General features: G+C 43.4%; 1 protein-coding gene and 1 long non-coding RNA gene across 8 annotated transcripts; one reads left to right on the top strand and one right to left on the bottom strand.

Annotated features, from left to right (window-relative positions):
* Positions 1-123,563: 123,563 nt before the first annotated feature.
* On the bottom strand, positions 123,564-288,154 carry BCL11B (BCL11 transcription factor B). 7 transcript variants are annotated; one of them, XM_053375393.1, is made up of 5 exons: positions 285,514-285,629; positions 266,103-266,468; positions 209,038-209,244; positions 132,823-134,625; positions 123,564-127,170 (listed from the first exon to the last, which is right to left on the bottom strand). In XM_053375393.1, coding segments are annotated over exons 1-5 (2,466 nt in total). In that variant the 5' UTR covers positions 285,602-285,629; the 3' UTR covers positions 123,564-127,168. The 7 variants fall into 7 exon arrangements, with proteins under 7 accessions (XP_053231368.1, XP_053231349.1, XP_053231341.1 ...); XM_053375374.1 differs by lacking the exons at positions 123,564-127,170; positions 285,514-285,629 and adding an exon at positions 286,139-288,154 and having other exon boundaries at positions 129,862-134,625; positions 266,103-266,465; XM_053375366.1 differs by lacking the exons at positions 123,564-127,170; positions 285,514-285,629 and adding an exon at positions 286,139-288,153 and having other exon boundaries at positions 129,862-134,625.
* LOC128407321 (uncharacterized) lies at positions 212,922-214,757 on the top strand. The gene is made up of 3 exons (XR_008328766.1): positions 212,922-213,345; positions 213,595-213,670; positions 214,524-214,757. It is a non-coding gene; the product is annotated as an uncharacterized LOC128407321 (long non-coding RNA).
* Positions 288,155-288,358: the final 204 nt, after the last annotated feature.

Genomic DNA, 288,358 nt, shown 5'->3' with positions numbered 1-288,358 from the left:
ACTTCAGAGCCAGATGTTGAAATCCCCAAGGAAAACCAAACTAGGTGTCTCCTGGAGAAGATCCATCACGACCTGAAGCAGCTCAGGCAGGGAATCCTTAGTGCAGCAGGGAGGTTGGTACACCAATAGGAATCCTGTACTGCCCCTATTGCCCAACTTCCAGAACATGCACTCAGAAAACTGGGTCTTTCCCATAGGATGCCTGGTGCAAGCTAATGACTTTCTAAAAATCACGGCAACCTCCCCACCCCACCCACATGACCTGGTGGACATGAAGCAGCAAAAATAGGCCCATCTGCCTCGTCCAACCAAATTTCTGTTACACATGTACACATATAACTGCTGTTTCTCCAGCTCCCCAAAGTGAGAGGTGCAAAAGGTCTAATTTGTATGCCTGTTTCCTGTTTGCTTCCTGTTTGCTGCACATCCACATATCATCTGAAGCTCCTCTGGTTCCTCTCAGTGTTGCAAACATTCAGGGTCAAAGTGGATCAATGAATATGTGACTAGGGAGAGATATGTAAGTCAATTTTGGTTCTCTCCGGTTTTCATTTTTCCAGTCTTAGATCCAGTTCTCCATACGTCTGCAGCAATTTGCAAATTTATTTCGAAACATTGTGAAAACCCACCAGCATTTTAGCGCTAATATCTCTTAATAGGCACAGTTTTGTTTGCAGCTTGGACAAATCTATATATTGCAAGCTATTTTTCTCTGATGTAGCACATGTTTGTATGTTCTTTTCATCAATACACGCCTGTGTGTGTGTGTGTGTGTGTGTGTGTGCATTGCTTGGCAGGCAAACTGCATTGCAAAATTCAGAGAAGTGCAAATTATGGCTGCATTTCAGTTCACATATTATTTCAGCAAGTGGGAATTAGGCAAGTTTAACTTTAAACACAAACTGAATTGAATTCCTTCCCCCATCCTATGTCTGATACAGGCCGACGCACTGCTGGCATTGTTCCCCAAACCCTGCAGATACTGGCAGGGCTCAAAGGAGCCATCATGTTGAACTACGATATAGATTGCACACTTTGGTTATGAGCCCCTGGAGAACAGCTGCAAGGTTGAAGTAAGCTGAAATGGACTAAACAGATATGGCCTGACCCAGAATGAGGCAACTTCCTATGTTCCTTTGGCAGTCGAAGATGGCGAGGGAAATCCTCACAAAAATTCACCACTATTTATGTGCACTTTTCTCTTAATATACACATTTTAATGCACTTTCGGTACACTTTTTTTTTTTAGCTAAAGAAATACATCTCAGAAAGAATCACAAATTGTTGAAGAAGAGCTGTGTTTCAATTCACACATCATTTCAGGAAGTGATAATTAGGTAAGTCCAGATTAAAACATGAGCTGGGGGATAACAGCTGGTGACAGGAATCAAAATCTCCACCCCCCTCATAAAAAAATTAAATGTTTACCCAATCTACATGGATGGCCCTTGCTTGTATTCTGCAGGGCCACTTTTCCATTATACATTTACAGCACTATCATATAACTTTAAACAGCCCTGGCTTACCCCAAAGGATTCTGGGAGCTGTGGTTTGTTAACGGGTCTGAGAGTTGCTAGGAAACCCTTGTTCCCTTCATAGAGCTACGAGTATCAGAGTGGTTGGAAAGTCAATCCCTTTTCACAGGGAACTCTAAGAATTGTAGCTCTGTGAGGGGAAAGGGAGGTCTTCTTATATCTCCCGTGGCATCCTACACCTCTCCCAGGATTCTTTGGGGGATAACCATGACTTTATGATACTGCTTTAAATGTATGGGGTGAATGAGGTCAAGGTCTCACACTCTACATTCTTAGCCCACCCAGCTCAGGAACTGAGTCTTTGCAGCCTTTTCTGGAACCGGAAGCACGGTGTTATAAGGTCCCATCTTCTACCTAAGTGTGAAACCAAGTGTGAAACCGAGAGCTCTTCCTGTGACTTTTTGCCCTATGCAAACCTCTAGGGTTGTTCATGTAAAACAGGAAGCAGAAATTGGACGCAGGTGTGGCACGGAAACAAGTACAGTGGTACCTCAGGTTAAGAACTTAATTTGTTCTGGAGGTCCATTCTTAACCTGAAACTGTTCTTAACCTGAGGTACCACTTAGCTAATGGGGCCTCCCGCTGCCGCCACGCCGCCGCCACGTGATTTCTGTTCTCATCCTGAAGCAAAGTTCTTAACCCAAGGTACTATTTCTCGGTTAGCGGAGTCTGTAACCTGAAGCGTTTGTAACCTGAAGTGTCTGTAACCCGAGGTACCACTGTATTATATGCAGGCAACGAAGTCACCATTTTGTCTTAATTGACACAGTAGACACACGGTAGTCAATTACAGCTTTTAGCAACAATAATTAAGTAGATAAATAGGTACCGCTCCGGTGGGAAGGTAAACGGCGTTTCCATGCACTGCTCTGGTTTCTCCAGAAGCGGCTTAGTCATGCTTGCCACATGACCCAGAAAACCTGTCTGTGGACAAACACCAGCTCCCTCGGCCAGTAAAGCGAGATGAGCGCCGTAACCCCAGGGTCGTTCGCAACTGGACTTAACTGTCAGGGGTCCTTTACCTTTAACTTTTTAAATGAAAACTGTACTTTTCACTCAACATAGAGGGTAGATTGCCATATTTTTCCATCTATAAGACGCCCCCCCATAAGACTATTTGGGGGGACTCAAATTTAAGAAAAAATTGTGTATTTTACAATCAGTGTATAAGACGCCCCCCAAATTTTTGACATTTTTTACGGGGAAAACCTAGTCTTATACACGGAAAAATGCGGTATTTGCCCAATTTGGGTTTGTTTGTTTGTTTGTTTGTTTGTTTGTTTTCTTTCATCTTACTGAATTTTGCTAGGTTTATTTGTCGGGGGGTTTTATTGGTTTTTATATCTTATGGGTTTGTGCTGGTTTTTATTCACCCTTTTGTACACTATTCTGGAATCTTATGATGAAGGGCAATTAAGAACACATTTTAAATAAACCATCCATGTCACTGGCCAGCATTCAGGAAGGGCTGGTGGTCCATTCACATAAAAGGTATTCATACATTACATTCACTATGAGTGGGAATTTTTCCTTTTGGCATGGCCTGGTTTTAATGATACTCAGCCAGCCTCCAGTTTGCAAAGGTGTTGCTTGTTGACGTGACAGGACCAGCAAACCTGAGAGTATCACAAACATGTCTTGGATCAAACTATGATGCTGATGAAATGGCCCAGTTGTGATATAAACTGGCGCTGAAGACATTAATTGCCACATTGACTTATTTTCTCGTTGCTTGCGAAGAGATGCACAGATCAGACCTTATGGTTTTATGAACCATGAGAAAGCTTTTAAACTTTGGTTTCTCCCATGTGCAAGTTTAAGTGGAGCAGTGTGTTAAATTAATACCAATATTTATTGAGGTTTAACAAGTAGACACAAAATATGTATCACTTCGTTTTATCTGCATATCTCTTACATGGATATTAAATTTCAGCCTCCCTACCATATGATTTTAATAATCTTTAATTAACACACAATAAGTATCCTATTAAATCCAAATCTTTAGTTTTGGGAAGTAATTATTCATTTATGACATTTAATTGGAATTGTTACTACAGATCTGTATCTGTGGAAGTGAGATTATAATATTTCTTCAGAAAAAAAATTTGTTATAGATGGTTTGTTTTAGAGTGAAAATTCAGAAAATTGAGATTCAGCTTGCTTGGTCAAGGGGAAAAGGAAGAGGGCCCATCAATGTATCTTTGATAGCTAAGGTGATAAGCAGTGACCTTGAATAAAGCTAGACAAATATTAATTAAACTGGGTTATATATCTGACAGGATGTCAGTGGATCCTACCCCCTTTGAAAAGGACCTAAGTTTTCATTGTATCTGTAAGTAGCCCTCTTCATTTCAATTGAACTTATTTCCAATAGAGTTAACTTGGATTCATCAGGCCAACAGCCCATCTAGTCCAGCATGTTTTTCTTACATTAGCCAGCCAGATGCCTGTATTGGCCAGCAATGCTTGTATTGCTGGAGCCAGCCAGCAATAAATCACATGGAATAAGTGAAGTTAACTCTCTTTTAGAAGAAACAAGGTCTGTTCAATGGTGATGGATGTAAGCCATGCTAAGGGAGGCAATGATGAAAAGAATGATGATGATGACCAAAAGACCACAGTCAAGGCTGTGGAACGGGCTTCCTCAGGAAGTTGTGGGTTCTCCTTCCTTGGAGGTTTTTAAGCAGAGATTGGATGACTATCTGCCATAGATGCTTTAGTTGAGATTCCTGGATTGCAGGGACTTGGACTAGATGACCCTAGGGGTCCCTTCCAATTGTACAATTAGATGATAAGACACCAAAGAATATGTGTGTGAAGAGGACACACACAAAATACAGTGGTGTTGCCAGCAACATTGAAGGTGAAGGTGTTGAATACTTTGATAGTGAAGAAGGCAATAAAAAGTAGACTGTATGGTAGGTTGAGAAAAGGTGCTTCACACCGGCAATCCAGACTCACCCTGTCTGTGGCAGGGTGTGATGGATTGGTGTCGACACCAATGCATCCACAACCACATTGCACAGAGTGGCTGTGGCAGGGTGGCTGCTTCTGGGCTATGCCAGCTTGTAGCTGACATAGGAATGAGGCCTAGATTGGGCCTGGTGCTACCAAATCCCAGGACAGTTCAGTTCCTTCACAGAACACCCTATTTGGGGGGCTTTCCGCAGGCTACAGCTGCCACTAAGTCCATCAGCAATGGGAATGGGGAATTACACACTGGCAAGAGTGATGCTAGTATCACATGTGCCCATAGAGCACATACAGCAGAGGCATACACAGCTCTCTTCGTCTAAAGCTCAGTGTTGCAGTTTGAGAGTTTGATTGTCCACTAAGGTAGCAGAAAAGCTTGAAACATAAGTATTTTAAAAACAGACGCGTGGAACCTGTTTAATCACTAATGTATGGCTCAACATGAGCTGGATGTAAGGCAAGGACCAATATATTTCAAGGTGTTTGTTTTTGTTTTTCCCCCAAAAGCATTTGGGGCATGAATTTATTCCCCCATGGAGCATGAGTAGCTTTTGGACACAGGTCCCTGGGGAGAAAACAGATGGCTAGATGCATCTGTATGTTGTGATGCACTGGTGAGGGTTTGCTGAAGGGCAGCTGGGAGGGGCAGAATGCATCAAATGATCCATGAAGCTCACCGGGCAGTCTTGGCCCATCACCAGAAATCTCCATCAAAGCTACCATAGGGTTTGATTGCAGCATGAGATGGGATGATATCCAAGTGTACTAGCCATATGCTCCATAAAGAATGCACTACATATTCTTTAGAGATCAGACCAAAGGACTATCTAATCTACCATCCTATTTTCCACTGAGATCAGCCAGATATCTATGGGAAGCCCACATGTTCCTGTTACGGGATTGCTGAAGAAGAAGAAGAAGAAGAAGAAGAAGAAGAAGAAGAAGAAGAAGAAGTTACTTCATAGCATGCTGTCTCTGATCAACATGTATAGCCATCAGGATTAGTAGGCCCTGAGATGTCATTCTGTGTCACTCTGGTCAGGGTTAAATTTTACTGTATTACCCATGTAGTATTTTCTCCTCCTGACGTTGTAGGAATTCCACAGCAATACTAACAGTTGATGAAAAGTTTGCATGAAATAAGCCAAGTAAGAAATAGCAATACAGATGAGAATGAACACAGTGGTACCTCGGGTTACATACGCTTCAGGTTACAGACTCCGCTAACCCAGAAATAGTACTTCAGGTTAAGAACTTTGCTTCAGGATGAGAATAGAAATTGTGCCCCCGGGGCACAGCAACAGCAGGAGGCCCCATTAGCTAAAGTGGTGCTTCAGGTTAAGAACAGTTTAAGGTTAAGAACGGACCTCCGGAACAAATTAAGTACTAAACCCGAGGTACCACTGTACTTGATCTTCATTTAGTTTGTTCACCTTCAAATGCCCCCCCCCCCCAATGTACCTGGTGTTATGCAAGCATTCTGATAAACCAAAAAATCAGAGCAGTTTTGAAATCTGGTTAAAAGTAGTGTTGCTATATATATGTAATAAATGTTTCCTTTATTTATTGACTTCCCATCCCATTTTACATGGTTTATTTTAACTCTATCTCATTGCTGCACCCTCTCTTCACTTTCATATCATAGCCACGATACAACAATCTACAATTATTTCTGTTGCTCATAGTTCAAATCCTGATTGCAAATTTATCATATTATAACATTTCTTTAAATAGCCAGAAAAAGGTTTCCATTCTTCCATAAACCAGTCATCATTAAGTTCTCTTATTTTAGCTGTTAGCTTTGCTGATTCAGCATAGTCCATCCTCTTTGCTTATCTGTTCTTCTTTGATGGGGACCTCTTTATCTTTCCATTTCTGTGCATAAAGAAACCTAGCAAAATTAGAGTCGCTTCTAAAGGTCCTGTCTGCCATCTTGATTCAAAATGGTGTCCAGTTGCAGCTCAACATAGCTCCTTGATCACAGGAACAGTTACACAATATTTGATCCTGACATTGTCAGAGGTTTCCAAATGCATAGGGAAAAACTTTGACAAATATATAGTAGATATGCTCAGGGAATATTTGTGAACAATCACAGGGCTGCCATCATCACCACAACACACCATTACCTTTTCTTCAGGAAAAGCCCTTAAATATGGCCAACTTGGATAAGAGCTACCAGCCCACTAGTCTCCTGGAATAATGCAGGGCAGAGCTGGAAGATGAAGGTAGAGTAGCATGGCATGGTTGGGACTGAACAAGACTTCGTTTGCTTTGCAATATAACTGTGGTACAGCAGAAACCTTTGGGTTGTGGAAAAGGAATGATCAGCAAGCAAGCAGGTCCATTGCATGGCACATGTGACTTTTCTCAAGAGCAATCAAATCGACCCACTTACTTGTAACATTGCAATGTGGTCTGCATTTCCAAACTTCTTGTAGTCTCATTAATGTGCTACAGTTTTAGGTATGCACATTTTTTTAAATCCCTGGGTGTGCACCAACGAATCGAAAACATAAATTGGCTTATAGAGACCAGCATGGGTTGCTGAAAATCCCATGGTGGCTGAAGCACATTCTCTTGTCCAGCGTGCATTTTGAAAGCTAGTGTTAAAAAAGAAAGAAAAGAACCCAAAGTAAAGCAATTTAGGGTTGTTTTGGGTGTAGCATAAACCAAAAATCCAAGACACAGTCAACCAAAAAAAAGTTCTCTTTCTACATAACCACTATGAAATTGCAATGCATTTCACACCACATAAAAGCTAAATCCCAGTGCTGCAAGACAGCTTAAAAAACGCTTTCCCCGATCCCTAAAATATATTGACATTATTTTATTAAAATGTATTTATTCATTGAGGCCAAACCAGTGACCTTCTGTATTTTTATGTGTAAATAATCTATTCTTTTCCCCTGATCATGTTAATCTGACTAATAACAAATTACCATTCTGCACATACAGTTGCTAGATTTACAAACTATCACTCCTGCTTTCAGGGAGCCTGTGAAAACGGCCCCGCTCGCTAATGCCTCTATGGATTGCTTGACACATAGCAGGTTTTTATATTCCCTTTTAAAGCATTCAGCTTGCAAGAAATAATTTATAAATCTGGCTATCACTCGCACTTATCCTCTTATTGCTTGAGGGGGGAAGAGAACAAGATCAAATTGGGACTATTATTAACAATTTAAGAACTTTATTTGCCTCGGTTAACCCTTCGCAGGGCGGACAGCCCTCGGACGAGTTGGGTGGACAAGTGGAGTAGCCAGGGGCCACTCAGGGATGGTGCTTGGGGGGTCATAGGAGAGCCTGTTTATTTTATGTCGTGATATAAATGCAAATGAATAAAATATCATTGTCTGCAAATAATGCTTCATTTTCTGCTTTCCATTAAGCTCCCCCGTTCATATAATTCAAGGGTGTTAAACATTCCTTTACACAAGGGACAGCGAAGCATGAAGCATGCCTTGCATTGTCGAATTAGATCTGTCATAATGGTGGGTTTGCTGAGGCCTGGCAGGGTTTGTGTCAGTGCCTCAAATAAAAAGCCAACTCCTTCTACCTTCACAGCGTCACTCAGCATAGGAACGTAAAGAAGTTGCCTTATACAGAGTCTCTTATGGCCCCTAAAGGGACTTTGCAGACAGACTGGTCAGATCAGGATCACACCTGGTCTGGAACTTCCTCCCCCTGCGTGTGACCAGGTAGATGGTCACGCAGCCATCCCCCTTCTTCTTCCTCTTGATGCCAGTGTGGTGTAGTAAGAGCAGTAGTCTCGTAATCTGGGTTCGCGTCTCCGCTCCTCCACATGCAGCTGCTGGGTGACCTTGGGCCAGTCACACTTCTCTGAAGTCTCTCAACCCCACTCACCTCACAGAGTGTTTGTTGTGGGGGAGGAAGGGAAAGGAGAATGTTAGCCGCTTTGAGACTCCTTCAGGTAGTGATAAAGCGGGATATTAAATCTAAATTATTCTTCTTCTTCTTGATACTGATTTATTTTGCTGTCTGCTGGCTCTCAGCCACCAGGACATGGGCCCATTCCCATAGGGGATGAACTCAAACCCTCTTCTGTTTGCCTCCAATGATCCAACTGTGAACTGAATGTGAGTAAACTTCTTAATACTTTTAAAAGAAGCTTCTTGTGTCTTTACTCTCTTTAGGAGGGATAAAAGGGGACTTGCCAGGAACAAAACCCAGTCTGAACAAAGCCAGATTGGATTGCTTAAGTAAAGAGATTCAAACAAATCTAACAACTAGCTTCCTGCTATATACTGGGGAATGTCGCTCTGCTGTTGACTCACAACCGTGAGTGAGGAAGGATACTATTAAATCAATATATCCTCTCCTAGTATCTACAACATTCCCACAACATGTCACCTTGGTTTTTGGCATTCCCAGTGTGGTATAGTGGTTAAGAGTGGTAGACTCATAATCTGGTGAACTGGGTTCGCGTCTCCGCCCCTCCACATGCAGCTGCTGGGTGACCTTGGGCTAGTCACACTTCTCTGAAGTCTCTCAGCCCCACTCACCTCACAGAGTGTTTGTTGTGGGGAAGGAAGGGAAAGGAGAATGTTAGCCGCTTTGAGACGCCTTCAGGTAGTGATAAAGCGGGATATCAAATCCAAACTCTTCTTCTTCTTCTTCCACCCCTTGCACTAGACTTGTGGCAGATTCCAGGCCCACGTTCTTAGGCAGACCTTTCTCCACCTCAATTGCCTAGGTCAGGCATGGCCAAACTTGGTCCTCCAGCTGTTTTGGGACTACAACTCCCATCATCCCTAGCTAACAGGACCAGTGGTCAGGGATGATGGGAATTGTAGTCCCAAAACAGCTGAAGGGCCAAGTTTGGCCATGCCTGGCCTAGGTCATGGAGATGCCGATGCAGATGTGAGCAGTCTACATAGACTTGGCCGTCCAGTTGGAAAGCCCACTTGTTTGCTAATTCTAAAGAGCAATTCTGCTTGGCATGTGGAAGTTGTGACCAATTGGTGCATAACTGCAAAGGCAAGAAAGCTTTTGTGTGTGTGTGTGTTAAACAAGCACCGAGTGCATATCGCAGGACTCCTGTTGCTAGGTATCCGAAAACACCTCCATCTTTCATAGATCTCTTCATTCGCCTCCAACACTTGGAGACACGGAGAGTTTTACTACATCATAACAAACAGGTTAATGTTCTGACAGCTTGTTTAAACACATTTACAATCTTTTCCTTTCTATCAGAGCTACCGGAGACTGATAGAAGCTGAAGAGACACCCATCTCTGCCAGTCTCAGCCAGCTCCCCTTTATAGCAGAGTCAGCACAGTAGAAATATTAAGACAAAACGAATGAATCATCACGAGATTTATAGCTTGACATGCTTACAAAACTAGATTGTGTGCTTCACTGTATCTATCTATCTATCATCTATCAATCTATCTATCTATCATCTATCTATCTATCATCTATCATCTATCTATCTATATCTATCTATCCATTTACCTATCTATCTACCAGCCCTTTCAGGTGTTTATCTTCTGGGCTAAACCCACCTGCAAGGGGTGAAAGTGAGGATACGCAAGTTATCTCTGCTCCATACCCCCAGCAGCCACATACACCCCTCTGCTGTCTACACCACGAAGCCTATTCTGTTTATGTAAGTTCTCCACATGGTGTTGAATCCTCCCCCCCCCCCCGGGTACTGATGTAGACAACAGACATGGGCCAAATCACAGGACAATTCATCTAGCAATACAGTAAGGTTTGGGTGCTTCATAAGTCAATACAGGACCAAGACAGTGTAAGACGTATTTGCCAGGCCCAGGTATTCCAGTTGAAATACTATGGAAATGTGTGTGTGGACACATTGAGAATAAATCGCAAGAATGCACAATTTGTGACATTGCATGCCATCATTAACAATCAAAGGGCACATCTGTTAAGGCATCATCCTTAACTTCCAATTTCCTGGCTCTATGGAGCTGGAGCCTTAACTCTGGTCTTAAACTGGCATATGTATCAATGCCAATCTTTTTTATAACAACACCTGCCAGAGTGTGAGTGCTTTATATCCCCCCGGTTTTAAGGAAGAGTCAACTTGTATTGGCACAAAATCAGAAGATCTCCTGCGTGTGGTCCCTCAGTAAGGCAAACTACATGTGAATAACTATTCACGCTTTTTTAAAAAAAAGAAAAGAAGAAGAAGTATGTTTAAACTAGCCTCTTTTTATGTTGGAGAAAAGGGAACCTCCACCAGCTTTCTGCTAAAAAAATCACCCCCCTCCTCTTGTGCTTCTATTTGTCCTTGAAGGTGCTGTTTACTGGGGGATGGGGTTCCAGAAGTTTTTAAAATGAGAAAGAGAGAAAATTGTAGGCACAGAAAAAGGGACTCTTCCAAGACTTTGTGGAGGGTTGGGGTGGGGGCAAGAGCAGGGAGAGAGAACAGGTTCATAACCAGAAACACCAGCAGCAACTACTTCGTAAGCAAATCAGGGAGCATCATCTCTAATGCACTATCAGAGGAAGGAAATTTGCAGTAAAGATCAAAATGGCATCTCAGCATACTAATGATGACAAGGGCAGCAGGTCCCAGGGCACACTGAAACCACAAGAGGAATCCAGGCACAAGGTAGCCAATCAGCAAAGGCTTCCTGTCCGTGTTTCACAGGAAACCCTTGTTGTTTATCAGCTCTGCTCCCTCATCAGTAAAATGTCACTGCACTCCATAGAAGCAAACATATTGTTAATTTATCAGCATATTGAAGCTGGATTTTTTTTTTAAAAAAAAAGCTACCTCTTTTTCTCTTTTTTGAAAATCCTCTCTCGAGCGATGCATTTCTTCCACTTTTCTTCCATGAAAAACAAGATAATTGGGGGGTGGGGGAGAGACCCATTGCAAAGAATGCAAAGGTCATTCCTGGGCATCTAAGGTGTGCCAGGCTAAGTATTCATGGGAGATGATGTGCATCCACCCCCTCTTAGTGATGATGGGAATGAGATGCTGCAGTCTAGCTGGAAGACGGAGAGGTGGGGAATCGGTACATGTGCCCATGCTTGGAACTGAAAGGAACAGGGATACATTTGGGAAGAGTCTTATCTAGTGCTGTTTTTCTACAGTTGCCCTCCTCTGCACACGTTCCAGCTTGTCAATCTCCTTCTTAAATTGTGGCTCCCAGAACAGGACACAATGAGGGAATATGGTCTTTCAGACAGCTTGGACCATCCTAAGCCGTGTAGGCCTTTATAGGTGATAACCAGCACTTTGAATTGTGCCTGCAAACAGACCCAAAGAACTCTTAATAGGTTCGTGAGACAGGACTTGCCTTGCAGAAGCCATGCTGGCACATGAGTCAACAATAACTTATGTTATTAGATCTTGCATTTTGTAGAGGTTGAGTGGTGTTTATTGCTGGGATGACAATGTGAATAATCTGAGGCTGCTGCTCGTTATGTGTTACTCATTATGTACCACGTGTGATTATGCATCACCTAGCATTATGTCTTATGTAGTGCTTATTATTATTATGGCTTGCATTTATCTGACTGCCTCAATTTTTTTTGTGTTGTATGGCTATTATGTTATGGAATACACATTGTGCTGATTATGTTACTGTGACATAAACCATCATGTGACCTTTTGGCAAAGGGGAGTATTAAATTTTGCAGAGTTTCCTTCCCTGGAGGATTTTAAGCAAAGGTTGGATAGCCATCTGTCATGGATGCTTTCGCTGAGATTCCTGAATTGCAGGGGGTTGGACTAGATGATTCTTGGGGTCCCTTCCAACTCGACGATTCTATGAGTCTATGCAATAAATTAAATATTTAGCCCCAGTCAATAGGAAAATTAGCTCTGAAGCTGCCCCTTCCAGGGACGTGCTAATAACCTGAAACACATCATAGGGTAAGAACAGGGTGGCCACTAGCTCTGACCAGAGAAAAATGGCAAACCAAGTTAATGGACTATGCCAAAATGGCAAAAATAACTGGGAAGCTCAGGAATCAAGAAGACAATAAATTTATAAAAGAATGGGAAATGTTTATAATGTACATACAAAATCATTGTAAACAGGTTAAAGCATTAGCAGGATTTTAAATATACTTGTAATGTAATTGATTATAGATAATTTAGGATGATGGAAATTTGGAGAAGAATTTATATGCAGTTGAAATTAGAAACAAAAGGACCCATGGATGAGATGGGGGGAAGTCAAGAGATTCAGAGTAATCTCATTATTTGGATTGAGTACTGCACTGTTCTTGTTGTTGTTGTTGTATATTTTTATTTTTTATTTTCTGTTTGTTTTGATTACAGTCATACCTCGGGTTACAGACACTTCAGGCTGCGTTTTTTTGGGTTATGGACTGCCGAAACCTGGAAGTACTGGAACAGGTTACTTCTGGGTTTTGCCGGTCGTGCATGCGCAGTAGCTCTAAATCATGTTTTACGCATGTGCAGAAGCGCCAAATCGCAACCCCCGTGTGTGCAGATGCACTGCTGCAGGTTGCGGATGCTGCGGGTTGAGAATGTGCATCCCGCACGGATCACGTTTGCACCCCGAGCGACCACTATTTTTTTTTTTTTTTTGAAAATCAAATAAAAATATTTTTTTTAAAAAAAGAATAGGGTGGCCACTTAGACATCACCCCAAAAGAGGATACAGATTTGCATAAATTTGCTAATATGTATATGATAATGTATATGTACAGATGCAAATTTGAAATAATTAGTGCAATTCAAAACAGAAATACAATGCATCTCACCATAATGAGGACACCTGCGACTGGATGACCTGCGTGCCCTTAGGTTTCTTCCACTGGCCCCTTCAGAGGTATGTTTATTTCGAACCAACAGCCCCTTCAAATTGAGTACTGGCCTCTGTAAGTGCAACAGGCACATGGCTAGCCTAGAAATATTATTCACCCTCAAGACAAGTTTTCTTAATTATCACCAGTAGTCAGACTAGCCCGGTCCAGATATGGTCATAGCTGTCTAACCAGCTGTAGCCTGAATATCGAAATGCATCACTGATGGCAGCCCACTATTGAGGTTGTTCTGAAATGCGCTAAATAATAAATACTGCCTGCTTTTGTCATGTAAAAAAACACATTTAGTCAAACCAAGTGCTCACCATTCAAAGTTAATGCACTTCATTGTGGCTGCATTACACCAGCCGGCAAAGTGAGATTTTAGGCTGTGCTGAATTTATAGACCAACACTTCATGTGTTTTTTTCGAGCTCAGGTACCACAAATAATGGGACATGTATAATATGTGCTGGATTGTGGCCTCACAGGATGCTGGTAGCATTAAATTTTCAGGAGCAGAGACCATAATAATGGCAGTAGCGGTGACAGTTTTTGTAAAAAAAAAGGTTTGAGGTTGCTGTGGTTGTTGTTTAACCACCAAGCAGTATATAAATTTTGTTTGTTTATTTGTTTAAATGAATGAATGAATGTTACATATCACTCAAATGATAACCTGTTGGGGATTGGAGTCAACCATCAAATACATGTGTCTGTTGAAAAATAAGAATGGTTCTGCTTTTTGGGTTTCCCATAGGCATCTGGTTGGCCACTGTGGGAACAAGGACATTGTGCCAGATGTTGGTGCGTGTGCAGAGTGCCCATTCAACATGCCAGCAGAGTGTGCCAATGGAACAGTAAAACACCAGACAGTTTTAGGTAGGATCAGACCCTTTACTGACAGTATAATTGCTGTTCCACAGCTTGTAGGTTACATTTGTTGTTGTTGTTGTTTAGTCGTTTAGTCGTGTCCGACTCTTCGTGACCCCATGGACCAGAGAACGCCAGGCACCTCTGTCCTCCACTGCCTCCCGCAGTTTGGTCAAACTCATGCTGGTAACCTCGAAAACACTATCCAACCATCTCGTCCTCTGTCACCCCCTTCTCCTTGTGCCCTCCATCTTTCCCAACATCAGGGTCTTCTCCAGGGAGTCTTCTCTTCTCATGAGGTGGCCAAAGTACTGAAGCCTCAGCTTCAGGATCTGTCCTTCCAGTAAGCACTCAGGGCTGATTTCCTTAAGAATGGAAAGGTTTGATCTTCTTGCAGTCCATGGGACTCTCAAGAGTCTCCTCCAGCACCATAATTCAAAAGCATCAATTCTTCGGCGATCAGCCTTCTTTATGGTCCAGCTCTCACTTCCATACATCACTACTGGGAAAACCATAGCTTTAACTATACAAACCTTTGTTGGCAAGGTGATGTCTCTACTTCTCAAGATGCTGTCTAGGCCTGTCATTGCCCTTCTCCCAAGAAGCAGGAGTCTTTTAATTTCGTGACTGCTGTCACCATCTGCAGTGATCATGGAGCCCAAGAAAGTAAAATCTCTCACTACCTCCATTTCTTCCCCTTCTATTTGCCAGGAGGTGATGGGACCAGTGGCCATGATCTTCGTTTTTTTGATGTTGAGCTTCAGACCATATTTTGTATATTACAACATACAGTTGTAATATACAGTGTTTCCAGCAGCATACAGTCTCCTAAAGGTCTTCTAAAGGTTGTATAGTTACTTCGGAGGTCGCATAACTCCATATCCTCCAACATTTCTCCAATGAAAATTGGGATGTCCTAATGAAAAGCAGGACATTCCAGGTTGAAATCAGAAACCAAGATGACTTCTGTAAATCTGGGAGTGCCCCTGGAAAAATAGGGACATTTGGAGGGTCTGGAACAGACTGGCCTGTTAAGAATTCCCAGGATCAAGGCAAATCCCTCCCCGCTCCCCTTCCCTCTCTCACCCCCCTTCCTTTCTCTCTTATGCACAAACACAAGAAGAATAAAAAACTGCTAATCAATTCCTTCCATCATAGAAACCTGACGAGAATGCGAGCTACTAAAGAGAACACATGAAATGTGACGTGCCAGCATCTGCTCTCCTTGTGCACGCTGCACTTCAAGTTTGACCTGGGAAGGGGCGGGGGGAATTATATAAGAAAAATAAAGGCACTGACGACAGCGAGCCATAAAAAAGCAGATATAAATCGCACTCCGCTGTGCTCAAATCAGGCTTAAATAGTTTGCCTATGATGATAGCATCGGAAAGATAAGGAATGCACAGTTAGGTTCTTTCAGTCCTAATTAAAATGTTGTGCTTGGAGGACAGTAGCTATACATAAAGCACAAGGTCTTGGTGATAGAAGTTGTGCTCCTAATACAGACCATTGAGTCAATTAATGTTTACTTAAAATGCTTGTCATCCAAAGAAGGAGCCGAGAAAAACGATCAACATAACCAAAAGATTGTGACACCAATTTGCATCCAGTTCCAAGTGCATGTTTTATTTATTTTCAATCAGGACCAATCAGAAGAGAAAATAATCAATGAAGTCGCAGTCATGAGTGGTATACAGCCATCTGGGGGCCCCTGGTATTTCTCGGCCTGCATCGGAGGAAAGGGAGACTTTTTTTCCAAGAGCATGGAGCAGCTCCATATGGTTGAGATCAAAGGTGTTGCTGGGTGCATGGTTCTGCTTTATTGCCAGGCACTGCTGTTAATTAGAAAACAAGATCAGAGGCAGTATTAAAATCCAATTAAATTGATATGAACAGATTGCCAAGTGATGTTCACTAATGTATAATTGAGCACCATGCAAATTTCGGTGGCTGGCTTTTGTTTTTTCCCCCCTCACTCTGGAATGAATGATGAAGCTATGAAGTTTTTTTTTTCCTCTCCCCTCGTTGTAAAAGATAAACAAGTTAATGCACTGATCTAGGGGGTATTGCTTCAGTGATTGATGAAAATGAGAGTGGAATATTAAAGTGTGACTTTTTGGGGCTTCTTTTATAATCTTATTTTGTTCGGCGCCTCTCTCTCTCTCTCTCTCTCTCTCTCTCTCTCTCTCTCTCTCTCTCTTTTCTTTCTTTCTCCCCACCCCCCAATCAAGAAACATGCTTAGACTCCTCCACATTCCATCATTTCTGAAACCGAGGACGTTCCTTTGTAGATGGAGATTTGATTTGAACAATTACAAAAGCATGAATATTTCAGGTGGCGGAGCTGCTATCGGCAGATACACACTTTCCCAAGAACTACCTATTGAGTAGCCTGTATATCCTCGTTTAGAAGCTGAGGCTGCTATTATATGTAATTATATCTCTCTGCAGCTTTATATTGGGGGTGGTGTTTCAAACGTGGGTGCCATCTCTTAAATATAACTACTTTCTCCCGGGCCTTGCATTGTTGAGGCGCATGTTTAAGGTGCAGCAACACTCGAGGGCTGTTGAAGGAAAGTAGACAGGCAGGCATCTGAGGAAGTAGTTGTGGGGGGCTACAGTAACACACACACACACACACACACACACACACACACACACACAGTGCCATTTCATCCTGAGTCCCCCAGCCATTCCCCTATGTTGGTGGTCAGAGAGCTATGTGTGCCACCAAGGCCTGTACCATTTTGCTGCCTGAGGCAAAGAACAAAATGGTGCTTCCTCCCGCCCCCCAAAATCTCATACAGTGGTACCTCTGGTTGTGAATGGGATCCGTTCCGGAGGTCTGTTCGCAACATGAGCAGAACACAACCCACATCTGCGGGTCTCAAATCGCCACTTCTGCGCATGCGCGTGACATCATTTTGCGCATCTGCGCATGCGCGAGGGGCGAAACCCAGAAGTAACCCTTTCCGGTACTTCCGGGTCGCCACGGGACGCAACCTGAAAACGTGCAACCTGAAGCAAACGTAACATGAGGTATGACTGTATACAGAAGCCAGTTGGACCAGTAGTTGCTTCTTAGTTCAACTCTGGCAATGGGGCCGGGCACCTGAGGGCAGCAGCCCAGTATAGAGGGTCTGCGACACACATGTGGCACAGAGTTCTGGTCTCCAACAAAGGAGAATGGCTTGAGGGGGCAGCAGGAAGGGCAGCAGGAGAGCGGCCAGTGCTGCCCCCTCCCCAGCACCTGCCATGTGAAGTGATTGCCTCATGCTGCCTATAATGGCAAGACTGTCTCTGTGCTGCAGGCCTGTCACATGCCCCTTAAGCTAGCCTGTCAGTTTGAGTCCCACTCCCCCTTAGTTTCCAATCTTAAAATCAGTTTGCCACATTTCTGCATCAGTTTAAACATTCCTAACAAAAATTCATTGGAAATGAGCATAAATATGCATTTGTCCTATTATACACATTTCTGCGTGCAATTTTGCCCAGCATATACAATTTTTTGCAAGCAATTTCCCCTAATATAATGCATTTTATTTTATTTTTTGTACGGGGCTGTGGTTGCAGTTGTGGTTGTTTTACTAATGCACACATTTTTATTGGAGAACTGCATCACAAAATTCAAAGGGGAGCTATGTTTCAGGTTGCGTTATTGTTTGGGGAAATACGAATTAAATCGGGTGCGTATTAAAATGCCAACCAAAGCAAGTTTCTTTTCCATCCCTATGTTCCGACATGTTCTTAAATATGTGGATAGCATTGTGGAGAGGCTGCTGCTGTGGCAGGTGGGGGAGATTTGTGCACCTCCCCACTTGCCAGTCTAGTGTGATTATCATATGTTTTTAATGTCCAAATAGGACAGCCATTTCCGCTAGTTCCTGTGTCTGTTTTCAGGTACATGGTGATTTGCTAACAGCATCCTTTCTTCATGGGCAAGGGATAATTTGCCAACATTACTGTTATATCATCTACGATTTGCATATATTGCTATGGAGCAATTTGCTCTCCCCATGACAAATCGCCAAAAGAAGCATCTTAGCTGATAGACAATTTCTCCAAGCATTAGAGTGTCAGTAATAGGTATAAACCAAGTCCAGATCCTAAACATTGCCATCTGTCCCAAATAGACATAATGAAATCCAACACAATAACTGACATTTAAAGAAAGGTACAGTCCTTTCAAAATTCACCTTCCATCTGTTCACTTTTGGAGACAAGGACTGTCTTTAAAAAAAAAAAAAATAACTACATGGTGTGTTTTTTTTCCAGTTCCTGAAGGGCACCCCCACAAATGGCTAGACTGTTAACAATACAGTACACAAGCTGAAACAAAAGTGAGAAATCAGTTTCAGTGAGGAATCATCACATATGAATGCTGTTAAGCTAATGGGGACGCGGGGGATGAAAATCAGAATTGGGAATCGGAAATGAAACTTTTGAATTTTGTCATGGAATTTTGTTCAAGTAACAAGACTCAACTTGTGCAGCAAAACCACGTGGAATGAGCTATGTGCCTCATCTTCGTTAAAAGAGTTGATTTGATGTGCGAAGCCATGCCCATCAAATGGCTTGTGAGAATTTCAAACTGTATCATGTTTTGAGGTGCCCTGTTACACAAAATGAAGGGGAAGAGAGGAAGCGTAAGCTAGCCACAATCCTGTCCACAGTCCGGCTTGTAATTATAGCATCCGCTTCGATCCTGAGTTCACTCACCAGATGTTCTCGCTGTCAGAAGGTGAGAGGCACCTTTCCCTGATCCCCTGTTCCACCTGCAGCCCCTTGTCCACCTACCAACCTGCCCTGGAGTTGCCCCCTTCCTTCAGCAGGATCGCAAGGCCTTCTGGGAAAAGAACCATTTCGGTCATGGAAGGGAATTCTGAATCCAGGCAATAATACATACGAATAAACAGCGCTTCTTCAACTGCAGTAATAAATAGAATGAACTGGACTGCAAGCTGTAACATAGTGAGAGTTGCTCCACTTCTCTGAAGCAGTAGAAACAGGATGATGGTACGTAGTTGAGATGTAAAAAATTATTATTATTATTAGCAAAATTACAGGGAACCAGGCAGAGGGCTTTCTCGGTAGTGGCTCCTCCCATCAGATGTCAAAGAAATAAACAACTATCTGACATTTAGAAGACATCTGAAGGTAGCCCTGTTTAGGAAAGTTTTTAATGTTTGATGTTTTAATGTATTTTTAATCTCCTGGTTAGAAGCCACGGGGAAACCCAGCCAGATGGGCGGGGTATAAGTAGTAATATTATTATTATTATTATTATTATTATTATTATTATTATTTTATTTTATTTTATTTTATTTTATTTTATTTTATTTTTTTATTATTATTATTTTATTATTATTATTATTATTATTTCATGAACTTTTTAACTTATGATGGATTGGGACTCAGTTCTCCTTTAAAGTCTTACTTATTGCCATATTTTGGATTAGAGAAGAACATGTGGGCACAAGAAGCTGCCTCTTTACTGAGCATTGGGGCATCTAAACTGGTGCTGACTACACTGTCCAGAAGAAGGTTCTGCCATTAAATGATGCTCCTCCCCAGCCAAGCTTCCCAAGGCCAAACATTCTAATTTGTAATCACTTTAATGAGCACTAAATGCTTTTCTGCCTATATATATATATATATATATATATATATATATATATAGAATGTTAACCTATTTGCATTAAAGCATTTAAAATGAAGAAGTGTTATGGTGCTAACTAAATAACTGTTGTCTCTTTAATCTCACCCTCTTTCTCATCACCAAAGTTTAAGCGATGTAAGAGTTCATGCCCCACCGCCATAAGTAAACACTTCCAATCCAAAGCAAATAATAAACACATTGGGGTTTTTTACTTTTTATGGAAAGTAACTGGGTGTTGTTGTTGTTGTTTAGTCGTTTAGTCGTGTCTGACTCTTTGTGACCCCATGGACCAGAGCACGCCAGGCACTTCTGTCTTCCACTGCCTCCCGCAGTTTGGTCAAACTCATGCTGGTAGCTTCGAGAACACTATCCAACCATCTCATCCTCTGTCGTCCCCTTCTCCTTGTGCCCTCCATCTTTCCCAACATCAGGGTCTTTTCCAGGGAGTCTTCTCTTCTCATGAGGTGGCCAAAGTATTGGAGCCTCAGCTTCACGATCTGTCCTTCCAGTGAGCACTCAGGGCTGATTTCCTTAAGAATGGATAGGCTTGATCTTCTTGCTGTCCATGGGACTCTCAAGAGTCTCCTCCAGCACCATAATTCAAAAGCTGGAGTCGATCAGCCTTCTTTATGGTCCAAGTAACTGGGTAGTCATTCTTAAATGAATAAGTGCATATATATATTTATTTGGTGGGAGAAGGTTACTAAAATGGCCTTTGTCTGCCCTACCAACAGCAACTGTGTCACTCCTACTGGTGTGCATAAAACATATTGAAATTGACAAATGAAAAACACACCCTGCAATAGTGTGTAAAGTCAACTGCAGTTCTGCTCATAGCTTACCGGAGAAAAAGCCATTATTACATAGTTCCCAGATCTGCGTGTCATGGAAGGCTTAGAGGACCCAACAGTCAGGAACTAGACAAGAACTTTATGTTCTACCTTAAACAATAAGGAAACAGGAACTCCAGATTCCACCAAGATACCACTAAGTCCAGCGCCACTTTGTGACTAAACTATGGACTGACACTATCCACTTATCACATGCCTCACTCCAAATCTGTAAAATACTCCCTTTTTTTGAAAGAAAACAAAAAACAAATTGGTTGCAAAATGTATGACAAAATGCAGCACTGACGGGGGATTATATAAGCAGAAATATATTATTTGAAGCAAGGATGAAAACCTTTGTAAAGACAAAGAATACTTTATGAATTTGTGATGCAGGGATTGGCAATAAGATCTGTTTCTCTCTCTCTCTCTCTCTATATATATATATAAAATAAAAGAAGCCTCAATTAAAAATACTGTCAGAGAGGTTGGCTTAAATTTGCCTTTTGACAGAAGGCTAACTGCTGCTGATCTTCCAAAACAGAGGCCAAGAAGCTATCCGCAGAGTTCACAATCAGCTGTTCTCTTATGGCCTGAAGCCATTCTGGAAAACTAATGGCAACGTTTATAAAAAATCATTAGTTTTGTGTCTGATGAGCTACTACTGACTGCAGCCCTGATCGTGGTCATGATGATGATCGCCATCATCATCTGGGGGAAAAGACCTCCAGGCCCAGCTTTTTGTCAGGATTATAGCTTTTTCTGCTTTACCTAGAGCAGGCAGTGTCATGTTTGAATGGTATCTCTAAACTCTATTACACTTGATACAGCTTGTGTATCAGAGCAGAGTTGACCTAACCCTAGCACAGCATCAATCACGGGAGGGGAAGGCTGAACCTGAAGCTGCAAAGCATGTGATAGCAATAAGCCTTCTTGCCTTCATCAGGTGCCTTAAAACATATACCCAAATGTGAATTGCCTGCACTTATTTACAACCAAACAGGCGCTATTTTATTGCTATCGTGTCCATATTTAGGATGCGTTGGAATATTTTGCCCCACGTGGGGCTCAAACCCACAACCCCAAGATTAAGAGTCTCATGCTCTACTAACTGAGCTCTAGGAACAGGTTTTATCACCTTTCACTGTTTTAAGGCAACATAGTCCTTCAGCTAGCAAATTTTTTACCTAAGCACCAGTGGCCCTAATCTAGTTTTAGTGCGAGTATGTTGGGTTTGACAGTGTGAGGGTTTTATCTCTAATGGAACTATGACGATATTTACTTCTGCTGATTTCTAATGTGCGGCTCTACTTTGTCATGTGATTGTTGGCAGGGTGGAATAGCTTGGGAAGTGACATTTGTCTCGAAATAATCATCACCTCTCAGGCGGCAACCCAGAGTTTATTTACTCTGGAGTAATTCTACGCTATAATTTGTGGGTTGTCAGCGCAGCGCTGTTTGTATGGCAAAATTAACTACGTCTGTTATATACCATAAAGAGCCATGCAAGGAAGAGCTGATGCTTTGCAGATAAAGGATGATTTTGAGGGAGAGAAATACATGGGGCAGCCTAATCAACTGAGCAGTCCAGGTGTGCAGCATCCTAGGAGACCCTATTCCCCTCACAGAGCTACAATTTTCAGAGTGGTTTATCTCACTTCATAGAGAACTCTGGAAACTGTATGAAGTGTAGGTGGGTTCCCAAGAGGCAAGACGCAGTGATAACAGCAAGAACCTTTATTGAACTACATAACTGGGAAACAGGGGCAGAGCAACTGCTTATATACATTCCTGAAAGCCTGACCCACTCCCAATGTGATTGGCTGTCTAAACTTCCAAGCTGCGAATCACGAATCAGAGTTCAAGGGCAAATGGCAGAGGTCCAAATCCTGAAATGTTCTGTGATTGGACATCATGTATCGAATCAGAACACAGGAGCTCAGAATCCTTGTTGTTGTTGTTGTTTAGTCGTTTAGTCGTGTCCGACTCTTCGTGACCCCATGGACCAATGCACGCCAGGCACTTCTGTCTTCCACTGTCTCCCGCAGTTTGGTCAGACTCATGTTTGTAGCTTCGAGAACACTGTCCAACCATCTCGTCCTCTGTCATCCCCTTCTCCTTGTGCCCTCAATCTTTCCCAACATCAGGGTCAGAATCCTTAGTCCAGACTAAAGCTCAGGCAAACACAGACCACTGAATACAGAACACTGTAGCTCTGTGAGAGGCACCTTTAACAAACTACAGCTCCCAGAATTCTTTGGGGGAAGTCATGACTGTTTAAAAGGGTATCACGGGGTTTTAAATGTATGGTATGGATCCTGCCCAAGTCATTCTCAATAAAAGCCTTATGAGATAAGTCAGACTGACTTAGCAACTGATGGAAGTTGAGCTTTATAGCTGCAGGGAGGTCTGAACTAAGCTGTCCTTAGTCCAAATCCAACGCTTTAACCACTATTCCCCATGGACTACATAATAGCTGCGACAGTACTGAAGTTTCTGCTTAGCTGGGAAAGTGAAATGTGGAAATCGTATCACGGCAATTAATGGCAATATTTATTAGCTTTGTTATCAGCTCCATATGTGTATCGTTTTGACACATATTTCGTTTCCCCCCCCATGAAACGTTCGCTTTCACTGAGAACTCCTCAAGCTCTGGAACTGCACCTTAAAACACCCTTAAAAACAATTTGGGGGGTGAGACCTATTTAAGGCTACATATCCCAGTCTGGGGGTGAAACAAGCATGGGCTCTCTCCAGCTAAATGCAATGACTTCTGGGAGTGCAATGAAGTTTTCCCTCACACTTCGCTGCCTTTGCCCCCCCCCCCCACTCTGAGATTCCCTGCCCCCCAAACCTGCAGAGCAGATCTGGGGGGTTTAGTGGCGGAGGAGGCACACAAAAGGGAGGAAGAGGACAGGATGCGTCTGATTAGAAAAAAAAGTCCTATTGAGTTCAGTCCCATTTATCCCAGGTAAATAAGCATAGAATGGGGGCCTAAAGCGGACTTTCTAAGCATGTTTACAAGGAAGCAAGTTTGACTGAACTCACCAAGGCTTCAGATTGTGCATTCAAATCCCTAAATAATGTTAGTCTTATAGGAATGAGAACCAAGGGAATGAATGATAGAGTATGGAAAAGGTGTGATGTATGTTTTTAAATGGTTATTGTTTTGTTTTGTTTAGGGTTAGGGTTTTGTTTAGTTTAGTTTAATGTGTTTAGGTTGTGTCTTGTATTGTTTATATATTGTATTGTATTGGGTTTTTTCTTTCTTTGTTTTTTCTCTTTTGTCTTTTTTCTTTTCCTTTTCCTTTTCTGTGTTCTTTAAAAGCAATAAATATTATTTTTTAAAAAAGAGAGAGAACCAGCTAGTGATCTGTAGATTCCTGAGAAGAAATCAGAAATAATTGGGGGTGCTATAGATATCCTACATGATCTAAATCATGACCATTGGTATTATTTGTTGTTTTTACTCAATATTATTACTGCTTATGAGTGACATCTGTAGCTATACAGCATTATTAACCACGGGATTAACTAATTTCTGCTTTCTGCTACCTTTGTCACTTTTGTACAGTTGAGAAGGAGCATGTCTCTTAGAGTGACCATCTGTCCTACTTTAGAGAGGACAGTCCTCTGTTTGAAGGTGCCCTCTGTTTCAAGCCTATCCCAGACATCTGAAGGCAGCCCTGTTTAGGGAAGCTTTTAATGTTTGATGTGTTGTTGTTGTTGTTGTTGTTTAGTCGTTTAGTCGTGTCCGACTCTTCGTGACCCCATGGACCTGAGCACGCCAGGCACTTCTGTCTTCCACTGCCTTCTGCAGTTTGGTCAAACTCATGCTGGTGGCTTCGGGAACACTATCCAACCATCTCGTCCTCTGTCGTCCCCTTCTTCTTGTGCCCTCAATCTTTCCCAACATCAGGGTCTTTTCCAGGGAGTCTTCTCTTCTCATGAGGTGGCCAAAGTATTGGAGCCTCAGCTTCATGATCTGTACTTTCAGTGATCACATTTTGATGTATTACGGTACAGCCAGATGGGTGGGGTATAAATAATATATATATATATATATATATATATATATATATATATATATATATATATATGGTCTGGTTTAGAGATAAGGAACCATAAGGTGCAGGGGAGGTGGAGCCATGAAAGCTACAGCCTTCCCCAAATTGATGTCCTCTTTGGTCCTCTCTTTTTTGCAATGCAAAATCAGCCGCTCTGATTTTACTTGACAGCACCATTTCTACACCCTGATCCTAAATCCATGTGTGCAGGCATGAGCTGATACACATCTCCATTTAACTCAGCAGAAACACTTTCAGTCAACTGAAAGACAGGAAAGCCCACGTGACAATCCTGTGACAGATCTGAGTCTCTGGACTCCATGCTTGCCAGCAGCATCTTCCCTGCCACTAGCCACAATTATAATTTTTGCTACTAAATGCCAAGTTAAATTGAGTGAAATATAGCTGTCTCTATTTCCTACTCGAGCCATTTGCCGCTGCTTACTGCTTTGCCAATTTCTACCTCTCCTTCCTCTTTCCGTCACTGAATAGCTCCAACAAGGAGCCATTTACACCCCCTCTTCAACCCATCTAACTGCCTTAAAGCCTTGTCGTGTCTCCCCGCCCCACTCAAATGGCATTTCCAAAATGCTAAACGCTTCATTCCGTTCACACAGCTCAGGCTTCCATTAGGGCTGTTGCCACCACCTCTACATTTCTGATTTAAAAACTCGGGAAATGCCTGCCATAACGATGGGTGAGGGGTTTGGAAGGTGGGTCGATATATTCCAGAAGCTTCTAGCAAAAAGGACTGAATCAGGTGGGCTGGAGTTCTCCCACCCGGCTAGGCCTCAGATTGCAGATCACTTACTTTGTCTTAAACTGAGGTTAAAGGTATAGGTAAAGTGACCCATGACCATTAGGTCCAGTCGTGACCGACTCTGGGGTTGCAGCGCTCATCTCGCTTTACTGGCCAAGGAAGCCGGCGTACAGATTCCGGGTCATGTGGCCAGCATGACTAAGCCGCTTCTGGCAAACCAGAGCAGCGCACGGAAACGCCGTTTACCTTTCCACCGGAGCGGTGCCTATTTATCTACTTGCACTTTGACGTGCTTTGGAACTGCTAGGTTGGCAGGAGCAGGGACTGAACAACGGGAGCTCACCCCGTCACGGGGATTCAAACCGCCACCCTTCTGATTGGCAAGTCCAAGGCTCTGTGGTTTAACCCACAGCACCACCCGCGTCCCAAAACTGAGGTTAGGACCTACCATTACACAGAGTGAGCCAGCTGGCTCAGGCAGCAAATTTTGGATGTAACATAAAGGTAGCAAGTTGATTGTTACTTACTTAATTTATTATTATTGTGGGAGGCAGTTTTCCCATGCAACGGAGCAGGGAGAGGCACTTATGGGATTTTCTGCCTCAATATTTTTTCTGCCAAAATAATTCAGGTGGCAGAGAGAAGACCAGAATCAGAAGTAGAAGCGGGAGGAAGAGAGAAGGGAGACCAAGAGGCAGGGATGAGCCCAGCTAGTGAAGAAGCAAGGTGTTTCCCCTTTTTGCTCCAACTAGTTCCCCTCTCTTCTGGTCTCCCAGAACCAGAAGAGGTATGAAGAGTGAGGAGTAGAGGCAGACACGCCAGCAGAGTCTCAGGAAGGACCTGGGAGAGGAGGAAGCTTAGGCAGCTGTGGGAGGGCAGGGACCTTCAGGCCCCACAACTGCTTCACAGGGGCAAGACCTACCGGAAAGAGTTGCTGCGCTCATTAGACTTGGCACTTATGAGCATGCCTTGTTTCTGCTAATAGAGAGTTAACTTCACTTCATGTGATTTATTGCTGACCCACTCCTGACACAGGCTTGGTTTTCTAAAAGATTTACAGTATCATTTGAAAAGCGTATTCCTAAATAACATATGTCTATTCGCTTCCATTGAGTCTCTTTTTTGTTGACAATCCACATTACTTAGGATCACAACGGTCCTTTTTCATTGACCATCCATATCTGACTTCGCTCAATTCCTTTCCCCCCCTATTTCATCATTTTTCTCTTGCCTTCCAAACATTTGCCAAAGTATGAAAGGTGGAAAGCTTCAATGGGGTAAATAAGGCGTGCACTGAGAAGTGGCTCTGAGGCCTAGTACTAAGCATTAGGCAGTTCCCTCCATCTCTGTTCTCTTTGCGACACAGCAGGTTTTCAGTTTCTACTCTCAAGCTTCAAGGCCTTTTCCTAGTTCTGTCCCCCCTACTGGATCATGTTTGTCACGTATCCATTTGGATCTCACCCCCTCACCCTCTGCTCTGGCAGTACTGCCAGCTTCAGCGTCTTGCTTGTTTGCTCTTCCTCCAAATGTCTTTCTGTTTCCCCCCACCCACCCACCCACCTCGTCCATGCTGGTTGTTCGGGATGCCATGCCCTCCTTGAACTGGCTCCATATGGCATCTGTGCTTTTCCCTCCCAACGCATTTCTTTCCAGAGCAACCTTCTGCCATGAAGCCTGCTGGCCAGTGGCAACAGCTCCTGTGTGAGCTCAAAAGTAATTGAGTAAGGAATGGGCTCCAGTCTGCACAAAAATAGATGCGAAGGATTATAAAAAGAGCCTGCTGGCCTACTTTGCCCAGTGTAGTGTCCTCACAATGGTCAGTAGGCCTGTAGGAAATCCACAAGCAGGACCTGAGCGGCTCTCCTGGATACCCTCCAACATTTCTCTAATAAAACAGGAACGTCCTGTTCCGTCATCATCATCTTCATCATCATCATCATCATCATATTTTATTTATACCCATCCTATCTAATTTGGTTGCCCCAGCCACTCTGGACAGCTTCCAAAGTATATAAACCATAATAAAACACTAAACTTCCCAGGGCTGCCTTCAGAGGTCTTCTAAAGGTTGTATAGTTACTTATCTCCTTGGCTCAGGAGTCAGATAACTCCATACCCTCCAACAGTGCTTTTTTTCTTTAAAAAAAAGTTTAGGGGTACTCTCATTTTGACTCAAGAAAATCACCATTTTATAGTTCAAATGGGGAAAAATAAACACAGTAAATAAAACGAAACCAGCCAATCACCGTGCTAGATTCAAGTCCTACTTCACACATTAAACGCCCGCTTCCGCCTGAGACTTAGGAAACACCATGACAGGAAATGAGGCCGCCATCGGGGGTTGCAACGGAACTGACGATTCACTGTGCTAGAGAAGAAACTAAATTTTATTTTTTTAAAAATAGTTTCTTCTCCCGTTTGATTCACAAAATGTTTAGAGGGTTGCATACTCCTGCGTCCGTCCCCCCAGAAAAAAGCACTGCCCTCCAACATTTCTCCAATGAAAATAGGGACGTTCTAAGGGAAATTAGGACATTACAGGGTTAAATCAAAAACTGGGATGGCTCCTGTATATCTGGGACTGTCCCTGGAAAATATGGACACTTGGAGGGTCTGCCCCTATGGCTTTTGGCAGATGGTCTTCCAAAGCTTCGCTGCTGCCAAGTGTGGAAGCAAGGCAAAGCCACAGTGACTAGCAGCCATTGATAGTCCTGGATGTTTCAAGGGACCTGGGGCGAGGACCACTAGAAGTGATGATAAATGCACAATAGCTTTACAGTCATACCTCAGGTTACAGACGCTTCAGGTTGCTTTTTTTTTGGGTTACGGACAGCCGAAACCCGGGAGTACCAGAATGGGTTACTTCCGGGTTTCGGCGGTCACGCATGCACAGAAGCGCTAAATCGCACTTTGCGCATCCGCAGAAGCGCCGAATCGCAACCCGCGCATGGGCAGACGCGGGTTGCAAATGCTGCGGGTTGTGAACGTGCATCCCGCATGGATCATGTTCGCAACCCGTGCATCCACTGTATATCATCTGAGGCTGCCATCTTTCTGGCATGGCGATGGAGCAAAATTCAACTATTTCATCTGATTGCAGTTTCAACACTTTTAAGCCGTCAAGTCATAACTGCAGTTGCAACGTGCTAATCTTAGTAGGTATTAGCCATTCATCATGTCAACTCACCCTCAGAGAGAAAGAAATGAGATGTGGCAGAATGTTACCACCGAGCTCTGAGAAGCCTCCATTCGGTGGAGTTTGTGCGGAGCTCTTAAAATAACACAGTTATTTTGATGAATATTGTTAGTATTTCGAACAATATACGGAATTCAGTTTCTGTCACTCCCACCTACAGGCTGCTATCCTTTCCTTTGCCATTCCCCATACCAACACACAGCTCCTCCAGTTTCTAGGTCCTGTGTTAGTCCCCCCCCCCCCTCGTCTCATATATAAATGTTGTACTTCTGTTCCTCAGCTCTTTTTTTCTGTCTCTGGCTGTGTACACACACCATACATTTAAAGCACATTTAAGCTGATTTAAGGAGCATAGTTAAGGCACTCCCGTGAAGCCTGGAAAGGTTCTTTACCTCTCACAGAGCTTCAATTTCCAGCACGCTTAACAAACTACATTTCCTAAGATTATTGGGTGTCTGTACTTTAACGTGCTTTAAATATTTGGTGTATATGCAGCCTCACCCCCCCCCCAATGTCTTTCCTTTGTCCTTCCACAGATACAGTGGTATCTCGGGTTATATACGCTTCAGGTTACAGGCGCTTCAGGTTACAGACTCCGCTAACCCAGAAATAGTACCTCGGGTTAAGAACTTTGCTTCAGGATGAGAACAGAAATCGTGCGGCGGCAGCAGGAGGCCCCATTAGCTAAACTGGTACCTCAGGTTAAGAACAGTTTCAGGTTAAGAACGGACCTCCGGAACGAATTAAGTTCTTAACCCGAGGTACCATTGTACTTCTTTCTCATTTCTCTGCCTACCACTTCCATCCTTCTGCTGCGCCAGCTTTCTGTGCCCTCTTCTTATAACTTCCCACAGAATGGTAGACCTGGAAGGGACAACAAGGGTCATCTAGTCCAACCCCCTGGCAAGGCAGGAATCTCAACTAAAGTATCTATGACAGGTGACCATCCAACCTCTGCTTAAAATTCTCCAAGGAAGGAGAGTCCATCACCTCCTGAGGGAGTCCATCCAATGTCAAACAGCAATTCCTGCCAGTGCTTCCTGATGTTTAGCTGGAATCTCCTTTCTTGTAACTTGAAGCTATTGGTTCGAATCCTATCCTTCTCCAGAGCAGGAGAAAACAAGCTTGCTCCATCTTCCATGTGATAGCCTTTGAAGATGGCTATCCTATTTCCCAGTAGTGATGTATGGAAGTGAGAGCTGGACCATAAAGAAGGCTGATCGCCGAAGAATTGATGCTTTTGAATTGTGGTGCTGGAGGAGACTCTTGAGAGTCCCATGGACTGCAAGAAGATCAAACCTATCCATTCTTAAGGAAATCAGCCCTGAATGCTCACTGGAAGGACAGATCCTGAATCTGAGGCTCCAATACTTTGTCCACCTCATGAGAAGAGAAGACTCTCTGGAAAAGACCCTGATGTTGGGAAAGATGGAGGGCACAAGGAGAAGGGGGCGACAGAGGACGAGATGGTTGGACAGTGTTGTCGAAGCTACCAGCATGAGTTTGACCAAACTGCGGGAGACAGTGGAGACAGGAGTGCCTAGCGTGCTCTGGTCCATGGGGTCACAAAGAGTCTGACACGACTAAACAACTAAACAACAACATCCTATCTCCTAGGGACGCGGGTGGCGCTGTGGGTTAAACCACAGAGCCTAGGACTTGTCGATCAGAAAGTCGGCGGTTCGAATCCCCACGACGGGGTGAGGTCTCATTCCTCGGTCCCTGCTCCTGCCAACCTAGCAGTTTGAAAGCACGTCAAAGCGCAAGTAGATAAATAGGTACCGCTCCAGCGGGAAGGTAAACAGCGTTTCCGTGTGCTGCTCTGGTTCGCCAGAAGCAGCTTAGTCATGCTGGCCCCATGACCCAGAAGCTGTACGCCGGCTCCCTTGGCCAATAAAGCAAGATGAGCGCTGCAACCCCAGAGTCGGCCACGACTGGACCTAATGGTCAGGGGTCCCTTTACCTTTCCCTTTCCCTTATCCTATCTCCTCTCAGTTTCCTCTTTTCCAGGCTAAACATACCCAGCTCCTTCATCCATTCCTCATAAGGCTTGGTTTCCAGACCCTTGACCATCTTAGTTGCCCTCCTCTGCACACGTTCCACCTTGTTAATATCTTTCTTAAAATGGTGGTGCCCAGAATTGGACACAGTATTCCAAGTGTGGTCTGACCAAGGCAGAACAGAGTCCTGTGTGAAGTTTCAGCCAAAGTCACCATTAAATTCACTCCAAAGAGCTGTCCTGCTTTGTCAACATTATATGGCTGATTCTTTCCTGGGAAGGGCTGTAGCTCAGTGGTAGAGCATCTGTTTTGCATGCAGAAGATCGCAAGTTCAATTCCCTGCATCTCCAGGCAGGGTTGGGAGAGACCCTGGAGAGCCACTGCCTGTATTGTAGACAATACTGAGTTAAATGGACAAATGGTCTGACTCAGTATGGCAGCTTACTGTGTTCCTCACTACCACTACTACTTCTTATTATTTAGACTTGTTAAGTCACTTGTTACCTGAAGATCTCCAGGAGACTTATGTTGCATTGAAACATAGATATAATTATATTATACCATAAAAACAGAGAAATCAACCACCCATACAGCAGCCACGGGAAGCTTGGGCAGCACACTTATAGAAAAACAACATAATCTTAGTCTGTCAAAAGCTTTGGGGTGTGGGGAATAAGTATTTACCTAGCACCAAAATGTGTCGATGAAGGCACAAGGTGTACCTTACTGGGAAGAGAATTCCACAGTTGGGGAGCCACCACAGAAAAGGCCCTTTCTCTTGTCATAAGGCTCTGAGTTCCCCTTGGAGGGTGGATCTGGAGAAGAGCCTCAAAACATTTCACAATGTTTTTTTAACATTGTAGAAGGTCAGCCTATGAGTAGGGGAGATTTGTAGGTAGGTGTTTAACTATACGCATTTACAGAAAACAATACTCAGTGATGTACTCTCTGGCCCACATGCGTAGTGCAGACACAGTTTAGCTTGGACTGAAATAAACCAGCTCTCTCTTTTTGCTTGTTCCTATTGGGCAGTTTTTCACTGGCTTCCCTCTCGGCGTCTTTTTTTTAATTATTATTATTATTATTATTATTATTATTATTATTATTTAAGAGCGTTGCTCTCCCCTTACTAAGGCACCTGCTTGCTTCTAACATTTGATGTATCATTAAAAATGCCTTCTCACATTTTGGCACGTAAAGCCTGATAAAGTTTCACCTTTTAAAGAAATAAATGACTCAATTAACAAGATGAAAAACAGCAGTGTGGTGGCAGACCCTCTTGGTGGCCAAAAAACAGGATAAAAAAGAATTATCCCAGCAGGGTGTTAATACAGGGAGCGCCACAACAATCAGCAGGCACCCAATTTGAGTGACAGCCACCCAGCAAAGAAGACAGATTTGTCGGCTTGCTGACCGCTGGCTCGAGTCCCTCTCACCACCCTAGGAATAAATTGTTGCTGAGGAATGGCGGGGCAAGCAGTTGCTTGTCGTTGTTAATCTAATTGAATTTTATTTTTAATGCTGTTTTCATTATCATGCGCAGATAGGGGAAAGTGGTGTGTGGTGCTTTTTTTGTTTTGTTTTTTTCCAGGGGCCAGGAAAGCTCTGTACAGATGGTCAAAGTGTGCAGAGATGTATACATGGAGGAGGGAATAAGGGTCACACAAACAGACCCTACCCCTAATTCTGTGTCCGGAGCCCATGCAGTTCTGGCACGGGTGCTCCATTTGTGGGGGGAGCCACTTCTTTATGGCCTGCCCTCGCGGCCGGCCTTTCAGGGGAAGTTCAAAGGATCTCCCAGGAGCAGACCCTCCAAGCTCCCTTATTTTCCAGGGACAGTCCCAGATTTACAAAAGCCATCTCGGTTTCTTATTTGATCCCATAATGTCCTCCTTTTCCTTAGGATGCCCCCATTTCCATCAGAGATACGTTGAAGGGTACAGAGTTATGCAACCGTTGAACTAAGGAGATAAGTAACTGTAAAATCTTTATAAAATAAAATAAAAAAACAGTCCAGTAGCACCTTATAGACCAACTATGTTTGTTCTGGTACAAGCTTCGTATGCATGGTCTATAAGGTGCTACTGGACTATTTTTTATTTTTTATTTTTTTATTTCGACTGTGTCAGACCAACATGGCTACCTACCTGAATATAAAATCTTTAGAAGGCATCTGAAGGCAGGGAAGGTATAGGGAAGTTGTTTTTTTTTAAATGTTTAATGTTCTAATATGTTTTTATATACAGTCATACCTTGGGTTACAGACACTTCAGGTTGCATTTTTTTGGGTTACGGACCGCCGAGACCTGGAAGTACTGGAATGGATTACTTCCGGGTTTCGGTGATTGCGCATGTGCAGAAGCACTAAATTGCGCTTTGCACATGCGCAGAAGCGCCGAATCGCAACCCGCGCGTGCGCAAACGTGCCGCTGCGAGTTGCAAATGTGCATCCTGCACAGATCACATTCGCAACCCAAGTGTCCACTGTATGTTGGAAGCTGCCCAGAGCAGCTGGCCCAACCTAGTCAGATGGGTGGGGGATAAATAATAAAATTATTATTATGGAACAGGACATCCCTATTTTGATTGGAGAAATGTTGCAGGGTTTGCAGGAAGCACTCCCCTCCTTGCTCAGCTTTGGGGAAAGGGGCCCAGACCAATTAGGCTCCCAGTTCTCAGGTTCTGCTCTATACATTAGAGCAAGGATTCCTGAACAGTGGTGCACAGACCACCAGTGGCCCATGAGCTGCATTCAGGTGGTCTGCGGCATGTCTGTAAAAATGCAGTTTGAAAATTATAGAGCATCTGACACGGCACATGGGAGTTGCTCTAACAAGCAGGGGAAATCATTAACCTGTCCACCAAGACCCCCAGCAGTTAGAGGTTCTTTCTGCACAGGGCCCGATTGTTTAAACCTAACCTTTGGTGGCTGGTGCCCACTGGAACTGATGGGACAGAAGGCAGGGAGGTCAAAAGTAGGTGGCGCTAGTGCCAATGAAGGACAGAACCAACTCATTCTTGTTTCTCCACCACCCTCCTTCATGCAGAGTTGTACAGGGGCAACACTATGGAGAAGGAAGGGCTGGTTGTAAGTAAGAAGGCAGGCAGGTGGGTGGGTCTGTGGCCATGTTTCATCAGCATCTCCTAACATTGTACTGCTGCACATCCCTTCGGAACTGAACTGGGTTTTATTAATAAGGACAGGCGGATTGTCTCAGTCCCATTCTGTAATACAGTGGTACCTCGGGTTAAGAACTTAATTCGTTCTGGAGGTCCGTTCTTAACCTGAAACTGTTCTTAACCTGAAGTACCATTTTAGCTAATGGGGCCTCCCGCTGCCAGCACGCGATTTTTGTTCTCATCCTGAGGTACTATTTCTGGGATAGCGGAGTCCATAGCTGTCAACTTACAGATTTGAAAATAAGGGACCAGAAGCCTCGAAAATAAGGGTTCAGCAGCCAAAATAAGGGATTTTCAGAGCACAGGTATGTTCGACTTCTGAGCCCCTCCAAGCCAAAGGCAGAAAGCCCAGCCAGCAGCCAAAGGAAGCCTCAAACGGTGGTTCCCACAGCACAGCAACCTGGCAAAGGGGATGCAGCAAGGAAAACCACCGTCACCTCTCCGCTGGGAAGCGCTGAGCAAAGGCGAGTCCCCAGGCAACACGGCCAATTTGATCAGCACAAGGCATGCAAGCTCCACCCCCACCACCCGTCGTTCTTAGACTCCTTATTGGGTGAGCAACGCAGCCAAGCAACACAGTTGGAGCCTCCCTCCTCCCTGGCTGGCAGGGAGGGAGGGAGAGGAGCAGCTTCCTTTGAAACCCGGGAAATTTAAGGGACATCATCAATAAGGGACAGCAGCGGGGCACAGCGCTGGGATAAGGGACTTTCCCGCCAAATAAGGGACAGTTGACAGCTATGGCGGAGTCTATAACCTGAAGCATCTGTAACCTGAGGTAGAATCATAGAATCATAGAGTTGGAAGAGACCACAAGGGCCATCAAGTCCAACCCCCTGCCAAGCAGGAAACACCATCAGAGCACTCCTGACATATGGTTGTCAAGCCTCTGCTTAAAGACCTCCAAAGAAGGAGACTCCACCACACTCCTTGGCAGCAAATTCCACTGTCGAACAGCTCTTACTGTCAGGAAGTTCTTCCTAATGTTTAGGTGGAATCTTCTTTCTTGTAGTTTGGAACCATTGCTCCGTGTCCGCTTCTCTGGAGCAGCAGAAAACAACCTTTCTCCCTCCTCTATGTGACATCCTTTTATATATTTGAACATGGCTATCATATAACCCCTTAACTTCCTCTTCTCCAGGCTAAACATGCCCAGCTCCCTTAGCCGTTCCTCATAAGGCATCGTTTCCAGGCCTTTGACCATTTTGGTTGCCCTCCTCTGGACACGTTCCAGTTTGTCAGGTACCACTGTAGTTCCAAGATCCCACCATCTCCTTCCTCCCATTTCAGTAGAGAACGTACATTTTGGAATGTTGGCAAACTGATTTCGCTAGGCCAAGAGAACATAAAGAAGAGCCTGATGGATCAATTCAACGGCCCACCTAGTTGCTGCAACCTGTTCTCACAACAGGGAAGTCCACCACAACAGCACGCTCCCTACCTGCAAATCCAAACAACTGGTATTCGAGAGAATACTCCCTCTGACAGTTTGGAGTCCTTATGGCTAGTAGCCATTGATAGCCTTATCCTTCAAGATTTTGTCTAATCCTCTTTCAAAGCCATCTGAATTCCCACCTTCTTGTGTGAACAGACCGCCTAGTGTGCACATAGTGAGGTGTGTTGTGGAAAGGAAGCCCGTTCATCTACTTTCCCGCAGAGTGGGGCCCCATAATGACCAAGCATGAATTGTGGCAAAGATGGACAAGACAGTCAGGAGGAGAGAGAAAGAGGCGAGGTTTTCTCCTACAGCCTGTTTGCGTGCGCATGCACTTCTGTGTGCTAAAATGCTTGCTGCAAGCCACTGGCTCCATATCAGTTCTTCAGGAGTGATCTTGAACGTGAATCAGGTATAAAATCAAAAGGTTGTGTCTAGACTAAGCCAGACTTTGTTCTGTTGCAATGCGAGCTTCCGTTCCCAGGCATCTATGAGAGCTTAGCTAATTGTGCTATTTTTGTTTTAATTAACAAACCGCAAATTTTCAGTAGAATAAAACTTGCTATAAAATCTAAAAATATCCACAGTTTAAAATGGGGATTTGCAGTCAGTTTCACTGCTGATCTACACCGTCCTTTTGCTTCACTGTACCCCACTAAATTCAGTGGAACTTAGAAAAACTTAGTTTGGGCTCAGTTGTACTTTTGTAATTTATTTATTTTTGCTTTGTGCCACCAGGTCCAGAGATTGTTGTTTAACTCCACAAAAGGCCCAGCTGCTTGAAATGCACTCTGTAACACTCTTCCTCATTCAGCCTCAGTCCAACGTCTACATTATGGGGGTAAAAATGCTCATCCATCTTACAGGGCACTATGAAGGACATCTGAGATAATGTACACAAACTGCTTTGAACATTTGAAATGAGAAGCACAAAAACATGAGCCACGGGAAGACATTTGTTTCCAAGCAAATCGGCATCATCACGAAGACTAGAAGGTTGCTTTAAAACAGATGATTGAGATGAAGAAGTTATTCTCAGAAATCTGTAGCATATATCTATGAGATATCAGTTTTAAGCACAAGATTGTGCACACGTGGAACAGCAAAAGAAAAAACAGAAAAAACAGCCTGCTTACATTTATAGCTATCTGTGTATAAATCAACCCAAGATCTACTGAAGTGAGTAGAATTACACATGCTAATTTGGTCGATTTGGCTTCAGGCCTTAAACCACTCAGTCCTGAGTGTTCCTCTTAGAGGCAACTAAGTGGTTTAATGATTGCGGGCTCTGGCTGGAAGCCACACACCACTTACTCTGGAGTAGTCCCATTGGCACTTAGCAACAAGACTCGGTTGTTGAGTTTGTTTGCTTTTTTTGCTTTTTTTGTATTTGCAGTTGTTTGAATGTGGCTTACTGCAAGTGATGGCAGAAGAGAAAGTGAAAATAAAGCATCACTTGCAATTCCCAAAACTCTTTGGGCCAGTTTGCTGACGAATAACTAACAGTAAAAGTTTTCTGCAGAAGAACATTAGTTGTAGGGATTTATTTTATTTTATTTTTAACCTTAGCAAAATGGCATGGCTGGATTCGGATTAACACATCTCAGTTTTGGGGATGGAAAAAGAAAGCAGTAGCTATTATGAAGCCTGCCAACTTGATGTCAGGGCTTGGCAAGCTTAAGTAGATTCCAGTGCACATTGCAGAGTATTCAAAGACCTTTGATCCTCTAACCAAGTTTCCAGGAGACCAGAAAGCTGATTCATCAAGCAAGGGGAAAGAGGAAGGAGTAGTGGTCTTGCCCACTCCGGATGTTGTTGAACCACAAGGCCTGACCACTGGCTGTCTTGTCTTGGACTGATGGGAGTCCAATAACATCTTGGCCACGCTCTTCTGCCCTGGGTCCACCAAAAGATAGAGATGGACCTGTTGTTATGAATGCCTTTGCGAAGAATGCTTAACTTCCAAGCCAAACTCATAAACTTTCGTGCTGTAGTTTTCATTGCCATGGAATTTGTTGATTCATTAGCTCTTGATGAACAGAAACACTTGCCTGTGGCAAATTCCACCTGAGATTTTGTGGCTCCATTTTCCTGGAAATGTTTTCTGGAGCAGAATTCAGGCTTTTCTTCCAGGGGTTTGCAGGCTTGGAGACTGAGAAAAAGATTGCCCAGTGCTTTGCTCTCCCTTCTAGCTTGCCCTGCAACTTGTAGCACTGTGAGGTCTAGAACAGAGAGGGGAAAGGTGGGTGACACTCTTGCCAGGAGGATCTGCAATGGGTCCTGTGTGTTAGTGTTTCCCATCAACAGAAGTTTTTGTAGACTGGATTGATAATGGGAGAGAAATAGGCTGCAGACAAGAAAATCCTTGGTGGTGAGGAAAACATCTCCTGAGGACCCTCCCATCACAAGTGGGTAGAGTGCTGTTGTGCTCAGGTCCTGCTTGTTGACCACGTTGACCACTGTGAGAACAGGATGTGGACTTGCTGAACCAAACAGGCTCTACTCACATTTAAATGATAGCACCCATACTGTACATTTCTGTGATTTCTCCCTTGCCCAGAGAAAACTCAAATGAAAGGAACTCTTGCATAATCCGTCATCATTTTCCAGAATACTTTAACGCAGGTGTTTTTGGAGAGGAGAGCAAAGAAGGAAGGAACCACTTCTTCTTCTTTTTTTAAAGATATTTATTAAAGTTTTCAATTTTTTATGCAAACAAAAAAATTAAAAAGACATATAGTTCATAATACGTAGTTTTCGATAACATCTTTCTCTGACCTCCTCATACCTCCCCTTCTTGTATTCCATTTCAAATTATTTGTTCAGCAAATCCTTAACTCAAAGCATTACAGCTTATAAAAACACCTTATTTTCTATCCAACCATTTTTTCATGTTCCTTTATACCATTACAGCTAGAAACCACTCAATTTCAATCCAGCATCATTCAACATTCCTTAATTTTACAATATTTCTGTAAGTAGTCCTTAAATTTTTTCCAATCTTCTTCTGCCGACTCTTCTCCCTGGTCACGGATTCTGCCAGTCATTTCTGCCAATCCCATACAGTCAATCAGTTTCATCTGCCACTTCTGCTGCTGTTGCATTGACCAGTGATCCCCATGAACAACTTCTTTCCTCTCGCAATGCTGACCCATTGCACTCCCCTCTTCCTGCCTTCTTTCTTCCTGCTAGGGTGGCCGTGTGCCCGATTTTGCAAAGGACAGTCTTCATAGCATCCCCTCTGTTTGAAGGGCTATCTGGTCCAAGTCCAGTTTAAAGATAAAGACCCATGAGATAAAATAGGGCTTTGAAGTTGCCCATCCACAATGAAAACGTGCAACCACAGACTAAGCAGGCATGCAGCTCACCTGCTCACAATTTTGATATATTGCACTTCTATTTCACAGGGGACATGGGTGGCGCTGTGGGTTAAACCACAGAGCCTAGGACTTGCCGATCAGAAGGTCAGTGGTTTGAATCCCCATGACAGGGTGAGCTCCCGTTGCTTGGTCCCTGCTCCTGCCAACCTAGCAGTTCGAAAGCACGTCAAAGTGCAAGTAGATAAATAGGTACCGCTCTGGCGGGAAGCTAAACGGCGTTTCCGTGTGCTGCTCTGGTTCGCCAGAAGTGGCTTAGTCATGCTGGCCACATGACCTGGAAGCTGTACGCCAGCTCCCTCGGCCAAAAAAGCGAGATGAGCGCCACAACCCCAGAGTGGGTCACGACTGGACCTAATGGTCAGGGTCCCCTCTTTACCTTTACTTCTGTATGTTCATCAATGCACATAAATAAGCATATGCATGTTTTATGCAAATCTTCCCCTCCTTTTTCCCAGCGATGCACAAGTGACCCCCCCTATTTGTCAGTGTGAGTTGCCATTCCCCAGCCCCTGCTCCTAGTATTCTAACAATTAAATCTCTACGAGGTGGTGCTGGCGAGATGCATTTTGTCTCTAGTGCACATGCATGCAAATGGAAGCATATGAACACTAAGGCACCATGCAGTGCACAGCCTGGCTTTTCTCACAGTGCAGCTGCTGAGGTATATTTTGCACGGCTGAGAACATATTGTAGTACAATTATGTTTTTTCTAGTATATCTTTAGCCAAAAGTACAAACACTAGTTCTCGTTGCTTTTAATCAGCAGAGGATAGGCTATTGCACAGGAAATGAATGCTGCAGACAGCAGGCAGAGTAATATAATGGAGCAGGGGAGATGGACAGTGATGGAAGGCCTAGAAGGTACACAAATCAGGAAACTGGATGAGAACGTTATCGTATCTCTCCAGCAAGAGAAGACCAGCAACATGAAACTCCTGATGCCACCCAGATGCAATCGAGTCTAGCCTAGAGAATGTCTCTGTAGGCTGTCAGGGTTCAGCTGTGCCTAGGCCTCAAACTTGAGGTCTCCTTGGGTCAGGAATAAGTATGGGGGATAAATTTGATTCACTTTTGATTTTCTGAAACAGTGTGTAAACCAAAGTGCGGCCTTCTCTTGACATTCGCTCTTCTCCCAATTTCATGATGCAATTCTCCAACCAAGGCATGAGCACACACAAAAATATGTATATTGGGGAAACACTGTGCATATAACAGTGAAAATAGCATCCAAAATGGCAATCTGCTTGCAAAAAATGTGAAGGCTAGGCAAAATTGCATTAAAAATGTGTATATGAGGAGAAATGGGCACTAAAATACTGGAGAATATTTCAGAGGACTTTAATTTTATATATATGTTCAGCCCAAGAGCAAGAGAAATCAGTCCCTCCCCCATAGCCTACTAGATGGAAAGAAGAAAGGAGAGAGCTGTGAGGAGATAACAGAGAGGAGAGGTTAAAGGGGCAGTGGGCTTTGTCCACACCCATCACCAGCATGCAGCCCCACTAGGTAACCCAAAGGGAATTCAGCTCTTGACAGACAGAAGGGTGCACAACTTACTTGCCCTCAATATGATGTTTAAAAGAGGAAAAGACAAAGGGGAAACTTTGCCCTTATATCTGTTATTCAGGATCATTAAGAAACAGACTTAAGAAAGACCTTGCTGGTGAAATCCTACAGAGATGAGTTTGAGAGCAGAAAAGGCTGAACTAAATGCACCGTTGGTCTGAACAAGTATGAGGGGGCAACTTCTTTATCTTAGAAGTTTAGCAATCTTGCATCTTCTTCCAATTTTCATCTGGAAGATGAGAATGCATGGTATGGACTCCAGAAGAGAGATGTATATAAAGTGTAATTTATTATATCAGTTTTTGCTGTGATCAAGGGAATAGCGTAAAGCAAAAAAAGGTCAAAGGGACTGGCGCTGTTAATACACAATTGATGAAATCCTTGAACATATATTGATCCACTTTTATTACATTTTTAAACCTTCATCTCTGAACATTTCCCAATAATCCAATAAGTATAACAAATGTAATTTGCTGTTCTCAGTCATGGGAAGTACTCTTTGCCCCAATAAAACTCAGCATACAGGAACAGTTTACATCTGGTGAACAATGCCCAGACATTTATATATACAGGCTATTGACTTTTTATTCACTGTGAATGTCTTGTTGTGTTCATTTCTTAGGAGTTTTTCCTGGCTGTGGTTGGCGTTACATTTGGTAACACATTTTAGCTGCCCGACCGGATAGGATAGCTACCTTTTAACCTGTCCTCTTGTGTGAACTAGTCTATTTTTTCCCCAACTACACTTTCATGCCAGCCGCAGAGTTCACACAGTTTTATAAGTGTTTCAGCACTTGGATTGAGTTAACATAGACACTGCTTTTAGGTAGTACACAGTGCTGTGTCATTATCTCAAGGACACAGTGGCTGCATTCAAATGTCATCCTAAAATCATAGTTTGTAAAGGCAAACCTTGGTTTGTTTTTACATCTATCTACAGAACATAGAAAAGTGCTTTATACTAAGTCAGATCATCAGTCCATCATTGGTCCACCTCAGTATTTGTCTGTGCACTGGCTCCAGACAAATCCCAGCATCCCAAACCAAATTGGGCCAATTTGGGTCGATCTGGGATTTGCCTGGAGCAAGTCAAGGCAGCCTTCGATCACACCAGATTGGGTCCACCCAGAGTGATCTTGTCACAGGGGTGAGGGGCAGTTGGGCAACTGCATTTTTAATCGAACACGTTAAACCCAAATTAAACATGTGGTTAGTAGCAAGGGCGGGGGTGAAGAGATACAGGCAGAGATTCAGAGTTTAAAACCCCAATTAAACATGCAGTCATGAGGGGGGAGAAGGAGACACAAATGAGAGGCTCTACTTTCCCCCCTCTCCTTGTGCTGACCACAGGTTTAATTATGGTTTAAAACCCTAATTAAACATTTGGTCAGGGGCAGGGGAGAAGGAGACCATGAAGGAAAGGGTCTACCCCTACTTAAGCCAAAAGCATATTTATTTACAATTTTAAACTCTAATTAAGCTCAGGGCTGTACAAGGCCCCCAATTTGGTGTTGGGCTTCTTCGCCAACCGAGTGTGCACAGCGACTGGGGCACTGAAATAAAAGGCTGGCCGCAATATCTTTGCTTATTTTCATTTTCAAATACATAACAATCAACAGCTGTAAATCACCACCACTCCTCACCAACACTATACAAAACATTTGATCAACTTAAATACAGTTTTCAAATAATCAATTACCCTATCACATTGCTGCTTTCGGTGCAGCAGGTAAACTCCCCCTCTAATTAGTCAAATTGTCAAGAGACCACAGGTTTGCTGCCATGCAGGTCAAAACTACAAACACACACCTCTGAGTAGCACCATTGACCACCTCAACATTAAGAAAACCCAACATTTGAGCCAGATCCAAAGTGCCCAATGGGCCCCAAGCCAATTGGGGAAGGTGTTGTGCAACCTTAGTTGACCTTCCTAGTGGCAGGGCGCAACCCTCCAGTGTTTCAATCAGGAGTCTTTTCCCAGCCCTACCTGGAGAGACCAGGGATTAAGGCTGGGGCCTTGTGCATGGACAGCAAGATTGGACAAACTCATGGAGGAGAAGGCCAGCAATGGCTACTAGCCATGATGGCTGTGCTTTGCATCCATGGTTGAGGGCATTAGTGCTTCTGAACACCAGTTGCTGGAAACCACAGGAGGGGAGAGGCTGTTCTGCTCAGGTCCTGCTTATGGGTTTCACAAAGAAACCTGGGCAGTCACTGTGAGAACCAGTTGCTGGACTAGATGGGCCACTGGCCCGATCCTGCAGGCTCTTTGAAATATACTCAGAGTCGTGAGTGGATTTCATGCTCTTTATTCAGCTCATAGTGGTGAGGAGGAATGAAAGTCCCCTCAAAGTATCTGCTTTATATACATTATTTACACAATGGGCTGCACATGATTGGCTAATTCCGGAATTCTCCTGTAGGCCAATCAGGTTGTGGATTCACTTCCACCTGGAGCCAGATTGGGTGGCTCCTGCAGACCAATCATACTGCTGCATTGTTCTAGGACCAATCAGACTGCTGCATTCTGAATCCTATTGTTCTAGGACCAATCAGACTGCTGCATTTTGGATCCTATTGTTCTAGGACCAATCAGACTGCTGCATTTTGGATCCTATTCAACTCAGTACGTAACACTCTTCTTATGTTCTTATGCTCTACCACTGAGCTACAGTGTGCACACTGAGCTACATACAGCTCACAAGACGTGGTTAGCAAGGGCCTGCCAAACCACAATATCAAACCCTGCTTCCAAAGTAGTTTACAAACCTGTATTATTATTATTATTATTATTATTATTATTATTATTATTATTATTATAAATTGTATTCATTTTCCTTCTTCATTCATTACATACATCTCAAAGTCTCAACATTTACTATGTATTCCTTCCTCCCTCCCCTCCTAGGCTTCCCCCAACTTCCGCTTCTGGTTTGTTTCTCTTTTCAACCACTTTGCTACCTCCTAACAGAAAAAGTTATTAACAATACCAACCTGTATTATTAAATACAGAGGGAAATGTTCCCATCTGGCAGTATTGCATCAAAATGGCTTGAAGCCGTTTGTACATATTTGCTAAATTTGTGTCCCTATTTTCCAGGGACAGTCCCAGATGTACAGAAGCTGTCCTGGTTTCTGATTTGATCCTGGAATGTCCCGCTTCCCCTTAGGACACCCCTATTGTCATCAGAGAAATACTGGAGGGTATGGGGTTATGTGGCACCCCTCCCAAGCCAAATATACAACCTTTAGAAGACACCTGAAAGCAGCCCTGTATAGGGAAGTTTTTAAATGTTTAATATATGTGGCAACCCAGCCAGATGGGTGGAGTATAGATTAAAAAATGATGATGAAAGAGGACATCCCTATTTTCATCAGAGAAATGTTAGAAGGTATGCCATGCAGAGTTTATCACTAGCCACTCGGATTGTGTTTCTTTTAAGAAATGCTCACAAACAGACACACAAACACACACTGCGTCTTCTACTACTACTTATTATGGGCAAAGTTCCCTAAATATGAGCAGGTCTATAAACGTTCTGGTTTGATGTGGAGATCCATTAAAGAAGCGTTCTTGAGGGTATAAACTGTTACTACAAATTAGGCCTGCATAACAGTGTTAGGACTTTACCCCCTGAAACAAAAACCGGGGCAGGGGAACCACCTTTGCTGCCTCATCCATTGACTCAAGTAAAAAGAAAAGGCCAAGTTAACTGTCAGGGCTTTTATTTTTTCCCCTCAGAGCTGTAGAATTTCACAAGGAATTCAATCCAGAGGGGTAACTGGAGATAGCGAGTCACCCAGACAGATTTGCCTGGAGATGCTTTTCTGCTGCTTCTGTTTAACACAGCTTGAGGCAAGGCAGGTTGTATAGGCCTTGACCCAGCAAGGTCACCATTTTTGTCGGGAATTCTTAAGACTGACATCTGCCGCCTGGCTTTGAGTGAAAACCAGGCCCCGTTAACCAAAGCAGAGGCCTGTGAAAAAATAATCCCTCAGCAAGAATCCTGGACTTCAGTCAAAAGGCTAAATGGCTTCCCCCTTTTCCTTTTCTTTTTTCAGTGTCCAAGCTTGATAGTAATTCCCATTTAAATTTCCCACCTGGCGCAGGGCAAGTGACACTGATGGCTTTGTGTGACAGGTGGAAAATCTACAGGTGGAGTGTTTCCAAGCTCTGCATGCCAGAGAGAGGTGCACCTGTTGAATTGTTCCCAACCATGCAGGAGCTGTGCATGTGGAGGCACGAAGCCGCTGTAAACAAGAGTCTCAGCTGTGACTCTTCAAGGTCTCGGACTGAGTTTTCCCCCCAGCTGTGCTCCTTGAGGTCCCTTTATGTAGAAGCAACAGAGATTGGCCATTTATAACCCTTTCCCTGTTGACCCGATTGTGGCATTATACTTTCACTGCCACGAAGGGCCTCTGCGGTCAACAAAATGGGCAATAAGTAGAGTGGATGGTCACATCTCCTACTTTTTTGTTTGTCTGTTTATTTATTGACTGCCCTTCACCCTAAGGTCTCAGGGCGGGTTACAACCTTAAAACACAACATGGTGGGGTGGCGGTATGCATTTCCTAATTTTTCTTCTTTTTATTTCTTTGCAGCGTATAAGGAGCCAGCCTCACAATAAGCCACTCGACTGGTTCCTTTTGGCAACTAAAATGGCAGCAGGTTCCACTGGTGTATTAGCAATCCTGACAAGCAGCGCAGAGCACTTTTCTAAATGCCAGAACTGGATGTCACAAAACATGGTGGGAGGCAAAAGCATCCCAATAAGTCATATGTAGTGCAGGATTCCAGGTCAGCTGTAAACCAAAACAAATGTGTTCTAGCAGCCTCTCTCTCTCGCTCTCTTTGCTACCATATCAAGGAGATTCAGACCCTAAAGGTATTTGTGTTTCTAACCATGTCTCCTTAGCTGCAAACACTAATCATGCTGTGGTTTCCCCCCCTTTCTTTCTCCCAAGGAAGCCTCAAACCTACCTACCAACCACAGGTGGGGAGGGGAGGAGAATGCAGAAACTCATTATCACAGTTCAGCTTTAGAGATTTACATTAGAAACAGCCAGCCTTATTTCTGCACCGTGTATACAGTGAGCAATATGTTAAGAGTAGAACGGAATTTATTCCCCAGATAAGTCATTTATTTCTCTCCTCAAAGGAGGGGGAAAAAATCCAATATCCTCAGATCAGATGCATATTGAAGCTCGACGGAAGGGGAATAAAACCTCAGACTTAGGCTGGATTAACGAGTTCAAAATGGACACTCGCCATCCGCATGCTCCACAATGCTTGATTTGTACATTGTGCTCAGAGTGTACAACGCCTGAGTCTGGGTGATCTTTTTTTCCCACCCTCCCCTGAGTGTTTCCTTGGAATTATTTATCTAGCAAATTATTTATGGGCATCTCATGTTAGTTGTCATGTCAAAGTTTTTATTGTCTTGTTGTCTTAAGGCTTTTGTCACCGGTGAATTCTGTGGATGAGAAATAAAAAGGCCAGACTACACATTACACACAAGTACGTGTGCAACAGTAGCCCAATAGGAAAAAATACTTTGGGGAGGGATTGGATAAAGTTGGGAAAGTGTGCTTCACCCCTCTCTGCCTGCCATTTCTTCGAATCACCCCAAAAAACTAGTGTGTGTACTTTTAACCAGAGAACTAGTAGTTAAGAGAGCCATTGTAGTATAGTGGTTAGAGTGTCAGATTAGGACCTGGGAGACCAGGGTTCAAATCCCCATTTGGCCATGAAGCTCACTGGGTAACCTTGGGCCAGTCATTGCCTCGCAGTCTACTTACCTCCCAGGCTCATTGTGGGGATCAAATGAAGAGAGCAGAAACCTTGTATGCCACCTTGAGCTCCTTGGAGAAAAAGGTGGGCTATAGATGCAACAAATATGCATCTGTTGGTGGATGTTGGAAGTTGGAGCATAGAAGCATGTCTGCTCTGTGCTGGACCCAAAGTCGTGACTTGGGGTTTCCCTGAAAACCCTAATGGAAAAGCAAGATCTGTTGGGTGCTGAGGTTGTGAGTCCTGCCAACCTGTGCTCAGGTTGTGTATGTGTGTAAATAAAGCCTGAAGACACAGTCTCTGTTGACCTTCATTCCAAGGAAACCGAACCCTAGGTAAGCACTGGAACCCCCTGGAGTTCCCCGCTGCTCAGAAATTGGGGTGCATGTTGGGTGCACCCAACATGGCAACAGCACACTGAATGAATGTCAGAAGGGAAAGAGAACCCCCATTAGAAAATTATAGAGCTATCCTCTGCATTCATGACATTTTTCAAAGATGGGTTTTCCACTTGGTAACTGGCCTATACACTCAGTATGAAAAGCATCTGTGAACCAGAACTGAAGTAGGTCAGGTGATCTTCCTGTATGATGTACTGTTATCAGGAATTGAATGCTTATTTGGTTTGGATTTCTAAATAAGTGTGAGGGGAGCAGCTTATCCATTGTGTTAAGTGTTTTCATCATTTCTCATTAAAAATGCAACATATAAATTTTCAGCCCTCAAAATAGCTCTTAGTAACGGAACAGAAAAGTCTTGTTGGAAATGTGTATTTTTTATTATTTAAGAAAAGGACTTTTCCACAGATGTCATAACTTGAGTACAGAAAATGAGTAATGCACTTTTTAATTAGTAATACACTTTGTATACAGTTATTCATTCTTTTTATCTGATTAATCCAGGGTGCTTTGACACAGCCAGTGGCTTCCTATGGCGGTAGCCCTGCTGTGTGAGCATTAGGCATCTGAAGAAAAGCAAAAAAAAAGGAAAAGGAAAAGAAAACTTTTCATCTCAGTTGGTAGGGAGTCAGAATGGCACTAGCAACGTGGCAGTTGATGTCATAGTCACTGTCCAATAGTTGCTTGTCGCTTATGGGCAAGAGTGTGACTACCATACACATTTGAAAACATGTGGGATACCCCCTAGGCATCCTTTTCACGAGCATCTTCATTGGAGGAAAACAGAGGTCACACCAGAAGCTCATGAAAGGGGGTGGCCGCTTGCTCGGATAGGGTGGGGCAAAGTAAGGTGCGGTGAGGTTGGGAGAGCCCTGGGTTGTTGGCAGCTGCCAACACCACCAACCTATAGCTACCCTGCCTTTGTCACCACCTAGCCCAACCCCATCCCTGTCCCACTGAAAACAGTGCTGGTGTGAAAGCGACACTGCTGCTCTGCCTCATCCCCATACAATTTCAGCCCCCTTTTCTAGGGCTAAAGCATGATTTGCCACAACATCTGTTCTTTCTTTTTGAAATGTAGTTTTTCATTAATTTTGGAGAAGTATTAAGCTTTAACAATACATAAACTTTGTGGTGAGTCAGTTGTCTGTATCAGAATTCATAAAGTAGATGGCAGGATCCAGTTTTGACTAACCGTATTAATGACATAGGTGCTTACAGTAATCCCATTTAGTGAGGGCAAAGTGAATCAGTCCCCAGATGAAGCTGCGAGGCCAGTAGCCTCCTCATGCAACCTTTCTTATTAGCACACACAATAAGTGCCCCCAAGTTTGCTTAGATGTGTCAGATTTCATCACCTCCTTGTACATCCTGCTTTGTTACGTCAGTTTCTCAAATTTGCCACAATTTCAAAAAATCAGAGGGCAAAATTTGACCAAGAAATTTGACATTCAAATTGCAGAATTCCAAATCTGACATAACATTTCAAAATTTGACCCTTTTGGAAATTTTCTAAAGTCTGTTGCTTGCCACCTGTCAGATCCTGCCTGTGAAATGCTTACAAGTTTCACATCAGATAATAGTGAAGTTCTGACGGCTATGCATGCTAGCTGCCAGGTTAGTGTTGAATGTTGGCTGCTTGTGCAAAACCCTTGGATGTCGAATACTTGTGCTGTGTGGCAAGTATTTGCTAAATGTTTGTGTTTCCTGGGAGTATTGTGTGGAAACCACACCGTCAAAAATCACAGAGCAGAATTTGAATCTTCCCTTTTGAAGCGTTATGCTTCTTCTTTGGTGATCACTTGTAGCTGGGTAAGATTAGACTCCATAAACACGGTCTTAAGGGTGACTTAAAAGTGACTGCAGAGGCCAATTCTGGATCCACACATCCTCCTTCGGGGGCAGTGGCGTAGCGTGGGGGGTGCCAGGGGTGCCGGCCGCACCGGGCGCAACATCTGGGGGGGCGCGAGTCCAGAGGGAAGGGACAAGCAATCGAGGCTTGGTTGGAGTGGGGGGTCGTCGTCTCCGTTTGGCCGGCCCCCCTCGAGGAAGCGGGAACCTCTCCAAGGCGCAGCGCGCCGTTGGTGGAGGGAAAAGAGCCGCGCAGCAGCAGCAGCAAAGCCGGGAGGAGGTGGAGGCGCCGCCTGCCGCAGGATCCGATCCGAGCCTGCTAATCGCTTGCTGGGAATTAAGCGCCTCAAAGAGGCAAAGGAAGAGGTGGAGCCGCTGGCCCGGCCGGGAGGAAGCTGGAGAGAGCAGCGCGCCTGGGCGCGCGGCGAGGTTGGGTAGGTGCGCCCTGGCTGGCTACTCGCCTCCCGGGCTCAGTGCCTCCATGACCCCTCCAGCGGCGATGGGAGAGATGGGGGGGGGGTCTGGAGCAGCCCCGGCTGGCCTGCTCCTGCTTCTCCCCCGCCTCCTTCCCCTTGCCGGCGCCTTGATCTCATCCGGATCAGGGACGAAACACGCCCATCCTTCGCTACTCCTTGTCGGGTCACTGCTTCATTTCTCCAGGGAGAGAGAGAGGAGAGGAGTCAAAGGATAAGGTGAAGCTACGGTATATCCTGTTCTGCATTTATTCCCTTCACTGCAGTCCTTTTATGCTGGATTTCACTAATGCAAACCGAAAATGGGATTCACCACAGATTTACTGGAGAGGAGTCCACTTACATGCTAAAAGTCACTGAGATCCATGTGGGAATCTTTTTTCAGCTGGGCGCTGCATTCCATCTTCTGCAACGTTTCACGGACCGCATCCTAGTGGAGGGCGAGGCCAGAGGGAACAGTGTGTGGAGCAAAGGATAGGATTTTTGGCTTTGTACAGAAAGCCTGCCATCCTAACCCCCCTTATGTAGGAGATAGCCCCACTGAATTCACTCTACTTTCTATGTAGACAGGGCTAGGGTTTCACTGTGTAAGCTGCAAGCTACAACTGGTCCTAAACCAATGGATTCATGTTACAAGAAAAAAGATTCTGACTAAACATCAGAAAGAACTTTCTGACAGAGCAGTTCAACAGTAGAATGGTCCTCCTTAGCAGAGGATGGACTCTCCTTCCTTTGAGGTTTCTACACAGAGTTTGGATGGCCATCTGCCATGGATGCTTTAGCTGAGATTCCTGCATTGCAGGGGGTTGGACAAGATGATCCTCAGAGGTTATGCCCAAAACAGGTACAAGCAGTGGCGTAGCGTGGGGGGTGCAGGGGCGGGCCGGCCACACCGGGCGCAACATCTGGGGGTTAGGGTTAGGGGGCGCAAATCCATGGGTTAGGGGGCGCAAATTACTTGCCTTGCCCCGGGTGCTGACAACCCACGCTACGCCACTGTTCGGGGGGACATAGGCGGGAGCTGATCACGGTGAGGGTTTGCCAAATGTGCCTTCCTCTTAGCTCATTTCTCCTTTTCACCCTAAGTTTGTGCTTCTTAAAGTCCATGACACTCCAGTTGAAGTGCTCTCAGGCCAGTTTTTCCCAGTTATCAGTGCTTATACTACTTTTTTTAGATTTGCCTTGAGAGCGTCTTTAAACCTCTTTTGTTGTCCACCGGTATTTCGCTTTCCATTCTTAAATTGGGAATAGAGTAGTTGCTTGGACGATAATCAGGCATCTGAACAACATGACAAGTCCAACGAGGTTGATGTTGAAGAATCATTGCTCCGATACTGGTGATCTTTGCTCCTTCCAGTACACTGACATCAGTTCACCTGTCTTCCCAAGTGATGTGTAATTTTTTTTTGTGTGTGACAACATTGATGGAATCTTTTCAGGAGTTGGACATGGTGTTTATAAGTGGTCCATGTTTCACAAGTGTACTGTAAGATTGGTAGTACAATAGCTTTGTAAACAAGTATTTTGGTTTTCCTGTGAATGTCCTGGTCTTCAAACACTGTGCACCGCAATCGGGAGAAAGCTGCAGTAGCAGAGCTCAAGCGATGCTGGATTTCGGCATTAGTGTCAGCCCTTGTAGAAAGATAACTGCACATGTAGGAAATGTGATCGACATTTTCCAATGTTACACCATTAAGCTGGATTTGTGGTGCTGCAGAGGGGATATTTTGTGCTTGTTGGTGCAGCACTTTGGATTTTTTGGGGATGTTGAGCGATAGGCCTAGCTTTTCGTAAGCTTCTGCGAATATATTTAGGATGGTTTGGAGGTCATCCTCTGAGTGTGCACACACTACATTGTCATTGGCATATTGAAGCGCTATGATGGAAGTTATGGTAACCTTACTCTTTGCTTTCAGCCTACTCAAGTTAAAGAGCTTTCCATCTGTTCCATATATGATTTCTACCCCAGTGGGGAGTTTCCCTTTGACAATGTGTAGGATCATGGTGCTGAAGATAATAAATAGTGTTGAGGCTATAACACATCTCTGTTTAACACCTGATCCCACTTTGAGTGCCATTGTTATCTGCAATTGTTGCTGTCATATTATCATGGGGGAGCTGAAGGATGTTCACAAATTTATCTGGGCAGCAAATTTTCAGAAGGACAGTCCATGGGGCAGTATGATTTAGTATCAAAGGCCTTAGTCAGGTCAATAAACGCCATATACAGGGGTTGATTTTTTTCTCTGCATTTTTCTTGAAGCTGTCGAGCAGTGAAAATTATGTCCACTGTACCCCTAGAAGGTCAAAAACCATTTTGGGATTCAGGAAGGGTAGCCGAAGCATTATGCAAAACCTACTGGGTCCTGTGGTCCATTGAGGATCATTTTGTTTTAAAAGTTGTCACATTAGGTTGCTGAAAAACAGGTTTATACCTTGCAACACCCTGTAGCAGGGGCTACCGAACCCCATTTCTTTTGTCGACATAACCAGACATTTCACTCTTCATTATATATCCCTTTTACAACATCCCTTTACCACAAATACACTCTAAGTTACCCAGCCTAAACCTTCCTTTCTTCCTAAATATCGATCTGGATAATTTATTTTAATGCAAACATCCAAGCATGCAAAATGACATCATCTCCCTTAGGGATGGTCAGAGGAAATGACCTTCCATTTTATGAAAGAACAGGATTAATTTTTATTGTCTGTCCAAGTTAAATGCGTGTTTAGACAGAAAGGACATGTCAATATGGTGGAGCAAACAGCTATTGTACTCACAGTAGTTCCTAAAAGGACGCTTCTCTGTAATCCATTTTTTTAAATAAATCACTTTAAAGGCCTTATTGATCTTTAATTGGGAGTGACACCTAACCTGCCTTCGTTTGGGGACTTCCTAGTTCAGGTTGGCCCCAGACAGCTCAGTTTTCAGGGCTCAGGTGTGCTGTTTCAGCCTTGCTGGTCCCTGTTGGTACATATAACATAGCTTATGCTTTGTTGGCCTTCTGATCCATGCAGACTTGGGGGGAAGAATGCAGATTGACTTGGTTGAACCATTTTACTGGTAGGTACTGTTAATGTTTACTTTCTCTGGTTGTGCTAATATTAATTAATGTTGCTTTAGTGTAGGGATGGAAAACTTGTGGCCCTACAAATGTAGTCAGACTCTAACTCCCATCAACCCCAATGACCATGGCCAGCCTTCTGAGATAGTCCAACACCATCCAGAGAGCACAAGATCTATGCTCCTGCTTTAGTGGGTTTTATCCAAATATGTCATACTCGAGTAGACCCACTGAAATCAATGGATATGACTAGCTTATGTCCATTCATTTAAATATGTCTACTCTGAGGATGACTTAGTTACATGCAAGCCATGGTATTTTTATGATTGCCTTCTGGAAACTACTAGTCATGTTACAGTATAAGCTTTTCACTTTAAATATTGTGTTCAGGAATACAATCATTTTTTCCTTAAATGAATATGGATTTCATACTTTATGAAGTCTATGAAATGTCTAGCCATGGACAATACATGGACAATCTCACTTGGTTCTAGCCTAAAATAATTTAGGCCTGCTGGGTCACATTTCTAGGCCAGGTTATTTTCTTCCACTGTGTGTGTGTGTTGAAGAATACTAGGTTTCACCAGTGCCTTTTTTCTAGAAAAAGAGCTGCCGGAACTCACCATGAACACTGGGACATATTTGTAGACTTCCACTATGAGTGTCAAAGTATAGTAGGTTTCAGTTTCACTAAGCTGGGGGCAAGGCTCAGCTGCCAGTCAACAACCTGGTTCAGATGCTTTATTAAACTGAGAGCTAATATTGTGCCATCATGTTCTCCAGTTCTTAGTCTAAGAAACCGTGGTTTCTCTTAAAAAAGAAAATTTTCTAGAACAACTCCATAGAAAGAAAAAGTCTTAGCAGTTGCTCTTCACTGTAACATTCTTTGTAGTTTACCTGTAATGATTGCTTCACTAATGTCTAGATTTTCATTCTAGGGTATAGGACTATAGCAATGATTAACCGGAGAAGAATTAAGTGCATTTATTTTATTTTTAAAAAAGAATGAAAGAAACTGGGATGAGCCTCTTTTTTTTTACTCTTCAAGGAAGATGTTTCAAGTCTATCTATTTTAAGACGTTTGGGATAGATTTTGCATACATGCAGGTATACTCAGCTTGTATGGGGGTTTCCCCCCCCCACCGCCCATGGCTCAGAAAACTACAGTGCTCATCTACCAGTTAATGCTTTAACCATTGTGAATATGCAGACATTGACAGCCAAGAACACCTATAAGAAAATAATGGGATGCGTACCATTGACGTTTATACAAAAGGATAACCAATACATCATAATGGAGTCTTCATTTCTGTGGACTTCTAAAAGACAGGAAGGTCAGAGCAGTAGAACACCCAATATAGTGGGGAATGTTCTTGCCATAACAGGGAGATAGACTGTATGACAATTGTTATTTTCTACCTCGCGTTTCTATGAATCTCTGATAACCAGAGTGGTTACGTGCTTCACATTTTTATTAAGAGTCAACAGCTGGATTTTCTGCCTAGAATATGTATGAATATGTGAGGATGGTGATGTCAAATTTAAAAGTTCAAGAACATATATATTGAAAATCATGGATCAGCTGTACAGCAATTACACAGGCTTCAGGGTCTACTTATTTGTCTGTCCCCTTCCCATGCCTTCAGCTCAGAATGAGCAACGGCAAACAGAAGCATTTTGCAAACACATTATCATCTGCATACGTGCTTTGCCCCGGTCTGCAGAGCTGTCCATAGACAAGCTATCCACCAACCCACTGAACTAAAAAACCTGGGAGCTGTTGCAGTAAATAAAGTGTGGCATTGACAGAGAGGGAAGCCTGGGTTCAAGTCACTACTTGTCCATGAAGTTCCCTGAGTGGCATTAGGCAAGTCAACCAGTAATCACCCAATGGATTTTTAAGAACATAAAATGAAATGAGGATACCTATGCAATGTTTTCAAACGCATGTTTTCAGACACCCGTGTATCACTCTCAAGCTTTAGATTTTTAGGTGGAGATTAAATTTTAGGTTTGCGCCATATGTAATGTATGAGGAGACTCACAGTGGCCTCTGTTTTGGTGGTGGCAGCACCACAGCTATGGAACAGCCTCCCCAGATGTCATCTCTGTGGTACTTTTGAAGCTAACTGTTGTCGTCATCTTTCTTGTCTTGGAAGACTATGGAGGAGTGCGCCTTTGGGGGTGAAGTCAAACTGTTGGAAGGTTACAGTTCTTGCTGTGGCTGAAGACACCAATACAGAAGAGACATGTTTTGCTGCAGCTGGGGCAGATGAAGGCGTCTGGTTGTGCTGCTGCAGATGCACCATGACATTTCTCAAATACCTTGTTATTCACCCTAGCTTTAAACTGCATTTTAAACTAACTTTTTTGGTCTGTTGTCACTTACAGCACAATCCTAACCATATCTGCATTCCGAAGCAAGTCCTGTTGGATTTAACTGGGCTGAATCCCAGTGGATCGCAGTCTTTAGTTTTTTTAATTCAAGCTGTAATCCTGCCTCCATTACTAGGGACACTTTTTGTTGCCTTTTATTGCTTAAAGTTCATTTGAATTATGTTATATTGCAGTTGTAATACTGTATTGTTTGTAAGCCGCCTGGGGAATATTCAGTGGTGGGCAGCCTTGTTGTTGTTGTTGTTGTTGTTGTTGTTGTTGTTGTTGTTATTCCTGTGTGAACTAATGCCGTTTGATAAATGTGTGTGCTTAATTACAAACGTCCCTCTTTAATACCAAGTTCTTTTAAGCAAGCCAAGAAACCTTATGAAGCCATCTTTTCTTCATAGACTGCTATTCTGTGGGAATCAGGGAGCCTAGTTATGTCATTAAGTAGCAATTTATAATTAACTTATTCAAGTATCTGTGAAGGACAGGATGGAACCAAGGACGGAGACAGCTCTTCCACCCACATGTTCACACAAAAGTTATTGCTGCCTTTTTGCCAGAATCAGAAGATTCACTGAAGACAGCTGTCACGAAGCTGTTATTCTGTTGCTCGCTAGGCCCACATTGGATATATTATTTTCACTTGACAGGAGGCCTGAGAGTTGAGCTGAGGGCCCCCCGATTTCCCCCAGGCCCCTGGTAAAAAGCCGTCCTTTGGCCATTAAATGCAGGGCATTTGAAGGGCCCTCAAACACCTTCCCACCACAAAGCCTCCGTGAAGAACGGTGCACAGAGATTGCCCCCCCCATTATAATGCTTAATTATTTTATCCTGCGCTTCCATCTAAAGGGCTATCGAAACCGCTAACATTTTTAAATGCCAATAAATAGAATCAGGAATGTATATATTAAAAAAAAAACAAAGTGCAAAAGAAGATAGCGAGCAAGAACAAGCACAACATTAAAAACATTTTATTGAAGGAACCAATGGCTGCCAAAATAAGAGTTTGTACAGCATCTGTTTGAGGCAGGGATGGGGAGGGAAGTTTGACTCATTTCACATTCAGATCTACCTGATCCGCACTTTCTGAAACAATACGCAAACCAAAACACAGCCATCCTTTCAAATTCTCAGTTTTACGAATTTTTCAAGTAACACGTACAAAATATATATACTAGGGTGGGGGGAAATGCATTTAAAAATATTACCGAAAATAATATTGCTCTGGGAGAGATGACCCCATCGTTATCAGTGGGAGCTTCTGAGAGGCGGGATATTTTTATCAGGACAATGGCAAGTTCAAACCACTTCCTTTCTGGTCATAGCTGCAGGCCTTCTCAAAGCCATACCACTATCACCAGCGCTGTAATGTTGTTGTTTAGTCGTTTAGTCGTGTCCGACTCTTCGTGACCCCATGGACCAGAGCACGCCAGGCACTCCTGTCTTCCACTGCCTCCTGCAGTTTGGTCAAACTCATGCTGGTAGCTTCGAGAACACTGTCCAACCATCTCGTCCTCTGTCGTCCCCTTCTCCTTGTGCCTTCCATCTTTCCCAACATCAGGGTCTTTTCCAGGGAGTCTTCTCTTCTCATGAGGTGGCCAAAGTATTGGAGCCTCAGCTTCACGATCTGTCCTTCCAGTGAGCACTCAGGGCTGATTTCCTTCAGAATGGATAGGTTTGTTCTTCTTGCAGTCCATGGGACTCTCAAGAGTCTCCTCCAGCACCATAATTAAAAAGCATCAATTCTTCGGCGATCAGCCTTCTTTATGGTCCAGCTCCGTAATAGCTCTTTACATTATTTAAAATGTGACCATTAATTGCTTACACACAATTCAACTTCATATGTAGTTTGGCCACAGGACAGTGATGTTCACAATGTTCAGGCAGGCCCATATAGGAGAAGGCGGATTTTAAAGTATCCAGGTCCCAGGCTATTTAAGATTAGTATAAAGAACAAAAGCAGTGCTTATGGGAGTTCTCTTTCACTCTATATAATATAGATGAGAGATGGGGGAACCTTAGGATAAGGGATCAAGGTACAGGCTTATGTACTGGCCTCCGGGACTCTCCTCAAGTCGTACACCTACAAAATCCACTCACACCCCACCAGCCCTGCCTTGCACCTCAACATTCCTGCCTTGAGTGGGAAGATATGAAGAGGGATTCAAACTTAAGTTCAGCTGGATGCATTTGCAGGCCTCTTTGCAATCAGGAACTGCAATTGCTGGGAGTCTTCTGAGTGCATTCAGCTGGCCATTCAAACATTCCTACTTCGGATCAGTCCTCTTATTTATTTATTTATTATTTATTTATTTCATAAAAGTTATGCACCGCTTGGCTGTAGTTGTTGTTGTTGTAATGAACCTTAAAGCACTGGAAACATCAGCCCTGCCATGTAGGAATCCCTTGCAGAGGACTGCAATGCCTGGAGAGAGGCAGTCAGGTTCTGCATCCATAGCAGTGACCAGAGGAGAAATGACCACCAGGAAGAGTGCAAAGAAGAAACTCCATAACACATCTGTAACAGTGGAAATTGATGCCTTAACCTGCCCCAGCTGCAGTAAAACATGTCTCTCCTGTATTGGTCTCTACAGCCACAGCAGACGCTGTAACTCTCCAACAGTTTGACTACCCACGGATGCCACACTCTTCCAGTGTCTCTTGAGACAGACAGATGCCAAGAACAACACTAGAAGAATCCAGTTTGGTGCCAAAGTTTCCACAAAATAATTCTGGGGGTGGGGGGTTTGTTCTCTGGTGAAGGGTGTTGAGAATTCTCAGTTAAATATGCCTAACACTCCCTACTCGTTGCCAAACTACAGGTCCCAGAATCCCCTGGAGAAAGAATGGATATTAAGCCAGTTTAAGCCTATGGTGTAGATAAGCCCTTTATATCATGATTATTAAAGGTATAAATTAGAGTAGAATTTAGCCCAGGCTCTTTGTGTTCAAGACTGTGAATTTGCAAAATGCAGATTGGCCGCTGCACGCACCATGCTTGTCGTTCCATTGCCATGAAATACACGGCAAATGAGGAGAGAGAAATATAAATAATAGAAATGGCTAATTATAATACGGCGGAGAGAAGGGGAGGGAGAAAAGAACTGGGGAAAGAAAAGCTCGCAACAAAGATCTCTAATATTACTGGTTAAAAACCAATTGGACTGTAAACTTTAATTCATCTACTAAATGTCAAGCACCATTGGATATATCAGCAGTTGCCTCACCTCTCCTTGTTATTAATACATGCTTAGCTACAGTGGAAATTAGAAGGTCGGTAATAATAGCCTTCCAAAAACACTTCAGATGGAAATTTCAGTTTGAAATTTGCTGAGATTTCTATTACTGTAGTAACGAGCTCTATAAAAGCTAAATGTTAGGATAGAAGCCTTTCATTTAGATCGGCTTAGTTTGTGACATTATACAGTTCTCTTTTTTATTTTTTTGGAAGCCTGTTTGCTACATTGAATTTCACCAGTATGCAATCCAGTTCTGCAAGAAACGCCAAACGCAGGGGTCACCCTTTCTTTCAAACCTACTTAATTTCCGTAATATCGAGACACTTTGCATTGGACACATGCCATGTGGCTTTTATCGCATTGACATTTTGTCAAATGTGGGCCAAACATTATTATGGGCAAAAGATTGTCTTGCCAATATATGCATATCTTATTTCCTTGCCCACCCACCCTCCCTACAACACACACACACACCCCTCAGAAAATACAACTGAAAGCTGATTTACATTACATTCCCCAATGGCTCCACAAACTCGGTGCAAAGGAATATATGCGCAAAACCCATTGCTGATTGTACTTAAGTCATCCCCACCAAATGAGGGGGGGAGCAATGACCAGGTAGAGGATCATTTCTGGGGTGCTAGCCCAGTTGTGGAATGCCCTCCTTGGGGAAGCTCAACTGGAATCTACATTGTCATGTTTTTATATGTGTTGGAAGCTGCCCAGAGTGACTGGGGCAACCCAGCTAGATGGACAGGGTATAAAGGTTGTTTTTGTTGTTAGGCTACATTTGGGGAAGGGCGATAGCTCAGTAGCAGAGCATCTTTTTTTGCATGTAGAAGGTTCCAGGTTCAATCCCAAAGATCTCCAGGTAGGGTTGAGGATGTTTATAGAGAAAAGACAAGTAAGAGAAGACACACTGGAGATGTCTAAAATTTTGTATGGTGTGGAGAAACTGGACAGAGAACAGTTATTCTCTCTGCATAAGAACATAACCTAAGAACAGCCAGTAGCCAGAGTCAGGCCAGTAGCCCATCCATTCCGGCGTCCTGTTCACACAGCGGCCAACCAGATACCCATGGGAAGTCTGCAAGCAACTGAAGAGGACCTGAGCATCTGAAGAGATTGCATAATGGGTTGGAAAGCTATGACACCAAACCTGTTCGTGTTGTTGTTTAGTCGTGTCCGACTCTTTGTGACTCCATGGACCAGAGCATGCCAGGCACTTCTGTCTTCCACTGCCTCCCGCAGTTTGGTCAAACTCATGCTGGTAGCTTCGAGAACACTATCCAACCATCTCGTCTTCTGTCGTCCCCTTCTGCTTGTGCCCTCCATCTTTCCCAACATCAGGGTCTTTTTCAGGGAGTCTTCTCTTCTCACGAGGCGGCCAAAGTATTGGAGCCTCAGCTTCAGGATCTGTCCTTCCAGTGAGCACTCAGGGCTGATTTCCTTCAGAATGGATAGGTTTGATCTTCTTGCAATCCATGGGACTCTCAAGAGTCTCCTCCAGCACCATAATTCAAAAGCATCAATTCTTTGGCGATCAGCCTTCTTTATGGTCCAGCTCTCACTTCCATTCATCACTACTGGGAAAACCATAGCATTACTATACGGACCTTTGTTGGCAAGGTGATTCAGATATAGCCTGGTATAGCTTTCCCAGGCATTATTCGCGCTCACCCCCCCCCCTTCTCGGTAGGCCAAGCTTCCACCACATGTTCTATTTTTCAGAGGCTGACATCACAGCCTAGGAAAACTTGCCAGAGAACTGAAACTTGGCACCCGCCGTCTCAACACCAGAGAAACATCCTGTGTGTTTTTGTTTTGGTGTGTGTTCAAAATATGGCTTGCATTATTTGACAATTCTTTTAGGTTACAAGAGTGGCAAAAAAGCACACAAAGTTAGTGGCTTCACACTTCTTTTTTAAACAGTCTCAAAAACTCAAAGCTGCACATGTTTTACTAATGCCTTGACTGAGTATTAAAGAGAGGGAGTGAAATAAATTATGCCTCGGTGGTGCCCAGGGCTTGTGCACTATTGCCCTCTGGGTGGAACTACATTTCCTGAGAAACACAGGGTTTCTGCCAAAAATGGCAGGCCTGCGTATGGTTAAGGAGAAAGGAACACTTGATTCAGTTTGCACTGAAGGGGGAACCACCTAATTTGCACTTTCTGAAACAATAAGTAAATTGAAACGCATCCCGTTTTCAAAATTTGCACTTCTATGAATTTTGCAATACAGTTTTCCAGCATAGTAACTATTACAACAACAGACATACCAGGGTAAAGTGTGCGCACAAATGTGTCTATTTGTGAAAACAAGATAGGAATGCATTGTGTTGGGTGAAGTTGCTTGGCAAAAAGTATATACTGAGGGAAATTAAAATCCTGGTGAATTTGCAGGAGGACTCATCCTTAGCCCCTGTTATTGCTGAAAAGTAAGGTAAAGGACCCCTGGATGCTTAAGTCCAGTCAAAGGCAACTATGGGGTTGTGGCACTCGTCTTGCTTTCAGGCAGCTTTCCGGGTCCTGTGGCCAGCATGACTAAAGCACTTCTGGCACAACAGAACACCGTGACGGAAACCAGAGCGCACGGAAACACTGTTTACCGTCCTGCCGCAGCGGTGCCTATTTATCTACTTGCACTTGTGTGCTTTCGAACTGCTAGGTTGGCAGGAACTGGGACAGAGCAACAGGAGGGATCCCAACGTCGCAGGGATTCAAACCACCGACCATCTGATTGGCAAGCCCAAGAGCAGGCATAGGCAAACTCGGCCCTCCAGATGTTTTGGGACTACAACTCCCATCATCCCTATCTAACAGGATCAGTGGTCAGGGATGGTGGGAATTGTAGTCCCAAAACATCTGGAGGGCTGAGTGTGCCTATGCCTGCCCAAGAGGCTCAGTGGTTTAGACCACAGCATCACCTGCATCTCTATTATTGCTGGAAAGAGAGACACAACCCCAGTGACAAAACACAAGGACCTGGTGCTCTTTTTGTTGACAGCAGCATGGCTGGCTGTGACTCATCATTGGAAAGCCAAATCAGAGCCACCAATGGAGACCTGGATTAAGCCTGTGTGGGGAAATAGCCCTTTCAGTTAGCCTTATGCAGAAAGGGAGGGTCATCCAGGGCATGTTAAAAAGGATTAGATTTGAGAAAGTTTGGTTTCTGTTTTTTTCTTTCAAAAAATGAAGGACAGCATACTCTATGTCCCCCAGTCTCTCAGACTCCTATATAGAGAAGTCACATGAGGGTTTATTGGAACTGGAAAAGCAATTAACCGAAACCAGTATTCTTAGAGAATGCACAGTTTTTTATGTGTGTGTGTTTTTTAAAAAAAGATTATCTAGGAATGATACATATCTAGGAATGGGCCTTGAGACCACCCTCTGAATCTTGATTCCTCTTCATGCAAACTAAAATTTTAAAAAATGGGACCTACCAACTGAGTCCATCCAGAACAGGTTGTGGCATGGAAACATCTGCCACATACACACGGCAGCAAGAAACAACCTCTGCATCAACTTTCCCCTACCTTGCACCTCCAGATGTGACAGGACAGTAACTCTTATCGTCCCCCATCATCAGGGATGCTGGTAGTCCTAGAACATCTGGGGGGCACCAGCTTGGGAAACGCTGTTCCATGCCACCTGTCTCCAGTGCCCAGGAAATATCCCAGAGGCCCCTGTCACATTAAATCTTTGTCATTAATAAGCTGAGGTTGACACTTGTCCCTCCATCACCCCACTAAATATTCTCTTATGCTTTTGTTCTGAAGGCATAAACAAACAGTGACATATTAGTATTTCTTGGCAATTTGTAAAATCCTTATTTAAAACAGACCCGTGTCACGTTGGGGGAATCCAAGGCCTTTGGTTTGCCCTTTTGTTTCTTTCTTTCTCCTCTCAACCCATTGTCTTCAATTATTACCCACACCACGAACAATAACCACTGAAGCAGCAAAAATTCAGTGCAATTGTCTGGAAAGCAGCAGCAAACCCCACAGTACTTTTTAGTGTAGCAGGACAATGCATCAACATCTGCATGCAACTTTACCAACAGCTGAAAAGAAGGAGGGGGAAAACCCACCCAAAAAACCAAAACAACGCACATATTTGCTCTCCACTGACCTTTCCTCTGGAAAGCCTGGAAACGTTTGCATTTTATTTAAAAACCCATGCACAAAAGCTATATACATAAAGGCAAAGGTTAGGAAGAGACAGAATTGCACATCTGGGTCACCACTGCAAGATAATGTTATACACTGCTACAGTTTGTCTCCCTTCAATTGTTCACACAGATGCACAGACGCCAAGGGCAAAGCATAACAAAAGTGGATTGATTTTTTTTAAACAAAAATATATATCTATAAGAAAGATCTCAATGGGAAACCAAAAGATCAATACCTTCACATCTGAAACTCCAAGAAAAACATAAGAGCATTCTTCTTCCTCCTGTTCATCTTCTTCTTCCTCCACCTCCACATCACTGTTCTCCATGGAGTGTAATAAAATTGGAGGAGGAAGAGACTAAAGCAGCTGTAGTTTTTGGACGGAGGTTATGCAATATGAAGTCTGGTTTAATGGTCCAAGTCATTGTAAGGAATTTGAATAGTCCACTCTTACGAACCTGGTTGAGTGGTTGGTTTCGTTCCATTTTTATTTCATTTTTTTACTTCATCTTTCCACCCTGAGAAGAACCTGGGCTGGAATGGTGAAGTGTCAATGGTGTACACAGTTCTCCCCCTGCCACACTGGGCTTCCCTGGGAAGGAAGGACAGGGTAGAAAATAAATAAATAGATATTGTTGTTACAACCACGCCGTGAGGGGGAAATGATTGGCCCGAGGTCGGTCAGTCAGCTTCATGGCTAGATCTCCCAGGTCTTAGTCCAACACTCTAACTAGCACCCCATGCTGCCTCTGGTGATATGGCCTCACATTAAGCGTGAGCCCATACCATAGGGATGTCCTATTCAACAACAACAACAACTTTATTATTTATACCCTGCCCATCTGACTGCGTTGCCCCAGCCACTCTGTGCAACTTCCAACTTATATAAAAACATAATACTGTATTGGCTTGAATATAAGCCTCACGTCCCCCCCCAAAAAATTTTGACCGTGAAAAGTTAAAGTGTGGCTTATATTTGCAACCTTACGGTATGCAACCAGGAGCACGGGGCAAGCAGCGTCCGCCCTGTGCATAGTCCCCTTTTCTTTGCCCCAAGGCTGGGAAGGGAGAGAGCAAGGAAGGGTAAAGGCTGCCAGCAACACAGTGCAGCTCCCCCCAGTATGCAGTCATGAGCAGCAAGGAACGGAGCGCCTTATATTTGGGTATTTTTCCTTTTTCTCTCCCCCCCCCATCAATTTTAAAGGTGTGCCTTATATCCGGGTGCGGCTTATATTCGGGCCAATACGGTAAACATTAAACATTAAAATACTCCTCTTTACAGGGCCACCTTCAGATGTCTTCTAAAGATTGTATGGTTACTTATCTCTTTGTCATAGCGATTGCATAACTCCATACCTCCAACATTTCTCTGATGAAAATGGGGATGTCCTAAGGGAAAGCAGGACATTCTGGAATCAAAGCAGAAACCGGGGTAGCTTTTGTAAATCCGGAAGTGGAAAATAGGGACACTTGGAGGGTCTGTGAGCCATTACTAATACCTTCACATCAAGCTAATATCAAAGACACAGCTTCAGCGGCTATTTGAAAAGTTGTCAGCTGACACCTTTTTTCCTAGGATTTGGGGCTGTTGTTGTTGTTAACTGTTTGAAAACAGGGCACATCTTCTACAGATGGTGCCAGAAAAATAGCCATAGAATTTTTTCCCCAATCTGCATTTCAGACAGAGTGTGTGTGTGTGTGTTTCTCAGACTTCTATCCCTAATAAAGACTTTTATTACTATTATTCACCTGTCATTACACACCATTAGAAAATTATGCAGCACAGAGCATTAGAATAAGAATGAGACATAGAATAAGGAGGGGTGGCGAACTCTCTTTTCCCCACCCTTAAGATAAGGGAAAGGGCACAGAAAGATCAAATCACAACTAGATAGATAGATGATAGATAAATAGATAGATGATAGATAGATAGATAGATAGATAGATAGATAGATAGATAGGTAAGATAGGTAAGATACACATACATTCAATGCAGTCACCTATGCTTTTTGAAAACTTTGTTATAAGAATATGTTGGTGTGCCAGAGGAGGGGGGGAGGATAGTGGTGGAAAATAAAATAAAATGGGCATGAAACAATCTCCACTCGCATTTTGACTGCCAGGCGATTGACAAAATAATTTGTACCCGTCGATTTTCATGAAGGAATTCTTTTACAATGGATTTGCCAAGCAGATTTTTAATTTTAATCAGTAATGAAAAAATGACACCGTGGATCACAACAAAGCATCAGATGTTAAATGGGCTTCTGCAATTGCTGTCAGGACGGCTCCATTAGGAAGCCGCACCTTTGCGGGCATCAATCACGTTCTTCAAACTCCTGTACATCTTCGAGATCTAATTAGACATTTAAGTTCTTTACTAGCAATTTGCAAAACTGTCACTTACTAACAGCACAATACACTGGAAGAAAATACATATATATGAATGAGTTTTGTGTGTGTGTGGTGAGAGACTCCAGGGCTCTCGGAACTTACCAGGTTGACTATCCTTTGAACGAAGGCCAGTGCAGGCTATGGGGTATTTTTTTATACCTACACATATGTACAACCTGAGTGCAGGATGGAGAGGCTCACAGCATTAGCACCCCCAACAGATCTTGTTCCCCCTTTAGTTTCCAGGAAAAAAAACCCAAAATCTATCTTAGGATCCAGCAGAGAGCAAGACATGTCTCTCTGTCTCCAGCTCACCTGCCCCCAACTCTGGCTGTTGTTCCACATACCAGCCAGGTGAGGGGAATGGGGGTGAGGAAAAGGTCCTCCCATTCATTCTATGACACAGAGCAGTTTCTTTGCATGTGCTAAATCGTGGTGCTTTACTAGCCAGCCAAAGCCATTCGTTTGATAAAGGAACTGGCCTGGTCAGATTCCTCTTATACTTTCTGCCCTCACAACGATACAGGTTCCCAGATGTGGAACCCAGAGTTTCATCCAAACTGACCACCACCCACCCCCAAACTCATAACAATATGCTGGGGGGACGCAGGGGTATGCATACCCCTAAACATTTTGTGAACCTTTGCACTTTTGTCCATTTACTGTATTTATTTTCCCCAATTTGAACTATAAAATGGTGGTTTTCTTGAGTCAAAATGAGAGTAACCCTAAACATTAAAAAAAAAAAGCAGTGACAGTATGTATCCTGTGAGAGATAGTAACTGGTTCCAGGAAGAGGTTTAACACTCCCAACAAATTCGGACAATAATTGTGAAGATAAATTGGTGATTCAAAGGTGGAACCAAGACAATAGGAGGCTTAAGCATAGCTGTAAACTTTTCCCTTTTCTTGTGAGGAATCCTATTCGGAATAAGGGAATTTCCCTTAAAAAAAAAGGGAAACGTTGACAGCTATGGGCTTAAGGGTTTTCAGTCCTCTCCACCCCTATGATAGAATCCTGATCTGGACCAGGGCTTCCTTGCTGGCAATTTGTGCGAGGGGAAAGGAGGGGGAAAAACCTGCACTCAAGGCCAGAATCATGCAGTTAAGGTCACTGTTCCTCAGCCAGACTCAAAACAAGTATCACACTAGCCTCTCCAGCGGGGAGAAACTCCACCTTAGCTGCTCGTGGAATCTTTTGCCGCAAGATGTAGGGGTGGCCACTAATTAAATAGCTTGTAAGAGTGTTTAGACATATTCACAAGTGAGTGTACTCCTACGTTCTACAGTGCGGAAATGATTCAAACCTCAGCCCTACATAAGTGGTTATAGAAGTATCATTCATTGATTTTTATGGAACTTATTTCCCTGTAAGTGCCCATAGGATTGTAGCCTAGCCGTGTAATTCCAAACACAATTACTTGCCAGCAAGCTCCATTGCCTGGTCTCTTACAAGTTGTAGCCACAGGCCTCTGACGAACAAGATGAGTTCTAGCACACTTCACGGCTCGAACGTTATTGGGCCCCAAATTAATGAGCGTTTTTTGAGAGTTTCAAAATAATTGTATAGCAGATTTAGGCAATCAATTTTATCTCCACTTTGTAGTGCGATGAGATCTCTTTACATTCTCTTTTCCTCTTCACAATGGCTTCTTTCACTTCTTGTTGCTGTGGATACAAGAGCTGGCCCAAACTAACTTACCTTCCAACATTCCTCAGATGAAAATAAGGACATTGCTCACTCCCCCCCCCAACACACAACTGACCTTCCTTGACCCCCCCTCCATTTTTGCCCCCTCCCTCTATAGAGCATTTCATACCAGAAGGAGAGCTAGTACCATCACCGCAACACCAACAGGACACAACACACACACACTCCACTGCCCTGAGAAAATCCCTTAATCCCAAATTTATTCTATTCTTTGGTAGATTTACAAAAAGCAAAACACACAATAATGAATTAATTTTTGAAAGGGCAAGATTAGACCTGGACACACGAAGCATTTTCAAAAAATAAAAAATCAAGACTCCTTTTGCTCTGCTCCACTCCCCCTTTTTCCTGCCCGGGGCAACCCTGCCCTCTGCCTGCCCCTCAGAGCAGAGTACTCTTTTTCATTACTGTTTGTATTATAGTTTATATTTTTTGTAAAGTGATATGCGCATGCAGGTCATCGTCTGTAAAATTTTATTTTCAGTTTATGAAGCAATTCTATATCCTCCCACCACACTGACGAAGAATTCTACGAAACAGTAGTCAATATCCAGAATCACTATTCAGTGTTGGACATCATATTTGCTGAATACACAAAGCTTCACAGCTTGCCTTTCATCGTACAAAGTCTGGTACCTCGCTTCATTTAAAGATTTTCAGAGACTTTGAGACTAAAGATTTCATTTTGTACTTGTTATGGTTTGAAGGAATTCTATAAAAGATTGTCTATTGCGTATGTACATGGTCATCGTGTTGCCTAGACATTGCTGATGCCCCTTAGAGTCAGCACATCACACAGGGCTGGGTCTTGGTGAGATAAGCCTCTCCTCTACCTCCTCGCCTGCTCTCTGGCAGCTGCTATGAGTTGCCCAAGGGAGGAGGCCAACAGCAGTGGCCATGGAGAGGCAACAGAATGCTCCTTCACAGCCGCAGCTGCCCCTTGGGACAAGCGCTGGCTCATCCTTCTCCCTGGTCTCAGCAGCAGTGGCACTGGTGAGGAAAATAAGGACATTTCAGGATCAAATCAGAAGCTGTTGTGGCTTTCGTAATTCCTGTACTGTCCCTGGAAAATCGGGATACTTGGAGGGTATGCACTGAACCCCATTGCTATGTGCATCTCATTCTCATCATGACCATAACATCTATTTAGAGTCTGCTCACGTTGACCCATGTTATTGGTCTCCACATTCCCCCACTGCCCACAAGTCACAGCCAAATGATGTGGGATGGGGAAATGCAGAGACCCATAACATCATGGCATAGGTAAATATTATTATTAGATCCCGTAGATGCGACAAATTAGGTAATGTGCTAGACAAACGCCTACCATTTTCAATGGCGGATATGCAGTTAGCATCATGCAATCTTCTGCAGGAATTATTACCATTGTGAAAGAGTGGGGACATGCTCCCAGACACCACCCTTGTACCATGTTCCCACCATAGGAATGTCCCATTACCATCCATAAGAACAACCAAGGTTCAAAATCACATGGGGAGCCTGGAGGGTGATGGCAGTAAGCAAAGTAGACATCATAGAGAGGTCAGGACCAGGGAGTGAAGCCCCAACACTGAACACTTGAACAGGACTTGCAGGAACCTTGATTACTGAATTTAGGCTCCATACAGGTGTTGGTGACCAATTGGTTCATTTAACAAGGCTATATATAGCTCCCTGAAAAGGATCTAAAACACAGGGCTGCAGCAAGTATCTGAAAATCAGCCCTACGGGGGGATTTCTCCTGGTCTATCACATGAGAGAGGAGTAGAATCTGGAGAATGGGCTGCATTTAAGAGGACAGTTTGAGTCAGAGGGGAACGCAACACATTTTTGTAGAATCTTAACTTGGGGTGGTGGTATTTATTCTACAGATACACAAACCATGTGTTATTTCTTATGAGAATGAAGGTCTGAAAAGAGCTGGGGTTTGCTTGCAATTCACTGATATAGGGAAAGAAGAACAATATAACAGGGATTAGCAAAGTTCTTTTTGACTTAGAAACAAAAACTGCTGTCTCCTTTAAGGAAACTTTGGCTTAGTGTATGTACCATTATAGAACTTATTATAAAAGGAGGATTGTGAGAGAAGCCATTACTCAACATTGAAAAATGTGCCCTGGGCAAAGATGCACAGCTCAGAGTTATGTTCAGGTTGAAGGTTTCCTTAAGGTATTTTTTTCCCCTTCCTCTCCCCTTTCTTGATGAGGCGAAGGGGTGGGACGCTCAGCTTTCAGACAAGCCTTCAGCACAAAGAGCATGCACATCAAAATTCAGACATGGAAGTCTTGGGGCTATTTATTTATTAGTCACTGGTCCGAGTGTAAAAAGGAAGCTTTTTACATTTTGCAATTATCACCCTCACAAAGATTACCTGTTCTCACCTGTACACAACCCATGTTGCTCTGCTGATAGATCCTGGTGGCTGCAGATCTTATTACTACAGTTAAGGCTGTTTTATGCTCCAGTAACAGTGAACTTTTCTATAAAGCTCCTTTTAATCTGATGCCGCAGTTGATTGTAAATGTCAGTATAGTTTTCCTTGGAAGCAGCAGATAGTCAGGACCCACTTGAAGCTGTTCAGACAATTCCCCACCTCCCCCCACCACCCAGGAATTGCTGTATATGGTGGCATCACGACTGGCCTGTAATTGCCATGAAACATCCTCCTATATCTGCCATGGACCCTATTCCACAACATTTTGAGCTGGGTGACTTAGCATTACTCTGAATCCACCTAGGACACTTCAAGAGGAACTCCATCTAGGTGCCAGGGTCTTTCACGCCCATTTCTCCCACCTCAGGTGCTTAGAGTTTTGGAGCTTATATAGGCTATTGCCTGGGCAGATGCTTATACATATACACACACACCTGAGTTTGTTGATTTTTCATTATTTTGTGATTACACTTTAGTTTAGGTAAACCAGCTTGGGACCTTAGAGTGAAAGGCAAGTAAGAAATACCAGAAATAAATAAATGTTAAGCTAGTCGAACAAGTGGCTGAATGACTGGAAGTTTCTGCCTGGTTCTCAGTTTCCTGTGGTCCTGGGGAAGGGTGTTTGGAAGATGGGGGGCCAGTGAATATGATTTTCACTGCTCAACAGTTTCAAGAAAAATGCAGAGAGCAAAACCAACCCCTGTATATGATGTTTATCGACCTGACGAAGGCCTTCGATGCTGTAAATCATACTGCCCCATAGACTGTCCATCTGGAAATCGGTTGCCCAGATAAATTTGTGAACATCCTTCGGCTCCTCCACGATAATATGATGGCAACAATCACGGATAACAAAGGCTTTCAAAGTGAACCATTCACAGTGTGATCAGATGTTAAACATAGCCCCAACTCTATTATCTTCAGTGCCATGATCCTACACATTGTCAAAGGGAAACTTCCCACCAGAGTAGAAATCATATATCAAACAGATGGAAAGCTCTTTAACTTTATTAGGCTGAAAGCAAAGAATAAGGTCACCATAACTTCTATCATGGAGCTTCAGTATGCTGATGACAACATAGTGTGTGCACACTCAGAGGAAGACCTCCAAACCATCCTAGATATCTTTGCAGAAGCTTATGGAAAGCTTGTCCTCTCGCTCAACATCCCTCCAAAAACCAAAGTGCTGCACCAACAAGCACAAGGACCGGGACATTCTCAGGGAAGCAAAAATACTTGTTTACAAAGCTATTGCACTACCAACTTTACTGTGCGCTTGTGAAACATGGACCACTTAGAAATGCCATCTCCACTCATCAGAAGATTCCATCAATGATGTCTCCAAAAAAATTTACACATCACTTGGGAAGACAGGTGATCTAATGCCAGTGTACCAGAAGAAGCAAAGATCATCAGTGTCAGAGCAATGATTCTTCAACATCAACTTCGTTGGACTTGTCATATTGTTCCGATCCCTGATTATTGTCTTCCAAAGCAAGTACTCTATTCCCAACTTAAGCATGGAAAGTGAAATACCAGTGGACAACAACAAAAGGTTTAAAACGCTCTCAAGGCAAATCTTTAAAAATGTAGTATAAGCATAGATAACTGAGAAAAACTGGTCTGTGAGCACTTCTGCTGGAGAACAGCATTCACCAAAGGTGTCATGGACTTTGAAGAAGCACGAACTTAGGGTGAAAAGAAGAAATGAGCTAAGAGGAAGGCACATTTGGCAAACACTCACCATGATCAGCTCCCACCCAGAAACCTATGTCCCCACTGTGGAAGGACGTGTGGATCCAGAACTCCACAGTCACTTACAGACTAACTGTTAAGACCGTGTTCATGGAGGAGAATCTTATTTGGCTACGAGTGATCGCCAAAGAAGAAAGAAGGTCCTGGTGACAGAAGGGAGTCTGAGAGCTGGCCAGGCAAGTGGTGTGGAGACCTGCAGTTCTGCAGCAGGGACGTGTGGATCCCATGATTCCTCAGGGTCACAGCCAGTGTGGAGGTATGCTTGGAAGATTCCAACCCTCGTGCTGTTTCTCTGAAGAGACCATGGGTTTCAGGTCTGGGCAAAGGTCTTGACATTCCATCACTTCCACAAAGTCTACCGACATAGGAGGGCCACTAGATGAATTCCTCCAATGTGGAGTAAGCAATGGAGCAAAGTCTCAGAATTAATAGTGCTTCCCTTCCCTGCCACCATGGATTGCATTTATTTCAGTACAGGATCTCCCTGCCCCTATAATCCAAGCTAATAGGATTGACTCAGTGGTTCCTGAGTCATCAGTGCCTCTCACCAAACACCACAATTACAGAAACTGACAATGAGGGAATTAAGAGGTATTAATAAAGGGCAATGAAGAGACTATTCATCATTGATTCCCTACTCAATCAAAGAAACCGAACCTGCAAATGGAAGAGTTTTAATTAAAGACACAGGAGCCATGAAAAGCTCCAATACCGCTTGGCCTGTCTATACCAGACAGGCCAAGCGCTGCAATTGCATTTTATTACCAAAACAACAGCTCTCCACAAATCAGGTGTGAGGAAAAAACACAGGAGAGTGACATGGCAATGGTAGGGGGCAGGGAGTAATCAGAGGCTGGCAATTGCAAAGAAAAGGGGTTGTATAGAAGCAACTTTAAAGAGGGATTTGGGAAGATAAGTTGGTACACTCATTTCCAGTAGCAGTTTTGGTTCAAACATTACATATAATTCCTCTCAAAAGTGCCAGCACCCATGCGCCTCTTTTCCCAACTTGGGCTGACAGAGGCTCAGGCTGTCCCCCCCCCTTTTTGTGCTCTTCAAGATATGGCAACCCTACACGTGTATTCATCACTTGGTGACAGCTGCATGTGTGAATTAGCTGTCACAAACAGGAACATTTCTGCCACGACCAAATCTTTGTCCATCTAGTCTAGCATTGTCTACTGAAGGGATAAGCAATGTGGTGCCCCTCAGATGTTGTGGCATTCAGATCCAGTTTCCTGGCTTCCCAAAGGCATCTGGTCAGCAGCTGTGAGTCCAAGATGGGCCCTTGGCCTGATCCAGCAGGCTCATCTTATGTTCACCTGTTGTTTGACTACAATTCCCACCATCTCTGACCACCAGTTATGCTAGCTGGGACTGATAGCAGCTGATAGTCCAAGCAATGGGTCAGTGTGTGTGTCAGTTAACCAGAAGATTGGTGGTTCAAGTCCACCCAGGACAGGATTCCTGCATTGCTGAGGTTTGGACCAGATGAGCCTCAGGGTCCCTTCCAACTCTATGGATTTATGATCACCTGGAGGACATCACATTCCCCTGGTGGACTGTGACTGGCAGTAGCTCTCTGGGGTCTTGGGCAGTGACCCCTTTCTTGAGCACTTGCTACCTGATCTGGAACTGAACCTGTGGCCATCTGCTTGCCAGCCCCCCTCCCCTGAACTCTGGACAGAAGTTTCATATCACTCACAGTATTTATTTTCAGTGGGATCAAAGGGGGAAGTCAAGGGATGCACATTCCTGTGTGGGCAAGCTCAAAGCAATCGTGATCTGCCCAGGCTGTGTGAGTCACCCCTCACACAATGGAGCTCTCTGTATGGGAGGTAGCAGCAATGTCAGGCAAGGGAGCCATCCAAATCGGCCTCTGGCCCCGATACGTCTCTGTGGGCTGAAGCAACGGCCATCTCCTGAGATTGCAGTGTAATTGTTCTCTGACGAAACCAAAACTGCTCCCTAACTGGCCCCTCCCAGTACTAGCAGAGAAGAACTGGGGTGTTCAATAAGGCCTGGAGGCACCTCACCTTGATTATTATCCTTCCTTCCTCATTTCCCAGCCTATTATCCTGGCTGTCTCCTACTTCTGGCCACTGAGGCCCAAGATGGAAAGACCTGCTCTTCTAAGGTCACCCAGTCCATTTAGCTAGAGGGCAGTTACTCAACAGCCTTATTCAGCGATGACTCGGAGAGAGCTTCCCAGTGACTCAAAGGGAATTTTGCCCGACTAAGCCTTCAGTAAAGACCACAGGGGTTTTGACCATAAAAGTGTGAGTCCAAAGGGCATGAGCACGCAATTGCAACAGTCCGTGGCACTCTGCCAACAGCTCAGAGGCCAGAAAGCATGGGGAACTCTGAGACCTCAGAATGCACCTATTTCCTTGGCTAAGCCAACTTTATAGCTGGGGCATTCCCAGAGCAAATGAATGCTCTCATTTAGGAAATATTTCCCAGACTCCACTGGCATTTGAGATGTTTTCCCAGTGCCTCTCTGTCCGTGTTCATGTTATGGACACATAACTGGGCCATTACTATTGATGGAAGGCCTCCCAGAGAAATCAAGTTGCCTGCTTTGGGCTTTGGCTCATAGGCTTTATGTGCTCAGAGCATGCTCTGAATGAAGCCCTGAGAAGGCACAGAATTCTAGAATTCAAGATGGCATTCCATTGAAGGCAATAACCAGTCATGCTACAGTGCTGGGTCCTGTACCCTCCCAGCCAACGGGAAGAAGAGAAGCATGAGGCTCCATTGTTCCCTTTGGGGAGGTCCCTTTCTGATGCACAGGAACTATGGACCACACCTTCACAGTATGCCACATAAATAAAATTTGACTAGTACGGCGCAATATACGGAAGGGCCACAGCTCAGTTGCAGAATGCATGCTTTGCTGAATGTTGGGAGACTTGAGGACAAGTAAAAGGAGGTACTTTCTCACGCATTGCATAGTTAAACTATGGAACTCCCTCCCACAGTGATGGCTTGGCTTGGCTGGCTTTAAAAGAGGACTGGACAAACTTGTGGAGGGCAAGGCTATCTGTGGCTTCTAGCTCTGATGCCTATGCAGGTGGAGGCAGTATGCTTCTGAAAGCCACATGGGGGGGGGGGAGAGTGATCTTGTGCTAAGATCCTGCTTGTGGGTTTCCCACAGGCGTCTGGTTGACCACTGTGAGAACAGGATGCTGGACTAGATGGGGCATTGGCTTGAACCAGCAGGGCTCTGCTTACATTCTAATGCTTTGCATGCAAAAGGCCCCAGGTGCAATTCTCAGCATCTCCAGGTAAGACTGGAGAAAGCTCCTGTCTGAAACTGGCTGGAGAGTCACTGCCAGTCAACAGAGACAGTGCTGAGCTAGAGAGAGACCAGTGTTCTGACTCAGTCTGAAGCACCCTCTAATTCTGCACATTCCAAATGGTGTAACAGAGTAGAATTGCCTCTATTGTAAAATCATCTCCCTCCATCCCGCCTCTGCACCGCTGGATATTTCCTACAATGCCAGTGTGTCCCACAGAGTGCAGTCTCTGCCAGTTTCATTCACATCAGCTAAATAAGGAACTTATATAACCCTTGTGCAACAGGACTTGAGCAGCTTTCTGGGCCTTCGATGTGTCAATCAGCGATGAGCAAAAAAAAGAACCTCCCAAAATTTTGTAATACGAAAAATGTTTGGCTGTCCTGAAGGGACAGCAGTAAAACTTAACATGTTGCCTAGGAAGAGACCTTAATTAAGGATTGCATTCATAGCTGGAAGCCCTAGGCTGGCTGGAAAATAAATCTGATCTGGAGGAGATCCATTTCAAAAAACGCTGACAAAAGTAACCAGCGAGGCCAAAATATGCCTTGTTATTTTTTCCCTCATAAGGGATGAGCTGTGGGGCTTTTGCTGCCATCGTTTCGGTTCTGGTTTTCAAAGAGGGAGATTATTTGGCGATGAGCAGGTTTCGCTTTTGTCAGATTGAGATGGTTCTTGGCCGAATCGCTTGATCCCAATGGGGACTCCTTTTCAATCCATGCTGACCTGCTCTCATCACCACTTTAAAAAAAGGGGGGAGTTTGGCCACAATCCATGTTCAGTTCAAGTCCCAGCAAAATTATTAGGAATGGTGTGAGAGTCACAGGCTGTTCACAAAAGTCATGTCAGTGGAGTCTGCTAGATGTCCTCAGACTCCTGAGCTGAAGCAGCGTTCATCAACTTGGTGCCCACCAGATGGTTTCAGCTACAATTCTGATCAGCCTCAGTGTTGCTGATGGGAGTTGTAGTACTTCACTAGGTTGGTGAAGGCTGACAGCATCTTGCTGTGCAGGCAGGGGTGCCAAATTGAATAAAATATGGGGCGGGCAGATAAGTCCCACCCCACATAATTGATCACAAGAAGCAGCATGCACACACTATTTGAATGGCAATGCCAATCAACTTAGGAGAGGCCCTGCCCCCTCAAATATTTTATTGGGTGGGGCTGAAGGGACCTTGGCCCCTAGGAGTTGGCTCCTATGTGCTTCACATGCTCACTGAACAGCACCAGAAATTCAACACATGTGCTTCTTCCTGTGACTGGACTAAGATCACTCCAGACCGTCAATAGCACCCACCCCTGGTGCTTCCAACATTGCCTTGCCCTCTGATGGCATCACGGATGGCTGCAAGATTGTCCCCTGTAGTCTTCCTATATACATAAAAATGTAAGGCTGTTGTCACCCTCTGCAGTTGGCGTGGCTGCCAATAGGCAGCCACGCCAACTCCAGGATGACAAACAGCAGGCAGGGGAGTGAGGAAACAGTGCTGGTGGCCCAGGGCAACTGTTTAATGGAGCAGGGAGAGGTACTTCACACAGCAGCTTAGCAAGCTGCTGTGTGAAGCACCTTCTGCTTCTGTCAGGAGACAGAGTCACTCGTAGGTCAGCAATAAAAAAACCCACAATGTCAGTCCACTTAACTCTTTATTAAAAGAAACCAAAGCAGTGCAGGCATATAGGGTCTAGTGTTCACAGCAACCCTTCCCAGTAGGTCTTCCTGCAATGAGGCAGTTGCAAGGACTGAAGGTCCCCACCTTCCCAACTCTCTCCTCTCCAGGATCTTTCCCAAGCAGTCAGAAATTGCATCTATACAAAACCAATTTCTGCTCTTTTCATTTATCTGCATGTTCTAGGAGACCGGGGAGAGGGGAGCTGGTCTCAACCAGAGGGGGTGACTCTCTGGATTCTTCAGCAGCCTGTATCAGCTCTGCCTCTTGGCCAACCTCCTCTCCAGCCTCTGCTTCAGCCTCGGAGCCTGAACTGCTTTCTGCCACAGCCTCTTCCTGCTCACGAAACCCTGTTACCTCTTCTGCTTCCAACACCTCCTTCTCCCTCTGGCCCCTCATCATCGTCCCACCACCAGTCCCCTGGCTCTGAGCCATCTTCCCTCAGGGGTTCCCCAGCTGGTGCCCACCACCACTCCTCTGCTTCCAGCCAGCCCATGACACCTTCTTCTAAAAGGGGCGGGGTGAGATGTGAGGAGAGGAGAGGGGCTTGAAGTGAGCTGCATGGGAAGGGGATGAGGTGAGCTGTGAGGGGTTTGATGAGGTGTAAAGTAAGAAGGGGTGTGAGGGAAGGGCAACTGGCAAAGGCAATGGTGGGGTTGGCAAGGGGAGCAAGCAGAGTGGAGCACCGAGTTCCAACACATGGTTTAAATTTTATTGCCATATGCCACCACAATACCTTTAAAATATTATTTTTGTGATGGCGCAATAAATCAATACCTTTCTGGATATACAGTGCAACACAGACAACAATATCCCCGAAACACTTGTTTGATCTATACCGACCCCTTCCCAAAATCACCATGAATTGAATATAAGTCCCCTTAGGAAATGGGCCAATAGCCCATATCTGTTCCACTAACACAAGGCATAGTTTGCACATGGTTTATCTGTATACTGGATTACAGCATCCAGATTAACAACTACCCTACTTCAGATACTGCAATCTCTACCGCAGTTTGGAGCAGCACTCTGTCCATTAATATGCATTGAAAGTGTGGGGAATAATCCAATCATTTTACTTGCTTTGCACTTCCCCTCCCTCCCCCATCCCTGATGGGCTTTTCTATCCTTGCCACAAAGGATCCAGCTATTACATATGCAGAACCAGAACTTCTGGAAAATGAAACACAAAGCAGCATTGAATCTCTAAGGCCAATTACAACTCCTCTGATTTTAAAGGATTACAGTGAAGCTGACTTTCTGCAATAATTTCCAGTCTAATTACAATTTAGAAAGCATCTTCATTGTTGTCAAAAAATATTTAATGTGCCTTGGCATTAGCAAATAATCTCTAATTCATTTTTTTATTATTATTATTTTATTTTAGTTGGTCACACAGCATGATCACACACAATTCCCAGAGCTATTAAACAGAGAGAACGTTTTCATTTACAACTGTGATCGCCGGCTCGTTCGGAACTGGTAATCAAATGTGATTATGATTGTACCGAACTTCTTCGCCGCCAACCAGTCCACGTCCTAATCACCAGCCTATGGGAGTGGAGCAAACTCTTTATGAATAAAATCTAACCAGAGGGATAGTGGGAGAGAGGGAAATGACCAGTCTTTAGCAGGATTATTTGCTGTATAATAGAGGTCAGCACCCCAATACAGTTAAACAATATAACAGGAATGCACCTAAATGGATATGTCAGTTTTTACAGTATTAAATTATTTAGCAATAATTACCCCGGCAGGCGGATACTATAAATGTAGGTCTTGGGAGGATAAGAAAACAGCCTACTTTATTCATTCAAATTGATGGCTTGCTGGCCAATAAAAGTGCAAGCAATGGATAGACTTACCATCGCTGATTTTCAAGCCTGTTGTCACAACCTTACGTACCAGAAACTTTGTTTGACAAATGAAAGCTGGAATTATATGGAGTTGAATTCTGTCTTGTTGCAGGTTTGAGTGGCAGGTTGGAAACGGGAAGTGCTCAGGTTCAAATATGCCATCAAGCTTACTGAGTGACCTCAGGCCTTAGGGGGGGAACTGTGGTCAGGAGGACTGAAGGCGGTTTGAAAACTTCAGCTAGTGGAGAATTTGGCCAGGTTGCTCAATGGGGCATGACAATTTGAGCATATTACACTGATCCTAGCTCAACTGCACTGACAGCCCATGAGTTTTCTGGCCCGATTCTTAGTGCTGGTTTTGACATATATGGCTCAGGACTGCAATAGCTGAAGAAGAAGAAGAGGAGGAGGAGGAGGAGTTTGGATTTGATATCCTGTTTTATCACTACCCGAAGGAGTCTCAAAGTGGCTAACAATCTCCTTTCCCTTCCTCCTCCACAACAAACACTCTGTTAGGTGAGTGGGGCTGAGAGACTTCAGAGAAGCGTGACTAGCCCAAGGTCAGCCAGCAGCTGAATGTGGAGGAGCGGAGACGCGAACCCGGTTCCCCAGATTATGAGACTGCCGCTCTTAACCACTACACCACACTGGACCACCTCTCCCCATAAACACTGATCCGAACATTGGTGGCCTTGCTCGCGATTTTGCAACTTTTGTTGAGCCGCTGATCACCCAGATTTTTGCTTCTTGAAATATGGCAATAATAAAAAACAAACAATCCCATCAGGTGAAGCCCATGGTAGGACTTTTGTTCATGCAAGGGGGCTTTCCCCTCTCTCTCGTATCTCCACATGCTCCATGCTCCTGGAATTGACTAGGGGGTGGGTGAGTCAGAAGAACCCCCAGACCAGCATATGGGGGGAGGAGAGGGTGCAATCATTCCACCTGGCAGGCCAAACCACTTGCCCCAACGTTACGATTGACATAACACGCCATTGAATTCCTCCCTAAGTCTGGCGCCTTGAGGTCACAGGGATATAAATGTAATAAATAATATCACTTTCTGGGGAAATGCACAACCAGCACATCTTCATTTTGATAGACGTTTTTAAACAGATAGCTTGCATTATAGCATGACAACAACGCTCTCCCCCCACTCTGCCGCCTTTTAGCCTGTATGCATCTTCAAGCTGTCAAGTAATTGGACAACCACTGCCCTTTCTTCATGTTATTGAAATGGCACAGGCCAGACGACCGGTTCTCTCACAGATTCTTTAATTAGAGGGTATCCTGAACCTCCGAACCATGAGCATAAAAAAGAGCAATTAACACTTTTCCAGGGCCCCCTTCGTCCATCTGTCACAGCACAGGTGGGAAAAGAAAAAAAGATAATGGATCTTTTTCTCTCTAAGCAAAATGCTGGACTCTGGCTATGTGCTCTCTCTCCTCCTTTCATCCTCTCCTTCCTTCTCTTCATTCTTCCAGCCATCAATAATAACACTCCTCACTCTTCAGTGGCAAGTGTGTGTGTGTGTATATGTATGTATGTATGTATGTATATGTATATGTATATGTATATATATATATATATATATATATATATATATATATATATATGGAAGAAACAATGCCTGTAGGTTTTCTAATATACTATGTAAGTAATCTTGGGGAGAAATTCACGAGGAAGCCAAACAAAAGGGCACAACATGCTTTTATTCAACCTCTTGTCTGTCAAGCGTGGAAAAAAACCTGGCCACGTTCAGGATCAAATAAGGGAAATTTATCGGCTGGAGTCAAATTGTAACAGAAAAATCATGTGAGCTGGCTTGAGGGTGGCCACAGGAGCTCTGGGAGATGAATTCATACCCCCACAAATGGAGGAGCAGCCATCACTGGCCATGGAGAGATAAGGATGGGTGGACTTGTTTCTCTCAGTTTCTCCATTTCCCAGTCTTTAAGTGCAGTTCTCCCAGTGTTTCTCCATATTTCACCATGACTTTGCAATTATCATTTTCAAGAGTCCTCGTGAAAACCCATCAGGATCATAGCGCAGATTTCTCCTAATAGACACATTTTTAGCAGCAGTTTCCCCTAATATAACACTTTTTTTTGCCATTTTTACAAATATAGGCTTTTTAGTGCAAGCGCAATATGCACATTTCCCCCCCAAATTAGTCAGTTGGATAATCGCATTGCTGAAATTCTGAGAAGTGCAAGATGTGAAGGATAGGTACATTTTGATTCACATATTGTTTTAGAAATACAAATTAAGTAAAGGTAAAGGGACCCCTGACCATTAGGTCCAGTCGTGGCCGACTCTGGGGTTGCGGCGCTCATCTCGCTTTATTGGCCGAGGGAGCCAGCGTACAGCTTCCGAGTCATGTGGCCAGCATGACTAAGCTGCTTCTGGTGAACCAGAGCAGCGCACGGAAATGCCATTTACCTTCCCGCCGCCAGAGCGGTATCTATTTATCTACTTGCACTTTGACGTGCTTTTGAACTGCTAGGTTGGCAGGAGCAGGGACCAAGCAATGGGAGCTCACCCCGTCGTGGGGATTTGAACCGCCAAGCTTTTGACCAGCAAGTCCTAGGCTCTGTGGTTTAACCCACAGCGCCACCCACATCCCACAAATTAAGTAGGTTTGTATTAAAATTCAAACCAAACCAAATTTCTCCCCCATCCCTTTTGAGAGAAGCCAATCGATATTTTCATGTAAGAATGCTCAATTCCAGTAAGAACCAAGATTGACTTCATTATTATTACTAATACTAGTACATTTATATACTGCTTGCATGCCAAAATGGCTTCTAAGCAGTATACAGATTAATTATAAAACCCGTACATAATTAAAATACACAATAAAAGAATTCCCTCAAAGCCTTAGAGTGGCTGGGGAAACCCAGCCAGATGGGCGGGGTATAAGTAATTAATTATTATTATTATTATTATTATTATCATACATAAACCAATTGTTAAATCAAAACAAATAATTAAAAAGGAATGGCAACAAAGATACAAATAAGAACCTAGCCAACTTTCTCCAAGAAATGTGGAATATTGGGCTGTCGGAACTAGAAGAAGATACCATGAGCAAATTGGTTTAATAAATGGTACAAGATGCATTGTGCTTAACCTTCCTGACATGTGACTGCCTGTCTCAGGAGACAAAATGATGAGCCCTAGCGATACAAAAGGCTACCCAGCAAGTTTCTGAGGTTACTCAGAAACTTGCTGCTCCAAATTCAATCCATTGCATGGCTTAAACAGCTATTACATCTATACAATGTATGCACCACTATTATACAGGATCCATGCATTCTACAACATCCAAGGTGGCAGTGGTGTGCAGTCAGTGGACTAGGGGAACTAGGGTAGTCCCGTTAATTTTCTCCTGGCACCTCCTTCCCAAAGCCCAGGAAGCTACTGCTTGGCTTAGGGAGACAACACGATGCTCACATACACAATGTAAGCCCCGCATTGCCCTCACAAGCTGTCACCTCTGGCCCTAACTGTTCCCCTATGAAAAAATTCACCACACACCACTGCAAGACGGGACTTCTGGCCCACACTACAGAACCAAGGGTGAATGCTGCTGAATAATTCAGATTTGCAGAGTTGGAAGGAACCCCAAGGGTCATTGAATCCAACCCCCACCCCCTGCAATGCAGGAATCTCAACAAGCGGCCCCCCACCCAGTTTTAAACCATATTGGACTCTGTTTATCTTTGCCAATGCACTTGCAGTTTGACTGCTGCACCGCTAATGTTAGACGTCTTTAAAACTAGAACAAATGCGAGTTTCTCTATCATTTGTACAGGCTCTTAGCAGTAAATGACACCTTAAGCCTAATTAGGGAGCGGAGTAGACACGAATGTGCAAACTCTCTTCATAGTTCTTCACCTGTAATGGGTTTCCTCCTTGCAGCTTTCAGAGCCCCCATGTCTCAAAGATTCTCCATAGTCACCCCTTACCAGCTGTCTTGAGGACAAGCGAACATCAGGTGCCCTTGCCTCAATCTATATTCAACATCAAGCCCTCCTCAGGAATTAGTCCTTCCTGCTTATCTTCCCTGCAGCAACCCCACAAAGAGCTCCTTCACTGCACCCTGGTAAGGGTTCTTCAGACTCCAGAAGTGTGTTCAATCGACCGCATGCCGTGTGTCAAATAATAAGGCTGAGCCTGTTTCAGAGACAGGTGAGTTGATTGATCAGTGCGCTGTTGTCCAAATTTGCTTATTGCTTGCCAGGGAGGTAATCTTGATCAGTTTGATGATGGAGCTCCCCTGGTTTGCAGAGCTTGGCCATGCAAAGGTGTGGAGCAGCTGGTACTGCTCCATCAACCAGACTCAGTCAGAAGGTAAGGGCCCCGTTGTTTACACCTGGCCTGACCAATCCAGTGGTTTCATGCTGCCTGCCAATCACATCATCCATCACTTCTTGCAGACCTCTGCTTCCTCCTGTGTAGTGCAGGCAGTTGCCTTTTGAAAATACTTCAGTTAGCACAAAATAGCCGTCCTGAATTGTTAACTGAGACTGGGTGGTGTGTCAGCCCTTTGTCAGCAGCTTCCGGGCTGCCTCTGGGCCCAGTTCAAAGGGGCGGTGTTGACCGTTAAAGCCCTTAACGGCTTGGAACATGACTACCTGAAGGACTTCTGCCTCCCAAATGCACCCAACCAACACCTGATCATCTTCAGAGCTTCTTCTGTGGGTGGTGGAACCAATCAGAGGATGGCTACTTGGAAGAGGGACTTTCTTGGCTGAGGCACCTTTCCTGTGGAACAGTCTCCTCAGGGAGGCTTAGTGCCTCATTTGGGAGCAAAGCCCTCTTCATTTTCCATTTAAGATCTCTTAAATATTTTAAATTCTATTTCAATCTGTTGCTTTATTGTTTTAGTGGCTTATTGTTACATTTCAATTTATTTTATTTTCATATTTTATGGCTAGCGTAGGCTGCCCAGAGAACATTGTTATTGGGCAGCGTTTTAATAAGGTAAATAAATAACTCAAGAGAGCTTTAAGGGTCTACACAACGTGGTCCAACCAGAATGCCAAAACTGTGATTCTCTCAAAGTAATTTGATAGAAGTATCCACAAGTATACCATGGGTATCTCCAGCCTATCTCCTCTGCAGTTTTTCCCAACTGGGTGCCCTCTGGGTGTTGCTGAACTACCTCAGCCAGCCTAGAGCCATATGGATGGATAGCAAAAAGTTAATGCTTTTACCCTGGACTAAATAGCAAAGGGAACTGAATTGTGCACATACACACACCCTCAGTGTGCTTGTGTGTGTCCCTTTGAGTTATTTATAACCCTCTCCCTCCTCTGCCTAACCCAGCTTCTTAATTTTCCATCTGACGCACAAAACCTTCCTTTATAAATGACTTCAGATTGTTACAGGGCTCGAAGCTACAAGAAGTAGAATGAGGAGTGTTCTATAAATGGCAGGAACACTGATTGCTGATATCATGTGTTAATTGGTAATATCTGTGTTCAGTAAGTTCCAGCAATATGTGTTATATCACATTAGCTAGCCACATGCCCACGATATCTGATATTAACTATTTGGGCAAGGGGAATTAGTCTTCCGGAGGAGGTAGCATTTGGACCTGGGAGATTTGTTTAATTAGCCTTTATGGACTGTCAAAATGCAGGATGTGAAACCACCTCCATCCAATGTGACAGACTGTCAAAAGCAGGCAAAGCAAGTACCGTCTCTCTCTGCCTGCCATAATATCCCCAGGAATTGTTCTCTTTTGATAAAGCTCTAGTCTCAGCAGCATCAAAGAGTTTCCATTCCGGTGTTGGCCCAAGCCCTACCAAACGCAGGCAGCTCAGATGCTTTCCGAATCACATTTTCACTTAGGATTCTGGCATAATTGAAAGGCAGATCTAACCAGATGAGATGCCCGTTTGCTCTGCCTGGTGATAGCCAGCTTTTGCTTTTGTTTTTGTGGGTGTGCTGAGGATCCACAAACTAGAAACCCAGCTTGGAGATATTACTTTGACCATATATATATTGGACAACAGGGCTAGGTAATGGGGTACCTTCCAAACGCTCGATCACACCTCCCATAATCTCTGAGCATTGGCCCTTTGCTGGCTGAGGCTGATGGGATCTGAAGTCAAAAGAACATAAGAAAAGCCTGATGCATCAAACCAAGGCCCCGTCTAGTCCAGCGTCCTGTTCTCGCAGTGGCCAACCAGATGCCTGTGGGAATTATTTATACCCTGCCCAACTCTGAGCACAAGAGCAAACCCTCCAATACGTAAAGGTGAAAAATCGGGACACATGTCTTCCAGGACTGTGTTCTCGCGTGAGCCCTGTGACCCATGCAAAGTCACACTTTTCCAGGGTGAGATTGTGGCGGTCAAAATGGGCACCATGTTCTTGTGTGAGAAAACGGGATGTCCTCGTTTTCCCAGGATAATTGAGAGGCATGCAAGAGCATTATCCCCTCCTGTAGTTTTGCCTCCAAACATGGAGCCTAGCCATCATGCCTAAAGGTAAAGGGGCCCCTGCCCATTAGGTCCTGTCGCGGACGACTCTGGGGTTGCGGCACTCATCTCGCTTTATTGGCCGAGGGAGCCGGCATACAGCTTCCGGGTCATGTGGCCAGCATGACGAAGCCGCTTCTGGCGAACCAGAGCAGCACACAGAAACGCTGTTTACCTTCCTGCCAGAGCAGTACCTATTTATCTACTTGCACTTTGACGTGCTTTCGAACTGCTAGGTGGGCAGGAGCAGGGACCGAGCAATGGGAGCTCACCCCGTCACGGGGATTCAAACCGCTGACCTTCTGATCGGCAAGTCCTGGGCTCTGTAGTTTAACCCACAGCGCCACCCGTGTCGCAGCCATCATGCCTAGTGGCCATCAATAGCCCCACACGTTCTGTTTAAAGGGAACATAGAATGTGGATGATACAGAATGAGGGGAGACTGGTGTCGAATGCGCCCACCTGCTGTCCTTTTGACACACACACCCCCATACAGCTTGCCACTCATTTTTCACAGGGCTGTCTCGGCATCAGCATTCCGCGAAGCCCTTCGGAGGGGAGGGGACCCAACCGGGTTAATATTCCTTAGCTCTGCGTCGAACATCCTCACATTCCCCCCCCACACACACACACACGCACTGTCTTTCAAATGTCTTTCGGTGTCAAAAGCAGATGTGCCGAGGTTAAACCCTATCAAGCTCTGCGAGGGTATTAACATTTCATATAGCAGCTGTTTATTATGGGACTACAAAGATGAAATAAAGGCAACGGAAAGGCTTGCCTTGCCAGCAAGAGTTAAGGTTTTACCCGGCTTCTAAGCCTTATTTGCATAAGGACACGCAGTAGAAAGAGAATTCATATAACTATTGTTGTCACTCATCTTTCTCTGGTTCAGCCCTCACAGGTGTCTTTTAAAAAAAGAAGAAGAAAGAAATGTACGTCTCCACCTTCCATTCATCGTCTTCACAACCAGCACCAATACAGCCCTCCATACTATTAGAGCGCAGCTACCAATTCCAGTAACCTTGTTTTAATCGTGATGCATGGCCTTCCTTTTTTTTTCCTTCCCGTTGTCACTGAATTACCCCGTAAATCGCGCCGCTCTATAACCGTTTCCAATTACACATCACTAATTCAGTTTTACCATCGCTTTTCTTATTTTAAACTGCACCAAATTAATTGTGTCTATTATCACTTAAAAAGATATTCACTTCCGTCTGCCAAGCCCGCTGAATGATTTTTCCTTCTTCTTCAAAATGTTAGTTGGATAATGTTATCAACAACTTAAACTGTATTTAATACTGGGCATGGGAGGGGGGAAGACAAAGAGACAACAAAAGTCAAAATAATTAATTGTGTGGCACAAATCTGTCTAATAAGGACGTCTGCTTTTCTAATAAGCTGCTTTGCCGGCTGCCTGATGCCTTGTGCACATTGGGGTATATAATACAACAAGGGTATTAGGAAACATGAACAGAGGCACTAAAATTAAAAAAAAAAAGTCAGGCAGGCCGAATTGCCACTGAAATCAATAACAATATGTGGGGCTCTGCAACTAAATGTTGCAGTGTGAAGTCCTTCTGTTCCGGGCACTCTGTCAGTCAGTATTCCATGCCCACTGAGCATGCTCAGACCACTATTTGGGGTTTTCACTTTACCCTTCACTTTCTTCCTCCCCCCTAATCTGGGGGGACATGTTTGTGTCAATACTCAGTACAGTGGTACTTCAGGTTACATACGCTTCAGGTTACAGACTCCGCTAACCCAGAAATAGTGCTTCAGGTTAAGAACTTTGCTTCAGGTTGAGAACAGAAACCATGCTCTGGCAGCGCGGCAGCAGCGGGAGGCCCCATTAGCTAAAGTGGTGTTTCAGGTTAAGAACAGTTTCAGGTTAAGAATGGACCTCCGGAACGAATTAAGTACTTAACCCGAGGTACCACTGTAACTCAGTTTTCCTCTGATTCCCACAGGCTGGCCCAGGGGTCAGCAACCATTTTCAGCCGTGGGCCGGTCCCTCAGACCATGTGGTGGGCTGGACTAGATTGGGGGGGGGATGAATGAATTCCTATGCCCCACAAATAACCCAGAGATGCATTTTAAATAAAAGGGTACATTCTACTCATTCAAAAACACCAGGCAGGCCCACAAATAACCTAGAGATGCATTTTAAATAAAAGGACACAATCTACTCATGTAAAAACACGCTGATTCCTGGACTGGATTGAGAAGGCGATTGGGCCGCATCTGGCCCCCGGGCCTTAGGTTACCTACCCCTGGGCTGGCCTGACCCGCTGTCTTATGTTGGGGAGTTAGCCCTTGCGCAACCACAGCTATATACGGAGAGAGGTACTGAATGCGCGCTGCAGGAAACGACGTGTCCTTGCGGATGTTAAGGATAACAATAATAATCAGAGCAACAACGCCAGCATTTATAAAGTTCTTTAGAGTGCTCAGAGTGCTGCTAATGTCTTAACCCAGTAATCCTTACAGCAGGTCAGTATCCTCACATTGCAAATGGAGAACTGAGGCTGAAAGAGTAGTGGCTGGCTTGAGGAACAACCTAGCCAGACCCTGTCAGAAGTGGAGTCCTGAGTGCAGAAGACGACGTGGCACTTACTCTTCAAAAGAGGAGAAATCTACGGTGCATTGTAGCCAAAGCAAGTTTTAGATGTGCAGTGCTGAGTGCTTTGTGCTTTGTGCTTTGCGCACACGCACACACATGCACACACACACACAAAACAGAAAGCTGTCCCTCCCTCAAATGCATATGCATAATGCCAAGCAATTAGACACCCTGGGTGAACATGGCTGCCCCCTGCCTTTTTGAACAATGCCAGTGCTCAGATTGTTCCAAAAGGAACCCCTGGGAGCTGAATGCCAACACATGTTGTTTTGCAGCTATAGATGAATTGCGGAGTGAATTCCGGTTCAAAAGCTCGAAGTCACAGAGGGCCTTTTATCCCAGCGTATCCAAGGTCAGAATAGGACTTTGCAGCCACTCGGGGAAGAGGGGTGGCGAGCCCACCCATGGCCTTTGCACATTTGCATATGTAAATACGTTTTTAAATATACAGAGATTTGGAACAATTTGCTGCCAGGCACTGAGGCTAAGATAAAAAGGAGCCACAACTGGAATGCAAAAGAGAGAGAGAGATCCATGTATCTATGGCTCAGTTTCAAAGTGAAGATGCAAAAGGCCGCAGTGCATCTTACAGGTCATGGCGTTTGATTGGCCTTTCATCTTTCCTATTGCTGGGGCAGCTCCCTGTTTTGTTTGGTTTAGAATCGTAGAAGCATAGAGCCGGAAGTGACCCATGGGGTCATCTAGTCCAACCCCCTGCTGTTATATACTGAAGTTCTCACCCTGGGCCAGCAGGGGGATACTGTAGATAGTTCAGGTCCACATATGCAAATAAGGGATTGAAAATGACGTTCAGTGACTGGATAGTTACAGAAAGTTGTAACAATTACGTTGTTCTGGAGCTCTATATAAGCAGGCTGGCTGAACCCTTCAGTTCAGTTCTGTTCTGGCCTGTGAATAAACAAGAGCTGTTTGAAGAATCGCTGTGTCGTCTGATATGTTCACCCACAACTTAACACCTGCAGTTCAGGAATTGTAGCTAAAAGGGACCTAGATTATAAGTCCAAAATTTTAACCAACATTGAGATAGTTTACAGTTTAGAGATAATTCCCTTTTGATGGGTTGTGAGTCAGAAAACTAATTGGTGGACTTGTCCCAAGGTTGTGCTTGAGGCTGCTGTACAAAATGCTGAGTCACACTGCAAGTGAAAGTTGTGTGTCCTCCTTTTTCGTTAATATTATTGATGGACCCAAAATCATTACATAGTCAGATTCACCCCAAACCCAGAACCAGATTCTCATATATTTAATATTGGGGTCAGGGTGGGTACTGATGTCTGCACAACGCTAGTGTTTATTCATCACAAAATTAACAGATGTGCTTGTGTACATTAATAACTGAATACAATAATGATGATGATCAAAGTTAATAGTACATTCATTTTAAAATATTGTCACGCTATCTTCATTCTTGTAATATTTTAACTTTTTTTTACAACAAACAATCTGCAAAGTGGGATCCCAGGATCGCTTGCAATTTACTTTCCTCGTTGCTTCTTGTAAACTGCAGTTAATTAATCAAACTCAAACAACTTTTTCAATCAGTGATTCATAAAGTACAATTACTTTGCAGTTTTTCGGAACTGAACCTTCCCAAGTGAAATGTGCTTTTTGTTCTCATTATTTGTTTTCCCTTATTTTCCTCACCTATTCATAACCTGCACAAGACTTCGTTTTTTTACTGCAGTTTTAGGCAAGCCTTGACCACTTGAAATCTAACGCTCTCCAATGTTACTTTTTTGACACAGTAAAATGCAATGATATTGCTGCTTCTTTTAAGTTTGCCCGACCCTTCTGAAAAGTTTACAGAACTCTGTTCCATTGCTAAACATATTTCAAATGCTACTGCAGCACTTCACAGTTGGTTTAAAGCTCTTCAGTTTCAAAGTGATTAGAGGCTTGAAATGTGTAGTTTAAAATGATAATCAAACAGCATAAAATTAGTGGAGCACTTCACATATCTTAAGCTAATAATTAGACTTTTTTTAACAAACATGATTCATATATATAAAATCTCACATCACATATACATGCATACGGAATCTTCTTCAGGATTCCAGCAATACTCCTCCCCCCAGTTCCATATCCTCCAGCATTTCTCCGATGAAAATAAGGACGTCCCGTTCCATAACGATGATTTTACTATTTATACCCCACACATCTTACTGGGTTGCCCCAGCCACTCTGGGCAGCTTCCAACATATATAAAAACATAATAAAACATGAAACATTTTTTAAAAAAACTTTCACTATGCAGCAGGCATCCCCAACCTGCGGCCCTTCAGATGTTTTGGCCTACAACTCCCACGATCCCTAGCTAACAGGACCAGTGGTCAGGGATAATGGGAATTGTGGTCCAAAACATCTGGAGGGCCGAAGGTTGGGGATGCCTGCTATCCCCAGGAATAGCTGGATTGCCTGAAGGATTGCCTTCAGATGATTTGGGGGTCAGATAACTCCATAACCTCCAACATTTCTCCAATGGAAATTTATTCTCTGTTGTATTTATTTACATTTAAATTTCCTACAGCTCATCCTGAAGAGTCTGAGAGAGTAACAGCAGATTCAAAGGAGATGTAAATTATGCTGTTCAAATCTGACTAAAATGCTAAAACTAAAACAAGTGTTTTTTAATAATAATAGTAATAATAGCCCCACCCTAACATCCTAACATTTGTTCTTGCCAGTTTGGCAGACCAAATGAAACAGTTTTGCAGCGCAGATGTATGTCTAAAGTATGCCAGAAGTATGTCTGATTGAATCCGGTGGGAATTACCTCCATGTAAGTGTGTTTAGGATTAAATCATAGAATTGTAGAGCGGGAAGGCACCCCAAGGGTCATCTAGTCCAACCCTTTGCAATGCAGGAACTTCAACTAAAGCATCCATGCCAGATGTCCATCCAACCTTTCCTTGAAAAAAAACAAAACATCTCCAATGAAGGAAAGCCCAGCACCTATTTTGGGAGTCGAACAGCTCTTACTGTCAGAAAGTACTTCTTGATGTTTAGTTGAAATCTCCTTTCTTGTAACTTGAAGCCATTGGTTCGAATCCTGCGCTCCAGAGCAGGAGAAAACAAGCTTGTTCCATCTTGCATGTGACAATAGCCTTCAGATATTTGGCTATCGTATCTCCTCTCAGTCTCTTCTTTCCCAAGCCGCAACAATGTCCCTGAGAGCATCGGAATTTGGATTTTGAATGCAGAATGTAGCAGGATGAAATTCTGACCATCTTAGTGTTTTGAGAGCAAGGTGCTACATGACGACAGGAATTTGCACACGTATGATCAATGCTGAATCCCGAACCCTTCAGGAAATGTGCTCTTGAGACCTGGACTTCTAAAAGCCTTTTGCAGGGTTAGGGAGTAGTGACTGGTCTGTTTGGACCTGATCCTTAGAAGTAGCAGAGACCCCCCACCAACATACTATACATACCTATTTCCATCTGTCGAATGTCGGCGGAATTAAACTTATGGAACTGTTGCCAGCTTGCTGACATTATTACAGTGCTAATGCCACTCTTGATTCTGTTGACATTAATCTCGGTAGGGTTGAGGCACGGCTAATACTTCCTTCCTAAGCGAGGTAACCCCTTCAAACGCTGACATGCACCACCTCGCCATGTTCATCAAATATATAATCTTACTAAATTCTGTAATCTTAAATCCCAACCTACAGCAACTAGCGCTGCTTACATTATCTTCCCTTTTTTATTATTATTTAAAGTTCATCTAAAAGTGGGTGCCTGTGTGAGATTTGCTAATAGTTGCAGATGTCAAGGGCGACCCAGCCACCACCTAAGGCAGCCCGAGCTTTCAGGCACCCTGGAAGAAGAAGAAGAAAGTGCTCATTCATCCTTAACAAGGACGGTATCTCAGGGCTCAGTCCAATCAATTAATATTCATGGATATTCTGCCGCAAAAGTCAACAACGGGCGGATTATACGGGCCTTGTATTATTTCCCCCTGTCACTCCGCATGTGTGGCCATCTTTCAAAAAGGCCTATGCTGAAACCGTTACACAAGTCCTTTTGGGTGGGTTGCCGGCGAAGTTTCTAATTTTACATCGTTCAAATGCATGAAAGACGAGAGAGAAAGGTGTGGGGGCAAGCGGGTAGGGTGACTTCTCCAGCGTATAGTGTTGAGGGAATTATGAAAATGGCCTCTTGCTGCCAGTGCGTCTCGATGACAACTCATTTTCTCGTGCCAATTAGGGGAACAAGATTAGAAACGACTGTAATTCCTACCCAGGCTTCTGGCCGGCAAAAAGTCAAGTTTAAAGAAGTAATGCTGTTAAGTCTCTAGAAGACAGGGCTATTAGTTCCTTTCTACCATCCCAGCACTTGCTGACAGGTATACACCATATATTATTATTATTAATAATGATGATGATGATGATGATGTTTTTAGAAAGTGCTTTTCTCCACAGTGTGCTCAGGGCAACCCCACTGTATCTCAGGAAACTATGAGTCATCTTTAAAGGAAGGAAAATCTCTAGAATAATGAAGAACAATTATTTGTTTTTCAGGCAACCTCTGAACCATTTTGGACTGACTCACGCTGTTTTCTGAAGCACCAAGTGGGGGGGGGCGTGTTTTTGAACAAATTGTTGCTGTTGTTGTTTAGTTGTGTCTGACACTTCGTGACCCCGTGGACCAGAGCACGCCAGGCACTCCTGTCTTCCACTGCCTCCTGCAGTTTGGTCAAACTCATGTTTGTAGCTTCGAGAACACTGTCCAACCATCTCGTCCTCTGTCGTCCCCTTCTCCTTGTGCTCTCAATCTTTCCCAACATCAAGGTCTTTTCCAGGGAGTCTTCTCTTCTCGTGAGGTGGCCAAAGTATTGGAGCCTCAACTTCAGGATCTGTCCTTCCAGTGAGCACTCAGGGCTGATTTCCTTAAGAATGGATCGGTTTGATCTTCTTGCAGTCCATGGGACTCTCAGACCTTTCTCGGCAAGGTGATGTCTCTGCTTTTTAAGATGCTGTCTAGGTTTGTCATTGCTTTTCTCCCAAGAAGCAGGCATCTTTTAATTTTGTGACTGCTGTCACCATCTGCATTGATCATGGAACCCAAGAAAGTAAAATCTCTCACTGCTTCCATTTCTTCCCCTTCTGTTTGCCAGGAGGTGATGGGACCAGTGGCCATGATCTTAGTTTTTTTGATGTTGAGCTTCAGACCATATTTTGCGGTCTCCTCTTTCAACATCATTAAAAGGTTCTTTAATTCCTCCTTACTTTCTGCCATCAAGGTTGTGTCATCTGCATATCTGAGGTTGTTGATACTTCTTCCGGCAATCTTAATTCTGACTTGGGATTCATCCAGTCCAGCCGTTCACATGATGAATTCTGCATGTAAATTAAATAAGCAGGGAGACAATATGCAGCCTTGTCATACTTCTTGTCCCAATTTCGAACCAATCCGTTTTTCCATATCCAGTTCTAACTGTAGCTTCTTGTCCCATATATAGATTTCTCAGGAGACAGATGAGGTGAGCAGGCACTCCCATTTCTATAAGAACTTGCCATAGTTTGCCGTGGTCGACACAGTCAAAGGCTTTTGGATAGTCAATGAAGCAGAAGTAGATGTTTTTGCACACCCCTATTTGGTGCAGACGGGTGGCGCTGTGGGTTAAACCACAGAGCCTAGAACTTGCCAATCAGAAGGTCAGCAGTTCAAATTCCCGGGATGGAGTGAGCTCCTGTTGCTCGGTCCCTGCTCCTGCCAACCTAGCAGTTCGAAAGCACGTCAAAGTGCAAGTAGATAAATAGGTACCGCTCCGGCGGGAAGGTAAACGGCGTTTCTGTGCGCTGCTCTGGTTCGCCAGAAGCGGCTTAGTCATGCTGGCCACATGACCTGGAAGCTGTACGCCAGCTCCCTCGGCCAAAAAAGCGAGATGAGCGCCACAGCCACAGAGTCGGTCACAACTGGACCTAATGGTCAGGGGTCTCTTTACCTTTACCTTTATTTGGTGCAGAGTTGGATGGTGTTAGTGCTGGGAGATCAGTTTTGCCAGTATAAGGGGCTGCTGCAGAGCAAGGAAGCTTGTTGTGGCTCTAGACCCATCCAAGATTTTTTCATGCACTCCTATAATCAAGCAATAACTTTAATTGATCACATTAAGAAAAACCCTCATTTTAACTAGCATGGGTGAAATGCAACTCTTTGGATCTGTTAAACTTCTTGAGTCAATTATTGTAAACTGCCAGGAGAACTTGATCGCACAGGGTGGCATACAAATGTAGTTAAGAAAAAGAAGAATTCAGTAATCTTAAAAGTGAGCTCATGATAGGCTACCTAATCCATATCAACTATATTTGGTCAACAACCACGTTCTGAAACACAGTTTCAAAACCCAGTGGCTTTCCGTGAGATTTAAGATTTCCTCTCTGTTTTAATCTCCTAGCAGTACAGTAATGCAGTAGAGGTTGTGGATGCAAAAAGGAAGTTAAAGGGGCTGCTGTGCATTTGCTTTATTTCTGAAGCCTTTCGTGCTGGGACTATTATTCATCCAGATCTTTTCAGCAGCAGAAACACATGTACACACACAGACCTTTGCTCAGGACCTGTTGCATTGTCTATTGCTTCCTCTACTTCCCTTTCCATTGAGGCTGTATTGAAAATCCTAGCTGTGCAGCATGTGGGCTTTAGACCAGGGCAGGGGCAATTTAGCTGTGGCTTAGTGTTAGAAAATCTGCTTTAAATGGAGACAGTCCCAAATTCAATCCCTGGCCATCTCTAGGCAAAGATTCCCTGTCTGAAACCTTGGGAAGTTGCTACAAACCACTGCAAATAATACTGAACAAGGCTGCATACACACCACCCGTCTGAAGCGTGGGCACCCTGGAAAGGAATCCTGGGAACTGCAGAACTGGAATTTCTAGCTGGTTTTTAATAATAAAAAAACCACTACATTTGCCAGGATTACTGCAGGGGGGGGGCGTGCTTTAAATAGTCACAGCCCTGGTCTTCCTTGTGTTTGTATGAGATGATCAGGAAAACATTTAAATGTGAGACAACGTGTTCTTTGGGTAAGAAGATGGTTATCACTTCCCATCCTTGGATATCAAGACAGGACGCCTTCAGCCTTTTACGAAAGGTGAACATTATGTTATTAAGCAATTGGTTTTGCAGGTACACGACATTCTGTTTCAAAACAGAAGCACAGTTGTGTGCAACTATAACTCAGCCTTTGTTGGGGTGCTTTCTCCATAGTCGGTGCACCTTTTCAATTATTAGTTCACCTTTAGTGCTTAGATTGTGTTTCTAAGCACGTATTTCTGCATAGGTGCCTTCTTATACCTTTAAGTGCTTATGGTTAATTTCTTTCTCGCTATTTGTGTGAGTGTGTGTGTGTGTGCTGAGTGACCTCCTCTTGTTAGCATCAAGTATCTTTCCTAGTCAAATAATTGTATATCACTCAATGTCTAATACCCTGGTATGAGTTTTAGGGGGGGGGGCGGAATCCAGGAAGAATCTACATCTTCAAACAGCATTTTATAATAGAGCATGACTGGCAAGTGTCATTTTGAAGTTGGGGGAGGGGGGGAGTTCTGCACCTTTAATAAATTTAATCCACTTCTGATTACAGAGGAAGAAAGCTCCTTTTTTAATCTTACAAGGATGGAATATTGCAATAACTGTTCCATCAGATTTTAAAAATAAGATTTGTTAAAGGTCAGCGTATCTCCTGGTCACATATGCAGCAACATTGAAATTTCTTTGGCCAGGGAATAAAATAGATTCTATCATTAAAAATAAAAAGCATGAGGACATCTTGCAAGCCCACAGGGGTTTTTTTTTTCCTTCTTCTTCTCCCTCCCCAGAAAGAGGAGACATTTCGTTATCAACTAGCAATCATAAGATTTTTAAGCAATATCTCTAATCTGCTTCTCTTCTCCCCTCACTCCCCTCCCCTTTCCTTTTCACATCAAGGTCTTTTTATCTTCCAATTTTGCATCTAAAGATGAGGTGAATGCCATTAGCTCAATTCAACCTCAAGTGTAGTCAGATGTGCCTGTGATTTCTGAAAAGCACTGTCTAAGGTCACATTAAAATGTATAAGAGCCTTTTTTTTCCTGTTCCCAAGAAGGGGGCTTATTATTATCTATCTGTGGTGTAAAAGAGTAATGGCAGTGGCTACAGACCTGGGTGAAAACAAAAGGGAGTGTCAGGCCTTCGGGGGGGGCGTGTTCCTTAGAGCCCACCTTTCAACACCCCCCAAAACTCTGTTCAAAATAGTAAACTTAGGAGGAAGGGGAAAGTATGAGCTCTTCCCCCACAGGTTTGGGGGTACGGACACTTCCATTTAAATGATGGGATTATAGCTATATATGTAGTAGTAGTAGTAGTAGTAGTAGTAGTAGTAGTAGTAGCAGTAGTAACAGCAGCATGGAGAACAAAATACTATAAAACGTTTCATTTCTTTTTTCCAAGTGAATTTTTATTGTTTTCCTTACATATTCTTTTCCAACAAATTGTAATAGCACCAACAAATTGTAATAGGAATGTATGGTGCTATAAAACGTTTCATACAGAGAAAGCAAATGCAAATCCATCTTTTCCTATTTGTGGAACCCACTAATGTAGTTGCTTTGACTGCCTTATTTTTTTAATGCTTGCATTCCAGCAGATCTCAGCTGGTTTCTAGCATGAAAATATACTACTAGGTATGCAGAGGAGTCTGTGTGGAATAACGGCTAGAGTGCTGAACAGGGATCTGGGAGACCTGGGTTCAAACCCCCACTCAGGCATGGGTGGCTTTGGGCAATCTCGTGTATCTCAGCCCAATCCACCTTTCAGCGTATCAGGATAAAATTGAGGGTGGGAGAGCCATTTATGCTGCCCTGAGCTCCTCAAGCTGTCCTAAAATAATGAACAAAGCAACAAATATCATATTATCTATTAGGCATATTTTGGAATGATCGTAGATTTTATCTACGAGTAAGCATTGTGCCAACACAATGGCCATTGTATGCATGAGATGATGTTACAGTGGTACCTCGGGTTACATACGGTTCAGGTTACATATGGTTCAGGTTACAGACTCCACTAACCCAGAAATAGTACTTCGGGTTAAGAACTTTGCTTCAGGATGAGAACAGAAATTGTGCTCCGGCGGCACGGCAACAGCGGGAGGCCCCATTAGCTAAAGTTAAGAACAGTTTCAGGTTAAGAACAGACCTCCAGAACGAATTAAGTTCTTAAACCGAGGTACCACTGTATTGCATTTTAACTTTCCTCAGATTGCCCCTGACAAAGATGAGGAAACTCACAATACCGTGATAATTCACCATACTGTTAGTTTCATTAGATCATGGGTGGCAAACATATTTCCTTCCAGGTATGGCTGGACTAGAATTCCCATCATCCTGCCCCTTTGGCCGCGCTGGTTATGGCTGATGGGAGTTGGAGTCCAGCCGCCTCTGGAAGACACTACACTGGGTACCACTGTACCAGACATTGTTGGAGAACAGAGGAAAACTTGACATGGGGATGCCACATTAACTGGTAGTCCTGTGCCTTCCAACACATTTAGATCCTTTCTTCCTAAATGGCAGAGATAGATCACACTCTCAATGAACCAGGAATCCAATGAGCAGTACAGCCATGGGCACATTTGCACGCGAATCATCACAAACCTGTCATAGTTCATGCACCCTTTCAAAAGATTGTCCATTAAGCAGGAGTGGTGTGGTTTTTTGAGGGGGGGGGAGTACTCGACTACATGGAACAATCCTTCTGCACTTTTCCAAGCTGACCACACATGCTTGCCTGAGCTCTGCAGCTCAGACACCATTTTGAATTTAGATTTTGTACTTTTGTAACTTTGGTAGTAGTTATAAAAACTGTCTTGATTTGTTACTGCTGCTTCAAGACCTAGATCATGTAAGTAAATACTACTTTTACTTATTCACCAAACAGAGTGTGTGTGTGTGTGTGTGTGTGTGTTTGTCATTCCTAAAGGGGAGAAAAGGGGAAATACCAGGGGATATCCAGTCTGCCTTAAAGCATCATGGATTATTGTTTCTAGACGGTCAAATCAACCTTGTCTTAGCTTCCAAGTTTAAAGGTGCAAGGGATGGTACTCTTGCTCACTCATGTGAGCAAAGAAGGATGTTGTTGTTGTTGTTGTTTAGTCGTTTAGTCGTGTCCGACTCTTTGTGACTCCATGGACCAGAGCACGCCAGGCACTCCTGTCTTCCACTGCCTCCTGCAGTTTGGTCAAACTCATGCTGGTAGCTTCGAGAACACTGTCCAACCACCTCGTCCTCTGTCGTCCCCTTCTCCTTGTGCCCTCCATCTTTCCCAAGATCAGGGTCTTTTCCAGGGAGTCTTCTCTTCTCATGAGGTGGCCAAAGTCTTGGAGCCTCAGCTTCACAATCTGTCCTTCCAGTGAGCACTCAGGGCTGATTTCCTTCAGAATGGATAGGTTTGTTCTTCTTGCAGTCCATGGGACTCTCAAGAGTCTCCTCCAGCACCATAATTCAAAAGCATCAATTCTTCGGCGATCAGCCTTCTTTATGGTCCAGATTTCACTTCCATACAAGGAAGGATAATAACTCAATAATATATCCTCTCCTAGTGCCTAAATCCAGTCCTACAAGATGAGCACACAGGAACTCACTTTAGACCTTCTTAAGGGGAAGCATTTCAGCCAGGGACTGGTATCCTATTTGCCCGTGTTTGTTCATTTATTTTTCTCCCTGTCCCCCACAACCCTGTGTTTTACCTCCCAGGCTTCTTCTCTGATATGCCTTACATGTATGGCACAGAGAGCATCAGAAAACAGAACTTTAGTGATTGTTATTGATAGCTTTATTTTTTAGCTTAAGTGTCACCTTTCTACAAGATTACTTCCCTCATCATCACCGGCTTATTATGGTCAACAGACTAGAAAAACCATGCAGTTTATTCTTAAATACAAGATAATTTTTTTTTAAAAAAAGTAAAGTAACACAGTGACAGCAACTCAGTTATATACGAAATGACAAATAACCCCTAGAAATAATTCTTCCACCTTCAGGTGTTTAATTTTCTTCTTATCCTCAGTTTGGGAGTGCTTAGCTGTGGTTAGCTGTGGAGGGCCGCTCTGTGAAAAAGGCACTGACAGACCTCTAAAGTGGTACCTCAGGTTACATACGCTTCAGGTTACAGACTCCGCTAACCAAGAAACAGTGCTTCAGGTTAAGAACTTTGCTTCAGGATGAGAACAGAAATCGTGCTCCGGCGGTGCAGCAGCAGAAGGAGGCCCCATTAGCTAAAGTGGTGCTTCAGGTTAAGTACAGTTTCAGGTTAAGTACAGACCTCTGGAACGAATTAAGTACTTAACCCGAGGTACCGCTGCATTTCTTTTTCACTTTTCTTTTCTTTTTCTTTAAATATTCTTTGATGCACACCAATGGCTTTCTAACTGAAATTTGTTTTACTCCCCCCCCCAAAAAAAGACATCAGACTTTGCTGCCGCCGCCCTCCTTTCCTTTTAAAAATGCACTTTGGATACCAGCTGGCCAAGTTAAGTTTTGCTTCCCACCTCCTTGGCCCATATTCTGAGCTAGCGCCGGGGACGGAACAGCTTTCAATCGTCTGCAGATTTCCCTCCGGGGCCAAGGGCCTTGTAGAATTACAGAAGTCTGATATCTTTAAGAGACTGCAGGCAAGCTCTTTCTACTATACAACTCTCGGCTGAACTCCCGTGACCCAGCACAGAAGCTACACTCTCTTGGTGATCGTACAGTCAAAGTTAGCAGCAGGCCTTTCCTGCGTAAAACAAAGGAGTATTTTCTTAACTTTTCCCTCCTTCATTCTAAGGAATGAATAAACCAAAAGACGGAGGAAGAGCGGTTTTCCCCACAAGACAGAGCTAAGATTTTTACACACAGAGAGCAACAGGATTGGCACAGTAGGTGTGTCATAAGTAGGGATGGTGGAAGGACCTATCACTTTTACTTCTCTCTGTTTCCCATCTTTCCAATCTTACATTCAGCTCTCCAGATTTCTGCAGCAATTTGCAGATTTCTTTTTTAAAAAAGAAAGAAAGAAAGAAAGAAAGAAAGAAAGAAAGAAAGAAAGAAAGAAAAAAAGAAAAGAATCTCCATGAAAATCCATCAGCATTTTAGTGCAAATTTCCCCTAACGTGCACATTTTTATATGTGATTTTCCCTAATATGATGTAAGGCTAATACAAGACTGTCAGGGACTGGGCAGTGGAGGAGGAATGGTGGAGACCTTCACCATTATGTATGCCTTATGTATTAAGATTAGTGGCAGTTCTCACTCAGGGCCACCAGTATGTAAATGAAGGGTTGAAAACTGTCGCTCCTGATTGGTTAGCTAGTCGTAAGTTGTTACTGTTTCAAGTTACTTAATATTATATAAAGCAGCTAGCTAGGCTGCAGTCAGTCTGACTCCAGGAGCAGTTCTAACTGCTGCAATAAAGAGCTGTGGATCTAACAGAGCTGTGTCCTTCGTCCATCTTTTCCACTATTCAACACCTCTTCCCCATCCTGACCCTTCCAGGGAGGAGGAAGACAGTATAGATTTACAACAGGGGTTTGCAGGAAGTCACAGCTCAGAGGCAGACGAGAGGGAAAGTTGGGAAATGCCATGTTGTCATTAGAAAGCATTCCAGACCCACCATATCCCAAAACCCAGCAAGCCTTAAAAGTAGGAGAGCAAAGAGCTCAAAGGGCACTTAGCAGCGCCCGTAGAGGTGGTGCTGATGATGACAAATGAGGAAGTGGGAGAGACGGCGGGCGGAGATTCACTCAGGACAACGCCATTCTCCAAGAGGCTGGGTTCTATAGCCTCTCTATGTAAAGTTTGAAATAAAAAAGGACTGTAAGAAACTTTTCCTTGTCTTTGTATGTTCCTGGGCAACCAGCTGGGAGCAGCTGACAGCATCCCGACAAATCAGTTGCATGGATGAGGCCTATTCACCTGTCCATATTTATGCTCTGTAGCCTTATTCAGGCATCCCAATTTCCCAGGAGAGCTGAAGGCAGGTTTCTAAATTCTACCAGGAGCCTACATGTGTAAGAAGGTGCTTCCACCTCCAAAATTATGCTTCTAACTTGTGGAGGGTGATGGAGAAGACACACTCAACCTGACTGTCACTTGTGGTCAGTGCTGGAAACTCAGATGTATAAGCTAGGCGCCAAATGGCACCTTAAACCTAGGTTTTGGTTGCCACAATGGAATGTCTATTTGTAGGGGTTTGGACTTAGATGATCCTTGGGTCCCTTGCAGTACTATGACTCTATGATCTCCACTATTTTTCTTGAATGTACCTTGCTCTTTTCCCAGAGAAGAAGAAGAAGAAGAAGAAGAAGAAGAAGAAGAAGAAGAAGAAGAAACTTTTATTTGTATCCTGCCCTCCCCGGCCGAAACTAGGCTCAGGGTGGCTAACATCAAATATATAACATTGGTATAAAATCAAACAATAATTAAATTACCTCCTAAAAACAAGTCAGGATCAAATTAAAATCTAATTAGATGGCATTCTGCAGGATTGGGGTTGGGAACAGTATATGGGCCTGTGAGAATGCTGAGAGGCCTCTTTCATACTAGTTCTTATACAAAAAGAGAAGGGGAATCAGGCTGAGCCCTGACCAAAGGCCTCCATCTTGCAGGCCATTTGGAAAGATGTCAAATCCTGCAGGGCCCTGATCTCTTGTGGCAGAGTGTTCCACCAGGCCGGGGCCAAGGCTGAAAAGGCCCTGGTCGAGGCCAGCCTAATCTCCCTGAGGCCCAAGATCTCCAAGAAGTTATTATTTGCAAACCGTAAGGTCCTTCGTGGGGCATACCAGGAGAAGTGGTCCCGTAGGAGAAACACAGTGGAAATGGAAATGGAATTAACTCTGGACTAAGGCAGAGGTTTTTAAACTGTGAGTGGCTTGTGGCAAGGCTGCAGCACAAAGATCTCTGCACTCAGCTCTGCATTTGCTTTCCTTGATGGGATGATGGAGGACTAAGAAGCCCTGCCAGGGGTCCATGATTCGCTCGGCAGCACAGAAGCACACGGCTCGCGTCTTTTGCTGTGCACGAGTCGGCTGGCTCGATGGAGATGTCAGCCGCCAACCTGGCGCCCATAAATTTCCACATAGTCACAATTGGACCCATGCCAGTAGCAAAACCTGCCAGGTGCTTGGGGAATTTTGGACCCTGCCTGTGGTGTGAGGGATTCGAATGCTAGAATAGGGCCGGTTATTGCACATTACGTTTTACATGGGGAGGAGAGCAGGTTTAAAGTTTACTGCTCTGCCTCCCTGCCTTGGTCCCCAGCAGTGCTGTTTAACCCAGCACTGCTCCCCCCCCCCATTGGGCTGGAAGTGGGACAGAGTCCAACCAGCAGCGCAGAGAGAATGTGAGAAATGGTAGGTGCATTGCGATACAACGCGATCAAAAAGATAACAGGATGGGTCGTCTTCCCACATCTAAAATGTTGAAATGGTATTTAGCTCTTCTCACAATTTAGCAGGGAGCTCTAGGGATGCTAACCAAATTTCTGGAAGCCTGGCTCACCTCGCAACACTCTTTGATATTTCTGAAATGCCAGCTTTCTATGAATATAGGAATTTGGCAGACCTAGTCAGAACAATTCATTATACTTCAAAAGTACATAAATGACAAACAGGAAAGGTGTTTATATCATGTATTTGGCACATGGGCTGCTCAGACTAACTAAGTGGTCTCTTGGCTCTGAAACCTTTGACCACCTCCTTAGCTCATTCTCCTGTATCTCAGCCAAGCAAGCCTAGAACGTTGTGCAGGCAAGGATTTGGGCCAGTAAGGATTGCAAGTCGCCTGATTAAAGAGCAACATTAACACAGAGGCAAGAGCGGACAGTGGCCCCCGTTCAGCTGTTGGGTTTGGCATGAATGGAAGCCAACGGGAGGGACCCAAATCGCTATCAGCTTTGCAAGACAGAGGTAAGGAATGAAAATCCCCTTTGACACCCTGCATTGCAGGTGGGAGTTATATGCTTTGCATCCACAGGTGAGACAGGCTTTCAGCCAGTAGAGCACGAGACTCTTAATCTCAGGGTCATGGCTTAGAGCCCCACATTGGGCAAAAGATTCCTGTACCGCAGGGGGTGAATTAGATCACCCTCATAGACCCTTCCAACTCTACAATTCTGATTCTTTTCTCCATGGCATAGGAGTCAACTCCTAGGGGCTGAGGCCCCCTCAATGAAATAGTTGAGGGGGCTGCCCCCCAAGTTGAGAGCATTGCCTTTCAAATGGTGTGCACGCACCACATCATGTGATCAAATATGTGGGGCAGGACTTTCCTGCCTCCCCCAATATTTTATTGAAGTTGGCATACCTGCGGAGGACATATGATGATGATGATGGGAAAGCTACGATGGTCCTAGATGATTAGTACAGTGGTACCTCAGGTTACATACGCTTCAGGTTACATATGCTTCAGGTTACAGACTCCGCTAACCCAGAAATAGTACCTCGTGTTAAGAACTTTGCTTCAGGATGAGAACAGAAATCGTGCTCCGGTGACGCGGTGGCAGCAGCAGGAGGCCCCATTAGCTAAAGTGGTGCTTCAGGTTAAGAATGGACCTCCGGAACGAATTAAGTACTTAATCCGAGGTACCACTGTACTTGGATAGAAGTTTATGTGGTAGCTTTATCACTAAGCTGCTGAGATTTTCTTAGATAATGAGAGCATCAGGGATAGACAAAGTATTGTCCGGCTTCCCCATTGCGCTGTTCCTTCAAGGAAATGGCTCCAACAGCCTCGGCCCAGTATACCTGAAGGAACGTCTCCACCCCCATCATTCTGCCCAGACACTGAGGTCCAGTGCCGAGGGCGTTCTGGTGGTTCCCTCACTGCGAGGAGTGAGGCTATGGGGAACCAGGCAGATGGCCTTCTCGGTCGTGGCACCCGCCCTGTGGAACGCCCTCCCATCAGATGTCAAGGAAATAAACAACTATTTGACTTTTAGAAGGCATCTGAAGGCAGCCGTGTTTAGGGAAGTTTTTAATATTTGATGTTTTATCGTGTTTTTAATGTTCTGTTGGGAGCCGCCCAGAGTGGCTGGGGAAACCCAGCCAGATGGGCGGGGATTAAATAATAAATTATTATTATTAAGCATGTAACATTTATCCCAAATCGCAATGCTTCCTGTGTTACTTTTATTCTGACAAGCTGGTTCCTAATGTGATTTTTTAAAAAGTGTCTCTCAGCATGAAAGAAGTGGGCAAGTTTTCATCTGCCCAAACATAGATAGTTCAGACTGCAAGAGATCCACTTACCAGTCTGCCCGCCAATGATCCAACTTCATCCCTGCCACAATGGCATAAACCCTCAGGATAAATTTGCCTCTGTAGTAAAAAAAATAAAAATGCTTTGCACCCCTATCACCCATCCATATGCATTACATCATACATTTGCAATTTACCGGCAGTCCCACAAGAGAAGGAGACGGAGGGAAGGAGCAGCTCGCCAACTCCATTTACTGCGCCGAATGACACACTCCATTTTCCAAAGGTTTCCCCTGAAGGAGGCCCATCAAGTTGAGAGAGACTCAGGAGGTTTACAAATTAAAGCCAACTAAAGTGCCTGTTCCAAAAGCTGAAATGATTAACATAGACCTTTCATAATATATTTATCGCGGAGCCTTGTTCTGCCAACTCCAGCCATGGATTTGGAGAAATGGAACACACGCACACGCGCGCACGGATCCGCACTGACCTCCATTTAGCAAACGCCACGGACATTTTCGCTCTTTGCTGCTTCTCCCGTAAGTGTCGCGCCCCTGAAAAACAAGGGAGAGCCTCCCAGGCCTAACCAGATTGGAGATACAATTCCCTCTCTCTCTCTTATTTTTGGTTCAAGGGTGCCAGTGCTGTCCGATAAGTAGGCAAGGCCTCCTCCGTTTTGAAGCGATTCAAACGACTTGCTCCAGAAAGGTTGCAGCCTCTAGGAGCTTGGAAAGACTGCAGCAAAGAGTCCCAGTTGCTGTGACCCAAATAAAGCCCCTTTTGTAGTTAACGTCAATGGGGGTTTGCCAAAGAGAACTTTTTTAAAAACACTTTCCGAGGCAGAGAAGTGTGAAATGCTCAGAGCTGGAGGCGAAGGACAAGGAGAGGAAGGCGTTTTCGGCGCCTGCACAGTCTGAACGATGCTAACGGCGACAATAAGGAGAAGGAAGACGAGAGCAAGGGGAACAAGGAATGGCAACATCTGCTCAAGTCAGGCTTTTTCCCAGCCCTTCTTCCCTCACCAGCCGCCCATCGTAGGCCCAACTTTGCATTTTATATCACTTTCCCCCCACATTTTAAAATGGTGAACCGCCTTGGCAGGAAGGTGGTATCTTAAGAAGAGAAGAAAAGTTTGGATTTGATATCCCGCTTTATCACTCCCCTTAAGGAGTCTCAAAACGGCTAACATTCTCCTTTCCCTTCCTCCCCCATGACAAACACTCTGTGAGGTGAGTGGGGCTGAGAGACTTCAAAGAAGTGTGACTGGCCCAAGGTCACCCAGCAGCTGCATGTGCAGGAGCGGGGAAGCGAACCCGGTTCACCAGATTATGAGTCTACCGCTCTTAACCACTACACCAGGCTGGCTGGCATATTTTTAAATGAAATAAATAAAGAACATTTATTCTAATGAAATGTTCTCCCTGCATTGCTATTGTCATTTACCCTTGTACTTTTATGTAGAAAATAAACAAACAAACAAAAACAAACAAACATATTTCCACAGAATGTGCCATTTTCAGAAGTCAAGGCCCAGTCAACAACATTTACATTTGGAATTCGCAGTTGAAAAAAAGAACCCCAAAAGGATTTCTATCCCAGATTGGCATTATCAGACAGATAATTTTAAGAACTGGTGCTGGGTTTCCTTATTTTTCCTCCTCCTGTCTTTTTCCTTTAATGTCACATCTTTTATACTGTAAACTTGAAGGCAGGGTTTGTTTGGGGTTTTGTTTTAAGAAGAAGAAGAGGAGGAGTAGGAGTTTGGATTTGATATCCTGTTTTACCACTACCTTAAGGAGTCTCAAAGTGGCCAACATTCTCCTTTCCTTCCCTACCAACAAACACTCTGTGAGGTGAGTGAGGCTGCGAGACTTCAGAGAAGTGTGACTGGCCCAAGGTCACCCAGCAGCTGCATGTGGAGGAGCGGAGACGCGAACCTGGTTCACCAGATTACAACTCTTAACCACTACACCACACTGGTGTAGTCAACATGTAAGTCACTCTGGTATCCTTTTCAGCTAAAGAATCATAGAGTCATAGGATCATAGAAGGACACCCCCGGTCATCTAGTCCAACCCCCTGCAATAAAGGAACCTCAGCTAAAGCATCCCTGACAGATGGCCATCCAACCTCTGCTTAAAACCCACCAAGGAAGGAGAGTCCACAACCTCCTGAGGATCAAAAATTATTTAGATGAAGACATACATCACAAGCTTCCATGTAAGTTTATTTTTTAAAAATAATTTTAATAAGTTTTGATTTTTGCCACGCCAATTGGCAGGCCAACTCTGTGTTGAAAAGATACGTGACATGATGAAGGCCGGCAACATCAACCCTGGCAGACATAGCTGTCACCTTTTCCCTTTTCTTGCGAGGAATCCTATTTGGAATAAGGGAATTTCCCTTTAAAAAAGGGAAACGTTGACAGCTATGCTGGCAGATGACCGCAGTGCCTGGAAAAAGGCAGTCAAGTCCTGTAACCATACAAGTGACCAGAGGAGAAATGACCCCTGGGAGGAGCTGCATCGGCTGCAGCACAACAGGATGCCTTCATCTGCCCGGCTGCAACAAAACATGTCTCTCCCACGTCAGTCTCTACAGCCACAACAGGAGCTGCAAGCTTCCAAGAGCTTGACCTCACCCCCCCCCCAAAGCACACTCCTCCATCGCCTCCTGAGACAGATGGATGCTAACATGTAGCCCATCATGAGCACCAATCATCATGAATTTAAACATTTAAAAGGATGTCTGGAGAAGCCCAAACATTTATATGATGGTGGCTGGGAAACAAAATCTGGTGTTGTTAGAAGAATGTCTAAGGAAGAGAATTAGGGCAAGAAAGGGGGATAAACATTTTAATTATCCTATTAAATCCTTGGTGATACTCCAGAGATACCAAGTAAGAAAGCTTGCAATTAAGACAACGAAAGCCATATTAGGCCACAGTGTCCCTGTGCAAAATTGTATTTGTACTATAAGAATATTGAGGTTTCTAATGTCATCAAGTTCTAGCAAGGAATGTAACACATGCTGGTTTGTTCGCGTGTAAATATTCCTTTAAAAATGCTAATTGGTAAACTGAAGACCAAGTGAGCTGGGTGGCTTCATAGATCTGGTGAGAAGAAGAAGAAGAAAAATAGACAATTTGATCACAGCCCACTACAGATGGAATCCACTTCTTAATTCTTTCAGGTCTACACTTACCAAATTATCTCTACCTCTCGGGATCTAGCCATTTATTTTCTGAGCACTTTCCTGCAAGGGAGTTCTGCACCAAACTTCCTATTTTTGATTCCTTGAGAGCTTGTTTGAACAGAAGGGTTAATTGGAAGCTAACCAGTTGTATATTACAAACAAAATGTTGACAATAAAACAAGAGACAGGAAATCAATATGATGTCAGACAAATTAATTATCAATGGTGTACAGAGTTAAAAATAATGGAATGAGATCATCCACTTAGTTCTTTTTGATGGACTGCATCTCTATGAGCTCTCCCCACCCCAACCCGTCTTTCAGTTTATAGTTTCCACAGCCACTCTCTGAAGCAAGAATACCTGCCTAGGGGGCCAACAACATTTTTCTCACAATCTTGGGGAAGAAAGTGGTTGTTTTAAAGAGACAGTGCCAGGTATTCTTAATGCCAGCTATCCTTAAATGGAGGCTTGCTTTCATTTTCCCAGTCTATCCCAACTTTCCCATGTAGGCAGCCCTTATGCTTTAGGAGTTAAGTTAGTGGTTGAGCATCTCCTTTGCATGCAGAATTTCCCACATCCAGCCCCTGGCATCTCTGGGTAAGGCTGGGAGAGGTAAAAAGGTAAAGGTAAAGGGCCCCTGGCTGGTTAAGTCCAGTCAAAGGCGACTATGGGTTTGTAGCGCTCATCTCACTTTCGGGCCGAGGGAGCCGACATTTGTCCGCAGATAGCTTTCTGGGTCATGTGGCCAACATGACTAAACTGCTTCTGGCACAATGGAACACCGTGATGGAAACCAGAGCACACGGAAACGCCGTTTACCTTCCCGCTGCAGCAGTACCTATTTATCTACTTGCACTGGTGTGCTTTCGAACTGCTAGGTTGGCAGAAGCTGGGACAGAGCAACGGGAGCTTACCCCGTCGGGGGGATTTGAACCGCCGACCTTCCAATTGGCAAGCCCAAGAGGCTCAGTGTTTTAGACCACAGCGCCGCTCTTGCCTGATACCCTAGAGAGCTGCTGCCAGTCAGTGTAGACAATACTGAAGTAGAGGGACCGATGGTCTGACTTGGCAGAAGGCAACTTTCTAAGTTTCTGTGTTTATGCCAGTTGCACATCAATGACATGCTACCGATTTTCTTTTAGAGCCAAAGCAACACACTCTCCAAAACCCCCCAGAAAAACTCAAAGCCATTTAAATATCAGCACTATCTTATTTCCTGCCCCCTTCACTGCCTCATTTATCATTTTGAAGAGGCAAAATTATTTGTGTTTTTTTCTTATAAAAAAATGCATATTATGTAAGCATGTTTGTTCCCAGATTGAGCGTTGGAGTGCCAACATGCACTAAGGGAACACAGAGACGCTGGCACAACCTTAATAATCGGATGCATTTATATCCAACCAAAAAAGAGTGGGGGAAGAAAAGCATGTCAGTTACATCTCCTTTCAACATTTCCTGTAAGATGCTCCTGTAAGTTTCTCATTAATTGGTCCCACTTGAGAGGTGTTCCTATAGTGGACAGATGGATGCAAGTCTACAGTATGTGCAGGAGGGACAAGAAGAAGAAGAAGAGTGTTGGAGACAATACAGTACCCAGTTGCAGTGATAGGTGAGATAGCAAAGCCCCCTCCACCAGCCTGCTGGAACTGACTGCCACTAGCTGCTCCTGCTCCCAGAACTGCTTCCATGATCAGCCACCCCACCTGGCTGCACCAAGGATGGGTGGGACAAAGGGCTGTATTCAACCAAAGTATCGAACTAGTAGAAGCCAGTGCAATGATGCTCTCTAGCACAAAAGGACATTCCTCCTTCTCCTCAACCCCTGTGTGCTTCAGCACCCTTTCCAAATGGAAACCAGCTTACACTGATGGAACCAGCAGTGGACTGAATGCAACCCCATGGAGCCATCTCCATTGGCTTGGCCAGGCCCAGAAGTTGTTTGTTGTTTTCCCTCTAGTATCATTGCTGCAGTGCAGGGTTGCCATACGTCCGGAATGACCCAGATATATCTGGGATCCAGGTGTTGGGAACTGCTCCTGGGCGAAAAATCCTGGGTATATTGGCGATTTTGGTGAATTTTTGGTGGGGAAGCTCTAAAACAGTGTTTCTCAACCTATGGGTTCCCAGATGTTGTTGGACTACAACTCCCATCATTCCTAGCCAGCATGACCAGTGGTCAGGGATGATGGGAACTGCTGCTCTAAAACCTCAACAACTTTGTCCAGATTTTCACTTTTTGAAATATGTCGATCCTCCTGCAATGACCATTGCACCATTAGACATTACCTCCAGTGACAAATGATTACTGGGTTATGATGCTCCCCTCAGCTTACTCCCTAGTAGATATCTTACAGATTGCCCCATCTGGAAGTGTCTTCGTCATCTGAAATATTTTAACAGAAGAGCATGTTGTTGTTGCTTTTTTAAAAATGGTTTTGGATTGCTTTTAATCTCTTAGAAGAAGAAGAAGAAGAAGAAGAAGAAGAAGAAGAAGAAGAAGAAGAAGAAGAAGAAGAGTTTGGATTTGATATCCCGCTTTATCAGTACCCAAGGGAGTCTCAAAGCGGCTAACATTCTCCTTTCCCTTCCTCCCCCACAACAAACACTCTGTGAGGTGAGTGGGGCTGAGAGACTTCAAAGAAGTGTGACTAGCCCAAGGTCACCCAGCAGCTGCATGTGGAGGAGCGGAGACGCGAACCCGGTTCCCCAGATTACGAATCTATCGCTCTTAACCACTACACTACACTGGCTCTCAGAGCAGAAATATGGACAGGGTGAGCTCTTTGGTAATAAAAGAGCATCCATCTCTAACAGATGGGTCTGAAAAGCTCAGTAGGATTCCTACACCATGAGGTCCACCATGGATCTAAGGTCCAGAGTCACACAATGTGGTATGAGTGGCACTTCTCTGTGTTTCTCTCCATTAATGATCGTATGGAAGGACAAACCATCCTCATTCCTCAACAGTGTCTTGTCCTACCTTGGATAGAAGCCCACAGAGTACATCTGGGCAGCAAGGTAAGCCGGAGTCAGGGAACCTTAGGGATTTCTGATTGAGCTACTTCCTCCCACAAAGGCCTCGTTCACATGACACAGTAAACCAAACTATGGCTTATCAGGACCGCATGACTGTGCAGCTGCCAGAGAGAAGTTCACAACAACTTTGTTCCTCGCCCATCCTCTTGACTGCCATGCTGCACTGAGCTAAGCCAACTTTTAGCTTAGTGTGTCATCTACACTAGGACTTGTAGTTAAGCTCACTCCTCACTAATCATAAGCTCTGGTCAAAGTTTGGCTTACCATGTTGTGTGAACTAGGCCAAAGTCTGGTGCTGAACTGAAGCTATTTATTCTCCAAAGGCCAAATCACCCCACCCAGGAGCTTTCCTGTACCAAAGAGAAGATGGCCCTAAAGAGGCAGCTCTTTGGCTCCAACTTTCATGACTGATGTTTTAATGTATTTTTAATATTTTGTTGGAAGCTGCCCAGAGTGGCTGGGGAAACCCAGCCAGATGGGCGGGGTATAAATAAATAAATAAATAAATAAATAAATAAATAAATAAATATTATTATTATTATTATTATTAATGTTGGAAATGTAAAGAAATAGAAGGAACTGTTGAGAGAGTCAGAACTTACAGGGTTAAGAAGTTCTGAGTGATGACGCCTCACATTCCGAGAGGTGTGTTTAGAACACGGAAGTGGGAGTGGTCAGTATCTCTGAGAGAGAGAGAGAAAGACACACACAGTGTGCGTGTTAGCTCCGTTGAGAGAGCAAGCGAGATGTCCGCTCTGTCGCCAGGCAGGAGATTTATTGCTGTTGTGTTTTGCTAAGGAATAAAGACTTTAAGATAAGGAGACTGCTGCGTTTCAGCCTGAATTATTGCCTTCACACGAAGAACGTTTCCTGCTTCTGTTCCGCTGTGTTTTACGCTCTGCTGAGTCAAAGGTCCCAGGGGGAAGACCAGAGCTGCGCAAGAGAAGTGTGCCGGACCCCCGGACGTAATTGACCCCCAACAGGTTATGGAGATCAGCAATAAAGATAAGCAACGTTCGTGCGTGTGAGAGGCCAGCAGCCAAAGGCCAGCTAAGGAGTAGCTGGAGCCAGCTAGAGCGAACGGAGCTCGCTGGGAAGGATCTGCCGGACCGGGAGGTGCTACTGTATCGTAAGTAGGCTGAGCCCCGGGGGAGAGATGGCAGACAGCCAGAAGACGTCAATCCCTGTTGATAAGGTGGACGGGAGCAAGCCCTGGGCCGAGAGAAGGCAGGCACTGAAGAAAGCAGTGGGAGCCAGGCCAGAGGGGGCTGAGAATTGCTCTGAGGGATGCCCAAGCGGCCCAGAGGGGGCTGGAAGCCCAGGAGGGGCTGAGGGATGCCCAGAAGGCCCAGAGGGGGCTGGGACTGTGTTAGAGGGCTGCCGGAATGCCCCTGCACGTGAGCTGCATGCTGCAGAGCGGCTGGGAGAAGAGAAGAGCTTTGCACCAGAGAGTGGAAGTGCAGGCCATTCCAAAGGTCTCGAGAGTGCCCAGGCTGTTTGGCAGGAGCTGGAGGGGGTTTGCAGAGAAACCACAGCAGAAGCCAAAAGCCATTTTCCCAACGGCAGAAAAGCCTCGAGGAGGAGTGCTGCTGGAGAGGTTGGGGGGGCAGAGAAGACCAAAGGCAAGTTTGCAAAGTTTTCCACTAGGCGATGTTTTGTTTGTGCCTCGGCTGAACACCTGCGTCACAACTGCCCACAGAGAGCAAGGGAGCCAGGGCAGGATGTTTCCAAGGTCGCTTCCCATGGGAACCAGCCGGGTTTCCATGGCAACAGAGGGAGCAGGCGTGAAAAAGCTTATCAGCTGACTGCTTCGATGGCTGTTTTGGAGAACACATGCAGCGAGCGCCCCAAGGTCGGGGGCAGCAGGAAATCAGTTGCTAAGGCAACAAAGAAGGACAACTCCAGAGGGGGGAGAGTCCTACGTTGGGTTGTGGACTCGGCTGCGAATGCCCATTTGGTAACAGCACCACCTGATGGACAAATGTGGAACTGCAAGGCTGTTTCAACTGAGAAAACAGTTAAATTTGCTACAGGTTCACAGGGACATATAACCCATGTTGCTAACATGTTTGTCTCTTTCTTACAGGCTGAATTGAAGGTTTATGTTCTCCCTGAGATAAAACATTGCCTATTGTCTGTACCGTGCCTTTTACAGGAGGGATATTCAGTGAGTTTTGAAAACAATGTCTGTACAATTTCCAGAGATGGGAAGAAGCTAATAAGTGTTGAGAAAAATCAGAACAACCTCTTTGTTCTGGAAACTCCACTGGAGGAAAAGGGAGTGGGGAACACTCATGTTTCATGTACAATGCAGTGGTAGGTGACACCCCGTATTTCCTGCTTCATCGGCAGAAGCCGCTTGTGCATTTCTTTCGCACTTTTGGTAGCAGAGCCATGGTGCCTGTACCAAAGTTTCTGCAGCAGGAGGGTGGCCCAAGGTACCAGGAAATGATCTTCTGTGGATATGAGCCTGCGACAAAAGGGTGGAGATTCGCATATCCAGAAGGTGATCAGACCAAGCTTCTGGTCAGTAAACAGGCTGAGTTCTTTGAGCAGGATGGTTGGGCAAGGCGCAAAGTGCGCTCTGACGTTCACTCAGATTGTCTGTCTGACTCTGAGGAGGAAGGAGAGCCAGAGCCTGAACCTGCTGGTGGAGACCAGGTCCCTGAACAGAGTAGGGCGTCTCCACAGGTTGTTAAGGGAGTGTCCAAGAGTGAGCCCTCATCTCCTGTGCGCATAATGGAGAAAGCTCACAGACGTGTCAAGTCAGAGGGGGAGTCTTCTGATGAGGAAGACGCACACGCTGGCCCCAGTGGGTCAAAAGGAGCACCCCAGGTTGTGCCCAGGCAGTCATCGCGGGCTACAAAGGGAATTCCACCTGAGAGGTTTCAGGTCACAAATGCGTGGGTTGGTTTCGCACAGTGCGAACCAGAGATTTGTGAGGAGACTCAACAGGCAGGTGGGAAGGTGTGGGACACACAGAGGTCTGTAAAGGTGTGCTCACAAGCCCTCTCGGAATGTGATGCGAGAGGGGGTGTTGAGAGAGTCAGAACTTACAGGGTTAAGAAGTTCTGAGTGATGACGCCTCACATTCCGAGAGGTGTGTTTAGAACACGGAAGTGGGAGTGGTCAGTATCTCTGAGAGAGAGAGAGAAAGACACACACAGTGTGCGTGTTAGCTCCGTTGAGAGAGCAAGCGAGATGTCCGCTCTGTCGCCAGGCAGGAGATTTATTGCTGTTGTGTTTTGCTAAGGAATAAAGACTTTAAGATAAGGAGACTGCTGCGTTTCAGCCTGAATTATTGCCTTCACACGAAGAACGTTTCCTGCTTCTGTTCCGCTGTGTTTTACGCTCTGCTGAGTCAAAGGTCCCAGGGGGAAGACCAGAGCTGCGCAAGAGAAGTGTGCCGGACCCCCGGACGTAATTGACCCCCAACAGGAACTATGTATCATATGTGGTGGAAATGCAAAAAGGATAAAGGAATTTTGGGAAATGATTTACAATGAGCTAAAAAAAATGTTTAAATTAACCTTTCTCCCCCCCCCAAAAAAAACCGGAAGCCTTTCTTCTGGGGATTATAGGTGTAGAGATACCAAAGGACTTAAGGAGATTATCCATGTATGCAACCACAGCAGGGAGAATGTTGTTAGCCCAATGCTGGAAAGGAGAGAACATACCAACAAAAATGGAATGGCAGACAAAATTATTTGAGTATGCCGAGGTGGCAAGAATAACAGGGAAAGTTGGGAATCATGAAGATCAAAAATTCAACAGAGAATGAGATAAATATAGACAATATGATCACTGTAAGCTTGTAAAATCTTTGGCAGGCTTTGAATGACTATTGCAATGTGAAATAACTCTTGGAAGTATTGGATAATTGTAAAATAGATGCTGTTCAATATGCAGTTGATATAGATACACAGAGAACCCAGATTGGGGAGGAGGGAAGTCTAAATATGGGAACAACCTTATCTTATTTCTAACTTTTTTCACTTTTTTCACTTTTTATCTTCTTTGGTCTTTTCCTCTTTCTCTCTTTTCCTATGTACACTACCGATGGAGAGTTATAACTGTGATTCATTGTATAAAAATCAATAAAGATTAAATCAATAAAAATAAAGAGGCAGCTCTTTGACCTTGAGGTTATCACTCCTACTCCCATTACAGACTCATTGCAATGTAAAGGAGGCTGGTTCCTCAGGAAGTTATTGATTCTAAGCATCCCAATTCAAGGGCCCTGGCTTAAGAGGCCTTTGGTCAATAGGCTCCAGCCCATGGGTGATGCTAAGACCTGGGTTGGTAACCACCAGCTTTGGTTCCTGCGCCGGTCATCTGATGGATAGGAACATGAGAAGAACCTACTGAATCAGGCCAATGGCCCATCTAGTCCAGCGCTCTTGTCTCAAAGTGGCCAACAAGAAGCCCAGGGGAAGCTTGAAAGCAGGACCCAAGTGTAACAGCAACCTCCCTTCCTGTGGTTTCCAGCAACTGGCATTCAGACACACCCACATCATGGTTAATAATCCGGCTGATCAGGTTGGGTCAGAATCTGTGCTGCTGCTCAGGGTGTCATGACCTTTGGTGAGGAAATCAACCGTATCACTCTCCTGGCTTACTTGTTTATAGGAATCACCCAGAGTTTCTGTATACAGTATTTGGTGTGTAGATTCTCAGGCAACATATCAATACACAGATTCCCATAATAAACTATCATGAAACTGTTCCCTGTCCGAGAACGACTCACCCAGTATGGCATTTATTTGAATGCCATGTAGGCAATTTTAAAATTGCAGCATTAATCTGTCATAACGTATGAAGTTAAATGTGTGGATTCTTACATGACTGTTTTAAACTAGTAATGTTGTTGTTGTTGTTTAGTCGTTTAGTCGTGTCCGACTCTTCGTGACCCCATGGACCAGAGCACGCCAGGCACTCTTGTCTTCCACTGCCTCCCGCAGTTTGTTCAGACTCATGTTTGTAGCTTCGAAGACACTATCCAACCATCTCGACCTCTGTCGTCCCCTTCTCCTTGTGCCCTCCATCTTTCCCAACATCAGGGTCTTTTCCAGGGAGTCTTCTCTTCTCATGAGGTGGCCAAAGTATTGGAGCCTCAGCTTCACGATCTGTCCTTCCAGTGAGCACTCAGGGCTGCTTTCCTTCAGAATGAAGAGGTTTGATCTTCTTGCAGTCCATGGGACTCTCAAGAGTCTCCTCCAGCACCATAATTCAAAAGCATCAATTCTTCGGCGATCAGCCTTCTTTATGGTCCGGCTCTCACTTCCATACATCACTACTGGGAAAACCATAGCTTTAACTATACGGACCTTTGTTGGCAAGGTGATGTCTCTACTTTTTAAGATGCTGTCTAGGTTGGTCATTGCTTTCCTCCCAAGAAGCAGGCGTCTCTTAATTTCGTGGCTGCTGTCACCATCTGCAGTGATCATGGAGCCCAAGAAAGTAAAATCTCTCACTGCCTCCATTTCTTCCCCTTCTATTTGCCAGGAGGTGATGGGACCAGTGGCCATGATCTTCGTTTTTTTGATGTTGAGCTTCAGACCATATTTTGCGCTCTCCTCTTTCACCCTCAATAAAAGGTTCTTTAATTCCTCCTCACTTTCTGCCATCAAGGTTGTGTCATCTGCATATCTGAGGTTGTTGATATTTCTTCCAGCAATCTTAATTCCGGCTAGGGATTCATCCAGCCCAGCCTTTCGCATGATGAATTCTGCATATAAGTTAAATAACCAGGGAGACAATATACAGCCTTGTCGTACTCCTTTCCCAATTTTGAACCAATCAGTAGTTCATCTTGGGTGCCCTGCTCGGCATAGTTCATAGCTTCTTTGAGTTCTTCAAGCCCCTTCGCCACGGCAAGGCAGTGATCCATGAAGGGGAAACTAGTAATGAATATGTGTCAATTCTGAACAACAGCAGCAAGATGTTGCAGTTTGCAGGGTGTTCCCAGCCAGCTAGCCAGCCAGCCATACCCCTTTCAAGCTACTCCATTCCATTTCCCCCGGTTTCCCATTTTGTCCCATGCCAACATTCTATGGCCACTCAACATTGCTCAGTCCTCACTTTTTTGTACTTCTGTAAAACTTGTTTCCGTCCCCAAGCCTGCTGACGCTTCCCTCTTGTGCAATAAATATCTACACTCAGGGAATGCATTCACTGTTAGGAAACTGAAATGACCAAATACCTATGAAGATACATGAAATATCAAAAAACAGTGATTTTGTTTTAAATAATAATATTATAATAATTTATTATTTATACCCCACCCATCTGGCTGAGTTTCCCCAGCCACAATGGGCGGCTTCCAATCGAGTGTTAAAAACAATACAGCATTAAATATTAAAAACTTCCCTAAACAGGGCTGCCTTCAGATGTCTTTTAAAGAGAAGATAGCTGCTTATTTCCTTCACATCTGAAGGGAGGGCGTTCCACAGGGCGGGCGCCACTACCGAGAAGGCCCTCTGCCTGGTTCCCCTGTAACCTCACTTCTCGCAATGAGGGAACCGCCAGAAGGCCCTCGGAGCTGGACCTCAGTGTCCGGGCTGAACGATGGGGGTGGAGACGGGAGTTATAACCCAAACCTTCCAAAAATGTGCTTTTAAAAGCTGAATGGGCTTCTTCTTTTTTTCCAAGAGAAACACACGCGCACACACACACATAACATTTTGAATTTGATAGATTTGTTGTTTGTTTCCGACAGGCATTTTAGAGCTCATTAAAATCGGGGCCTAATCCTCAGCTAATATAAATCAGGCAGGAAGCAAAAAGCCAGGTGGGGGGAATGGAACTAAAAATAGTCAGTAGGGAGGTGAGAGAGAGGAGTGGAAGCATTCTTTAAGTTAAATGCCTTGTCACCTCACTGTGCTATGGCTTGCTGCTTACCCGAGACAAAGGCAAAACAAAGTGAGTTCCACACACTTCTTTTTAGCATTTGAGCAAACAATTGTGTTTAATATTAGAAGCCAGTTCACATGCGGTTGCTTAGGAATGAAAAACATTCCTTGATGCCCTCTGATATGCACCAGATTGCTCTGGGATGCTTTTGTGCATTCGACTTGAGCAGTTACCAGGGTCTGGAGTCCGCAAGAACATGACGTTGTAATCTTGGTCATGTTTTATTTATACGGAGCAGTGCAGCCGATAGGGTGTGTTAACAAACAAAGATGATTGCTTCAGGGCCAGTTTCTCCTCCTGAGGTAATTAAGACAAAGTAGCTTCCCTGGTCGAGAGATACCCACTGCAGACGACCTTTTTTTTTCTCTTCCTTTTTTTGCTCTCTCTCTGCCAACTCCACCCCCACCCCGGCCACACACACTTTGCTAAAATGATCCGCCTCAACTAGGCCAAGAGGGCTAAATCAAAAGAAACGTGAGGTAGGTTTTTTATCGTTGGTTAAAAGGTGCATCGTTAAATGGCAGAGGCATAAATTATACTTCTTAAAATCCATATAGCCTTAAAAGCCACTGGATGGAAAATGTCAAGACTCCAAGATACTGCTGGGTAAAATAAATAAATACAGATAACCTCAACGATAAGGAACAGAAATGGAACCGACCATATACTCCACCTCATGTTCTTGGAGGGCGCTCCTCTCTTGAAACAATGATAAATAGATAATATCTTTAGACATCAATCCTATATGCATTTACCTGAGTGTAAAACTTAATGGTTTCGGGTTTTTCTTCTTCTGAGTAGATGTGTATAGTTATTGCTCAATTAATCACTTATCACCTCTCAGAGATTCTTAGGATCTTCTTCTTCATAGCCTAGCAAGATTGTCTTCCATGAACACTGTTTTAACAGTGAATCCGTAAGTGATTGTGGAGGCCAATTCTGGATCCACACGTCCTTCCACAGTGGGGAAAGAGGTTTCTGGGAGGGAGTTGATCATGGTCAGGGTTTGCCAAGCTTGCCTTGCTCATAGCATGTTTCTCCCTTTCTTCCTGAGTTTGAGCGTCTTCAAAACCCATGGCAACTTTGGTACAGGCTGTTCTCCAATTGGAGTGCTCGCAGGCCATGGTTTCTCAGTTGTCAGTGTTCATACTACTTTTTTTTTTAGATTTGCCTTGAGAGAGTCTTTGAACCTCTTTAAACCTCTTTTGTTGTCCATGATTCTTAGGACAGATACAGTGGATGCTCGGGTTGCGAACGTGATCCATGCGGGATGCATGTTCGCAACCCACAGCGGTGCATCTGCGCACGCGCGGGTTGCGATCCGGCGCTTCTGCACATGCGCAAAGCGCGATTTAGCACTTCTGCGCACGCGCGACCCCTGAAACCCGGAAGTAACCCGTTCCGGTACTTCTGGGTTTCGGCGGGTCCACAACCTGAAAAAACGCAACCTGAAGCATCTGTAACCCAAGGTATGACTGTAGGTAGATATAGGCAGTGCTATTTTCCTAGAAAAACCGGTACTGGAGCTCACCATTAACTTCTCCCTTGTTCTCTTAGAATGGCAATGGCACCCACCTGAGAGGTGCCATAACTGAGCTCCAGTGAGCTCCGGCTGAAAAAAAGTCCTGGATTGGCTATGTTCTGCCCACAGTATGCTTCTGAAAACCAGTGCAGAAGGGGAAGAGTCCTCCTGGGCTCAGGTCCTGCTTTTGGGGTTCCTGCAGGCAGGTTGGCCACTGTGAGAACAGCATGCCAGACTAAATAGGCCATTGGCCTGATCTAGCCAGGTATTCTTATGTTCTTACAGATATAGACATAGGACAGAGAGAAATGCTGTAGCCATGGGTCTGCTAGCTTCAGAAAACATGAACATCACTCCTTCGCAACGTTTATTTTGGAATATCATAAAGACTGTTCACTTTTTGTAATACAGTGGTACCTCAGGTTACATACGCTTCAGGTTACAGACTCCACTAACCCAGAAATAGTGCTTCAGGTTAAGAACTTTGCTTCAGGATGAGAACAAAAATCGTGGTCTGGCGGCGTGGCAGCAGCAGGAGGCCCCATTAGCTAAAGTGGTGCTTCAGGTTAAGAACAGTTTCAGGTTAAGTACGGACCTCTGGAACAAATTAAGTACTTAACCTGAGGTACCACTGTAATAACCATAGAAATCACTGTGAACTGAGTTTAGTTAAGCACATGTAGAGGAAACCGGATGTATCATCGAAAGGTCTGAATTCATAGACAAATTTGTTTGTCCAGTGTATTACAGCTGCAGCCACTGGGTTCTGTTATCCTGCTCTGGCGGCTTCTGGGAAACAATGCCAGGTCCTAGGCCTAGCTAGTAGACAACAAATAACCCATGAAAAAAAAGAAATAGAAAATATAAAAGACAGCAACAATGTATTGCAAAATAATACTTTTTAAAAAAAAACTAAAAGAAACTTGAGTTTACTAGTTTCCTTTGTTGGCGTCCCTACTTTACACTAATAATTTATATAGTAACACTTGTTTTGCAAAATGGTTTGCAGTTGAAATTGAAAGCAAAATGTTGCTGGTCTTTTGTTAACATTCGATGTGCTCTACAAATGAAATCTATGCAATCAGAAGTAAGGCACTAGCACTGAGTTTTAATGAAGTTTACTCCCAGGAAACTATGGGGAGGTGGTGGGGAGAAGCTAGAGTTCCTTGGAGTAAAGACAGGGTATTAAGAGTAATTAAATAAATGAATCCTCAGCTGGGCTTTGATAGCAAAGTGCAGGTTGGGACTGCTTGGAGAGAAGGTTCTAGAGAGGTAAGCCAAGGGGATGATTCTGTATTCATGCCCCTTTTGTTTAAAAAATTGGAACACCCCACCCCACCCCCCCACTTTGTACATTTGGACAAATGGAACTGTTGAAATCACACCTGGTCCGTAGCTACTACTGTCTGCTTTACCTATTTTTGCATTGTATCATAAAGGTGTTCTGTTTCCTTACATATCGTTCCAGATGTAGGTTCAATGGTTCCAATTTCTCTGCAAGCCCCTTTGCATCTTTTACAAGAAGAGACTCCTTTATCACCACTTGCGTTGATAGGAAACAGCCAGGGACAGAATAGGGTCACCCATCGTTTTAATGATCCTATATTTTTACACTTCCACAGTGTAGTGGAAATATGCTCAACCCTATCTGCATAAAGTTAACATCTAGGAAATATACTGCATAGAAACAGCCTTCCCTTGATTGTGGGGATGCATAGTCTGAACTCTAAGCTCTTTATCATCTTCAACATGTAGAATCTTTTTCAGGACAGAATAGGCTGTCATCTGTCAGAAAAATAGAACACACGGTGTCATTTGGTAACTAAAGGTCACTATTTAGCAAAGCTGGTAGAATAATTCATAAGAAATCACCATTCCTTTCCACCACCACCAGCCTGGAAAATTGTCCACAAGTGTGTGTTTTAATAAGGAATTAATACAAGTGGCAAACGTTCCGTTCTCTTAGCTATGTGGGTTGCACAGCATGGCTGAGTTTCCTACTCAAATATGAATCTCCGAATCATACTTGTGGCATGAATGTGTGTGATTTTTGAATTCAAAATATGTTTCCCACATTGTTCTGCAATATCCCTTCCATATCTGGCAAGGAATATTGTGATTTTTATGGGACTGGCTTCTGTTACGAAAGGAATATGCAAGTTTTCACAGGATAAAATAGAAATAAAACAGAATAGCTAAGCAAACCTTTCCACTAGGACCAGTTCGCATACTAAGCATTCTAATAATTTTATGCATTAAGTGGAAACGCTGTGCATTTATTTTATCAGTATACACCGCTACATGTGCCTACCTGATCCCTGTGATCCAGTTTTATCACATGTGCTGTGGTGATTTAGCCAGGGCCCCACCATATGTATGGAATGTGAACTAACTCACCAAATACTGGCATTCATGATCAATATTCTGTTTTTGAACTTTCCATTCTTTATGCATGAGCAAATAAATGAAGTTCTTTGGGGGCTGATTTGACCTTGTCAAGCTCAGGAGGTTCGCAAAAAAAAGAAGAAGAAGAGCATGCTGATTGTGCAGTGATTGTGGTGGAACTGTTCTTCCAAGGAAAAAGAGTTTCCCCCCAGATTCTCAATGATACCATTTTGGTTTCAGACATTAATGAACATGCCCAGCATTTCACCAATGGAAAAGATCAAGCACCAGACAGGAGCTGAAAGGGCAGCTGCATCCCAGAGAGAAAGCTCAGTGAAGACTTCTGCTATCCTGCGAAACCGACCTCATAAAGTGGAAGTTCCTCTTGTTCTTCCCGGTATCTGCAGGTGTTTGGTGGCAGTGCGGAGGTAATTCTCCCACTTAGAGAGAAAGAGGGCTTATTAGGCACCTACTGGATCAGACCAAAGACATGTCTAGTCCAGCATTTTGTTCCTATGATGGGAAGCCTACATGCAGGGCATGAGTACAATAGGCACCTGCTTGGGAAAGCTAGATGTGAATTGTTCTCCTAAGGCAAAAGAAGGGGAAGGAGCAGGTGATGCTGCAAGTCAGATGGGTCAGTGTTACCTTGCTGTCTGTGATGCAGTTAGGACCGCCCATCCCCCAGTCCATCATTTCAAGATTATCCAGCCTCCATCACAGGCAAGTGAAGAAATCGCATCCACGTGTTCATAATTGGGTCTATCCCTCAGGAATATGGAAATCTGGGTGTTCATTAACACCAAGATAACCATTTCGCTCTAATTCCAGTGGAGGTCTACCCTCACACCTCCCAGATTTTGACTAGCAAGGAGTCTCCAGATCACATCAGAGTCCCTCCATCCCCCACCCCCCACCCCAATAATCAGAAATGCTTTAACTGAAGATCCTGAGGGATGAAGCTGAGATCTTCATTATGCAAAGCATCAACTCTTGTCATGGTCCCAGCCTTTCAGTAGTGGTCGAATAAATCCTTGCCCAGCCTTTCATGTGGCTGCAGGGGTAGGTGAAGAGGTGTTTTTACCAAGGATGGTAGAAGGTTAAGGAATTGCAACCCAAATAAGTTTCAATTGAGTCTGCTATTAACCCCTGCTAGAGTGGCACGGGTGGCGCTGTGGTCTAAACCACAAAGCCTAGGGCTTGCCAATCAGAAGGTCGATGGTTCGAATCCCCGTGACGGAGTGAGCTCCCATTGCTCGGTTCCTGCTCCTGCCAACTTAGCAGTTCGAAAGCACATCAAGTGTGAGTAGATAAATAGGTACCACTCCAGTGGGAAGGTAAACGGTGTTTCTGTGCACTGCTCTGGTTTCACCAGAAGCGGCTTAGTCATGCTGGCCACATGACCCAGAAAAACTGTCTGCGGACAAACATTGACTCCCTTGGCCAATAAAGTGAGATGAGCGCCGCAACCCCAGAGTTGTCCACGACAGGACTTAACAGTCAGGGGTCCCTTTACCTTTAGAGTGGTGGATAGAAGGTGTAAGTGCTGGTGCGAAGAAAAACGTATATTCCTGCCTAGAATAGATCCCTATCTGGTTCTCTGCTAGAGGATGTAGAGTTCCAGTGCACCTCTTTTAGGAAAATTCCAAGGTTGAGCAGGGAAGTAGTAGTGAGAAGGTGTTGCCTGATGTGAGGGATCTGTTTGTGTGAATGTGTGCAAGGGAGAGGAAATGTGTACGTATTGAGTTTCCAGAGTTTGCCAGGCTCCTACTTTGAAACTCATCCCACAACACTGGCATGACATTGGGCCTTTGCAGCGACTGGTTACCCAGGAATACAGGAAGCTTCAGATCAGTGGTCCATCAAGTTTGGCACTGTTGACACTGAGTGACAGTGGCTGTCCAAGGTTTGAGGGTGCCTGTTCTTCCCAGCCCTACTTGGGGATTCAACCTGAGAACTTCTGGATGCTAATGGAATGCTCTACCATTGGGCTATGGCCCTTCCTTGTTTTACAGGATGTTGAGATACTGCAAAACTTGCATAAGTAAATACTTGGAAGGACTAGCTGAAATCTGTGGGTCAGGCAGCCCCATGTCCCCACCAATAATTTCATCAACTAACACAGCTACAAGCCTACCAGGCATATGACAGCCTTGCATGTGTTATCTCCCACCTCACATTCTGGTGTTTTGCAAAGATCAAGTGTCTCCTGACAGCTGTATACAAGCAGCTGACCAAGAACAGGATGTGATCCCTGATTTCAAGAAGCCAGCGCACACCTGATGGTTGTTAGAATCAATTTTGAATCAAATGCTGACTCCGTTCTCGTTGCACGTCTCTTCCAGAATGTATATTGGTGCTTAAGCATGGAGAAAGTGGAGTGCAGCCTCATTTACATCTCTCCTTGTTGAGAAAGTATTATCACCATATGCTGATGTTTTGCTCAGGGAAGGACCTTGAGCTCAGAGGCGCAGAGCGCGAGCTTTGTACATAAAAGCTCCCAGGCTCAAGCCCTCGTGTCTGCAGGTAGGGCTGTGAGAGCGCCTGTCCAAGGCTCTCTCAGGCAGTGTGTAATACTGAGCTGAATGGCCCAGTGCTCTGACTCAGTATGCAGCATCTTCCTGCGTTCCTGTGCTAGTTATGTCTTAAGCTGATGCACGGGGGGTGGGGTGGGGGGAGGTAGCATGCAGGGGCATGTAGATGATGCTTCACTCTTTACTCTTATTCACTTGCATTGCTCAAGAACTCGGGAAGCATAAAGAAGCCGAATTTCAGCTGCGGCAGGCTTCCAAATGGGAAGAGCAATGACTGGGCTGAATGTCGGGAGCCGGCCCCTTCCCCAAATCCCTGCATTTTAGGAAGCATAGCAAGCAATGAATCATATACCAGAATGTGTCCGGGCTATTTGTACAAATGAACAGCTCCCAGTTCTTTACACAACATTATGAAATGCTGTGTTCCTATTTCTTCCCCTGATGGTCTTTGAGGGGGTTTTTTTTGGGTCTAGGGACCTTCTCAGCCATCCTCTCTGGCCCTTAAGCACCCACAGATTCAACCTTCTTTGGACAGTGCACAAAGGTACAGTCATACCTCATGTTACGTTTGCTTCATGTTATGTCCTTTCAGGTTAACATCCCATGGCAACCCAGAAGTACCAGAAAGGGTTACTTCCGGGTTTCGCACAAGCGCCAAATCACGCCACGCACCTGCGCAGGTCGTGCTCTTTTCGTGTTGCGAAAGGGCCCCTGGAACGGATCCCGTTCACAACCAGAGGTACCACTGTATATGCCAAGTACAGCAAACTTGCAACTTATGCTGGAGTTACATTCTGCAGATTGCATGTAATCATAACACATTGGGTGCAATGTGGGGCGGAATTGCCAAAGTATTTTTTTCTGAACCTCTGCCCCCTTTTTAATTTTTTTTTGCCAAGCCAGATGAAGGACCCTGTATGAGAGATAGGGAAGGGGAGATCTCCCAGGGTGAGAGGCTGAGGGAAGAATGGGATGGTCCCAGGTGAGAGCTGCGAGGGTACACCTTTTTCTGTATGTGATATGAGTTAAGATATTTGAATCCTTCTAACCAGTGCTTTTTTTCTGGGGGGACGCATACCCCTAAACATTTTGCGAATCTAAGTTTGGCCACATTGAGGGGCAGTATTTCAATATGAGTAGGAAAATGAGAGTACCCCTAAAAAATTTTAAGGGGGGGAAAGCACTGCTTCTATCTCCTTTTTTAATTTCTTGTTTAGATTAGGTTGGTTTTTTTATTGTATTGTGAAATTAAACTGTATTTTTAAAAATAATAATAATAATGCCATGCACGGAAAGCTGAATGTGCACAAGTTAAATGCACATAAATTGCGGGCTTACTATTCTAAAAACTTACTGAACTCCCTCCACGATGCTGAGTGCTTTGCTACTGCTTCGGTTGTTTAGTAGTAGGTATGGCCGAATATTTCAATTTCAGTTTCTCTGTTTCCCTTTGTTCCAGACTTAATTTTGGTAAGCTTGCCCTTAAAAGCAGACTGAATTGACTTTGTCCCCCTCCACTTACCCAGTGGTAAAGGCTCCTCTGTGCCAGAAGGCTCCCCTGTACCAGAAGTACATGCTAATAACTGTACCAGATGTAACTGAAGGTCAGATAACAAGATGTGCTAGGAAGCAATGAGACTGAACAAAATGTCCACCACAACAGGGCTCAATGTGTTGCATCGAAAACTAGGCTAGCTCTTTGAACTATGGAAAAGCCTTGAGTCATGTGCTTATTTTACACAAGGGCTTTCTGCATTCTTGTTGGAACAATATAATGTGTCTAGCCACCTTAGGACAAAGTTTCTCCACCCCCAAATCTGTGCCTTTTTTAAAAAAACAACAACTAAACTTGCCATCCACCTTAGCTCCACTTTCAAATAAGCAGTAAAGACAATATTTGGAGATCAAGTCAAATGTCCAATTTATTATTTTTTTTTATAACTTGAAACTGGAACAAACGTTGTTTTGAACGAGCGTACAAATGAAATGGTAGACACATGCTGAACTCAACAATGTGACAAGTGGGGTGGGATGGGGGAGAGGTCAGGAGTCTTGTACAGAGAATAAAAGGAACAATAAATATTTCACTAAGTGATATTGAAATGACCTCCTGCCATCTCAACATTTTACCCATAATAAAAAAAGTGCTCCTATCTTTCTTTCTTTCTTTCCTTTCTTTTTTTTTTTTTTAATGGAGCACAAATACCAAGCAATAATAAATAGTTCCAAACTTGTAGTAAAAGACAAAACCTCCAAGTAAACAATGAAAGCTCATACAATAAGTAATAGAAAAAGGTAATAAAAATAGTTTGCCTTGCCGGTACAAATGCAAACAACTGAAATCAACGTTACTTTGCTTTGCAGTTCTAAAATACAAAGAGCACCATAAAATGAGTTTGCCTGTGAAAAACAAAACAAAAACACCCTTGGACTGTATTTAATCAGGACTAGGATGAAATGCTGAAGGGCACGACTCTATTTTGAATGTCCACATTCTAAAAAAAAAAGAAAGGAGGGCTGTTGCTCCAGAAATGCTCTTTGTGCATCGATTTTAAGCGGAGCAGGGGTGTGCTGCATGAGATAATTGTGACTTAACACTGTTAACGTTGCTGATATTAGCAGTGTAAAAAATAATCACAACAGCAGAGATACCTGTGTCAGGTCGGCCATATTGTGCTTACGGCCTTGTGAAGCAGGGATTCTTAAAAGCAGGGAGGAGGAGGAGGAGGTGGGGTCACCGTGGTTTCACGAAACACAATGTTTGTGCTTGTATGTTGGTTTCTCATCGATTCAAGACACATAATAGGACAGCTGCTGGTGATTTAAATCTGAGTTCATCCAGGAGGAAAAGTGTCGTGCTCACAGTGGCAAAATGAAATCTGAATTCACTTCTCTGTGGATTTAGTTTTGGAGAAAGCAAGGCACCTAGGGATATATATATATATATAAAATACCCTATGCCTGGTTTTCACCAAAAATATCTCTGAAGAATACTCCAGGATGTACTCTAGGGTAGGGGAAGGGGTGTGCGTGTTGTAGGCTACTATGAAATATTTCTGTAAGAAGATGGCTTTTCCAGGTTCTCTGGTGTTCATATATAAGGTTGCTCCACAACAAGGTCTTAGCATAACCTTATCCCTAATTCTGAAGATCTGGAAGGAGGAATGGCTAGGCCAGTTCTACAACCCAACGCACCCTTGGCATTGTGATGGCTCCGTGACTTCATAATCACATGTGTTCCCCCCTTCCCCCCCCACTGCCATTTCTTCACACACTGCTAATGGCTCCTCGCGTTTGCTCTCCCTTACCTTAAAATAGTCCCTAGCACGGTGCCTTGCCCCGTCCCTCCCCCCAATTTTTTTTTTTTTAAACTGAAACAGCAGAAACAAAAGAAAGATTAAAAAAATAATGCTCAACTCATGGCATAATCCTAATTATTGGGACTTAACAAAGCAATCCTAGGGAGGAGTGTTTGTCAACCTAAAGGCACAGAATTTCATCCCAGTCCTTCAGATATTTAAGAAATTTATGGAATGTACAATTAGGAGTCAACAGCAACGAAAGCAGACAAAAGAGCAGACTGGCAAAACCTGTACATGGTCCTGTTCTGACAGGGATTGGGGTGTGGAGAGGGAAGGTGGGATAGAAGTGGGATGTGCCCAGGCCAAATTTTTCACTCCGACCCAATTCACAGTTGCACCAACAGAGTGTTTGGTCTCCCTTCCTTCCCCCTACCTCTTTTCAAACCGCTTCAGATGAAAGCTATGAAGAGGTGGTAATGGATGGGTGCCCTGATCCGGCAAGGGCCCTGGGATCAGGCCCCACACCCTTGCAGGATCAATTGGGCCAAAGTCCAGATGCACACTGCCCTGGCAGATAGTTGGTGCAGTGAGGATTAACAGTGCCTATCCAGTGATGGTGGGTACCCTGACTGCATACATGGCCCTTCATCCCACGGTAGGTGCCAGTGATGTCAAAACCAGTAGCACCGGATATCTTAAGCACACACACCGTGCCGTTTTATGGACTGGGGCCGGAAAGTCTACGTGTGCCAGGCAAAAGCCGCTTCCCCGACTCTAAAAAAAAAAGCGGGGGGCATCTGTGGAATGTTACGTCAAACATCTTCACAAAAACTGAGTTTCATTTAACAATAACAGGCAACAGCCAGCCATCCTAGTTCAACTCTACCTGGAAAGGCCTTGATACAAGGGGTCCAGGCAGTTTCAAAGTCATTAACTGCCCTGTATGAACAGTGCTTCTTCCTTTCTTTTCTGTTCTTTCTGTTCTGTTCTTTTTTTGTAGGCCATTTCTGACAGAAAAAAAAATACATATACATACACACAACTAAAATTGCGAACAGAACAACTCATAAACGAAACAAAACCTGACACCCCGCCCCTTCCGAAGAGAAAAAAAGGAACCCCCAAAAACCACATAATTAAAAATAATAATTGTTTTGTTTCTTTTACTCAACAGGTTGTTAAACAACCCTTTTATTTTTATTTTTTTTCCTTCTTCTGTACAATAAGGTCTTGACATACAATTATTATTTCTTTTTTTTTTTGCACTATTTTATCCTGCCAAATTAAAAAAATATATTATGGCAGCCTGTTTGTTTGTTTTTATTTTTATTTCCAAATTCACTAACAAAAAAGTACATTAAATCCCTTTAAAAGGACAAGCGTACAGTTAAAAAATTACAAGTTCCAGTAAAAATACAGCAAGTGCCTACATTATATGAATTAACCAATATCAATATCCATTCCAGAAGAGGGGGATATAGGGGCAGGGGAGGGGGGGGAGAGAGAGATAAAAATAGGTACAGGTCAGAAATGTGATTTTTTTTTAATCTGCAAAGCAATAACAATATTAAGCACTTTTTTCTACATACTTTTTCTACATGGTGTAGCAGTCACCTTTTAATCCCCAAATACAAGTTTCTATACATTTTTTCTTGAAATAAAAATTCAACACCCAAGGCAGAAAAAAAAATTACTAAAACTCAGACTTTACAGTTACAGTGACAAGAACAAATTTATAGACCCACCATTTAAATTTTACTGCAACATTTTCAAGGAAAAAAGAGAAAAGTTTTTTTTTTCTTTCTGTTTTGTAAAATGCCCAGGCATTCTCCATTATTACAAATACTGGTCCACTTTTACAGTAATCAAGAAATTTTAATATATATAATATATACTAAAACCCCGTCACCAAAAGAAAACAATATACACATGGCCATTATGGCATTTTTAATAACCTATTAAGCAAACTTTGAAAAAAAGAAGAAGAGAGATTGCTCAAACACACATACACACAATTTTTTTTTACCCTTGTATGTATTCAATACTGTAAACGTATTTTAAGACAGAGTGCACTAAATTTAACTTTTAAAAAAATTAGCCGTTGTTCCTGAATTTTTTTTCATTCAATGATAACAACTTGCAATTTGTGTCATTTGAGTTTTAATTCAGCAGTAAATCATTTCCATTCCATTTCCTAAGCAGCGTTGTCCTGAAAAAAAAGAGAGAGGCTGAGAACAATTCAGCAAATTGATGTCCGAAGTTGTGCTGGATATACATCTTCATTTGATTGGGTCTTATGGCATTTTCATGTCCACTATCTTCAACCAGGATTTTTTTTTTAAAGTAAATGTGGCTCTTTTGTTTTGTTTTGTTTTAACCCTAAAAGAACGTACTTTTCTTGTTCTACCATTTTTTTTAAAAGTCTTTTTCATTTCACAAAAATGTTTGCATTTGTCTCAAGAGACTCAAATAGGAAGATCAGTTTTCAAGGCACTCACATCAAATTGAATGGCAGTAGAAAAAACTGTCCAATAAGTTATTATTATTTTCTTTATAGTGCCAGTATTGTGAATGCCACGCTTAGCAACACTGACACTTAATCTCAGATGTCCCCCTTAATAGTTTCACCCACCTCTGGGCCAAGCAAAGACAAAGCTGTTGTAATTTCTTGTTCAGAAGCCGCTGGTTTTGAATGCGAACAAAAAGCTTTAAAGTGCGGGTCAACAGAATCAAAATGCGTAACTTTTACATTGTCCACTGTCTTGACAGACTAAATCGGGGGAATCCAAATTATACCCTAGAAAACCTCCCTAGGTCAAGTAGGATGGGGAGATATATATATATATGGGTCTACCCAATGCACAAAAGAAAGATGGGCAATTTGGATGAGGGCACCTATTCTGATCTGGGATATTAAAAGAAAAAGGAAGTTTATGAGGCATATGGACACATGTGGTGGAATGCTCACATGAGAGAGATGCATACGGAAGCCAAAAGCCCACAAAGTGTCCCATTATTCCACAGCCCTGTCAAACAACACAACACCAAGTAAAGAAAAATGCAACTTAGATTCTGCGGTCAAGGCAACATACAAAATCTGACTTGTGAGGAGGTAAAGGGCAGAAAGGAGGCGGGTCTCTTCTGGTAGCTGTCTATCTTCCCGGGATATAGCCACACTTGAAAATGTTTTTTTAAAAAACAGAAGAGAAGAACAGAGCAGGGTATTTAATATTTTTGCCTAAATGGGTTCCTACTCTTTCAACCAAACAAATACACCAAGCTATAGGTCTGTAGGTGCCTTCCGCCTGACCTCATTGTCCCCATCAAGGGATTAATCTAATCATTTGCCTTAAGAAAGTTCAGAATGAAAAGGCTGAGCCAAGAGCGTCAAGTGAAGGTCCTTATTTTCTGTTCTATGTGAGATATTACATACTGGAATATGAGATTTAGCATAAACAAAGCACATCCAGTAACCCTAAACAAAGTACAGTGTGTGACTGGAGTTTAAGAATGTGGGCAAATTGGTTTACAATTATGGATCCTTCCCCAGTGCTAAATCACCCAAAAATCTATCCAAAGAAAAATTGGACGTCACGGCTTTTAATTTAGTTTTTATAATTCAATGAATAATGAAGGTTTTTTTAAAAAAACAAAACAAAACCAGAAACAAAACAAACCTGCTTTATGGAACTCAAATCGTGCACTTCCAAATACAGAGAGTTTTTAATTTACGCACCTTTTTATTTCAGTACCCTTTTAAAGGTTGCAACCCTCAAAACCTTGACTATAGAGACGCCTCGTCAATACTTACACGTTACTTTAATGGCACTATTCTAAAAGGGAGCATTTGGCCTATTTACTTTACAATAACATAATTGTGCATTATACGAGACAATATTTTCATTTCCCTGGCAGAATGCCTCGCAGTCTAGGCTAGCACTCGGCTCTTGAATAACAGCTGTAACTATAACTGTTGCTTTTTGCTAGAGAGCACAGTTTATACAGAAGTCTTAGGCAAAAGCCAGGAAGGAAACCACTGTGAAGTAAGCAAATCATATTTGTACAATATTGCACAAATTGGTGTCATGGGGTGCGCAAATATGCAGGAGTGTGTATGTGTGTGTTTTATTCAGATCCCAGTCTTAAGTGCAGATATTCCTTAGAAGCATTTCCATAATTGTGGTGAGCAACCTTGTGTATTTGTCTCTGTGTGGTATACTGAATGTGAAACAGAGTGTACAAGTGGTGATTCACCAAGCGAACTTGACCCAGGAGCCCATGGATTGCGGGAGGTCTGGTGCACGAGAATTGCCATCTTTAGACCTGAGGCAAACACCAGTGCTGGACCACCGGAAGTAGCTGGTGGTCTGCACTGGGCTTGCCTTTAGAAACAGTACGGCAACCATGGGAGCATTATAGAACTCGAATATTGAATATTTCTTGGATATCAGACGTGTCAAAATTAGGGAATAGGTACTCATTTTTAAATCAGCTGCCATTTTAAAGACAAACGCATGTAAAAGATTAGCCCTATTCGGAAGTTATCATCCACATGGCTGTGACCGTGGGGAGGGAACAGAATGGGGCCATCTCACATCCCCATTGGGTCTCTGCCTCTCTATGTCCATGTGCTGGGGGGCAGGTGGGTATGTCTGTACAGGAAATCCTGCACCACATGCCACGACTGTCCCATGTTTTAGAACTCAAGATGATCAGGTGAAACTGGGTTTGTAGAATATGCTCACTTCTAAAGATATTTCCCCAGTTTATAGATGGCAGAGAAGGGATTCAGCCAGCAGGGGACATGGTGATTGGGGCAGCAAGTTCGGCCCTCCTATTTCTAGCTTCATATTACAATCAAGGGGGTGGCGTTATTGGGTTGTTGTCGTTTTTATTTTGATTATGTACTTTGTGGTTTTATATTCTGATTTTATTCTGTGAACCACCCTGAGACCTGGGGGTGTAGGGTGGTATATCAATTCAATAAGTAATAAAATAAAAACATGGGACATGAGTAAGGTAAATGTAATGTAAACCCACGAGTTGCTCAAATAAATATTGGGAGTTGGGTGTTGCCATGGTGCTGGGATCTTTTTTCAGGAACATCGTAGCCCTGGGGGCTAAAATACCTGGTATCTGGAGTAGGGAAGGAGTTCCCATCAGGTTCCAATGACCAACAAGCCTAGGGTCACTTAGCTGAGTCATCTAGAGCTATCTGCTCTTCAAGAATCACTTCCATTTACTTACTGCTTAATGGGGCACTGGGGTGTGGATTTTATGGGTTGCTTGGGATGGGCTTATGTGTGGCTGGTCCTGCCTTGTGGTGGGAATTTGGACCCGACATCATTATTTTAAACTGGGTTTCTATATATCCTGTTGATGTAGAAACTTGAGTCTTGTAGCACCTTGAAGCCAAACATATATCTTACATTTATGGTGGCACAAGAATCTGAGTTGTTTTGCTACAACAGACAAAATATGGCCGGAACTCTCCGTAGGGGTCAGCTTGATAAAAGTTTATTATTTTGTTCGCTAGCTAAGCAGTCGGCATCCAACAGAGGGAGACAAGGAAGGACGCAAGGGTTAAAATGTTGTTACTCTTCCTTACCAAAGGCTGTTGGGAGTAAACTGGGGCTCTTTCAAGTTCACACAGCAAAAGTTCTTATGCAAGTTTATGTGCCCTGCTTAATGTGTGTCAACAAGGATTAACATCTCCCATTGTTGTATAATTGCCTAATGTGACGGGTAATTGCCTGATGTGATAGATAATACACCCTGAGAAAACTGATCATATGACAATATGTCAACCTTTAATCAATGAATTGGTTAGATTAAATCACCCTCTTTAATATATGCGCAGTGCAGGTCTAATTCAGGAATAAGTCACTGCCTTCAATGAGGCTTACTCCCAGGTAAGTGTTCCTATGGTTGTGACCAGGAAAAAAGCAGTGGAGAGCACTTCTAAATAGGAAAAGGGGGGAAAGGCTGCCCTTCTTAGAAGATGTCGTCCCTTGAGCTCAGCATGGTCTATAATGATTGACAACAGCTCTCCAAGGCTTCAGACCAGCCCTCTCTGGAGACACCAGGGATTGAACCTGGAACCTTTTGCATGCAAAGCATACAGAGGAGGGAATGCCACTTCTAGTGGGCACCTACTGTGATGCATCTATGTACCACCCAAAAAAAATTATGGGCTTTCTTCTTCAGAGCAACTGTTTTAGCCATATGAAGAAGCATGCAGGTTTCATGTGATTCATCGGGTACCGTAATTTGATTCACCAGTCCTAATCAAAACAATTACTTTAGCCATAGTGTGTGCGCGCTCATGTCCCTGCGTTCACACACATGCCCACACATGTGCACTTACTACACAAACTGAGGTTCGGTACAAAACCACGTTTGCAGTAAGTGCAATCCTAACTGTGTCTACACAGAAGTAGGTCCTGCTGAGTTCAGTGGGGCTTACTCCCAGCTAATATGGGGTTAGGACTGCAAACTCGGTTCCCCAAAAGGGGGCACTGGTGTATTTGCTACAGAATGGTCCGTTGCAGCCATTATCATGTATTCAGGTCGTCAAGTGATAACTTCAATTATTGTGTGCGTAAAGTTTAAGGCCAGAATAGCAAGTGACATGGGGCGGGGAGGGGGGCGACAAGCAAGGTTCCTTTTCTTTCTCCATGCTTTCTAAAATTTGCACATGCTGCTAGCTGTCAGGGCTCTTGCATTCCCTTTATGTAATGAAGTTAAAGACGATGGCAGAAAGGTGAAAGTAAGTCATTAGTAAACGGAACGAATTCCATACTAATAATGCACAACTCTTGCTATTGCTCTTATAAATATAGCTGCCTTTAAGGGGGGTGGGAACAAATTTGCCTATTTCTTTTTAGCTTTCATAACTTCTACTGTGGAAGTCTGGGATTTTATTTTTTTTACAAAAAAAATGTAAAGGCCTCTATTTTTAGTGGCATCACCAGTGCTACATATTAGATCCAAATCCAAAAGAAAGTGCTACAATTTTTAAGATTGTTATCCGCGGTACTATTTTATATTTCCTAATTTTCAAATGATTTCCTTTTTCTTTCTTTCTCAAAGAAAAGTGGAGGGGGGCTAAAAAATAATAATAAGAGAGAGAAGAAAATTATTATTTAAAATGCTGGCTTCTTCACAAGAAATTACACATGCTTAGCATAAGATTCAACAAAGCAGCGGCCCTATAAAATTATAATTTAAATTGATATGTATCTCCCCCTGTAATGCAAATAATCTCAGGTTACTAGTGGGGAAAATTAGAATGGGATACTCAACAAAATTTTAAAGGAAATCTAAAACAGGAGGGGAAAGTATTAAAAAAAATACCTGCACATGCCAAAAAAAATTTAAAAAATACAAAATAACCCAATAAATACAGAAATTATTGCACAGTTAAAAGGCTTCACAATTTTTACTGCCTTAACCAATCCTCAGGTTTAATAGAACTTTGTAGACACAGGTTATATTTAAGTGCCAAATTCTGGCACCTGCCATAGTTATGCTAAATTATGTATATGGAGGCAAGTTAGGTCAGCTTTTCTCAGTTGGCAATAGTTAAAACTGTACAATTTAAATGTTACCTAGACCCCTGATTTTATTTTTTTTTAAACCCAGCGGGGGCCTTAGCTTCTTTCTGCCTGCTCAATTTTGACATCATTTGTCAGCAAGTGTTCGCCATGCCACTTTTTCATGTGTTTCTCCAGGGTGCTGTAAACACTGAAGGGCATCTGACAAATGTCGCAGCGGTAGACCTCCTTCCCTATCTGGCCATGTGTTTTCATATGACGCGTCAGCTTACTGCTCTGGGCGCATGCATAGTTGCAGAGCTCACATTTGTAAGGCCGCTCTCCCGTGTGGCTCCGCCGATGCACCGTTAAGTTACTGCAGTTCTTAAAGACCTTGCCACAGTACTCGCACGTGTCGCTCCGCCGTCCTTCCTTGGAACTGGGTCGGCCGGGGCCAGGTCCGCTGATGTGGGGCGTGCTGCCTCCGCTCGCCGTCCCGCTGCGCCCTGAGAGACCGCCGTCCAGCATATCCCCTGGAGGGGTGGAGAAACGCAGGCTTCCGTTCTCGGAGGAATGCTCAGAAGAGGTGGCGAAGGGGGATTGTCGGGAGTCTGTGAACCCAAGAAATGGATCTTTCATGAAGTGCCTCGACGCTGCGTACCCCACCAGCCACTGCGAGTAAACATTTTCAGAAGGTATTATTGTTGCTGGTGGCAAGTCCAAATCTTTCTCTATCTTTATCCTTTTCGAGGAGTTGTTTAAACTGGGGCTTGTGATGGGGGTGGGCTTGCGAGGGAACAGGCCGGGGAAAGGCTCTCCGGGACCAAAGTTCCTCCCGTTGACTGTCCCCTCCTCAGTACGGTCAAGTTCTCCAGCTACCGAGTCTTCGTCGCCGGTGTCTCTCTGGCAAAGGTCTCGGGGGCAGAGGTCTCGCTGGTCAGAGGACCTCTTCATGAAGCCGCTCCTTTTCTGCTTCTCAGCCAACATGTCGCTGTATTGCTGGATGGTACCAAGGCTAACATTCTCTATCACTTTCCCTAGGACGAGGGATTTTTCATCAGGCAGCGATTTGGAACCGTTCTCTCGGTTACGGCTCAGCTCCGAGTCCATGCTGAAGCTGGACTCGGGCCTACTTTCGTTTTCCAGCTCTTCTTCCTCCTCCTCCTCTTCTTCCTCTTCTTCATTGTCGTGGCCTAGAGAAGGATCGCTCTCGTTCCTGAAGTCTGCCTCACTAGACTTTAGTCCCTCCCCAGTGAGCTCACTTGTGCCGGGCTCAGGGGAGCTTGTGGCGGACAATCCGTCATCCGACCTCCCTGTCATGGACCCAGCTTTGTGCATATGCGTTTTCATATGGCGTTTTAGCTTGCTAGCTTGAGAACAGGCATGGTCGCAGAGCTGGCATTTGTAGGGCTTCTCTCCTGTGTGGCTGCGCCGGTGGACGATGAGATTGCTCTGGAACTTGAACGTTTTCCCGCAAAATTCACAGGACTTGCTCTTAGCCTGAGGCTGGGGAGGCGTAGTGCTGCTTGGGGGCATCGGCGGCAATGGCGGGGTGCTCAAAAAAGGAGATTTAGGGCTTGGCTGGAAAGGATTCAACAAGCGATGCATAGGGTTGTTGCGGTTGGGAGAAACTGGCGGAGGGGTGGAGTTGTTCCCTGCCAGTTCTCGAAGCCTTCTGGAGAAATCCATCGCTGGCGACTCAATTGCCATGGGGTTTAAACGCATGACTCTGTCAAAGGCACTGGGATGCTGGGCAACTAACCCCATTTCTTCGGCACTAAGGCGATGCGGATCCAGGTGATGGCGAGGCGGCGGGCTGAAGAGGGGAGGCGTGTTGGGGAGCCGGCCTTCGCCAAAGCCAGGGTGATCGCGCAGGATGGGACCTGTCATTCGCAAGAGACTAAAAGGGTTGTTGTCACCAAGGAAATTCATCAGCGGGGACTGTGCAACAGTCTCGGGTCCCAGAGGAGGAGGGATGGTGATGCGTGGAGTAAGGGAGCTGTTTGAAGGGCTTGTTTCCAGGTAGATGCGGAATCCATGTGTGTTCTGGGCATGCTGAAGCAAGAACCAAGCGCTGTTAAAAGGGTGCTTGCATGTTGTGCAAATATAGCTTGAAGGCTCATCTTTACCTATAGAAGGGAAAGAAAGAGACAAAGAGAAAGAGAGAGAGAGAGAGAGAGAGAGAGAGAGAGAGATCAGTATTATAACACAGACAACTTCTAAGCAAAAAATATTTCCAGTTATAATGTGTCATTTCTGTTTCTATTTCTGTTTTCTAATACAAAAAGGAAAATGCATGTTTACGTCGTATCCATAATCTGTTTACGGTATAGCAAACAAAAAAGTTATGGCTTGCTGCTGGGGTAAGACATGTCTGTTCCACTTGCAGGAGAAGAGTCCCTACTTCGCTCAAAAATTATTTGTTCAGATCTCTGCTCAACCGTGAAGCGGACTGGGTGACTTTGGGCATAACCTACCTCACAGGTTTGTTGGGAGGATTAAAGGGTGGGAGGAAAATCACAAATCCTACAGCTCCTTAGAGGAGAGGTGAAATTTCAAGGGGGAGAGGATGCAAAAATTAAGTGGAGGTGCCTTTTGTGATATTGAAGAATGAGGAACAATTAACAGCTTAATAAACGGAAGCTACCCATTCCTAGTTAGACGTGTTAGCATTTTCTATTTCATTCCCTGTTAGCGCACCAGAACCAAAATAGCCTCAAAACAAGCAAGTTTACCCTCAAACATAAGCTCATCGGTTAAATATGTGTGCCCTTCCGTTTAAGCGAATATGCTTCTTCAGTGCTATTTTTCTAGAAAATGTTCTGCATGTCCAAACCCCTAAATTCAATCCTTGGCATCTCCAGGTGGTTGAGGGCTCCTGCTAAAACATTGGTGAACCACTGCCAATAGATTTAGTGACCTAGGTGGGGCTAATGAGCCATGCTGATATAAGGCAGTTCCTTATGTGCCTAGGATTTTACCAGGAACACCCCTAAGTAGGTTTCAAATGCCTATCTCCCATATTCTAATCCAGCCTTATTTTCACCGACAACAGTGGTGTTAGAATCCCATCTAAGCTTTTAAAAAAATGCACCCTGCGAGGAAACCATCCTGCTTCTGTGTTTATCGAAAGCCCTGAACACACCAGAAGATAAATAATTGTCTAATTATGAAAACCCATAATAACAGTTGGATGTAGTTGTTAACAGACACCGGAGCCATATTTGAACTGGGTTATATACAGAAGTACTCAAACTGTGTCATTTAATACAAAAAAAAGTTTGAACTTTTGACTCTCTTGTTTGTCTTCCTAATCTACTGTTGCTTTGTCTTCTCAGCTAGTGAATGAACGTTTAAAAACACATTCCTTCTTCAGAATTGTAAAAAAAAGGAAAAAAAGAGAGGCAGGTGTGGGCAAGTTACAGCTCAGCACTCAATTATTTCACTATCAAAAAATAAATAAAAAATCCATCCCTGGATACACAAAGCAAAACGTTTCATCATCACCTTAAATAGGAACACTTCCACAAAACCTGGCAAATTCCTAGATATAGATACATTCCAGATTTTTAAAAATGTCACATTCAGCTTTTTCACAGCAGCTATCTGTTTTACACAGGAAAACTATGGCAGCTGATTTCTGGGTGCTCTGCCGGAAAATGAATATATTCTCACAGCAAGGATATGGACGAAATTGTTATTTTAAAAAAACAAAAGTCTGACCCTTATTACAGCCCAGAACAATTAACTCTACTGCTTTGAGATGGTCTGGACTGGCTCAGTGTGAAACAGGTAAAGGATTCTGCAAAACGCATGCCTCTAAATATGGTACCATTCTCTAGGAATTGCCCAATATGGAGAGTGGGGTAAGGATGTCCTATCCAAATTTCCTTTATTTTGAAACAACTGCTGTTCTCTTATCACAAGTCAAGGTTCCTGCTACCATGCTCTGTTGGTTGCTAGCAGCATGGAAACAAAAAGGAGCAGAAGACTTTGTGCAGGACATTTCAAAGGCACCACAAGGGCTTGTTACTTGTCACCTGCCACTCCTATTTCTGGCTCTTTTTCAACAGTGCTTATGACTTGCAGCCCACTTTTGACACTGGCAGTGGCAGAAGCAGTGGCTTCTTCTTGTTGTGGCAATCCGAAATAACAATCTCCACCACCCAGTATCCATTCGTTCCTGTTTGGCCTTGACAATAGCAGAAGAAGAAGAAGAAGAAGAAGAAGAAGAAGAAGAAGAAGAAGAAGAAGAAGAAGAAGAAGAAGAAGAAGCAGCCGCCACCATAATGGGACATGGCTCCCTTTTTCTTGGCATGTGTCCTGTTAGAGCATGCGCAAAAAACCTCCCACAGATGTGCGCATCACCAACCCCAATGGACACTGGGCAGGTGGCCAAGCACACTGGTGCTTGCCCTGGGTATGTTAAGAGAGCATGAATGAATGGGAATGAGGGCATTTGCGTGCCTGAATCAACATCTCATGCTGTTTAAGGGAGAAAGAAGAGTTTGGACTTGATATCCCGCCTTTCACTCCCTTTAAGGAGTCTCAATGCGGCTAACATTCTCCTTTCCCCTCCTCCCCCACAACAAACACTCTGTGAGGTGAGTGGGGCTGAGAGACTTCAGAGAAGTGTGACTGGCCCAAGGTCACCCAGCAGCTGCATGTGGAGGAGCGGAGACGCGAACCCGGTTCCCCAGATTACGAGACTACCACTCTTAACCACTACACCACACTGGCTCTTAGAAAATGCCGTACAGACATGCCCCAAGCCAACACAGAGATCACAAATCTGGATTCCTACTCCATAATTATAGTAGTTCCGACTGGCAGAGACAGGGCTCTTAGAGCTGTTTGAATGCCTTGTGTATTCTCTGCAAAGAGCTGGAAGGCAACAAGTATTATGTAGATATCGGCACGTGGGGACGATTTCCTGGAGTCCCATTGAAATCATCAACATTAATGGTATCTGCACATTGTACATAAACAATTAGTCGGGACAAAGGCTAAGTATTGGGAAAGAGACATTCATCAGTCAATCAACAGAGAAGCTAGGCAAACCCCATAGGATGCACAGATCTTGGGGAACACTAGTCCCTAAGAGTTAATAAAGTATGTTATAAGCTGGAGCAATACAGACTTTAGAGCAAGTCCAGTGTCAATGAGCCATTAGTCACACTTTAGGAAAAACTTGCTTCCCCGCTCTAAGTGATGGGATTTAAGATTCATGGGGGAAATATGACATTCTCACCCAACCCTAACCCAAAATCTTGCTGTAGGGCAATTTGCTGTATGGCTTTGGTTGCTGCTGCTTCCAAACACTAAATGTTGCTCCATAAGAAAAAGACATACAACCAGAAGCATTCTAGCAGAAATCCCTAACAATTTTATAGACCATGATCCTACAGAGAAATGTCCTTTACTATCAACTTAGCAACTGAGGCATTTGGCAGGCAGAAGAAGTTGTTTTATGTCAGCTCTGAAGATTATTCAACAGTCAGTGCTCCCATTAGTACTTCCAATAGTTAATTTTTTTCTTTCTTTCTCAAGAATGAATGTGACAAAAAGAAGTCTAGACCTTTAATGTTTCTTAAACAACACTATACGTAGTATAGAATGTGACAGAAATCACTGAGGCAGGCTAAAATATATAGCATATTCTGTCAAAAGCTTTTTTTTAACAATATGTTTTACCTCAACTCACCCTTGAATGGACTCTAATAAAACCCTTTAAAAAATAATAATAAAAAGTGTGATCTAATAGCAACCAAAGAGCAGAATCTTACAAGGTCATATAGCTTCACATTAAAGACTGTTTGGCACCCTTTACCTCCATTTTATAAACACTAATTAATTGACTGATTTCCCACAGCTGACTGGGTCTTCCTTCTTTAAAGTTGCAGAGTGAATTCTCTATTTATCTGTTTTCTCTCAGTGTTCCCAGAAACTGGTTTGCCTAATAACAGAGTTCCCCCTTCCTTGCAAACCCCTTCTGCATTTGCCAGGAAAGAGGTTTACCTCAGGAAAGAGATTTACCTCAGGAAAAGCAGATAGATAAAACAGTATGATGTGGGCTGAGCTGAAGACCAAGGTCAGTCTAATGGATGGTTTAAAAATAAAATTAAAACATAGCCTTAAAATGGCAGCTGGCTAGCCACTGGCATTTGTTTCATACAGCTGAGAAGCTTTGGTTTTTTGGTGGTGGTGGTGTTTTTTAAAAATAATAATAATAGTAATAATTTGCATTATTTTAAAAATCACCTCTGTGAAATGCAAGTGAAAGAATGAATCCATTTTACTTCTGCTTTCTTATTCCCGTTCAAAACCAGCTTATTAGTGTGTATTACTGGCATAAGATACTGATATGACAAGTTATCGGTCATAACAGTAGCAGCTCTTCCCTTTGTTTTTCTTTCATTTCTCTTTCATGCCCCTAAACTCTTCTGTTCGGCAGCCCCCTGTTCACAATGGCAAAATTGACTGCAGGCTACTCAGCTCTGACAGATTCACTTATTTTTTTTTCTTCTTCTTCCTCCCCTGCTTCGGTTTCACAGCCCTCAAAGGCTCTCCCTAGACTCTCCTTTATTATTTTTTTCATACTTACAGAAAATAAAAAAATAAAATGTTCATTTCCATATTATCACTTCATGGTTATCTTGCCTCGAAGTTGCCCTGAGCAGTGTGGATGCTCACTTTTAAGAACAGAACAATGTCAAAAAGTCTTTGAAGATCCACTCCGAACATTTTTATATGCTAAAACTTGCTAAGTATTTTAAAAATGCCCAGGAACGGTCAAATGGTGCTATAAAGTGATCCTCATAGTTAATAAAGCAGAGTGCCTATTCTTGGCGGGGGGGACCCTACTTTGGTGTGAGTGTCCTCAATGTGGCTTTGCGCATTACACATTACTGGGGGGGGGGAGATAAAGTCCTCACTGGGCATTTTGGGGTTTCTCTTCCACATCCCTCTCAGCATTTTTTCCTCCCTAGGGATGTTTTTCATAATTTTTCAAATCTTGGGGTTCCCCGAATTCTGTTCATACCTCCGTCTTATGTGTGAAAGGTGCCATTTTGGTTATATAAGGATCCACACTTATAGAATTTCTTTAGTACACGGAACTAAATGTACTTCTCATACAGAAGTTCTAACACAGAATGAGCTTTTAGTACATGAGGTGGTTCCTGTCTGAAGTGGAAGGTTGAGCTCCTGACGGAACAGCCAACTTCAAGCATTATCACCATGGGAGAGATGGGCGAGTTTTCCTTTTAACTTGCTATAGTACAAAGATGAGAAAGTGGGACTCTTGAGTCACGCTGGCTTCCTCCCCTTGCCCTCTTTGCTTTGCGTTACGTCCAATGCTCTCAGTCCTTCTGGGGTGGTGGTGTCTGACTAAATTACATCGACAGAATACTGAACTACAGTTGCACTGTTATGCAGCCTTATCTTTTTACAGCAATTTTTTGCAGTTATACAATAAACTTGTGTCATTATCCTTGACTGACTATTTTTGAATGGCTCTTCTCTACCCCCTTCCTCATCCACAGAACTCACTACACTATACCTGAAGGAGCGTCTCCACCCCCATTGTTCTGCCCAGAAGCTGAGGTCCAGTGCCAAGGGCTTTCTGGTGGTTCCCTCATTGCAAGAAGCAAAGCCACAGGGAACCAGGCAGAGGGCCTTCTTGGTAGTGGCGCCCGCCCTGTGGAATGCCCTCCCATCAGATGTCAAAGAGATAAACAACTACCTGACATTCAGAAGACACCTGTTCAGGGAAGTTTTTAATGCATGACATTTTGATGTATTTTTAATCTTTGTTGGAAGCCGCCCCGAGTGGACGGGGTACAAATAATAAATTATTGTTATTACACACTGTGTCTAAAACAGTGGTTCATTTAAATGGACTAAATAATGCACGAGTTGTGATGTAAGGTTCACCCAGGACTCTACAGTGGTTATTTCTCTTGAGATCCTGAATTCACAAGGCCTCTAGACGTCATAGCAGGTGGAGAATGTGGCTGGAGAACCGAGTTTGTCTCCAAGAAGGGGCAGCATGGGGATAGATTAGCTAACAGATTCTAACTCCTAGTCAGCCACTTGGAGACGCACTTAGGAACCATATGCAAAGCCCTCTTGGGTGAGACTATCTGTTTCCTAGAGTGGCCAAGCAGGTGTTTATTAAGCAGGACATGAGCTCAAAGAGCCTTCTTCCAACCACCTCTGATCAGGAACCAGAGCCCTGCTACCATTCCCCCAAGTGGTTGGCTGGGAAGCTGCATATATACGATACAATAATCTTTATTGTCATTGTCCCATACAGAACAACGAAATTGGGGGGGAAATCTACATAAGACATTCACAACCAACAAGCCTGCTATCCCAGCTATCCCAACCTGGTTAGCGCCCTAAAAACTCTGATACCCCATTTTTAAAATACAGTACAGTCCCATAGAGACTCCTTACACTGCGTTTAAAACCAAAATCACAATTGGATAGAAACTGTTTCTCAGGTGGCTAGTCCTAGTCTTTATAACCCTGTACCTTCTTTCAGTAGGCAGAAGCTGAAAGAGATCATTTCCGGGGTGTGCAGCCATCAACCACACAATACACCCCTCTTGCCTCTGGGTTCCCAAGTGGGGTGGATCCCCTCAGGGACCACCAATTCCCCCACCTTTAGGTCTACCAGCAGACCACACCACCCCTGTGGCTCCCAGCCACCCCCTGCCCCAAGGCTTTTGCCACCCAGTTCTATTTTGGTGCATAACAAGCATCTAGCAAATGACTTCTAACAAACGAATCCAATTAAATAACGAGAACCTTTCTTTGAGTATCCCATAGCTTAAACCTATGCGAGTAATTATAGACTGTGCATTTGCTGAACCCACCTGCCTATTCTGAGGGTAGACTTATTCTGAAAACAAATAATCGTTCTCTCCCTTGCTCTGTGATGGGTGACATTATGTTCAAAACGTGAATGCGCTTTAAAAAAAAGAAAGGGACACAAAGCAAAGCAAAAGCGCAGCTGAAGTTAGTACTCCTACACAAGGCATGGTTTCTCACTGTGGCATTGTCCATGTTTGAAGCAGTTTTTGCACTGGGCACTCACCAGAGTAGCTAGGACAAATTCCATCCTCCAGAGTTTCTGCTGAGTCTTTTTTCTTTCTTTCACTGAGCAGTTACTGCTGGGTTTACTCTGACCTAGGTTTACCAGCTCCCTTACCTCCTCCTCTGCAAGGAGGCACACAGACATACTTAACCTCTCGCCAGTCAAGTCCCTTTTTATACAGTCAGTAGTTAATGTCGATAGTTTATATTGCTTTTGTTTCAAAGGACTTTAAGGAAGAAGAGTGGCTCCCCATTTGTGGAATGCTCTCCCTAGGGAGATTCGCCGGACACCTTCATTATACACCTTTAGGTGCCAGGAGAAAATATTCCTCTTCAATCCGGTCTTTGGCTGATTGACATCCGATGCCCTTTTAAATGTGGGGGGGGGCTGGGTTGGGGGGAATTATTGGTTTGCTGTTGTTCTTATTTTTTACTATGTATTTTTGTGGTTTTTATATTGTAAATTTAGGTTGTGCACCGCCCTGAGATCTGTGAATGGTGGGCGGTATACAAATTTAATAAATAAAATAAAATAAAAAACATTACTCCTGGAGGGAGGGATTAGGGCAGGGGTCAGCAAACTTTTTCAGCAGTGGGCTGGTCGACTGCCCCTCAGACCTTGTGGGGAACCGGACTATATTTTGAAATAAAAATAAAAATGAACGAATTCCTATGCCCCACAAATAACCCAGAGATGCATTTTAAATAAAAGCACATATTCTACTTATGTAAAAACACCAGGCAGGCCCCACAAATAACCCAGAGATGCATTTTAAATAAAAGGGCACATTCTACTCATGTAAAAACATGCTGATTCCCAGCCCGTCTGCAGGCCGGATTTAGAAGGCGATTGGGCCGGATCCGGCCCCCGAGCCTTAGTTTGCCTACCCATGGATTGGGGCGGGGATATCCTTCCAATGGGCATACTCACTGCCTGTCTGCAGGGAGCAGAGGTTTGACCATGCACTAACATGGGGGAGCAAGACATACTCATAAAGAAACGATGTCAGTATGGGATTGTTTTGTGCTTAAACTTCCTGTTGTCATGCTTAGTGAGATCAGCACTTGAAAGCTAATCAGGGATTCACTAAAAGTTGCACTTCTTTGCAAATTATAGTGCATAGTGAGAAAGATGTTTCTTGGGAGCAGGGTGAGACGTATTATACCCAGAAGAAGCAAAATATTCTGGAAATCATGCTTTAAGGGAGATTTGCTTTTGCTTTTATGTTGCAATAAGGAGCAATATATCTATCTATCTTCTTCTTTGGCGATCCCTCGTAGCCGAGCAAGATTGTCTTCCATAAACACAGTTTTAACAATGAGTCTTTAAGTATACACCTACTAAACTTAATGGCGCTAACTTACTCATGAGCAAAACCATGCATAGGCTTGCACCTGCAAAGCCAGTTGCTTAATAACATAATGTTTGCCTTTCATTGGAGGCCAAAGGTTGAATTAACACCCAAAGTATTTTATATATCACTAGCTTTAACTCTTGTGTTTTAATTATGGGCCGCGGTGCATTTTGTTTTTCTTGTATATTTGTTCAGTCCCCCCCCCTTTTATTTTATTTAACGTTTTACTTACTTATTGCAAGCCATCTTGTAACTTTATGTTACAGGGCAGCACACAAATGGCTCTAATAAAGAATGAACTACATTCTTGTACTTTACCTAAACCATTTTCATCTGTTACAATACAGGGATAGATAATAGAACAAAAGAGTTAGTAGGTTTCACTGTCCTTAAGAGTTTTTTTTTTTAAAAAAACGACAAACCTCCAATTACCGCATGCACAATTAATTCTAATTTATGTAAATTAGCAATAAGAAGAATCTAATGGCAGCTAGTAACAGGCATAGTTCCATTAGGGAGTGTACCATCCTGTTTCTGTCCATTTTCTCCCTGGGCCACCCTTAGAGGGAGCATTCCCCCCAAAAAACTTCCTTTAGCTCTCCTTCACAAAACACTGCACGCTCACTTTAAAAAGCTGCAACAGAGGCAATAAAAACATAAGGTATGTTTAATGGTGCTTCAGTGCAGCTTTAGAAATCCATGAAAATAGCAACTTGCAAGATTTAAAAGAGGGCATGTTTAGTATTAACACTCAGGAGCAGACATGTATCTGCCTCCTGTATAGCTACCTCTACTGCTTTTTCTCCACATAACGAGCATTTAAATAATTGCTCCCACTTACGTCTTTGTATTCTAATACCACCAATAATAGCAGTGTGGATGCTCAATAAAACACACACACCTTTAATTGAATTATTATTGAATTAAAACGCTTTAATTGAAAGCACTGGTTTTAACAAGCCTTTTCATAAGACCAGTTGATGATATTAAAAAGAAAAAGGAATTGAAGCCATGAAGAAAAAAGATTTCGCGTTTCTCAAAGAACAAAAACTAGCGGGGAACTCGACATTTGACTGGAAATCTAGTTTAAGGCTATATCCCCACAAGGGATATGGAAACTGAACCTCTGATGTGCCAAAAACACTCCTGTGCTATACCAAACAGCAAAATGAATGAACCATTTCCTCTTTTTCAAGTGCCAGAAGTTTCTGAAGCAGAAAGCGCGAGCCACAAACCAGGTAAGAACACACACACACACACACACAAATTTTTGGATGACTTCAGCTACTGTAAGACCCTGATGTTGGGAAAGATGGAGGGCACAAGGAGAAGGGGATGACAGAGGACGAGATGGTTGGACAGTGTTGTCGAAGCTACCAGCATGAGTTTGACCAAACTGCGGGAGGCAGTGGGAGACAGGAGTGCCTGGCGTGCTCTGGTCCATGGGGTCACCAAGAGTCGGACACGACTAAACGACTAAACAACAACAAACTGTACAATAGCTAAGTGGATATGTTAAATGACTCACTGGTTAGCTACCATTAGGATTACAAGGTTGCAGCCCATTGTTTTTCTCTCTTCCTTGAAATCTAACATGGAATTTACCTCGTGGTTTCAAATGTGGTCACGTTACAGCAGCTTCAGAGAAACAGCTCAGTTAATCATAAGTAAGGCCTGCTCTCTCCTTAGGAAGCACCACTGTGGCATTCTATACCGAACAATTAAAATAAGGCAGGGAATTAACATAATTCATTAATCGCCTGATTTTGTGGCAGAAGAAAGATCTTTCTCTCGGTTTACTTGCTTGAGTCATCTAGAGCTATCTGCACTGCGAGCATTTTTGTGTGCAGCGCAACTTATCTGCTCTTGATCACGGTTTGCGGTCCAGTGAGAGTTTGGGAAGAGGGCCGATATGTACTGCAACAGGTTAGGCCAAATAAAAGCAGTAGTAAATAAAAGGAAGCAAGGACGAACTATCAGTCATGCGTTCCAAGAGTAAAGACGCAGTTGCAGCTGTTTTCCCCCAATGGTATTGCCAGGTCAGCCCTTGAGAAAGACACCCAACTTCAAGCGAGGCAAAAAACAGACTGCCTCCTACAGGAAGGGGAGGAGCCCACATCTGGGGGCAGGGGTGATGATGTTTTGTTCCTCTTCGTACAAGTGGCGCTAGACAACACCCATCTGGTGGTGCTCTGGTGCCCACTCAAAACATTACAAGCCAACAATGTCAACAAGAGGAAGTCAACGAAACACGGTGTTACATTAGCACTGACAAAAGAACTTCAGAACCAGTAAATAAAGCATTATCTGACTGATGCAAGGTGAGGTGGCAAGGACAAGGGTGCTAGTGCATTCTGGAATAGGCCTGCAACTCTGTGACCTGCCAAGACCAAATGCACCCTATTCTACACCCCACTGCCTAGCACTGCAAAAACAGTTGCCAACCACCTGGCAGATGATTGGTGGACTACATTAAGGTTGGGTGGCATGCTCTGGAAATGAAGTGGTATGCAGGAAAGGATTTCGGGAAGAAGTGTAAGTTGTAACGGCAGAGGGCCTTTTCGGTGGTGGCACCTGCCCTGTGAAACGCCCTCCCATCAGATGTCAAGGAAATAAACAACTATCTGACTTTTAGAAGACATCTGAAGGCAGCCCTGTTTAGGGAAGTTTTTAATGTTTGATGTGTTACTCTGTTTTTAATCTGTTGGGAACTGCCCATAGTGGCTAGGGGAATCCAGCCAGATGGACGGGGTAATAAATAAATAAATAAATGATGATGATGATGATGATACTTAATGGGAACTAGAGAATGGAAGCTTGACTTGGGGTTGGGGGCAGGGGAAAATTGTATATCCTGTACTCGCTAGAGGCATCTGCCCAGCCAATGTTGGAAACAGACATTTGAATGGATCTACCAGTGCTCATTTTAATGGTTTTACAAATGTGGAAGGAATATGAGATTGTAGTTAAAGAATGCAGCAAAGTGAGCTACATAGCGGAAGAGATGAGCCTACAAAAGGTCATAAACATTTGGAGAACCTTATGAGAATAAACCAAGTCAGTGAATGTGTGAATTATGGGATATCTAGCACTGCAAGTATCCCTTCACAAAATATAGCTTTGGGTGTTTGCATGCCACAGTAAAGAATAATTAATACCTTACTGTGAATGCACACAAGGCTCCCACTTTGCCCCTCTCCTCTAGTTGGCAGGAGTAGCCATGATCCCTAATATTAATATGCAAACCAAGGATCATACTCTGTGTTTCTTCAAACAACCCATGATGTTAAGCCATTTTTGTTCTTAGTTCCCCACTTGTGGTTTGACCGAAATAATCTATGAACCCCAATTCAGATGTAATTCTAAGGCAAGGATTGTGGTTCATTGCTCCCACTGGCTAGAGGGGAGCAGCGTATAAGCAGAAATCTCCACAAGCATGACAAACCACAAACTATTGTTTGCTGTTAGATGCGAAATGAGACCTTTCATCCCAATGAGATGGAAAACACACAACTGGTAAATTATTTCATGCCCCATAGCTTACAACAGTTGATATGCTTTTATATTAAATAGTCTAGACCAGAATTCTCTGCCTTGGATCACAAGAGGAGAATGAGCTAATCAGGGGCATGAATTTTTGGTTTCCTAAACAATGCAAGTGTTTCTTTTCATGGACTTCAGTGGGCCATGGATTCAACCAAAAACAGGTAAGAGTCAAGACCAAATACTTTCCTTCTTTTAACAAACAGTGTAATCAAGTAAATTGTTTACTGCTCATGATAGAAAAATAGTGTTTCCATGAGATTAAGATACACATATCTCCAGTTTTCATTGTTAGTCCAGGTTGAGCCTTCTTCAGCCATTACGAGGAATGGATTGCATAGATATCAGGGACAACCTGAGAGGTAAGACATACGGAATATGATCAAATATATGTGCATTCGATCACAATCTGATCACAACTACGCCAGTATAAATATGAAGCCATCTCACTAACCTCCATCCTCGTCCTTCTCAAAGTTAACAGGTTGAGTTATGCCAGAATTAAAGAATTCACAGATAACAAATACCAACCGACACGCAATTAAGGGCTCATCAACACATTTGTAATAACACGCTTTGTTGATCAAAAATAATATGCCAACCCATCAGGAATGTCATTGGCAAATATTAAAAAGAGACAGCTGTACTAATAGCTAGCTCTGGAGACCAAGCCATTCACGACTGGGAGTTCAGTCACCCTCATGGCACCCGGCTATACATCATGGGACAATGTGTATGTCATTTAGACATTCTCTCAGCCACATAGGAGCTGCTCATGGGTAAGAAGGTCCCTTGTGGCTGAGGAAACGTCTAGAGGGTGTTGTAGTTCTGAACAACAACAAAGACCGACTTGCCACACCAATATGCTGCCCCCAGCCACCAACCCCACCCCCGAAAGAAATAATTTGTATAAAATGTAAGTAACATTCACTCAGACTAGGAACTCTGACACAGTCTATGGAGAGAGAAGGTCATTAACCCTAAATAAAGCCATCAAATGTACTATTTTAAAAAGAAATAGCAATTTCAGATTCTTAAGTAGTCGTTAGCAATTCTGGGTGCTCCACTTATGACAAAGGCTCTGCTTTCTGTGGCTGCTTCAAAACCACTAAACAAGTTTGGGAATGTATCTATATTCCCTGTATGCTATGCAAATGAGAGAAAACCGTGAATTTCATTATATCTCCATGGATGCCTATAAATTAGTATCAAACTCTAAAATCTACAACAGTTGTTATATCAGAAAGAGAAAAATGCAGAGGAACCGGAAAGGTCTTTCTATAATAAAGAAATGAGCTAACTTTTAAGTTAGCCTTTTTTGCCCAATGTTTTCCAGCTAAATCCTATAATTAGCACCTAAATGGTTTGATGTATGCTTCATGTTTTTTTTAAAAAAATGTATATTCAAGATAGGAATGCTAGATAGACGTAGGCAGAAGATGGATGGATGGGGCAAATTTATAGAACAGTTTTATAAAACTGGAAGAATCATTAGTTTGACAAAAGAAGGAAAAGGCACATTAGTTTAAGGTGGAAAAGATTTACCCATTAGTGAAATGAAAAGGCTGTATGATTCACCTGTGGTATGGTGGTTTTTATACATAGTGCCACATTTATAGCCTTTGAGAAGAAACACCATACTTCTCAAGGACATTTTAGGTCTTTTCCTTTTGCATAACACATTCATAGCCATTTGAAATAATGTCTATGTCTAATGTCTTTGCTACAATGTATGAAATGAGCCGCCAGCTTGCCTTTAAAATCTATCTCCTATACAGTAGTTTGTTTGAAAGCCGGCAAAAGGATTTTCCCTGCTTTCTTTCTCTCCCCCACCTTTTTTCTTTTCTTTTCAGGACAGTTTTTGGAGATCATGATCTTACAGAAATGAACCACGATCCAGTTTCCTAAACTTAGGAGAAAGTGAGGATGGGAAATATTAATCAGGGTGAAAAATGCAGTGTGAATTTTCATAACGATAAATGGCACCTAAAAAGTAAGAAGAAGAAATTGACATGCCCCCTGACATGAATGTTCACCGTGTTTTAACAAGGAACACTCTGGGGAATATTAGGTATCTATTCCTAGCTAGTAAAGGAAAGAGTGTATTTTTTTAATTCACGACTTCTTTAACAAACACCAAGTTACTATCCCTGCTTCTCCGAATCCACCAAATCTCCACGTTCAGGCCTAAGAAGTATTGCAAGGGCTGTAAATCTTGTTTTAATGGAATGTACATTTAGCTATGAGGAGATAATTGACGTTATGGAGAGCCTGGATGCTGAATTATATAGGTTATCTAATACAAAGGGGACTCATTACTAAAGCACTACAAACAAGTAGTAATATATGTATATTGTTCAGAGTGGCGTTATAGCAAAAGTGTTCAGGTCCACAGGGATTTATAAAACACAAGAAAACAGCAGACATGCACTTGTAAATTTGTCTCATTTGTCTCTGAAGTTAAAGGTTATTCCCTTGATCTGAATTTGTAATAAAAACATCCTAGGCTAAGGTTTGTTGGGGATGTTTGAATATGTAAATTGTGTACAATGACAGGAAATTATAGGGTGAAAACTGAATGCGAATTTTGACAGAATTGCACAGATTACACCATTCCCCCCCACCCCCCGCTTTAGACTAAATGTTTAGGTGGTGCGTTTTTTTAAATACATATTATAAAGGAAGGTGCTCAGCGAACCTATTTGAATGGAAAAATAACACATCTCGCTACTGCAACAATCAACCTCAGCACAGTTTCAAATACAGGAATATCTTATGCGCTTAGGAAATATAGATAGTAAATCTCATGAACTAATGGCTCAGGTGATGGAAGCCCATGGGCAAGTTATATCCATGTTGAACTGTGCCTGTGTGAATGGTAAGAATTTTAATTTTAATGGACGGGTTCTCTAGTTTTTTCTTTAGCCTTTTGCTGCCCTTATGTATGTATGTGCATGCGTATGCCTTTTTTTAAAAAAAGGCTTTTGCTTCAGAAAATCCAAGGGGAAAATAAGATGATATTGTACTTTATGTGGCTGAAGATAAGGGTTTTTTTCCTCCTTCTCTGAGCACCACAGTCTGTTCAGGTTAACCAACTGCACTGTTAGAATAACTCCAGCCGACTTGTCATAGAGTACAAAAGTCATCGGCGACTGAATGTTCTTTTCTGCACCGCAATTAAGACGAATCAATACGACGTGCCACAAATGGTATTTTACTCTCAATAAGAACTCGGGCTGAGTTTATTCAGAATATTTTAGCGCTTCCCCAGGGGATTTTGGTCCGACGCAGATGGCAAATAAAGTACTCAGCCTAGGGCTAGAGCACATTATGCTAATTCTAATGTCAGATGTACTTTAATATACAGCTCTATTTAATCACCCCATTATTTCACATTTCCATATGAAAAAACCTGCGGCACTTCTGCAGAGCTTTCACTCTGCGACAATGCCAGCTTCCTTCAACTAGCTCACTGTGAAATGGGGAGGGGGGGTGGAGGGGAGAGAGAGGGAGAGAGAGAGAGAGAGAGAGAGAGAGAGAGAGAGAGAAGCCTGGTCATTCTTGCCAGTCAAAATGTTACAGTTTCAAAGTTGCAATGTTCCTGAATTTAAAGTGGATTGCCCAATATAATTAGCAAAATTGCTCTGCAAGGATGCTGATGCGCACACACACACACACACACACACACACACACACACACACCAGCAAGCTAAGGAACCGCTACTTGGAATTAAAACACAAGGCAGCTTCTCTGTTCCATATGCACACACACACACACTCACACCAAAAACATATGCAAAATGAGGAAAGGGGGGGCGGCGTGGAGAGATGCTGTCATAGTGCAGTGCAACCAATATTCACAACACTGTCACCAACAAACACACCGAGGTTCTTGGCTCTGCCGCTTCCGTTATTTGACATGGCTGGCACAGCTGCCAACCTACAGATGTCTCAGAATAAAACCTTCCTACAGGACTCTCTTTTTCCCCCCCCCTCCCCTAGCTCCTTTGGCTGTATCAAACTGTTGTAATTAAAATCAAAGCCGTAAACCTTCAATAAAGATCAATAAGGGTTGTTTTTTAAAAAAATATTATTATTCCACCATCCCTTCACTGGTTACCCTGAGATTTAAGTAGGTTTACTCCAAGCCCTCGGTTGAACTGTGAGGAAGATTTGAAACCTCAGCACTCAAACTGAAATGACTCTAGTGATTTTTTCCCCCTTCTTCCTCCCCAAGGGCAATCCACTATACAATTTGTTTGTATACTGATCTAAGGGGTGCATATTTGAGATCACTTAATGTGAATTAGCTGTTTCTTAACCACCCTGATGTAATCACAAAACAAGGTGGTTAAAGGATGGATCCTTTTTTAAATTTTTTTTTTTGGCACCCAACCTTTCAAATGCATGAAGTGGGGGGATTGTAATCCACATTAGTGAACGTGCACAGGGGACTACAGAGCGTTAGCTATTCTGGATGAATTGACTCACAACACAAGAATGCAGTTTTTATGTACGTGGAACAATAAGGGGCATGAAGTGAGGTACGCAAGGCTCACATAGAAGAATGATAAGCTTAACCACCCCACAATCCTATTCGTTTTGACAAGTCTCCCCCAATCTGCTGCATTGTATTTGCCATTCAGAAATCTAGAACGAAGGAAATCTGGTCACAGATAAAATAAGTTGAACAGCCTCAGAGATACCGGCACGTCAATACTAAATGTATTCAGGCTGAAAGTAGCTTCTTCAGATTTCACCGGAACTTGCATCCAAGCCAGAATAATTAGGCCTATAGCCAGTGTTGCCTAAATGATGGAAAGCTGGATGTGGATCTGGTGGAATCTTGCTGAAGTCCTACATGGCATCATTGTGTGGCCTTAGACAATGGTGCTGTTTAGCAGCTGCAAAATCCTCCACACTGAGTGGTCCCAGCAGTGGGTAGTAGGAATTCAGACCTGACCTGGTGCAACTATGGCAATAGGTGTGGTCAGTGATGTAAATTTTGAAGTGCAGGAGCTGATCATGACAATCCCTATAGCCACGTCTTCAAGGAGACTCCAAAATGCAGCTGATCAATCATGTGTATATAGATATAGATAGACACATACGAAGAGTAGCACAGAACATTCAGCTGACAAAGGGCCGTATTGCCATATTGCGGTTTGCGTGCTGGAATTTAGCAGGGCAGGGCTGGCTTAACATCCCCGATCGGTTAAGTGGTGTGACTGCAATCCTATGCAAAGTTTTCCTGGGAGTAAGCTCCACTGAACACAGTTGCATGGATTCAACTTGCAAAACGCACTGTGCTTTAATGAAACATAGTCAGCCAGCACAAATGTGACATTTAGCTTTTAATCAGAAATGCAAACAATCTTCTTGTATTTAGATTCCTAGCCTGAAATAGCAACTCTATTAAAGAAAAGAAGTATCCAGCCTCTGCCTGATTAATTTCTTCATTCTCTGATTTCCTCTGTGCTGCTCTGTCACAAACAATAGTAATAATAATAATAATTTTATTATATATACCTAGCCCATCTGGCTGGGTTGCCCCAGCCATCCCAGTCAAATTTACTGGCTCATTATTTACTCATTCACTTGCCAGAGCAAGGGGTTATTTCCATCAATTACCATGGTGCCCCTGCTCTGAAAGAAGGCCCTGAACTGCACACCCACAAAACCCTTGCTTCACGGTTTGCTTCCAAATAGTGAGTTAGGATTGCAGAGGCATGTTTACCTTGGTTCCTCTGCAGGAGGAAAATTGTGTACAGACACCAGAGTTCCTTTTCCTTTCAGGTGATGCTTTGCCACAGAGAAGCAGCTACTTAGCTAGAATTCCACAAAGGTGCATTGCAATGAGTGGCTTGGACCCCAGTGGCCAAGCTTGAAGAGTTACTGTGAAGGTCACAGAATTGTAGAGGACCCCAAGGGTCATCTAGTCCAACCCCCTGCAATGCAGGATTACATCAATAAGCAGGTCAAGTAAATAAAGACTGTAAAGCAGGTTTTCTTTTTAAAAAAACAACACACCACCACCTAAACACAAATCTACACAAATGATTAATAGCAGTAGCACACTGCACAGCCATGCAGGGCTGCAGTCCTCCTGTGTTCCATACAGAGCCTAGCACATTCCTAGAGCTAAATAAACACATAATCAACGCATGAATTCAGCACAAGTTCTGTGGGTATGGGTGACTCCTGGAAGATCAAAGGAGTTCTGGGTCACGGAATGGAATGCATTGATGCAGATACATCAAATGTCCCAACGAGTCGCTGGAAATCTGCTCTGTGGCATTAAAATCCACCCAAATCCACAAATGAAAAAAGGAAAGTCCCATTTCTCCTCTCCCCCCCCCCTTCCTACACCTTGTATTTCTATTCTTCAGCCTAACCTAATATTCATACCTCAGAATTGCTCAGCAATGCATGCAACAGCCAGCACCTGGGGCCAGACCTCACCTGGTTCCACCGTTATATGAGTCAGTGTTTAAAGATGCAGAGCTCGGTTGCTGTGACTCGACATGGCATATGTCACACAAATTAAATGTTCTGATGTGGACGTATTGGGTTTGCAATCCTTAAGATTCAAGACCAAAGAAGCCGCTTATCGAAAACGTCCTGGTCTAAATAAATTAAAACAGTTGGGATCCAAACAGCTTGTTTTAGGCACACCTGTAAGGGGTCCTGGACATTCACAATCTGGTATTTGGCTCTCCCCTCCCACCTTGGAACAGCAGCCATCATATCATCACAATCTGCTTCTGAAAATCCCATTGTTTCCAACATCCATTTGTCACATGGAAGGGAGGAGCCTATTTTTTTGTTTTTGAGAAACACAAGCCCACAGTTCCCTTGGGCACACAGAACTAGCTGCACGGTTACAGACCTAAACCAAAGTCTCTATTTTGCTTGTGCCAATGTACAGACATGCTGTACATTACGGACTAGGAATGGGATGGTGTGTAAATTGCTGAGGACTGGAAACTTGTTCCATCTTGATTCCATGCATTTGGCATGTGAGCATCACAATTCACTTAAAGGGGGGGGGGGACACCAGTTACTAGAAAGGCTTGGTCTGTTGTTGTTTTTCAGCCTTGGGTTATGAGCACGGTGGCAGTGATGCATGAGCTGTCAGCCACAGGCCAGAGTCGGCAAACACAGGAATTTCAAGCATCTACCACACCCCCAGCGGCTATGTGGCTGGACCCACAATGGAAGGTGATTGCAAGAAGCTTGTCCCTGGAGCGAATAAAAATATTTTTTAAAAAGAGGTTCAAATTGGTGAAGCATTGGAATCACAGAATTGTAGAGCTGAAAGGGTCATCTATTTCAACCTGCTGCAATGTAGCAATCTTTTGCCCAGGGACTTGAACCCATAACCCTGAAATTAACAATCTCATGCTTCATTTGTTTATCAGTTCAACTTCAGTTGATATGGAAGCCTGAATGCCTTTCAGTTGCACCTGAGAGCTCTGCATACTCTTTTACCAACTAAGATTCACCCAGTAACAAGAACTTAATGAGCACAATCCTGTATATACCTGCTCAAGAATAAATCCCACTGAATTCAATGAGGCTTACTTCTAGGCAAGCAGGTATAGGACTGCACCACCTATTCTGTCTCTCCCTCCTCTTGAGAACAATACCAAAGCTGGGTATTAATTTATTTATTTTTAATCTCCTTAAACTCAATGAGTTTACTTGAACTTCCCGGCCTCAACAAAAAAGAACCTATAAATTAAGCGTTGATTCAAAATCCACTTATGCTACGGTTATTTCTCCCCAATTATCCAACATTGTACTCAGCTCTTAGCTCTTGAGAGCTTTCTCCAACTTACCTATTTAATAGCACCAGGGACAGTAAATGTTTTCTCTCTATGCTTACAAGGAACTAACTGGTGGGTACCAAATTTGCACCTAATACAAATTGTTATTTGGGATCACACAAGCAACTTCTGGTTGAGGATTGAATCTGGCAAGTTAACTGGTGGCGCTGTGGTCTAAATGAGCTCCCGTTGATGAGCTCCCGTTGCTTGGTCCCAGCTCCTGCCAACCTAGCAGTTCGAAAGCATGCCAAAAAGTGCAAGTAGATAAATAGGTACCACTGCAGCAGGAAGGTAAACTGCATTTCCGTGCGCTGCTTCGGTTTCGGTGTTCCGTTGTGCCAGAAGTGGCTTAGTCATGTGGCCACATGTCTGCAGACAAACACCAGCTCCCTTGGCCTGTAAAGCGAGATGAGCATGGCAACCCCAGAGTCATCTGTAGCTGGACTTAACTGTCAGGGGTCCTTTACCTTTTTACCCTGTTTTAAAATTTTGACAATTTGAGTACTTTAGGAACAAATTCTACACGACACTAAAATAAAATTGTGCTGACATTTGACCCCTGTAGATTTTATTATTTTTAAAAACTACAGGGCCTTCTCAGTTGTGGCGCCTCATCTGTGGGGACAATTTCAAGCAGAAGAGCAGCAAGTGTGGGAGAAGTACTGAATATTTTCCTCTGTTTAGAATGGTGGTGGTGATTATTATTGTTATATTTCTTGCCCACCTTTAGGGGCATGCTTTCCTAAGGCAGGTTACAACAAATCAATAAAATACAATATTAAAATCCCAAACTTTCAAAAAAAATTTTAAAAAAATAACCACATTAAAACAGCAACGTAAAGCAGTTTTAAAAATGAAAACCCCACACGTAAAAAAAGTCTTTAGTGTTTTCCTAAAGGAGGCCATATGAATCTCCCTGCAAAGGGTATTTGGGCTACCACAGAGAAGGCCCTGCGCTCCCTTAACCCAGCAGCTCATTGCTGTGAGACTGGAAATGAGCTCAGTGGCAGAAGCAAAGCACCTGGGGGCAGGAGCTGTGGAGGGGAGCAAACAAATGAGGAAGAGGGGAGAATCCTCTTCCCACATTCCTGCCTGAATTTGCACTCACCCCCCCCCCCCAAAATCACAGGCATTTAAGGCAACTTTTGACGGGTCTGCCGCCATAACGTTTAGTTCTTCCCCTAGGCCTTTCTGCTAAATACTTATATTTAAACTCAGTAAACATGCTGACTGAAATACAGGAAAAAAAGAGAGAGAAAGAGATCTGTTGAAATTAGGCTTCAGGGGATTTCGCTGCCTTCTCCAACCACACTATTATATTCAGAGGGGGAAAAATAATACTCTCAGCATCCCTCTTTCTTTTCCTCCATTTTAGATAAACGGACAGCGCTCCTAAGCCCTTCTTATTAAGCCTTCCTCATGTGAATTGTGGCTGAAACTAGCAAAAGAGCATTTTAAAAAAACAACAACAACACATATTATTTATTCTGGGTATTAGGGAGGAAAAAAGTGGAATCCCAGACATTCTCCATCATTATGGAAATGATCTGAGAGTCAGAAAGCCTACAGTTGCGTCTTATAGTTAACGTGCCTCTTGTAAGACTCTGAATCCTGCAAAGGAAGATTCCCAGGCAGAGGTGGAAAAACAGTGCAGAATGCAAAAACAGCCAAGCCGACGTCCTGCCCACAGTTGTCCTGCAAGACTGAAGCCCCACAGGTTTCAATGGGTCTCAAACCAGATAGGAAGGTGCCTTATAATGAGTCAGATCATTGGGCAGTCTAGCTAAATATTAGCAACACTGACTGGCTCTTAAGGATATTTCCCAGCCCTGCTTGGCAGTTCCAAGGACATTTAAGAATGATTATGTTCATGCTTCAAATGTATGGTTGTAGATACCAAAATATGGGGATACCAAATATGGTAGATACCAAAATATGGGGAATGCTATTTAACATATTCCACTGCTGTCTCAGTGTATGAAACACCTGCCTTCAATATATGCAGGATCAAAACCCCACATTCCATGGCTTTTGGGTTATCCCCTTAATTCTCACTCCCAGCTTTAACCAAACTCATTCCTAAATAAAAACAAGCTTTAACTATAACTGTGCCACACTGCGTTTTTGTTACGTTGTCTTTTGTTGATTGTAATGTCCTTGAGAGCAGGGACCTATCAATTTATTTATTTTTTGCCTGTCTAACTCTGTTCCTTGTCGTGCATACTGGGGCAAGCACCGTATTAATAGCAACAAATAATAACTGTGAATTATGCAAGCATGCATACAAAATAGACTTCAGACACAAATACGCTTCCAGTGAAAAGGGGAGAGAGACTCACTCCTTTTACTTTTTCACAGAGGCATTTTAAAAATTGCCCCACCACGGGAGCTGGGGAAACGGGGTTTCTTTTTATAAATAATAATTTTTAAAAAACCTCTGCAAATTTCACTTCGTTATTACTGTAATCACTGCAAGGAAAGCATGATGAAAGAGCAGCAAGCATCTCAAACCCTCAAAGAATGCACTGCCTGAAATTATTTTTAGAACAATTCCTGTAGCACTGCTTCTGAGTTGTAGAAACTCTCCAAATCAGAAAGTCAATTTTTCCTCTATTTGCAGAAGTGTGCTGGTTTTCACTGGAAAGGCGCCTGTGTTTTGTTTGGCTGCTGTTCACATGCTGCCTTGGCAGGCTTCCCTTGGAGTGCTTACAGTGGATATTGCTCTTCCATACAGTAGCTCTCCCATTTTTAAGTGTCCCAGCCGCCCGTTTGCTAATAACACACAGGGAGAGAGACGCAAGAGCACGAAATCTCTCTGAGCATCGTCTCTCTACAGCAGCAGAAGAAAGGCACAGCTGGGAGAGGCCTGCTTTATCACACAGAGCTCTGTTCCCTTTCTAACCAGCCAGCATCCTGGTGGCGCTTTAATGGAGCTTTTAATTATTTTTCATGGATGTTTATTTTATTTTTGTAAGTCGCCTGGATATATATTTAACGGAAGCGTGGATTGTAAAATTTATTCCTTTAGTTAATTAAAAATAAAACTCTTAAGACAATAACTTTTCCTCTTCTTTTAAAGGAGGAGAGAAGAGGGATGTGCATCAAACACTCTGATTCTGCTGAGTCACTCGAACTGAAGATGCTTGGTACCATTAGCAGAATAATAATAATAATAATAATAATAATAATAATAATAATAATTTATTTGCACCCTGTCCATTTGGCTGGCTTCCAGCATATATAAAAGCACAGTGCAAGTCTTCCTTCTCTCTCTCTCTCTCTCTCTCTCTCATCTATCTTACCATGTAGAAGCTCCAACTAAAAGGAGAAACCAATGTTGCCGTCTCCCAGCTTCCCCTTCTTTAACATCTAATAATACATATTCAAGTTGCGATGTCATTCTGCATCACTGGCTGCCACCCAGTAGGAAAGGCAGAGCAGATGAGTAATGTTAGAAAGGGAAGCTAAAAGCAAAGGCACCATGATTAATCTCAGCATTTAAGAGATGTTCGCGACAAGCACCTTGATACTCCATGAATGTGGGTGGGAAGCGGGTCATGCCTGGTGGCCATGCCCTGGCACCTACCCACCCATGTCTCAACCCCTTGGAAGTCTTCAGCCAAGTGAGAAGGGCCCTAGGAGCAAATATATAGTGTCTGCATACAATGTTAGCTATATAGGACCCTTATAGGACATATAGGACCATTCCTCACTATCAGGAACCCTGAGCTGATCAGGGTTCCCTATCGCAATATTCTAATATACTAACACGTGAAGTATGGGGAACGAACAGAGGGCTTCTAGGGTGGCTTGCTCCCAGACTCTGGAACTCCCTCCCTAGAGAATTTAGACCCCCTTCATCATAGGCTCAGGTTGTATATATGTTTTAACCGTATATCATAAATACGCCATGGACTCCGCTGTGGCACATTTCTGAAACGAAGTATGAACTCTGGGTAAAGCAGGTGTTACCCCTGAAATCCCACCCTGCTTTGAGATTGGTGTGACACGTGGGGGGGGGGAGAGGGAGAGGGAGTTTTAATGCTATTGTTTAGTTTTTCTTTAATGATTTATTACTTATGTTTTTGCTGTGAAGCTGCCTTGAGTTCCTACCAGGGGAAAAGGCAGGATATAAATTAATAATAATAATAATAATAATAATAATAATAATAATAATAATAATAATAAACCAGGGTGAATACTAAGTCTTATTAATTAATATTAACAAGACACCTTCAATTTACTGTTTTCAAAACCTGCTAAAGCTTCTTTTTGTATAAAAGGAAGCAATTTATTATGTATATCGGTTCTTAAACTGTTGATTTTATTAGGTCTACTTGTTTCTAATGTCTGTTGATCTTACATAAAATGTTTGGAGGTTTGTTTGTTTGTTTTAAGTAGGCAGTTTATGAATATTGTTAAATGCAATAATGGAGGGAGGTAAATGTGATCTGATACGTATCACTGAAATTGGTGGGATAATACTCATGGCTGAAATATAGCAACTGAAAGATGCATCTTGTTCAGACTCAACAGAAAGAGTCGGGGGGGGGGAAGCATTGTTAGATGTTCAGAAATATAAACATCTGTATGAAAATCTATGGATCTCAAAGTATCTGGGAAACAAAAGTTAAATTGCAGTATACTACAGGCTGCCCAGTCTACAGCTTGTAACATTTCCACAGAGAAGTAGATTTTCAACTGTCCTGGTTTCTGCCAAAATAAATTTTAAAAAAATCTCTGTTCTCTGTTGTTCTTGGGGACAGGACTACAACCAATGGGAGGAAATTGCAAGGAAACAGGTTTCGCCTAAACGTCAGGAGAAATTCCCTAAAAGGGAAGAGCTATTTGACAGTGGAAAAGACGGCTTTGGGAGCCAGTGGGAAATGTTCAAAACAGTGGGTGGGTGCCCCCATCTCTCAGGGATGCTGAAATTTCACCCTGCATTGCACTGAACAGGCAGGTTAAACTAGTCAGACTCCAAGGTCATAAATCACAAATAGCACCTACAACTTTTGGGCAAACTTGCAGAAAGACTTCCCTGCTGGTTGAGAGCCATCTAGCCACAATATATTTGGAAGGTGAAGTTAAGGGAGCGTAGGTGAGGGCATTTTAAATCATGAACTGAGATACTAAGTTGAAATGAAGGAGACTTTCACTGCTGGAAGTCTAAAGACACCTACAGTCTCCCATACTGGCACATGGGCATTCAAGGAAGGTCCTGACAATTAGGAAGAAGCCAGGTCAGCCGATATCCAAGTGATACCAATTTATGTTTCAGGTATAATGTCCAAAGGGGTGACCTGTGCATCTTCCCCTTCAGCGAGATTCACGAGTTCCAATCATTTGGTGTTTGCCTGCAACATTTCCAAACTGATAACAATTTCCTTTATTTAATTAACAAGTTTCTGAAAATAAAAACCCCTCACATTTCACCTAATTTTCAAAATGTATTCACAAATTAAAATGACAGCAACAATAAGATAGCACAGTGTCCGTAATTCCAAACTAAATCATAACGTTGGGGAAAAAATGACATACAACCCCCCAAAAACAATTTCATAGCAACCAAGTAGCCACCAGAACACAAAGAGATACTCAGCCAAAGGCATTCTTATAAAAACGTAGCTCACTTGGAAAGTCTGTGTGAGTTTTAATTTGTTTTAGCCTATTTTATTGTGGCTTTAACTTTCCACATGTTCTAAATTATGGTTAAACATTTTAAAACATTTTTTTAAAATCCTTTTTTGTAAACCGCTTTGAGGGTTTTTTCCCTACGATCAAGCAGTATATACATTTTATGAAATAAATAATTAATTCCACAGAATGGGTGCCACTACAGAAAAGGCCCTGGCTCTAGCTACTGCCATGTGCCTCACAGAGCTGAGGGAATGTCAGGGAGAAAATGAACTCTTTAGAAGATGGCAGCAACTGCTAGATCACATCTCCCTCCATTCTATTCCACCTTGCTATATCAACTATAATGCTGCTGGAAAATCTGCACTGCTGGTTCTATCTATCATCTATCTATCTATCATCTATCTATCTATCTATCTATCTATCTATATCATCATCTATCTATCTATCTATCATCTATCTATCTATCATCTATCTATCTATCACACTAGAAAACAAGTCATTTCCATTTGCACCATGGGAATGACCATGACATCAGGGTCGAGACTACATATTACAAGTACAAGTGCTAACTTCCTTCCTTCTAATCCATAGCATTTTAGCATAATCTGTATATGAATTGGTATCTGAATTTGCTTATCTCTCTCATTTATTCCCCACTTTTTGCACTGTGCCATCTATAAAAGTATAAAGATCTGTTTATTTTGTGTGTGTTTTTTACAGTGCATGTAATTATTAATACAAATAATAAATCTTACTACTCTATGTCTTGACATCATTCCTCAGTACATTTTTACTACCCCGGGTACCGGGTGGGAGAGGAAAACACAGCATAATGTGTAACCCGTGTGCGACTTGAAATCATCACCCTGAATGGCCCTCCCATTTTCTACATGGCACCTAGCCTGATGAATTTTAGGTGCCATGCTAACTGCTGCTTAAGGTTTCTTCTTCCGTTTTTACAGAGCAGCCCTATCCCCTGTTCTGTGCTGGTGGAGTGGCTTCGGGCTTCTCCTTTGTGTCTGGCTATGCAGGGGAATGGCCCCTGTTATGCCCATGGACAATGTAGGCTGTTGTACCACCAGTGGCGGTACCACCAGTGGTGTTAATGTCTAAAATGGGGCCAGGCGAGGCCAATCATCTTTTGAGAGGGGTCTGACCTGGGCCTCTCTGCTGCGCCAACCTAGAACTGACTCAACAAAAATTCTTTGGGGGCGGGATATAGCAATTCCCCCTGCCCTGGGTGACATGAGTGATGGGGCTTCAGGTGCAATAGTGACTCTACAGCTGCTTTCAGCCCTCCTGCTCCCCAGCTAGGACTTGGGGTTGCTTCCTCGCTGTCTCAACTGCTGCTATTAGCTGTTTTTATTTCCTGGATCTTTTATGATGTTTTAATACTGTTATTAACTCTCTTTAAAAAAATAGGTGCAAGCTGCCTAGATAATTTAAAGAGGTTTAAGCTTCTTAAACAAACATGGAAATAATAAATAGGTGCTATCCAGGGCTGATCCCGACACAGGACTTCTGCTTTCAGCGGCAATGTTGTGTTTCTTGTAGCATGTAGTTTATTTTGCCCTAAGCCCCAACATTACTGATAGAAAGCTCCCCATCAGAGCCATTCTCCCTTCCCACCTCTTATGTTTGCCTTTTTATTATATCTACTTCTCTCTCTCTCTCCCCCTTGTTTACAAAGGTTTCATTATGTTTTCAACTAATCAAGAAGGCCCTGCTAATACACAATTAACATGTGATTATGAAAAAAAAGGGAGAAAAGCTTCCAGAAGAAGGAAAAGTAATTAAGTACAGAACACTTTTCAATAAGTGCTCACTTTAACCCATTGTCAGAACACAGTCTAGGTTAGTCCACAATGGATGGAACAGATGCCAAGGGCAAAATGTTAAAAGCAAATAAAAAGGACATTATTTTCTTTGGGAAGAATAATCATCAGCTCCACAAAACCCTACACATGAACAACAGATTTCAGTTGTTTCTTTTGTGACCTCCTGTTCTTTCCTCCATTCGCTTTTTCTGAAGTGTTCTTTTAAAAAAACAAAAAAACTGGAAAAGAATTATTCATTCTCCTTTCACTATAGGGCTAAATGGCAAATTGTCATCAAAATGTAAAAGTGGTTAATAAACGATTCAAGCAATAATCCTACACTGGCCCATCTACTCAGAGGCAGCACTCCCAGTAAAACGATGCAAGTTTTATTTTGATTCAGGCAACCATACAAGTGGCAACCATAAATATGATATGGCTTTCCCACTGGTAGGATATGAAATGGCTTGTGTCCCACAACTCTCCAAAGATCCCTGTTTTCCAAGGACTGTCCTGGATTTACAGAAGTCTTCTTGGTTTCTGATTTGATCCCGGAATGTCCTGCTTTTCCTTACAATGTCCCTATTTTCACCGGGAGAAATGTTGGAGGCTATAGAGTTATGTAACTCCCAAGCCAAGGAAATAACTATATAACCTTTAGAAGAAATCTGAAGGCACCCCTGTACAGGGAAATTTTTAATGTTTAATGTTTTGTTATGTTTTATGTATGTTGGAAGCTGCCCAGTGGCTGGGACAATCCAGTCAGATGGGCAGGGAAGCAGGAAGAAACCAAACTGGCTCTGTAGAGGTGCACTCATTGAATGGTTTGCCATGCAGCCAGCTTCTGTAAAGGATTCGTTCTGCCTCTCTATTGTCACACAATGTAGTCTTGTGAATGGGCTCTCCGGCCTTTTTCTCATGCCCTGTACAGCAACCAATTTTTTTAGAACTGATAACAGCTAAAAGATCGCTCACTAGCCTTGCTTTTCCCAGAGTTCAAGTTCAAAATCCATCTGCCTTCAATGTCCTCAGGCTGAGGCATGCCACACAGGTTGGCAGCCTGGAGCTACTCTCTTATTTACGTCTCTTAAAACCCATGTTTTATATAAATAGGTTTGGCCATTTTGGATCTAGCAATTACCGTACTTACGCAAATCTAATGCGCACCTCCATTTTCAAAACCTTGAAACCAAAAAAGTATTTGCTGGCGAATGTAAATGCAGCATCAAATCTAATGCACACCCCGATTTGGCCAAAAATGTGTGCATTGCACTCGAGCAAATACGGTATCAAAACGCATCCTGCTGCGTCCCTAATACTTTCTGCTAGCCCTCTGTGGCAAAGAGATTTTCTATTGTGTGTGTGGTGGGAATTCTACAATAAGTCTGCCCCTAAAATGGAATCTTGGGAGATGTGGGAGGTAGTTCTCCTCCTTCCGCCTACCCCATGTTTAAATGCATTTTGAATGGACAACTCTTGCTGATGCGTTGGAGATCGGCTCATGTGAAGAACATTGCTTCTTTGCCCTCTTACCCCACTGAGAAAAAATGGGATCTGAAAAGGCACTTGGCACAGCAGAATTGCTCGTAGGGCCCAAGTGGGTCTGTCGCTTCTCTCCAGGGAAACCAAAACTGCCCAGCAGTTCACCTTCATACGTTAATTCATGCAAATGTATGCAAGCATATAATGGCCCGCTGCTTAGCATAGCAGCTAAGCTTTTTTTAAAAAAAAAAGTGGTCAGGCTGGTTTAAAAAACGGGCCAGATGACACCAGTAATCACAACAACTGAGCACATGCTGTAGTGGTTCGTTTCCTTTAATTTTATATTCCAAACTGTGCATCGCATTGCAGAGTATTTTTTTTCTTCTTCCACCCACTCCAAATCCCATTAGTTTCATTGGCAGTTTAGGTAATACGATTTGCATGGTGAAAATTCTATTTATATTAGATTGGGTCCAAAGGACTTGAAGGACTGATACGATTGTCAGCAGAAGGGGTAGATCTGGAGGGCTGGTTCTACAGAAGGGTTTCATACATTTCCTCTTAACAAAGCTAGCAAGGGTTATACAGCCAAATCCTAACTTCTTACTAAGGGCCAGATCAGAATTCTTGGAATTAAATCACCCACTCAAGGACTGAATCTATGACATGTCCTCAGGCTGGTTTCAGTGGGAATTCATGTGGAAGGGTGCTCTACCCAACAGAGGCAAAGGTGGAGGCCAGTAAAAATATACTCTTTTCCCTATGCAAAAAATATTGCACCTTGCTGAAGTCTATATGGTCCTCCCTCCCTCTGAGAAGAACAAGATGTTGCATCTGAGAATGAAGCAATAATAGAGAAGTAGCTGTGTTTTTCTCTAAAAGCATCAAAATGGTTAAATTTAAGGGGCTGTGGTTTAAAAATAAATAAAAATTATACATTTCAAAAATAAGAAGTGGCTAGGCTTGGCAGGTAAAAAAAACCTCCAAGAGGTGATAACTCAGCCCAAGCCAATCACTCAAACAAGAATTAGGGATGTACTGACATATCTCCTATTCAATCTGTTATAGGATCGCCATTAAGTCCAGAATTTCCGGAACATATCTGGAATACAGCAGCCAGAAGTGGTGCCCGGGCAGAAATCAGCAAAATGTCCAGGAAAATCCAGATGTATGGCACCCCATGTAGGCAGTGTTGTTTTTGCATAACAACTTTTCTGTCCAGATTTTCACTTTTTGAAATATGGCAACCCTATCATAAACGAGAACTGGTTAACTCTAGTTCACTCTTAAAAATTGTTCTACTGGTACAGACCAAAATGCCACGGATATACAGTTAGTTCAGTGTTACGTTACATACTCAAATTGTGATGACATAATACAGATTCAAAGATTTGAATTTTTGTGTCAATAAAAAGCAAAACCCTGACAGAAAGGCTGGTGCGTGTCATTTAAAACTGAACACCTAACACCTGCATGGTCTGTAAACATTTTGGATTGATTTCCCTCCACCCCACCCAAGTATTTTTGAAAAACTGAAATTCTAGCAATTATTATCGTTATCATTATTCCAACTACACTTTGGCAATACAGTATTAGCTTATACCATCATACTGCAAGATGAGATTTTTCTGCAAGGGTAATGGATGCATTATATAAAATAGGATTACTCTGAGTAATTCAAAGCTAGAATCAAGGGGTCTAATGGCAAGATGGGGTTACTTTGGTCTCGTGAAGATCATGACCTTAATCCCCTAAAGCAGAGTTTCCCATACCTGGGTCTCCAGCTGTTTTGGGGCTACAACTCCCATTATCCCTAATTAGCAGAACTGATGGTCAGGGATGATGGGAATTGTAGTCCAAGATCAGCTGGAGACCCAAGTTTGTGAAAACCTGCCCTATGGAAATAAGTGACCTACCTCAAAGGGTTGCTTGTAAAAACCTACAACTTCTATAAATCTATGCGGTCCAATCCTATCCTTGTCTGTAGCTGTTGCCTCATAAGCAAAAGTCTAGGCAGCCTGCCCCCCCCAGCACTAAACAGACGTGAGAAAACTCTGTGTTTGTGCCCACTCTTCCCATCCCCAAAGCTTCTGCTGTGCCCCCGTATGCTCTGTTTGTGATTGCAGAACTACAACGTAGTTCTGTTTTGAAAACATTTGCTCAAGCACTTAGAATATCTGAAAAATTAAAACGACGACTTGCAGGTGGGGCAAAGGACAATGACGACTGAAACATCAATGTCCAAATATCAATGGCCAAAGCAATGTCCTTGGGGGGGGGGAGAGACTAGCTCCTCCCTTTCAAATATCTTCTCACCTGCAGGAATATAAATGGGATTAGATGGGATTATTTCCAGTTGCAGCCCGACAGGAAAGTTACAGAGCCCCTCTCCAGCTTCAGACGGAGGCATCTGTGACTACATACAGTTAAGTCAAGAGAAACCATCACAGAGTTAACACACAAACTTTTCAAAGGTGCCCAACTGCAGGCAGAATAAGACCACAATGGGCCTGCGTCCAGACAATTCAGGGAAGGAACTGTGAAGAAGTATCTTCACTTTTGGGGGGCATGCTTTTTTCTGACCCCCAACCCCCCATTTCTGTTAAATCCCAGAAGCCATCAGTAAATGAAACGATTAGCAGCCAAGGGGTGGGTGCGGGGGGGGGGAGGGAGAAACCAACTAATGGTCTTGCAACATAACTGTGAAAAATGTGAGGTAAGGCTACAGGAATATAATCACAGTCACCAGCAATGGGCTTATTTATGCATTGCGACCTGATATAATGGCAAGGTATTTGTCATCACTTGGATATTTTTGTGAGTATGTCTCTCTCTCTCTCTCCCCCCCCCTCCCATTCTAAAAAATTGCATCTGCCAAAGTAGCATGCGATTGCTAGTTACCATGTCTTATGCCGGTGCTGTTTCCTGCAAGTCCTCCCAGATAAACATCTCACAAGTAGGAAAACAATTAAAAACTAGAAGATTATAAATGATGGAGGAGGCTGGAAGGAAAATTCTGGCTCGGTTCCCCCCACCTCCCATCTTCACTCACGTCCCAAATATATATATAAATCTGAGCCGTGCAAGAGGGCAGCTGGACAGTAGCGTTGTCCACAGTAATATGAATGGGAATTAGATATGATCGAATAGGCTCATTGCATTTTCAACAGCACATCCAATCTTCTCCTCAGCCCCCCCTACTCTTTTCTAATGGAATACATGACAAGTGAAACTGTAACCAAGCAACCAGACAGAAGAAGGGTTTCAAAGTTCCAGCACATGATCGCTTTGCCGCTAATCATTTAGGTGAGCAGGATTCAACCAGAGAGGCTTACATCTGTTTTCAGATACACCTGTGCTTCACTTATGAGTTGTAATCCTTTCCCCCAGACACACCAAATTTTGGCAGTAAACAGATCCTACCTGTTTGCAAATTACACTCTACCCGTGCATGAGTTCGCCTGTTATATGCAGCAAGTTGGTATTCATTGTCAGAGTAGAAGCATCACCCAACTGGCTTATTGGTAACAAACTCCACTTCTCGCTTCCTTCAGATCCTACCTCCAGTTCCTGCCTCTCTCCACACACATGGAGACATGCTCCAATTCTATCCATTAGATTTCACCACCACCACCACTCCTGGCTCCAAGAGTTAGAACTCCAGAATCACTAATAATGTCAGGGACACCTTCTGCATGTCCCCTCCTGTGTGTACCATACAACGGCACAGAGTAATCTGCCAAACCATTTCTTAAAACAGCTAGTCCTATTTCAGTAGCTCAAAGTCCTCCCCTGATTCATAATAGCTGGATAACTATGGAGTTTCCCCTCCTAGACATCCAATGAACTTAGCCCTTTGTTCACGAACTTTCTAGTTTAGCTTTTACATACAGATTGCTCTCTGATCTTCTCCTTCAGAGGAAGCTCTTACATGACAGTGGTGGTCTATTCTCACCCCACCCTGCAGGTAACAAGATACTGGTGTATATCTAATTGCACTTCTTGACTGGCTACACCCACCCCACCCCACCCCACCCCCCATCCTACCACCACTTCAGTCCCCCATGATGAATACACGCACCTGAAGTTATAGTTGCCCGACCTGGGTCTAAGTTTCTCAGGTTTTGGTTGAGCACCAATAATTTCTCTCTAGGCACGTGTCATATTCTAATCTGGTACACAACGGATGTTCCCAGGAAGACAGTTTCAGCAAACCATAGGAATAGGAGAATAAACATACATTCCCTTGGCCTGTTCTGCATCTCAAGCATTGTCTCCCTTTCTTCTGCTATACACTTTGGAAAGCTGTTGGTCTACGCATCTGGCCACCTCTTAAGATATCCTAACCAAATCTGGCATGGTGGTTCAGGAGATCAATGAGGAGGTTTCTGTCCAGGTTTGGACACAACTGGGTACCCTTTTGAATGAAGAGAGCAGACTGAACCTTTAACAACTGCACTGATTTCTTGGTTTCTCAGAATTTCCAAGCAATGCCAGGGACAAAGCTGATATGGTAAACCTAGTACTTTGATTTCACCCCACCCCCAGTTTCAGCTCAATTGCTACCCATCAACTAGCCTGCCAACTGCACTTACAGAAGCCGTGTCTGGTTAGCAAGAAGATCATGCTAAGATTTATAGGAGATGAGCTATGCATAGCTCCTGTGATGGTACATTATGATGCTTGGATGTCACTGCTGGGTAGCAGTAAAGGAGAAAGGAGATCCATATACATGTTGAGTTCCAGTATTAAACAGTGGCAGAGCAGAGGAGACAGGCCTAGATTGTGCAGTGCAGCCAGAACCAAACTGCATTTGCAAAGAGGCCTTTAGCAACCTTAGCAGGCCAATAATTTTATTAGTTTACACCAGGGGTAGGCAACCTAAGGCCTGGGGGCCAGATGCAGCCCAACCGCCTTCTAAATCCGGCCCATAGATGGTCTGGGAATCAGCGCATTTTTCATTAGTAGAATGTGTGCTTTTATTTAAAATGCATCTCTGGGTTATTTGTGGGGCATAGGAATTTGTTCATTATTTTTTTCAAAATATCGTCCGGCCCCCCACATGGTCTGAGGGACGGTGGACCAGCCCACGGCTGCAAAAGGTTGCTGAGCCCTGGTTTACACCAACACACCAGCACAAGACATTTTGTTGCCTGAGGTGGAATTGCAAATGCCCTGCTGCCCACCCCCGAGTGAAGAATTATTTTTGCACCTGCCTGGACAGAAAATCCCTGGAGAACTTTTACTGCTCTTTCATGAAAGTGGAAATCAGCTGCCCAGGGTAGCCGCCTCACCCAGTCTAACAGCTAACAGCTATCAAAGAAAGAGTAATGGGCTACTTTCCCCTGTAAGAAAATATTAGCAAATTCTCTTCTGCTAGGTCCTGATACCTTCTCTATAGAACTGCATCACCTGGGCAAAACAGGTGACTTAGACCAAGGGTGTGAAAACCTGTGGCTCTCCAAATGTTCCTGGATTCCGCCTCCCATCAGGTCCAGCTAGCATCACCAATAGTCAGGGATGACGGGAGCTGTGATTCAGTCACATCTGGAGGTAAGGCTACCAACAGACTTTTACACACGTCATCCTAAGCCAGAAGCCAGGAAGTTGTTTCCCAAGCGGGTAAACTTTTTGCGGCCAGTAAGGCAATGCAAGCTTGTTTGCCAATACAAGAAATAAACTTTACCTGTAGGGCATACCCACTATTTTGTACTACAGCTGCTAAAGCTGCAGCCCAGAATAAAGCTGTGCCTTTTTTTAAAAAGGTGTAGATAAATCTTATTTGAAATAAATGCAGATACGCAGGTTCTAGAACCAGTTTTATTAGTTTTGCTTTTTGCATGGTACAGACTTTTGCTGTGGTTGGGTGAGGAAGGGAATGATCACTACAAACTTAAACAAAAGACTTGCTGCTGAGCTAGATGAGAGGCAAGGCAGATAGACCAGAAGGGCAGATTGGTAATCTGAAGAGTTCATTCTAATCACTCTCCAAATTGGAATGTCAAAGGCTAAATCATTCAATGCGCTTTCAGAAATATACATCTGCTTGGCTTTTTCAGTTCTGAATTGAAAGCCTGCAGTGTACCTATGTAACACTTGCAACAGATACAGGATTATTTCTGGATCAGAACTGGTACATTTATTTCTTTATTTTAGATTTGCAGCCCACCCCGGTCCTGAAGGCAGGTAACAACAGTCAAAACTAAACAACACTCTGCCCTCCAGTGGAACAGAATAAAATGTAATGAAATTCGTTGAAATGGATGCATCCTTTCCCACATTTAAATCCTCATACCCAAAAGCCAATCAAAATAGGTAGTTTTTACACGGCTTCCAAAAGATGTTCAGGCTAAGAACTGAATCACATCTCCAGCAATTCATGCTTATACGTCTGTATTATACAATAACCATAATTGTATGTAATTAACATGGATATTCCTTGGGGCACTTTCCTAATATTAGTTAGGATTATCATGCCCACAGGTGAGGGAGACATGCCTGGGGGACTTTTAAAAAGCTTATCAACTTTTAAAATAGCAAGCAGGGGAAGATTTCTCATCTCAATTGCAGCTTGTCAGGGAGGCTAGTAAAAGTGGCTCATTTCCAGTATTGTATTTTATTTTATTCATTCAAATTTATTTTATGTATTTGGCAATTTATAGCTTTTCAACAGTTGCTCTTAAATGTATGCAGCTTGACCCGTCCCAAAGGCCTGGGCTGGCTATAAGTAGACGGCAAGCCATTAAATCATTACAAAATAAATTAAATCAAACTGAAATATGAAGCTATCGGCATTCTTCCAAACCAGCACCGATAGATAGGCCTGACAATACCTGCTCACTGGAGAGTCATTAAAGGGAAGTACGGTAGTTTCATAGTGGGAACTACAGAGAATACATCTCTTTAGGCTCCTGTGGTCTCAACCATGGAGTATCGAAGGCATTATGGTAGGATGTTAGGACAAGTGGGGAATGAAATGTTTCCGGGGCAGTGTACAAAATTTGAAAAACGACCAACATTTAAATTCTGGATATAAGCACAACTAGTTCATTCCCCCACCCCAGCTATTATTATTCATATGTTCCATGGAAAATATAGCAAGAGGGAACGTGATTTAGTTGCAATTCATTTCCTCCCAACTTAATATAAAAGGTTGCTCTGTGTCACTGTTGTTTTAGAGAAAAATATCCGTTCTTAAGCTTCACAGTATCCTGCTACAATGAGTTCCATAGATCAACAAAGTTTCCTTAAGAATTTCTTAACTGATCCACAGATGACCTTAGGTTTGTTAGATTTTTTAAATTCTTGTTTAACTTAATTTCACTTAAAAGCTTCACCATCCCACCTTGATTTAGGGTTGCTTTTGTTTTGTTTTTAACGTTATTCTCCCGCACATGTATATTATTGCCTCCCAGTTACTTCCACGAAGAAAGGAGAGACAGCTTATGTTAATTCGTCCTCTAAGCAGGAAGCATTCACAGAGAAATGTCACGACACCATATCATGCCACACACAGCTTACTGAAGATGCATTAACAAAGGCATTTCTAGCAAATATTTCCTCACAGGGAGCAAAGGCGGGTGCTTACCTGTAAATTAATTACCACAAACATTTCACTTTATCCAACTGATGAGACTACAGTGAAAGTAAAGCACTGTTCCATAAGATTCCAAGTGACCTTCGAGGATCGATTCTCCTCCTGTACCTAACGTACCTGAATCTTGTAATGTGAAAACCCTGTTTTAATAAACATGGCACATCCTGCCTCTGAATCTGTGCAACTAGCCTGTCTTCTGTTTGCCTGTACTTTTCCTGTTCAATTTGCAAACAGCTATGTCTCCCTGAGTGTACTATGAAAGTCGGTACGCTGCATATTGAACACCACTGGCCCATCAATTTAGCATGACACAAATTCGCCTGGTGGAATGATGTTTTGCACTGGGCTATTGTCCACAAACCATTATTTGTCGAAAAACAAACAAAGGGGGGAAGAACGTCTGCCGGTCCTCTTACAGGAGACTTCCCCGCTTCCTGAAAATGTGAGATAATGAATAAAAATGTTCATTACAGAATTATTCACTTTTCTCCATGATTCACGTCCCAGTAATTACCATGACCAGTCTAATAAAAACTGCTACAAAACGAAGGTCAACTAGCAGTTAGAAGTGTTCATTTTCATTTCAATGTATTCATCTCTGGCTCCTAATGGCCTCATTTTCTCCTATGCTCTTTAATAAATACCACTGAATTACAGGTTAAATAGCTAAATTAAATTATTGCAATTATAGCGCGCAGAGCGTTGAAGCTGGTTTACCTTTCCCAGTTCAATTAGAGGGGAAGTTTCAATGGCCCGAGAATTCTGATTGCTGTCAATACACAGAGTCCTTTGGAAGCCACATTTAAATGGCCAGGGTATTTTGTTACGTTTTCAGCTGCAATACAATGGCAGGGCAGGATTCGCCATTATCCTATGTATTCTTCTGAGTAGAGTCCTGTAACTCTTTCTCCCTACACAGGATTTCTTTTAATATTTTCTAAAGCTCAGAACGTAGTTGTCTAGTTCCGGGGACTTCTGTGCAGAACTTCCTGAGCACAAGAACCGCCTCATTCCCCCCCCCCCCCGTCAGGAATTCTGTATACCCAACAGAGTACTGATTAAAAGAGGATAGCCCTTGCTCTCATAAAAGCTGCTTCTGTGTTTTGGAGCTTTACGGAGCTTGGGATTGTGGCCAATGATTGCCTCCCACCCCCCAAAAGATGGAGAAATAATTTCCCTGCATGAGGGAAGTTTAGTGGGGAAACCCAGCCAAATGGGCAGGGTATAAATATTACTATTATTATTAGTTTACAGTTTTATTCCACTGTTGATATTACTTATACTACTTTGACTGTACAATAGAACAGAAGATATTTAGGAAACTTTTTGGATAATAAATAACATAAATAAGCAGAATATCCTTTGATTTTATAAACAGACATGGGAGGGGGGGAACAAACATGTACAAAAAAAGACTGTGCATTTGTTCCACTTTTTAAGTGAATGGTGGCAGGTTAAAAACTGCAGCATATAGCGGTGGTGGGACCATAATATAGTCCAGGGCGACCTGCTCCCTAACCTAACCCTGCAAAGGGGTTTCTCGAAAGCAACCGCACTGCATAACCAGCCCAGGTGCTCAACAAGAAAAGGACGGGAAAGTGACTTTGGTTATGTACAGTGGAGAACACACAGCAACCTTGCTCCGTTTGAAAAGGAGGGGGAATGGCTTAATAAATTCAAAGGCTTAACCTGCCATCGGCCCACAATTATTTTACATGGACAAATTAAAGATGTTCTTCATTATTTAAATATATTCCAGCATTTATTTACATTGCCCCCCCCCTTCGCAAGCTTAATTATTTAGCATCCTCTTATAAGAATGAATATCTTAATAATAAAGGCGGTGGAACAGAAGGAGTTTTTTTTTGTGTATGTGTTTGGTTTTGTTTTTTTTAAAAGATTTTGCTTCCAAAAGATCCTGTGAATTTCAGCTACATTTGTTGTGGAACAGCTCCCCCTGACTACTTTCATTCCTAAGTCTGCAAAAGCAACACAAACATAGTGGAATGAATATGGTGGGGGGACCAGGGTGTTTGTGTGTGTGTGTGTGTGTGTGTGTGTGTGTTTATATCTACATACACAAACACTTTGGTGTTGCCAATATGACACGTGCACGAACATCTTTCCAAAATGGAGCTTATTTGGTCTTCTTAGTTCCCTTATCTATTTGCATCTGCCAACTTCTCCCCAACCCTTGAAATGCCCCATACATAACAGAACCGTATTGCCCGTATTGTTCTCAGGTGGGGTAAATGATGTAGCCGCTGCAGGAAATCTGGCAAGTGTACCTGTACATTGCAAACATTTGCAAACAGGTATTTGTCACAGTCTTTGTTATATTTGTGCATGGCTGAGAAAACATGTGGTATGGCACCATGTGAAAATTATAGCACATGACGAAGATAACATGGTACAATTGCATTTGCCAGGGAGGTAAGATTCGTCACAAAGCTGCATCAAGTTTACCTTGTTTACTAAGTATGGTGCAGGTGTGCAATGGTTGAAGATGCCTTTAGGGAAGGGGGAAATGAAAGGAGCTGTTTTTGCTAAGTTCACGCCTCCTTAGACCATCCTTTGAAACTAAAACCAACCTGGTGCCCTCTAGTTATTATTGGACTGTAACTCCCATCAGCCCCCAGCCAGCGTGACCAATGGTCAAGGATGATGGGAGTTGCAGTCCAATCACAACCACCAAGTTGGCAAAGGCTGAATGAGAAAACATAATGAGAAAGAATTTACATTTAGAGGCACCAGAGAGTTTCTTTGTCTCTCAGTTCAGATGTAACACCAAACCGTGGTTTGGCGCTTTCAAAAATGAATTAGGCTTCTGCGCTCCCTTTTATTAATTTCTTTTATTTACTTATTAAAGTTGTATGCCACCATTAATCCAAAGATCACAGGGCAGCTTGTAACATAAAAATGCAAAATGAGATATATAATAAACAAAGCAAAACAAACCCCTCCCACAAACACATTTAAAATGTCACAGAATGTTAATCAGCCCAAGGCCTGGTTACAGAGGAACATTTTTGCCTAGCACCTAAAGGTATGTAATGAAGGAGCCAGAAGAGCCTCTCTGGGGAGAGCATTCCCCAAATGCGGAGCCACCACAAAAAGACCCATTCATGTGTTGCCACTCTCTGGACCTCTCGTGGAGGAGCCACACAAAGAAGGGCCACTGAGTCACAAAACTGGGGTTGGTTAAAATTGGAAGTGGCAGTCTTTGAGATCCTCCGGTTCTGAGCTGTTTAAGGCTTTATAGGTCAAAACCAGAACTTTGAATTGGCCCAGTGCAGTTGGACCGAGATTGGTATAATATGCTCAAACTGTCTTGCCCCAGTGAGCAACCTGGCTGCCGAATTTTCTGCACCTGGTGAAGTTTGTTAAGCCATCACTAGAGAATGATTTACATAGTCAATCAAAGTCAAATCAAGCTGAGTTGTACACTAGATTTTTGGCATGTTGAACCAACATTCATGGACCACGAAATCATAAGCATATCTGCTCAGGAGTAAGTCCTGGTGAGTTCAATGGCAGCTACTTCTAGGTAATTCACTGTGCTTTGGAAAACTTTCTAAAAAGAATGTCACCAATCAGGCACACTTTGGCGTATTAAGACCAGTAAGAAAAGTCCCCCACAATAAAATAAATAAATAATTAAAAGCCAACAAAGATTACATTCAGTGTATCACAAGTGATGAACCTGTGCCAAAAGGATTAACAGGACAGGTTTTCTTTTCGCAGCAAGTTTAGTGCTTTATATCCTTTCAAAACTCAGCATGGGAGATAAAGAGATAACAAGGTCTACAAGACTAAAGCAGTCGTGAATGGGTGTAATTAGAACCAATGCAGCACAATAATGAGCATTTCCTGTATAACACCCAAAAAGTAGCTTCTATCAAACATTGCTGATCTGATGCTGTCATAAGGATCTTATGAAAAATATATGGTTCTGCCAAGTGGCCTTCCTAGACCTGTGCATGCAGATCTCGCTGTGAAAAACAGTAACAAATCTGCCCTTGAGCCAGGCACAGTCTAGACTTGTCCATTTGTACTCTTCCAAACTGACTCCCGATTCATTCTTCCCCCGACCCACCATGTCATAAAACACACCTGTTTGTGAACGAGGCCTATAAATGCACCGGAAGGGAGGGAGAAAGAGAGAAAGTGACTTCTAGCATTGTATAATCTAAGGGAGCGGTTCTTAACCTTTGTCGCAGGACTCCGCATGTCAAAACAACAAATGGTCTGTTGCTTCCATGCGTAACTCAAAGACTTACTGGCAAGAAGAGCCCACTGTTGTTCCGGACATGGGAAGAAAAAAGTGATGGAACCAGGTCATATTGGCACTTTGTCCCAGGTGTTGCAAAGAAGGTGTTGCAAAAAGTATGGGATTGCTCCATGAACACCAACATTGGATCAACACCAAGGGATGAATTTACACCCACGCCTAGCAATGAAAAGAAAAGAGGCAGGCTCACACTCGCCTACTGGCCCCATCAAGCTGAGTATGAAATCTAGGCTGAGAGGTGGGGTCAGAAGGTAGCTCCTGCCTACAGGAGCAACTGCTCACACTTCCTTAAGGTGATTACTATTTAGATAAAATGGGCATCTATAGTCAACCTCTTGTCACACACCTTTTGCTACCTGTGAAGGATTTACAAGCACACACATACAGGTGTGTGTTCCGAAAGTGCTGTGGGGCTCTTTATCTAACACCTGTTAAGGTCCAGGCCACTGCGAAAGGCTAAAAAAAGATTCCCTAAGAAGGTTAAGGAAGGACTCTTGGGCTTGCTGATCAGAAGGTCGGCGGTTCAAATCCCCGCGATGGGGTGAGCTCCCGTTGCTCGGTCCCATCTCCCGCCAACCTAGCAGTTCGAAAGCACGCCTCAAAGTGCAAGTAGATAAATAGGTCCCACTCCAGCGGGAAGGTAAACGGTTGTTTCTGTGTGTTGCTCTGGTTTCACCAGAAGCGGCTCAGTCATGCTGGCCACATGACCCGGAAAAACTGTCTGCGGACAAACGCCGGCTCCCTCGGCCTATAAAGCGAGATGAGCGCCACAACCCCAGAGCCGTTCATGACTGGACTTAACTGTCAGGGGTCCTTTACCTTTACTAGGGAACAGGTCAGATTTCTCATTTCCTGTCCTTACAGACCACATGTACATATTTGAAGAGACCTTCTCCTCCTACTAAGTTGTTTTAAAAGCTGAGAATTCAGTGCTACAGCTTTAAATGGGTGCTGTGTGTCTTTAGGAGAAAGAGTTCTCTGAACACATACAGTAAGCCCAAAAGTTAGCAAGCAAAGCACTTTGCAAATGCTATCATCGTCTCGAAAACACGGCAGACAGACAATACAGAGAGCAGCTCATGACACTCCTCCCCACCAATCCCCAAAATCTTGAGATGGAACAGGACAGGAGAGGACCTTCTCTCCTGGGAAGCAGCGAAAGGGGGCGAGGGAGTGCCTGATATGATTTAAATTTATCTGGCTCAACCTCCAAGCGAACCTGACAGGCTTTAGTTGACCGTCAAGCTCTCACAAACCTAATAGCGGACTTCACTTCAAACACACCGTCGTGAGCTGAACCCTGCAGGGTTTGAACAGCTCTGGCCAAAAGTGCAGCCGCTGAAAGAAAACGAGAGTGTGTTCAGTGAAGACTGACAAAGTAAGTTACGTCTCGGCAACAGTCAAGTGTCACTCACTATCCAAGGTAGCTTTCTGCTATTTCCCCTCCCAGGTTTGTTAAGAGCATCCTCCCCAGCTCAATAGCTCCTGTCTCGCAATGGACTGTGGACTTTCACAAGCTATTTGGAATCTGGCTGGAATATGCAAGATATAAAGGCAGGCAACTGCAGTATATTGCTTTGTTCTGTCAAATTAGCAACAGTTTCAGGACATCTGCATCAGGCAACCTTATGTGTGTGCTTCTATTTTTTGCCAGATTCTATTGCATACACACACTTTAAAAAAAAAAACCTTGCTAAAAAAAACACGTTTCTGTAATAAGAAACGGTCTTTTTCTCATGTAGCCTACAAAGTCCAGGTTTTGTCACTTTCTTAACAACATCTGAAATAACTGTTCGCTCTTAATTTCCTTTTCTATAATGAAATCTGTTTTATTTGTACATATTTGCGGAAGGGGACATAGTTTAGCAGAGGAGCATGCAGATTGCATGCAGGAAGCGCTGGGTTTAACCCTTGGCAAATCCGATCCAAAGGACGTCAGGTAGCAGCCGTCAGAAAGACCTGGGAAAGTCATGGCCAGCTGGAAGAGATAAGAGATGCTGTTTGGGGTGAAAAGATGGTCTGAACTGCTGCAAACCAGCTTCGTCGACTCTAAACATATGGGTCTATTAAGGTGCTGTACAGCAATTCGGTGATTGCATGGTCAGTGCTGAAGTCAGGTAATTCTACATATGCGGGAGGGAAAACTGAAGCCCAGGGGCCAAATGCAGCCCCTCCAACCCTTTCTGCCTCTCCCCTAAGACACATCCCTCGGCAAGCCTGACTTGCACCCTCCTTTAATGCTTTTGCCTGCCTGGAATGTGCCTTCAAACTCCAATTATGTCTCTTGCTTGCAAGGATGGAGAACAAGGTGTGGATACAGGACTAGATTCCTGTATGAAGGTAAAATTTCACATTCACTGCTCTGTCCACTTTTGCCTATGGCCCTGCCTACGAATAGCATGTGGTGAACAGAAAGGAACAGAAGGGGGAACCCTGCTTTGGACACTGGACTTAATGGTTCTACGTGGAGGAGGGGGCAGGTCTTTAGCTAGTGAAGGTGTATTACTCCACTGGTTTCAAAATGTGGTAAATTAGAGGGCACTTCAGCTCATTCTGCAGAATGGATACCTCCTGCCCTAACAGCACACCACACTGTGTTGCCTATGCTTTGAATGTATAAATCCAGCCTTTCAGACATAAAACAGAAATCTAAAGGTGTTGAAACTCTGCACCAGATTAGCCAGCTCCCTCCGTTAATTTCCAAATGAGGCAATATGAAGAAGCACTAAAGCATTTGGGACCCGCCACAAAACGCAGCACGGCATCCTCAACTCTTAGCAAAGCTGTTCATTTTGCCAATCATGCCTTCCCCCCAAGATATCATAACCTCTACATCACCCAAGAAAGGCACCCCACTCCCTGTTCACCAGTTCCTTTCCAGCTGACACTGAACATTCTGCAGTTGTTCAATGGGCCTAGTTTGGATATTTTTGTTGTTGTTCCTTATGTTTGTTTGTTCCTTATGTTTGTTTGTTGATGCAAACCTCAGCACAAAATCATAGAACTGTAGAGTTGGAAGGGACCTGAAGGTCCAACCTCCCGCCATGCAGGAATCTTAACTAAAGCATGTTGATCCATCACGGTGACCTCATGACCACCTGAGTTGAGTATCGGAGTGAACAATAAGCAGTGTATTTTCGAAGATCTTGCTGGTCCTTCCCTACCAATGAACTTGCAGTTTTCTGGAGTGGGGAGCCATTCCTTGCTTCCCCACTTAGCTGCATGGCTTGGTGTCAGTCCCTTAACACAAACTCCACCTGCACCTTACGTTTCCTGTCTTTCCTCCATTACACTTAATGCAGGCAATAGCCACAAGATGCAGGGAACTTCCTGCCCTTGGTCTTCACTTAGAGGTAAGACACAGAAGCGTGAACGTCACATGACGAATCTGTTCCTCAGCTGCACTACTTCAGGTTGCAACTACAGGGATGAAGACTGAAGGTCCCCCGATATTTTTCTTATAAACTCCCTATGCACACAAGGTGAGCCTTTCAGGAAGACCTGCTATGTTAGCCTTCACCCTGACATGCTGGCCTTGCATGTGCAGGGGGCATCGTATTTTTTCTAAAGGAAGGAGGAGACAGTCTACTCTCAACACATGGCCTGAACTTGCACAGTCCAGCAACTGTGTCAGGCTGTTGGTTTTGTGCTTCTAAACATACATGAATTTTCACCCATAAGGCTTTAAACATCTTGATTAGCTGTTTGCAGATATAAAAGCATACAGTCTTGTTCAGACTAAATGTAACATGGGAGATCCATGATGAGAACTCCCAATATCGTATTCTTTGGTTCAAAACAGTTGTATGGGGGTGGGGAGGGGGGTGGCTCTTAACCCTTCACCATACCATTTCTCCAATTTAAATTTCCAAAGCGGGGCGGAGGGGAAGGCTACAGCTATCTATTATGAAATCACTTATTCTGGGCATAACAAATATAGGCCCATCATATGAACTAAGTTCCCATTTAAGGCAAGGGGGTCAGAATTACACACACACACCCCACATTGTCTACATTTTTGTTTCCTTCTGCAATTTTATTTTATTTTTCTGGGAAACAAGCAGATCCCTGGAGGGCAACCGTGTTCTACCACAGCCCCTGACAGAAAGGCAGTAAGCAGCACCCTAGAGAAGAATTTTGAACAATATCACAGAGCAGGAACCTGGTGAACACCTTGCCAAAGAAAGGGTAACATGGTGACAGGAGCTATAAAAGGGAATTAGAAACAAGAGCACTCCTGGACTTACAGCTCAGTACAACTATCACTAGAGGCAAGGATGCATGAGAGAGTGAAGGAGAGACTAGGAGAGCAAGTTAGATTCTGCTCTGTTGTTCCGTTGGACAAAAGTAGGGAGAGGTGTTTTGGCAAGAAATGCTAACTGGATAGTAGAAGAAAGCTTTGATGCACGCGCCAAATAAGCTCCCAGTGAACTTCCAGGCCTCCTGTTTTCAAGGCACATTCATATATCTCAAACCCAGGGCACTGCCAAACTGTAGCTACATTCAGCAGAGATTCAATCACAAACCAGTAAATTCAAATCACACAGATATAGTCAATGGGGAGGTTTTTTTGCACAACAAACCCGCTTCCCTAAAGGAACAGTCTTTTTGCAATAAGGGAAAGTGATGAGGGAAATTGCACTGGGAAGTGTGGAGTAACACTTGCTTTGATGCAATGCCAACTAACCTCCCCACAAACAAATCAGGCTGGATGTTCATTAAATAGCCGGTGTCATCTAACCCCCCCACCCACCCACCCCGCAAGCAAGTCAGGACAAAGGCTCAATAAACAGGTTGTCTGGAAGCACCCCTGTGGGTTTGTGATGGAGGCCAACGCTCCTTGACAAACATGCAGAAAGATTTCATAAAATCACAGAATTGTAGCGTTGGGAGAGACCCCGAGGGTCATCTAGTCCAACCCCCTGCAATTCAAGAATCTCAACATGTGGTCCCCCATCCAGTTTGAAATCATACTGGTCCCTGCTTCCTTTTCAAATGTGTTAGCAGTTTTATTGCTGCACCACAAGGATTTGATCCAAGGCCATAGCAGACAGCCACTTCTCAATGGCCCGTAAGCCACTGGTGAAGTCTTTCCTTGTAAAGGCAAATAGAGGCCCAGTCTGTCCCTCGGGTCTGGGAAAAGGAGAGACTGAGGCCTAAGTTAAGTATGAAAACACTGGATAAGCAAATTTGATCAGCAATTTCCTTCTTTCTCCCTCTCAGTATAGAGATTCATTTCCTTGAAGGTACCAATAAAATTGCAGTACCACTGTTGGAACTAAGGAGGGAAGAGAAGTTTGATTCATTGCACATATAAAGGTGAACTCACCTAATCTGCCCTTTCCAAAACAATATGAAACAAAGCACAGCTTTTCGTTGAAATCTGCACTTTTCTGAATTTTGCAATGCAATTCCCCAGTAAAGTAAATGTGGTAAAAAAATGTATTGAGTAGGGCAAAGTGTGCATAAAATGCACATGTTAGTACAAACCAGATATATAAAAATGTGGTAAAATTGCACGCAGACATGAGTATATTAGAAAGAAACCTGCACTGAAATGCTGATGAATTATTATGAGGACCTTTTTTAAAAAAAAGAGATTCACAAATTGATGTGGAAATGTGGAGAACTAAACTTAAAACTGGGAAACCAAAAGTCATTTTTGAAAGTCATTCTCAAAATTGTGGTAACGAGTCACCCTTCTAACTCTACAATTCTATGAAATATTTGGGCTTATACCAGATTGGGCCACTTCCTTATTCTCCATTGCACATGTGAGACGCTGACCAGCATCTCACATCACATTCCCCCTCCCATACTTGCATTAAGGAATGTTTTCCTACTCAGACTGCTTTAGAGCAGGGGTAGTCAACCTTTTTATACCTACCGCCCACTAATGCGTCTTTCTTGATGGTAAAATTTCCTTACCGCCCACCAGTCCTCGATGGAAGGAGGATTCAGCTTGTGCCGCAGAACCTCCTACTGCCCACCTGGAATCCTGAAACGCCCACTAGTGTGTGGTAGGGACCAGGTTGACAACGTCTGCTTTAGAGAGTCAAGGCCCTTCCCACTTCACAAGGCTCGGAAGTGGAATAACTTGAAATGATCCAAGTAAGAACGGACTATACCATTATTCTGGCGCAAGGGAATGCAAACTGTTGCACTAGGGTATCATGTAGCACTTGGGCTAATTTCACAAATATGTCAAGGAGGAGGGGGGAATGAGGAGGACGAGAGAGAAAAGTGGTTCCATCCACCATTGGATTGGCTCCAACGTTTCTTCCTTGTGATTCCAGATCCATCCACCACCAGCATGATGTCCATGGCAGATTACCTCCAAGCAAGTAAGTCCCTCAACAGCAAAAAACAAAACAAAATAAATGCCCAGCCCATGCTAATGGCATCATCAACGTCTCAGTGGTAAAGCACATGTTTGTTTCAGTTTTTCATATAGAAGTTCCAATTCCTGGCATTTCCAGTTAAAAAGATCAAGGAGCGGGTGACTGTAAAGACTACTGAAACTATTGAAAAGGCTAGGTGGATGAAACAATAAATTATAATTATTGCTGTTGTTGTTGTTGTTATTATTATTATTATTATTATTATTATTATTATTAACAACCGTCTTTGTATGCCCTTCAATTCTATGAGCTGTCACTCAGGGAATGGCTTTAAAAGAGGGTAAGGCAAATTAGTGGAAGAAAAGGCTACCAATAGCTTCAAGCCATGATGGCAGTGCTCTGAGGAAGTGTGCTTCTGAACACCAGTTGTTGGAAATCACAAGTGCAAAGAATGCAACAGGTCCTCATTTCAGGTTCCATGGGCATCTGATTGGTCACTCTGAGATTAGGATAGACTCGCTGGGCCACTGGCCTGACCATTTCACACATGCATGCCACACCACCTGACCTTGCAATCGCCACATGGACCTCTGCCTTATGGAACTGCCCTTAACAAAAAGGCAGGTGCCAGAAATACCGACCCGCTGTGGTTTTGAATCACGAAACCAGCACTCTCAAATCTCACCAGAGCTTTAGGTTTAACCGACGTAACATACTTATATTTCACTGGGGGTGGGGGGGGAGAGGAGAAATTAAATGTGGTGTGTTCTTATCAGCTCTCACAAACGGAGATGTCACAGTCGTTGCAGAACAAGTTCAGAGTGACTGACACTGTGGAGATCTCTGTGTGTTTTCTTGCTGTTTCTCCATTATGTGATCTAGCAATAAAGTGTGGAAAGGGAAGCCCGTCCGCCTAGTCCGCGCCGCACTTAAGTGGCCTGCCAATTCCAGATAATCACCAAGTTATTTACTTGCCGTTTATTAGGCCAAACCTGCCACTAGCCACTGGCAGCCTCTGCTGTTTATACCTTCCTTTCCCAGGGTCCCTTGAAGCACTGCTGTAATTAAAAAAGCCATTTCTCTCACGCTTAGGTGTTTGAATTAGAAAAGGTTTGAATTAGAATCCACGCTCCTTCCTACAAGCTGTTGGTCAGAAATCAAGCAGATTTTTCCACCCACTCCATCAAGCCTCTCTCTAAGTTTGCATTTCAACATTGCTCGTTTAGCGTTCTTCAACATCCCCCCCCCAAGCAACATGATGAGATACGCCCTAGAAAGATTTTGATGCAGGTATCAACAGCTCCCACTCACTGGATGCAATGACATCATGCTAAAGGAGAGGATTTTCCTCTGCCTTGGCTCTACAGAGGAAGGCAGCTAGTCTGATCTTGTTGCCTGCCCTGTGGGCTGCCTCTCAAGGATATAGTGTTTCTTCATTCTTGGCCCTCTCTCAAGCCTACCAAAATGCCCCCCAGACCGATAGGCGAGTTGTCAGACAAGTCAAGGATTACTATATGCTTTGGAAAGGGAGAGCTTGCTGAAGTGCAAGTTAAGATGACATTTATTTTTGAGATCTAAAAGGGGAGATTCCAACAAACTATTTCTCCCCGCACTGAAAAAAACAATAATAACAAAACCCTAACAAGAGTGAAAAGCTTCATTATCCAACCTTTGGTTCAGAAACACCTATGTGTTGTTGTGTTTTGTTTTGTTTTGTTTTGAAATCATGCTACAACATTTACCATGAATTATATCTTTAAAAGGGACACGGGTGGCGCTGTGGATTAAACCAGAAAGCCTAGGACTTGCCGATCAGAAGGTCAGCGGTTCGAATCCCTGCGATGGGGTGAGCTCCCGTTGCTTGGTCCCTGCTCTTGCCAACCTAGCAGTTCAAAAGCACGTCAAAGTGCAAGTAGATAAATAGGTACCGCTCCGGTGGGAAGGTAAAGGGCGTTTCCGTGCTCTGCTCTGGTTTGCCAGAAGCGGCTTAGTCATGCTGGCCACATGACCCGGAAGCTGTACGCTGGCTCCCTCGGCCAATAAAGCGAGATGAGTGCCGCAACCCCAGAGTCGGTCACGACTGGACCTAATGGTCAGGGGTCCCTTTACCTTTCTATATCGTTAAAACCCAGATATTTCAGCCCTGTTGGACATCAATGTAAGGGCTAAAAGTTGAGATACACACACACACACACACACACACCAAGCTCTCTGGGAAAACAAACATACTGGTAAAAAGAGATAGTGGAAAAGAATGTTATAATAACCTGAACCACCTACAGCTTTCACACCCATGGCCCAAAGTATGTATTATCCCTATGCCTGGCACCTGCAAGGTTACCTGGGAATAATGGGCCTTTTTCTTGAAAGATCTTCCCAGGTATAGCAAAGTGCTGGCCTTGTAACCAGGTCTAGGGTCACTGTGCTGAATTTCCCAGTCTCTGGCTGTATTATTTAGTCCAATTCACTGAATTATTTGAGGCTAGCATTAGCTCAATCAGTAGAGCACGAGACTCTCAATCTCATTGGGCAAGAGAGTCCTGCATTGCAGGGGCTGGACTAGATGACCCTCATAGTGCCTTCCAGCTCTACATTTCTATGACTCTATGAGTTCATCCATCCTCACTGCTGGCCACCAGTGATGCAGAACAGGGAAGAAAAGCTATGATAGCCCCAACGATGGCAGAACAGGGAAGAAAAGCTACAATGGCCCCAACGAACGATGGCCCGCAATAATTAGTAATTTTTTTTATTTTTTTTTTGGTATTCTATTATTTCTTGTCCATTAAATACTTCCCATTTCTGGCTCACAGGGAGCTACTCCAAATCAACCTAGCCCCAAACTGTCATCTGAGGAACAGCTCCCCACATGGCTTTCCTACATGCAATCTACCACCGGGAATGTGGAGCAACAACTGTTCATGGTAAATTTGACTCCCATGGCAAGCATACTAAGCTTGTTTCATCTGACTTCCAAGTCCCTGCCATATTAACGTATCGACCAGAACTGATAAAAGATGCATGCTTCTGTTGTACTTATAGTTGCTTTTTCTCTGCTAATGGCAGGAGGGTCAAATAGCCCTAGAAAAAACACATTTTTAAAAAATGTGGTTCTGCATACAATTGGCTCAGTGGCTGCCCCCATTTGGATAGTCCATGCTGGTTTGCGAAATGGCAGCTTCTGCCTAAGGCACAAGTGAGGCGACTTGTTCGCCATGAGCAAGGCAAATCATGCTCTCCGGCCCCCTTTTAAAGAGCAGGACGAACAGGAATATGCACTTCTTATAAATGTACAATATGTGCATCTAGGCTTTAAATTTTTAACGAGAATGTTGTCAGCCTTTCCCAGGTTGCCTCTTTCTACCCCAGGGAGAAACGCGACTTCTTTTCTAGAAAGCAAAAGAGAATGATGGGATATCCTAACATAATTTTCAGGCAATTCATCCTTAGTAAAGTCCGCAGAACAGCCAGGCAGCGGGCACAATCCGACCAAAAGTTACATATTTCTAACTGCCCTCTGTTTCAGTGTGAGAATGTTTAGGATGTGCTTAGTTTTTTTCCAACAGGATTTACAAATGTTTCCCGTTTTTATACCGTGGGACAGCATGTCCACGTTTTTCTCTCTGCAACAGTGGGGACCTAAAACGAATTTGAGAAATGGCTGTTGCATAAACAAGCACCAGGCAACAGGAGCAGATAGGAAGTTTTTGAGAGAGCAAATTAAATCAAGCCATAAGGCTTGATTCAGAAGACAAGGACCATACTTCTTTGCGGGAAGATATCCAGGATGATGTGTTGTTTTGTAGTTCTTTTTTTATACACCATCAGTATCAAAGGCCAGCATTCCACTGGGGGTAGGGCTACTTGGATTATCCTTCTCACCCAAGTTGTCATGGTCCATGCAGCTCTCTATATAACCATCAACAGGTGACCAGGATAACTAACTGAACGACTGAGCGCTAAACAAGAGATCTTGGCAGATAAGCACTAGACAAAAAGTCTAAAGTTATTTTTAAGCTATGACATCTTTTTAGCAAAATGCTGAGCCAGGCATTAGTGCTCACATCCCCCCCCCCCAAGAAAAAATACAGAGTGGGGGGGAGGGTTTTTTGGTGGTGGCAGGGAGAGAGAACTCACTGGATGAAATTATCATTAATTGTTGCCTTGGCTCTCTGTCAGTGTGTGTACGAACTGTATCTGGCACCAAATATCTATCTATTGACAGATAGCTATATCTCAGCAGCCTGCGCTGTCAGCCACTGCTGATGAGGGCTGGAAGACACTTTCATCAAAGTAACATCTGTTTTCAATTTTCATTTATAGATGTGGAAACTCTTCAGCTGGACATTAATCATTCTCAACAGCAGCAATTAGATATGTGAGACATATCAGAACAAATCAAATTAGCCTCTATCTTTCCCCCACTTTTTTTAAAAAAAATAAAAATAAAAACCAGGAAGTCCAGGAGCAGGGAAGCAACAGGCTTTCGTGGTATGTATGTATGTATGTATGTATGTATGTATGTATGTATGTAGAAAGAAAGAAAGAAAGAAAGAAAGTTAATTGAACTTTAAGAGTATTGAAACATTCAGGTGATGCTTTCAAAGGCTAATCACTTCCAATCAGTGGGAAGAGGGGCTCTTTGTAGAAAGCCTACTGGACTGATATTTAGTAATAAGGTGTAGTTAAACAGATTAACACCAATGCAATATTTCCCTTCAAAAATCAAAAAAATCTCAGGAACGTGTTCTGTGTTTGTAGGACTCATGGTATTTGGAACTGTGCTTTCAGAATTGCACTGTTCACAAGCAAAACAAATTTTCTCTCTCCTTGTTGTGTACATAATTCAGCATTTAGGGGGAAATGGATTGGCATGATTTCAGGCAATGGATATAGTGGGTGCCGGCAAACAGAAAAAGGGTGCTGTTCAGAACTGAAGAGGAAAGAACTAATTGGGAAACGACGCTCTAACGAACTCCTACAGTAAAAGTTTTATTTGAGACGATGCTGGGTTTTCCTTGCTTTGACGTGGCTGGCTACTGTCACCGGGTAACATGGCAGCAGCAAAAGAGAGAGGCCTGCAATTCTGATACTCGTTGAAATCAGGGGCCTGAGTTTAATTGATTTCATCAAAAGTGGAATTAAGCTTGAATGCCAAATGGAGAGTCATTTCCATCAAGAGCCAATTTAAAGGCTGAAAATTACTTGGAAGACCAAAAGAAAAGAAAATAGAAACACGACATAAACGGGCACCTGCTCTAATAGTAATTGCTTTCCGCCGACATCATCTGAAACCCGTGAACCCCAGTTAGTTTGCTCATGTCATGGGAAGATTGCAACACTAAACTGTAATAGCTGGGCCAGAAAGACCTCGGCCACAGAAGCCAGAGCCTGTGGCTTACTCATAAGAATGGTAGCACTGAAGATAGCGTGACTCACGCGTAATGCAAAGCAGAAAAGCCTTCCCCAATCCACCCACAAGGGCATGTTTCGAACACTCATCTCTCCTGCTTAGAACGTTCCCAGCAGGAAAACCCAGATGTTTGGCATATTCCAGCCAGACATCAGAGCAGCACATTGACATCGGTCAAACCGATTCTCTGATATTCCGCACAGAAAGTTTGCGAATCGCTACAAACTGTCCTTTTTCCTCAGCAGGCATCCAGCATTTTGGCTTGGATTCGAGCGTCTTAGAACTTAGGTGGCTTCTCCTTCCAGTTGGTCACCATGGTAATGAGGACTAGCTATACCCTTTTCGCCACTTGAAGTAAAAAAAAAGGATTTAAGTTGTACCCACCCTCCTCTGCCGTTCCCTTTTACAGTGAGGGGGGGAGGTGGGAGAGCGAATGTGCTTGCTGAATGCTTACATTGTGCGCAGGCTCCTAAGCCCACAGTGTTTCTCAACATTCCTACAAGAAGCAATTAGCCCTCTCACCCGTTGGTTTGCCAAGGAATCCCTGCATGCCACACAAAAGTCTTGCATAAGTTCTAGGGCACTGGTTCCCACTGCGACACCCTGTTTCGCAAAAGCCAAGCCATGGACCCCCTACTTCTGAAAATGTTGGTATCTCTGTGGTAGTTTTGGTTACGTGAATGGTGCCACCATACCCTCCAACATGTCCCAGCTCATAACCAGGCTGCAGTCCCGTGCAAGTCACATGACCCGCAAGAGAGGACGGCGCCCAGAAACGCACATTTTGGAGCACCGCAGTCCAGCCGCCATCTTGGGCGTTTTGGGGCACCATGCTTACATGAGATCATGGCCCCCTAAAATGGGATGTACCAGACAGTTGATGGGTATGTGCCACAGACCCCCCTGAGGTCCATGGACTACCAGTTGGGAGCCACTGTTCTATAGGGCGTATTCTCAGCACATATAGATTACCAACCAGACCTGTTTGGCCTAACCATCGCCCTGCATGGACCCAACAGACCCCTGCAGTTGTATGTTTCCAGGGAAGATTAGTAACGTCAGATAAGTTTCCCTGCCATAATTCAGTTTATCACTGAAGAACCCCTAAGGCTTTTCAAATGGCTCTTGGGAACAGTTTGAAAACATCTACTCTTGGCCGATGCTATCTTAGAAAACACAGCGTCACCCTAAGGATAGTGCCACATGATGACATCAGATGATGGACAAGTACACTGTACCACCCACCTGCCAAAGTGCTTCCCAAGCACCCAACAGCCAGCTGGCTGTCGGACGCTTGAGAACCACAGTGCAAGGAGTTTCGCCAACCCGGTGATCAGTCAAGTATCTATCACATAGTTGGCACAACTGTTTTTTTTCCAGGGATTGGCTGCAGATACCTCAGTGGCAGAGTAATTGGTTTGCATTCAGAAGGTACCTGGGTCAATCCCCAGCATCTCCAGGTAGGACTGGGAGAAAATCCTATCTGAAATGCTAAAAGAGTCCCTGTCAATCAGTAATGAACTAGATGACCCAATGTTATGACTCATACTGGCAGCTTCCTGTGTTCCCAAAGCCTTAGCATGTCAGGCAAGTTGAAGGAAAAGGCACCTTCGACTGCAAGCAGGAGATAGCGGGAACACTGGTGCAATGTGTTCCTTCTGACATGTCAACAGCACATGAGACACGTTGCCATGCCGCATGGGCTAGTCACACCCCAACACACTAACAACAAGCTAAAATACACAAGCTGCGTGTGTATTTGTGAAAGGGGAAATCCTGATGATCATTCCTGATGAGATGTTCCACACACATTCATGAGGGGACCTTCACTTACAGGGTGGTCGTAAGTGGTGGTAAGGAATACCACCACCCCCCCAAAAAAAATGCATGGAGGAAGTTATCTGAATTCCCCCTCCCAAGTCATGGGGAACCCTACACAGAATGTTTCATAGTAGTCAGCCCATGAGGTCATAAAAGTAGCAGTTCTGCTAGCAATGGTAATAGCAGTGCAGGTATGAGTTCCTATTTTTAAGAATTCTGTGAATGAAACGCTCCTGCTGACTATGTGGCTATAAATAAAGCTATCTGGTGCTGTAAACCACAAAGATTTGGCAGAGTGGCTGCTGCAAAATCACAAAGGATGCCTTTGCAGGTGTCTTGCAGAAGCAAAGTTCAACCCCAACCCAATTATGCTTCAGGCCAATGGTGTTCTATTATTTCAGTATATTTTATTTTATCTTTAATAAGTGTGTCTTTGGAGCGGGGGGGGGGGATATATGACTGCTCCCTTTTCTTAATTTCATCTGTTTCATCAGCCAAGAGAAATACACTAATTTATAAACTTGAAGGGAGCCTGGAGATACTGTCACCCACCATTCATCCAAATTTGTCACTAGCATCCCATTAAAGCCATAATTATTTTTTAATTAAAACTAAGGAAACTGGCATGCTTGTGCCTACTTTATACATCTGTTATGGGTTAAAATAGCTTTTTTTTTTTAAGGAAAAAAAATGTTTTTTAGACCGCAGTCTTTTGTGGCCAAGGCCTATGCCAAAGAAAACGCAAGCTTGCTTATTTTCTCTGTGGGGTGCAACACCGCCTGTGTATGCCTGAACAGATTCGACTGGCCGTGAAAAGAATTCTAAATAAAACACAAACATGGAATTTGGCAACGCCACAGAAGCAAGCTTAAGACTAATTCCAGCATGCGAACGACTCACACAGCAAGTCTGGCTCCACTATAAATGAAACCAGGCTCTGTAAAATATCCAGTAAAGTTTGAGAGATCAGATTTAAAAGGACAGTGCCCTTATTTTATTTTTTAAAAGATCTTGCTATAATAGCTTGCGCTGGCACAGTAAGCATCTCTCTCTCTCTCCCTCTCTCTCTCTCTCTCTCTCTCTCTGCTGAGGAGAGCTGTGTTTCCAGCCAGCCAACACTTCCATTTATTTTATTTTATTTCTCCTTTTACAATTACAATTACAATCAAAACAATTTTGCTCAGGAGTCCAACAAATATTAGGCTAAAAATAATCCATGCGATTTATTGGAACTGACCAAACAGGCCGCCTGAGGAGGTACTTTACTGAAATGAAAGGAATAGCCAACTTTATTGAGATGAAAGAAATCACCAATGAGGAAGGGTCATAACTCAGCGGAAGAACATCTGCTTTGCATGCAGAATGTCCCAGGTTCAAACCCCAGCATCTCCAGGTAGGGCTGGGAGAGACTCCCGCCTGATGCACTAGGGAGCGACTGCCAATCAGAGTAGACAATATTGAGCTCATGTGGTCCTCATGTGTTCCATAAGGATATACTGATGGGGTGGTTGTAAATAAGTGGGGCCATTTACACATCAAAAAAATGGGGGCAGAGGAGGACACAAATTTGCATAAGATTCAGATAGGATGCTGCACACAGACACACACACAACTTCAGGAATAATTCCTATAATTAAATAGAAATACAATAGACCTCACAGTAGAAAGGGAGCCTTTGACCAGGCAACCACTAGGCCTCCTCAGCCGATGGGCAACTTTAAGGCCAATGCCTTCCATTTCTTTATGTATAGGGTTCTTTACATATAAGCAGAACTTCAACCAGACAGCCCTTCAGATAAAGTGCCCCCCGTAAAAAAAGACAGTCATTGGAAAAGGCATGATGCTAGTAGGGTAGGATTCCTAGAGGATCCTTAGGGCAGGATACGTAGACCAAGTTGTGTTGGCAGGTGAAGGGGACTGGGTTGCCACACCGAGAGGGAACACACCATTTAATGGACTTCATTTAGGCAGGGAGAAACTGATTGAAAAGCAGTTCCACCAACCAGCCCCAAAACTAGACAGGATCCAGTGATTACTGCTGGTAAGCAGCAGAGGAGCAAGAGAACCGCAAAGGTTTCTGCTACTATTCCGGGGCCTCTGGGTAGGGGCCCTTCAAAGGCTGAGAGCAGGACACATAAATATATTATAGCCCATTTATTATATAGCCTGTACAAAAATTATGACAGTCCTCAGTGGCCCTGCTGTAGCACCCCCCAATTGCTGGCCCCAACGTTCTATGAATTTTGAAAGGCTGTAAAAAAACCCATTTCACATGGCTTTTGATAGGTTTCCAATTTTGTTTACTCATGATTTTGTTCCATCTGAAGTGACCGTTTAAAAATCTGAATCATTGTTTTCTTTTATATTTTGTATGTTTTGGCATTGTATTACGTTGTTGGGGGCCCTTGTGGTTAGAAAGAGAAACCCCTGTTATTATTACTCATTACTGGTGTTGTGGTCATTATTAAAAAGTAAGTATATCCCAATCAGTGTACATGCTTGAGTAGCAAACGGGAGGGTCTGAGAGATCCTGGTCTCATCTGATTTGCCAAGTAAACACATTCAGCTCTTATTTCAATGCATGAAGTGTTATTGTCCTTTGCCGGCAGGTATATTTACACAAGAGAACGAGGGAGAAGTATTGTGACCTGTCGACTTCAGGCCACAAAAACTTATGCCATAATAACCTGTTAGTCTTTAGGGTGCCACAATACTGTTGTGTTAGCGGCCGGAAACTGTCATGGCTGCCCTGCCCCGGTATAGTCCAAAACAGCTGGAGATCACAAATCCCATCAGCCCCAGCCAGCATATTCTGCCTTTGGGGAACACCTGATGATGTGACTGACAAGAGTGCATGTGTATACATCACTTGATTTCTTAGCTGAATGTGTAATGTGACTCCAGTGAAAAGTACTGTACTTGATAATAAAAGTTATTTCTGGTTATAAGCGATGGGACCCTGTATGTACAACTGCATAACACAACATGATTTTCGTACAAACAATGAGAGCCATCTCTGCCAAAATTGCTTAAAGAGGGATTGACTGTAACTTTCAAGAAGCCAGGCAGAGCGACTGAACTGAATGATTGCTGGTTTTGACCATGGAAAGTCTAAGCTGAAGACTGCCTTGAAGATCACTGGGTCTCTTTAGAGGTGACTGTCTCTTATCCCAGTCTATCTTGTAGGGGGGTGGAGAGAATATAAAAAGTTCTAACAATTAGAAAGCCTTTTTATAGGTATTATGAATATACTAGATTCTGGGATAAAAACAAAACAATCTAACCACCATCATAATAGCTATTATTTGGGCATAAATAGCTCAATGTTTTAAATAAGACTTTCACAACTAGTGACCTACCAACTCAAAAACATATTATTTCCAGCCCGCCAGATGCATGAAAATCCGCCCCGCTTAAAAAAACAAAAATGAAAAACCCTCCCCCTTCTCTCACTTTGGCAGTACCAGGAATGCAAGAAAAATGTGACATTTTTGTTGCTGGTGAGCTGTGTTTAGCTTAGATGGTAACAACTTGGAATAGGATATTTGAGTCCAGATTGGTCAGAATACTAGTTACAAGAATCATCACATTATATTTTTGTATCAAGATTCTTATTTAACTATATTGTATTATGTATGCCATTGCTATCTGCATATATCTTTTTCCTATGGTCTTTTATGTATTTTTCCCTTTTGCAATAAAAAGGGGGGAAACCCCAAATCACAGGATATAAAATAAAGAACAAAGAAAACAATGCCTTCAAAATTCAGAGTGGTGTAGACTAATAAACTATACCAAAACCAGGGGAATGGGGTCAATTTTGTATTTTATATTTACATCTTTTATTAAAAAAATAGATGGTTCCTGAACGAAGTAGCAGGACTGATTGCTGCAAAGCAGGTATCTGATTCAAAAATAGATCAGTCTGGACCTTCTCTATCACAATTCCCACTAATTCCCACAAAGTGGAATAGAATTGTTTAAAGTGCAGATTTATGGAAACTTTCCAAATGCTCTTGTCATTTCAACTACTCACACCTACATTAACCTCATTCCTTAAGTCCCCAGACCTCCGACTTCTCTAGCTGAATTCTTTTTAAAAATGCAAACCTTCTCTGGGGCAGATTTGGACTTGTTTCATTCCTCATAGACATCTTACTGATTCATTACATCTTTAATTTCAACCTCTGATCTCCACAGCCCCACTGTCCTAAATCAAACATTCTTTACAATTCTACATTCTCAGACGGAAGAAAAAAAAAATGGGGGCACTGTTTGAAAAAGAAAAAGAAAACTATATTAGTGACTGCAGTCACTTAGTATATGGAATAATATGATGCCCAACAGAGAGGTGGAGAAATAAATGATAAAAAGAAGGTATTTATTTTCCAATATTTCATTCATTCATTCATTCATTCATTCATGGTATTCATTTATCATCCTGCACAATATTAATCCTAGGGCAATTTACAGCACGATTTGAAACAAAACAATGAAAAACACAATAAACCCATTAAAAGTAATAAATAACATAATTAGCACAATACGCAAGCTAAGTTAAAAAAAAACAAAAAACTCCCAGCATTTTAAATAGTATTGGCAGTATGCAGTATTTTAAAAGGACAGAGCATTACAATGACTGGGAGAATAAAAATGTCTTAATCCAACACCTAAAAGGTAATAAACTGGGCACTAGGTGATCCTCTTTCATCCACTGATGAAAAATTCATCCTACACAACCAAAAGAAAATACTACAAAAGCACAACATATACAAAGAAACACTCATTCAAACCAGCTGCTGGGATAATTTATTTACACTTCACTGGATGCTGCAATGCAAGGAACCCAATGAAACCAGTGGTTTTCCAGTTTTTCAGCCTTGAAAGAATCAATTTGCCCATGTTGAAGACCATGAATGCCAGCCACAGAATCTGTGTGCGCTGCAGAGAACTTCTTGGGTTTAGCTGCTACCCACGACAAACTGTGAGAATTAATGTAAAAAAATGTGCTCCGCATTTCCTGAGCTGTGAACTACAAGAGGAGAACAAGATGTCTTTCTGGGCCAAAATACGGGGTTTTACCTAGATTCCTCAGGCTAAATATTAGCACAGTGACATAAGCATGTGCTCACACACAGAAAGAAACACACATATATAAAGATCTAGCCTAAAATATTTTGGCCAAGTAAAGATTGGTAAGAATAGGAGAAGAACCCTGACTCATTCCAGTTGGGCTCTTCTCGTGTTCTTATGGTACAGAGCTGCCAACTTTTATTTTATTGTCCTGTCTCCTGTTACCACTTGACGCCACTTTCCCCATTGCCATCTCCATGTTAGGACGAAAGCATTCACCATGCGAGGGGCTGCTGCTTAAAGTGTAGCAAGCCAGTAGAAAGTTGCTAATACTACATACCAGACTTCTCCAAATTGGTGCCTTCCAGATGTTTTGAATGGCAACATCCAAGCTAACAGGTTGCCGGCAGTTGTGGCCCCAAACATCTGGAGGGCACCAACTTGGCGTAGTCTGGTGTGTAGTATTAGCAACTTTCTATTGACTTGCTACACTTTAAGCATTATGAATGGATAATAGGTGATTTAAATATGTTACAAATTTAACAATGAATGTTCAGTATCTGGATAAACAATAGAACCAAGGAAGGGGTTAGAGGGAAGTCAATTTGTTTTGTTTTGGCATTGTTGTTTTTATTTTTTATATTTTTGGAAAATCAGTAAAATGTTATTTAAAAAAAACATCTGGAGGGCACCAGCTTCGTGAAGGCAGCTATACGCAGACCTCCCATTCTCCGTGAAGAGCCATGGGGAAGAATTAAGTTCTGACAGTGCAGGACACATTAATTATTATTATTAATAATAATAATAATAATAATAATAAATTTTATTTATATCCCGCCCTCCCCAGCCGAAGCCAGGCTCAGAGCGGCTAACAACAATAAAACAGTACAACACAACACAACACTCTAAAATCATTCATTATAAAATTAATTCAAATCAAACCAATGGCAACCATTGTGCCAGAGCTCTGTGAAGATTGTCGAAGGAGGGAGTCAGGCTGTGCCCTGGCCAAAGGCCTGGCGGAACAGCTCTGTCTTGCAGGCCCTGCGGAAAGATGTCAAGTCCCGCAGGGCCCTAGTCTCTTATGACAGAGTGTTCCACCTGATCGGAGCCACAGCCAAAAAAGCCCTGGCTCTAGTTGAGGCTAGCCTAACCTCTCTGTGGCCTGGGACCTTCAAGATGTTTTTATTTGAAGACCGTAAGTTTCTCTGTGGGACATACCAGGAGAGGCGGTCCCGTAGGTACGAGGGTCCTAGGCCATATAGGGCTTTAAAGGTTAAAACCAGCACCTTAAACCTGATCCTGTACTCCACCGGGAGCCAGTGCAGCTGGTATAGCACCGGGTGAATGTGATCTCGCAGCGAAGACCCCATAAGGAGTCTCGCTGCGGCATTCTGCACCCGTTGGAGTTTCTGGGTCAGTCTCAAGGGCAGCCCCACATAGAGCGAGTTACAATAATCCAGTCTGGAGGTGACCGTCGCGTGGATCACAGTGGCTAGGTCAGGGCGAGAGAGGTAAGCTCCGCTCTTTCAGCTCTGCTCTTACAACATTACAAAGGTTTCTGAAGAGTTTCTGAGGGCATCACCTACCTGCACGACACACTGTCATAAGCAGCCACCTGCAGAGTGCAGAATACACAACATATGCAAAGCACTTCCTCTTTGGGCATTCCTCTCTCCAAGTTAAGTAAGCATGTGAGCGAAGGGCCACAGGGATAGTTGTGCTAATTTGGGAGGGTGGACTTCTGAAGTGTGGAGCTTCCTGTTCTTGTGGCGCCTCCACGAGTGCAAGAGGCTGTCTTCTCCAGAAGTCTGCCTTCCAAGTTGCAGAGAGCGGTGGGGACGAGGCTCCCCCAGTGTGTTCTGCGCCTCCTGCTCCCCCAGTGTGTTTACTTAAGTCAGGCAGAAGAATGCCTGAAGAGAACTTAAGGCAACTTATTTTCAAGTGATCGGAAGGACTCCATGCTCTAAATGCCAGGTGATCAGATGAAAACAAATGGCTCGGCATACGTTGCACACGACCAAGTGGAATTTTGTTGAGGCAATAAGAGAACAGTTGCAAACACCGAGTTGTTATATGTGCGTGTCTAAAAACCCCACCGCTGGATCTCAGTGCCGAGAACAAGGCCAGAAAGTGTATGCAGGCACCATGTTCCCTAATTTGTTGGTTCATTTCCTAGCAGATTATTCTTTCACACAAGCCTTCCTCCTCTCTGTTTTTAATCTTTCTCTTTTTTTATGAAGTGTTTGCAAAGAGACATTCAGCTGACTGGCTGCATTTAGCGAAATTGAGGAGTTGTAGGAGTAAGTTAGCGTGGCTGATTTTACAACACAAATCATCCATGGTAGTTCACCCTGTTGCTAAGGTGATGCTGCTGCGAAAGATGGAAATCCCTGCCCGGTTTCTGAATAAGGAAATGTACCACATCTTACCTACGTGTTCGCCTGCTCCGGCTACTGGCTAGAAAATATGCTTCAGCATTTTTTCCTACCACTTCCTATATCTGCTACAGCCCGATCCAAAAAAAGGTTTACTCGATTTTACAATTCCCACTAAAGCCCAAACGGCTCATGGTGATGGCTGAAAAAGTGGGGAGCCCAACTGCAAGAGCGAAGGGGGCATCCAGTTGGACACTGCTAAGCATTTCCCCAGAAATACTTTCCTTCCTGGTGAAGACTAGAGAGGAGGAAAGAGACCAGGACAAGGGTCAGTCTAGGACCCCCTCCCCTTTTTGCTGCTGAAATCAGATCCCACACACCCACACTACATGGGACGTGGGGCAGACCCATATTTAAAGACATGCAGCTTGGGCTTTTGTGCAGATTACCCAAGAACAAGCCCCAATGAACGAGGTATTGCAACCATTAAGGCCCATATATATTTTTAAAGCATCCCTCCCTATGTGATGCCATCCACTCACAAATTTGCATGGTCCCCTTCCCCTTCAATATGGGGGGTAAAGGTATTTGCAGCAAGGAACAAAGCCTTTTCAGTAGTGGCCCCTGGCCTGCCAACTGAGCTCCTCCGAGAAATGTAACCACGTAGTTCCCACATCAGCAAAGCAATTTCCCGTAATAGAACACATTTTTAGATGGTGTTTTCTCTACTATATGCAATTACTTGGCTGTGTGAATGCATTGCTAAAATTCAGAAATGTGCAAAGTTTGAAAGACGGCTGTGTTTCAGATCTTGTTCTGTTTTGGAAAGTGCAAAAGCAAACTTGAATGAAAACTCTCCCCTGTCTCTAATGGCAACTCCATAGCCTGAGAGGACTTCTGTACTTTTAACAGGGAGGGGAAACCTATACGTATATCAGGTGTACATTTCCCCCACCAATGTAGAACCATGGTAAGAAATGCCACACCTGGTGAATTTTCTGCTTCCTATGCAACTTTTATAAAAGGAATAGTAGCCCTTCTAGAAAAAAAAAGTCCTGCTGACATATTACCCCCCCCTTCCCCATTTTTTAATTTAAATCCTAGCAATCCCCTTTGGTTTTCGTCTCCAGGAAAGTCTGGCATCTACTACGATTCACACCACATAGATGGCCGGGGCGGGGGACCCCAAAGTGTAAATAGATTTGTTTATGATTTGGTCAATTATCAGAGCAAAGGATGTAGGCCTTGTTCCATTCCTTTTGGCCTTCGGTCTTCCAAATTAGTGTCACTCCCCAAATATGAAGCGAAGAAGTTTTGGTATTTATTTTGAGTGTAACCAACCAAAAGCCACAAGAAAAGGCAAAGGCTTGTATTATTTCTGCACAATTTTCCTGGATAGAACCCAGCTTCTTCCCCTTTTGTTTTCTTTTAGAGTTGCAACCGAATTTGTCTTTCCCCAGAGGTTTCCCTTGCTTGATATTTACAAGCTGTGAATGGGGTTTAATTCAGATCGGTCAGACAGTGGTGTGTGTAGCGGGGGCACTAACTTTCTTCTCAATCCAGCGCTTTATTTACCTTTTGAGAGTTTCCTAAGCCAAACCTTCTCTTAGCAGAGCCTGAACCAGTTTTTTTAAAAGCCAGGCCAATTAATCTGTTATCATCTGTATCCAGAAGCCTCATTACATTCATTTCCAAGGGTCTCAAAGTGGTCTTTCAGAACAAGTGTGAGATGTCACCAAGCCAGCATTACAACTGAGTAGGGATATGAACCTAGGTTCCCCGCATCCACAGGGGGGGCAGAGTATGACAGCCACATTCAGTGGTGAATATGTGGAGAGGGGGGCAGCAGTGGCAATTACCCAGGTCACTTCCTATTATTTATTATTATTATTACAGTGGTACCCCTGGGTGCGAACGGGATCCGTTCCAGAGGCCCGTTTGCAACCTGAAAAGAATGCAACCTGCATCTGCGGATGTGCAGGTCGCAATTCGCAGCTTCTGTGCATGCGTGTGACGTCATTTTACATGTCTGCGCATGCGTGTGGTGGCGATACCCAGAAGTAACCCTTTCCGGTACTTCTGGGTCGCTGTGGGACGCAACCTGAAAATGCACAACCTGAAGCAAACATAACATGAGATATGACTGTATTATTATTATTATTATTATTATTATTATTATTATTATTATTATTATTATTGCCCTACCCACCTGGCTGGGTTGCAACACATAAAAACATAATAAAACATCAAACATTAATAATGACAATCTGATCCAATACAAAAAAGTCACAGTCCCTCTAGCCCAGGCACCCCCAACCTTCGGCCCTCCAGATGTTTTGGACTACAATTCCCATCATCCCTGACCTGTTAGCTAGAGATCATGGGAGTTGTAGGTCGAAACATCTGGAGGGTCGCAGGTTGGGGGTGCCTGCTCTAGCCATTACCAGAACTGTGTGTGCTCTGAAAGGCCTATCCTGCACCCCACAAGCTAACCTGCTGCTTTCAGGTATGGTGGAGGGATCCAATCCTCTTTGCTGAAATAACTGGCTACCCAGTTGGCTTCTCTATGTGGAACTGGGAGGGCGGGGGCTGCCATCTCACCTTTGACCTCCAGCAATAAAATGTCTCCGGCCAGCCCTGCACATCCGAGCAAAACTTGCATCTATTGTGTCACGCTGGCTTGGGTTATTATTTAAGCAACTTTCTTTTTTCCAAAAACCCACACACACACACACACACACACAGGCATTCCAAGTGATTATGCTTGGCCAGGAACAGCGAGCTGATGACAGCTACTGTCTCTTTTCCACACCTTCTGAAAAATGCAAAAATCTAGCCTTCTCTTTTAATATTTCTGACGCCGGTGACCAGTGTCAGCTCTCCCCATACAGTAACTGCTTTAAAGCGCTGCATAGAGCACCGCATTAAAAATTAATTACACATGCTATTTTATTGATAGTGCATAATGTAATGAGCACCAGCTGTGCTAAACATCCAAACTCCTTTTTAAGATAGCTATTAAAAAAAGAAAAGAAAAGAAAAGAAAAGAAAGAAGGAAGGAAAGGGAAAGAAAGAAACTACACTTCCAAATGTTTCTCCTGTCAGAGGAGGGGTGGGGAGGGAGAACAGCAACATCTTGTACGGATTTGAAACAGAATTCTTTGATTTAGCTCTACATTTGGAGTGTTTGAAGAGTTCAGGCTCTTGGGCTTGGGTATTAGAATAAAATCCAGTTAACTCTCTAAGTGTTGGAGCCATTGTCTCTCCTACATCCTTGGTTACCTTAGGTCCCTTTGTGTTTAGATTATACCATCTATTTCCACCTGCTAATATTGCAATTTCACACACACACACACACACACACACACAGCGCACACAAGGACTGGGTGCTTAGAAGTGGCAAGAATGCACTTTTAAACATCTTTAAATACTGTTACCCCTGCTGCTTCTTAACTCTACATGATGAGGATTTACCGAGTTACATCGATTTGAATGTCTCTTTAGAACAAAGGCAGTCCTTAACTTAGATTAATAGCACCAGGGGCTGTGGGTGGAAGAGAAAACCCACACCCCAAATGGATTCTTAGCTTTCTCCGAATATTTACAGTGCTCTCGTTTTGTTTCTCCACGTAGTTTCTGAAACGCTCCTATCTACAATCGTTGCCTAAAAATATAAAACACAATCACACACTCAGCCATATTTTCCTGGTTGCTTTCCTATAATAAACTGAGAGATGCAACACTCTGTACATAACGTTTGAGTCAGGGTTTCGTTTTTTTTGTAAAGCATATTTGCTTTAAAGTAACTATCATGCACAAATGCCATTCTGCTAGATGCTGTAAATATTTTATTCAAATCAATAAATATTAAGTAATGCCAGCTAATAGGGCAGTTTCTCCCAAGCACAAACTTTAGCAATTTCCACCCTGGTGAAAACCACATTTTCCCAATATTGTATTTTTTATATGTAGCGTCAATATAGATCACTGTAGTTACCTCTCTCTCTCTCTCTCTGACACATGCACATGAGCAGCCCAGTTTCCTCTCACCATTTCCTCATGCAAGGGCTAGGGCACTGGGCAAAGTGGGAGAACTGGGGCAGCGTGTTTTTAAACCTGATTTTGGTGTGTGCTTTGCTATCCAACTGGGCATGATGCGAGAAGGGGTGCAAGACCTGTGGCGTTCTCCTACAGCTTTGCGAAGTTTAAGCCTGCAATCTTATAAGCATTTACCTGGGAGCCTGGGACTTGCCGATCAGAAGGTCGGCGGTTCAAATCCCGGCAACGGGGTGAGCTCCCGTTGCTCTGTCCCTGCTCCTGCCAACCTAGCAGTTCAAAAAGCACGTCAAAGTGCAAGTAGATAAATAGGTACCGCTCCAGCAGGAAGCTAAATGGCGTTTCCGTGCGCTGCTCTGGTTCGCCAGAAGCGGCTCAGTCATGCTGGCCACATGACCCGGAAGCTGTACACCGGCTCCCTCGGTCAGTAAAGCGAGATGAGCACCGCAACCCCAGAGTCATCCGCGACTAGACCTAACGGTCAGGGATCCCTTTACCTTTACAATGCCACTGAACTCAACTGGGCTTATATCTGAGTAGATGCGCACAGGATTGCACTGTTAAGAGGCGCGGCTTTCTTTCTTTTTTCAAACTGGATGAGTTTACATTCCCCGCTCTGATTACTGTTTTGTTTTCCCATTGATCCTCCAGTTTTAATAAAACCCAGTCTGGAATGAAACAAAAGCTTGCTTCTTGTTTGAGTATGAAATGTGCAGAACACATACCATATCATTAACATAAACGTTTCTGAAATAATGCTGCTTTCTAGACAGACTGTATTAATTGTATCAGGCTCTTTTCTTTTCTTTTCCCTTTTTTTTCACAGCGAGGGTGGTCTGATCTAGGGATTCTCATTGGCTGACTTGGGAGTATAAACGCCACACACACAAAAATGAATATAAGGATATAATTGAAGAGGAGAAAAATTATATATTAATATATGTGTATATATTAAACACACATACTAAGTTCAAGCCCATTGTTTTACTTACAGGTAATCCTTTTACCTTTAAAACAATGGCAAGAACACACCAGGCTGGCTAAAGAATTCAGTGAACAGAAGGCGGTACAGACAAACTGATGTTAACTTTACAAGATCGCTCAGTAATTTTTAGAACACCTTAATGACTAATGCAGCCAAGCTCCTTGTATTTGAGATATATTGTTTTAAACTCTGAGAGCTCGGGCCTCTGTGTGTTCCGCAGTGAAGCTTGAACTTCCACCACCTTCTCCATTAATCATGCATGTCAATGGCCACTCGCTGTTTTTTAAATATGCAGAATTTGTGATTTCTTTCCATCTTTTGTATTCAGAATCTTTTTCATTTTCTTTTACTGCTTCTTAATATCTAAGGCAAAATTCATTTTTTTAATATGGGCTTCATTGAGCTCTGAGAAAAGGTCTATATTGGTAAAAAAAATCTGTTTTGTAGTGGAAACTAAAGACAAAGTCCCCACCCCACATGAAAAGCTACTCCTCATTTCCCCCACTTGCATAAGTCTATTTTCTGTTGCATTTTTCATTTGCAAAGAATATGAATCAGCAGCTAGAACAGGAATCGGGACCAAATCTGCCCCCCCCCGGGAGGATGCTACAAAAACACACAGCAGACAGACCAGAGACTAAAAAAATAAAAATAGAGTTGTTTTTCTCTAGGATACCGTATCTGAATTCACTTATTTTCTCCTTTCCTTTCTGTATCTTTTCTACTTTGTGTGATCTCTGTTCAGATCGTACACCAGTGTTTTACACTGTATTCTGTCCTGAATGCATTGGCAAAAATGTGACATATAAATGTTATAGTCAGACCAGGCAATGTAAGGAAGAAGTGAGGAAGAAGCCACTGGGGAGAGGAGATGGGGACCTTGGCTTGTCGCCATGTCCAGGCCAAGTAGGTGCTTGCCACCACTGTATAAGAATGTCCCCATGCACATAGGTATGGATGCAACCATTGACCCAAATAACTGGTCCAGGGGAAATGCCGTAGCTCAGTAGCAGTTCATGCATACACATGGTCCCAGGTTAGATCATTTCCAGGTAGGGTTGGGAATGTCCCCTATCTGAAATCCAGCCAGTCACTGTAGACAATATAGAACCAATGGTCTAAGGTTGCTTCCTATGATTCTAATCAACTCAGCTAGTAACACACCATCTGCAACACAGTTCAATGCCACATTCAAGTTAAATAATCTCCAAATTCTCTTACCCCAATCCCCAGCTCTCCAATGCACACATAAAGCTCCCTGGCCAATACTATGCTAGATGAACCAATGGTCTGCCTTGGCGTAACTCAACTTCATATGTTCAGCTATGTCCATATGGGATGCTACATTCACTGCAATGGAGGAAGGAAATCTGGAGGATGTGCAAATCTGCTTCCTTCACTGGAATGGGGAGAACAGCTATTGTGGGTAAATGAATATTGGGTTACCTTCAGAACCCTCACATCTGTACAAAATTTCAAAAATGGCAGAGCCACCAATGGAAAGCACCGAGGTATAATGTGTTTGGGGAGGAAGGGATAGCAATAGATTCATTTTTCTACATCAGTGATATTTGCTAGGCATATGGGCAATGGGATATAAATGAGAAAAAACTGGATGCCTTGTACTTTACTAGTCCGGGTGCACAAAAATATGTGTGTCCTTCCTACCTATTAGTGTGGATGTCTGTAAACATTTCTAGGTTTAGTTGTCTTCATCAAAGTTAAAACCTCAGAACTACTTCCAACTTTTTATATGGTTTTTTCCCCTTTATTTTTTTTTAAGGATTCATAGCAAGTTAATCAGAAAAAGGAGCAATGTGTTGGTTTTGATCCATGCACCACAAGCCTGTGAATTTTGCAACTCCCTTCCAGCTTCTAATTAAACAGACACTAAACATGTTTCAGTGGGAGAATCCAATTCAGCAGGCAGAAGCCTCTCCTTGGAGGCAAAAAAGGACATGGCAACAGAGACGTCTGTAGATATTTAAAAGCAATATTTTAGGGAGTGGGCCCATCTTGCAAAAGTCTGTTCCCTATGATTGCTTTATATAGAATTCAAAGCCTGTCAGAAAACTGAACTAGCATTAGAAAGAAAGACAAAGAGGTCAATTTATAATAGGGAACAACTGTCTTGCAAATGCTCCTGCAATTTCTGAAGCTCAAAAAGAGTCGTGGTCATGGGACAATCTTGCTTGCACAACTAACAGTCTATGTCTATGTTCAGAAGTGAGCCCCACTGAGTTCATTGGAGTGGGTACAGGACTGTAGGCTTAATAGACTAAAATCTGCATATATGTGTCTAAGATGAGATGAGAAGTCATGGATCGTGACACTAAGCTAGTGTAACAGTCAGGACAGTTAGACTCAGGATCAGGCTGCAAATAGAAAACACCATGCAGAAATAGTAATAGGATGTATTATCAATGGCAGGTGTTATGTTTCAGCCTCCAAACATCCCCAGGCAGCCAGGAATGCAGAATGTTTACTGTAAATTGCAAAACTGCTCAAAAGCTCCGTTTCCCGCAGTTTCAGCATCTAAGACCATTCTCTTAACAGCTCCCTGTCCATGCCAATTCTGAACAGCAAAGGTGCTATGCCATTGTCCAGGCCAAAGCTGCAAGATTTCTTTTCTTTTCTTTTTTCCCTAGGTATGAGTGTTGTTTTTAAGTTGATTTGAACATTGACATTTTATAGTCATAGGTGTGTATTTTTTTAAAAAATAGTTGATTCATTCCCCCAACTTTCGGTAAAGTCTTATTATAATGGCAACAACAACAACAAAATATTTTATTCATTCTAGTTTTGCTTCAAATCCGAACTAAAGACATTCCGAATTAAAATGATGATGATGATGTGATCCATATTTAGTTTTACAAAAAGAGCTGGGGAAAAAACACCCTTGCTCAGAGAAAGAAACAAATTTCTAACAACAGAAGAAAGCAACTTAAAAATAAACTAAGCAAGGCAAATGTAGAGAGAGGTCTAGAAAGTGAAAAGATGGGATTGAGAATTTGGCAAAACTTTCCCTCTCAGACCAACATCTAATGCTAAAGGAAAACTGCACAATTCTTATCACTGGAGTCCTCACTATCACCTTCCTTACAAATCCCATGCAAATCAGCTTCTTCTAATTTTGACTACCCGTAAAACAACCCTCTTCATCGCAGCATGCTTCAAATGTCACCTGATTTCTTCTGTTTTCTGCACTGAATGAGACAATAAGGGGCTAATAACCTCCTCTCCAATGGTGGGCGGGGGAAAGAAGATGTTTTATTTCAAACAAAACTTGACCAACTACTGTCATAAATGTTTAGTGTGTGCTTTGATATTAACGTATTCTCTAAGTGCTGCAGATTACAGCAGTAACTACAGGAAGCCATGATACTAGGTCGATTCCCCCCACTTAAAACTGGCACAACTTGTTCAGCAAATAAGATCAGTCCAAAAAACTAACAGCGCACGACCGGCAGAGTAGGAAGTGAAGGAATGCAAAATGCATACGTCCCCTGCTTCTGTGTGCTTTATTGAGTTACTCTTTCCTTATCTATTCTTAGTTTTACTCTCTCCATTATTGCTGCATGTTTGTCTTAGAAGAAGTGAGCAAACAGGGTAGCACACTGGCTTGCTACATCTCCTATACGGGAGAGACTCCACGCGTCTATGTTATGCCAAATAAATGCTGTCGGAATAAAGTATCTATAGGAGAAACGTTGAATTCATCATTGCAAGGCCCATATACTAAGTCGGTGGGGTGGGGTGGGGTGTTACAAACCATGGAAAACAGCTCTTGCCTCCACTAGCCAACTCCTTTGTTTCCAGAAGTTAAAGTCATCTACCTCTCCCGTCATTCAGACCATGAACATGGGAACATAGAAAGCTCTCTCCTATGGACTCAAGACAACTGCTCTATCTATCCTGGTACTGTTTGTGGATAGTTTGCCAACACTATGGGAAGTTTTGTTGTTGTTGTTTTGCCTGAAGAACAGCCTGCAAGTCATTAAATAGATAAAATAGTACTGCGTATTCCAACTGGCTGTGATGCCCAAAGGAACAGTGGGAGACGGCTCCTTGTTCTTGTGTGCCCTTCAGCAACACACCATCCAGACAGGCCTGCCTCCCTCATGGAGTCACCTCCTTGTTGCTCATCTTTCTCATCATTGCTATCACCTGCTTATTTGCTAGGAAGAGAGACCATCAGCAAGCAGGCAGTCGATTCTGTTGCTCCTCCTTCTCCTTACTATTCCCACCACCACTGTCTAGGCCAAGGTGATCAAGCAGGTTGCCATGGTGAAGAGGAGCCCTTGTCACAGTGGGCCTTCTGCTGAAGTTTGGGTCTTCAGCAGATACCTGACCATACCAACCACTGACGCCAGGGCCCTGCAAGGATTGGATCTCGGATCCTTACTGAATCCAGCTGTGCTAGCTCCTGGTCTGTTTCTCAGTGCTATTCAAGGTGGTGGCTATTACCTCAAAAACCCATACTGGTTTGGAACCAAGCTACTTGAAGGGCTGTTTCCTCTCATGTGAACCCTCCCATCTTTTCAGATCAACTAATGGGTTCCTCATGTCCATGTCACTGCCTTCTGAGATGCGTTTGGGAGCAATGCAGTGCATCATATAGGCAACTCTCTTCTTTGTTTGTGTTCTGCAAGCATCTGAAGATGTTTTTTCAACCCCAAGTTTTTATGATTTTACTGTTGCTTAGATTACCATGTGTTTAAAGTCTGGCTCTCTTTGGAGGGTGTGGGTGTGCTTAAATGCTGTTGTTGTTTTAATTTATTAGTTTTTCATTACTGGATCATTGTTATTTTGTTTTGTGAGCTGCTTTAAAGCATCACCGTTGAAGCGGGGACAGCAGGTTTATTTATTTTACAATAAATTGCAATAGAATAAATCTTCTGGATGCTAAGTACAGGCTCTACCACTGAACTGTAACCCCTCCCTGTGCAGTAACATAAATTCATTGTGTTAAAGATCTACACCCCTTCACTTTATCTACTATCTCTTTTTCATATCTCAATGGCCCAGTCTGGACACACTAAACTGTGTCTTAGTATTATGATGCCAAGTCTCAGACCCTGCATTCCCTCTTCACCATGGCCACAAGGAGGAATGCATAATAAGCTTTTGCTTCAGGTTTACATTAACCACGGCTTGTTATGTCCAGACGTGACAAACTGTACTTAATCTTAACTAGGCACTGTTTGAAACAAGCTACCTTGAGGTATGGATTACGCAACTGGCTTGAAGCCACTAAACTGTGCTTAGCGCAATCCAGTAGCAAAAGCTTCCAAACTGGCTGCACTAGAGGAGAGGGGAGGAAGAAGCAAGTGAAGGGAGTCAAAAGCTCTTCAAGTATTGTTCTTACCATGCTAGTTCAACCCCCTGCAATGCAGGAATCTCAACTAAAGCATCCATGACAGATGGCCATCCAACCTCTGCTTCAAAGCCTCCAAGGAAGGAGAGGTCACAACCTCCCAAGGGAAACCGTTCCACTATTGAACAGCTCTTACTGTCAGAAAGTTGATCCTGATGTTTAGTGAGAATATCCTTTCTTGTAGCTTGAATGCACTGGTTCGTATTCATTTATTATTAACTCTGCCTCCCTCTCCTCCACCTATTCAGTTACTGGTCCTCAGCCCAGTATACCTGAAGGAGCATCTCCACCCCCATCATTCGGCCTGGACACTGAGGTCCAGCTCCAAGGGCCTTCTGGCAGTTCCATCACTGCAAGAAGTGAAGTTACAGAGAATCAGGCAGCAGGCCTTCTTGGTGCTGGCGCCCTCCCTGTGGAACGCCCTCCCATCAGATGTCAAGGAAATAAAGAACTCTCTGACTTTTTGAAGATATCTGAAGACAGCCCTGTATCAGGAAGCTTTTAATGTTTGACATTTTATTATGATTTTTATTTTGCTGGAAGCTGCCCAGAGTGCCTAGGGAAACCAAAACAGATGGGTGGTGTATAAATAATAAAAATTATTATTATTATTATTATTATTATTATTATTATTATTATTATTATTATTATTAAACCACCTTCCCCAGGACAACAACCATCATAACTGACATTCTACCTGAAGGAAGACTAGACTTTTCCCAGAGGCAAAATGGGAAAATACAATCCAACAGAAGTTTTAGATTGTAAATTCCACAGTGCACGGACTTCTCCTTTTATACCTTGCAAAGTGTAATGTCCTATATAAAGATATATAATGTATAGAAATAATAAGCACTTTAGTGAATGTGTCTGGACTGAACACAACAAATGAGAATTTACTGCAGTAGGACAATGTCTCATAATCGGAGACTCCTGAAAATCACTTAAAAAAAAAAAAGCCAGAATTTTCTGGATTTGCTTCTGTACTAAATCTCATGTACTTCCACCCCATTTGTTCTCCACTGCCCTACCTCTTAGTCCTTTCTCTCTTCATCTCTCCTTCTTTATCTCTTTTCTCTTTTTCTGCCTCTTCATACCGACTTTATTGCTTCTTATTCCTTTCCCTCTTTTGGTTATACGCTTCTCATTAGCACATGGGAAAAGTTGTGGGTGAGATGGCGTATTGTTTTGTTATTGTTTATACTGTGAACAATTGTAAAGAAAAATTAATTCATTAAAATAAAATAAAAAAAACCTGATCATCTGGAAAGACTCTACTGGAGCAAGCTCTCCAGCACTGGTATAAACAGCCACTATTACGAGCTACAGAAAAAGATGGTTAAGATGCAATGGAATTCACTGTCTACTCAGAAGTTACTCTAAGATCTGACCCATTTTGTGAAATCGTTGAAGAATGGAGGAATCTAGCGCAGTGGCAACTTTTCCTCAGGAACTGAGGAAATGCCAACCAAACGCACCTTGGATATTCAAGGCAACATCACTTCCCTGCTGTTATGCCCTAGCAACTGGTATTCAGAGACATGCTACCTCTAATCCTGGAGGTACTATATATACCCATCATTATTAGTAGCTCCTGATAGTCTTATCATCTGTGGATCTGTTTAATCTCTTTTTAAAGCCCTTCAACTTGGTAGCCATCGCCATATTTTGTGACAACGAACGTCACAGCATTTCCCCCCAACTCTGCGCAGAGTTAAAATTATTTCCTTTCAGCAGTCCTGAATCTCCCAGGATCCAGGTTCCTTGGATGAGCTCTAGGCTCTAGTATTCTGAGAGAGAGGCTTTCATCAGGTCACATACAGCTACTGTCTCCCATAATACCTGTAGGGTTTAGGCTGAACTTTTGAGGAGCGTCTTTTAGCAGCCTTTTAGTATGTACAGTCTGCTATGTCCAGGTTGTTTTTGCTTTGCACTGATGAAACAAGGAAGAAATTAATGAGAGGCTAAAAAAAAAAAAAAAAAGCAGTGAAGAAGAAGTGTGTGGACCATAAGTATGCCATGTGCCTCTGAGATCTGAGAAAAGCCTTTAACACAAATCATTAGGAAGAAAGACCTCAGATGCTAAATGTTATCCAATTAAGCTTAAAAGTAAACAGCCCAGAGAGATAAAATCTTGGTGTCGGAGTATCACATTTGTGTGAGGATTCTCAAGACGTTAGTTCCCAACTTGACATAAACAAACCAGCAACAACAGACCTGTGGCCACGTCTGAGGTCGGCTAGACCCCAGCCCCCCCAAAATAAAAAAATTACAAGTGAATTTTAACTCCTGCCGTAGAAATGGCCAGGAGTTGTTTTCATACAGTGTGCTGCTACCCGTGTCCTTACACATCCAAACGGAACTGGCGCTCCCATAACTAGAGAGGACATCGCGTTGGCAGCTGACCTTCACATAGCGACAATAAAAGCGTTTTCTATTACCTGACAACTGACAATGACATCCAAATGTGCCAGTCTCAGTCTGAGACCCGCCAACTGAGACTGCGCGCTCCCCGCAGCAGGGCAGGCTCAGGCAGGGCGGGAATGAGGTCAGAGCACGGTGGAGAGGTGGTGTTGCGATCACCGATGTGTGAGGGTGGGAGGAGGCAGTTATGGAGGCCGCCGGCAGCTTTGCAGGCCTGGACGGCCCTGAGGAGAAAACAATAGAGAAATCTGTCAGTGGTACCTACGTCTGAAGGGAAAGAGGGTGTACAGCAGGAGCGATGCGCAGCTGCTGTGCTTTATTTCACGGCGCACGTTTGCTTAAGGCGCAGAGACGTACATAAGGGCTGGGGGAAAAGCTCAAGGGAAACTGGCGCCTGTGGTCATTCTAAGGGAGGCAAGAAGAGAGGCTTCGAAAAATCATACTTAGAGTCTCTTATGAAGCCAATGCCATTTTATTTTACTTTTTCTTTGCTGGGAGGGTGCTCTTCTTACTTGCCCTAAACCTTCATGACGGAGGAGACTATAAATTTAAATAAATGAACGGGGTGATATGCAACATGGCACAGGTGAACTTCCACCTGTGTAACAGGACTCCTCTTTCCTCTTTGCCCTCCACATCATTAAGTATATCTGCTACAAAGGGTCCCCCCCAACCCACTGCAAAATATTTTGGGGGTTCATGAGGTCTGCAGGAAAGAGGCAAGGAAGGAGACATGCTGATGTGCCAGAAGAATTCCTTTCTGCTGGCAGGAGACCACAGTTAGATCTCACCCATTGTCCTTAGTTCTTATGATATCTTCCCTTCCTCTATAACTCTCAAGCCACGGTTATGCTATATATACGCATATTGCCATCTCAGTCTACCTCTGGTTACCACCTGTTCATTACATTTACAGGTTGCCAATATTTGTTGAGGAGCTCTATCTAGAATAAGCAAAAAGAAAATTTATGTCTAGAGTTTGGCTATATTCAGCTTCTGTCAGCTCAGCCTTCAGAAATGTGTGTTTCATTTCTAGAAATGCCGAAGAGCAATCGAATATGTATTTTTTTTATTTAAAAGAAGAAGAACACCAAGTTGGTTGTTTTGTAGAAACATACGTTCATTAACTTGCTTTGTTTGTCAGACCTATACTAAAAACTAAATAGCCGTACAAGAATGTCATCTTACTTATTCATCCATCCATCTTATATACTGCTGTTTCTATGAAAATCCAGGAACAGTTTGCATGAAAAATTTAAAATACTCTAAACCGCTCTGCCAAAAAAAGGAAGTCACTTAAGCTACCCCCATTAAAGGACTGGCCCAATTAGTTATGGGACTGTGCTCTTATTACAAAATTAGAAGTTGACATCAGAAAAAGGGATGAATTGGGCCTTGAATTGGGCCCAGTAACAGAAAGGCAGCCTGTGCAGTTCATATAGAACCAGTGTTATATTATCTATTCTTGCCGCATTCCCTACAGCTCAATCTTATTAGGCAGGACAGAAAAAGATCAAGAAGGCATGAAGCTGGGCAAACCCCTTGAAGTGTCTTGTCCACATCCTCAGGCCACAACAACCAAAGATGGTCCCCGAGTTGGTCTTGCTACAAGACATGAGCCACCTGCGTTCCAGCCATCATCCTGCCTGTTTCATTGGCTGAAGCACCTCAGGAAAAGCAAGCAGTTGATCATTGGTACAGTGACAGAGAATACAATTAGAAGCAACCGCACTGAAGGCCCTCTCCATCTCGCCATTCCATAGCAAGACCAGGGAGTCAATAGGAGAGTATGTCATGTCAGTCAGAAAACCCTCCAGAGATGTCAGGAATCCTTAGGGTTCTGCAAGTCTCCAGGGCAGACAGTTCTAATTGGTCCTCTAGCTACTGTCAATCCAAACCTCACCAGGCTACGGTCCATCCATGACCATGGGATAATGTGACAAAAAAGACCCACACACCCTATATGGGACAACCACCACAAATCCATTCTGTACCTAGACTAGGTTAAGCGTATGTCGCACTAGATGTGTTAGGTCCATATGTTGGGTACTGAAACAGCCTCACAGTTGCTATGGTGGTCATGAAGTCCTTCACTACAACAGACAAGGTGGCCTCAACATGGATGCAGAAATCCCCTCGTACAATTGTCTGGGGGCACTCCAACACAACTGCCAAAACTGCTTCTACCAGCTAAGGAAGGGGGGGGCGCTGTTGGGCATCAGGGGGGAGGGTACTTTACCAGGATCTCTGCTTTCTCTCTCTGTACCAACCAGCCCCTCAATTCTAGTCTCCAGATGGATGGTTTTACTGGTGAGGCAGACAGAAAATTATGACTATTAGACACTGGTTTTCCAACACTGTGTTTGATAACTATGATTATCTTGGGTTACTATAAGCTTCTTGATGGCCTACTCAATTTTGCCAATTCAATAAATTATGGGCTGGCCATAATTTGCCAGGTTTAACAAGTGCCCTGCATCTAATAAAATAAGCTTTCTCATGTAAAAGATCATGCTACAATGAGCCAAGCACCTTTTCTGCTGCTGCGAGGTAACATAGCTATTCTTCAGGCAAAGGGACAGGACTGGCACTGGAGGTGCCTGTTTCAGTGGTGGTGTGGAAGAGAGCCGGGGGAGGCTGCCAGAGCCACCGGGAATGTGCTTGGGAACCGTATCGAAAGGGGGGATTATTGTTTTATGGCCATCCTAATGCAACTAGCCAAACAGAGAACGGGAGAGGGCTGTTTGCCCAGCTACCACCGAACCAGCCTCGGCACACCAGCGCAGACGCAGTGCCTCGCAGCTCAAGCAAGCTTCATGGGGATGCCAAGATTCAAGCTCCCAGAATAAAGCATTCATTGGTCACTGTGGCTTCCTTGCCACTTGAGCTACAGCCAGAAATGCGTTCTGCGTGTTCTGTTTATGCATTCCATTTGCCACACCGAGTCTATAAAGAAAGTGGAAACCCTCCTTTTCCCCTAATAGCTTGAAATTGATATGGAGACCTCCAAATATATTATTCATTCAAAACACACACACATATACCTTTTTTTTTAAAAAAAAAATCATCTGTTATTTAAAGCTGTGCTTAGTTTCTGCTCCTGCTCTGTTGGAAGAGTTTTTCTTCCTGCTCTCTTGGCAGTAGCGCTACGACTTAAGCAATTAAATAAAAGCATAGAAATGTGTACACAAGGTGCGTATCTTGTGAAGTTAACCTTCAGTCAGTACTCATCAGAACTCCGTCGGGCTGCTGCATCCAGATTCTCAATAACTGTGGCTCCAGTTATATCTTTATTTAACGCCGACGTTTACTTGAAGCGCCTTTGAATTGAGGTAGCTAATAAACAAAAGCAGCTCCTGCGGTAAGCTTACAAGTCTTAAAACAGGCTGGCATGCTTATTTTAGTCAGATCTCTACAATAACAGAGCTCAGGGCAGACAACAACTTGAAAAATTAACAATGATACATGTATACAAGATATACAGATAAATGGCATTTAAGAACAACTGCACACAACTACCAAATACTGAAATGAAAGACAAGCCTAGGCCAGGATATCCAGAAGACATCTAGGCATACATTTTGGAATTTTCTTAGGAGCAGAACAAAGCTAGGAGTAGGGTGCATACAGTAAAAAATGCCTCTCTGAGCATACAAACTATTCCTATTTGCCACACCAACCAAGGGCATTGTTGAGTCACAAAGGGATGTGGAAGGAGAGACTGTGGAATCTAAGTCATTTAGAACAAGACCCATATCCATCTTCAACACAACGGGAGGAATTCAACATCACTCTAAGGCACTCATTTGATGAGGCCAAGCATTTCAACTTGACAGGCTTACCGGTAATTACCACCCCCTCCACACAAATCCCACACCCACATCCATGTTATTCCAGGGGTTCTCCCAACCACCCCAAGCAAATTTTGGGGGATGTGCAAGGGAGAAGTGGAACACACCATTGTGCAACCGGAAGTCCTCATTTGTGGAATCCTGCCCAATACTTTTTTCCCTTCCAGCTTCCTGTTAGGATAAGGATTCTCTGGTGTATCAAGCATAATTCACCAAGAGTTTGCCACAATTGTCTCCTTCTGTTTGGACACATCATACTGAGAACAAATCATTGTTTGGTAAATACTAGTTTTGAACAATAACCACTCTGTACAAAGACTCCCCCCCCCCAATTACGCAGACATTAGGGAATTAAAACCCTCCATAACTGAACAACATTACAAAACAGTATTTTCCTCTGCTAAGGTTTCTTCAGCATCTCAGACATCCTAGTTTGAAAGCTACAGCTAGCATGTTGATCTGATAGCTATACATGTGAGTCCAATGGGGTACTTCATTCTTGGCAAAGCATCCAGCACTCCAGTCTGCACGGACTGAATTTGATTTTGTCATTTATCTTAAATGGCTAAGAGACTACCAGGGCAAAACATTTGTGTGAAGCTGTTGCCAAAACCACAAGTGAAGGGTCTAAATCCCTGGCGTAAATACTTGAACGCCGAAGCATCAAGGATAAGATTTGTGTGCTTTTCTGAGCAGCTTTTTATTTTTTATTATTTTTAATAGACTCTCTGGACTCTGGGGGTTCTTTTTCTTTTATTTTGCAACCTTTTGATCTCACTTCGAATTGCTATACAAACAGGTAAAAGAAGCCGCTAACGGGAACTGTATCTACATTACAATCTGGATGTGACTTTCTTTCTGCCAAACCAATGAAAGCAGATGGCAAACATGGAATGTCTAAATATACAGAAACAACTTTGCTTGTAATGGGGGGGGGGGGACAGCAATAATGGCAGGATCTTTTAATGCACAGAGAAAGGCAAGCAGACAACGGAGTCTTCACACACACACAAAATCCCCCAAATTCAGGGTTCCTAACGTTAAAACATTTTTTCCCCTAAAAACGTACCGTTACCATTGGCACTGTTAGTTCAACTCAGTTGCCACAAAACCTGGAAATGTGTCTGTTGGACACTGAGCCTGGAAAAAGTGTGTGTTGTCAGTTCTCCACATGTCCATGTTCACCACAATAATTGCTTGTAATGCTTCCCAGAATTAGAGAGAGCCAAGGGAAGCTGGATGGGGGATCTGTAAGGTCTTGTTGAAGTCATGCATCAGGGCCAGCTTTGCTTCTAGAGAGCCATAGGCAATAATTTAATACTAATACTTCGTACTAAGTGCTTAAAGAGTTTTGCATATATTATGCGAGGCATATTTACCTCTGGAGGAGACCACTATTATTATGGTCATACTGGGAAGGCCTGAAGCCAAGAGGTAATGCCTTCTGCTAACATTACTCTACTCAGTTAATACCTGAGATGAGAAATGACTTCCAGCTGATAGCTCAATGTCCTAACCACGATGCCACACTAGATAACCCCGGGAGCTCACGCGTCTAAGCTCTCGTAACTAGCCAAGCATGTTATACAGTGGGAACTGAGAAAGGAGAAGCGCAACACACTCACATTTCTGATTTCCCCACTTCTTTCTAGCAGCTGAACCAACCTGACGTGGAAGGAACCAGAATGTACATGCAGGCCTCAACATGCAGCACAGCCTATTTTGATCAAGGATGTGCAGTCTGTCTCCATAAACCACACCTCTATTAAATATGAGGGTGGCAGATATCTCTTGCATTGAGTCACAGCCTCCAGGCTCTTGAGTCAATGCCAACATGACCCTGAGACTGTCAGTGTTACAGTCTACCTCTGCTAGACCCGTGTGATTCAGGTTAGTGTGAAAAAAGGGAAGGTTATTCCAAACAATAGCAGGTAAGTACACAAGCTGAGAAGAAACAATATGCAATGGAACCCAACATCATCGCTCATCTCTTATGTCTTGCGAGCACCAAAGGCTCATCCCCTCAGGCCAATATTGAAAGGAAACTTCCATGACAATAAAGTTAAATTTCAACAATTACAGGTGATAGTGATGCTTTTTAAAAAAAAAAAACACCCTCCAATAATATCTGACAACCAAATTGTATCTTTTTGCCTTTGGTTATAAGTGTATGTCTGTATGTCAGGGACGGCTAGAACACCTAAAGGATAAAACAACACCTGAGCATATTGGTTTGCACCCACTACTGTCCTTCCAGAAGGTTCTTTGATCCAGCAAAGCCTTTCGTGAACCAAAAGTCAAGCAAGCCATTGTACCAACTGCCCCTTCCCTCTGTCTCCCGTCCCGTCCCCCAGCTCTGCACCAGAGGGTTGGGGTACAGCATGGGAGGTCATGCAGCAAGCTTCAGAAGAAAGGGGATATTTGCCAAATCCAACTGGATCAAAGAGCCCTCTATGACTGAAGGCTTAGCACTGGATACACAACCAATTGCAATTATGTGACTGATGTTGTAAAGGACCAGTTGTTAAGGTCATGTGTTTTTTTACTTGCATATTAAAACACACACACACACCCCATCAGAGACACCGAGAGGAATTTTTTGAGCACATTAAATGCTTTGTACAGCAGCAAAGAATTCTTCTTTTATAATTGTTATGGTTGAACCTCTGTGATGTAGCTTTAAGAGACTTCAGAGTTAATCACATCACAGCTCCTTCATTCACCCTGGATTTTGGAGAGAACCTTGACTTGTTATGTAAGGGACAGTGGAGAGCAGGGGTGGCGGGGCTGGTTTGTGGATATACAAGTTACTTTAATCTCTCTTACGCTGTGCATTAACATCTTTTGTTCCATCTTCCGGCATTCTGCATCTTGTGCTAATGAACAGCACGACCTCAACTACAGGCAACTGAGATGCACTGAGAGCATATCTCACTTCGGTTAGATTTGTCCTGAAATTTCCTAGTGAATTTGTACCCAGTTAACTAAATTCTGATTCCCTTGCTAATCTCCCTCCTCTCTTGGAAAAAACCCCAAAACAATCCACACTTCTTCCCTCCAATGAAAAGCATTCTAGTCCCACACTCTACTGAGAAAATCCAGAATGGCTTCAATTAATTACTGAAATCAATCCAGATTGCACTACACCCAGAACAATGCAGATTATACTTTTGTCTTGTTCACTACACTCAGGCTTTGGCAGTGAAGAGCAAAGATTTGGTTCTGCCAGCCTAAAAGGATAGGTGTAAGGTACTAGTCTAAAGCTCCAAATTGTGTCAGTAGTCACACATAGTCCACATAAAATCACAGAACTGTAGAGATGGAAGGGACCCAAAGGGTCATCTAGTTCAACCCCCTGCAATGCAGAACTCTCAACATGGTTTGCATTTAGTTAAAGGTGAGCAATCAACACTTCCAAACTAAAAACAAAGAGCAGATTTGAGCAGCAGCACAGCAATAGAACTTCCATTCAATACAAGCACTGATCAGCCTTTGGAACACATGAAGTAGCATTTGTATAAATGCTTCCTGTTTTGTCTTGTTGTTAAGAAACCAACTAAAATCTTGTTCGGCCAATGGAACCTTTTCTAGAGACAAACTGCACCTGCTGAAACTCCCTCTTCTACGCAATTAGTAAAGATACAGGAACCCTATTCTCTGTTGCCTTTGGCCATCCGAACAGGGGTATACTGTAATATAGAATACAATCCATCTATTCAACAAACCGGAGTGCTCTGTAGAACAACGTAACATGTTATAAAACTATGGTTTATGTGGACAGGTCACTTTCAGAACTAGTTCAATGAAAGAACCAGCTTCAATGCTTAATTTCAGCTGGATGTTTTCGTTTTAATCTTTCTCTTGAAAGGCTTGAAACCGGAGTCTCCCATATCACAAGCTATCTGGTACTCTCGTAAGTGCCCCCTGGTTTCATGGAAGAATGCCAGTAAGTGTGGCTTGAATTTAAGTCTGCTTTTGAACATGTGATCTATCTGATACTTTGATTTTCCTGCATGGCCATTAGGGGAAAGAAGAGAAAATCTCACCATAAACAGGGCCAATGGATGCAGCACAGTCTACCTGCATCCTGTATAAAGAAGATAGCTCCCAACAAGATGAAAAGGGATTTTTTAAAAATTAAACCAGAAGTAATACTAATTATTGCTTGTATTTTTCTCCCACCTTTCAGCAATCATCCCCAATATGAAACAAACAGAGTTTCTAGGCCTGGATTAAATATATTCAGCGCAGATGGGAACTAAGGGTTTGAGACTGTGGACGTTGATGAATACCAAACACATCTAAGAATCATTTCTGTACTTCCTTTCCCAGTCCCGTAAGTTACTCCAGCAAACCCCCCACCCCCAAAAAGAGAGCGCAATCAAAGAAAGTCAAACCACAAAATCCAAATGAAATTTAAAACATTACACACAAAGACTCGAGTAGCCACATTAAGGTATGGTTCTCATTTATTTTCATTTGTATCTAGGAACTTTGGGAAATGCTGCTAATGCATAACTGAACCCACATATTTAAAATAAACAAAAACCTGTGCAAGGACACAGTTTCAATATTCATTCTAAATGCCCTGCCGCCGCCCCCTTCAGATAGTCACAGCGTCTTTCGTCTGCTCCTGGTGCTCAGAGTGTTCTGCCTGCGCAAACACCGTTCATTTGCCTCCTTGTTTCAGATGTGCAAGTCACATGCACAAAATGTTCACAGCTTTCTGTTGTCATCCCCATATTGATTGGAGAACTGCAGGCTGCTTCATTCATTACAGACGCAGAACACACGCACCTGAAAACTGCATGTACCTGCAATGTTATATGTGCATGCCCGTTTTTAAAATCTTGTGTGCGTCGTGTGTGTCCCAAAGCCAATTACTCTGGGTCCCCTGGGACTGAAACACAGCATGTACACAGTCCAAAAAAAGATGGCTGTGGCTCTCACCTGCCACAAGGAATGCAGACCCATGCTGTATATGGATGTGTGCTTGCTAATTACAGCGAACATGTAAAACTGACTCAGAAGAGTTGTCACATGTGAGACTCGAATTGCCTTTGAACCTCTCTATTTATGTTAGTTTATTATCTGGCCATGGTAAATACGGAAGAAGAAGAAGAAACAAAGGAGAGGCATTTGTAATGCGAATGAACATCCCTCTGGATGAAGCTTTCGCATTCCCAGCGCAAAGCAGTTGAAACAAGAGTCGCTTCAAATCCCCGGTGTGCAAATGCCCTTATGTTACAAGACAAGCAGCATTGCCCAAGGCTATCCAACGAATTCAAGTCCAGTCTAACAAGGACTCTACTGGCTTCCGTAAGTCTCTTTGCCTGTAAGCATTTGTGTGGCTATACCAACGGATGGATGGCCCCCAAAATATAATTGAAGTCTTTAAAAGTAACAGTGTCCCTTTTGGACATTGGCTGAACCATGGAATTGCATGTATGCCTTCAGAAAGGGCTCTGTATAATTACTTCTATGTTTTTGCATTTACCTCTGAGCATCTCTCTCTATATATATAACAGCAACCCTCCTCCTTCTGCTAAATTCTCAAAGAAATTGTGTAAGAAATCTCGAAAAGCCTTTTCGAAAACAGGTTGATTCACTTCTCTTTCCATTTTTGCTCTTAAAAAAAAAAGCTGGTTGCTTTTCTATTAACACGGAGCTGTTTTAATTTAAAAACAACAACTCCTACATCTCTGTGTCTTATGTACAAAAGCACAAACACAGAAACTAGTGCACTGCTCAGACCTGTAAGACGTGGGAAACTTACACAGAGGTTCAAGTGCTTGTAACAGAATAAGCAGACCAAGGCAGCCAGGTAAAAACACACAGGGGTAAAAACACATTCATAGATACACACACAAACATGCAGAAGGGCACCCAAAACTGCAGACATAAACTGCACAGTTAGATGCACCCCTTAGAAGCCATTAATACTTTTCAAACCAGGCACACATGTAGGAAGTTTTTGAATACTCAAGATCACACACTGAGTGACATCTTTAGACTTGCTTGCAGTTTGTGTGTGTGTGTGTGTGTGTGTGTGTGTGTGTGTGTGTGTGTTTTTCTGGCAAGCAAGGATTCCTTCTGAATTGATACATTTCTTTATAGCCAGGATTCCTACTGATTTGGTATAAATGAGTCATAGATCAAGAAAAGCAATCTTGATAGCAGGAAGAAGAGAGACTGCTAGTGAGGGACACTGGCACACAGAAACTTGACGGTCCCCTTACTGCCTCCCCCCTCGTCTATTCCCCCCTCCCATGCCAAGACATTAATTCTCACAAGTCGGAGAAAATTACTATGCATGAATGCAAAAAGCATGATCAGGAGTAATTAACATGGCTTCATATGCAAATTTTATTAATGCAGAAGTACAAAGTCATTATGCAAATGAAACTTACGTCAACTCTCTTGACAAATATTCATCTCTGAAGCTCAAGTTTCTCCCTTTTTCTAAAAAAAAAATTGCTCTTTCAATTTAAAATAAAATAAAATTGAAACAGGGAGGGGGGAAGAAGTGATGAGGACCATTTGACAAGTTTGCAAAGTTGTTTTTCAACCAGATAAATTTATTCTTGCATTGTTAGGTTTTTTGTTGTTGTTGTTGTTGTTGGCAGGTACACGACAGCTCATAGAGAAAAGCAGGAGGGGGGGGAGAGAAAGCTACCAGCAGCAGGCAGCCAATCAAAACGCCAGCGGCAGTAATGAGCGCGATTGATGACTGTTTGGCTTTACTGCAGGGTAATGAACTAGAATCCAGTCTGAGGAGGAAAAAAATATGAATATTCATGAAGCTGTGCTCCTGCCTTTGATGATTAAAGAAATTTTTAATATTCAAATAAGCGCTTGCCAAGTGATTAACAAAGAACAAGCACGCAGGAATATGGAAATAGAGCTGCAGAAGATTTGGGAGTCACAGCCTGTGCTGCAAAGACAGCACAAAATTTCAAAAACAAGATAGGCAGATAACCCAATTGAAATCATACAATTTTTTAAAATAATAATAATAAATAAAAATGCATTGGTTCAATATTTTATCAGCTGCTTTGTTTAAAAAGTGTGGGTGGAAAGAAGGCCTAAGTGGGTAGTAAGATTGGATCAGAGAAGGGGAAATCAATTAAATATACTGTTTGCTCACAGACGAAAAGCCCATTTCCTCACAAAGCCTACCCTGAGAAGAGGATTCGGCTTTTTTTAATTATTATTTTCTGGTTAGAAACTGATAGAGCTACAAAAGAATAACTCTACTGGGAGTTATTCATACATTGCTTTTCATAATTTGATCTTGAAGGTGTTGATTGTGTCATGGAAGGTGTAGAGATCATCATCTCTAGAACCACAGTCCAAAAATAAAATAAAAAGCCATTTCTGGGTGGAAGCAAATGTACGGAAAAGGTTACAGACAATAAACTGAAAATATCAAACTACTGCAAATCTCATGCTTTTTTATTTCATATGTACATTACGCACTCAAAGCAATGTTTGTGAACTGTGTTTTGGATAGCATCGTATAGCTCTCTTGGCTAAACGATATTAAAATTCTGCAACCCAAACTGCATGCCAATTTAGCTGAATTCTGCAACTCACGTGGATTATGCAAATTGATTAAATTTGCATAACTAATCTGGTTTTGTTAGTCACAGGGATTCGACCATCTTTCTGACTTGAGATTTTAGAAAGTACAGTGGTATCTCGGGTTAAGTACTTAATTCGTTCCGGAGGTCCGTTCTTAACCTGAAACTGTTCTTAACCTGAAGCACCACTTTCGCTAATGGGGCCTCCTGCTGCCGCTGCGCCGCTGGAGCACGATTTCTGTTCTCATCCTGAAGCAAAGTTCTTAACCCGAGGTAATATTTCGGGGTTAGAAGAGTCTGTAACCTGAAGCGTATGTAACCCGAGGTACCACTGTAGTGCCAATCACAGATAAGCATATTTGTCAAGCCATAAGGGCTAGAAACTTGATGGAGTGTTTTTGTTTTGTTATTTTAATCACAGCTGAGATTCCCAAGAAGCTGGATGTCACATTCTGCCTTCTTTGCTGCTGTGGAATTAGGGTATATTCTCAGCCTTCCCTATGAGTTAGATAAGAGGTGAGAGTGTAACTTTGCATAGTATTAAACCTAACAAAAATGCTCTGGATTTCCACAGAAGCTGAATCGTTAGCAATGGGTCATAGTTTAATGATACAGCATATGCTTTGCATGCAGAAAGCCCTAATTTCAGCTCTTGATATCTCCAGTTAAAAGGATCAGTAGCAGAGCTGGGAAAGATCTCTGCCTGAGACCTTAGAGAAATGCTGCCAGTGGAAGTAAACAGCAGTAATCTAGGTCAGCAAATGGTCTTGCTTAGAATAGGTTCAACTAATATCATACACGTAGATGGGATGGAAAGTGTACAGCAGATCCTCTTTACAGGAAATATTGCATTTTCTCTAAACCCTGTCTCTTCCTTAATGCTGAATGTAGCTGTATAAGGATGTTTCACATGTTCAAGCTAGGGACCATCAAAGTATCTAAAGGGGAAACACGCTTCCCTTTCGCATAGGATTTCTGAGCGGTTTAACAAAATAACCTACTAGTGTTACATAACATCGGAGGAATTCAGGCTCTCACAATTTAACAACTTCACTAACAGATTCACACTGGTGTGCGTAAAAAACGGTATCCACTGCCAAAACGGCTTCCCCGGTTCAAATGCATTCAATTAGCACCTGACAACATGAACTTTTTGGCAATTTTGAATGGGGCATGTTGAGTTCTACACCTTCTCTAAGCTGAGTGCTCTCTGGCATTTCAGAGATGAGAAACAGCACTGTCATCTCTTGCACGAAGAAGAAAACAATATAGTACTTCCTGGGTTTTCTGATTAGACCTATGTGCATGGCCAAAGAAGGGATTTAACTTTTCAGGCTAAATCTCTTCTGGCTTACAACACAGAATCTCTTCAAGTTTCATGTAGTTGGCCAGATCTCTCTTTGCAAAACGCTTGGCGTTACGCTACAAAAGGGTCCCCTGAAGAACAAAGGAACAACCCTTCTAAAAGATCCAGGCCCACCTAACATACTTGGGAGGTTTATATTCCGAAAATGGTTTTAATCAATTAGCTTATGTACACACAGCAGATCACGGGGAGACGTAATTCCTGGGCCATACCCATTTCAGGATATTGCATGTTTTAATACCGCCCCTTTAAAAAAAACACACACACCCCTTCATGCAGAAGACTAGCTTCTTAAAAAAAACCCAAACCCTTCTCCCTGACGTGCCAGTTTTTTATATAGGGATTTTAAATAAAATATCTTTACTGATTTTTGGATAAGAAATTGTTTAGAAAAGCAAAAAATCCCTGAAAGTAAAGCAAAAAAATATGGGAATATAAGAAAAATAGAGGTCATAAGCATATTGCAAAGCTTTCATATTTGTCAAGGGCAGCAACACACACCCAATAAATAGTAGTGCCCCCAAATGTTTTGGGGGAAAATGAGAATCACATTTTCCAAACATCTAATGAAGCACGTGGCAAATGTTGTAATTGTTGTGCAGTAGTGTATAAAATAAACTCCCACTATGCAAATTGAAATGAATCTTGTTTTGCTGTGCTACATAGAGCTCTCTCACATGCCTTTTTTTCTGGTAGAGAGCAATGTTCCCAACATCAGACAACTAACAAAAAGCATGGAGGTCAGACAAAGTTTCCCATTTCTGTAAAAATGAGAGGTGTGCAGCCACTAATTAAAAAAAAAAAATCAATAGTAATTTTGTGAGTTTTATATCATTATTATCCTTCTCAAATAAAGAAAGAATTACCAGTTGTCGGGGGAACTTAGCAGGTTACTTAATTTTTTTAGAGACTTACTCAAAAATGATTTGAAGACCAGAAAACTGTTATTAATGGACACTAGCACCGTAAGTGGAAGTATGTAACACGGATCTCGCAACCCTGCCAACAATCTGGCATTAATCTAGAGGTCATACGCGAGCGATGGACCAGGATCCAGTACCATTTATGGTATATAGTGGTTTATTACTTAGGTAGGGATTTTTGTTCATTCAAATGTGTTATATTCACTATAGCAGCAGATTTATTTACGCACACAATACCAAAAGTTTGCACTAGCATGTTGATCTGAGATCTTGGAGCAATGTATCTAAAACTGGGGGTTTAAGAAAACCATGAAACGTAGAGCTTACTTAATATGATTTGTGGTGTTCAGTATGCCTTAATCTGTTTGCAGGCTTCTATAAACCTAAGCCACCTGAAATTTTAAAAGGTGGTGGATTTCAGCTTCCGCTTTTTGTCTGATTCTCAAATATGAATTGAGACTTTTGTCTATATAAAAACATGAGCGCAGAACTACAAAGTCCATGAAGCGGGTTAACAATTCAGAGCAAGATATTTGCAATGGTTTGGTGGGTATTACACAAATGTCCATTCCTAAAGGAAACAGATATTTCCTCTGTTGTGTTTTGAGAGAGCCCCCTCTCTGCTCATTATCACGCCATAATGATCTTTCAGTGAGTTCAAGGGGCAACACGTTCCAGAGAACTGAAGCAATCTGGGAAAATTAGGACTATGTTTTCTTTTGTTTTGTTTTTTAAAAAAACAGCTTCTCTACTTAAGCTCCACAAAACCATGCACACACAAAAATTCTCATTGCCCACCGGCAGGGAGATACTGAGTGCTAATTCATTAATAATAATTGATACCAATGAGTTTTTCATTCCTCTAATGGCTTCTATTCAAGTACTGCAGGAGCTTAAATGAACTTAGCTTTAAAACGCCCATGTGAGCTTAGTAAATGAAATTGTTCTGTACATGCAAACTATTTGCCTGTGTGAACCTCATATATCGAAGTCTTTACTCCACATAGCTCGAGATCCAGGAAGCTGAGAGGTCAGGATGACAACATGATTTAGCAAATTAGTTAAAAAATATTAAATAGAACCCCCTTTCCTTTCCGTGGTGTGTACAATGTTTTTTCTTCCTCTTTTTTAGTGTGTGGCATGTTTTTAGAGTGTGGCTTTACTTCACAACAGCTAGGCTATTAGCAAGAGTACAATTTCACAGGCAGAAATGCACCTCAGTTACAATGGCATGACAAAGGTCCCTATCCAAGCTTTGCAAATGATGCACTAACTTCCTCCTCAGTGTTCCTGCTGCATTCTTTCCACCTTGCCTCCAAGTCAACAAACAACAACATTCATTCTTCCACCAGTCTCCAAACCCCTGGCTTCAAAAGAAGAAAAAACACCTCAGCTTAAAAAAACAACACAATAACACTCTCTTGTATGTATGTATGTATGTATGTACATCCCTGTGACATTACAAATCGCAAGCCTCCCATTTATAACATGGAAGAAAGCGCTTAACACAGCAGCTTCCTCGTCCAAGTATACAGATGGACAGTCGAGGGATTGACAATGCTTTACAGTCTACTCTAAAGGTTAAGTGGGTGGCATTCAGCTTAAGTTTTACTCACTCACTGAAATGGATGGACCCAACTTAGTCATGCTCATTAATTTCAACAGGTCAACTCTGAGTAAAGCTTAGTTAAGTACCACCCATTATGAGTTTAATAAAACTGGACGCCCGGTTTCAAACTGAGTTTCCTCAAAGACACACTCAAAGTAGAAAACAAATTAAACATGCACAAGTCTGAAATGTTAGAGACTAACTTATAAAAGCATAACCACATTTGAGAACAATTTGGGGATTTCAGTGGATAGCCATCTAAACATGAGTCAGCAATGTAACACTATGGTCTTCAAACATTCTAATTTTAGGGATTTTTTCCCCACATCAGTATGCTGTGTAATCCCTGTACATCTGCCACATCTGTGTCACATTCTGGGACATTTTCTAAGGTTCACAGTCGGATTATGCAGAGCACTATTCAGACCTGTGGGTTCCTACAATGGCTGCAAACAAACAGAGATGTCTAGAATGCGTACAGAACTTCCTTTTGGGAGAGCAGGTTTACAGTGGTGGGCAAGCTGTCTTTCAGGAAACTCCACTGGCATTATTGATCTTTCTTTTAAATTGATTAGCTTTGAGGGATGCTCAGGATTTCTAGGAACCTAGACTAATAACCACTGGAACTTAGAAAGCTACCCTTATAGCAGGATGGGCTATGTGCTGGCAGCAGCTCTTCAGACCCTCAGGTAATGATCTCATCCGTTCCCTGCTACCTGGTTGTTTTAACTGGAGATGCCAAGGACTGACCTTGTGCATGGAACACATGTGTTCTACCACGTGACCCATGGCCAACAGACAATTGCCATTTTCAGTTGCATCAGCCATTATTCCAAGACTTGCAAGATAACAGCTTTAACCAACTCAGCTAGGGGACTGCATTTAGCACATTATTCACAAAGGAAGATGACTGAATGGAAAGCATTGAGAAGAAGGCCACAAAGGCCATCAAAGGGTCCCCAAGTCAAGTGTCATGAGAACGTATAGGAGGAAAACTGATATGTGTAGCCTAAGGAAAAGAGGATTTAAGGGATATAGGCTAACCGTTTTCAAGTATTTAAAGTTGGGTGCTCACGCAATTAAAAATTATAGGCACACATGCGGCAATCAATTAACAATGTTTTCATAAATTTGCATATGAATAAAACAATAGTTTTGGAGAGGATACACACACACACATCATAGCAGGCAGCAACCTGGAAGGAGCTTTGTGTGTGAGAGAAGGCAGAATCTCTCTTCTTAGTGGTGCCAGCTGCCTGTATCATATGTAAGGACAAGCTTTAAAAATAATGAAATATCGACAAAAGTATTCCGGCCTATTAATCGTGGGCACCTTTTTAATCAGTGAAAATGCTTCTAATTGTTTAAGCTAAGTAATCTGTCAACAAAGACCTCCATTCCTATGCACACTTACTTAGGGAGTAAGTTTCATTTACCACAGTTGGAATTGTGAACTTCTGTGTAAGATAGAATTCCATATGCTGCAGCCCAGATTTAAAGACATGTCAGACAGAAGTGTGGGAAGAACTGTTCTGTGTATCCATTTAGGCTAGGACAAAGAGTAATGGTTTTTACAGCACTTAGGAAGTAGGTTTAGATGAAAAGAACTTGGCAATTGTTAAGGTGGGGGGGCCTGAACACAGAAGCACGCTGTTCACAGCTCTTGTAGAAACTGCTTCAGGTGGAGTTTCCTGGAATAGGTTGGACAGTTATGTGATTTTAGGTAAAGCAGGTACTACCTGAGAACACAATGCTAGTCTCAAATCCATTCCAGCCCTATGGTTTTAAACAGATCTCAGCTGTTGTGAGCTAGAACCCATGTGTTGCACGGAGAAGTCCTGAATCATGGATGTCAAAGGAACTGTCCCATATAAACAACCAATTACCTGTGTTATTAAATTATATCTCATAATAAATTATGAAAGGAACAACGTCCACGGTCAATGCCTCTTATTATCTGTACGTTTATTTATATCTGTATAAACGTATGAGTTGCCCTTATACAGATTATTCAAGGCAACTTATAATAGAAAAGTATTTTTTTTAAAAAAATAATGCAAGGTTAAGTCATAAAAATGCTAAATACAAATTTCAGACAAACCCTTAAAGAAAGCCTGAACCTTTAAAAGGTATAATTGCCAGTCACTAAAAAGCTTTAAACATTTCTGCAACAGTGATTATTGCACAGGCAGAAAAGCCTTCTGAATTAGAAACAACTTAACCCAGGGGTGGAACAAGGTGAGACTATTGTTAACTGTGGATCAGGTGAGGTCCCTAATACTCCTGAAATATGGCTTCTAAAAGCTTGCACACAGCCAAAGAAGGAAGTGAAACATAAACCGGTGCAATTCCCTCACGGGCTGTTGTTACCTGATTGTGTGAATGAATTGTGAGAGACCACCAACCCGCCTCCTCTTAAGAAGCGGCTAGATTTCTACTCCCTCTCCTGTTGACATCAAGCTTCCCGGATTTAGTAATGTTATTTCGTTTCCCAGCCAAGGTACAAGCAAATGCATTACATCGGTTACTCAGAAGCGGAGCCAAATTTATTTCTTAACCGAGTATGTTTGCAGATTTTTCTTTCTTAAAAGGCGCAAGCAATACGGTAGCATTGTGCTGTCGGAGGTCAAACAACAGACCAGGCTTCAGCATGAGAAAGGATGCATTCAATTCATCTTTATTATCCTAGTAAAATAAATGCCAGTGGGTTTCTGTTTTGCTTTGGCTTTAAGTGAAACTGTATATATACACTCAAACTGAGAGCTTGCTGCTTTATGTCACAATGTAAAAAAAAAAAATCTTTCTATGGTCTCTTGTGTTTCATGCCAAGTTTCTAAAATGTCACTGAGTTTAAAAAAAAATGAATGGGGCTGTAATTACTTTCAACAAAGTAGCCCTTTTAACCCTAATTTTGATGCTATAGATGGCATTTCAGTGTAAGTATGGTGAGCTTTCTTTAAAAGATGAGCTGGGATCCAATTGCAAAATCATCAATAGTCTCCCAATTTAGCATTCTAAACAGCTTTCTAGGTTTCTCTTCCCCCCTAACAGAATTCAATCCCCCTTTCAGGGAAAATGTGCAGCCATATTAGTGCTTGCAATATAAAAAAAGAAAACAGTAGCACTTCAAATTACTAATTTAATAAAGATTGTTATAATATGTTACACTAGGCTAGTTATTCCTTATGATTCAATATTCAAGTAACTGGATTTAGCAGAGGTTTAGTTTCTACTGAGGGTTATACCACTACTTAATGTAATTAAACAAATTGGCAGGGGAAACCTCCATGGATATGTCATTTTCTATCAGAAAGAATTCCCACCAGAAATTTAGGGGAATCATAACATATAAACTTTGGTTTTTGTCTTAATTTCTTCGCCACAAAGCCCCTGCTATGAAATTCATCAAGTTCATCATCCCCCCCTCCCCCAAAGCTTAGTAAAGGGAAAGGAAGGATTCATTCGGCTTTTTTGAAGACACAAAGGGTCGTTTGCAATAAATGATAATCTATGGCAAATAATTGGCTCATTAAAAACATATGTACAAAGCCTAAATAAACAGGTTCTGGAGGGAAAGGAAGGGGCGGGGGGAAGATTTGTTAAGAGACCCTGGTTCTCCTGCACAAACACTTCCACCCACCCAGTTTTGAATCCCTCTGCCAAATGCTTCTTCCTATCTCTTGCAGCAGTTAATTCCTCTGAGGAGGTTAATGGTATGGCTGTATTAAGTCCAGAATGGTGGGTGCTGTTCCCCACTCTCACCCATGAGGAAACCATTCAGAGTGGAAGCAAGAAGCATCAGATCTTCAGCCAAGGAAGAAGCCAAGAGGATATAGATCTGCCATGAAGAACCATGTGGAGACACTACATGACAAAACTAGAGTACACCTGGACAAGCATCACAGAAGAAGATGGTGAGCGTGGCACCCACATCTCAGGTTACAAAGGGAGTCCTTTCCTCACGTGCATCAACTCTACACACAGGTAAATGGTGCTACTGCTGCTTAGACATTTGACTTTGCACATGGTGGGAAGCAGCAGCCATTGAAACCCCCCAACATCACACACACGGCCAGGAACCTTCTCACAACGGTAACTGTCACAGGGCAGGTTTGGTGGGGTTACATTCATTCCAACGTGGAATAGCCTTCCGCATAACAATTAAGTCCACGTGTAATTTAGCAGCTCTTACGATGCTCCCATTCATACGGTTGCAAGCAATCCTGCACAAATGACCGTAGCATTAAAAGTAGCTGGAAAAGGAGTATGTTGTTGGACCAAATTAGATGCAGTTTTTATAACTATAAAATGAAGCAGGGATAAGGGGTGGAGATGATTCCAGGTCCAGGCAAAGAAAGCACAGGCACATAAGCAACAAGGAAAGATGCCTTAAAATGAATCAGGCCATTAGTCCATGTTGCTCAGTATTGTCTACATGGACTGGCAGAGTCTCTCCCAGCCCTACCTGGAAATACAGAGGACTGAACCTGGGGTCTTCTGCATGCGAAGCAGATGCTCACATAATGTGCCTCTAATGTCTGAGCGTAAGCCCTATCCTAGCATATTCATTACAAAAATAAAATAAAAAACAGAGTACTGTTGTAAAGGTTTTGCTAGTACTGCTTCACCCACAAGCCCCGGATTGATTCGCAAAGTATTCATGTGTCTAACGCAACAATCCAATGCACACACTTATCTGGAAGTAAGCCCACGAAAACAATGGGACTTATTTCTGAGTAAACACGCATAGGATTGTGCCTGTCATCAAAATCTAACTAGCTGTTGTATTTGGAAGTGGAAGGGGATTCCAAACAAAACACAGGTGAATATTTGGGTAAAGGTTAGCACCTGATTTATAGAGGCACCACCTTTCGTAGAAGGAAACCTAGATTGGGCACGTAAGAAGAGATGCCACCTGGCCGCCCAGGAAGGTTCTTTTCTGCTACAATCTGCACTGACGTGCGGACAGACCCAAGCAAGCCAAACCCATACAGTACACAGCACATCCGAATTGAGAAAACAAGAGCCGATTACACCAAAGGCTGTAATCACCACCAGCTTATGACTGCGAGAATTAGTGGCACGTAAAGCCCCAACACCACCAGTTCTCTAGGGAGAAAGAAACAGGCAAATGAAACAAAAAGTATCGTTGGTTTTTATTAAAGCCCCACAACTTACACTAGCACAGTCATTAAACAAGAGGCGAAGGGGGCCATAATAACCCACGTTCTAATTTTTCTTAACTGGTTCGGACCAAATGCCAGTATCATGTTACGTCTCCCTTTATTATTTTATTTTTTGCAGGTTTTAATGCCCTCAATTCTACATCCTCATTTCTTTTGTTAACTGGAAGGGTAGCGGGTTGGCGGGGGGGAGATATCTCAGTGTGGCTGGGAAAAAGGCACTGGATTTTCCAATCCAGCAGTTTACTTGGCAAAGGTAACTGCCGGTTGGCACAATCCACTTGCTTGACAAAAGTACTATTTCTGGGCACACGCTCAAAAACAGGTAGGAAGCAAACACTGAGAAATAAGGAAGTTAAAAAAAACAGCCAACTGATTTTTTTATTATTATTAATTTCACCATGAAGCACACTAAGGGTAAATATGATTTATTTAGCTGTGTTAAACACACCTTTCCTGCACGACATCGCAAAAACTTGCTTACATTTAGAAAAGCGAGAGCAGGGGAACAGGGATGACAGGATGATTTTTTAAAAGGGGGGGTCCATTATAGATGTGCAAAGGTGCTTTTTATAAACTGTTCAAACAGGTTTTTGGGGGGTTTTAAAACCCAAAATATATTCGTGTGTTAAAGGGATAGTGGCAACAATCTGCTGCTAATGAACAAGCTTCCACTAACAAAAGACGATGGGCCCAATTCATACCCAAAATATTTGGTATTTGTGTGGGTGTTGGGTGAGTTCACCGCCAATCTTCTTTCTCCTCATTTTTCCATACACAGGCTGCAGTTGTATGCGACTCTGCGTTCTCCTGAGCACACACACACAGAAGTCAACAGACACGCAAAACGCATGGGTTGCAGGGAAGCCAACAACCACAGCGACGAAACCTGCCATTCAGTTCAAGAGCAACAGCTTCTGGTTTAATTATATGGAGTAGAAAGAAGAAGAAACAATCGTGTATGAGCAGCATAAAATATTCCAGTTTTTCCCTTTGACTGCAGAAAAGCTCAATGTCTGGTCACATGATCACAAGTGAAATTTACTTAGATCTTTATTCAATTAGGAAGTCGGCAGCCATCTTTTGGCAGCGTGCCGAAAACTGCAATAATAGGGTGGCACTGGGAAGTGGCACGCTCCCCATATAAACGTAACCAGTGGAATAGCGGCAGGACACCCACTGAAGGAGCAAATACTTTGTCATGTGTGCGCCCCCTTCCAAATTGCTCTTTCTTCACAATAACAAACTAAAACCAGAACAAAGTCCTTTGTTTTATTAAAAAAAAAGAAAACCTGGACACACACAAAAACCCATGTGTGCTGCAGTCAGGGGTGAGGGCAAGCTGGCTGGCAAGCTGCCAAAGTGATACCTCTCCCCTTTTAGATAATTACAAAGGCTGTTTCGGGTGTCCGGTACTCAGGCCATCAGATTAGCAGGATCTGACCTAGTGGTACAACACAAATAACATATTGTCCCAGGTTTCTTGCTCACAAACCTGAGAAACTCTGTGCCTTTTCTTTTTTTTCTGATTTGCCTCCCACAGTTTAGCGCTAAATATTGCAAGTCGCAATGTGGGAAGCTGGCTTCCGAGCGCACAACCTTATAATCGATCGCTGTGTGCATTCCGGCCTTTGTAAACCCTTTGGGGTGGGGTGGGGTCATGGCTTAGTGGTAGAGCATCTGCTTTGCATGCAAAAGGTCGTAGGTTCAATCCCTTGGATCTCCAGGTAGGGACAGGAAATCTGTAACCCCGGAGATCAGCTGTCAATGAATTGTGGACAATACCAAACTAGATAGAACAACGACCTGGTACAGCGTAAGACAGCTTCCTGTGTTCCTCACCAGTTCCAGCAAGTGTAAATGTTCCCCATCTTGCAAACTGCAATACCCGTCACTTACGCCCTTCTGATTTTTAATGTTTGATGTCTCACTGTGTTTTTATATTATGTTGGAAGTCGCCCAGAGTGGCTGGGGCCACCAAGTCGGATGGGTGGGGTATAAGTAATACATTATCACTGTCATCATCATCATCCACATTATGCTTCTGTCGCGCACACACACACACACACACAGAGAGAGAGAGAGAGAGAGAGAGAGAGAGAGAGAGAGAGATGCGACAAGTCCTAGGCACTCTTCCTGCATGTTTCAGTCCTCCAATTCCTTCAATTCCCATATGCCATTTTCAAACATTTGTTTTCAGCACTTTTGCCAGTGTTCAGCAGCCTGTGTTTTAATTGCATGGTTGTACATTTAAACGAAAATACAACGTCCAGATTCTGCTGTACACTGAACTGTCCACAGCAGAGCCAGGGGTCACTCAAAGCCAGAGTTCCAAGTACGGAGACATTATCAACTCCTCAGAAATGTTCTCACATGCTCTCTGTAGCACTGAAGCAGGCAGTTCATTTCTTATCCCATGACTATGTACTCATAAATAGATGTGCAACATTGTGGGATGAGCGTGATAGCCACAGCAAGAGTAGAATAGTGTCTGTTTCCACAATCCCATATTACAGAACAGTCACTAAACCAGAAAGAATAGAAAAAGGATGAATGAAGGCACAGAAGTGTAGAAAAATTATGAATGAAAGTGAAGAGAAACGATTATTGCCACCAAAAGAGGAAGAAAAACCCATTCATCTAAAGACATGGAGCAAGCTAACCAAGAATACCTTGAACACAGTGCTTCTCAAACTACCTGATGTGGTAGACTAGCAACCCGCCCCTGCCCTCTAATGTGCCAACGGCCAATACCCTATTTGGTCCCTGAAGCATCCCACCCGAACTGGGCTGTGCTGGGGTTGCCACAGGTTGTCTATTGACCACCATCTTGAGTAGCACTGCTCTAAGAGACATATAGGGATTCATGATTAATAGCTTAGTAAAGTACACTTCTGTGGGGTTGGAGAGGGCTGCTGATGCAGTGTTTGACCTGCTGGAATGGATGGAGGAAATGGGTGCAAGGTGACTTCAATGATGGATCCTGCAAGGGTGGGGGGAAACACAGAGACTTCTCAAAAATTGAAAAGACTTATGTGAGCTAAGGTGCCCTCACTAATGCAGCATCTAGGCACTAACTCATTGCACGATGCAAAATATGGTCCTTTTGACTCCTTATTTTTGCAAAGCTCTCAATGAGCAGTTTCCAGTAACTATGGAAAACTTAGGAGAGGTAGGGGTGGAGATAAGATGTTCTCAGTATATCCCCTTTCCTGAGTGCATGAACCTTATCCTCTTCACCACTGCCTATCCATCTGTCTTCCTCGCTAGGTACAATCTGCATCATCTCCCAGACAAGGTATGTGGAGATGATTGGTCCTCCTCCTCTCTTAGAAAAGACAAGTGAGCGAGCTGCAACAACGAGGAGGAAGAGAAAGGTAGACTAGAAGCCTCCAGGGAATTGAAATGGGATTCCTGTTGGCGTGTGGGCCTTAGGAGGCATCCCACAATGCTGGCCCTTGATGCCAGCCCTGACTTTTGGAGTCATCACGTCTGTAAAGAGGAGAATGGCTATAAACTCACCAACCACCAACCCATGCAACTCTCTTATGGCTGTGCAATCAGCCTGCGCTGCTTCAAGCTCCATGCTATATCTCCGATAACATGTCACTAGATTCCCCCCCCCCCTCTTTTCCCTTCCCACATTCATAACCTCCAACACTGGGTCTTGTACACTTGATGTAAAAATGTTGCATCCTATGTGAACTTACAAAAGTGCCTTTCCTTCTGTACAGAGGCACACTAATTAGACTACAAGGACCGTGGTTTGGCCAGAGATCTAAACTGCAGCATTCTTAGCTTAAGAATTAATTCGATGGCCCCAACATGTGATGCTGCCCAGGCGGTAGAACTATGGGAAGCAACCTACTACAGACCCAACTGCTAAGCAGGAAGTAGGGGCACCCAGAACATGAATTTTAAAATGGCTTCTGTAATTACAGGGGGCCTGCAGCTGAGCTCACTGAAACCAAAAAGTAATGTTTCAGAGTTCACGTTATGCACTTCCCACAGTGTTTACATTTTGGCCCTCCTATATAAATCAGTTCCTGTAAGAGAAGGGAGGCACTCAGCAATAAATACAAGAGGTGACAGTCAAATGAGATCTCCTTTTAGGGATTGGCCACTAAGCTAGGCTATTGCATAATAGTCCATAATTTCGATAGCACCTTCTAGCTAACAGAGAGCACTGCACAATTTTAATTTTTTCCCCATGAAGCAGTCCAGTGTGGTAAATTAGACTTAGCAAACTTCCACTGGCCAAACATTGGCAGCAGCATGATTAAGGATTCTACACAGAAAGAACCTCTGCGAAGAAATTATTATTATTATTATTATTATTATTAATTCCCTAGCCACTCTGGGTGGTTTCTAGCAGAATATAAAAACATGCAACTGCCTGCATGCTACAATAATCACATATGAGGGGCAATTATTAATTTTTACTGTGTGCACATAGCCAATTCTTCATGTGTGCATACCAAAAAGTCCATACACGCATGATCAACAGATATAACACTGTTTCCAAAGAATGTAGGATAACTGCTCCATGGAATAAGCATTATTCTCCCAACATGTGACACAGCCTTGAGCAGAGATTTGAACCTGGGTCTCAATCATTCACATGCCTCGGTAACAACTTGTCACCCATCATGGACTCTTAGTGCATGAACTAGTAATGCTGAGCGTTTACATAGAGCTGTTTTTCAGATGTCCAAACTTTCAGTAATCTCAACCACAACCCTGCAAAGTTGGTTGATATTATTACAGTGGTACCTCGGTTTACGAACTTATTCCGTTCCGGAAGTCCGTTCTTAAACCGAAACTGTTCTTAAACCGAGGCGTGCTTGCCCTAATGAGGCCTCCCACCGCCGGTGCCCTTCCACTGTTCGGCTTCCGTTCTTAGACCGAGGTAAAAGTCCGCAAACGGCGACTCTACTTTCGGTTTTGCAGAGTTTGTAAACCGAATCGTTCTTAAACCAGACTGTTCTTAAACCGAGGTACCACTGTATCTCCCAAACAAACAGGGGCCATTTCTCCCAGCACACCAGGTCTGGAACAACGATGTATGTGAAGGACTACACACGCAAAATGGATTTTTATATTCCTAAGATGTCACAGAGGCACTGTTTGTAAGGAGGAAAAAGCAGTCAGCTGGAAGAATGGACTAACGACAAGTGAAGGATGGCCACTGGACATTAAATAAGAAAATGATGCAGCTACAATCAACATGCACTTGCAACAGGAGAGGGAAACCTGATTTTAAGAAATTTTACTAAATTAAAAGTATTTTTTTTATTTGTAGTAATTTGGAAAATGAATAAAAACAATTTGGAAAAACAAAGAGGGGCCATTTAACTGAGGAAGGAGGTGTAGCCAGAAGTGGCTGAAGGAGCCAGGAGGAATCACAGTTAGAAGGGACCCCAATCTGGTCCAACCCCTGCAATGCAGGAATCTCAACTAGTAAAGAGCACGCTAGATCGCACACAATGTATGGCTTATCATTACATGCAAACTCACTCAGTGAGTTCCTGATGCAGGCAAGATCTGAACCTGAGATTTCCTAGTTCACAACCGCTACTGATAATACCAGCTCACAAATCATTCCTGTCTGTGTCTTCCCCGTTCCCTCATTCCATCAGCTGATTCTAGTTTTGCCTCAGCAACACCCATCTCTTCTAGACACCTTCGTTTTATTGCCCCGGGGGCCAAAGCCTGTGTTTTCACAGGCAGACTACTGCAGGGCTGAATACACAGATAATTGGACATAATGTTGCACAAACCTATCCCTAACATCATTATCATGATTACTACGTTGCTTATCTTTTTAACAGATATATATTCTTCAATGCAAACTCTTGGCCAACTTAATCAAGTCAAAACAAAGGAGCCTTAGAGAAGCACCCAAAAATGGAACAACCTTCTGGGATTAATCCCAGAGGGCAATGTTCCCACCTATTTATTTATTTCATTTTTTTTATAAAAAGGGCTACGTTTTATGTATATTTTTTACTGCTAATAGTAATTTATTATTTGAGCATCAAAGCCAGCAATTTTACAAGACATATTTAAATTGAATTATTCAGCAGAATGCATGGTCTATGACGCCTGAAATCTTGGACACTCACCAACAGAAAGTAATCCAATAAAAAAAGGTGTCAGCTTGCCTGCTTTCTGGCTCTCTGTTTTCACACAGACAGGCTGCATTTTTATCCCCACCCACCCCCTCCTTTCAAAGATCTACAGCCTTCCAGACCAATGAAGGAGTCATTGAAAATCAATTTTCTCACTGCTGCTCCAAAGGTGGCTCTTGGTATGCCGAAGATGAAGGCGGCTGCCACGAAACCAATAACCAAATGAGATGAAACACAGTGTCCACAGCTACTCATTGCAGCTTCCAGCTCCAATTAAAAAAGGCAACTTTCGTGAAAATTCAACTTAACCGTTTCTGCGACGGCACCTTTAAGCGGGCAAATCACTTTACAAAGCACATCTCAGGTAACCTTTCTTAAAAAATAAGATAAAAAAACAACACCAGCCCTGTGAGGAAGGTTAGGCCAAACCCAAAGGAGTCCACACTTCCAATTTAACAGCCCCTGTATGCAACATGGGTCTCTGGCAATTGTAGTACCCTCATGCTACTATAACCCTTTGAGGGGAAGCCAAGAGAATTACACACCTACTTCAAACTGGTTTAAATTTGTGGTGTAAGTGTGCCGATATGGTGTAAGGAAGAGGCCAACCCATCTATCAACCAATGCTTGCTTGCTTCTTCCTTTTCTCTCTTGAGTCATGTGTCTATTACATTCGGCAGGAGGCTTCTTATCTTTTAATGTATGTACCGCGCTTAGAAATTTTTAGGCACTTTGCAAGTGTTAAATAATAATAGTGGGTTTTTTTAATTATGTATAAAGGTAAAGGCCTGAAGGCTCTGTCTTTTCTGAGGCCATTTAATGAGCTTTGTTCATCTGATGGCATCTGAACATCAGTCTTCCACAACCAAGCTAAATATTCTGCATTGTTGCACCATGCAGTTCAATAGCGTCCACCATCTTTTTTTATATATACAGCTCGTCGTGGACGTGGGAGATGGTTTCAAACCCCTGATCATTTTTAAATTCTCTGGGTGGCCCTGGGCAAGTCAGTTTCTCAGCCTCAGTTCTCCCATCTCGAAAATGCTTTGTATTTTAAGTTATGCCTATTAGTAACAGGCACAAGATGTTCTTGAACTGCCTAGGAAATTTCAGTATCATCTTGGTATTTCTCCCCTCCTAATAATAAAAGTTTTGCAAACTTCAAGAAGCAAGGCTGGCATCTATGACAGACAACATCAGCCATGGGATTTTCTGCAGATTTTCAACAGTGTTTTATTAAACTATTCTGCTAAAAAAAACCTGATCACAGATTTCCAAACCAGGTATTATACAACAATGCCTATAAATGTATAAAAATGCTTGTGTGTGCCGAGATACAGCATTCTATGGGACTTGACTCTTTCATATGTATTAAGCATGTAATATATGCCATTTTTGCATTTATTTAGTCAGGCTTTTTTAAAGAAAGCAAACTGACGATGCACAAGAAGATTGGACATAAGCAGGCATTTGATGTAAGAGGCAATCCGATACCAGCAAAAGCAGTCGGGTCAGAACCAGCAAATTCTGTGTGCTAATCTATTTAAGATGAATTCTTCCCCCATCCCTAGCCAACAGCCAGGAAGTCAATACAGTAAGCTCACAACTTATATGGGGGTTATGTTCCGGGGATCGCACCTGAAGCTAAAATTACATGTAGTCAATACACATTGGGTGGGATGGTCAAAATCATTTCCCTCAGAACCCCACCTGCTTTCCACCCTCTTTTTAACTTTTTGAATTTTTTGCCATGCTCGTAAAGCTGAATGCGCACAAATTAAATGTGTGTAAGTTGTGGGCTTGCTGTACTGCAAAGAGTAAGCCAGTTCTTATTTTCTCACTAATGTTCCACAAAAGCAATTCAGCTCCTCCCAACTGACCCCACTAAGAGAGAATATGACTGGGCAGCTTTGGTCAGGCTGCTGAGCCACCAAATACGACATTTTTGAAAGTAAAATTATTTGAAGATGAAATTTGAAAATAAATCACCAGGTTAAAAATTGCAATTGGCTAGTGAACGTTTGGAGAGATGTAGACTGGTTTGGTTTGGTTTCAACATGACATCTCCCAGCCACCAACCATCTAAAATATACCCTGTACCATAAATGTTAATGAAACACCATTTTCTGCCTTTTTGACTTGAACAATTATGAGTACAGTTTTGTGATCTTTAGCCATATTTACTGATATTCAAAGGCAGATTCTATCTTGTTAGATTGTTATAAATGGGACCCCGGGGAATCAACACACACAGGCTTTGGCAGCTGTGAAAGCGTTTTTTTCCTAGATGCTCCTCTTTTGAGGTTTTAGATACATGTTGCTTTTCCAACGTGGAAATTATAAACAATTATTTAAAAGGAAACAGATTCCTTTACCAGATTATTACAGACACAGGACACAATCCACCAAATCTCATAAGATCTTGATGACCTACTACTCCTTGAGAATCTACCTGCAACCCTACATAATTGGTGCCCCTACCATCATTTTGGGGAGGTGTGGGGGGCAGTAAAAACTTGAAACACAGGTCTCCTTCTACACACATACCATGAACCCACCCCACACACATCTTTCTTTGAATCATGAAATAAAGGTTTCAATTGTATTTCTTAAATTTACATTTTGTTTACATTTTTGAAATTTTACCATGACCCACACTAGGGCTTTTCAGATACCTAGATACACACACACACACACACACACACACACACACACAGAGAGAGAGAGAGAGGGGGGGGGCACAATATTTTTCTTATATTTAATATATTTTATTATATTAAGTATCAGTTTACACAATTACAGTTAAACACGATAGGTGTATACAAATGAGAGAGCACTGCACTGGCCCACTAACTCAAATATATTTTAGGTCTGCAAATCCTACCAGAAACAGTGGATCCCACTGTCCCTCCTTCCTGTCTAGGCACAAGAACTCTGGGACAAGTAGCTCTTTAGAAACATGTCACATAAAGAACAAACTACAAACACCACTAGGACACCGTTCTTGAGAGTGGCCTTGGTGAGATATTCATTACTTGTGATTAGCTCCAGAAAACATTCCAATATCTGGTCAACAGGTGCATATACTGTATACAGGAATGTAAGTTCCTAGAAATATCGTCAAGCAAAGTCTGCAATTTATTTATGCTCAGTTTTTATGCTCATGATAATTGGGTTGGGGTCTGGACCAGATCGCACTTTCATCTCTAGGACCTTTCCCTTTCTCATGCTTATAGAACAAACAGCTCTTATAGAATAGTTTGCACAATTTTTAAACCTCAAGCTTTCCTTTTAAAATTTTAAATCATGCCACTTCATGTTTGCTATTTCTACGCATTAAGGGGGGAAATGTTTCAAGAGAGACAGATGCAGAAAAGACCTGCGATTACAAATCACTTTTTAAAAAACCAACAACTTGTTCCCTTTTAGTTTAAAATATATTCTGTCTGGTCCAGACCTGTTTCTGCATACCACAAAAACATCAACACATTTCCGACTCCAGACTTGAGAGGGTGTCATTTTAAAAGGTAAACTCTGAATCTGCTATAGGCAAACAGTGCACATTTTTTATTTCCGGAGTAACAGCTTTGGAGAAATGTTTGAACAAGAATTTAAGAGCTTTGCGGTAAGGGCATATACTGTTTTTATTTTTTTTTATTTTTCTGGCTCTTGAAGTGCTCTTTGAGTTCTTTAAATAACTATTTAAAAGTTGGGGAGGGGGGAGTTGTGGCAGCGAGGGAAAGGATAATAAACTCCCACAACAAAGTGAGTATCTACACGAGTTTTTATTTCTGGTTAATATAAAAGAAATATGGTAATGAAAAACAGGTCTGAATTTCAAGCCAATTGTCCTGAACATTTGTTTTTCAGAGGATCCATTGTGAAAGCCTTTTGATGGACTTAATTCCATCACTATTTTATAAAACGTGGGGTATTTTTAAGCAGCGCATTATTTCTCCCCAAGGTGCTTTAACAATCCAACACATGCCTTTTTCTGGTTTGTTTCTATTGCAGTCCCTTTTGCCTGGGTCAGAGATGGGCAATGTATTCAGAACTACAGCAGGAATGCACAGTGCAATAGCCTCAGCCGAGTTGTCCCTGCTTTATATCTGCAGAGGGCTTCCCCTAAACCAGCCTTGCCGCCAGCTACCACCCTATGTTAAGCGAGTGGTGCCGAATAACTCCATCTCTTATGGCGGCTATCGTTCAAGAAATTATGAGCCTTCTAATACTTCTAATACGCGGGTGGCGCTGTGGGTAAAACCTCAGCACCTAGGACTTGCCGATCGCATGGTCGGTGGTTCGAATCCCCGCGGCGGGGTGAGCTCCCGTCGTTCGGTCCCAGCGCCTGCCAACCTAGCAGTTCGAAAGCACCCCCGGGTGCAAGTAGGGACCGCTTACCAGCGGGAAGGTAAACGGCGTTCCGTGTGCTGCGCTGGCTCGCCAGATGCAGCTTGTCACACTGGCCACGTGACCCAGAAGTGTCTGCGGACAGCGCTGGCTCCCGGCCTATAGAGTGAGATGAGCGCACAACCCTAGAGTCTGGCAAGACTGGCCCGTACGGGCAGGGGTACCTTTACCTTTACCTTTAATACAGTTATAGTACTTATGGGGATTCTTTGGGTTGATATGTTTGCTGCACTGCAACTCTGGAAATGAATCCACAACTGTCTCAAGATAAGAAAGAGCCAGGTGCATGACACCAAATTCATCCTGTTTTCATGGCGGCCAACCACATGTCACCTGGGAAGCCTGAAAGCAAATCCGGACCCGAAATTCCCAACGACGGATATTCTGAGGCATGCCATTTCCAACAGTGGAGGTAGAACATTGCCATAGTGGTTAGCAGCCACTGATCACTTTATCTGCCATGAATTTGTCCAATCCTCTTTTAAAGCCTTGTTTGGCCATCGCTACCTCTTGTGGCAGCAAATGCCATAGCTCAGCCACTCACTGTATGGAGTACTTTCTTTCATCTGTGAAGCAAATTGTCTCCACGGAAGTAGATTGTACCTAATGTGATTTCCCAAGTACGTCATTCTAGATGTTGAGATGGGCAGTGCAACAGCACAACTCGCAACAGCGTGACCCTGTCGAAATGTTTCTTGCTCCTAGCCCTATCCACTTTTTTTTTTTACCTATTCATAGCAGATTGAAGCATCAGGCGAGGATAGTCAATTTCGCTGGCATCCTGCAGATTATATTTAGGTCTGATGTTAAATATATATATTTCTCTCCTTGCGTTTGGGTGGTCCGCTATAAATACACTTGGATTTCAATTATTCATTTATATCTGTATATTGGGATTAAGGCCATGGAAATAAAACTCCAACTATCGTTTTCACACATACTGCCGACAACCTAATTTGATTCTTTTCAGTGGATTTTTGTGAGTCATTATTCTTTGACACATACTTGAAGCATCTAGAAGTCATAGCACGCCATGTCCAGATTCAGCTCACAAAAATAATAAATTTGAGTTGATGGTACTGTGGGGGGGAGGGTTGGGGGAAGTAGGTACATTCTTGCTATTTTAGAAGTTTTATTTTCACATATGAAAATGCAAAGCAGCTGTTAAAGAATCCTGAATATATTTATGGACAAATCATGATCTGGATTAAAAATAAATAAATTTGAACGTTTTTGCTCTCCTTCCTCATTTGCCTTTATATTTACGGAACCTTTTTTTGTTTAGTTTTATTTTTGTCAGCTGTTGTTGAAGTCAGGGTTCTAGGGTGGCAACCATAGAAACTTCCGGAGCAGGGAAGTTTGCCTAAAAAAAAAACACTGAGCCGCACGATTCATTCTGCCACCAAATCAGCTACCTGGGGAAATAATTGTGTGGCAGGAGCTCACCTGTCCTCCTAGCCTGTATACTGTCACCTGTAGATGGAGGCGGGGCAGGTGGCAGCAGCAGGGAGTGATCCAAGGGATGGCAGAACAGTCTCGAACGCCACTGACTTCAACAAAGGTACCTCCATCAAGCCCTCTCTTGTGAAGACCTTGAATGCCATCAAGCTGGCTTTATGAACCATGTGGCAGTTCTCCTGCCTTGTCCTCCTGCTCTCTACTCCTGGATCCAGTCGGGTGGGGCGAGGGGAGAGCACTTCTAAGAAGCGACTGCTATTTATTAAGCACAAAGGCTGCCAGAACCTCTATAACTGTATTTATAAGGACTGTCATTTGAATGACTTGTACTTGAGCTTGCTTTTCCTTCCTCCAGCCCATTTCTTTTCCCTCATGTGACATGTCTTTTTAGGCTATGGTCCAGAGAGCAGAAAGGGCCATCTTAGTGCTGATTTTTGTAAGCTCCTCAGACAGCTAAAGGGTGGGGGTGCAAATGCCACAATTAAACAAGTGAATCCGACAAAATGTTCCGCAGACCCAAAAAGATTCACTTTATGACTCTACCACAGGAGCCAACTCCTAGGGGCCGAGGTCCCTTCAACCACCACCCCCCAATAAAATATTTGAGGGGACTGGGCCCCCTCAAAGTTGATGGTCATTGCCGTTCCAATGGTATGTGTGCACTGTGTCTTATGATCAATTATGTGGGGCAGGGCTTATCTGCCCCCCCCCACAATAGTTTATTTTGGTTGGCACCCCTGGACTCTACTAACAGCCATAGGTGGAATTTTCCTTATACATGGTGAAGAACAATATATTGGGGGGGGGTTGCCCTGATGAAAAATCCATCTTGCTTTAGAGAAATCATCCCTCACACCAGACCAGGGTTACTAACTTGCAAAGAATACAACTAATCCATATTAAGTGATCAGGAAAACACGCCCTGATGTCATGTAAGAAAAATTATAGAGGTGCAGAAATCCTATCACTATGTCTTGTTTCAGTTAACAACATTTCCTAGACAGCGTGTTGGTGAGACTCACCTGGGCATGGACCAGTCTTTGATTTGCAAAGGCAGGCTACTTTCATCCTCAGCTCTTGTGGTATACATTAAAGGATGCCCCTCATTTACATAAATTCAAGGTGAATTGGAGGTAGCCACTTCAGAAGCTTGCATCAAAGCACATGTCAGGTGCTTGCAAAAGGCTGACCATGCGCATCCAAAATACATTTCCAACCAACAGGCCTGCAGGGTCTTGCCTTGCCTCCTGAGCCTCTTGAGGGTAGGCTTCCCCACAGTGTGTGGCTGAAAGGAGCCATTTTGTTCCACTGAACACCTCTTAGTAAAACATTGGGAGCCCAGACCTCGCTGGTCGATGCAGAAGTTGAAACAGGAAACCCCAAGCAGTGTGACAGGCACTGAGCAAGAAATAAAGAATTTGTGCAAGAAAGACTTCAGCCCTCAAGTGGCAGAAAAGGGGAAGAAGATATTCTTATTGGGGCAAAAGAGGAGGAGGTGGAGAGAGAGAGAGAGAGAAACAGAGGCAAGGAAGTAAGAGAAACAGAACTTGCAGCAGAAGAAAATCTTATTAGGAAAGGAGGCAGTGCTGGGGAGAGAAGACAGGGGTGAGCAAGCCAGCTTGCAGCATTAATCAGTAACAAAAGAGGCTGGGTCTGGTGGCAGGCTCCAGCCTAGGAACCTGGACCCTGCTCTATAAATTTCAGCTTGGAAATGTTCTGTTCCTGTTGAGAGACAGGTTGGCACTAAGCCAAAACTAGCTACCCGAACTGGAAGAGAGAGGGTGGGAGAAGGAAGGGGGGGGTGGAACAGGAAACCTTCCTACTCGGGGAAACTTCCCTTCGATTTCAAGTCTCTTGTTTTGTTTTTAACGAGCTAATAACAGGCCTCTCCAGCAAACAACAGTAGGAAGCCAGGTGAAAATTAATTGGGGGAGACGGGGTGAGTTGGGGGGGGGGAGAATGAGGGACTTAAATGCAAAATGAAACAATTCGAGGGCTGTTTTCATTCCCTGCAAGTCCCCTGGCCTGGACTTTGTCTGTACAGAATAAGCAGCAGCTCTTGCGTCTAAGATTTCAGACCCCACCTCCAAGCCAAGAGTTCAAACAGACACGTTTACAGCATCAGGCTCCAGGATGATGTTGGAAATAATAATAAACGTCTTTATAAAGGAGGACAAGGCACCTTTAAACCCTGCTTGTATTTGCTCTTTTTTTCCCCTTTTCCTTTTGTGTGGTCACTTAGGAAAAGGAACAATGGCAGCAAATGCAGATAAGTTATTTATTACTTCATAAAATGTTATTCACTCGTCTGCCCCGCCACGATGCTTTCCATGCCCTAGGTGAAAATAAAGAAACTGTTCACCTCTATTCCCCAGAGATGTACTTTTATTCTGAATGTTATTAACACAGCACGAATATGCTGTAAGAGCAATAGTTAACTACCTACCTTGTATGATAAATGTGGCACCATAAAGGAACAAGGCCTGGTGTATACACTCAAAACTTCGCAAGTCTCCAAGCATGGGGGCAAACATGCCACCCCTCCATCACAGTGGCAGGTGTGGGCACTCTCCAAGGGTGCCCACCCCCCACCCCCCAAAAAGGAGGAGTTGCCTGGTTGCAGCAGCCACGCAAAAACAGAAAATTATACATGACGTGCTTCTGAAAACACACTGCTGTAGTCCAACAACACCTTGAGAGCCCAGATTCCCAACCCTGAACTCCCAACTTCAGCTGTGTGCTGGTGTAAAATCTGCATTTGCTGATCCACATAAGCTTCACAGGGTTGTTGTGTGAGGACGGCTGAGATAATTACTGCAAACGTTAAAAGAGGTATACTGCCGTTACTGATATTTATCCTTGCTAAATTCATGGGTTTAATTGTTTGTGTAGCAATTTTGGGTACACAGTACTGTACAAATCCTCTTCCGAAACCACCACAGAGTTTTTTAAAAAAATAAATAAGAAAGAAAGGGCCAAGGAGACGTGTGTGTGTGTGTGTGTGCATGGAGGGGGGGTTGAAGAGGAGGGAGGGAGCTGTCAAAGTGGAAAGAAAGAAGGCAGAGCATCTATTCAAGGAGCAGGCATGCTGACCAAGGTCAGCTGAGGAGGCATGGCCTCTCGTAGCAGCTGCGCAATTATGCCTAAATTATGCATGGCACTGAAATTCCAAAGATTGAGACTGGTAAACCCAGACAGGAAGACACAGGCTTGCGGGACACCAAAAAGGGAGATGCTGAATGATTTTAATTGCTTTGCAAATTTCTAAAGCCTAGATTAAGGCGCTCTCTAGTAAAGGGCCTGATGCGCCATCCAGTTTTGCAAGCATAAATGCAGATAAAAGATCCTAATGGTGGGGAGAGGGGGGGAGGCTTAGATTGTTAAGCACTGGCCGCGATCAAAAGGTGAAAGGAAAATATCAAGAATAAAATCACAGCACAATCTACAGAGAGGCAGGAGGGGGCCCAGCCTTTTTTTCACATGTAAACAGTTATGCAAGGACCACTTAATTAGCCTAACATTTAGCCCCTTTCCCCTACCCCCAAGAAACAAAGATCTTCCATAGTGGTGCTTTTTTTTAAAAAAAGAATTTATTCTGTGCATACATATATGACTGATATCGGCGATGCTTTTAAAATCGGAATTTCCTGAGAGTGCACACACTACATTTCATGCTCACATGACTCTATATCATAAATACTTTTTTTATAGACTAACGTATATAAAATATTACTATGATACACAAAAAAATGGCAGAGGCATGAATGAAACAGTCAGGTGGAAAAGGACAGGAGGACAAAAGGGAAAGCAGCTGCTTCGCACTTGCCACTGATTCACCCAACTTGTTGACAGAAAGCATCTACCTTCCTCTACGTCCTCATCCGCTGCTCTCAGCCCTCCAACAGGGCTTGGGAGAGGCAGAAACCACTTTGTTGCTGCCGCCTCCTGTGCTGCTGTTGCTGCTACAGGCATTTATTCCAGTTAAGGGGTTAACGATTCGTTTCCACTACTTCTCTCGAGAAAACCTACAATGAAAACATTGGCACACGAAAGCACTCTGACTGCCAGAATGCCACAGCGCGAGTGAAAAGTCCGTTTTGTTTTCATTACATTGCTGGGATTTCCGGCTTAGCTCCTTAGCTTAGATACTAAATCCCAAGATATCCCACCCACTAAATGTGTGTGTGTGTGTGTGTGTGTGTGTGTGTGTATAAGATGGCTACAAACCATATCAAGAGTGCTACTTTTGGTAGTCGTCGTGGTTTTGGGATTTTTCTTATTACTGTATTTTATCTTATTTTGCACTTGTGGGGAAGGGGGGGAAAGAAGTGTTTGAAGATATATATTTTTCCTGGGAAATGTTTTGGCTGAAGTTGACAAGACATGTTCTCCAAAGCTGTGGCAAGCTGGGACTTCCAGTGTGGCTCAATAATTAAGCAACACAATTTCACATAGACTTGATATTTAGGTAGGGGGTCTTTTCCTCCTCCCATACCTTCTTCCCCTTGCATGACTGTACATGCATGCTGCTCTTAGCCCCGAACCCCCACACCCCCTCACTGGAGGCAATATGAAAAGCCAAGGCTCAAGGCAATGGCCCTTCTCAGCTATAGCTCACAACAGACAAATTTGACCCACTCTAGAACAAAAAAAATTATCACTTTATTGTGTGTGTGTATCTCACACACAAACACACAACAATGCGCTTCGAACTATGACACACAATTGTTCCTACCTCAGAAGCCCCTGAAGAAGAAGAAAAGAAAATTTTAGGGGGGACAGAACCCACTGTGTCACAGCTCACTTGGTCAATGAGCATTTGTGCAACACAGGTTCAAATGCAGGCCGAGAATTCAAAACAATCACTGGAAACAGATGATGCTAGACTTAACTCCAGTGATGTCGTGGCACTCTCTTCTTGCAGTGTAGCAGAGGCTGAAGGGTTTTGGGGAGGGGGGGTAGAAGGAGTTTTCTGTCCCGTTTATTTATTTATATATGATAAAGCCAAGTCAGAGTGACTTTTATTGATCATCCACAAGCCTCCAGCTGTCAAATAATTTGTACTCACGGCCTTGGCTTTTCTGATGGAAGTTGGGCGGGGGGGGTGGGCGGGAGGGGGGGGGTAAGGCTGATGTTCTGTTCTTTTCAACCACTTTCCCATGCGACCTCAAATTCCCTAGCGGACTCGCATGACATGTCTCCTACAATCAATACTCCACTAACTGTGAAGTAGCTGGTATTTCTCTCTTCCTATTACTTACATTCTAACAAATGCCACAGCTTTTGTTTTTCCCCTTTCCCTTTTGTTTTTAATAATTACTGTCCATCTCAAAGTTTACCTCCCAACACTTTATTTGTAAGAGCAGGAGGAAAATGGCTAGCAAATTGGGCAGTTATTGCCTTGCACCTATTTTTACCACAATCTCTGCATCGAATAAAACTCAACCTGTCAATATATGCCGTCCTTACACAAGGAACCTGTACGATCGCTCTCATGTGCATGCACACACACACAATGGCATGGAACTCGAGTTTTTATTCATGGAACGTTTTCTTTGGCAGAAGGGGAAGGTGACTTTTGCTGATTGCCCCTCCTTCTGCAGCCCCTTCCCCCCCCCTGAAAACCAGGAGTCAACACAAGAGAACATTCGGGAGGCTGAAGGGGAAGGAGAAATTGGCAAAAATTGTCTCCCCTACTTCCACCACAAACTCTGCTGAATGCAAACTTTGATTGATATAAAGCAGATTCCTAAATTCCTAAAACGAATGCAACCAATCTTGTGCATGCAACCAAAAAGCTTTTGCGTAGTCACATATTTGATTGCCATAAGCCAATCCTTAAGAGTACACAGTCGTTTTGCTCTTCCCGAAGGTTTCCTGACAAATTGGATATATGGAGGTTGCACCACTTGATGAGAAAGCGACTGGAACAGCCTCAGAAATAACTCAGATCCAGGACTGGCCCAAGTCACGTTGCTACCCAAGACGCAGGGCAAAATAGTGCCCCCTCCACCCATTCCATCTGCTGAAACCACCAGACTGGTAACTGAATCTTACTTCGATGCTGACAACACTATCTGCCCCTTTCCAGTAACTACTGGAAGACATTCTTCTTCCAAGCTGGATAAATGGGTCCTTGCTATGAATGTCTATCATGTATGGTTTGATTTAGTTTTAAATGCATCTGTTTGTTTGTTTGTTTGTTTGTTTGTTTGTTTGTTTTACTGCTTCTGCTCTTTTTATTGTACATCACCTTCAGACAATTGTATAGAAGGCAATCAATCAATCAATCAATCCATACTTGTCACTGGTCCTACCAGCCAGCATCTGTCTCCTGATGTAGCCTCCAAACTATTGGAAGTGCCAGCACTGCTCAGAACACAGACCTGTCTAGTCAACACTCCTATGGAAGCCTGACAGAGGCATCTTCTTGCCCTGGTACCCAATACTCATTAAACTGGACATGCTCTAGCTCTGAGCTACCGCTCCTCAGGACAACCTTTTGTTTTAGAAATACCAGGTCTACCTTCCCCCCACCCCCAGCACAGACCAAATGCAGCCTCAAGTCAGGCATCCTGTATACCCAAAACACAGCCTCGCAAGACCATCCGACAGAACCACACAATGGCTCCCATTCAATCAAGTTCTACTTGGAGTAAACCCACTGAAATTAATGGGCCTAAGTTAGTGAATCTTAATGGGTCCCCCTCTCAAGTAATACTAAGAGTTGAATATAGCCCAATCAATCAGCGTTGCAAGTGCTTTGAAAGCAACCAGTATGGGTAACGGGATAGGATCAGGCATGCCATCAGTGGTTTGCACCAGTAGTATGCCAGTCTTGGTTCTTTGGGGTAAGGGTGGAATACTGTAGAAGGTTGATAGATAAGGTGGGTATATTTGTCAAGCCACTATCCCATCATCTGACTGCAGTAGGAGACTCCATTTTGCTGGGTCTCTACACTATAGATCGCTTTATTTAATGTTTAAACCAGCACTGCCATTTGAATGTTGTTGCAAATCTCTATTATGTCCAGTATGTTTTGTCCAGAGACAAACAGCGTAAGCTATCGCCTGGGTCTTTTCCAGTTGTAACAAACAGCTACTAGTTTTGAATGTATAAGCAGCTGTCTGCAGTTAAGCATATAAAGCATGAATTGCATGGGCTGTTCCTATTAAGATTAGTGCAAACAAAAGAGGTCAGACGCATGAATTGCGTTTCTCTACTTTTAATCTGCTTGCTACTATTTTGCATTGTATTCCTGGTGCTGTGTTTAGCATGATTCACTTGCTTGGCTGAGTCACAGCAATCTGCAGTCTTCAAGGCTTGCATCTCTTTTCTGGCTTCAATAGGCCTGCACTGAAGACAACAATCAGTGTGCTACTGAAATATGAGACCGGTAATTCTCACATGAAGTCATTTGGAAATCATCCCAAGGCTACCCTCCCAATCATTCTCCAGTTGCACTGATATGGCAAAGGTGTTGCACAAATCTCAAAGTTGTGTCATTGCACTAGCATAGCTAGCAACACAGGCCCAAGTAGCCAACAACCAAAACAAAAGGGCAAAAACAAACAGGAGTGGACAAGAAGTCAGGAATGACGTATCACCAACCTTTCCCAATCTGTTTACCGAGATGACCCATCAAGAACATTTCAACTACATCATGAGAGATATCTCCCCAACCCCAGATTAGAAGGGTGCCTCCTATCGTTGCGATGGGTGGAATTCAACATAGCACCAAGGCTAATGTCCCATCACAGCAAGGACTTCTTGGACCCCTCTCCTCATAGAATAGAATCATAGAGTTGGAAGAGACCACAAGAGCCATCGAGTCCAACCCCCTGCCAAGCAGGAAACTTTGCATTTGTCTCTCAACCTCCTGGAGCAGATATGGGGATGGTACAGGGCACATGCAGAAGGAAGAGAAAAGGGGAGTCCCTCTGCAGAAGTTGTTTTGCTTGTGCAGTTATTGAAGATGCATCCAGACAGGCTGGATAAGTCTGAGTGAAAACAGGCACATAAATATCCCAGAACAGTAAAAGGTAGTAGAGGACAGGCAAGGAGTGGTTGAAAGGAGGGGAAGGGAAGGGAAGGGAAGGGAAGGGAAGGGACGGGGAGGGAGGGAGGGAGGGAGGGAGGAAGGAAGGAAGGAAGGAAGGAAGGAAGGAAGGGAAAGATAGATAGATAGATAGATAGATAGATAGATAGATAGATAGATAGATGATAGATAGATAGATAGATGATAGATGATAGATGATAGATGATAGATAGATGATAGATAGATAGATAGATAGATAGATAGATGATAGATAGATAGATAGATAGATGATAGACAGATAAGAAAGAAAGAAAGAAAGAAAGAAAGAAAGAAAGAAAGAAAGAAAGAAAGAAAAGAGCAGCCCAGATACAACCTGTCAAGGTCCTCCCTCTGGTGCGGGCAGCAAACAACAGAAAAGCAACTAACATCCATGAGTGAACAAACAGAACGTGTGGAAGTTAATGTGCCAATCACACAGCAAAAAAAATCCCCTGCATCCCACTTGCAATATAAAGCTCCTGTCTGGAAGCACCCGTAGGCTAAAGTGAGAACAACAATTGTAGCTGCTTTTTGTTGCAGCAGAACAAAAGGCCAGAACAGAACTGAGTCTTTCCAGGCACTTTGAAGTTTAAATAACTGTGAAGTCTCATTACAGAGAAAGTAAATGCCAACATTAATCTAGTTACCATTATGGCCAAATTAAAACAAATGCCAGGAAATGCTACCTGGGTTTCACATAACCAGGTCTGTCCCTCCACCACCAGCAAGGCTTCCCATGGGCCACAGGTTAAGTCTGGACCAGATGTCCAGTGACAAACCACACCCAATGCCTACAAGAGGAAAGCAGCAATGGATTTGCTCCTCTTCAGTTCACCACATTTTCAGGGAAGACTAGAACTCGAATTAACGTTAAGCTGCAGCTTCCCAAAACGAAAGAAAACCGCAGGAAATGTAGGCCAACAAAACAGCCTGCACCTTGAAAGAGGAATGGCCAACAGCATAATTGAGTTGCAGCGTAAGATTAAGAACAGCTCTGCTGGGTGAAGCCAAAGGCCCACCTTAGTCCTGATCTCACAGTGGTCAGCCAAGTGCCTGTGGGAAGACCATAGGCAAGGCATGAGTGCAACCATACTCCATTTCCACTTGCAATTCCCAGCAGGTGGTATTCCAAGGCATGCTGCCATCCACTTGCGCTCCATTCATTTGTTTACTCCCTTTTTAAGCCATCTAAGTTGGTGGTCATTTTACTACAGCTTTCTGGAGCAAATTCCATAATTTATCTATGTATCGTGTGAAAAAAAGTGCTTCTATTTTTTTTCCTGTCCTCTGTCTTCCAAATTTATTGCATGACCTTGAAAGCTACGATGAGGTCTCTGTCCATTTTCTCTTCACAATGCTTAATTTTAAAGTCATCTATAACCGAGTCCCTTGCTCACTTAAAAAAACCTTAAAAACCCCAAACGAGGTAAGCTTTCCTCAAAGTGGATTTGTTCCTTTTCTAAACCTTTTCCAGGTGTACAACATCCCTTTTGTATTCTAAGTGTGGTCTCACTACAGATTTGTATTCCAGCATCGTAATTTTGGCAATTTTATCTTCAAACCCTTTACTAAGGTTTTTCACAGCTGCTACACTCCGAGTTGACTTCTTCATCAAGTTACCCACCATCAAGCTATTCTGAATGTTTGCACCCTTGTTCCCTTTTCTACACCAACATGCATAATGATTTCCACAAGCTACGGTGGGATCCAGCCCCATCAATACCTCACGCTACCTGATGGCCTCCAGAACCTTTCTTAAGGTTGTCACAGAACAGCCTTATTTGTCTGATGCATGAATCCCCCCCCACCCAAAAAAAAAATGCTGTGTGGAAACAAAGTACCTTATTCACCTTTAGCAATGCACTATCAGTTGCAATCTAGTGTCAGCACACCAAGCTGTCCAAACACAATGTTTGGGAGAAATGGTAGTCCAGCTGAAGAAAGTGTTCCCCTTCTCTGTGAGCATGTGTGGAATAACTTGTTGTAACTCTTTTGGGAGGGGAATCTTACGGGAAATGTATGGTATAATGCTGGAGAAACAGACTATGATTCCCCACCACCGCCTCTCTTTTTCCCCCTCTTTTACTCAAGAAGATCCCAAGCTCCAAAGTAAATTAACACAATGCCAAAGAAGAGAAATTACAGGATGTATTTATCCGTAAGTGGATTCATCCCACAATCAGAATGCCTGTGACAGATACAAAAAAATACAAATACAAAAAAGTTGCATCAATCTGTTCCTTTATTTTTAAAGCATGCACACACACACACACACACACACACACACACAGAAAAAGTGCTCCAAAAAAAGGAGGAAGTGGCCTTGTGACTTCACAGGAAGCTTAGCTGAAGCACTGTGCACTGCCATCTTCAGCTACAAACAGGAAGAACAGGTTTCACCTGAACTTCATCATTGAAAAACAGAAAGGGAAAACAACAAGAAGAAAAAGACTGTACATTTGAAAAATAATCTAGTGAAAGTGCTTCAAGAGAAGACTTGCTGCTTAAGCATGGATGGGGTGCAAGTCTGGCCTGGGTAATTTTTTTGGAGTTCCCAGTATGACAGGGAGTGGCAACCAGTGCTGGCTGATGGAAGTGACAAAGCAAAGTAAATTATCTAAAGGAAAAACCAACTGAGATACATTTGCAGACGACTGGATGCCCTTTCTGACTTTTATTAATTTGAATCCGGGAGAACCCAGACCGCTTCTTACACATCACTCTTTCTAGAACGACTTATTGACATTAACTTTGCTATGTAACTTTGATAAACGCTCTTATGTTTGTCTTTCCCCCTCCCCATTTTTATTGCCGACAGCACAAACAAGCTTTGTACTCTATTCCATGCAACTCGTATCATATGGTTCTGGACGGGACATGGTTTACTGCAATGTTCTAATTTGTTTGTTTGTTTGTTTTATTCTTTATAAATGTTCTGGTTTGCAACAACAACAAAAGTTTATAAGAAGAAGAAGTGTCTGGGTGTTGCCATTCCTAGAAGGACTGCCTGCATGTCAAAAGGCGGCAACTGTAATGATACCACTTAAGTTCAGGTGGTGTCTGCAGAATTAGGTGACAACGGTGCCACAAGACAAGGATACAAGTGCAGTAGTTAAGGACTACATAAACTGGGGTGTGATCAAGAGTGTTGGACTAGGACCAGGAAGACATAGGCTCAGATCCCCACTCAGCCCTGAAGTTCACTGGGCGATCTTGGGCCAGTCAATATCTCTCAGACAAGAATCCCAAGACTACATTAAATGTAGCTAAATTCTGTGCGTCTACAATCAATCGCAGGAAGCAAGTGGTATTCCATAATGACTAAACCCCTAAATGTTAATTACAGGGGGCACGCTAATAATTAATTTTAATTTTTATATTTAAATCCTTGTTATATTCATATTGTCTTTTGTATTTCTGATATATATTTTATGATCTGTGATATTGTGTGTGTTGACGCTGGTCTGTGACCGTATTAATAAATTCATTCATTCATTCATTCATTCAATATCTCTCAGCCTAACTTACCTCACAAAGTTATTATGAAGATAAAAATGGAGGGGCAGGGAGAAAACCATGTGCACATTTCCTTGAGCTCCTTTGAGGAAAGGTGAAATATAAATGTAGCCGATAAATAAATAAACTACAACTGACACACTCTGCGTGCATCCTTAATACATTGGTCACCTTAATTGTTTATTACAAAGTAGTTAGTTAAGTCCGCTGCATACTGCAAAAGGGAGGAATTAATTAATGGCCACGTACATTTTCCACAACCATTTATTCTGTAAGACAGAATAAAGCCTGATGATTTTATTTTATTTTTGGCATAACATCTTTTTTTTCACCTACACCAGATAAGACAGCAATGACTAAAAACATGTTTGTTCTCTCTAATACACTGTAAGACATATGTTCCAATTATAATATAAATTTTCATTGTCCACAAAGAGCTGGCCAGAGGCAGATGTGCTCCCAAACCATATAGAAACACAAGAAGCTGCCTTATATCAATTCAGATGATTGGTCCATCTAGCTCAGTACTGTCTCTAGACTCTAGGATTTCAAAATGGGCTCTCTACCAGCCCTGCTCGGAGATAACGGAGATTGAACTTGGCGGATACTCTCCTACTAAGCTATGGCTGTTCCCAACCGTTTCCCTGCTATCAATGAGATTTGCACAGGAGATACTCCTAGTGGTTTGATTCTCCTTCCTAGGAGCTGTGGAGGATAAGATCTGTTAGCAATCACCCCTGGGGGTTTTTACCACAGGCTGAAGAAATAATCAAGTCAGTAGTTACACACATGCAATAGCGCACCTTTCATCCAGCTGTGGCTAGTATACTTTTCTACCATGAACACATAACTAGTATAGTTTTTTTGCTATGAACACACAACCAGCAAAGAAACAATAAACTTCTTAAAAGGAAGGATCTTTTAAATAGGAAGGCCATTAACGTGGCACTGTGTTCAGATACCAATCCAAAAACTTGTTTTGTGGCAAAGGAGAGTTATTGCTTCAGTTCTGTTTACACTTATTTGTCCATTTAGGGGTAAGGGTGTCTGTGTGTCTGTCTGTGTGTCTGTGTGTCTGTCTGTGTGTCTGTGTGTGTGTGAAAGCTAATGTTCACAGAAGTTAGGAGACTGCATTATGAAGCAGGTAGGGCTCTGTTCAAATCTTTCCGGAACAATTTATTTTGTTATATGACTTGAAGCAAGCCATTATTTTTTAGCCTCAGACCCCCTCCTTCAACATTCACACTCACAACTACAACACAGGGATAATAATAAATAACAGCCATAATAAATAATAATACTGGCATGCTTTACGGCAGGGATGGGGAGCCAATTGCACATTGGGTGATAATGGACTACAACCCCCATCATCCCTGACAACTGGCCATGCTGGCTGGGACTGGAGTGCAACAACATCTAGAGAGCCAGGGATCCCCTTCCCCTGCCTTACGGGGTTGTTATAAGGCAGGCTTCCTCAAACTCGGCCCTCCAGATGTTTTGAGACTACAATTCCCATCATCCCTGTCCACTGGTCATGCTAGCTAGGGATCATAGGTGTTGTAAGCCAAAAACATCTGGAGGGCCGAGGTTGAGGGAGCCTGTTATAAGGAGTCCTGAGGTAATGCATTATTAGTTCAGCATCATAACATGTTTGAGGAAAGCAAAGTAATCTAGGCTCTGGCGTGGCCCTGCCCACCCAGTCTGACCATTGATTGGGCCCTTCTAAATGGGAAGAGCTATAAAAGACTTCCTGGGATTTTGCTCAAGCAATGATGGTCTTCCTAGTTCCCGTTTATCTTGGTTTGCTCCTTGGGCTTGAATGCCTGACTTTGTCCCTTGGTTCTGGGACAACTCCCGACTTTTGTCCAACTCTTGTCAATAGCTCAGCCCCAAACAAATGGAGAAACCTGTCCACACTGACCGATTTCCAACTCTGGCTGCCAGCTCAGCGCTTCTTCTTTGACCACCTGCTCCAAACCTGCCTGGCATAACAGGCCCTCAGACAAGGGCTCTTTTCACCGCCAAGTAGCAGAACGCCTTCCCTGCCTCCCACTTAAGATGCCACCGTGGCTTGTCTGACTCCTAAACGTTAATATGGGGTGCCCGGATCCATAATGGTACACAGTGTAAGTGAATGTCTCTGGGTAGACAGCAATAATAATTAGCTGTCATGATGTGAGGAAAGGATAATCCATGCCATTGAGTTAACAATCACTCACGCAACACACATGGATTTTAACTAATCTTAATTTGGAGGAAAAATAACAATTCTAAATATATCAAATGGCTTCTTTTCACAGCAACCTGCAGCAGTGTTTATCTCTAGCTCCCAGCACATGCGAGTTATTTCGTTCCTCTCACTGGCAGTTTTACCATTTAAAAGGCCAAAACGAGCACTCGTAGAGCAGGGGTTGCAGTTTAATCCTCCATTTGAGAGCGAGTCACGCTCGCTCTTCCCCCTCACCCCGGCCAATCTCCCTTTCTTCTCCCACCATGTGTATCAAGTTCTAGTACACGTGAAGTCCAGAATGCTGCTTCGGTGGGCTGAATAAATAATAATAATAATAATAATAATAATAATAATAATAATAGAAGTGGGCTTCATGTAATATCTTCTGCAACCTTTGCAGCAATTAACACCGCTGCCTAATGAATTTGCACTACTAGTTTAAGCAATGCTTGAAAGTCTAGGAGCACTGCTCTGCTACTCTGGTACTGCCGTTGCTGGTTAATAGTTGTACAGGAGCTGTACCAAACACATATACATGACACAATACTTTCCATGTTCTAAGCGCCAAAATGCATGGTCAGGGCAATCACATGATGCAACTTTTGCTGGACGGCACCATTTCAAATGTGGAGGGCATTTTTTAAAATGCTCCCTCATATTAAAAATTCCCTGTGCTCACATGTGAGGAAGAAGGTTGAACTAGAATCCTTTTCCTGAACATATGTACAATGAGTTATTTTATACTAGGGAGCACTCAAACATACTGTTGCCCACTTGAAGTCTGAATTGGAATTTGTTTATTTATAGCATTCATGCATCGCCACACATCCTGAAGTTCTCTAGGTGCATTACAACAAATAATTATCTTTTTTTAATAAAAAAAAGCAAAATAAGATATAAAACTAGGGGGGGAAAGTAACAAAACAATTTAGCTGCATCCCCAAAGTTAAAACACTGGTAACAAATGGGGGGGGGGGGAGAATCCCTCTGTGCCATGCTGCTATTCTGTCTGGGTAGGAAGATTGGTAAGAACTGGTTCAGTAACTAGGAAAAAGATGGGTTATGAATGACAGATTGCCCAGAATAAAAGTACATAGCATGCATACAGAATTTTAGAAAGTGTTTCATATACATTTATCTCAGTAAAACAGCCCTATAGGGCAGACCAGCATTGTTTTGTTACACAGAAGGAGCTGAGGTAAAAAAAAAGTGGCTTGCTGCCAAAGGAATACATTTGATCCAGAAATTTCGGCGGTTCGAATCCCCGCTGCGGGGTGCGCTCCCGCTGCTCGGTCCCAGCGCCTGCCAACCTAGCAGTTCGAAAGCACCCCCGGGTGCAAGTAGATAAATAGGGACCGCTTACTGACGGGAAGGTAAACGCCATTTCCGTGTGCTGCGCTGGCTCACCAGATGCAGCTTTGTCACGCTGGCCACGTGACCCGGAAGTGTCTCCGGACAGCGCTGGCCCCCGGCCTCTTGAGTGAGATGGGCGCACAACCCCAGAGTCTGTCAAGACTGGCCCGTACGGGCAGGGGTACCTTTACCTTTACCTTTACCCTACAGTGGGCTGACATACTACCAACATCACATGGAAACCATTTCCAGCTGCTACACCTAACTCAGTGATGGGGAACTTGTGGCCCTCCAGATGTTGTTGAACTTCAACTTCCATCAGTCTCAGCCAGCATGAGGAATCATGGGAGTTGTAGTCCAGCAACACCTGGAGGGCCACAGGTTCCCTACTCGTTATCTTGTTGTTGTTGTTGTTTTTATTCTGCAGCAATGAAACTCACTATGCAGACTGGGAATTTTTTTGGCCTGTCACTATAAACCTCTCTTTCCCAATATTTGCAACAGGGCGGTGAAACTCATGTAACAAGACACTGCTTTAAATTACACCACATGGCAGCAGTAAACTAGGCCTTAAATGAGGCTGTAAGGAAAGCCGGTCAGGAGATGTGGGTTTTGAGAAAGGATTCCAAGGGGAAAGGATAACTGGGAGGAAGGAAGAGAGAGGATGGCTGCATCAGGCATGAGCAGCAATATAGCAGAAGACAAAGGAAGGATGGGGAATCTGTGGTCCTCCAAATATTATTGGGCTACAGCTCCCATCAACCCTTACCATTAGCCATGCTGGTCAAGGTTGATGGGAGTCAAGGCTTACCTCTACAAACATTTAAGACACATACAAATCTAGTGGACATGGATTCTCCTAAAGATTCCTGAGAACCATAGCTTGACAAGGGTGCCGACAACTTTCCGCAGGAGATCCCAAGGCCCCCCACACAGAATTCGCAGTTCCCAGGGGTACCAGGGAGTTGGAATTACTGTCAATTTAATTTTGCAACTACAGCCCAAAGAAAGGAATGAGTAGAGCCAGTTGCAGAGGAGCATGCTCATTTTAGGAAAAGTGAAATGGGGAACAGGGCGAAGACACAGTGAGTGATGGTGGTGGCAATTTATAAAGGAATTAGACAAGCCATGGATAAGTCTATCAGCAGGTTTTAGCCACAATAGCTACAGTGAGCCGAGATGGACCTTTGGTCTTATGCAATAAGGTTATTGTTATGTAATGTTCTTTGATGTAAAGAATGAGAGTGGGAATCTCAAAATAAACATAGAAGACAACACAGAAATTCGAAGGGAGATGGAATAGCACAAGATAAAAAATATGAAGTCAGCAGAAACAGGACATGCAGAGCAAGAAATAATAATTGTGGGACTTAAGTCTGGACAGTAAGAAGGAGAGTTACAAAGTGTGGTTGGAATTCCCACTGCAAATTAGGCAGAGTGTGTGTGTCCATTCTTTTGCAGCCATAAGTGCATATACAGTTAAAACACAAAATGGGGGGGGGGACCCACACATAATACTGGTAACACCTCTCCAATTTACTGACCAGACTGCATTTTATTATAGAGACATATGACTTATCTGAGGGACAGCGAAGAGGGATTTGCACAGCTAGGTTCAGCTGATTTAAAAGAAAGACCTTGCCCATAACACCTATGTCCATGCTGTTGCGAAGGCTGTGTTTGAAATTATGGACTAAAAGATGCTCACATTTTGTAAATCAGAAAATATGAATCGACTCTAGAACTTGCATACTAGTATGTTTGCTATTAATAAATCAAGCCCGTAAGACAAAATGTTGCAAAGTTGAGTTCTCCTTTTCAAGGATCCAGTCTGTTGGGATGACTTCTAGGGCACTCCATTCCGCACACACTCTCAAGAAAGCATTTGGTACCCACATAATATGCTCAGTCCAGCTGTTTCAGAGTTCCTTCACCCTTCCTGTATACCTGAAGGAGCGTTTCCACCCCCATCATTCAGCCCAGACACTGAGGTCCAGCTCCGAGGGCCTTCTGGCAGTTCCCTCCCTGCAAGAAGTGAGGTTACAGGGAACCAGGCAGTGGGCCTTCTCAGTGGTGGTGCCCTCCCATCAGATGTCAAGGAAATAAACAACTATCTGACTTTTAAAAGACATCTGAAGGTAGCCCTGTTTAGGGAAGTTTTTTAATGTTTAATGCTGTATTGTGTTTTTAATGTTCGGTTGGAAGCCGCCCAGAATGGCTGGGGAAACCCAGCCAAATGGGTGTGGTATAAATAAATTATTATTATTATTATTATTATTATTATTATTATTATTATTATTATTCCTTTTATGATTTTTTCCTCTCTTTTTTTGTTCTTCTGCAAACCCCGAAGTTGCTCAAGCCTGCTGAGGTTCAGACTTAGTAGCTGAGTTTACTAGCAGCATTCAGGACGAACAAGGAAATAAAGGCTTGGCCTCAGAATCGCAAGTGGGTGGAAAGCAAGAGGCATGTATTCAACAGAGTGACATAGCCTGCAGCCATGTAGATTTCCACACTCTTGACCAACCACCACAGCAAAGTATGTCACCACTAATAGGTAGCACTGTGAAATAGCCCTACGCCCTACTTAGAAAGCCACAAGATAAGGATGCAGTGCCAACTTCAATACATTACTAAGTGATGGAAATTTAGCTCCCTGATGCCAGAAACACCGTTGTCCTCATCTTTCTGACTACAAGCATCAGCTTATGGTTCAACTTTCCACCATTCTAGGCCTGCCAGCAGAAACATCCTTCACAAGCAAACTACACATCAGAGAACATTCCTACACGCCACCAAGGATGCTGGGACGCCCTCCATTTTAAGGGATGCAAGCTAGGCCAGAAACACGCAGGAACACCCAACCTTGCACACTGCCTCTCGATGCCACTTGAACTCGATGCCGCCTAGTGTCAGTGCTCGAAATTCACCAGGTGTTTTTTGCACCTGGCTACTGGCCACTTGCGACCAAGTGAAGAGGTGCAGGAGCCAGCATGGTGCCTAATGACTCCACCGTCTAGAGGCGCATGCCTTGGATCTTGAACATTTTCACACACTGGCAACGCATCCTGTAGAATTCAATCTGTTATATTTTATCTGCACAATCAGAACGAAGTGTCCTATGTGCAAGAAAAAATAATACGACTTTTGAGCCGTCTGGACCAAAAGTGGTAACGAGGCATTCGGTTTTGGCAACTGGTAACCCTGGTTTAAGGAGTCATTTGGTGTCTTGCTTAGAAATCTGAGTTCCTAGCATTTCCTAGTCTGCCTTTTAGGGTCAAGCTGGTCCTGCTCCCCCCTTCCTTCGTCCTCTCGCAGGCCCAGCCTGTAGACTCCGTGAAAAAGGAGTCAGGCAAAAATTAGCCTGACTCAGTGCTTGACATTTCTTGGCTCCACACGGCCAGAGGAACTATGTTATAGAAGCAGATGCAGCAACATCCACAAATCGTTCTAAGTAAAAAGAGATCAAGGAACATGACATGAGTTTGAGAAAAGTAGCTTTGTAAGTAGCTCTGTGAGGGCATCTGTGCATTTCATAGATCTCTATTTTTCTTTTCTCGCCCCCTCCCCTCCCATTTCTGTTTCCCCACTCTTCAAACATAAAGACTCCATTATCTTTGAACAGCTTGCTCTACACATGAATTGACACATTTATTTTACAATAAATAAGTGAAAGTTATCTATGTTTCCTTTACTGTTAATCTACACACAAAGAAATAATAAACAGAGCTTGTCTAACAAAAATGCAACGGCTGCAGTCCTCAGAATTCAATTAAGCTAAAATAATTAATGCTTCCGCCATATTAAATTACTTTTACACATTTGAGCCACTGAAGTTCCCCCCTCAACACACACTTTATTCTTTAATCTTTATTTCTCTTCTTCTTTTTTTATTCAATTTTTTTTTTATTCTAAATTTGTTTCAAAGTGCTGGGGAAGGGAGGGGGAAAGAGGTTGGGCTGGGGTAGGGGGAAGGAAATAAAAGAAAAAAGATGAGCGCAGTTTGCAGTTCAAATGTAATAGTCTCCTTTTAGCTGACATAGCATGTCGGCTGTTTTGTGCCTTTGATTAAAATAACATTTTAAATGCTTTGAACAAACATATCTTCCCCGCTCTTCTAAAGGATTATTTTACATATTTCTTGGTGGAATAAAGAAATTTTCATTCTTCCTGTCGCAGCACAGAAAAAGCTAAGAATATCTTTTGTCGCATAGAAAGTGAAAATATTGTAGGCTGTTGCGTTATTACCAAAAAAAAAAGAGGGGGGGGGAGAGAGAAAGCTGCCTTAGAGATTAAGTTTCCCTTTTATGAAATCGTATTTAGTCTCTTTTTTAAACAAATCTAGCAACAATGCTCTACAGCCTCTCACTGGGAAATACCTTTAATGTTAAATACAGATTCTGATTTTCTTGGCTAATGCAGAAAGCCGTTCTATTGAAAAATAAATAAGGGGCTTGGTATAGCCCACTAAAGCCTTTTCAGTGAATGACTTCTGTAAGGGCTTTTTTTTCCCATGGCTACCCTCCATGGCTGTAATATGAAGCTTTTATCCTACTATTGAAAACTATCCTCTGCTATTAAAAAAAAGAAAGGAAGTAAAAGGAGCAAAAGGAGGGAGTAGAAGGTGAGCAAAAAACCCTACACTAAAATAGGACACTGCAGACCTCTTTATCTCAGAGTTCAATCCCTAATTTGAGAATGACTTATTTCTGCCATTATTTACCGGGGGAGTTTTTATCCTGTGTCAAGGAAATGGGGCTGGGGAGTCAAACGAACCACTTTTTATTTTATTTGCAGATTCGAAATATCCGGCTTATTTCCATTTGATCTTTGGTTTAGCATGGGAGAAAGATTAAAGAGCTCTAGCTCTTCCCTTTCTTTCTTGTGTGTGCTTGCTTATTATCATTATTATTCCTTTTGCCTCCTCTCTCTCTCTCTTTTTAGGGGAGGGGGGTCCTAACCCTCCACAATTGCCACAGCAGAAGCAAAAGTGTGCTAGAAACAAACCCAAGTTAGCACAACCCCAAAACCTGTGTGGAAATCGAAGGTGGGCAAAACCGAGTTCCACAGCACCTGCTGGCAACGTGGCTGGCAAAACGTCTTCCGATGGGAGGTTTGAGTTGGAGAGAACGTTTGTATGTTTGCTAAAGCTTCACCAGTTAGTGGGTTATGCGTGCACAGGAGCAAGGAGGTTTTTGGCTCCCAAATGCAGCATCCGACACCAGGAATGCTATTCCTTTCCCTGGGAGAAAGCAACGGTTTGCATCTCAGAGACATCATTAAGGTGTGAGGCAGACTTGCTCCTGAATCTCTAGCTCTGCTCTCTTTCCTGGTTGCAGCAGCGTGTACAACGGACAAGCACAACTGCATGCAACGTGCATCTTAGGGTGTGTGTGATTATTATCGATACCGCAGCAGATGGGGTGGAGGTGCTTAACGCTTTCCTCCCCAGCCCTGCCCTAACGAAGATCACTCCTTCAAAGCTGCTATTTGCACTGAGGCAAAAGCACTCCCACAGTCACCAAGTAACAGCCTCAAATGAGAGATTTTCTTCATTTTTAACAAAATAAATTTATATTCATTTTCCAATATTTACCCAATATTACCACAGTTTTGCCCATTATACAGATTCCAATTAACACCAAAATAATTCCAAATTTATACAAATTTCCCATGCTCCTTGATCAATTACCCCCCCCCCATTCTTAAATTTCTGGGGTTCATTTTTTTTTTTAACATCTAATGACATTTCAGTTGGTATATTAATCATTCAGATTAACAGCTGCATTTTTAGCAATTACTATTCGTGTTAAGAAGGAGAGATTTTCTTCAGGACAGCAATAGGGAAGGAAAAGTTTAAACTACCCCTTTCCCAACTGCTGCAGTTCTAATAATGACAGAGAGAGAGAGAGCAGCTGCTACTTGCCATTTTAAAAATAAGAATAAATGCAAAAATCCATTTAACACCACATCCACATATGCTTTGGCCCAGAATAAGTACGTGTGACATTTTTTTTTTTCCTGACAGACAAACTTACGGGGCAAATTTGAGAAAGGATGAGTGACTTCATCCCATTCAGTATCACATAGCTCTTGCAAGTTTGTGGAACTATTCAGCATCCCAGCCAAGTCGCATGACATGTTACCATGCGACAGCTACAATCAGTGATGTCATGGCTTGGCTGGGTCCTATAACTGAGACCCCCACAAAAAAAAAAAAATCTACGCTAGGTATTTTGAAATGTGTGCCAACTTAATGAGTGTAATGTCATTTGGCTATATTTTTTTCCCAGTGTATAGTTTATTTGGCTTCTGATAATCATGGGAAGGGACAAACTGCTCTGCACGGCACTGTAGTATACGTCTCTAACCATACGCAACTCCACCTAGAATCACAGAAGCATAGAGTTGGAAGGTATCTTCAAGGGCCATTTAGTCCAACCCCCCTGCAATGCAGGAATAACCTCTACTTTCCAAGACTCCGCCAAGCATTCAAACAGGCACCTGCTTTTCTGAAAGGCTGGGACGCAGTCTGGAACGCAACTCACCATATAGCAAAGGAAAGCGCCTTAAGAGAAATTTGGGTGCTAGGTCTGCACTCGTCAAATCAGCTGCAGAATCCTATAAGCGGATGCAACAGCTGATCTGCAATGTACAAGGGCAACGGCGGGGATGTACCCAGTCATTTCACCCACTGCAAGATTAATATTACACACGTGTAAAAAGTTATCCCACATATCATTCTAAGCTTAGATATGTTTTACTATCTCCCAGGATGTCCCCTGCAGATCTGTTGCTGGCCAGTAATCCAAATCTAATATGGCAGCTTCTGTGTCCCTACATCTTACGACTTGGCTTTAGGATGCACAGCCCAGACTATGGTTCCCCCAGCCCTGGAGATACCAAGAACCAAGCTTCTTTTTTCCTTGCCATAAAATCTCAAAGCTGTAAGAAAGCCAAAATCTGAGGCAGAGGCGTCAGCCCCACTCATTTCTAAAAATACCAACAACCAAAACACAAACAAACCCCAAAACCCTGACATCAGATTCTCTATTCCAGAGCTATATCCAATTCATTTCAGCTACAGAGCTGTCACAGTTAAGTTTGGACTAGTTTCAGTTTGGTTTGAGACCAGGAGAGTTTTCTATGGCCGCCCAGTGCTAAAGAAAAAGAAAAAAAGTTATCCTGCATTGTGCGCAGTTCAAGGCAATTTCTTTAAGGTGCTCATCCAGGTCGATGACACAGTCCTCCTTTTTGTAATAACCCCTTAAGAAGACCAGTGGCAATCTGCGGAAGAAGTGTTGGCTGCACATGGTAAAGACAGCCTCAGGGCAGCTTTGACCTACACAACTAATTTCACCGCAACGTCCAGGCACTTTAGAAATGAAAATACACCATACTTGTCATCTTCTGGCCTCAGACCACCTCGCGCTGTTTTTTCCACCCTGTACTTCGCAGAAACTCATTTCTGGGGTGAAGCATTTATAAAGGTGCTGTGGTTTTCTCTCTCTCTCTTTCCTTTCTTTGCTCCAGATTTAGGAACATATGGGGCACTTAAATATCAGAAATGGCAGAGGCTTGTTCAAGGGCTTCCAAAACCAATGAGATCAGTTCTGCCTACGCACAAGCACCTTAACACATCCAGCTTACAAGCGCACCTGTTTAGTTTTGTATTGTCCTGTCTATAAGCGCACACCTAATCCAGTTTTAAACCAATTTAACTGTGGCGGACACCTGGCAATAGTAGAGTTGCAAAGGTGGTAAGAACCTACAGGAACTACAACAAACAGGTTTCACTGCGGGGTGGCGGGGAGAACAAAGGAAGCCATTTCTTATTTGCGGTCTACACATTTCTGTTGTTCAGGTTCACGTCTTCCTCCCACCAAAGGCAACTGCCCTTCCTCACCCCCTCACATCACTGTATATGGGCAGGGGTCAGGAAACTCAAGCCCCCAGGGGGCAAATGTTATTTTTGAATTATTATGAGCTTGCATTTACCAGCATCAGTTGTTTGTGGAATTTTGCTTTCGCTTTGTGCTTACATGCTGTCGCGATTTGGGATATACAGTTAAAACTGGTGGAAATGTTGTTTGCTTACTCTTGCAATCTGCTTCGAGCTCAACGTTGTTGGGAAAGCAACGTACAAATATTAAATCCAAAGTTATTTTTAAAATGTGGCCTTCCTATGTTCACTTTCCAGCCCTCAGAATGCACACACACACACACACACGCCATGTACCACACTGGTGTCCTGCTTCCCAACCTCCTAGCTGGGATGTGCCTCTGAGCAATGATAACACCTCTTGTCTGAAGAACGCAGAGGGCGTGGAAAATTCTTGCTTTTGCTTTTGGGTATGTAGCCTGCTGTGCAAACGTCAAAAGGTGCATCCATTGCTTTGCCCACCAATAGCATGCAGCCCCCTAGAAAGAAAAGCCCCCCACCCCATCAAAGGATATCCCCTTCTGACTTACTGTCCTGCGTAGACAAAGATGGTGCATCTACATTTGTGGTCAAGATGAGCTTAGCAGAAAAGTTAGCCAAGACATTTTCTTTACCTAGTCCAGACATCAGTCTGCCTTGGGAAAGTGGGTTGATATTTACCTCTAAGGATGTTTAACCCTGCAGAAAGCCTACCTCAACCATTTTTCTCCTGTTTTCTAGTTAATGGAGATGCTACCTTTGTCTGCATTACAGCTCAAAGAAGAAATCTGCATTTATTAACGTCTCTGAAACTCTGGCGTTGCGTTTTGTCCAGGTGAGACCTTTCCAAACCCAAGTTTTCTAAGTGAGTCTTTCAGCATTATCGCCAAGCAGCTTGTCTCCCAGTTGTGAACTATGGGGCAGGCTGATACCTGTCATAGATGGGAGCAGGGGAGAGGTACCTGGCCTTCCCTAACCCCTTACCCATGTAGCACCAGTGCTTTTTTCAAAGGGGTACTCAATGGTATGCAGTACCTCTTTTCCTGTTGTTAAAAAGTGCGGCACTTACTCTAACAACATCATGCTGAGTTTTCTAGAGAGAGAAAAAGCATTGAGTATCACAGCTGCCAAATGAGGGCTCAGAAACCTGCCACCTCGATGCCCACCATGGCCTATGCCATCCCTCGCAAAAATCAGATTGGCAAAGGGCCCTCTACTGCCCATGGAACAAAACCCTATTTAGAACAGGTTCCACAGAAGCCTGAAAAGAAATGGGTTCTCCAAAGCATGCGGCAGACGTTTGATCCCCACTCCACCCCTGGCTACTACAGAAGTCTTAAGAATTATCGGGACTTTCCACAAGTCTCTCTCTCTCTCTCTCTCTCTCTGGAAAAGGAGAGGATGGTCGTTACGACAGTGGTGGAAGACCATACATGACTTAATGTATAAAAACAACAAAACATGCTGTACCTGCAACGTTCTCCAGCTTGGGGCAAATTCCTTTAGGCGTGAGAAGACGGTCTTCTTCGTCGGGCGTGACTTGGATCCCGATTTCCACCGGCTCTGACACTTTCCTGAGCTCGGAGCGTGATGATGGGGGAGGGCTGCTCTTATCCAGGTTCTTCTCGTAGCAGGAACCACCAATGCCATTGCACTGCTTCCTCTTGTGCTCTATAAAAACCAAGATGTCTCCCAGGGGGAAGTTCATCTGACACTGTCCACAGGTTAATAGGTCAGGGTCTGCTCCACCCGTCGCAAGGCCGAGCCCAACCGGATCTCCTATCGCTAGGGTCTCATCCTCGTGGGCAATGGCGGTTTCCACATGGTCAGCCTCTGCTTTAAGTGGGTAAGCAAAAAAGAAAAAGAAAAGAGAAAGTGAGGGTCAGGGGAAAAGGGAGAAAAAAGAACTGAGGGCAATTTTGTTTATGCATTCTTATAGCCTGACTTAGAACAGGGTTGTCTTAAAACACAGAGGTTACCTTTTTAATAATAACAACAACAACAACAACAATAATAATAATAATAATAATATTTATACCCCACCCATCTGGGTTTCCCCAGCCACTCTGGGCAGCTCCCAATAGAATATTAAAAATACAATACAGCATTAAACATTAAAAACTTCCAACAGGGCTGCTTTCAGATGTCTTTTAAAAGCAGGATAGTTGCTTATTTCCTTGACATCTGATGGGACGGCGTTCCACAGGGCAGGCGCCACTACCAAAAAGCACCTCTGCCTGGTTCCCTGTAACCTCACTTCTTCCAGTGAGGGAACCACCAAAAGGCCCTCAGAGCTGGATCTCAGTGTCGGGGCTGAACGATGGGGGAGGAGACGCTCCTTCAAGTATGCAGGACCGAGGCCATTCATATATATTTATATTCCCCATCCTGCTTGTCTTTCTTCAAATGATTTAAAAATGTTTTGCAACCGAGTCTGTCTGCAGAGCAAAATAACAGGCGGGTCTGATGTGGCTTTCCTGAATGTATCTTCAAAGAATACCCATCAGCATTGTGCTAAGAACAATAACAGCCTGTTACGATTGCCTTTGGAGCCATTAACTGATTTGATCCAATGGATAGTGTCAACTGTTTCTGTGGACTAATTAAGCAGCCCTATCTAAGTCAGCCTCAGTGTCTTCTTCTGCAAAATGGAAACAATAACTGACCTACCTGTTAGGGTTGTTGCTTGCTCGCTCTCGCTCTCTCTCTCTCTCACACATACACACACACACACACACACACACACACACTTGAAAAAAATGTATAAACAAAAAAGTTGATATTTTGCAAGAATTGCTTCAAGAGCTTTTTTCTTAAATAGGCCTTTGTGAATAAGCCTGAGTGCTGTCCTATTACTCTATCCTATACAGCAGGGGTGTCAAACTAAATTCATCGGGGGCCGCATCAGCAGTTTGGTCACCCTCAAAGGGCCGTGGTTTGGTCACCCTCAAAATGGAGGTTTCCTGAATGCATGTAAAGTGGAGGTTTCCTGTGTAGAACGGCCGGCGCCGCTAGAGGGCAGACGTTCTCTGGCTTTTGTAGGCTGCCACGCATGCGCTGAAGAGGCGGCTTTCTTGTGTAAAAAAAACCCCAAAAACCGAGAATAAAAGGTGAAGGCCGTCAGCGGCTACACGGGCCACATGACGAGGTCTGGCGGGCCAGATTCGGCCCGCGGGCCTTGTGTTTGACACCCGTGCTACACAGTTTAGGATATCCTCATGTTCCTTCCACCCCAACCCAGACACATGCACTTTGTAGGATCCTCTACATGCAGTGGTTCTTTTGGAAGAGCTGAATATACAGGATTGGTCTTACAAATACTGTACAGTCACAGGACTCAGAAGAAACGCCTTCTGGGCTCCAGGGGCACATTTGGAAACCTAACAAACTGCTGTGGGCTCCACAAAATACCTATTTTGCAAAAGAAAAACTGGCAGTGCTCGGAACACCCTAAAAATAAACCTCCTCCTATAACAAAACAAACATAGGCAATAAAAAAGCAATCACACCCCCCCCAAAATTAAAGGAATCTCCCCCCCCCAAAAAAAGCAACAATAAACAAAGCCCCAAATAAATTTAAAAAATAAATTTTTTTCAGAAAGCAGCAGGGGAGCGAAAAGAGGAAGCTCAACGCTGCGCGCAGGGAATATAAAGCTAATAGGCTGTCAATCAGGAATAGCAACATTAAAATCTCCCCAACAACGTAGAGGAGCCCAATTGCAAACGTGGCCATCTAATCTTACCCGCCCAGCAACAGAGGGATGACTTGCTAGACCCCACCGCAACATGTGCTCTCCATGAAGGAGAACACGCTTTGCAGAAAGAAGCAGGGGAGCCTTGTTGGCCAGCAACGAAGGACACCAAAATGCCCATGGGCACCATGTTGAGGACCACAGAGATAGGCTGGAAAACCACTGGGTCCACCTGGCGCAATATTGTCTACATGCACCAGAAGAGGCTCTCGAGGATTTCAGACGGTTGTCTCTCCCAACGCTATGAGGAGATGCCAGGGATTGACCCCAAATTTGCTCTGCATGCAGGGCAAATGTTCTGTGGCTGAGCTACAGAGCTTCCACCTGAGGCGGCCTCCCTCTCTCTTAACAAACACCACAGGAGTTGGAGCATCTTGCGCTGAGGGAAGAAGGGTAAAGAGAAAACAGAAGAACTGCTTGAATGAGTTGCCAACTCTTCACCCTTCAGCGACTCAGCTGAGGTGGCTTCTCCTTGCCCCAACCATCACCACAAGGCTACTCAGGGACCATCTCTCCCTGAGGGGAGGAGAATTCTGCTTTTCAAAGAGTCCCCACCACACACACACATAGCCGTGTCGCTTGTCTCCACAGTTTTAATACATGGTTTTACTTAAACTCTATTCTTCCAATATTTCTACGTAAACCACTTCACAAGGCGTGCCTGAAAAGTGGCATAGAAAGAAAATAAATATCATGGAAGGAAAGCTTTTGGTGTTAAAGCACGCAAGAGTTCAACAAGATAAAAAACACTTCTAAAGCATGTGGAAGGATAGGCAGAGAATGTGGATGTCAAAATGGTCACCACACAATGGTTCCACTCCACCCTCCCTGGCAGAATGTTTATTTCAGAAACAGGGGACATGGCAATAATGTATAGATCAACATATTACGTTCAGGAGAAATTGTGATCTGTGAGGACAAACCTGAGCACTCTTTCCTTCTTTTTGGAACGAGAACTTTGGTGATGATGCAAGAACACATCCATTGTTTTCTTTAAAGATTATATTGTAGTAATATATATTTTTAAATAAATAAATAAGATTTTCGTGAGGAAAAATCTACCGTGTGTGCTCATCTCAACGTTACTATACAAGACTCATTTTGTTTGCGGCCTAAAGAGAAAGCTATCGGACAAACAGAAAACCTTACATAAAAAAAGTTGGGGCCTTTGTGTGCTCAGTTTCCAGAATGGCCAAGAAAGATGAAGCCTCAAGAATGGCTCCCTTTCTCAATGGTGAAGAGGCAATCCCAGGGACAGAGTCTTTGCATCACGGTGGCCAGGAAAATGTCGGAAACATTGCCTGAGGCAAGACTCCCCTACAAGGGCAAAACCAACTCAGGAAACAAGTCCCTGTAGTTTGCCTGTATGGGCAACCTACCAACATGCAGAAGGGGCTGGCTTTGAGCAGGAAGAGGCTTTCAACACACAAACCCCGCCACCAAAACGCAAGCCTGGCTGAACCACTGGGGCTACCGCCCGAATGAGCAGCAAAATCGCTTGTTGTTCTTTAGTTGATGGCAGCTGAGCCAAAGTGGCGGTCGGCCTTATGAGAGAAAGAAGCAACATGTCTTGCACCCAAGCCAAGCCAAGGACGTTCTTCCTATTCTCCCTTCCCCATGTATTCAACCTGGAGCAAGTGGGACCATACTCTATCAGGACACAACGCCCTTCCTCCTCTGCCCACGCTTGGCCCAGGGTGATGTGGACCTTCTGTTGGTAGAGGTACACCAGAAACGCTTTTAATGTCCTGGTTGACAGAGAACTAAGGAGCCAGAACGGAGGGCCGTTCCTAGGATTAAATAGCACTCTGGGCAAAGGAGACTTTGAGTGTTTCCTCAGGGGTTAATTCTGCAGAGCTGTCAAGCTGTGTGGCTTCATGCAAGACTACAAAACCTAGCAGCCAGGCACGTATTCCCAGCAGTGCCCATGAGAAGATGCCAGAAGTACCTCTCAACAATTTCATCCTTGCTCACTGCAGACAGTGCATTCAAACACCGAGCTCAGCTGAGCAACACCTTCAGCATTCAGCTTGCCCACCCCTAAAGGCCAATGCTGTGCACACATCGCTGTATAATATGCTTATTATTTTATTTTTAAAAATGCCTTAGGTTACATGGTTGTTCCCATGTACAGAGATGGAAGGGCATGAGGTTCCTTGTGAATTACTGGGTTCTTGGAGGTCAGTCTCTACACCACAGGCATACAGACACCAGGCATTCAGATTCCAGATTATAGCAGATGCCAGAATGAATTTGGCTTAATTTCCTATGGAAAATATCCAGCACTATGAATACCTTCCTATTGCTGCTTTTCAAGTACATCTTTTTCAGGTATTGAAGCACTAAAAAAGTCGTACATCTGCTCTAACCAAACTTTCTCCCATCGGATAGCAATTCTACCACACGCCATCCTCTCTTCTTCCATCTTCTCTCCCCAAATACTTGCTGGTTTTATGGAATTTTAATTTCAGGTCCTGGCAACCTCAAGTCTCCATTTTATTTATGTTACGTCGCTGGATTTGCATGCAACCCTGATGGCTGCAGAATGTGAACCTGAAAGGGCAGCTGCACTGAGCAGCAACTTTTAAAGCAGCCGGAAGGGAAATTAATAATAATAATAATAATAATAATAATGCACAGAAAAATATTGTAATTCAAAAACATACAAACATGCACTTCAGTCCAAATGAATCTGGTCAACTTACAGGTGAAGCGTATTCGTGTACGTTTGGGAGTAAGTTCAATTTCAGTGAAACCGGCTGCTAAGCAAAGCCTCTTAAATATCACAAAAATTTCTTCAAGATGCTGTAAACTGCAAGGCATTTGAGGGAGAGGAATTGATTTCCAGATTCACATTCATACCATACTTTGCTTTGCCTAAAGATTCCGTAGACCCACATTTAGGCAAGTTGTCTGGAGGAAGCACAACCTTTTTCTAGACCATCAGATCATATAAAAAGAAAATGCTCCTTTACATACTGAAATGGGGCTGGTTGACATCTCTCCATGAATGTGAATAATCAGGAGTTTGGGATGAACTAAGTTTGCATGAAAAACTAACGCATTCAAAGCTGCTAATTCACAGGCTGCCGCGCAACGAACTTTTTATTTTTATTTATATATATATATATATATATATATATATATATATATATATATATATTTCTATTGCAGCCTAATTGAAAAACCACACGAAACATGGTCTTCAATCAGGCACAATTCCCATTGGCTGGCGGGGTTTTTGCTTTGAACAAAAATTTTATCATTTGGCCCGATCAATACGCAGAGAACTAACAGCATGTAAATAAAAGAGATGAGCCACTGAAGTTTTATCTGGAGATGGGAATAGTAAAGCTCTGCAGGGGGGGGGGGGACGCATGGAAATACTGGAATTGGTGATTTGCTTCCGAATTTCCTGGAGATCTAAAAGCAGCAGGACAATGCAAAACGTTTTGTCGTAATTCTGAACTGCAATCCCTGAACTGAATGGGAACTTTGCCCAAATATTTCCTGATTATTATTTTTTGTTAAAGCTGCTGTATCTTTTTTTTTTAATTTAAAATAATAAGAGCAGTAGTAGTAATAATAATGAGAGAAGACTGCTTTATCTAACCCGGAGGCTAATTTCACAGGTTCAGCCAGAGAAATGGTTATTTGGAGGTCGAAACAAATCTTAACTTCCCTTTCTGAAAAAGATTGCTAATTGGTACATGATTCATACGTATCATAAACTGCATCACTGCCCACTAAGCACATGCATTATGTAAGAAAGAGAAGCGTATCAGAACCTGGTGCTTATTATTTTCGCAGCACTTCAAATTAGGCCTACGCTGCCACCCCTCCCTTACAGTCGACGAAGGTGTATGAACAAGAAGGAGCCTAAGGAAGAGAAGATTCACGGGCGAAAGCTTTTGAGTTTCCTCCACTTACTTGTAGCCAAATTAATCCACTAGGTAACTCAACTCTAGGCATAATGCATGGTGTGTGAAACCCATTAATTACTTTCAGCCTCCCCCCCCAACCCCTTCCTCTAAGTTTACTTTAAAAGCAGCCGGTAGACAATGCAACGTAATTAATTTACCAATTTATTTTATGAAAAGACTCTTTGCCATCGTGAAAATGTAATCATAACCCTGGTGCTGAGGGGGAAGTGAGTGGATTTCTGTGCGAACGGTTTGTCACAATGCAAAAGGTAATTATTTAGTGCTTCTGTTCCCTTTAATGATCTAACATTGAGCAATACTGTTTATATTGAAGAGAGCTTGCACCTTTAATTACCAATTACATATACATAATTTTAGAGCCAAAAGGGAAAGAAAGAAACGGAGGTGAGGGGGGGGGAATACGAGTGCTGTGAAAAGACTCCTTTAGACAACATATGCACCGTTTCTAGAAAAGAATTCCTATTAGGTGGGAGCAGAGTGTCAAAATATTAAAACACGCACGCACAAAAGGAGAGATAAAGGTAAAAGAACTGAAAGAGGCAAAGTAAGCAGCACAGCTGAACAGAGCCAAGGTATGTAAAGAAACAGAAGCTGTAGCACAGGATCCAAAAACACCTTTTGGCATTTACTATAGCCATCCTGCTCTGCTTCGAAGTTAAGATGGGCTCTTGAAATTAAGAGTATTCGGGCTACGCACATTAGGCTGGTGTCGCTGTTGTTGTTTTAAACTGCGGGGGGGGGAGAGAATAATTTATTATCGTTTTGATAAAGGAGATTTTTTTTTTCCCGCTCCAGGAAAAGAAGAGAGCAGGAAAACTGCAAGATTTGCTAAGCTTCCCATGACTCTGTCAATGTAGAAATTCCAAAATCTCCTTCAGTTGTCAGCAACTTGAATTGTTCACTTTTCTCCCTTTTCATTTCTCTAACTAATCGTTTAAGCACCCACAGAAGGATTATTATAATAATAAAATAAAATAAAACCTCGCACAGTTCTCCCGTTTTGCAAGATGGTCCGGGAATCGAAAGTTATTAAGCTTGCCATTTCCTACGGTTTATCTGCCCAACTTGGCATCTTGCATTACGATGGTCTCAGTAGCATTTGACCGTAATTAGTTAAGTCCGCATGTGCCCATTCATGAGAAATCTTCTCCTCTCCCTCTGCCCCCACCATCAAAGCAGTCTGCAATAGCTCTTTTTTTAAATAATAATAATAATCTGGTATCCTTTTCATTCTTTGGCAGTCTTAACATTTTAGGAAATCAGCTTTACACTCCCTGAACTAACCCCCCCCCCAACCAAAGCCCCCCTGAATGATCATCATCAATTTCAAAGGAATCAAGAAAAGTGCAGTTATTTTTTTGAAGTTATTTAAATTACAATCGGAATTAAAGTAACTCATTTAAGAAGGTCAAGCTTATCAGCTAGATTGTGATATGCATTATCTGTTAACTGCAACCAATAGCCTGCTTACTCTAGAGCAGGTCTATTAACTTTGACAGGATTGCCCCAGAGTAAACAGAGCCTGGTAGGCTAGAGCTCTCCTCCACTGCTAATTAACCTGCCATAAAAAAATTACCGTATTTTTTGCACCATAACACTCACTTTTTTCCTCCTAGAAAGTAAGGGGAAATGTCTGTGCGTGTTATGGAGGAAATGCCTACGGGTGGCATGCCTACGGATTTTCCTCCTCTAAAAACTACGTGCGTGTTATGGTCGGGTGCGTGTTATAGAGCGAAAAATACGGTAAAATATCCAAAAACCTGATCACCTATCCATGGCCAAAGGTGAGGAGAACCTCTGTTTCGTACTTAGGTCTGAACAATGCTCTTTTCTTTCCTTCAAAAATGCTGCCCTCGCTTAGTGATGTTAACACATCCACTGTGGACATGTTAGGGGGCATGATCCACAAGATACAGCTCCCAAGACACTGGGATTCACATTCATGGGGCTGGCGCAAGAGCAGAAATTAATAGTTCGTGCCCAAAGCCAGCATAGGTCCAAGCTGAACTCTACATTATGCTCAGGGGCCATAATAACATAAGGCTCCAACTGTTTCAGATTTAAGCCTAGCTTCTCCTCAGCCGTGTTCCTGAATTTCAAAGGTTACAGGGGTTTGGAAAACTTTGCTCTCTCCGTCATCTATTTTGGAAAGGGATGGAGGGAGAAGAATAACTCCAGATTCTCCTTCAAACAAGAAGGGAGGGTTTGAGGCAGCTGATTTCAGCCCCAAAGAAGGAATCGAACATCTGAGCTCGCTCTGCCTGAATGCATCTTCCAAGGGCCGTTCTCCAAAACTGTCCTCAAGGCCTAGGTCCAAGAGTCAGCTCTAGCACACATCAGTCTCAGCTAGTGCGGCCAATGGTCAGTGATGGTGAGTCCAGCAACATCTATCTGGCTGGGCAAAGCTGATTTAATGCTTTGCTTTGGGCATGAGCAAAGAAACCCTCAGCGCTACATGAAAAATCACGTGGATTTCAACTGCTGTGGACATCAAATCGAGCTCCTGAGGACCGATTCACATATTGTTGTTGCCACCCAACCCTACAGTCAAGAGGGAGCTGTAAACTAATCCCAGCTCCTCAACGAGAGCATACCTTACAGAATGCACATCACATTCTTATTATCTTTTTAAAATGCAATATGTGAAGTGGTCCCTTTTGAGGTCATGCGTCATTTCAAAATATCCAAATTGTATTCATGTGGCAGAAATGTAAATGAAAGGAGGGGGGTATTGGAAGAGATGGCTGTACGCTCTCTCCCCTTATCAATCCACAGCGTAGGCGAGCAAAGACGATTATTTGTTGTTGTTGTTTTTAAGGAGGGGAAAGAATAGTGGATTGTATCAGGGGCCAATGTCTCACTGCTTCCCAAGGTTCTTGCCTACACGCAGGTTCTGCACGACACCAGAAAGATGTTCGAGCCCAGAAGCCTATGGAAATAATGTTGTTGCTGCTGCCGCTGCTATTTATCTGCAGAGGTGCTAGCGGGTGCTACAATTGCCATGGGTACTGTAAGGTTGGTTACCATGTAAATCTCTTCACAAACCCAGATGAGCAGACTGCAGATTAACCAGATCTGACTGCGTTTTGTAATGATGAACTGATGAATCATGCAGCACTTGCCAGCTGCACCCCTCTACAGGGAAATCCTAACTTCAAAGAGTCTCCCTGCTTCTGTCCCCCGTGAGGATCTTCCAGCACTCCCAAGATCTGGGCGCAGCAGCTGGGAGAATTCTGAATATTGGTTGTGTGAAGAACATTTGGAAGCCTTACCCAGCTGCCCATTGGAGGAAGCACATTTGCCTTTAAGATGCTACCCATAAAACCATCTTTTTTAGATGGTGCTGTGCGCCCATCAGCACTTATTTCACGCGTGCACACACGCATGCCGTCTGCAAGTGAGAAGATAACTTGGATCACTCAGCGACTGTTTTAAAGATGCCGCAGCTTAAAAGAATAGTTGGTCAAAACCTTTGCCTGCCTGCCCAACCATCCCACCTGTACCAATATTTAGCCTGCAAATCCTTTTCAAACTGAAAATTTAATTATTATAGAGATTTCATGTCTACATTTCACCAATAGCACAGCCCTGGACACTCCGGGCGGTATATAAATTCAATAAATTATTATTATCATTATTATTATTAAGGAGCCAAGGGGTGTTGTTGTTGTTGTTTTGCATTGATTTCCACACAAAAAATAATAAACCCAAAAGAAAGGTGATGCCCAGAGACTGACACACATGAGAAACGGACCAAACATAACTCAATTCCAATGTAGTAAAATGGTTGGCCGGGACTATTAATCGCAGAGGAAGATGCCTTATACCTTGAGACCACTGGTCCATCTAAATCAGTATTGTCTGCACGGACTGGCAGTGGTTTTCCAGGGTTTCAGACAGGAGACACTGCCAACCCTACCTGCAGATGCCAGGGATTAAATGTGGGGTCTTCTGCTGGTCATGGACAGAATGAAGCAGGTGTCCTGGCAGCTCCACAAAGTCCTATCAGCCTGCAAATAATGGCCCACAGCAACCTTATAAAATAGCCAATTGCCTAATCACGGACAGAAACAGCCACGTCCGGAGGTATCTGTGGTCTATCCATTCTTTTGTCGGCTGGAAACTTTTATGTCCCGATTTGAAAGGCAGTAAGGATATAATGAATACGTAGAACATGCATGTTCGGTTTTACTTCAGCATTCTATCTTGCATTAACAACACTTGCAACTGGCAGAAATCTGATACCCAAGAGCCTCAAATGCACTATTTGACAATAAAAAAACAGTGCCACCCCTGAGACGGGAAAAGGCAATTCAGCCTCCGTGGCTTTTTCCTTCTTTAAGCTTGCCACTGAAGCTGTGTCACAAAAAGTGACAACCGCTCCTGGATTTGCACGTGGCCCCAAGGAAAAGGGAGTCTGCTCTCAGTACACACCACCAACACGATTATCTGATATTGTTTTGTAAAGATGACTGGCCAGCCTTCAGGTGTTGCCAGATTCTGCTCACTATGGAAAGCAGAGGAGCATGGAGTTCCCCCATTGAAACGTCTGCAAATGGCACGGGCGGCTGTTGAGTTTCAGCACTCCTCTGCAAATCTGCAAGCCAGACACCTTTCACGGAACTAGTCTGTTATCTTAGAAAACAAAGTTTAACCCCACCAATGTAGATGAAATGTAGGAATGTAGGGCAAAAGGCTCTGAATAACAGGAGGGGGGAACCATAGTGGTTGTAAGGCGGGGGGAGTAGGGGACGAAGTGAAAGGAGGTAAAAAATAATATGCCCAGCATGTTCCAGAACAAACCAAAAACCTTGCAGCGGAACTGAAGTCCGGTGATTTCGCAAAGGCCACTTAAAAGTGGCATGGTGCAGTGGTCACTTCCAGCCTCTGGAATGTCCAGCATGACCCCCCCCCGATCCCGCTTCCCTAAATTTCTACCCCAAGACATGCCTCTGCACTTATTTAAATCAAAGGCTACATGCATGCAATGTTAATGGAACAAAAGGTGATGTACGTTTTGCTAAATAAACTAGTGGCTCGAGGTGCAGAAAGGGGAGGAAGAAAAAAGATTTATTGCAATTGGGAGGCTAAAATGCATAGGTTCTTGTATAGACCACGAAAGCGGTAAATCTTCACAGATAAATCAGGGATTGAGATGATGTGATACAAAAGCTCCCTTTGTTCCTGCGTGAATAGATTTGTTTTAGTTAAAACTGAAATAGAAAAAAGAGGGGGGAGGAAATAGATACTTCAACGAGGAGTGGAGAAGTCTGCAAAGGGAATTTCTATACTTTTGGCTATACTAGAACAGGCTGCCTGAATTATAGATTCTTAGCAATGTATGAAGAAAACAAAACAAAACTTCCCAAATGAGGGGGGAAATCAATGCATTTGATTTCTGCTGTGGATTGAAACCCGGGTGGAACCTGAGTCAAGTTCCTTTCTCAACAAGGGGATTGTAAATCACCTTGCACGGCTCACACCCAAACTCTGAGCCATTTTTCAAGATTCACAGAAGCCAGGGTGTTCCAACACCCAGCGGATTTTGTGGGTTCATCCCAGGCTCGTAAAACACACACACACACGAGTGGAGGAACTTTCTGTATACAATCACTCCCCATTCATTCCTCCTGCATCACGGCAAACACACACTGCCCCCAACAAGCAGCACACATCATTAGCTCCTTCATAAAAGGAAATTTATTATTTGCACTGAGAAAAAGGTCTCGCGAACGTAAAAAATAAAATAAAATAAAATAAAATGACTAAGGCAGGTATGACGAATGCCATACAGCGAACCGCTATGTCGCTTTTGCTAGAAAATGATTATATTCTTATAATGTTGCTACCACGGTTGCTACCCACCTCTGTCTCCCTCCCTGGTACATGAGTACATTGCATGAAGTGTTTGCTTCTTTCATTTACAGTATTTGCCAAAAAAAAGGCACATTAGACATTGTTAATATATATCCCTTGGGAAGAACAAGGAGAGGGGATTCCCTACCGTTTAAGAACCCCCTGTATAAAGACTTAGTTGGCAGTTTGCTTCTTTTTTTCCAAGGAATGGTGGAGCAGTGAGAATATCTAACTGATGTCGAGAGGCAACTTACTGTGAATACACAACCGCCTCCGAGGCTGATAGCCGAGGGTGGAAAGGGATTGCTTAGGGACTGCATGAGGACATTTTATGAAAGTAAATAAGCAGAGAAGGAGGAAGGTGTCACTATAACAGCCGCTGGGAGCATGGCACATTTATCAGTAATGCCCGCTCTGTGCGAACACCGGCTTCCCCTCATCTTGTTATGAAGATATATGCGGACATCTCTGTGCACTTCTCATATGCCCATGTTCCATGTGCTTTGGTCCCAGCAAAGTCCCAGACAGGCGTAACTGGATGCAGAACAGCACTGCAAGGTTTCTCCCCGCACAAGGCCCGTCAAAATGAATGGAAGCAGCCCTAGCTCTTCATCTTTGTATCTGCACTATGACGACTATATAATAGCTTCCACGGTGGTTTTTCTAGCAAGGCTAAATTTCAAGGTATGTCTGCATGCAGCCCCAAAATGTCCCCGAGGCTGCAATTCAGTGCAAACGTACCTGAGAGTAAGCCACCCCTGAATGCAATGAAACTTGCTTCTGAGTAAACATAGAGGGGAAGGTGGTCAGGTATTTCTGCCCCCAACCCAACTTTATTCATCTCTTCAACTTCATTGGGATTCAATGAGCAACAAGCAAACAATGAGTTGGAATATTATTTCAGCAAAAGAAAGCAGTTTGAAGACAGCAACCATCTACATAAGAGATGCTTTAAATTGTGCCAAATTAAGTTCTTTGATTAAGAACTGCTGGCCTTGATTCTTAGCATTTCAAAAATGCGAAAAGTTTTAAAGTTCTGGGAGTGAAGCAAGTTGTTACTGGCAAAGTTGGAGGGGGCTATTTTGTTTATTTTACAATAAAAGGTGAGGGGGAAGGGGGAGCTTCCTGATCACTTCGTTTTCCAGGTTAGTAAAAATCAGCTGCCCGCTGTCTCTATGCTTCCAACAAACAGAAAACCCTAAATGAAGGGAGGAACCTTCAGATTCATTGCAACCTCATTCTTCCCCCCGCCCCACTCACCTCCATCTAGTTCAGAGTGAAGGCTTTTCCTATAGTTGGTGACAGCGCTACTCTTTTGTCTGACCCAATTTATTTCTCTTTCAAGTTCAAATGAAGCCCTCTCCTCTGTCAGCAGAGAAGACCGTCTACCCACAGACTGTGTCCTAACACGAGAAAGAAATCTGCAGAACAGGGAACAATGCCACAACCTGACAAACTTCTTCGCAAGCATTTACTCCTGGCATTCCCAGATTTCTCCCTCTTTATAACCCACTAAGCTGCATATACATTTGACAAGGAAGCGTCCCAATGACGTTTACGTAAGCAAGGTGTGTGTGCAAGCTGGGGGGAACACTCAAAAGGGGAGCGCGCACGCATTTCTACACACACCAAACGAGAGAGAAAACTTTTCTACATTCCAGGTGGGCTTCTCTTTCTTTCTGCGTGGAAAATACCTACGCCGTTGTTCCAAGAGAGGCAGAGCAATTAAAAGTAAGGCAACTTGCTCAGGTGGATTTTCTGACCTTCAGAGCCACAAATAAAATCAGGCATCGGCCAAAGGCTATGTCCCTTCACAGCTGTACACAACGTAACAGCTGCACATAACCTTTATTACATAAACGTTCATAACTATTCGGATCTCTTGCTGCACACTGAAACGCTTTTGCATGTGGCAGGAAAACGCATGCTATGTGTGATACCGATTTTCGCAAGAATACCCTGCGCTGCTACACGGGTCTTTGAAGCATCTGGTTCCATTAGGCATTCAATATTATGAACTATATGCATATGTATTATTCTGTTAACTAGTCTCCTGTTGAATTTGTGCACACACGCATTCATTCACAGAGGAGAGGCATGATCCATCTGAACTAATACACATTGCCTCCCCCTTTTGAATGCATAGCTTCTTTGCCGGATTTCCTCAAAGATTTCGTTCAACCGGCCCTTTATCAATCCCATTCACGATACTCATATTTATCAGTCCCACTGTAATAATGTCTTGAGGCTCAAGTGTGTGCGCAACACCTAAACTTACCCATAAGATTTAATCACAGCATGCATGTGCATTTTAATACTTGTGCAGAAGCCTCCCCTTTGCTCTCGGCTAGTCAAACAACTCAAAAACTGGGAAGGCGAAAAGATGAGGAGTTGACAGTGAAAGACACCGTTAAAAACTAATTTTAATTAAAAGACATCTATCTTGCTAGAGCTGCTTAATCAGTCATAATTTGCTTAGAAAATAGATTTATCTAACTTGCAATCTTTCTCATCTTGTACCATATAGATCTCGGCATGAAAATCAATACCACAACTTTACACCTAAAACATTTTGCAGCAATGGGAACCGGCTCACTTGTGCCTTTTTACATTTCCTCGCCTCCTCCACGGGTGCTGGGAAACCCAAATTTCTCCAAAAGACAGGCTACGAGCGCCCCCTAGCCGTCGATGCAAGCCACTGAGCGCCAACCAGCCACAAATGTGACTTGCAATTCAGCTGAAAAGCTAGCAAAGTTTATTTTGGAAAGTACTTTGTATCAACAAACAAGAGTGTGCAGGGCGATCTAGACAGGAAATGTAAAGTGAAAAGAAAAGCCCTGCGCTCGATGTGCTAAACCAATAGATCAAGCTCCAGGCACACTGAGCTCTGATAAAGGAGGCAGAATAGGTGCCAACGGGAACCAGTGGCATCTTTTGGCCTCTTCCCCACCTGGACCACAATCATTCAGATCATCATTTGTGTTCTGTGTACTAGAGGACTGTCTTTTGTTCAACACACACACACGGCACAATAAATTTGATGCTAAATAAGGACACAGACATTCACTCCAATGCAAGCCTTGCTAATAAGGAACGTTGGGGAGAAAAAGATCTTCAGCCATGCTTACTAAAATGCTTCAATAAGCTTGACAAAATAGCCTCCTCTGTGTTTGCCTTCCAATGAAAAGCAAATCTGTTTCTTATTCCATCATCCATTCACAAAGCTGTTTCTTATCAAACAACTCAAAGGCAGCCTGGGAAGAGTGGAGAGAATGTTTGGAAGTATCCAAAACGAGAGAAGAGCCTATCCTTTTGAATTCTGCAGTTTTTAAGTTTAATGTAACATGTGCAACCTGACGATGTGCAGCTCAGACGCAGCTAATGGAGAACACAGTATTTTCAATAACTCAAGCTCGCAACACCTGCTAACAACATGCATGTGTTACAGCCCTACAGGTACGCCCAAAAAAATCCAAGCATCCCTGCAATTTCCTTCCTGGCTAATTCTGTTAAGTTACATCTATGTGCCATTTTCTTTGCTGTGTCTGTTAGTTTTCTTGCTCATCTTTGAACGACAGGAATTATTCCACAAAAGGAAAACAGGATAATAATGGAATAAATAAATAAACGGTGTTTTCTCTTAGCTATAGGGACACAATGCAAACAGACAGGGTCAAATCAGGAAGCAAATAACTTGCTGACCAGGGACTTCAAATCTGATTTTTTTAAAAAAAAATAGTTTTAAATTGTACAGGGATTATTTTATGTTTTTCTCCTTTCAGCCACCTCCACACCACAAGAACTTTCTTCAGGAGGGTTCAACCATATATATTTTTTAATAATGAAGGTCATTTTGCTGGCAGAAGGTGACTTAAGACTCCCTTTCAACAATTCCTCCCATTCCTAAAATTCATAACTAGTGCTCACATCTCACTGTTGAAGCAGTTAAAACCTGTCGCAGATGTCCGTCCAACATTATCATCTGTCATTCAGAACAGTCCTAGAACATCTCTTGTCGGGATTTTTACATAAGAGATGTCATTTTTGTATTATACAACTTTGCTGTATTTTTCACAGCCAACCATCACTGGAGACGTACCCAAATTTGCTCATTCCATCAGCTATCCCTCTGTCAAAAACAGGGCATGGCATTGAGATATATTTGGGGTGGGGAACTTAAGTCTCTGGAATGATAAGAGCCTCTCTCAGAATTGCAAAAATAGCATACTATGGCAATAAAGTCAGTTATTGTATATAATAACAAAACCCTTGCCTGATCTGAAATGAATCTGGATTGTACCCTTCCGGCTGCAAATCCTATGCTTACCTACTCAAGACTAAACCCCAATGTGCTCAGCAGTGCTTTCTTCTGAGTAAATATGAATAGGACCAGGCTGTAAATATTCCCCCAACCCACCCACCTTTCTCACGCTCACTTTCTACTTGTTTGCCATTCAGGATAGCAGTTTTTCTTTCAACACCCCACAGGGACTAAAATCTAATAAACTCCAATGAAGAGGGTTAGAATTAAACCCATTTGCCAGCCTGCTCCTCCACTTAGCAATATACCCTCAAATGCAATGCCATTTCCTTGACAAGCTGCTCCATCAAACAGCTGCGGACCTCAGAATCTGACTCCAGATTCCTTCAGCAAAAAGAGGTGCAGGTATATTTGCATGTATGTGCGGAGGGGAGTTGCCGTGCTAAGTTAATTCTTTCTTTATTTGGCCCTTCTTGTCAAACTTCTCTCTTCCAAACAGGCTCCCCTTTTAATAATGTATAACTGTTTCCTAGAAACTGGTCCAGCCACTTTCATGCTGAAACCACCTCTGTCTCTCTAGCTCAAACATCCAGTTGCTTTTTCCTGATTCCTGCCCCCACCCCACCTGGGCTGCCCATTGCAAATCTAGGCACACCAAATACACATGATTTATGCCCATCTATCTTCTTCCCTTTTGTCTTAACCTTAGTTTAAGAGACCTCAGACAGTCCTGTTGTTAAGTCCTTTCCAGATGGGAGGATGAATAGGGGAACAGAGAAAAAGACCTGGCTATGGTTTTTCTCCACACTGTGCAGACAGATGTTTAAAGGTATCCTTCCATTATACTTAACACCCACCTGGTACCCAATTCCAAATTACATAAACTCCCCCCCAAAAAAAAAAATCACAGTGGGGGAGTTGGTGGGAAAGAGCTGGAAATCAGGAAGAATCCCACCTGACTAACCTCACGCCAATTAAAATTTGGAACATTTGCAAACATGCCTCTTTCCTTTTCCTAATATCTCCACACAATACTGTCTGCCTTATCTTTTTCTGGCTCACATACATTACACATACACACAATCTCAAACAAGCAAAGTCCTCCATGCAAACTACACGGGGGGGGGGGGGAATAGAGTTACATGAAATAATCTGGATCTTGTTGGTTTTTTAAAAAATAAAAAGGAGGGTGGATCAACAGCTCCCCAATGTTACAATCCGGCTAGGTTTTCTTAATGGGGAAAAAGAAAGAGAAAAATACAGTTTGGTCGAAAGGTGTTACAGGTTTGGTGTGTTATTTCGGGAAAATTAAAAAGTAGACGAAAAGAAAATCCACTCTCTCTCTCCCCCCCCCCCCCATGGTTCGGCAAGCACCGTCAAACTCCCCGGTTGAAAACAGTGTTCAAAATCAACCAAGGCATCTTCATTCGTGCTGTTCCAGCTGGTTAATAAAGGCTTTTTTGTTGTTTTTTTAGAGGGGGTGGCAAGAGAGGGTTGGTTTTTTTGAGGGGGGAGAGGAGAGGAGAGGAAGGAAAAGAAGAAGAAAATAAAAGTGGGGAGAGGGGAAAAATAAAATTCGCAAGCCAAGCACCGTCCAAGGTCGAACGGCTGCATTCGCCAATCAATATAATTCCGATGTATTGTTACAAACAACAATTTTTATCAGCTGTAACAAAGGAGAGGAAAGAGAGAGAGGAGAGAGCGCTGTCACCAAATGCTGCTGGCAGATGGCTGCTAGTCTTAGGCTTTCAAGGGGGAGGGGAGACGCCGGGCTATATATATATATTTATTTAAATTTTTAAGAAATATAACATACATATTCTATTATTCTCTCTCTGCGCCCCCCCCCAACATCCTCTCCGGCTCGGCCCCCTTCCCTCTTGCTTCTTTCTCTCCCCCCCCCCCCCTCTCTCTCACACTGCGCCCCCCCCCCTTCTCCGCTCGCCCGGCTCCACACGCGCAACGGCTGCTTTGCAAAAGCCAAGCGTGCAAAGGGAGCTGTTCTTTTTGGCGTTATGTTTGGGGCTGTGATTTTTCTCTTTTTTCTCCCTCCCTCCGCGCCACCCCCCCCCACCCCATTAACAGGAACAGAGGCCGATTTCCTTCCCTTGCATTATTCTTATTTTTTAATTCTGATACTAGCCTCCAAAATAAAATAAATTATTATTATTGATCATCCAGGTCAGGAGAGCAAAATGCACATCTCTGCTGCCTGCAAACCTTCAAGGCGCAACCTTTAGGTGTGTTGGGTTTCCACTGCATTTCAGTGTTGGAAATAGCGGAGTGGGCAGAAGCGAAATAAAGAGGAGCAGAGTTTGGGTGCTTTGTTTTTGTCCTTCATTATTAGCAGGGCAGGAGATATTTGCAAAGCGAAGCTGCTACTAAGGAAGACTGACACCACCCACCCCGGATCTGGACTTCTATACAGGCAACTCTGGGCCTGGATTCCACCACCACCACCATACACAACACCTACACCACCCGCGGCTCCTGGGAAAGGAACACCTCGTTCTAGATCGCTCCTCGCGCTTCCACCCCTCAACACACTGCTGCCTTGGGCTGCTTTTTTGCTACTACGATGAGATCCTACCACCTCGCTCTTTTGCAAAAGTGGCGCGCCTTTTTGCAGGACTCCTTCGCCGCTTTGCAAACTGTGCGCGCGCTTCACTTTGCAAAAAAAAATATATATGGTGCTACTTTACTTTGCAACGTGCACACAAAATGTACCCCTTCCCTCCCACCGTAACACACCTGTCTGTCTCTCTCCCCCCCCCCAAAAAAAAAACACACACACACCATTTTGCAGCAAGGTTAGCACATGCATAAATGCATACAAAAGCTACCTTGCGCTTTGGGCAGGGCAGCCGGACCTTGCCCAGGGGGGAGTCGAGCAAATGGCTCTCGCCCGCCTGCCTGTCTACCTGTACACTGTCATTTCTCTCGGCCCCTTCCCCAACGCCCGGTCCTGTTATGTCTCCGGTACCAAGCCGGGCTTCCCTAACGGATGACGATGGGGCGAGATGCAGACCCCCGTCGCTAGATCTCTCCCCAACACACACACACCCAACCTCGCCTTCCGCGCGCCGCCTCTGCCTCTCCCGGCTCCCCAGACCGGCCTCGCCGCTCCATCGCTGGCCTGCCAGGCGTCCCTTGCATGTGGTTCCCATTAAGGCTCCCCCCGCTCCAGCCCCGACTCCAGCCACCTTCCTCTTCCCGGCTGCCGCCGCTGCCGCTCCGGCTGCTGCTCTCGCGTGCTGGCCAACTTTGGACCAGCCTTTCCAACCCAGCCTCTCTTCTGAAAGTCCCTGCTGCGGATCCCCCACCCGACCGTCTTCCCCGCCGTCCCCAGCTCGCCTCTGCCGCTCTCAGCCGGCTTCGCGGCCTCCTCCGTTACCCTGCAAACTTTACTTTCCAGAACACCTATCCTGCCGGCCCCCCGCTTCTCTCCCTCCTCGACTCCCCTCTCCCCGTCAGCCACCGTCGTCCCCCCCCCCGCGCCAATTCTTTGCAAACTCTCCAAGACCCTTCACTTTACGCACAACACACCCCTTCTCCAATCTTTCCCGGTCAGCTTCACACACCACGCGCACAAACGCACCCCAACTTCCCATCACTGCTCTCCTTCTCCCAACACACGCATAGAAACACCACTTTCCTTTCCGATCCGGCTCCTTTGAAAGAGTTGCAACTTACGCGTGATAATTTCCCTTTGTGATAAGTGCTGCGGGTTCCCCTGCTTGCGACGGGACATTGCCCTGGCATTTACACGGTCATCGCCCGGAGAGCTGGACTTGGGTAGGGGGGGATCGGGTTGGAGGTGGTGGTGGTGGGGAGCGATCTTCTTCTTCCTCCCGGTCTTCTATTTTCTTCTTGGTACTTTTCTTCTTAAAAAAAAGAAGAAGAAGAGGGGGAACAGTTCCACCCCCCCTTTGGAGCACTCAAGATGAGATTCTTCCTTCAATTAAAAAATCATCATCGAAGAGTGGGGAAGCCTCGGTTTTTGTTTTCGCAAGACAACTGTTTTGTTTGGTTGGTTGGTTTTTTTTCCTTTTCACCGCTTCCAGGTCTTTTCTTGAACTTCAGGAGCGAAGGATGGTTTCCCACCCCCCCTCACCAAGCGCTGACACTTTTTTTTTTAATTTTTCCAGAGTGCTTTGGAGGCGGGGGGGGGGAGAAAAAGAAAAACAAGAGAGCAGAAGGGGGGGGGAGAGAAGCAAAGTGCACTTCTTCCACCAGGACGAATCTTTTTAAAAAAGAAAAAAATGGATTACATACACACACGCTCGCACAAAAGTAGAAAAATTGGAATTTCCCCACACGCAGAGAAAAATGCAGGAAAAAAATTACCCTTGCTGGGTTAATTAGAATTCTTTCTCTCTCGCTTTCTTGTCTCTTTTTTTTCAAAAAAGAAAAAGGGGGTAGCCCAAACTGTGTCTCCTCTTTGCCAGTTCAAGTGCCACTGGGTTGGTTTTTTGTTGTTGTATAATATTTTTTTGCTTTGCTTTGCTCGCACCACTTTGCCACTGGCTTCACCCCCCCTCCTCCCCTCGCTTGGCACAGGGTCTTGCTAGGAAGGAAGCCCCCCAGTGCTTCTGGGTTAGTGCTGGCTATTACTAAGGAGATATATTGCAATGTGAAGATGGCGGAGTCCTGGTTCCCTGGGAGCGCTCTGTCTCTCTATGGCTGGGTCTGCCTCCGTACAATGGGATAAAATTCAAGTTCAAGTGCGGACGTGACGTTTAATCTGCACTAGAGACAAAAAAGACCTAGAGAGTAGGAGCACTGGGGGCGACTAGCGGTGGCTTTTTAACATTGTACCCTGCAAGAGAACAAGAAGAAGGGGGAGAAGAAGGAAAAGAGGAGGAAGGAGAGAGAGAGAGAGAGAGAGGGAGAGGGGGGAAAAGCCACCCTCAAACAGACTCCTAGCACACACGCGGCTCCGACTGCTTAGCCAGGGCTACGTCTACGGAGCACGCAGCCAAAATGAAATTAAGCAGAATTTAGCCGGGGAAGGGGGAGAAAAGAGGAGCAATCAGGAAAAAAAAGAGGGATCGAGAGTCCCTTTCTCCCAAACCATCGCCGATCAGGTTTAGGATGAGACGCAGGCAAGGTCTGGGGGGTGTTAGGTGGCGGGAGGGGGCAGATCAGGGCCCGGGCAGCCGCCTCCCCCCTCCTCCGCCCCTTGGCAAGAAGCCCAAAAGGGACGGCCGTCTCCCGGGGGAAGCGCTGGCGGGGGGGGCGAGTAGGTAAGGGGGCTGGTGAAGCTCAGCAGGCTGGCGCCGGAAAGGCAGAAAAAGAGTGGGCGGTGAGAGCGGTGGGCTCGACCCGGCGAGCCAGGCGGGAGGGGGTTGAGGTGGGCGCCCCCCGGGAAGGGCGCGGGATCCATCCTGCTTTCGCTCGATCCACCTGCTCCGAGATCTCCCAGGCGGCTCGGATCTTTGCTTCGCGGAGATCCCTTCGCTGCCCCCCTTTCAACTAAGGAGCTGTCTCGCTCGCTCTCCTCTTCCCCTGCGCGCAGGCAGCCAAGCAGGCGGCAGCGGCAGCAGCAGCCCGACTCCGCTCCAAACACCTTCGCATTTCCAACAGTTTTTACAATAACACAAATATCTGCGTGGGGGAAGAGATATTTCTCTCTCGCCCCCCCCTCCTCTCAATCTGAATTGCGATTGCAGAGGGAGCCACAAAGACGCGCACACTCTCCTCTTCCTCGCTCCCTCTCTCGTCGTCCCCCCTCTCTCTACCCACTTCGCGAGGGAAAGGGTCCCTGTGAAATCCCCGGGCTCGCTGCAAACTCAGCATTGACCAGAAGGAAGCCAAAACCGGGCAAATCGGTAAATAAGTCACGGTGGACCTCCACGCGCCTCCCCAATACATTCCTACGCAGTGGTGGTTATTAAAACGCAAGGCAGCTGC

Source organism: Podarcis raffonei, chromosome 1, assembly GCF_027172205.1.
Source record: "Podarcis raffonei isolate rPodRaf1 chromosome 1, rPodRaf1.pri, whole genome shotgun sequence".
NCBI lineage: Eukaryota > Metazoa > Chordata > Lepidosauria > Squamata > Lacertidae > Podarcis > Podarcis raffonei.
Note: the sequence above shows the minus strand (reverse complement) of the source record. Positions and strands in the feature narration are given on the sequence as shown.

Coding starts and splice junctions, on each gene's coding strand:
- BCL11B (XM_053375356.1), bottom strand. CDS start 285,601: ATGCAAGGGACGCCTGGCAGGCCAGCGATGGAGCGGCGAGGCCGGTCT. Junction 266,469..285,513: donor GGCGGCGCGCGGAAGGCGAG/GTTGGGTGTGTG, acceptor ACCCACTTAAAG/CAGAGGCTGACCATGTGGAA. Junction 134,626..209,037: donor ATGTCATTGTCAGTTGTCAG/GTAATAGAAAAC, acceptor TCCCTTCTATAG/GTAAAGATGAGCCTTCAAGC.